Raw genomic sequence first — 288,358 nt, 5'->3', positions numbered from 1 at the left:
CCCTCTTGGTGCGGGATTCTTTTTTGTGGCAAAAAAGGACGGATCTTTGAGACCTTGTATTGATTATCGGCTTTTAAATAAGATCACTGTCAAATTTCAGTATCCTTTACCGCTGTTGTCTGACTTGTTTGCCCGGATTAAGGGTGCCAAGTGGTTCACCAAGATAGACCTTCGTGGTGCGTACAACCTTGTGCGCATTAAGCAAGGTGATGAATGGAAAACCGCATTCAATACGCCCGAAGGTCATTTTGAGTACTTGGTGATGCCTTTTGGGCTCTCCAATGCACCTTCAGTTTTTCAGTCCTTTATGCATGACATTTTCCGGAAGTATCTGGATAAATTTTTGATTGTTTATCTGGATGATATTTTGGTTTTTTCTGATAATTGGGATTCGCATGTGGAGCAGGTCAGGTTGGTCTTTAAAATTTTGCGTGAAAATTCTTTGTTTGTCAAGGGCTCAAAGTGTCTCTTTGGTGTACAGAAGGTTCCCTTTTTGGGGTTCATTTTTTCCCCTTCTGCTGTGGAGATGGACCCAGTCAAGGTCCGAGCTATTCTTGATTGGACTCAGCCCTCGTCAGTTAAGAGTCTTCAGAAGTTCTTGGGCTTCGCTAACTTCTACCGTCGTTTTATCGCTAATTTTTCTAGCATTGTGAAACCTTTGACGGATATGACCAAGAAGGGCTCCGATGTAGCTAACTGGGCTCCTGCTGCCGTGGAGGCTTTCCAGGAGTTGAAACGCCGGTTTACTTCGGCGCCTGTTTTGTGCCAGCCTGACGTCTCACTTCCCTTTCAGGTTGAGGTGGATGCTTCGGAGATTGGGGCAGGGGCCGTTTTGTCGCAGAGAGGCCCTGGTTGCTCTGTTATGAAGCCTTGTGCCTTTTTCTCTAGGAAATTTTCGCCTGCCGAGCGAAATTATGATGTGGGCAATCGGGAGTTGTTGGCCATGAAATGGGCATTTGAGGAGTGGCGTCATTGGCTCGAGGGTGCTAAGCATCGTGTGGTGGTCTTGACTGATCACAAAAATCTGATGTATCTCGAGTCTGCTAAACGCCTTAATCCGAGACAGGCCCGCTGGTCATTGTTTTTCTCCCGCTTTGATTTTGTTGTCTCGTATTTACCAGGTTCAAAGAATGTGAAGGCCGATGCTCTTTCTAGGAGCTTTGTGCCTGATGCTCCTGGAGTCGCTGATCCTGTTGGTATTCTTAAAGATGGAGTTATCTTGTCAGCTATTTCTCCGGATCTGCGACGTGTGTTGCAGAGATTTCAGGCTGATAGGCCTGAGTCTTGTCCACCTGACAGACTGTTTGTCCCGGATAAGTGGACCAGCAGAGTCATTTCCGAGGTTCATTCCTCGGTGTTGGCAGGTCACCCGGGAATTTTTGGCACCAGAGATCTGGTGGCCAGGTCCTTTTGGTGGCCTTCCTTGTCAAGGGATGTGCGGTCATTTGTGCAGTCCTGTGGGACTTGTGCTCGAGCTAAGCCTTGCTGTTCTCGTGCCAGCGGTTTGCTCTTGCCCTTGCCTGTCCCGAAGAGACCTTGGACACATATCTCCATGGATTTCATTTCTGATCTTCCGCTATCTCAGGGCATGTCCGTTATCTGGGTGATATGTGATCGCTTCTCCAAGATGGTCCATTTGGTTCCTTTGCCTAAGCTGCCTTCCTCTTCCGATCTGGTTCCTGTGTTTTTCCAGAACGTGGTTCGTTTGCACGGCATCCCTGAGAATATTGTGTCAGACAGAGGATCCCAGTTCGTTTCCAGGTTCTGGCGATCCTTTTGTAGTAGGATGGGCATTGATTTGTCGTTTTCGTCTGCTTTCCATCCTCAGACTAATGGACAGACGGAGCGAACCAATCAGACTTTGGAGGCTTATTTGAGGTGTTTTGTCTCTGCTGATCAGGACGATTGGGTGACATTCTTGCCGTTGGCTGAGTTTGCCCTTAATAATCGGGCTAGTTCCGCCACCTTGGTTTCGCCTTTTTTCTGCAACTCTGGTTTCCATCCTCGCTTTTCTTCGGGTCATGTGGAGCCTTCTGACTGTCCTGGGGTGGATTCTGTGGTGGATAGGTTGCAGCAGATCTGGAATCATGTGGTGGACAACTTGAAGTTGTCACAGGAGAAGGCTCAGCGCTTTGCCAACCGCCGCCGCGGTGTGGGTCCCCGACTACGCGTTGGGGATTTGGTGTGGCTTTCTTCCCGCTTTGTTCCTATGAAGGTCTCCTCTCCCAAATTTAAACCTCGTTTTATTGGGCCTTACAAGATATTGGAAATCCTTAATCCTGTATCTTTTCGTCTGGATCTTCCTGTGTCGTTTGCTATTCACAATGTATTTCATAGGTCCTTGTTGCGGCGGTACATTGTGCCTGTAGTTCCTTCTGCTGAGCCTCCTGCTCCGGTGTTGGTTGAGGGCGAGTTGGAGTACGTGGTGGAGAAGATCTTGGATTCTCGCCTCTCCAGGCGGAGGCTTCAGTACCTGGTCAAGTGGAAGGGCTATGGTCAGGAGGATAATTCCTGGGTGGTCGCCTCTGATGTTCATGCGGCCGATTTAGTTCGTGCCTTTCATGCCGCTCATCCTGATCGCCCTGGTGGTCGTGGTGAGGGTTCGGTGACCCCTCACTAAGGGGGGGGTACTGTTGTGAATTTGCTTTTTGCTCCCTCTAGTGGTTACTAGTTTTTTGACTCTGGTTTTTCTGTCATTCCTTTTATCCGCACCTGGGTCGTTAGTTAGGGGTGTTGCTATATAAGCTCCCTGGACCTTCAGTTCTATGCCTGGCAACGTAGTTATCAGAGCTAGTCTGCTGTGCTCTTGTCTACTGATCCTGGTTCCAGTTATATCAGCTAAGTCTGCCTTTTGCTTTTTGCTATTTGTTTTGGTTTTGTATTTTTGTCCAGCTTGTTCCAAATCTATATCCTGACCTTTGCTGGAAGCTCTAGGGGGCTGGTGTTCTCCCCCCGGACCGTTAGACGGTTCGGGGGTTCTTGAATTTCCAGTGTGGATTTTGATAGGGTTTTTGTTGACCATATAAGTTACCTTTCTTTATTCTGCTATCAGTAAGCGGGCCTCTCTGTGCTAAACCTGGTTCATTTCTGTGTTTGTCATTTCCTCTTACCTCACCGTCATTATTTGTGGGGGGCTTCTATCCAGCTTTGGGGTCCCCTTCTCTGGAGGCAAGAAAGGTCTTTGTTTTCCTCTACTAGGGGTAGCTAGATTCTCCGGCTGGCGCGTGTCATCTAGAATCAACGTAGGAATGATCCCCGGCTACTTCTAGTGTTGGCGTTAGGAGTAGATATATGGTCAACCCAGTTACCACTGCCCTATGAGCTGGATTTTTGTATTCTGCAGACTTCCACGTTCCTCTGAGACCCTCGCCATTGGGGTCATAACAAGAGGGCAGTAATAGGCTGCATAGCAGAGCTACTCACATAGTAGAGTCCTGTAGACTGCTCCCGGCTGTAGCTGCGACCGGCATCATGGCACAGGTCCAGGGCACCAGCGATGAGACGGCAACCTAAGGAGGATGCAGGGGGCCCGGCCGGAGAAAGAGGACCTGGCTGCAGTCTGGATGAACCGCAGATGGTGACCACTGAAAGGGCGCGGGAACGTGCGCTCTGCGCGATGTGGCGCCACGCAGCGGCGTAGAAGTCGCAGGCCCAGGAGCACCAAGATGGCGCCGGTGGGCGGGGCGTAAAGAGATTGTCAAGCGGGAGAAAGCCCGCCCGATGAAAGCGGAAGTGGGCGGAGCGCGGCACCGGAAGTAGGCCCGGGCAGAAGCCGGGGCCTAAATTACCGGCCGGCGACCGCCGGAGGAGAGAACCGCGGCGCCGGAGCAGTGCGCCGCAGTTAGAAAAAACGGCACGGCAGCCTGCCAAGGCTGTCATGCTGGAGAGGAGAGCGGCCGCCATAAAAAACCCCCGCGGCGCCAGAGCAGTGCACCGCCAGAGCAGTGCGCCGCAGGGAGAAGTGGCACGGCAGCCAGACAGGGCCGTCGCGCAGGAGAGGGTAGAGCGGCCCCATTAAAAACCGCGGCGCCGGAGCAGTGCGCCGCAGGAAGAAGCGGCACGACAGCCTATCAGGGCTGTATCACTGGGGAGAGTGGTGCGGAGGAAGCGGCGCGGCAGCCTGTAAGGCCCAGCGCCGGAATAGACGGCAGAAGGGCCGCAGATGCCACATGGGAAGGAAGAAACGCCGCTGCCTGCAAAGGCCGCCACGCAATACAGTAATCTCGGACCGTGCTGCTGCAATCTGGGTGTAAACGACGACCAGGTATACTGGGAGCCCAGCAAGACCCCCCCTTGAAAGATCTGGGATGGGATGGGGAAATACTCACCTCAACTTCCCACGCTGTTACTAACCTGAAGAGGAATGAGACGTCCAGGGAGCTGATGGACTTTCTCGTCTCCTCCGACCGACAGGCTCTGGTGGGCGAGTGGGTGGGGGACGGAGCCAGGACAGGACTTCTGAGCACGCTTGTGTGCTAGGATCATGGTCCTGCTGAGGGATCTATGAGGATACGGGGTGGCAGTACACGCCGTACTCATAGTCCATATTGTGGGAGTACAGGTGTGACTGTTCACCCTGTATCCCTCCGGAAAACCTGAAAAGAAACGACGCACATTGAGGTAGATAAGGGTCTAGTGAAAGACCCGTGTCCACCTCCTACTGACACTAAGCTAAACTGGATATCCTACTTCCTGTCGGTGGGGTGTATACTGCAGAGGAGCTAACCTTTTTTATTTGCATAGTGTCAGCCTCCTAGTGGCGGCAGCAGCATACACCCATGGTTCCTGTGTCCCCCAATGAGAGGCGATAGAGAAAAGCATGTTCAAGTTTCCTTGAAGTTTGCTCAACAAGATTTCGACAAGCCTGTGAAATACAGGGAGAATATAGTCTGGTCAGATGAGGCGAAACCTGCGACTAGTTTCTCCACACAGGAGGAGTCTTGAACAAAGGCTTTTGTAAGAACAATTACTTGAATTTCAGTACGCGTGTTCAATTCTTTTTCCCATTTGTCATTTCTCATTACACACAACTTATGGACATCTATGGTTGGATTTCTTTACCTTTGTGGATTGGATGGGTTGTTACTGACATCTGGTGAGAATATCAAGCTGATAGCAAGGAAAACAAAAATGTCAGTTTACCATAGTTGTCATCAATACCGGACTACAGGAGCCATGCACGGAAAAAGACGCTGGTCACGCATCGGCAGTAGAGCCACCAAAAAATGAAAATAGGAGAAAATCCAGCACCATAAAAAATAAGTATAAAAATAGAAAAAGGTATTGATCCATATCAAGGATTAAGATACAAATAGGATGTAATTAACAAAAAATGAAAAGAGATGGGAAGGGGGGGACAAAACCTTTCGTGTTTCGTAGGTTTCATAGGTGACTAAGGACATGCATGTCCGATGTCATCTGCAGGCGGCTTTATTCTGTAGCAGTCCCTGAACGTTCTCCTACGAAATACACCACGATTGCTAACCCTTGCACTATGATCTATGGGGCCAGTATGTGCCCTGCGCAGATCAATGGGTGATAGGTAAGTGATGGGCTACTTTGACCTTGAGATGGCTAGTCATAATGGCCCATCATTTTCCTGCCAACCCCACCCAGCAATCAGTTCCATGTTTCTACCGTTGGTGGCGTATACTAGCCATGTGACACCAATATCTGTGGCACGCCAACCACTTTACGTTGAGAAAACAGCAACAAACCTTGAAACCAAGCCTCGTCATCGTCCCGCTCTTCTGCCTCAGCATTGTCATCCAGGTTCTGAACGATGTCCTGAATAATCTTCCTCATCTGTGGATCCTGTCCGTCACTCTGGATCTTTCTAGCTGCTTCAATAAATTCTGGCTGTCCCATGTAAATTGCATTTAGAAAGCGGTGAAAGACTGTCACGATGCCTACAGCAGCAAAAATATATATACAGTTAGGTCCATATATATTTGGACAGAGACAACATTTTTCTAATTTTGGTTATAGACATTACCACAATGAATTTTAAACAAAACAATTCAGATGCAGTTGAAGTTCAGACTTTCTGCTTTCATTTGAGGGTATCCACATTAAAATCGGATGAAGGGTTTAAGAGTTTCAGCTCCTTAACATGTGCCACCCTGTTTTTAAAGGGACCAAAAGTAATTCGACAGATTAAATAATTTTAAATAAAATGTTCATTTCTAGTACTTGGTTGAAAACCCTTTGTTGGCAATGACTGCCTGAAGTCTTGAACTCATGGACATCACCAGACGCTGTGTTTCCTCCTTTTTGAGGCTCTGCCAGGCCTTCACTGCGGTGGTTTTCAGTTGCTGTTTGTTTGTGGGCCTTTCTGTCTGAAGTTTAGTCTTTAACAAGTGAAATGCATGCTCAACTGGGTTGAGATCAGGTGACTGACTTGGCCATTCAAAAATATTCCACTTCTTTGCTTTAATAAACTCCTGGGTTGCTTTGGCTTTATGTTTTGGGTCATTGTCCTTCTGTAGTATTAACCGACGACCCATCAGTTTGGCTGCATTTGGCTGGATCTGAGCACACAGTATGGCTCGGAATACCTCAGAATTCATTCGGCTGCTTCTGTCCTGTGTCACATCATCAATAAACACTAGTGACCCAGTGCCACTGGCAGCCATGCATGCCCAAGCCATCACACTGCCTCCGCCGTGTTACAGATGATGTGGTATGCTTTGGATCATGAGCTGTACCACGCCTTCACCATACTTTTCTCTTTCCATCATTCTGGTAGAGGTTGATCTTGGTTTCATCTGTCCAAAGAATGTTCTTCCAGAACTGTGCTGGCTTTTTTAGGCTATGTTCACACGATGCGGTTTTTGCTGCGGATCCGCAGCGGAATTGCAGCTGCGGATCCGCAGCAGTTTTCCATGCAGGGTACAGTACAATGTTACCCTATGGAAAACAAAATCCGCTGTGCCGACGATCCTTTTTTTCGCCGGCAAATCCGCGCAGATTTGCCTGCAGAAAAAAGAAGTACCATGTCAATTCTTTCTGCGGATTCCGCTGCGGGTTTCCAACAACACCAATAGGAAACTGCAGTTGGAAACCCGCAGTGGAATCCGCAGTAGAAAAAGGACACAAAACCGCAGAGAGAAGCACCGCCGTTTTTCACTGCGGATTTTCCCAAAAAAGGACCTGAAAAATCCGCAGTGAAAAAAGGATCGTGTGAACATAGCCTTAGATGTTTATGAGCAAAGTCCAGTCTAGCCTTTTTATTCTTGATGCTTATGAGTGGCTTGCACTGTGCAGTGAACCCTCTGTATTTACTTTCATGCAGTCTTCTCTTTATGGTAGATTTGGATATTGATACGCCGACCTCCTGGAGAGTGTTGTTCACTTGGTTGGCTGTTGTGAAGGGGTTTCTCTTCACCATGGAGATTATTCTGCGATCATCCACCACTGTTGTCTTTCGTGGGCGCCCAGGTCTTTTTGCATTGATGAATTCACCAGTGCTTTCTTTCTTTTTCAGGATGTACCAAACTGTAGATTTTTCCACTCCTAATATCGTAGCAATTTCTCGGATGTTTTTTTTCTGTTTTCGCAGCTTAAGGATGGCTTGTTTCACCTGCATGGAGAGCTCCTTTGACCGCATGTTTCCTTCACAGCAAAACCTTCCAAATGCAAGCACCACACCTCAAATCAACTCCAGGCCTTTTATCTGCTTAATTCAGAATGACATAACGAAGGGATTGCCCACACATGTCCATGAAATAGCCTTGGAGTCAATTGTCCAATTACTTTTGGTCCCTTTAAAAACAGGGTGGCACATGTTAACGAGCTGAAACTCCTAAGGCTATGTGCACACTTTGCGGTTTTTGCTGCGGATCCGCTGCGGATTTGACGCTGCGGATCCGCAGCAGTTTTCCATGCAGGGTACAGTACAATGTTACCCTATGGAAAACAAAATCCGCTGTTCCCACTTTGCGGAAAATCCCTTTAAAAAACGCGTGGAATTGCTGCGGAAAAAAAGAAGGAGCATGTCACTTCTTTCTGCGGATTCCGCAGCGGTTTTCAACATGCACCAATAGGAAAGTGCTGTTGGAAACCCGCAGAGGAATCCGCAGAAGAAACCGCAGGAAAATCCGCAGCGAAAACAGCAGCGGTTTTTCAATGCGGTTTTTCCAAATCCGCTGCGGAAAAATCCGCAGCAAAATCTGCAAAGTGTGAACATGCCCTCAACCCTTCATCCAATTTTAATGTGGATACCCTCAAATGAAAGCTGAAAGTCTGAACTTCAACTGCATCTGAATGGTTTTGTTTAAAATTCATTGTGGTAATGTCCATAACCAAAATTAGAAAAATGTTGTCTCTGTCCAAATATATATGGACTTAACTGTATTAATGAAGAACCATGTGGGTTTAGTTGTGAATCTATTTTACACCTAGAAACAAAGGGTTTAGATACTAAAGTGTAATCTGTAACCACAAGGACACAGGTCTGATATATGCCGCCAAGGAGCAAAGCGGCTTTTTTTTCTTCTTCAATGCAGACGGTTGCAAATGTGGACGTACCCTTAAAGGGATTGTACAGCGTAAGAGGTACTGCTGCACCATGCCGGGGCAATCGTATGAAGCCCAGGAGGTACGATGCATGTACGCTAATAATTGGAACAGACTCGTTACTAACATCATGCCTGAGGTCAGCCTTCCCAAATAACCCCCTCAGAGAAGTCATCCGCCCCATCACCGCACCCAGGAGCTGCCTGCTGTACCTCCCCGCACACCCAAGAGCCGTTCGCTGTCCCCCCCAGCACCCGTCAGCTAGGGGGGACATAGCCTAAGCATCTGCAAAAGTAAAATACTCACGTCCCGCCCAAGTCTGTCCAGGAGAAAGTAGGACCAGCTCTGTGTGATCTGCGAGACTCATCAGATATTCATCACTTAATTCTGTGCCGTCTTCATACAAACACACCCGGGTGGTCTTAGGGGGCAGCTACAAGTAAGACAAAAAGTCAGAAATTAGTGAATTTGTAAATCAGGAAAAGAAATGTGCTATAAAACATTCCCGGTTGTAATGAACGTCCATATGTAACATTCATACCCTAGGAGCTGGGCATTACATGACAAGTTCCCGTTGATGAATAAATAATTAGATGGTAGCGCTTTTTAAAGTAAATTACCATATTTTTCGGACTATAAGACACACTTTTTTTCCCCTCAGATAGGGGTGCGTCTTATAGTCTGAATGTAGGTTACTAGGTGGCAGCGGTGGAGCGGGGTCCCTACTGCAGGAAGCCGGCGGCAGGAATGGGGTGATGCTGTGAGCCCCTAGATGGGAGTAAGGGGTGTCCTGGTGGTGCAAGGAAGGCAAGGAGTCCCCGCTGCGCACATTGATCTCCTGGCGGTGTCAGCGCATGACGAGCCGAGATCTCAATCTGTGCACTGCCAATAAGGCTAGGGTCACATTGCGTTAGGGCAATCCGTTTAGCGCTAAGCGCTAGCGGATTGCGCTAACGCAATGTCTATTTCGGGGTCGCGTTAAACGTCCCCGCTAGCGCAGATCCCCGATCTGCGAGAGTGGGGAACGGACCTCGGGCGCGCCGCGGACGCTGCAAGCAGCGTCCGAGGCGCGCTACAAAAGACCGGCACATCGCTAGCGCGTGCCGAAAATGACACGCGCTAGCAATGCGCTTTAACATTGCGGGCAATGGGAGCGCTAACGGACGCGGTGCACGGCGTTAATTTCCCCGTGCAACGCTGTCCGTTAGCGCTCAGACATAAACGCAATGTGACCCTAGCCTAAGCCAACACATGAGGAAACAGCAATGAGGAACTGGGGCCCGAGGGTCATCAGAGCCCAATGGGGCTAGTAGGTTCCCCACAGCCCAGGGCCATAGTGTGCAGACCCCTACACAGTCAGCATGGGATTCCAGCCTTGATTTATGGACTGAGATAGATGACAGGGTTTACCTATCTTAAAGGGGTTGTGCCGGGGCTAAACCGTGGGTAACACCAGAGAGCAGGAAAGGAGTGAGGAACAGGGGTACTCAGCCGGGGATATGGGAATTTTAAGAGGCGAGTCTTAGATTCTCCCAGTCTATTCCTCCCAGCGCACAACAGGTATAAATTGTAAATATGCTGCAAACTGTACACTAGATGGTACAGAGCAGCGATACACAATATATTACATATAATATGAGATATATACTCATAACAGAAAAAAATAAATAAATATATATATATATATATATATATGCACCTGCGGCACATGGGGTATAAAGAGATCCATGCAAGTGCTGTAACAACCCCACCGAGATGTACAGAGCTGATATACATGTTATTCATATATACACACATATATAATACATACACAACATAAACACACATATAAAACATACTTTACAAATACGCACAATTCATACATGACAAGACATATATACACACATTATACATACATATACACACATATTATAGAAATATAATCCACAGACACATATATACACAACATAAACACACATAATACATATGCAAATACACACATATTATAGATATATAATACATACACAGATTATACTGATATACTAAACATACACACATTAGATGCACAACATAATACACATATAAACACACAGAATACATAACGACCTGTAATACTATTACACAAATAGGAATATACATATATATTATAGATATATAACATACACACACATGTAATACATATATACACACATTATACACTACACATACGCATGTAATACATATATACACACATTATACGCTACACATACGCATGTAATACATATATACACACATTATACACTACACATACGCATGTAATACATATATACACACATTACATACATGCAATACACACATTACATACACAGTGCTGTACCTTGAACTTGGCACAGCCTTTCTTTCTGAGCTCCCCCATGTTACTGCAGCCGATCCCATACTTCTCAGTCCCTGTCACTGTCCTTATTTTAAAATACTTCATGCGCTTCCCCATTGCCTCCTACTACACTGCACATTGGGGTACAACTTCCTATCGCGCATGCGCCTCCTAATCAGACGGTCGAGCGAAGAATACATCGCTTCCTAGGCTATCCTCAAACGCATGCGCACTATCTAAATCTAGAGTTCACGCATGCGTACACGTCAATATGGGCTTCTCCAGTGAACTACATCTCCCAGAATCCCTTGAGGTTGGAAACTGTTGTCATCAAGCGGTGGTTATGGAGATGACTACGGGGATATAGCAGCCGGAACTGATGTGCCGCCCGGCGGGTGATGTCCTGGGAGCAGTTCTGGGTGGGCTGTCAGCTACTGTTATGGGGCCTTCTCTGTGCTGAGCCTGGGGGAAGTCTGGAAACAGAGAGGAGGACATTACTGATTGCTGATATTGTGCTGCCGCCCTGTGTGGTGCCCGGAGGAGCAGCCTGAGGTACACACCCAGAGGTACAGCCTGAGCTTCACCCCAAGGTACATCCTGAGCGTCACCCCGAGGTCCAGCCTGAGCGTCACCCCGAGGTCCAGCCTGAGCGTCACCCCGAGGTGCAGCCTGAGCGTCACCCTGAGGTGCAGCCTGAGCGTCACCCCGAGGTGCAGCCTGAGCGTCACCCCGAGGTGCAGCCTGAGCGTCACCCCGAGGTCCAGCCTGAGCGTCACCCCGAGGTCCAGCCTGAGCGTCACCCCGAGGTCCAGCCGGAGCGTCACCCCGAGGTCCAGCCGGAGCGTCACCCCGAGGTGCAGCCGGAGCGTCACCCCGAGGTGCAGCCGGAGCGTCACCCCGAGGTGCAGCCGGAGCGTCACCCCGAGGTGCAGCCTGAGCGACACCCCGAGGTGCAGCCTGAGCGTCACCCCGAGGTCCAGCCTGAGCGACACTTCGAGGTGCAGCCGGAGCGTCACCCCGAGGTGCAGCCTGAGCGTCACCCCGAGGTGCAGCCGGAGCGTCACCCCGAGGTGCAGCCTGAACGTCACCCCGAGGTGCAGCCTGAGCGTCACCCCGAGGTGCAGCCTGAGCGTCACCCCGAGGTGCAGCCGGAGCGTCACCCCGAGGTGCAGCCTGAGCGTCACCCCGAGGTGCAGCCGGAGCGTCACCCCGAGGTGCAGCCTGAGCGTCACCCCGAGGTGCAGCCTGAGCGTCACCCCGAGGTACAGCCGGAGCGTCACCCCGAGGTGCAGCCGGAGCGTCACCCCGAGGTGCAGCCGGAGCGTCACCCCGAGGTACAGCCTGAGCGTCACCCCGAGGTGCAGCCTGAGCGTCACCCCGAGGTACAGCCGGAGCGTCACCCCGAGGTACAGCCGGAGCGTCACCCCGAGGTGCAGCCGGAGCGTCACCCCGAGGTGCAGCCTGAGCGTCACCCCGAGGTGCAGCCTGAGCGTCACCCCGAGGTGCAGCCTGAGCGTCACCCCGAGGTGCAGCCTGAGCGTCACCCCGAGGTGCAGCCTGAGCGTCACCCCGAGGTGCAGCCTGAGCGTCACCCCGAGGTGCAGCCTGAGCGTCACCCCGAGGTCCAGCCTGAGCGTCACCCCGAGGTCCAGCCGGAGCGTCACCCCGAGGTGCAGCCGGAGCGTCACCCCGAGGTGCAGCCGGAGCGTCACCCCGAGGTGCAGCCTGAGCGACACCCCGAGGTGCAGCCTGAGCGTCACCCCGAGGTCCAGCCTGAGCGACACTTCGAGGTGCAGCCGGAGCGTCACCCCGAGGTGCAGCCTGAGCGTCACCCCGAGGTGCAGCCGGAGCGTCACCCCGAGGTGCAGCCTGAACGTCACCCCGAGGTGCAGCCTGAGCGTCACCCCGAGGTGCAGCCTGAGCGTCACCCCGAGGTGCAGCCTGAGCGTCACCCCGAGGTGCAGCCTGAGCGTCACCCCGAGGTGCAGCCGGAGCGTCACCCCGAGGTGCAGCCTGAGCGTCACCCCGAGGTGCAGCCTGAGCGTCACCCCGAGGTACAGCCGGAGCGTCACCCCGAGGTGCAGCCGGAGCGTCACCCCGAGGTGCAGCCTGAGCGTCACCCCGAGGTACAGCCTGAGCGTCACCCCGAGGTGCAGCCTGAGCGTCACCCCGAGGTACAGCCGGAGCGTCACCCCGAGGTACAGCCGGAGCGTCACCCCGAGGTGCAGCCGGAGCGTCACCCCGAGGTGCAGCCGGAGCGACACTTCGAGGTGCAGCCGGAGCGTCACCCCGAGGTGCAGCCGGAGCGTCACCCCGAGGTGCAGCCGGAGCGTCACCCCGAGGTGCAGCCGGAGCGTCACCCCGAGGTGCAGCCGGAGCGTCACCCGGAGGTAGAACCTGAGGTACAGCCGCTTTTTGCACTGTATATTGTGTGATGATGGCGTGCAGGACACTGCAGATGTCTTTTATATGGTGGATCTGTCATCCCAGGACACGGCTAGGAGGAGTAGTGCCGGTACTCTCATTACTGGAGTGACGGGACGTGTGTAGTATAAGTGCCGGTACTCTCATTACTGGAGTGACGGGACGTGTGTAGTATAAGTGCCGGTACTCTCATTACTGGAGTGACGGGACTTGTGTAGTATAAGTGGCGGTACTCTCATTACTGGAGTGATGGGACTTGTGTAGTATAAGTGCCGGTACTCTCATTACTGGAGTGATGGGACTTGTGTAGTATAAGTGCCGGTACTCTCATTACTGGAGTGATGGGACTTGTGTAGTATAAGTGCCGGTACTCTCATTACTGGAGTGACGGGACGTGTGTAGTATAAGTGGCGGTACTCTCATTACTGGAGTGACGGAACGTGTGTAGTATAAGTGGCGGCACTACCATTACTGGAGTGACGAGACTCGTTTAGTATAAGTGGCGGTACTCTTATACTACACGAGTCCCGTCACTCCAGTAATAAGTGGCGGTACTCTCATGGTAGCACTGATAGGACCTTAATGTGGTGAGTGCCGGTGCTGTAATCTTAGGACTTGTTCTTTTTTCCATCTTGAGTCCCCGCTGTCCTCGGTTTTTATCCGTCCTTCCCTCCTTGTGTCTCCTCTCATCCGCTCTGCGCGCCGTCCTCTGCTTTTATCCTTACCCTCCATGTGTCTCCTCCATTCCTCTTCTCTGTCCTCTGCTTTTTTTTCTTCTTACCCTCCTTGTCTCTGCTCTCGTCTGCTTGCTGTCTTCTGCTTTTATACATCATACCCTCCTTGTGTCTCCTCCGCTCAACGCTTCATCCTCTGCTTTTGTCCTTCTTACCTTCCTTGTGTCTCCTCCGTTCAACGCGCAGTCCTCTGCTTTTATCCTTCTTACCCTCCTTGTGTCTCCTCCGCTCTACACTTCATCCTCTGCTTTTATCCTTCTTACCCTCCTTGTGTTTCCTCGTCTCTACACTCCGTCTTTTGCTTTTATCCTTCTTACCCTCCTTGTGTCTCCTCCGCTCTACGCTTCATCCTCTGCTTTTATCCTTCTTACCCTCCTTGTCTCCTCCGCTCTATTCTTCATCCTCTGCTTTTATCCTTCTTACCCTCCTTGTGTCTCCTCCGCTCTACGCTTCATCCTCTGCTTTTATCCTTCTTACCGTCCTTGTGTCTCCTCCGCTCTACCCTTTATCTCTGCTTTTATCCTTCTTACCCTCCTTGTGTCACCTCCGCTCTACACTTCATCGTCTGCTTTTATCCTTCTTACCCTCCTTGTGTCTCCTCCGCTCTACGCTTCATCCTCTGCTTTTATCCTTCTTACCCTCCTTGTCTCCTCCGCTCTACTCTTCATCCTCTGCTTTTATCCTTCTTACCCTCCTTGTCTCCTCCGCTCTACGCTTCATCCTCTGCTTTTATCCTTCTTACCCTCCTTGTCTCCTCCGCTCTACGCTTCATCCTCTGCTTTTATCCTTCTTACCCTCCTTGTGTCTCCTCCGCTCTACGCTTCGTCTGCTTTTATCCTTCTTACCCTCCTTGTGTCTCCTCCGCTCTACGCTTCATCCTCTGCTTTTATCCTTCTTACCCTCCTTGTCTCCTCCGCTCTACGCTTCATCCTCTGCTTTTATCCTTCTTACCCTCCTTGTGTCTCCTCCGCTCTACGCTTCGTCTGCTTTTATCCTTCTTACCCTCCTTGTGTCTCCTCCGCTCTACGCTTCATCGTCTGCTTTTATCCTTCTTACCCTCCTTGTGTCTCCTCCGCTCTACTCTTCATCCTCTGCTTTTATCCTTCTTACCCTCCTTGTCTCCTCCGCTCTACGCTTCATCCTCTGCTTTTATCCTTCTTACCCTCCTTGTCTCCTCCGCTCTACGCTTCATCCTCTGCTTTTATCCTTCTTACCCTCCTTGTCTCCTCCGCTCTACGCTTCATCCTCTGCTTTTATCCTTCTTACCCTCCTTGTCTCCTCCGCTCTACACTTCACCCTCTGCTTTTATCCTTCTTACCCTCCTTGTGTCTCCTCCGCTCTACGCTCCGTCCTCTGCTTTTATCCTTCTTACCCTCCTTGTGTCTCCTCCGCTCTACGCTTCGTCTGCTTTTATCCTTCTTACCCTCCTTGTGTCTCCTCCGCTCTACGCTTCATCCTCTGCTTTTATCCTTCTTACCCTCCTTGTCTCCTCCGCTCTACGCTTCATCCTCTGCTTTTATCCTTCTTACCCTCCTTGTCTCCTCCGCTCTACGCTTCATCCTCTGCTTTTATCCTTCTTACCCTCCTTGTCTCCTCCGCTCTACGCTTCATCCTCTGCTTTTATCCTTCTTACCCTCCTTGTCTCCTCCGCTCTACACTTCACCCTCTGCTTTTATCCTTCTTACCCTCCTTGTGTCTCCTCCGCTCTACGCTCCGTCCTCTGCTTTTATCCTTACCCTCCTTGTGTCTCCTCCGCTCTACGCTCCGTCCTCTGCTTTTATCCTTACCCTCCTTGTGTCTCCTCCGCTCTACGCTTTGTCCTCTGCTTTTATCCTTCTTACCTTCCTTGTGTCTCCTCCGCTCTACGCTTCATCCTCTGCTTTTATCCTTCTTACCCTCCTTGTGTCTCCTCCGCTCTACGCGCCGTCCTCTGCTTTTATCCTTCTTACCCTCCTTGTGTCTCCTCCGCTCTACGCGCCGTCCTCTGCTTTTATCCTTCTTACCCTCCTTGTGTCTCCTCCGCTCTACGCTTCATCGTCTGCTTTTATCCTTCTTACCCTCCTTGTGTCTCCTCCGCTCTACGCTTCATCGTCTGCTTTTATCCTTCTTACCCTCCTTGTGTCTCCTCCGCTCTACTCTTCATCCTCTGCTTTTATCCTTCTTACCCTCCTTGTCTCCTCCGCTCTACGCTTCATCCTCTGCTTTTATCCTTCTTACCCTCCTTGTCTCCTCCGCTCTACGCTTCATCCTCTGCTTTTATCCTTCTTACCCTCCTTGTGTCTCCTCCGCTCTACGCTTCATCCTCTGCTTTTATCCTTCTTACCCTCCTTGTCTCCTCCGCACTACGCTTCATCCTCTGCTTTTATCCTTCTTACCCTCCTTGTGTCTCCTCCGCTCTACGCTTCGTCTGCTTTTATCCTTCTTACCCTCCTTGTGTCTCCTCCGCTCTACGCTTCATCCTCTGCTTTTATCCTCCTTACCCTCCTTGTCTCCTCCGCTCTACACTTCACCCTCTGCTTTTATCCTTCTTACCCTCCTTGTGTCTCCTCCGCTCTACGCTTCATCCTCTGCTTTTATCCTCCTTACCCTCCTTGTCTCCTCCGCTCTACACTTCACCCTCTGCTTTTATCCTTCTTACCCTCCTTGTGTCTCCTCCTCTCTACGCTCCGTCCTCTGCTTTTATCCTTACCCTCCTTGTGTCTCCTCCGCTCTACGCTTTGTCCTCTGCTTTTATCCTTCTTACCTTCCTTGTTTCTCCTCCGCTCTACGCTTTGTCCTCTGCTTTTATCCTTCTTACCCTCCTTGTCTCCTCCGCTCTTCGCTTCATCCTCTGCTTTTATCCTTCTTACCCTCCTTGTGTCTCCTCCGCTCTACGCGCCATCCTCTGCTTTTATCCTTCTTACCTTCCTTGTGTCTCCTCCGCTCTATGCGCCGTCCTCTGCTTTTATCCTTCTTACCCTCCTTGTGTCTCCTCCGCTCTACGCTTCATCCTCTGCTTTTATCCTTCTTACCCTCCTTGTGTCTCCTCCGCTCTACGCTTCATCCTCTGCTTTTATCCTTCTTACCCTCCTTGTGTCTCCTCCGCTCTACACGCCATCCTCTGCTTTTATCCTTCTTACCTTCCTTGTGTCTCCTCCGCTCTATGCGCCGTCCTCTGCTTTTATCCTTCTTACCCTCCTTGTGTCTCCTCCGCTCTACGCGCCATCCTCTGCTTTTATCCTTCTTACCTTCCTTGTGTCTCCTCCGCTCTATGCGCCGTCCTCTGCTTTTATCCTTCTTACCCTCCTTGTGTCTCCTCCGCTCTACGCTTCATCCTCTGCTTTTATCCTTCTTACCCTCCTTGTGTCTCCTCCGCTCTACGCTCCGTCCTCTGCTTTTATCCTTCTTACCCTCCTTGTGTCTCCTCCGCTCTACGCTCCGTCCTCTGCTTTTATCCTTCTTACCCTCCTTGTCTCCTCCGCTCTACGCTCCGTCCTCTGCTCTTATCCTTACCCTCCTTGTGTCTCCTCCGCTCTACGCTCCGTCCTCTGCTTTTATCCTTACCCTCCTTGTGTCTCCTCCGCTCTACGCTTTGTCCTCTGCTTTTATCCTTCTTACCTTCCTTGTTTCTCCTCCGCTCTACGCTTTGTCCTCTGCTTTTATCCTTCTTACCCTCCTTGTCTCCTCCGCTCTTCGCTTCATCCTCTGCTTTTATCCTTCTTACCCTCCTTGTGTCTCCTCCGCTCTACGCGCCATCCTCTGCTTTTATCCTTCTTACCTTCCTTGTGTCTCCTCCGCTCTATGCGCCGTCCTCTGCTTTTATCCTTCTTACCCTCCTTGTGTCTCCTCCGCTCTACGCTTCATCCTCTGCTTTTATCCTTCTTACCCTCCTTGTGTCTCCTCCGCTCTACGCTTCATCCTCTGCTTTTATCCTTCTTACCCTCCTTGTGTCTCCTCCGCTCTACGCGCCATCCTCTGCTTTTATCCTTCTTACCTTCCTTGTGTCTCCTCCGCTCTATGCGCCGTCCTCTGCTTTTATCCTTCTTACCCTCCTTGTGTCTCCTCCGCTCTACGCTTCATCCTCTGCTTTTATCCTTCTTACCCTCCTTGTGTCTCCTCCGCTCTACGCTCCGTCCTCTGCTTTTATCCTTCTTACCCTCGTGTCTCCTCCGCTCTACGCTCCGTCCTCTGCTTTTATCCTTCTTACCTTCCTTGTGTCTCCTCCGCTCTATGCGCCGTCCTCTGCTTTTATCCTTCTTACCCTCCTTGTTTCTCCTCCGCTCTACGCTCCGTCCTCTGCTTTTATCCTTCTTACCCTCCTTGTGTCTCCTCCGCTCTACGCTCCGTCCTCTGCTTTTATCCTTCTTACCTTCCTTGTGTCTCCTCCGCTCTATGCGCCGTCCTCTGCTTTTATCCTTCTTACCCTCCTTGTGTCTCCTCCGCTCTACGCTTCATCCTCTGCTTTTATCCTTCTTACCCTCCTTGTGTCTCCTCCGCTCTACGCTCCGTCCTCTGCTTTTATCCTTCTTACCCTCCTTGTGTCTCCTCCGCTCTACGCTTTGTCCTCTGCTTTTGTCCTTCTTACCCTCCTTGTTTCTCCTCCGCTCTACGCTTTGTCCTCTGCTTTTATCCTTCTTACCCTCCTTGTGTCTCCTCCGCTCTACGCTTCATCCTCTGCTTTTATCCTTCTTACCCTCCTTGTGTCTCCTTTCCTCTCCTTCTCTCTTTGTCCAGTTTCTTTTCTCCTACGTATCATTGGGGGACACAGGACGAATGGGTGTTATGCTGCTGCCACCAGGAGGACACTAAGTTAAACACACACAAAAGATTAACTCCTCCCCTGCAGTATACACCCACAGGCTGGACAATCCAGAGCCAGTTCTTACTTAGTGTCTCAGGAGGCACTTGGGTCCTCAGGACCCCACCAATTTTTGTTTTTAACGGAAGGGAGCGACAGGCAAATTTTCAGCTCTGATCTCTCCCGCACCAACAACGGGCAAGTACATGGAGCGTTCCTCCTGTATCCTTTCCCGCGACGATGGATGCCAGCCCTGGCTCACTTTCCAGTGTGGCGACGGTTCCCTAGCGTTCCGATCTCCCTCCCTCCCTGTCAGGCGACCACGGGGACTAATCATCCACCTAAGTTTCCTGGAGCCAGGGCACAGCCGGACAGATTACCATGGCGTCCGTGCAGCCGCCCACTGCACCACCACTGAACATAGCGGATGTTGCACGGCGGCAGAAGCTCTCCACCCTCTCCCTACTAAGGTGAAGGTGGATGGAGCATCGGCCCCATCGCACAAGGTAAGTGCGGGGGCCGACCAGCTGACAGGGGACCGCCCGTTCAGGGATCCACTTTCTAATGCGGCGCTGCAGCCGCGGAGCACGGGCAATTCGGCGCTCTGTTAGGGCGGTGGCACTGTTTACCGTCCCTGGTCCGGATTCCACCACGGACATTCTGTGGCACATAGCAGGGAATATGGCAGCGTTCCGACGCGCATAGCAGGGAATCCACCGCCCGCCCATGACACGCCCCCCTCCCTCTCTCTCTCCCTCTCTGGGCACTTCTCGTTCCCGAGAAGCGCCCTTCTCACATCTCGGCGGCCATCTTGGACCAGGAAGTGCGCTGGCGGCTCTGCAGCACCACAGCGCACAGGACTTCAGGATCTCTCTGCCAAGCACCGCGGAACTTGGTGAGACGCACTCATTAGGATTGTCTCTTCCCCTGCCAGTACGCTCACTTTATGGCAAAGATGTCACAGTCTAGGCAAAAACGGACTGGAAAGACCCACTCTGTTATTTTTGCTGTGTGCACCTCCTGCAAGGTATCTCTGCCCCGAGGTCACTCTACCCCGCTGTGCTCCGCCTGCGAAATGTCTGCGGCACAGGATACTCCGGCCTCTGACCCGGAATGTAGTGAGCCTAGTACCCCCGCATGGGCGTCCTCCCTCGCTCGATCTGTGGCATCCTTGGAAAGGACGATACAGTCCCTCCGTGACCCGTCCCTTACCCAGGGCGCTTCCACGGATGATGTAACGCGGCCTAAAAACCCCTCTCGGCCTAGAGGTCGTTCCGTTTCCAGAAGCCCTCTCTCATCTAGAAAGAAGTCCAGGGTAATATCTCCGGTCCGTGATCAGCCCTCCGGCTCAGAGAGCGAAGTCTCTCGTCACTCATCCCCAGCTCATAGCAGGGAATCCTTTCTGGACGACGCATCCAGCATGTCCTGTTCCCCAGAGTATCGTCACGACCAAGAGACCCTAGATTCTCTCATAAACTCGGTAAGTCAGACGCTACAGTTAGAGGAGGAAACCCCGTCCAAGGCGGTTCATCCCGTGTCATTCGGGCGAACCACAAAGGCTCATAGATTTTTTCCTACGCATCCTCAATTCAAGGACATTGTCGATCTCCACAGAGTCCGTCCGGATAAACGCTTCTCAGGTCAGAAGGCTATGCAATTGAAGTATCCGTTTGCTCAGGACCTTGCTAAGGAGTGGTCTCAGTCACCCTCCGTGGACCCGCCAGTGTCGCGGCTAGCCACCAAGGCGGTTCTATCCTCCTCCGAGGGCGCGTCCATCAAGCATCCCACTGATAGACAAATTGACCAGATGGCTCGCTCGGCTTTTGAAGCTTCCTCGGCTTCTCTCTTCCCTTCTTTTGCCGCCACATGGGTTGCAAAAACCATGACCCATTGGGCCGAGTCTTTAGCCTCTACAGCACTACACGCCGACTTACCCCCCGAGGTTTCACACCTGGCCACTCAGATTGCCAGAGCGGGGGACTTTGTAGTTTCCGCATCCTTAGACGCGGCCAACTGTGCCTCACAGGCAGCGGCCAATGCTGTCACGATCCGCAGATCCCTTTGGCTCAGGGACTGGAAAGCGGACTCAGGATCCAAAAAATCTCTCACGTCCCTTCCATACCAGGGCGAACGCCTTTTTGGGGACAAACTAGATAAAATAATCGCAGACTCCACAGGGGGAAAGAGCAAATTCCTTCCCCAGCAACGGACCTTTCGCCCCTTTCGCAACCAACAGGGACGAGGCCGATATTTCCGTTTCGGCTCCAATTGGTCCAATCCTCCCTCCGCGCCACCCGGCGCCGGGAGAGGTCAGCGCAAGGACAGAACCTCCCAGCCATCTTACAAACCTTCTCCCTCTTGGAGAGGCAGACCCAGACAACAGGGGTCCAGGGGGCCCAGACCTAACAGGTCTCCACCTCAATGACTCTTGGCAGACGCCAAAGGACACCGACAGAGTTGGCGGCCGCCTACTCTTCTTTCGGGACGCGTGGCTCTCGGTAGTTCCCGACCGATGGGTCCGCGAACTGGTATCCTTCGGTTACAAGATAGAGTTTGTCTCTCTTCCCCCATCTCGTTTCTTCCAGTCCCCTCCTCCCAGAGCAAGGGTCCGTCAGTATTTTCAGGCCATAAGATCGCTATGGGAAGACGGGGTCATCATCCCGGTACCTCAGAACGAGAGGTACCAAGGTTTCTATTCCAATCTTTTCATTGTACCAAAGAAGGACGGCTCAGTACGTCCAATATTGGACCTCAAGCTCCTCAACAAGTACGTCCGTGTACGTCAATTCCGTATGGAGTCCCTCCGCTCGGTAATTGCCTCTCTGGAAGAGGGCGAGTTCCTTGCATCTCTAGATGTTCAAGACGCTTACTTGCACATTCCCATCCTACCGTCTCATCAGCGCTTCCTCCGCTTCGCGGTCCAGGGGCACCATTTTCAGTTTGTCGCCCTACCTTTCGGGCTGGCCACTGCTCCTCGGGTGTTCACCAAGGTCATGGCAGCTGCCGTGGCCATTCTACATGCTCGAGGCATAGTGGTGTTGCCCTACTTGGACGACATCCTCATAAAAGGCCCCTCTTTCCGGTCCTGTTCAGAAGCGGTAGACGTCACTATAAATACCTTTTTACGCCTGGGCTGGAAAATCAATTTCAAAAAATCTTCCCCAGTCCCGGCCCAAACCATATCCTACCTGGGAATGATCTTAGACTCCTCTCAGGGTCTAGTACTTTTGCCTCCGGAAAAGGTATCCACTCTTCAGAGAGAAGTCCGGAAGCTTACTCAACCTCGCTCTCACTCCCTACGCTTCTCCATGAGGGTACTCGGCAGGATGGTGGCGGCAATGGAGGCAGTGCCCTTTGCGGTTTTTCACCTCCGTCCCTTACAACACGCCATTCTGGCAGTATGGGACAGGAATCCCGCCTCGCTCGACCGCCGTCTCCTTCTCTCTCGCCCAATCAGACAGTCCCTCAGGTGGTGGACCAAGAGGTCCTCCCTGACTCGGGGGAAGTCTTTCCTTCCGGTGCACTGGCTGGTTGTCACAACGGACGCCAGTCTCTTCGGCTGGGGTGCAGTGTTCCAGCGCCACTCGACTCAGGGTCGCTGGTCTCCGCAGGAGTCCCAGCTGCCCATCAATATCCTAGAGATTCGGGCAATCAGACTGGCTCTCCATCATTTTCAGCCGTTCCTCTCCGGCCGTGCGGTCAGAGTCCAGTCCGACAACGCCACTGCGGTAGCCTACATCAACCGCCAAGGGGGCACTCGCAGCAAGGCGGCCATGGTCGAGGTGACGCTAATTCTCCGCTGGGCCGAGACACATCATTCCATACTCTCAGCAGTTTTTATCCCAGGCGTGGAAAACTGGGAAGCGGACTTTCTCAGTCGCCACAGCCTCGATCCCGGAGAGTGGTCTCTCCATCCCGCAATCTTTCACCAGATATGCTCTCGATGGGGGACCCCGGACGTGGACCTAATGGCATCTCGCCTCAATTGCCAGGTTCCCGTCTTCATGGCCAGGTCTCACGACCCCTCAGCCTTCGGAGCCGACGCTCTCGTCCTCTCATGGCAGGGTTTCAGACTCCCATACATCTTTCCCCCAATTCCTCTTCTGACAAAGGTGATCAGGAAGATCAAGGCAGAACGGATCCCAGTACTTCTCATCGCTCCGGACTGGCCGCGCAGGACATGGTATGCCGAGATGGTTCAACTGGTCTCAGACGTACCTTGGAGGCTGCCGAGTCGCGCAGACCTCCTGTCTCAAGGGCCCATTTACCACCCGAACTCAGAGGCCCTGTGTTTAACGGTGTGGCCGTTGAGTCCTGGGTACTGAGGCAGAAGGGGTTGCCCCAGACGGTGATATCTACCATGCTCCGCGCACGCAAGCCTTCTTCTATGCGCATCTACCACCGCGCCTGGAAGGCATACTTCGCCTGGTGCAGGAAGCGGGGACGTTTCCCCCTCCGTTTTTCTATCCCTCACATTTTGGAATTCCTCCAATCAGGCGTAGACTTGGGTCTTGCTCTCAGCTCTCTTAAGGGCCAAATTTCTGCTCTCTCGGTTCTTTTTCAGAGAAAGATTGCAAACAGATTGCAGGTCAGGACCTTCATCCAGGGTGTTTCTCATATGGCTCCGCCTTACAAGATGCCCTTGGAACCATGGGACCTGAACCTAGTTCTCTGTGCTCTTCAAGAGCCCCCCTTTGAGCCCTTGCATGAAGTGTCTTTGCTGTTCTTGTCTTGGAAGATTGCCTTCCTCGTGGCTGTCACGTCTATTAGACGTGTCTCTGAGCTGCCAGCTCTGTCGTGCCGACCTCCTTTCCTCGTGTTCCACCAGGACAAGGTGGTTCTGCGGACATGTCCGACTTTTCTTCCGAAGGTCGTTTCCTCCTTCCATCTTAATGAGGAGATTGTCCTTCCCTCACTGTGCCCTGCTCCTTCCCACCGCACGGAAAGGGCGCTCCACACTCTGGACTTAGTGAGGGGTCTCAGACATTACGTCTCCAGGACTGCGTCTCTCCGTAGGTCAGACGCCTTGTTCGTTCTTCCGAAGGGGCCACGGAAGGGACTACCCGCTTCCAAGGCCTCCATTGCCAAGTGGATTCGTTCCGCCATCCAAGAGTCCTACCGTGTCAAGGGTCACGCCGCACCTCCGGGGATCAAGGCTCATTCTACCCGGTCAGTCGGCGCGTCCTGGGCCATCCGGCACCAGGCATCGGCAGCACAGGTCTGCAAGGCTGCTACATGGTCCAGTCTACATACGTTCACGAAGCACTACCAGGTGCACTTTCAGGCTTCGGCAGACGCTTCCGTCGGTAGGCGAATCCTACAAGCGGCTGTGTCTCATCTGTAGTTTGTAGGCTCGCTCAGCATTTATAACTTCTGGTGACCCACCCAGGGACTGCTTTGGGACGTCCCATTCGTCCTGTGTCCCCCAATGATACGTAGGAGAAAAGGAGATTTTTGTGTACTCACCGTAAAATCTTTTTCTCCGAGTCATCATTGGGGGACACAGCACCCTCCCTGTTAGCCTAGTTGGCTCAATTGTTCTTTTCAGTCTGTGTTTTGACTATGACATGTTTTCTGTTTGTTAACTGGCTTACTCCTACTGCTTTGTTACCGAACTGGCTCTGGATTGTCCAGCCTGTGGGTGTATACTGCAGGGGAGGAGTTAATCTTTTGTGTGTGTTTAACTTAGTGTCCTCCTGGTGGCAGCAGCATAACACCCATTCGTCCTGTGTCCCCCAATGATGACTCGGAGAAAAAGATTTTACGGTGAGTACACAAAAATCTCCTTTTTTTTATCCCCATGAATCTATGAGTTTTGGAGCACAGTGGGACATGTCAGCAATTTTTTTTTTTCCTTAATGTGGACCATCGGTCAGCAGAAAAAACCTGAGACCTGGACTGCTGAATAGAAGATATGTCTGTGTGCGGCCGAGGGGCTCATGTCTGACCCCCACCCCACTGTATCGTGGCTTCTGTGTGATTTAATACCCCTGAAGGTGTCTGTAGTGGCGGTGAGCAGCAGAGACCTCGTAGGGAGCCACTGATAATCCCAAGTCTTATGTTTCCTATCAGATTTCTGTTATTCCTCGACCTGGACGTGGTGGTCATTAATCATCCTGTATTTCGTCCTCCCCCAGTGTTATCAGTGTACGATCTCTCGCTCGGCTGCTCTCCAGCCCATCTCCGTGACCAGGATTTACCCAGATTTCAGTGAACCCATTACTAAGCTGTGATGCCATCTGGCTGCGTCACTATGAGGATTGTACTGTGGGGGTATCACTGTGAGGGTGCCATCACTGTCTGTGGTGCCTGGTCGGTGTCCCTGTGATGCAGCTCAGTGGGTGCACAGTGTGCCCCCCCCAGGGCCACTTATCCTCCTCTTCTAGATCTGTATATCAGGTGCCAGGTGTCTGCCCTCCATGGACATCGGTGGCCTCCTGGAGGGCAGCATCGTTGCTTTTAACCTATTGTATGATCTGATCGGAGGGCGTTTGACTGCGGAGACTTCCACTGATGCTGGGGATAGTGGTGAGAGACCCCCATTTCCAGGAGACGGAGTAGTGCATGCACAGTATCTCGCACTCCATAGGAATCTATGGTAGACACAGCAGAATCTGCTGCATGCATCTTTGCAAGTGTTGACCCTTTATAAGTGCTGCCCGCACTGGCTGTGCAGGTGCAGCGAGCTCTTGCCTGTCTTGGCTTTGCAGCACCATTATTGGCTTGTGTGCTCAGGACATGATTTCTGCTTCTGTTTTCTTGCAGGGTCCTCAATTCTCCAGGATGCCACACAAGATAGGATTCGTTGTGATCAGCTCCTCTGGCCAAGAGGATGGCTTCAGTGCCAAAGAGTTAATGGTCCATGCACCTACAGTGAGCGGCTGGAGATCCCCCCGGTAAGGTGCACACTACGCCATGTTTTACCCTTACCAATTCCTAAATTAATGTCCCAGCTTATTACAGAATAGGAAGGAAATGTAAGACTTTGCTTCATCACTAGAATCGGGACCCAGAATACCCTTTAAGCAATGCCCAATTTTAACCCCATCCGTCACTTCAATTTTGTTTTTTGCTATTTTGTTTCTTTTTTTCTTCCCTTATTCCAAGAGCCATAACTTTATTTTATCATCAACATATGAGGGTTTTGTGTTTTTGTTTTCTTTTTGCCTTTGTATTGATTAACATTGTAGGGCCCATAGAATGTTTTAATCACCCTTTATTGCTTTTTTTTTTTTTTTTAGTGAGGAGAGGCTATAAAAAAAATGGCAATTCTGGGTTGTTGTTTCTTGCTTTTCAATGCATAAAATTAGGGCTAAATGATTTAATAGTTTGATAGATTGAACTTTTGTGGCAAAAGGCGTTAAAAAAAATATGCTTAATTTTTATTTATTTCTAATTATTGTTTTTCTTTTTTATATTTTTCAAGAAACATATTTTTTTTCCTTTTTAGTCCCCATAAATTTGTAATCATTTGTTCTATATCTTGCAGTACCACAGTATGGTATTGCTTTCTATAGTGAAAATGATGATCTTGGCCTCATAGGACCACCAAGATGGCAGGGGCGGCGGTCTTCAGCACACCCCATACACCCACACCCAATGTGTGCCATATATGTACAGCAGGTGTTGGGAAGGGGTTAAAGACACTTCACCTCCGACCTTCCAGTCGCAGTGTTTTTCAGCATTGATAATCCTCGTTTGCGGTTTCAGTCTTTTTATTGTATTTTATATTTTTTTTTACATAGGTTTTGTCAGTATCCTCAAGAAATCATCATACAAATGGTGGAGAGATGCCGAATCCGGAAGCTCCAGCTCCTCGCTCACCAGTACATGATCTCGTCCAAAATCGAGTTTTACATTTCAGAAAGTCTTCCAGAATACTTCACCCCTTACCAGACGGAGCGGTTCCGGAGGTTGGGGTGAGTGCATTATCCATAAGGTTTGCATTTAAAGGGTTATTTCCATCTTGCTAACTTATGGCATAACCACTAATATGCTGTAAACGGATGCAGGTCCCCCCAGTGGAGTCTCCAGCACATGGGCTCTGCAGCACACTGCTGTCAATGGGGAGGTAGTCAGTAATTCCCATACAAATGACTGGAGCAAGCTAAGGAGAATCAAAATTATTGGAAAAAAATTGCTTATTTTTTATTTTTACTGCTTTAAAATGCCAAAAAAAATTGCAAAGTTGGTCATGGGGTTTAGGAATTATTTTTAAATGTCAATTTTAAAGTGTTTTCTCAGGATCGAGCGCACCGCTCCTCAGCCTCATGGCTTCTTGATGATTGAGGGTCCCGACCGGACGCATGGCAGTGGCGATTGTCTGACCTGTGCTCTCTCCGATTATACTACATGAGTCAGCTTTGCCTCTGCAGCGTTGGAGGGGCTCAGGGGAACCGAAACTGGCCAGATCCAGCCATCTGGGCAGCCTCAGAGTGATGCTTCCAAACCCTAAAGCAAAGAGTTTGTAAGCGCTGCGCTCCGTACCTAGGAGACCGACCACCTCTGAAGGACTGTAGAAGTGGCCAGTAACCTAGGCAGCCATCAGCAAGTCATAGAATTAAAATTCCTTGCATTAATGAGAACTGATAGGATTTTTAATCAGGAGCAAAGTTGGTTATTTTTCACAAGTGCTTTGCAATTTTAACCATTGAAAGGGATTTTTGAGCAATCAGTTAAGCCATTTCTAAATTAAGTTGAATTCCCCTTGTAAAATATAAAATTAAAAAAACCATGTATACTCAGACCCAATCCCGGCGATGTGGATGCCCGGTGTCGTATCATATTGTTATGCCACGTACCCCCTGTAGCCGGTTAGCAGTCGCTGTTGCTGCGCTCTATATTTAGGGACTTTAAATTTGTCCCCTATATGATTGAGTGTCCGTGTAATACAAGGGCTGCCCAAGTCATCCAAAGGGAGCTATTGTTATGGAGCGGCTCTCTGTTCTTGCTAATAGAGGGGGGGCTTTAGTTGTAGCATCAGTTATACGCCCTTATAAAACATGGGGATGGGATTTAACTACGTGAATTTCTAGACTCTGATGGAAGGTATAGCGAGTGTCCAGTGCAGAATGTCATTCCATAATCATACCAGCAGATGGTGCTGATGGTTAGTTCTTTGCCTGAGAACTCCCTAAAAGACCGGGTACTAGTGACAATGAACGGCAGCACGGTGGGTTTCTGGGGGCCCCAGTATCTTCTGTCCTTAAAGGGATTGTGCCCTTGGTACCGCTCTACAGGCTATTATAAAGATACAAACCAAGCTATACCCTCCTTCCTCCGTTCCATTGGTGAGTCTCTGCCGCTGCTCCCGTTGACTGGCATTGGTTGCAGTGCTGACGTCATATTGCCAATCAGTTGGTGTGATCCAGTATGGGGAAAGAAGCTTTGGTTTGGAGGTTGCTCACTCCGTACCCAATGATATATGTCATCAAGGGTTTTAATTATTTGTGCAACTATATACACTCCTAAGAATTGAAATGGCAGCACCAATAAGGCAAAATCATGGACCATTTACATACACAGGCGCATTGATGGCTGCCGTGGCTGTAAGTGCCGGGATTTCTGCACAAGACGCTCACACTCCAGACTGAAGAAATCCAGATATATTAATCATTTTTTATCATTTGTATATAATTAGCATGTCTATCCTTCCTTTGATTTCCATAATTCCATGGCTTTTCCTTCCTGGTGCTACAATTTCAGTGTTGATGAGCGTAGTTCAGGGTCCCAGTGGCTCTACAGTGGGTGCTGTGTAATGATGGTTTTTTTCAGGTGAATCTACCACTTCACCCACTGGAAACAGACGATTGCTGGGAGTTCCAACAGCGACACCTTCATTCAGATCATTGTTAGAGCTCTTGCAGAAGATCGTGTTATCGGTCCGAGTTCAATCGTGTAAAACATCTTCTATAGGGCCGTGTGCACGTCTGATTTTTTAAATTTTTCTTTCTTCCGACATTCAAGGAAAAAGTTGCAGCATGTTCGAGTTTTATCTGCTATTCCGATCACACTCTGCCATGCAAGTCAATGAGTCCATGGACAACATCAGAAAGCACTCAGATGACATCTGAGTTCAGTCTGATTTCCATGGACTGACAGAATGGAAAAGATGGAGACATTTTTGTTTTCTCCATCTTCTCATCTGAGAGAATCAGATCACACTGTGCTGACACTGGGGTCAGGGTGTGATTCTCATAATCAGCCCTATGGGAGAATCTACAGCCGTCGACATGAGCCCTTAGTAAAAGCTGTGTCAGTAATGGGAGAGTCAGGGTCGGTAAACGTGCAGCAGAGATCTAGTGTCAGAGATTTGCCTCCAATCCGACACAATCTGCAATGTGTTTCTTGTTGACGTACCGTTTAGTTCTCTCGTTTAGCATCTGTCTTACATTTACTTGGTTAATGGTTATTACCGTGTATTACTTTGACAGCCTTGTGTCTCTGTTTCAGCTACGTAGCGCTCTCAGATAATGAAAAGACCATCTACAAGGCCCGGGAACTGAAGTCTGTGTACGTGGACGCAGTGGGGCAGTACCTGAAACTGATCTTTCATAAGAACTATGCCAATAGATACAATCTCTACAATCAGGTATCTACAAATCTCATCTAACAAGTCATATAGTAAGTTATTCTCTATCCCATTTATATAGGGTAGGGGATAACGTGCTGATTGCTGGGGATTAGTGATGAGCGAGTATACTCGTTGCTCGGGTTTTCCCTAGCATGCTCGTGTGGTCTCCGAGTATTTGTGAGTGATCGGAGATTTAGTTTTTGTCAACAGCTGCATGATTTATGGCTGCTAGACAGCTTGAATAAATGTGGGGATTCTCTAGCAACCAGGCAATCCCCACATGTACTCAGGCTGGCTAGCAGCCATAAATCATGCAGCTGAGTCGACAAAAACGAAATCTGTGAGCGCTAACAAATACTCGGAGACCACCCGAGCAAAGAGTATACTCACTCATCACTACTGGGGGTCCAACTTCTGTGATGTCCAGCGATTCTGAGAACGGGTCCCTCCGTGTCGTATGGATGAACATGCTCAACCTCCTCTTCATTCGTTCATTGTCTATGGAACTGCCAGAAATAATGGAGCGATGTGCTCACATTTCTCCAGCAGTCCCGTTGACAATGGATGGAGTACAGGTCCAGCATTAAACACTGAGCTGCAGAGCCAGGTACCTGGGATCCATAGCCTCATTCTCAGAATTGCAGGGGGTCCCAGCAATCAGTTTGATTTCCCCTATCCTATAGATCGGTAATAACTGATATTTGTGGGAACTACCATGCATGGGTATGTATGGAGGCTCCTCAGTAGGAAACATACACTTTATATACAAGGAGTCTGCTTACACAGCAATTGTACAGTATATTTCTGTTGTGAGCATTGCTCTATTCTATTTATTCTATGCAATAATGGAGCTGAGCGCCACATAGGGAATCCTAATCCAGCCTCTGAATAACACACGGGTTATTACAGTTCATGATCTGCCTTTAAATCAGCTAACAAAGAGTAATCTGAAGCCAGTGCTTTGTTTGCCAGACTCTTATGAGATGTGGGCCAAACCAGCCGTCGGACTAGCTGACCATCTAATGTGTGTGTGGCCCTCCTAAGTCCTCCCCGACAGATGATGTTGGGGGAGAGAAGGATTGGGCAGTTGGAATTTCTTCCTTTCAGAGCAGATAGGCCGCTGCCAGGGGCTGTCTCCTCTTTCCCCATTGAAAATACACGCACACTTGGACAAGCTGAAAGCACAATGTGTATGGGGGAGACGGGAGACATAGCTGTCAGCTGACAGATTGTTTTCCCGGCGGCTCTCATGTGTATGGCCAGGGAGCGGCGGGCACGAGACAGCAAGTATGTGATCTCCATTCATGCGGTCACATGCCAACTAGATGGGCGCAGCCTCACTCAATGCAAGTGAGTGTATTAAGCGAGACTGGACAATTCTAGTTAGAATGAGGCCGGAAGTGTGTAAATTGTATCTTAACCGCCCGGTGCCGTCACTGTAGAATCCTGACAGCGCGCACTACATGCAATGTGAGGATTCACAAGTCTGCAGTCACATGCAATGACTGCAAACTTGTAGCCTATGGCTGGACAACGCCTTTATCTTATTGCAGGTTCTTGCTCCGTGTCATTCAGATGCCACTTATTGGATTTCTAATTTTCCTTTTATTTCCAGGTTGCACTAATAGCAATAAATATAATTGGCGATCCTGTGGACTTTAACGAAGAAAACCTGGTAAGCCCCGATTCTTAGAGACCCTTTGATAAAGGAGTAAAGTATCTATAAAGCTCATCTCTCGGTAGAATATACCACCCTTGTTTTATCAATGCAGCAGTGGGAGGAAGAATGTGATTGACAGCAACAGTCCCATTATAACAGCAATAAGCAGAAAAACCCCTTGTTTAATTAAAGGGGTGGCCTGTGTTCCGGACAGTGGGCTTTCCAGGAGGCAGACCCAAGACTGTCTTCTAATAAGTTGTTAGAGCGTCTGTAGGATTACTCTAACAAGTGCCCTTGTCCAAAAGTGACACGGGGGCAATGCAGATGAGGCCTCTATAGCGATAACCTTTTCTGGCTTCACTCTGAGTCGTCTCTTTGAGGTGTATGATTATTACACACTCTGTCTAATGGATGTTATAGCCTCTGATTCCCTTTAATGAGGACTTTACACTGGATTTTTTTTTTATTTAAACTAACTACCTCCTCTACTTTCCGCCGTTCCATTGATTCTGGAACAGTTTTTCTTTTTCTTCTGTGCCCCTCTGTTCCAAAGTTATGCCCCCCGGAAATAATGATGCAAATTTTTCCTGACCAAAAAAAAATGGCGTAAACCACAGAACTTGTGGACGTTTTCTTTTTTTTCTTTTCCTGTGACACTGGTCAATCAGAACACAGCCACGCCACAGAGAAGTTCCGTGGTGCATGCCCAGTTGTTGGAAGGGAACATTTCTAACATTATTACTGGGGGCATAACTTTGGAACGGAGGGGCACAGAAGAAAAAAAAAACTGTACCAAAATCAGCGAAGCAACAGAAATCTGAGGAGGTACTCGGGTTAAATAAAAAAAAAAATAGAGATTGAAGAGTTGAAGATGAAGCATCATATGATGTCTTCAGTAGACACAAAGATCTATAATGTCTGCATTACGTGTAGCTTATGTTGTTTTACTTTGTGGATTCACACTGCTGTAACGAGTCTGTATTTGCCACTGACTGTCTCTTCATCTTTTGACAGCCGACCAGAGATAAACTTATTGATCAGTACCTGGGGAGCAGCTTGGAGGATGCTGCCATTGACACATCATATGCTGGGTAAAAAATCAAATTCATCATCAAAACAGCCTGATCAGTTCATTAAAAGCTATGGACACCTTTGCACTCAGTAGTGACAATCTCCACACTGTATACCATCATGCCTATCGGTGTAAGTCTATAATGCACCAATAATTCATAAATCATCTACATGGAAAAAAAATTTGCAAAAACAATATTTTTTTAGCCCCAACTACATGCGGTACAGTTAAAATAAATACAATGAAATCATTTCCCTCAAAAATGGATATCCCCGTTATAAGACAATGATCCATATCGCATAAATAAAACCTAAATAGCACTTGAATATCCATGACGGGTCGGCTCGCTTCCCCCCACTCCCCAGGATTTGCACCACAGTCCTGGAATGTCCAATTTGCTGCTATTCGCTGATTTTTTTTTTTACTTTGCAGGAAACCCGATGCCATTTCCCCGCTCGATGACTTGGCCTTTGATATGTACCAGGATCCAGAAGTGGCACAAATAATTCGCAAATTAGATGAGAAGAAGCAAGAAGCCGTCCACCATGAGCACTACGACTACGCCAAGAAACTGAAGCAAGCCATTGCCGATCTGCAGAAGGTGGGGGCTCCGTACTGTCGACAGAAGTGAAGGAAATGTGGAAAGACTCATCCTGTCAAAGTGCCGGCGTCTTCATATATAATTCTGTGAGCGATGACTGTAGCCTAAGACTGAAAGCTGGCAGCGCTCGGGAAGAATAAAATAGCCGGGCTTTCAGTGCAGAGGTCGGACAGTGTCCAAATGCTATTTACCTGTAGATTAACCCTATATCTGCAGGTTAATAGCATTTGATAAAACGATAGTTTCCCTTTAGAAATATCCTACTCTTGTATACAGCGCCTAATCAAGCCTATGTGTCACCATGGTAACAGACTACAACCAAACCCTGTGTAGTCTGATCCAGCAGTCATATTCCCTTTCATCTCCTTCTTAACAGCATATATTTGGTAGGCCACCAAGAACTAAGGCCCAGTTGGACGGCAATGTGACTGCAGGATCCGACCACACAGCTTTTGTTTGTAGTCTGTTACCATGGAGACACAGTTCTGCGCACTGTGAGGATTTACCAGTCTGCAGTCATATAGCGAGACTTGTAAACCAAGGTTGGACAACCCCTTTAAGGTAGACGGACCCTGTAACATTTACTCATAACCACAGTGCAAAAGTTATCCAGACTATCAACTTTTATGATGGAGTCCTGCCTGATCCTCTTGGATCTACTGATTGAAGCACCCAGTAGAAGCAGGGCTCCTCTATCACTAATGAGAGATACGTGGGCCATTATGTAACTCTTCTTTTCTGCAGGTCGGGGAACGTCTTGGACGGTATGAAGTGGAGAAACGCTGCGCTGTGGAAAAGGAAGACTACGATTTAGCTAAACAGAAGAAACAACAGATGGAAGAATATCGGCAGAAAGTTTACCAGCAGTTAGAGCTGCATGACCTGATGGACACTGCCCTGGTAGGCACTGAATGTTTCCTCTGTTTAAAGGGAATCCATCAGCAGGTTTTATTATGTAAGCGGAGAGCCGCATGGTATAGGGGCTGAGACCCTGATTCTAGCCATATGTCGTTTGTGTATTACTTTTTCAATAAAATCAGTGTTTCATTAGTAGGATATTATCACTACAGCACTAGGTGTCTTGTGCCACCTGGATCATTCCCTTCCCACCCATAGGCAGCTTTCTGCCTATGCACAGTGTACACAGAAAGCTGCCAATCAGTGATGTGGGTGGGGGGTATGTCTGCATGCAGAGAAAACTGTGTTTGTATTAAAATGATAGCAAGCAGCCCCGCAAGTGACACATTACTGTAATCAGGGTCACTGCCCCTGCATCATGCTGCTCTCAGATTAAAAAGCAAAACCAAAAGGATTCCATTAAATATGTGTTTGTCAAGTCAGAGGACGGTGAAGAGAACATCTGACTACTCGTTCCCCCTACTGCAGGGACATCCATAATCATGTTATACCATAATTGGGGGTTTTCTTATTAACTAAGGGTCAAAAGCACATATTACTTACAGGGGTAAAATCCAAAAACTTGACATAGCACATGACCCAGTTGGATAGATTAGAATAGATATATTAGATAGAATTATTTCATTTAAATCGACAGTGATTGAAGGATTTCTGTTGAGCAGACGCTTTCTTTAATGTATCCATGGGAAGTCTTCAGGCACAGCATGAATACATCATTGTTTCTTCCTCTCATTGATAGTAGTTCCTTTTTTCTATAAGTTAACAAATAGTTTGATATTTCTTCATGTGATGGGACATTCCTGGGGAATTACCGCCTCATTCCCTCCCTAACTGATGGAGATCAGGTTCCTAATAACTTTTTAATGACAGGAGAGGAAGGACGGGGAGATAAGATCTCTGACCATGTGAGACGGAGCTTAAAGATCCTTTCCAGCGATTGCTTATGTAATGCAGCACATCTTAAGCCGCCGAGTACCATGAGGGGCCTGAAATATTGATCTTTGAATCCCTTGGAGATTTGATAATAATCAGGGGAAATATCTGGATGATATGTTATAAAAGCTTTTCATGGGAATAAAAAAAAAAGGGCCCCTGTCGGCTGATTCATGCTGTGTGAAGCACAGATGACCTAAATCAAACACCGGCTCAGTTATCTTAGCCTTGTATATATCTAAGGCTGATTTCACACATCAGTGTTTTGTTTTTTTTGTTTTTTGTTTCTTTAGCAGACAGACCAAAATCCCATTGGATGTGCCCTATTCTGATCCTCAAAATTGGATCTGAGATGCTTTGAGTCTCATGGATTTCATTCTCAGATCCGTCATTTTAACGGACGACTGTGTAGATCCATTCTACAGGGTCCATGTGCTGTCGAATAACAAATCGATAGCACATAATAAATAACACATCTGTGTGAAATGTCCGAGTGCTGCTCGATTTGTTATTCGACAGCACATGGACCTTGTAGAATGGATCTACACAGCCGTCCTCTGAAATGCTGCGGCTTCCACCCTGCAGAACTCTCCTTATACACCGACATGGGGAGAGACCTGTCCGTCAGGAGTGGGGCAGGGAGAAGCTGCCGCACACTGGTCGCCCAAAATGCAGGATTTCACAGTGGCGCATACATGGTTGGATTTCTAGGAGCCAAACTCAAGTTTATGCTGCTCGTCGCTCAGGCGGCATGAATCGGCTGATAGCTGAAGGGGCCGTCTTAAATCTCTGCTTCCTTAGCTGTTGCAGAACTACAACCCCCAGCCTTCCCTGACAGCCAAAACCTACTGATTGATGGTATACCCTTCTGTATTGGGATCCCCACTGGTCACATAGCCCCCATTATACACACAGTGCCAAGAGAGAAGAAGAGTTTGTGATGTGCCATTAGTAGGAGCACAGCAAGCAGACAGAGCTGACATATCTTGCCTGTGTATAATACAATGTGATTTTTTTTCTTCCATCTGATTATTTTAATCAGTGACTTTTCCATTCATCGACTGCCAGAAGTGACAAAGTACATTGTGCTCATATTAATTTTCACTTATTCTATTTTAAGATAAAGTATTCACAAAGAGAGAAGATTCTCTCTGGTCTCATGTAAACGTGAGGTTTCTCAGTGTATATCAATCTGTAAGTTAAATTCTAATGGCCTGATCAATCTGCTATCATGGGTATTAAAAGGATTTAATCCTATGGGGTTTTCACCCTGATGTCAGCTTTGAGAATATATTCTGAGTTACTACCTATTTCATACACCAGAGCTGCACTCACTATTCTGCTGGAGCAGTCACTGTGTACTTACATTACATTACTTATCCTGTACTGATCCTGAGTTACATCCTGTATTATACTCCAGAGCTGCACTCACTATTCTGCTGGTGCAGTCACTGTGTACATACATTACATTACTGATCCTGAGTTACATCCTGTATTATACTCCAGAGCTGCACTCACTATTCTGCTGGTGCAGTCACTGTGTACATACATTATATTACTGATCTTGTACTGATCCTGAGTTACATCCTGTATTATACCCCAGAGCTGCACTCACTATTCTGCTGGTGCAGTCACTGTGTACATACAGTACTGTACTTTGCAGTACAGCAGGGACCGTCTTTCCGTCCACCATGTGCAGGTGTCAGGACTGTCCTCTCCGTGTGTTGAGATCTGATGGGTAATGAGGAGATGACCCCTTTGTCGTGTGATTGCTTCTATCCAGATTGTCTCCTATTCTGTATCTAACTGATGTATCTAATGCTTCTCCTCATCATAAGATGCACAGAGCTCCTGAGACGTCTCTGTACCCACTGGAGCAGTCAGCCAGCCCTCAGCCTACCCAGCAGTACAAAGCAGCAACCTCACCGCAGCCAGAGAAGGAGCGAAAGACTGAGAAAAAGATTAAAAAGGAGCGTCGAGAGGTGCCAGAAAAGCTTCCCAAAGTCACCTCTCCTAAGCCAATACCCCAGCACCGTTCTCCCTCTCCTCCTCCTCCAGAACCAGCTGCAACTGTTCCTGGGATCAATGTAAGTGCATTAAAGGGGTTTTCACAGTATGGGAGGTTATTGTCTACCCACAGGATAACGTGCTGATCACTGGGATCTCCAGCCATCCTGAGAATCAGAGACCACCTTAAATGGAGCCAAAAAACATGCAAGGATTACCTGTGTATGTCAGGCAATCCCCACATGTTTTTTATACTGTCTCTATCAGCGACAAAACATACAGGCGGGGACTCAAAGATGTCACTCTAATACCCGAGATACTCTGCGCATACCCCAGCACCTGATGCAAACACTAAAGACAACTTTAAAAGAAAAAAAAAAAACATGGACCCCGAAAAAAAAAAAAAAAGTGTTTAAACCTTTCCATCTGCTAACTCCCGTAAGGAACCTATAATCCTATCCACATCATTTATACTGATGATACTGGGTGCAGTGGAGATCATTAACTGGCCTGGTGCTGATAATGGGGAGAAGAGTCCATGATGACTAGGCTCAAGCATCAATGGGGAAATACTAAAACATAACTTTCACTGTACAATTAAATTATATGATTGCTGGGGGTCCAACTGGCAGGACTGTTATCGATTCAGAGCCTAGGGGTCCCTGGGGATAAGTGATCAATGTATTTAGCAGCCATGTTTTTCTTTTGTAAGGTTGAGACTTTACCCTACGACGAGCGCCCTCTTCCGGCTCAGCGGAAGCAGAACGATGATGCTTTTACGTACCTGGAGCCAGACATTAATGAGGATTTCGCTGGGGATACCCCCAGAAGCCGGATTACCGGGGAGCCAGAGCCACTGAATGAGAAAGCCCTGAGAGAGGCCGGATTTGCCATTGAGGTTTTCGGTGAGGCTCTGGTAAGCTTCGGCCTATGGAAAAAAATGTTCATAGATGAGGTACGAAAGATTTCTGCATTCAAACAAATAGTTTCTTTTTTTTTTATGTCTGTTCATGTCTTAGGTTGCAGGAGCTTATTCTAAGACTTGGTCGTACAGAGAAGATGCTTTAGTGGCTGTGTATAAGAAGCTGTCGGATGTTCCCACAACTACCTCCAAAGACGACTTAAAGAATATGCTGAGGGCGGCTGTGTTCCTTATCCGAAGGGCCATCAAAGACAAAGTGTCTGCGGTAAGTGACAGTAATCGCCAGCAACCTAGACACGCGTACAAATGACATAAGAGGATCCAAATGGGCAAGTAGTAAATTTGAAAGGAGCAGGCGTGCATGAATTTTGAAGAAAATTGCCAAATTAGAGGAAATAGTAAAAAAATAACCTATAGTTAGCTCACTGTCACTTTTTATTTACCTTACTAGTTTACTAGATTATGTTACTGCAGCCAATCACTGGCCTTGGTGATCTTGTGTTGTGCACCTTTGACACCAGTGATTGGCTGCAGTGGTCACTTGTGTACATCACTGACACCATCGACTTGCTGCAGTGGTCTTGTTTTATACTCTACTGTCACCAGTGATTGGCTGCAACTATCATTTGTTGTACACCTCTGCCACCAGTGATTGGTTGCAGCAGTCGTGTTGTACAACTTTGAAATCAGTGATTGGCTGCAGCAGTCATATGTTGTACACCTCTGACACTAGTGATTGGTTGCATTGGTCTTGAGTAATATACCTGTGACACCAGTGATTAGCTGCAGTGGTTATGTAGGTAGATGCCATCATGGCAAGGTAATGGTAGACCTGTGGGGAGCCCCAGAGCAATGGCAGGTGAGATTTATTTATTTTTTTACCTTTTCCTTTATTTAGGCAATTTGCTTCAATCTTAAAGAAGCCCTTTAATGAAAATACTGCTTCAGATCCACACTGCGGTGGGTGACATATTATTTCTGACCCCCAGGACCACTTTTTCACATTAGCTTGGTAAATCCATGTGGTTAGCCACCTTTCCCGATATGTCTCCCCTGCGTCTGGCTCAGTCACCCCCCCAGCGGAAGGTAACACTGGGACTCTGTGCCCGCACAGGTCTAGAGTTAATATGACCCATGTGTTACATGCTGTGAGCTATTTTCTGAGCCTCTGCGGACATCAGGTTCAATCCCATCTGTTAAAATCAACCATATTCGGGGGTGTTTTGGAATGGAAGCTGAAATTGGAAATGAAAATAATATTCCTGCTACCGAGATGGTTCCAGTTTTTAGGAAAATGTACAATGCTAAACTCGACAGTTTGGTTCTTTTTTACTATATGTAATTTGTCAGATATAGTTCCAGCACCGTCTGTCATATCTAGGCAGCAGAATAACTTCAGCTCCTGTTTTCCAGCTACATCACTTTTAATCAGCGGCGAGTGCGAGCTGCTGTAACCTGCTGCCAGCAGCCTGTGCTCGGTGGGTGGGCGGCCACTGGAATTCTCCCATCCCTGCCACTCTTGGCTCTGCCGCCGCGGGCAGATCTGTGACTATTATGAAGCTGATGTCTAAGCAGTTTTCTAATAGTTGGTGAAAACTGGAGCTGCAAGCCGGTTCTAGCACTCATGAGCAAAAGTGCCGTAAAGCGGCATTAGTGGATGTGTTTTACAGCGTTAACGCTATTTTCCTCCATCAAAGCCTTTACATCAGATAACTGGAGTAAAAGCTTTGAAACGTCACAAAATATTTGGGCAAGAAGGACTTGCACAAAAATTTAGCGACTTTTGGCATTTTCACGCCAGTTTAAATCGGTTTTGCCAAAAATGGGGTGAAGCTGGGATGGGACGTGGCCATACCCACCCATCAACTTCATCAAAAGTGAGGGCACATCTAACTGGACTGACATCTCCGGCACACAGGCACGCGCCACTCATGAAGTGGTGTACGCCTTATAATGAACTTGGCGCCTTTTACTCCAGCAAGAATGAGATAGCACCAGCGTGCACTGCGCCAGTCTTAATGAATCGGCCCTGTCTATGAAGTGGCATGTGAAGGACAAGTTGCTGTATTACGGTACGATCAGAGTGTTTTCTCTATCAGATTTTGGTGCATATTCTGCGCCCACGTGCCACCTCCTATGGCTTTAATTGAGACCCCCACATTTCTGTTCTTACAGCTGCGTCTTTATGCGTTGCAGAGTTGAAAGCCATTTTAATAAACAAGTCGCTTACTAAAACGGTTCCTGTTCGGATTTTCCCTTACGGCGGGGTTAATCCGTGTGCGGATCTGCAGCAGATGAGGGTCAGCCTCAGATTTCTGCTGCCGATACTGGGACAAATACGGTACACATGAAAAACATGCAGTGGAAACGTAATCTGGGTATCCAACACCGTCCTGGGCGAGACTGCCGTATTTCATGGTCCATATATGAGTCTGTTGGTTCAGGCCGGACATCCGCGGGCATCCTGGGCTCTGCAGTGTTTTTACCAACCATGGAAAACAGCGGTCTGAATATTAACCAGCTAATCCCTATGAGGAAAGCTTGAATGTGATGTATATATAAATGCGCTGCCAATTCTTATACAATCTATTTATTGCCGTTGTTTTTCCTGTATGGCCTGACACACGGTGCGATTTCTTATCTATTCTTGCAGTTACAGATTATGCATATGAGAACATTGTCCCTATCGGCTGACATAACTGTCAATCATGGCACCTTCTTTTAAATAGGCCGTGTGACTGCTCAAGCCCACCCCTAGAAGAATAATGTAACTCTGGGGTTATCCTGTCAAGACACTAATTTAGTGATACAAACAGAGGGATAGCTGAATCATCTTTTTTTTTTTTTAATCGGATAATTTTTATCGAAAAGTACAAATTTCCCATTTTCAATAATCATGTATGAGTCTGACGTAATAATTCCATATTATAAAACAAAGATAAAATGTCACAAGTTCAGTTCCCTAACCCTCCCATAACCCAATATTCCAGACAGAACCATTGTCATTTACATGACTTTTCTAGAATAAAGGAAAGAGGGGCTAACGATTAGGGCGTAAGATCATACAAGTCTGTCTTTAATTGGGAGATTTGTGGGCAGCCCTGGAGTATCCAGCCAAGGACTCCATATCTTTTGGAATTTGTGAATCGACTCCTCTTTCCAACCAGATATTATTATTAATGATGAGCGGCTGTGCTCGTATAAGGTGTTATCTGAGCATGCTCGTGTGCTAATAGTGTCTTCAGCGCGCTGGAATAATATGTCCTAGTCCCTGCGGCTGCATGTCTCACGGCTGTTCGACAGACACAACACATGCAGGGATTGTCTAACAAACAGCCGCGACACATGCAGCCGCGGGGACTAGAACATATTTTTTGAACACGTTGAAGACACTCGGTTAGCACAGGAGCGTGCTCAGATAACACCTTATCCCAGCACGTTCGCTCATCACTAATTGTTATCTTTCGCTTTAGCTCTCCATCAGTCGAAGGTTGTGCATCTAGCAAGAAGTTTACGTGCTTGAAATAAGATACAAGAGATTCCTATGAATCGGGGCGAGTCAGGATCCACTCCATCTTCAAATAATCCCAATATACATATATACAGGGATCTGTGAATAATTTCACTCCATGCACCCATTCTATCATTCCAACATGGGCCTATCTGTCTTCATTCCACATCCTATGCATCAGAGGCGCATCATCCATCCCACACCTGGGATATCACCATGATGCAAAGCATAGTGATGGTTTTGGGCCTACGTCCGCCTCCACTGTCAGAGGGATGACAATATACTTCTATACGGTAGAGATTAAACCCTTTGTCTGCCCGGTAGAGGCGATAGTATCTATTAGGGGATGATTTATGCTGAGATCCATCAGACCCAATTGATCATGTCAGATTTGTCGGTAATTGTACAAAGTGTTACACAATAAGTTGAATTCCTCATGGGGCTGTTGAAAACTTAAGAACGGAGTTTTGTAAATAATTGGGAACAAACAGGAATCTGGACAATCAGAGGAGCGCTGTAGCTTTGACACTTTGCCCAGAGTGGGATTACGCCATAATGGTGTGTATTTGGTGAATCCCTTTATACCCATTAGTTTCATTCCCCCATCCCACACTTTATATACTAACGCCAATGTGGAGTAAGAGGATCCCCCGGGAGAAATCCCAGTCTCTGGAAGAACAGGTGAGGCCCATGTCACAATCTGTAAAAGAAGAGCACGACTTGTCAGTGTCATCTCTGCCTCCCCATCCATGGAAGTGAATAGCCGGGACATTGTGCCAATATGTATTAATTACGCGTCTGCACAAACATTATGGTTTTAATCTAATATAGGATCATTTTTTTCACACTCTCTTCCCTTTTTATTTTCCCTTCCCTGAACTGTACAAATTGTAAGGAGACCGGTAGATGAGACTGCACAGTCCTGGTGCCAGCTCTAAAGTAACATTATGCCCTCCACTAATATCAGTTTTCAAAGTGAAGATTTTCAAGAGGTTCGAAGCATCTTCGTTACGTCTGCGATGTATAAATCACGGTCACCAACTGTGCAGGAAGCCACAACCGTCTCTACTCCCTTCTGTACATCCTAATATCATCCGTGCAAACTTGTAGAACCCCACCAGTGGACAGGACGATTACATTCCTAACGCTATGAATAAAGGTAACACTCCCCTTCAAGGGGTTGTCCACGTTTGGCACAAAAGTCCGCAGTCATCTGTCTCTGCAGACTTGCGAATCCTCACAGCGCGCCCGGCCTGTGCTGTCAGGTTTCTCCGGGGCCGTCGGTGAGACCAGGCAGTCATACGACCGACTGACCATCCGATGTGTATGGTGCCTCCCGTCTCGTTCCCAACAGATGATGTCGGGGAGAAGAAGGATCAGGCTGTTGGAGTTTGCATGCCCAATCTTTTAATTTTTAAGAGGAGATGAGCTGAGCTGCTGTCAAGAGTCTGGCAGCGACTTTCTTCCATATTCCTGTCGAAAACGCTTGAACGCCAAGCGCTCGTGTATGGAGGAGTTGTGACCGATACCTGTCCGCCGAGCAATTGTGTATATATGTGAACTAGCGGGTGACTGGTAAAGGGCCCCCAAAATAATTGTTTTCTAATAGATGCAGAAGCCCCTGTATACAGACTATTAATGAGGTCCCCGTCCGCAGCTGCTGTCTCAGTATTCCCCTATACAAGCACTCTGCACGATGCCACATGTGAGATCGGAGCGATACACACAGCTTGCGGTAATATCTGTCTATCCCATGCCCAGCATGGACCAAGCCACGCTTATATTTTCCAGGGCAGTGCTGCCAAAGGGACGATAATGAGTCCGAATGACTAATTGCAATAATAAATCCTGATTCTGGGCATTGTTTTTGCGTGTCGCTGCCATAGTGAAGCGCTGCCCGGCTGGATCCGCAGCCCTCGGCGTCTCTGCACAGAATCCCAGGCTTGTCATACCCTCCGTTTTGAACAAAGAGGTCTAAGATACCCCGTGTGTGTAATTTCCTCCACTTTTTGGACTTGGGCTGCGTACGCAGGACCGTGACAATGGTTATATGAGTAATGTACGAGCTAGTGGAAAGCAAACCACCCTCGGAGGGAGCCAGCGAGGGTTTAGTGGAGATGATATCTTAATTGGGAACAGCTGCTTTTGGGAAGTGGTCCCACTTAGCATACAAGAGAAAAGGATGAGCTGACTTTTCAGCTTCTTAAAGGGGTTGTCCACCTTGGGGCGACTTTTTTTATTCTACTTAAATGTACGTATTTGGGGCTAATAATAATTTTTGCTATTGGGTTTCATTATCAAGTTTGGCTCATTTTGCTGCAGATTCAACTTTATTATTGTCTATAGACATGATTCAGCTGAGAGGAGCTCAGAAAAAGACAGATAAGGGTTACATACGCCATGTCTCACTATAATAATGAGCTCACTGACGGACCCTCAGTTAACTCCTTCTGCACTCAGAAATAGAAATGACACGCGGAGGCTATAGAAGGCAAACATTTTTATGGTGGCAGACACTATATCATGACGTTGGAGGGCTGTAGGAAGCTGGGTGTCTCACAGCCCAGAATTACAGAAGATCAGGGATTGGTGAGTAACATACTTTTTTGATCCAATGTTTACTTTGAACAATATCATTAAAGAAGACCTGCTACCAGAGCAAAAACTGGACACTTTTGATCTGTACCCGATCCCCTTTATTTTTTTTCTGTATCCTTTTTTTTATTATTTTTTTTTTTATTGAATATCCACTGTTATTTTGCTGCGTAATCTTTCTAGGCAATCACTTCAGATAAACTATTTTTGTATCTCTCAATGAGATGTCTACCCCTGTCCATAGATATTTTGGCCGCTTTCGTAGCAAACTTCTCCAACTGTGTCTTCTCCAGACGGCAGGTCTCGGCTCGTTGCACAGATGGTCGGTAGGACTTAGGTCTGGGCTCATAGAAGACAACTACAGAAGAATCCCATGCATTGCTCTCAGCCATTCTTGGGTGTTTAAAGCTGTGTGTTTCGTGTCATTATCCTTTTGGAGTACCCATGACTTGCAACTCAGACCATTCGTGTTATTCATCGCTTCAACTTGTCATCAGTTTTCCTGTTGCAGCCACTTCCAGGGAGGTCGGCCACAGTCCGTAGACCTTAAACTTCTGAATAATATGTGCATCTGTAGTAACAGGAACATCAAGCTGTGTGATGGTCTTAAGGTACCTTCACACTAAACGACTTTGCAGCGATAACGATAGCGATCCGTGACGTTGCAGAGTCCTGGATAGCGATATCGTTGTGTTTGACACGCAGCAGCGATCTGGATCCTGCTGTGATATCGCTGGTCGTTGCTGAAAGTCCAGAACTTTATTTGGTTGTCAGATCGGCGTGTATCGTCTTGTTTGACAGCAAAAGCAAGGATGCCAGCAATGTTTTACAATGGTAACCAGGGTAAATAACGGGTTACTAAGCGCAGGGCCGCGCTTAGTAACCCGATGTTTACCCTGGTTACCATTGTAAATGTAAAAAAAAAACAGTACATACTCACCTTCTGATGTCCGCCAGGTCCCTGGCCGTCTGCTTCCCGCACTGACTGTGAGCGCCGGCCGGCCGTAAAGCACAGCACAGTGGTGACGTCACCGCTGTGCTCTGCTTTTACTTTACGGCTGGCGCTCACAATCAGTGCGGGAAGCAGACGGCCAGGGACCTGGCGGACATCAGAAGGTGAGTATATATTGTTTTTTTTTTACATTTACAATGGTAACCAGGGTAAACATCGGGTTACTAAGCGCGGCCCTGCGCTTAGTAACCCGATGTTTACCCTGGTTACCCGGGGACTTCGGCATCGTTGGTCGCTGGAGAGCTGTCTGTGTGACAGCTCTCCAGCGACCACACAGCGACGCTGCAGCGATCGGCATCGTTGTCGATATCGCTGCAGCGTCGCTTAATGTGACGGTACCTTTATAGAATTTAACATATTTGTCTAATCTCCTGAGACAACTCTCTCCTTATCTTTCATTGCTCCATGTTCAGTGTGTGCACACCATGATTATAAACAGCACAGTGACTACTTTTCACCCTCTAAATACGCAGATTGACTGATTACACGTTTGTAGTCACCTGTGATGCTAATTACAGGACACACCAAAGTTTACCATGTAGTCAAATTATTTTCAGTCTTTTTAAGGAGTACCATCATTTTTTGTCCAGGCCATTTTCAATAAATTTGAGGGTTTTTTTCTACATTTTTCTGTTGAACCAGTTTATAGTTTTGTCCTGCTTTTGGGTTACACATGATTAGACATTGATTATCTGAATGCATAACTACTCATCAAACTTTCGCTCTCACATTTTCACTTACGTTACAAATTTGTGTAAACGCAGTAACCCAATGACCCATCTATACGTTGGTGCCTCGCCACAGCACCATGTGTCTCTGATGATAATGTCATTCCAATATTTAGGAACCGTCACGTGTAAGCATGGTAGACTTTTTTTTTTCTCAAAGTCACGCAAGAAGTTACAGAACAATCTGCTTTACCAAAGTTTGTGATGGACCCTTCTACCAGGGCTGTGGAGTCGGTAAGCCAAACCTCCAACTCCCGAATCCTCAGTTTCCATGACACCGACTCCGACTCCACCAAAATGGACTCCGACTCCACAACCCTGACAGGGCTGTAGAGTCGGTAAGCCAAACCGCCGACTCCTCAATTTCCATGACTCCAACTCCACCAAAATGGACTCCGACTCCCGACTCCACAGCCCTGCTTTCTACTCCAGGTACTGTACTATGTAAGTGTGAACCAAAGGAGGAGGAAGACCGTACTTAGCAACAAAGAATCGTTGCATCTATACCTTGTTTTTTGTGTTTTTTGCTAGAGCCGTAAAGTTACAGAGTCAGTGACGATTTCTATTCACTTTTATGTGGAAACTATTATTTAGATACTTGGATGTGATGATTTGTTGAATTTTTTTCCCCATTCCCCTGGGTTAAATCACTTGAATAACCACAGTAATTCAGGGCATTCTGTGCAGCGCTGCTTCCAGGACTGGCGCCTCTTCTTGGCATGTCATAATGTGACAAGGTACAGTTAAGCCTATGTCTACCGCCAAAACCGGGTTCATATAGCTTAATGTCGATACTCCGTGATCAAACGGTGCAACCGTAAGCGAGCCATTAAAGGAACAGGCCGGGCAGAACCGATCCAGTGTTATACCTAGAGGACCACTGCCCAATCTAGACCCTCCGATGGCAATCATAGTTGTCTGTACTCTGACATTGAGCCTCGTAGTCGGTGTGTAAAGCACCAGGACAATTTTGACTATCGACCACTGACTGGCAACTCAGGTTCCTAAATTTACCATTGTCTGAAAATTGTGAAATTTCTTAAAAATGGATGTAAAGTGCACAGCTGACGATGAATCTCCACCTAACTCCGCAAATACATCACCTATCCTGTATTCATAATTCTGACGCCTTCAGAGCTGAAATCTCACATCGTATGTGAAAAAACTTTTCTGGCAAGGATTGACTTTACACCCAGCACTGCACAATAATAAAATCTAAAGGTGGTCATGTGCGTTAAAGGAAAATACTTCCAGCCTGCCAATTTTTGACAGGCTCCATGACCATCTAATGGGTATGCAGGTGTCCCAACTCTAACCATGACGGTAGATTTTTGCAGAAAATCAGATTTCAACATGCGTGATTTATTCGCACAGGAAGTAAGCCCCTCTATGCTAGAATCACCTGCATGCTTAGTAAGGGAGAGTTGGCATGATTGTCGACCAAGCGAACATTTGGCCAACAGCTATTAAAGGTGTTTTCAGTAACAATCGGCAGAATTCGGAATTCAGCTCTGAAGTATATTATAGGCTTTAAGGGGGTTATACCAAGTCTGAAAGTTATCCCCTATCTATAAAATAGAATAACTTCCTGATTGCTGGGAGTCCAGACCACTGGGACCCCCACCATTCCTCCAAACCAGGGCAAGAAGGCTCCCGTGTGAATGAAGCGGTGGGTGGTCGATCATGCGCAACGCGACTCCATTCATTATTCATAGCCGAGTGCAGTGTTCAGCTGGTCTTCGGCACTCCCATTAAGAATGAATGGAGCAGCCATGGGCATGATCGACCTCTACTCCCATGGGAATAATCGACTTCTGCTCCCATGGGCATGATCGAACTCTGCTCCCAAGGGCATGATCGAACTCTGCTCCCAAGGGCATGATTGACCTCTGCTCCCATGGGCATGATGGACCTCTGCTCCCATGGGCATGATGGACCTCTGCTCCCATGGGCATGATGGACCTCTCTGCTCCCATGGGCATGATGGACCTCTGCTCCCATGGGCATGATGGACCTCTGCTCCCATGGGCATGATGGACCTCTGCTCCCATGGGCATGATCTATAACTTACTGCTCGCTGGGGTCTGACTGTTGAGTTCCGCCATGATAACATGACTGAGCAGATCCCTATATTGAATAAAAATGAAGTGCACATACTCGACCTCAGCTCCATTCATTGTCTACAGGACTGCTGAAGAAAGCGGAGCACAAAGCTCGCCTAGTTACTCCATTCCTATTGTTAATGATCGAAGCAAAAACCGAGCATGAATATCTCCACTCAATTTATGATGGGTCTCTGCAGAGCCCCATAGTGGGAACTGTTAGGGGTCCCAGATGTCAGAACAAGTTATCACCTATTCTATGGATAGGAGAGAAGGTGCAATATTGGAAACCCCCTTGAAGGCTCTTGTATAGTTCTTAGGAACAGTTGCAGCTTGGATTGGAGGAGAAGAACGAACCTGGGGAACTGGCTGAAGAGAGGTGACTGTCACTCAGTGATCCTAAGAATACGGCTCTGGATCTAGAGCTGATCTTGAATGGAGGAGAAAATGCACATGCTCCATTCATTGTCTACAGTACAGCCGGAAAAGTCCACTGTATTGTTCCCTTTGTGCCAGAGCTGATTGATCCCTTGCTGCATTAAATTAACTGTACTTCTAATATTCAATTTCGTGTCTTGTCTTTGTGACCAAATGTGTTTTATTTTTTCTTTTGATCAGGTTTTTCTGGCCTCGCTGAGACTTCTGAAAATGATCATCACTCATTATATTCCCAAACATAAACTGGGCAAAGGGGAAACGACGCACTGCGTGGAGAAAACGCTGCCAGACCTGATGTCCAGAACTGGCGATACCGCCAATAGGCAGCGGGTGATCGCATTCAACTTCATTCAGGTATCAGAATAGCAAACATGGCTGATCTGAAAGCATCCGGTCCATCGAGATTCAGCTCTTTGGGATAGGTCTAATGCTTGCCATAAAGATTTAGTCTAGCAGAGAATTATGTGGATGAGTTCTGGTTATTCACTTTATGCTTTTTCCTGGCTTCAAGTATATTTTTTAATTTTTACTGTTATGGAATATTGTAGGGAAATCATCAATGTCTGATCATCGGATTGATTTCTATTAGCTTTATGGAGCAACCACGATAGACTATAATAATTGGCAGGTTCTGGAGAAAGCCAAAAGGATAGGACGTGACACTGCCTTTTCCTAGCATCATGGCCACTTTTTTTTAGCGACTTGGGCTCAAAAGGAGTGACAGCAGCGGTTCCCAACTAACCGGACATCAATGGCAAGTCCGTGTGCTATGTAACTTGGCTCAGATGGAGATTTTATCTAGACGTCTTTTTTCTTTTAAGTCTAATATGCAAATTGCCTTTTCAGAGAGTATGAGGACTTGAACAATTCACTATCGACCCTTTAAAGAGAGTCTTGCAATACGACTTAGGATAAAAGATAAATCAGAATCTCAATTCGCAGACAGTGTTTCGGGCTGTTGGCCCTCATCAGTGAAAAGCATGAGAACTGATTTGACTAGGTGAGAAGCTCTGGACCAATGTTTAAGGGGTAACGGTTTTCCATGTGGAGAGTGATGTACCGGCCCTGGCATGTCAAGGTAAGGAGGCTTATTCATGCCAGAGCCGGTATGTCATTCTCTACAAGGAGAAACATTCCCTCTTAGACCTCAGTCCAGAGCCTCTCACCTAGCCAAGTCAGATCTCATACTTTGCACTGACGAGGGCCAATAGCCCGAAACACCGTGCCTGTAAATTGAGATTCTGAGTTGGCATGTATTCTAAGTCATATTGCAAGACTTGTTAAAGGGTCAATAGTGACTTATAGGAGTTCTGCTACCAACAGGTGGCGCTACAGAGTTCAAAACCTCTTCTTCTCTGTACAGGCAATTTGCATATTAAATTTCCCAGAGGAGCATTGCCTCCTTACCTTGGCATGCCAGAGCCGGTATGTCACTCTCTCTGAATTATTTGCTACACAGGTGAAACTACATCCACAAAGCACAAGCAGCGTCTGTTTGCCTTATGTACCGGGAAGCTCCAGGTGTATAGGTCTGATGTACCCGTACACTCCCCCATTTAGGGTGAACAAAATAGTGCCGATATGTCTTTTTTAAGTGCAAAAGGCAGCAATAGTCCATATAGTGACATACTAAAAAAAAAAATGATGATGGCTATAAGTTGGCGTATTTGCCTATGGTATACCTCCAGCGTACACTGCACCCATGTGAGTGGCCATAGCACAGCTCTAATAGCAGCTGTTAGAGCGCCCCTAGTGGTTGTCACCCAGCATTCCACGAACTCCACTGCATTCTTCTAGGACTAGATTGTGTAATTGCGCCGCACTGACAGGTGAGTGCACACAGTGTCTGCAGAGCGCAAAACAACAATACTTCATGAAATCCACAATGTAAATCTCAATAGCAAATAAAAAGGGCAAATCTCTTGGCTGCGTGGTGTGAACAATGCGTGCCTTGTCCTGCACGAGCCTGACGGGCTCTGCTATGTTCCCCCTCAGCCAGGGAAACAGTAACGCTCTGTGTGAGCCCCCCGCCTCCAGGGACGTGTGCAGTGATTTACCAGCGCGGAAAATAAAACACGCGTTTCCTCCCGGCACAGACGTGTAGTTAATGGCCGCCTTGTGAGAGCCGTAGCCCCCTCGCTCATCTACCCGGTGGTGCATGATTATTTCATGGGCAGATTTTGGCTCCAGCACAAGAGATTCGTAATCGTACACTTGAAAGGAAGCGGGGAAAGTCATTACAGACGCACTTTTGTGCCGGTCAGAGACTGAGCGCCGAAGTGAACAGACGCAGGAGAAACTCTAGCAGAGGCGTTACGTGAGACCGCTTCAATTCAATTTCAAAGAGTTTTTAATACGATAGTTTGGTTTTGTTCACAACGCGAAACTCCGCAAATGAACAAGGAGCGGCGCCGAAGACCGCTCCATCGCTGCCGCGCAGAAAAAGCTCAGTGTCTCATGACAAGGGGCTGATTGTTAGGACCCTCAGCGACGGCACTTTCTTTCCTGTGGATCCCCTGCTTCTTTTTTTTTCTAGTGGTCCTTATTTTCGTTGCTCCCCTCTGTATTGCGTATTTTTTTCTTTTTTAAATTCCACCATACGGTTCCAGTGATGGGAAAAAAAATGAGGGAAAAGCAGGAATAAAACCAGGTTGAAATTGGTCATTTGCTGCTGCTTTCTGGTGAGTGTTTATCTCCCACCAGAGCAGGATGCACAGCTACTCTGCTCAGTACTGCTATGTAAAGATCTTCACGTTGCTAGTTTGTGAACATAGTGAAAAGTAGGGCAGGGATGGATAAGGAAGAGATAAAATGTACGATATGAATAGCCCTAGTTCTGCATGCTATACCCGGCCTCCCTTGTAGGCACAGAATCCACCTTGTCCGTGTACATGATGCGTAGGAGATGGAAGGTAATGAAGTAATGCGTGTAGCTGAAATGTGATTGGCTGCAGTTCTGTTGATGTAACATCAGCGCTGCAGACTTTAAATACCAGAGGCTACGGTCATCCCGGTTTTGGTACACCTTGGCTCCCTTGTCTGTGTAATTACCTGTGTGAACATGCTCCTCTTTTGCATGCATGCCAACTTATACTCATTTTAACAGAGGAGCAGCTCTGGACCTGGGGAGGGTGAGCAAACTCCTTTATTTTTTTAAGTTTTCTGAGCTATAGGAAGAAGTTTGGTGAAGGGCGACAATCCCTTTAGGTTCATAAAGATAATCCCTAGGGTTTTCCTTCCAATAACTGAGGAGAGGATACTTTCCTGCCATATATTAACGAGTCCGTCTCGGTCTGCTGCATGTTAGGCCCATTACTGTTAGAGGAATAGTTTTGGGGTCACCGTACGCCAGGAAGTTCTGATTTGTGTCCTGGAAAATGAACTTCAGCAGCTTTTACTGTTTTTCATGGCTCCTGTGTATGCAAAACCGCATATAAATCCATATAAAATTCTTTTTATTTTATTTTTTTTCACTCTGTAGGAGATGGCGCTGTTCAAGGAAGTGAAACCCCTGCAGATAATTCCCGTTCATTTGGTTCAACCATTGAAGGGAACGCTACCGTCACGGCTGGCCTTAAGCCAAGTGGAGCTGGTGGAAAACCTGCTAAAGGAGATGGGCGCAGACAGTTCTGGCTTCACAGCCGACAATGTGATGAAGGTAAATGTGCTCGGATCGCCCCGGACCCCCGAAACACGGGAGACATTTCATGGAGCTAAAGCCTAATCTTTATATAATGGCCCATTAATCCCCTCATACCCACCAAACTAGCCAGTAGCGGGGGGGGGGGGGGGGGGGGTTGTGTTTTTTGTTTGTTTGTTTTGTGTTTTTTTCATACTATTTTGAGTTCCATTTTGGCATTTCGATGAGTTTTTATTATATTTTTTGGGGAGAGGGGAATTGCCGCGGTTAAAATAAAACGCAGATTCTAACGTTTCGATTTTTTTTTTTAAAATTTTCAGCAATTAAAGTATGGTTTATATAATTTCATATTTTCATAGATCAAACTTTCACGGACACAACGATACCAAATATATATTTTCATTAGTATTTATTCATTTATTTTTTTAAATTGCAAAATACGATTAATTTTTAATTTTCTTTTTTTTCTTTTTTACGTTTTTTTTATATTCTCATTTTATTTTTGGGGAAAATAAATGGGTTAGCTTGCGCAGGCGGCGATGACTGATGAGAAAAATAAGGAATCCAAGTATTGCAGTTTGTTTGTCAACACGTTTCGGAGTATTAAACCTTGTTCATCAGGACAAACCGCGATCGTCATTGATGAAGTTTTAGTACTTGACGAACAAACTGCAATACTTGGATTCCTTTTTTTTTCTCATCAGTCTTCGACGGCAGTCCAGGTTAACCCATTTGTTTCCGTTATCTTCCTCAATTTCTCCTCGTGTGCCAAACAATCCGGCCATTTAAAGGTCACTGTCTGAGATTGACAGCAGCATTTAAGTGACTAAACAGCAGCGATCAGAATAAGCTCTGCTTGCTGCTGTTACAGGCAGTTGTTTGCAGTGATGGCCTCAACAGTGCTGCAGTCAATCACTGACTTCTGCAGCTCTGCCAATGTACATGGCACAAGCTGCTAAACTGCAGTTCTGTTGATGTGGCATCAGCGCTGCAGACAAACAGAGATTCAGCACTGGACCTGGGGAGGGTGAGTAAACCGAGTTTGTTTAATTTTTCTGACATCAAACCAGAAAATGAAAGTTATGACCCTCCAGAATGCAAAGAGGAAAAACAAAAAAAAAAAAAAAGAAGATTTTCAGGTCCTAAAGGGGTTAAAGCGGAGCCGGCTGTCTCCTAGTCCGGGCTTTGCAGGGAGTTGTTTGTGTTGTTGCTTTGTCTGCTCGCTGACATTTTTCTAGCTGATGTGCACACCCTTGATGACTTCATCCCCACCACCCGAGCGATCGAACACGGTGAACGCCAGTGGGTTGTGCCAACCAGCTGTTACATTGTGAAGAGGCTCTAACAAGGTGGCATTTTTGCAAATAAGTTAGAAAAAGAATACAGGAAATCCTCACTGCTTTTCTGAAGGTTCTCGACAGCGACCCCATCAGGCATCATCGCGCTGGAGCATAGTGCTGTACAATGCCGCCTAGATTAGAAAAGGAGAAGTGACGTTAGGGCCTGATGAGTATACTCCAACATATCTCAAAGTTTCTTCAATGGCTCCCAAGGTAAAAAGCAGCGGCCAAAAGGACACGGTATTGTCCTCCATCGGGTAAATATGGGCTCATGGACTTAGTAGAAAATGCCGCTTGTTTCGCTTTAACAAAACTTACAGAACTTTAAAAAGTTGATCAGGTTCAACCTTTAAAGGGCCTGAATGCTTGATCCAAGTGACAGCAAAAGTGACCAAACTAAGTGCAGGGTAAAATAAGTCCTTCATGACCTGACCAAGACTGTCCACCAACTTCGCATGATATGGGTAAGTCCATATTTCTTTATTGTTTCTAGAAAATAAAATGAAAAGAGGTCTGTACACTTATTTATATAATGCAGTTATTCCTTTTATTACCATTCCTATTATTCCATGAAGAACACCTTTCCTCCGCATGCAGTTGACGCCCTTATATAAAGTTACAATTTTGATGCAGCTGCCTGGCATTGAGGCAGCCTTTCTAGCAACCTTCTTATATGACTGTAATCTATGGATTCTTGTTAGTTTGCTTTAGGTGCACTGGATTACACAACGGCAGAAGTCCGTGACCGAGCAGTGCGGATTATACTCCACTTGTACCAGCAGGACAGAGCCCAGGTTCTCGAGCACATGCCAACGGACGAAGCCACCATACGCAAGAACATCTTGTATAAAACCCTGTTTGATGGATTTTCAAAAATTGATGGTAGACCCACAGAGTCTGAGCTAAAGGTAGGAGTCCAGATTTACGTGGGCTGCTTTTTACTTTTTATGGTGGCTTTGGTCCATGACCCCCTACTGCCAATCAGCTTGCAATTAAAAGGGTACACATCTATAAAAATTTGTATCCAAGATTTACTTATCCTTTAAAGGGAATATGTGAGCAGCTTTTTTGCTATATAATCTGAGAGCAGAATGATGTAGGGGCAGAGACACCGATTCCAGTGATATATTACTTACTGGGCTGCTTGATGCAGTTTTACTAGAATCACAGTTTTCTCTGCTGTAGATGTAGCAGAGCTCAGCATGCTGAGCTCTATATAACCCTGCCCACGCCACTGATTACACAGAAAGCTGCCAAACTGCCAATCTGTGCTGGTGGGCGGGGTTCACAAACTAGCCGGACTTGTCTGCATGTGAAACTTAGTCCTACAGTGATTATCCCCTGCTGATAAAATACTGATTTGTATTGAAACTAAAACACAGCCTAAAAAGTGACACATCCCTGGAATCAGGACCTTATGCTGTATCTTATGCTGCTCTTAGATTAAATAGCAAAAATCGGCTGACACATCAGCTTTAAGGTACTGACTACTGAACAGTTATCAGTACAAAGCTGCCCATAACTATACATACATCGCATGATTGAGCAAATACTTTCATATGATAAAGGATAGGGAATTAGGCTCTGCCAGATGCTCTAATGCAGCCTATATCCCCAAGGACTAAACGATCAAGCATGTTATAATCCAGTATGCCCAATCATCAAACAGCAAAAAGTAATAGAGCAGTTGGATTCCACAAGGTGGATCAGATGCACAGGCCAATGTGTATCTAATGTCTGTCCAGATTAAAGCCCCTTTCTATATTCATGTGTATTGGATTTTTTTTTTTTTTATCAGATTTCTTTCTTTAATGTGACATTTATCAGGCACAGAAGAAGGCGGCAGCAGAAGAAGCAGAAAGGAAGAAGAAAGAGGAGATCCGAGCTCTTCAGGAACAGTTGGCGGCTCTCAAGGAGATGCAGTCTGAGGTCCAGGCTGGCAAGGTACACAGCTGTGTATACAGGCCTCCGCACTCTGCGCCGCACGTGTCCCGTATCCAGGAGACTTGCAGAAAGTCGGCCTTTCCAGGTTTATTCTTCATGTATACACTGTCACTTACTGACAGAAGCCAGAATGGCTGCAGATATAAGCCAGAAGGCCACAAAGTGTCAGGATGGAGGGACCAGCGCGCTCCTTGCTCTTCTTGGCTAATGCGTTTTGACAGAAACCACCGCAGCTTTAAACCAGTAATTAACACGTGTAAGGCTGCTTTCACACTAGCGTCGGCCCGACGTGCGTTGTGAAAATAATCCCCGACATGGGCAGCGGAAGCAGTCTTACGACGCTTCCGCTGCCCCATTGTAAGGTCCGGGGAGGAGGGGGCGGAGTTTCGGCCGCGCATGCGCGGTCAAAGATGGCGGACACAACGCGCAAAAAAAGTTACATGTAACATTTTTTTGTGCCGACAATCCGCCATAACACGACGCAACCGTCGCACGACGGCCATACGTCGCAATGCGTTGGTAATGTAAGTCTATGGGGAAAAAACGCATCCTGCAGACAACTTTGCAGGATGCGTTTTTTCTCCTAAACGACGCATTGCGACGTATTGCAAACGACGCTAGTGTGAAAGTAGCCTAAGGCTGAAAATGTCAGTGCAGATATACACTGTGCGCAGAATTATTAGGCAAGTTGTATTTTAGAGGATTATTTTTATTATTGACCAACAACTATGTTCTCAATCAACCCAAAAGACTCATAAATATCAAAGCTTAATATTTTTGGGAGTTGGAGTGAGGTTTTTAGATTTGGCTATCTTAGGAGAATATCTGTTTGTGCAGGTAACTATTACTGTGCATAATTATTAGGCAACTTAATAAAAACCAAATATACTCACATCTCACTTGTTTATTTTCACCAGGTAAACCAATATAACTGCACATAATTTAGAAATAAACATTTTTGACATGCAAAAACAAAACCCAAAAAAATGAGTGACCAATATAGCCACCTTTCTTTATGATGACACTCAGCAGCCTTCCATTCATAGATTCTGTCAGTTGCTTGATCTGTTTACGACCAACATTGCGTGCAGCAGCCACCACAGCCTCCCAGACACTGTTCCGAGAGGTGGACTGTTTTCCCTCCCTCTAGATCTCACATTTTATGAGGGACCACAGGTTCTCTATGGGGTTCAGATCAGGTGAACAAGGGGGCCATGTCATTATTTTTTCTTCTTTGAGACCGTTACTGGCCAGCCACGCTGTGGAGTAGTTGGAGGCATGTGATGGAGCATTGTCCTGCATGAAAATCATGTTTTTCTTGAACGATACCGACTTCTTCCTGTACCACTGCTTGAAGCTGTCTTCCAGAAACTGGCAGTAGGTCTGGGAGTTGAGCTTCACTCCATCCTCAACCCGAAAAGGTCCCACAAGTTCATCTTTGATGATACCAGCCCATACCAGTCCCCCACCTCCACCTTGCTGGCGTCTGAGTCGGAGTGGAGCTTTCTGCCCTTTACTGATCCAGCCTCTGGCCCATCCATCTGGCCCATCAAGAGTCACTCTCATTTCATCAGTCCATCAAACCTTTGAAAAGTCAGTCTTAAGATACTTCTTGGCCCAGTCTTGACGTTTTATCTTATGTTTCTTGTACAAAGGTGGTCGTTTTTCAGCCTTCCTTACCTTGGCCATGTCCCTGAGTATCGCACACCTTGTGCTTTTTGTTACTCCAGTAACGTTGCAGCTCTGAAATATGGCAAAACTGGTGGCAAATGGCATCTTGGCAGTTTCACGCTTGATTTTCCTCAATTCATGGGCAGTTATTTTGCACCATTTTTGCCCAACACGCTTCTTGCGACCCTGTTGGCTATTTGCCATGAAACGCTTGATTGTTCGGTGATCACGCTTCAAAAGTTTGGCAATTTCAAGACTGCTGCATCCCTCTGCAAGACATCTCACAATTTTGGACTTTTCAGAGCCCGTCAAATCTCTCTTCTGACCCATTTTGCCAAAGGAAAGGAAGTCGCCTAATAATTAAGCACACCTTATATAGGGTTTTGATGTCCTTAGACAACACCCCTCCTCATTACAGAGATGCACATCACCTGATTTACTTAATTGGTAGTTGGTTCTCAAGCCTGAACAGCTTGGAGTAGGACAACATGTCTAAAAAGCATCATGTGATCAAAATACAACTTGCCTAATAATTCTGCACGCAGTGTAGATTTGGAATGAGGAAACTAATGAGTTATAGGGCTTGTGCAGGTTCTCTCTGTCCTTCCGACCATCCATGCTGCCCACTGGGCGGACAGCTGCCGGCGCAGGTATCGTACATGTGTTTTATTCATTAGAAAAGGACACAATCATGACCTACTGAACGTCAGACTGTTGTCACCAAATGTCGTCTCCTGGGTGGAGCGGCAGCTGTCCACCCCTGGAATAGAGAGGCATTGGACAACCCCTGTAGACCCGTGGGTAGTGCGTATGTTCTTGAAGGGGCTCTGCAGATAAATTCATTTTTGCAAAGTTTTGCAGCTTGGTATGTCCACTTCTTGCTCTTCTTTCTTGGGGTATTTCACCCCCTTTGTACGATTTGCTGCTGAAGGTACTTAGATGCCACTTGTTAGTTGTACAACAGATGTGGCATGTTCCCATTCACGAGTCCACCAGAACTTCCCTGTGTTTTTTTTGCTTGTTTTGTTTTTTTCCAAATTGCACATTCATCTGAACGTGCTTTTCTTTGTTTTAGGGGAAGGAACAAATCCAAAAAGCAAAAGCAGGTGAGTAGGTTGCATTCATTGTATACACTCCTGTATGTGACAGGAATAAGCAGAAGCTGCTGCTCGGATCCTAGACATGAAGGTTCTGTTCACACAACGTCTGTCTGGTCTTCTGGCTTTTCCAAGACCTATCGAAAATTAGTTTTCATCTACACATGTGTAACACTGTAAAATAAATGCTAACTTTTCAGGCCGGTGTCAGATCAGAGTTTTTCTTGTTTTTCGGGTGGTCGGCAGCCTGTTTAGACCACACTATTATGAAACGAGCCATCCTAGGAACCCTCATCCTTAATATCCCACCTTTAGGCGATGTCCAATATTCTCCCCGTGTCAATGGTTCCTTGCACTGTATTTTTAACATTTTTATGATACAACTAACCAGACAACAAGGACTCTTATCTCTAGGTATCATTAATTATACCTGTAGATGTAGGAGCTGTGGGCTGTGGTTACACCCAAGACTTTGGTCTTATTTTTAGACCTGGTGTGGACTGTGCCTATCTACGTCACACACTGTACAACAATGATGAAATCAGGAAAATTGATAGATTTGCTTAGTGTCCATCATTATAATGATATATTTACCAAGGTTTGAGAGAAAATAACCGGTCCAACAAGTCAGTCGGAAAGCAAGAAACACATAGAACACACGTCATTTCATGACCCTTGTAAAACAGTATTATTCAGATGCCCGATTGAAGCCCCCTTACACGTAGCTGTGCGGGCACAATGATGAACTGATCTCTCCGCCTTACAGGCCGGACAGTCCTGTGTTTCTATGAAAGAGGCGCTGCCAGATTCCTTTGGAGCAGCTTGTCTTGGGGTAGAACAAATAGATCAGCCATTGGCAATCCAACAAGCTGGATCCTTCTCTCCCCGGCATCATCTTGGGTGGAAGAGAGTCTTGAGGCCCTCATGTACAATAGACTGTTGTCTGATAACAATGCGTTTCGTCTACTATGTATAGGGGGCCTGAACATTTAAGAGGTTTAGCTGCAAATTAATGTCATGGCAAGTATAACGTGGGCCGTATACCAAAAATTATTTGTATAGGCCTCCATCAGAGACTATGCATCACCAGCTTTAAGCATATGCGGCACATACGTCACATACATGGTGTGAGCGTGAGTTTAGATGTTTAACCACCGATGTATCATGGTTCATTATGCCAAATGGCAAACTCCACTCTGTATCATATTCATTTCTATATTAGAAAGGTCGCTCTTCTCTCTTAGGCCAGGTTCATTTTGCGCTAGTGCAGTCCGTTCTACGCATGCGTTAAACAGACTGCGCGACGCAAGTGCCTTTTAAAGATTGCTTTATGCGATCGCGCCAGCGCAGATGTTCCACCTATGCTATCGGTGACGGACCCTGAAACACTGCCGACCGTGTCCGAGAGTCCATCACAGAATGACGCACATCACTAACGCATGCCAATTATGACATGCATTAGCGATGCACTACATAATGGCAATCAATGGGTGTGCTAACGCATCCGTTACATAGCGTTAGTACCACTATGTAACGGATGCCGTAGGCGCATTGCCATTAACGCAGTATGAAACTGGCCTTACTAATTCTTCTCCGCTGGTGTAGTGGAGTCATTTCGAGCAAATTGTTCCATTACCAGTCTCCAGAGCAGTGGTAGTCTGCGACTTTTTCCACCGTCACCCTCCATTTACTTACATGACTTCATAACTTTCCCACCTGTGTCTTAATATGCAAAGTGTCGATTCGCCTGGAAACCTCAAAGTAAAGCATTTGTGTCTTTAGTAAGTTGATCCAGGCTGGTAACGCATTTCGGGCAGCTTAATACCTCAATTATCACATTATCTGGGATTTTTTCTCTAACTGTGTAATCATGTGTCTAATTAGGAACTTCTTAAATTTACAGCCAGTGAATGAGGCTGAGTTGCAGTACCAGTTTCAGCCCATGGGCAAAAAGGAGCACTGTTTTGAAAGGGGAGGGGATATTCCTTTTTAAAAGTGCACATTTGTTCCCAAAGGGAAAGAAATAAAAAAGTATTTTAATCACTACCCAACATGTGGTGAACATGTACAACACGTGTCAGAAGCGGGTGTTGAAAATGTCCACCGTTCACATTCAAGTACCGCTGCACGTGCCGTTCCACATTGGTGAATGTATTCCACAGGACATCCAGGGTCATAGCTTGAATTTGTCGCTGTATGTTTACTCTGAGTGTCTGTAATGCTCGTGGCTTGTTACTGTACACCCGACTCTTCAAATGGCCCCAAAAGAAAAAATCCTGCAATAACAAATTTTTTATTTTCTGATCTGGTCCTTTCAATTCCTGAACGACACTGACTCTATACGGTCAAACACGACCACTCTTGGCCGCTCGTTGACTCTGTACGGTCGAACACGACCATTCTTGGCTTCTCGTTGACTCTGTACGGTCGAACACGACCATTCTTGGCCGTCGTTGACTCTGTATGGTCGAACACGACCATTCTTGGTTTCTCGTTGACTCTGTACGGTCGAACACGACCATTCTTGGCTTCTCGTTGACTCTGTACGGTCGAACACGACCATTCTTGGCTTCTCGTTGACTCTGTACGGTCGAACACGACCATTCTTGGCTTCTCGTTGACTCAGTACGGTCGAACACGACCATTCTTGGCTTCTCGTTGACTCTGTACGGTCGAACACGACCATTCTTGGCTTCTCGTTGACTCTGTACGGTCGAACACGACCATTCTTGGCTTCTCGTTGCTTGGCTTCTCGTTGACTCTGTATGGTCGAACACGACCATTCTTGGCTTCTCGTTGACTCGGTACGGTCGAACACGACCATTCTTGGCTTCTCGTTGACTCTGTACGGTCGAACACGACCATTCTTGGCTTCTCGTTGACTCTGTACGGTCGAACACGACCATTCTTGGCTTCTCGTTGACTCAGTACGGTCGAACACGACCATTCTTGGCCGCTCGTTGACATGTGAAATACGACCTGCCTGTCTCCTGGGAAAGACCGTGCAACGATTTATGTGGACATGCCAGAAGTCGCTGTTTCACATCTTGAATTGTTTCCTCAGATATTTTCAGACATCCTCCATCATGCCTATCCAGTTATTCACCAATGACAGAATACACCGTTTTGGTGGCAGTTTTCGACCTCCAAATGACTTTAGAAACTCACTTTGGCACTTCTTTAAGAACTCCGTTTTCCAATAAGTTTTCACAATGAAAACACTCTCCTCCCTCCAAACTGTATCTGTATATTAACAAATGAAGAAGTATTTTGGCAGGGGCGAAATGCAAACACCACACGTAAACTGTCGAAGCACAGAAAGGCGAGCAGCAAGTCTATCTCGTAGTGGAGACGACCGGCGGGGCAACAGGCCAGTGAGACCACTCCACGCAAGGATGTTTCTTGTCTCTGAGGTTAACTGCACTCTCACTTCTCATGAACCAAAGTATGTGCAGTCCAAGTTTCAGAAAGGTCAACCGTCTCTTTTAGAAGCTACAGCAATTTTTCTTGGGAAAGTAGCGAGTAAATAACCTTGTATTAAAATTACTTTTAATATTGCTTTTTTTCCCAATCCCACCTCCCCAAAACAAAAATTAGATAAAAAGTGATCAAAAAGATATAGGTATTCCAATGTAAAAATGACAGCTCGTCCCTTTAAAAAAAATGATCCATTTTAGAGCTCCACGAACGGGAAAATATAAAAATTAGGGGTCTCGGAACATGGCAACAAATAACGTATGACTGATATACCTGTCATGAAGGTTCTCAAGAGCAGTGTGGTCTATAGGTCTGCCACCAAAAATACCGGACATCTGGCAGATCCCTTTATAGGTCAGTGGGGTCGTTGTGGGTACATTGCCATCTAATGGGTCTGGCATAGCTGTCTGGGCACCAGGAAGCCTAATATACACACACTGGCCTGTGTATTGCCCCCCCCCCCGCTTATGTGCCAGGGTGATGAGATGAGAGGCACTGACATAGGTGTTTCTGGATTAAATCTCATTTTACTGCCTTTGGAATAACAGATTTTATTTGTCTTAGAAAGTTGCTAAGCGCCAAGTTATAAAGAACTTATAAAAGACAGCAGCACCAAAACTAAGGGAGAAAGATGTCTGAGGCAGAGAAATAAAGGAGAGGACACAGCCGCGGTCATTTATTCGGGGTACCCGCTCATAGAGACCATGTTCCTGCTCTCAGAGGCAGTGTGCTGATGTCCTAGTCTACGGGGAAGCTTTTAATTGTAACCTGTAAATTCACCATTCTGTCCCTGGGAATTATTGGCTAACAGACATCATGCGAACCACAATGATGGCAAAACACATGTCCCCTAGCTATACCGAAATCTACATAGAAAAATAGACCACTCCATAACATATGAATAAAGTTGCCCCATTTTTGAGCTTTCAGACCAGTGCTGTGCTTGTGTGACCTGGCAGCAACTATGCGTTATATAGGGGATGTCATTATGACAACAGGCAGAGGCTAGTTAAGTGCTCTTTCACACCCAGAGCACTTAATGTCTCATGTGTATATGATACTAGCTGAAGAGCCCAGCGTTGTCCGGGCATAGTAACTAACCATTCTGACATCATTGTCGCCAGGGCAACCTATTATGACATCATCATCGCCATGGCAACCATTATGACATAACCATCACCATTGCAACCTATTATGACATCATCATCGCCATGGCAACCATTATGACATCATCTTTGCCATGGCAACCTTTGACATCGTCGCCATGGCAACCAGTATGACATCATCGTCGATACACACATACACTCGTTTTTATATATATATAGATTAAAAGCTGATTCCTTGGGAATGCAGCAACAGATAGAAGATAAAAAGGTGTTGATTGGTTTAGCTTTCAAAGCCCATACATGCAGTTTTGAGGAGGGTAGGGTAATTCTTACTAACAGATGCCCTATAAAAGGGTCATCGCACCATTAAAGTAACACTACAGGTTGTGTTTTTAATTCATGTTGTCACTAGTCCCCCATTCTGTATAATTTAGCTAATATCACGTTATGGAGTGGTTCCTCCCTATCTGAAAATTCATGGCCATTTTCTCTTCAGTTAGATCATGTGATCTCTTGTTGTCACCCTGGGAATTACACACTTTCTCTTCTCCCAGTGAATAAACTCCAGAAGTTCCTGTTTGGTGACATTGCATGACATGCACCACATAACTTCTATCACAGCGGGTGACAGAAACTTCTATCACAGTTCCTGATGATGATTAAACAGCTCCTGTCAGGCAGTTATAATGGAGGAGATCCCACTTCAGCCTCTCTGACTGTACACTTGTATGTAATCTATTGGCTTAATTAGGGGAGTATAAAAAGATGAATGATCAGTGTCTCCCCTTCCCAGCAAGCAGAGATGGTTCTAGCTGTAGCTGCCCATGACATGGTCTGCTGATACATCCTAGGATTGATAAAGTGTAGTGGAATAAAATGCTGAATGGGATAGACAATCAAAAATCAGGTCTAGTTATCGAGAAAAAAAGCAGTGCTACCATAAAGAAGATGTCAGATCAAAATGTTTATTTTCTAATCAGTCCTAATTATCTATGTAATGATGTGGAAGTGCATTAAAATATGTATAGATCGCCGTCTTCTCCAATTTCAGGCACCACTCCAGTCCTCTTCTGGCCCAAATGACTTACAGTCTACCATCTCAGACAGGGATTTGTGTGTGAACCGTACATGGTCTTTTCAGTATCCGTCTATTGAGCCTCGTTCTGAAGCTTCATATGACGTGCCTCCACTCCTCATAACTGTCCCTCAGTGAGTCCGCTAAGAAAAGGAGCGGTCACTTGGGACTGGAACGGTGCTAGGAACCAGAGAGGATGGCAATCAGTAAAGTGTATTAGTGTACATCATTACTTAGGTATGTAGGATGGATTATGGGATAAAAAAAATTGTATAATTTACAGTATTTATAGCACAATTAAAAATACCCATTTCATCATTTTTGCTTCCATCTTGGTGCTGCTGTGAATTTACATTTCTGAGGGCAGGCTTTGGATAAAATCAGTCTCCTTCCCCCTCCGGCAGCTTACTATACAGTCTATTCTAACTGAGTCATCTATACTGCCATGCTATTGCTACTGATCAATTTTTGCCATTTACACGCTGCAAAAAAAAAAAAAAACGTGCCAGTGAAGCTATAATATGTTATTATATAGTATAGCACCACCTGTTGTTCACAGTGTACAGCAATGTGCACATCCACCTTATGAGCTGAGTGGTCACACATGCTCAGTCACCATCCCCACAGCCGCCAGGTCTCTTCATAGTTATTTAGTATTCAGCCCCGAGCCATAGAAATAACTTTCTGGCTTGCTTGTCAGGGAAGTCGCAGAACCTCGGTAGTAGTATGGCAGTGTAGATGAGAAGACTTTGGATGCAGGCGAAGTTAGAATAAACTGTATAGTAAGCTGCCGGAGGGGGAAGAAGACTGATATTATCAAACGGCTGTCCCCAGCAACTTAAATTCTCAGCAGCACAAAGATGGAAGTAAAAAATGATGGGGTATTTTTTTCTGCTAGAAATGCTGTAAATCAATAATAATAAAAAAGATAAAATGTATTTTTAGGGCTGAAGTATGTAAATAATTTATTAAATTATCCCCTTTTTTACATTTTCCATTTACTTTATTTTTCAAGACGACCGTGGCAAGAAACTATTGATGTCTCCAAACAGCGAAACCCTTGATGACCAGTCGTCTGTTAATAACTACTTAGATAAGTAAGTCCAATATTTGTGTTCTTGATAGCAACCGCCCAGAAGATAAAGGCACAAGCCGTTAAGATTTGCCCCTGTGTACCTAAAGGGTTGTAAGAGAAGTTAAAGTAAGCTATTCTGGGAATGTATTGATCTATATATATATGCACACACTACCGTTCAAAAGTTTAGGGTCACTTAGAAATTTCCTTATTCAGAAATACACTCTATACGTTGTTAATGTGGTAAATTACTATTTTTGCCGCAAACGTCTGGTTTGGAATGCAATATCTTCATAGGTGTATAGAGGCCCATTTCTAGCAACCATCACTCCAGTGTTCTTATGGTACTTTGTGTTTTGCTAACTATATAATAAGGCTAATGGATGGTTAGAATACCCTTGAAAATCCTTGTGCAAGTATGATAGCACAGCTGAAAACAGTTTGGCTGATTAAAGAACCTATAAACCTGACCTTCCTTTGAGCTAGTTGAGAATCTGGAGCATTACATTTGTTGGTTCCATTAAACTCTCAAAATGGCCAAGAAAAAAATAACTTTCATGTGAAACTCGACAGTCTATTCTTGTTCTTAGAAATGAAGGCTATTCCATGAGAGACATTGCCAAGAAACTGAAGATTTCCTACAACGGTGTGTACTACTCCCTTCAGAGGAGAGCACAAACAGTCGCTAACCAGAGTTTAAAGAGAAGTGGGAGGCCCCGCTGTACAACTGAGCAACAAGACAAGTACATTAGACTCTGTAGTTTGAGAAATCGACGCCTTACGGGTTCTCAACTGGCAGCTTCATTAAATAGTACACGCAAAACCCCAGTGTCAATGTCTACAGTGATAAGGCGACTCTGGGATGCTGGCCTTCAGGGCAGAGTGGCAAAGAAAAAGCCATATCTGAGACTGGCTAATAAAAGGAAAAGATTAATATGGGAAAAAGAACACAGACGTTGGACAGAGGAAGATTGGAAAAAGTGTTATGGACAGACGAATCCAAGTTTAAGGTGTTTGGATCATACAGAAGAACATTTGTGAGACGCAGAACAACTGAAAAGATGCTGGAAGAGTGTGACGCCATCTGTTAAGCATGGTGGAGGTAATGTGATGGTCTGGGGTTGCTTTGGTGCTGGTAAAGTGGGAGATTTGTACAAGGTAAAAGGAAAGCTATCACTCCATTTTGCAACGCCATGCCATACCCTGTGGACAGTGCTTGATTGGAGCCAATTTCATCCTACAACAGGACAATGACCCATAGCACACCTCCAAATTATACAAGAACTATTTAGGGAAGAAGCAGGCAGCTGGTATTCTATCTGTAATGGAGGGGCCAGCGCAGTCACCAGATCTCAACCCCATTGAGTTGCTGTGGGAGCAGCTTGGACCGTATGGTAAGCAAAAAGTGCCCATCAAGCCAAACCAACTTGTGGGAGGGGCTTCTGTAGGCATGGGGTGAAATTTCTCTAGATTACCTCAGCAAATTAACTGCTAGAATGGCAAAGGTCTTCAATGCTGGAATTGCTGCCAAAGAGCCACGGCACCTGTGCACTGCAGTACTTTGCGCTGCCCTCAACATGGCAGCGAAGTATGCCTGCAAAGGATTGCGATGCCGGGAAGCCTGTGTGGATGATGCTGGGTTGCGTCATCCACAAGAAGCAAGCAGGAGGGCGGCGATCATAAGAAGATGGGAGGCGCCAGACCAAGACCAGTGACACCCATCGGACCGGACCGCCCCGCAGGTGAGTATAATAAACTTATTTTTCAGTTCATGCAGGTAGGGATGGGGACTTATATACAGCATTATAGAATGCTCTGTATAAGCCCTGAAAGGTGATGGCCGTATCTTATATCGGCCAAAACTGCTGACAGGTTCCCTTAAAACTGAGTACCTCCTCCAATTTCTGCTGATTCTGGTACAGTTTTTCTTTTTCTTCTGTGCCCCTCTGTTCCAAAGTTATGTCCCCCGGAAATAATGATGAAAATTTTCTTTTCCTGGGCGTGTACTACAGAACTTCTATGTGGGCATGGCTGTGTTTTGATTGGCCGACATCAGAAGAGAATAAACAAATGCCCACACAGAAGTTTTGTGGTACACGCCCAGGAAGGGAAACTTTACACCATTATTACCGGGGGACAATACTTTGGAACAGAGGGACACAGAAGAAAAAGAGAAGCAGTTCCATAATCAGCAGAAATTGGAAGAGGTTCTCGGTTTTAATGTAGAAATCCAATGAAAGGTCCTCTTTAAAGGGATATTCCTACCTTAGCCTTTCATGACTGAGATCTCAATGCAGGAGCTATGGCAATGTAATTCGGCCACGCTCGGTTGTTTGTGTGGTCTCCTGTGGCCTGTTGTGGACAGAGTTATTCTTATCTCTACCATGATGAGTTAAAATAGGAATGGCCCTTAAAAGGGCACAGGAGCCCAATTATTTAATGTTGGTGATCCTTGGAGTTGGACCATCACAGATCAGAAACTGATGGGATATCCGAGCAATATGCCAGCACTTGTAGAGCTGGTCATACTCATAAAGTAAAAGTCTTCCCAAACTGGATGAGTGACCATTTCTGACGATCATTTAAAAAATAAATACGTGCACGCGATGTTTCCCATTGGTCGACTGCAGACTTTCTGGCGAAACATTGATTTGCCATTATGTCAGAGCACAGGTTGTAGGGGGCTCAGTGGTCTAGAGTCTCGAGTTTGGATCAACCAGATTCCCTTTAGGTACTTCAGGTTTCTCCAAGGTCCTTTATCCTCCAGTCCGCCATTTCCGATCATGTGAGGAGTCGTAGTTATTCAACAGCTGGCGAAACATGACTGCTCTCACACTACAAACATACTGCAAGGTTAACTGGCTTCCTATTAAATTGTCCCCCAGGGTATATAACGTTCGGGCCCCACTGTGTACAGGGACGGATTACAGCTCTGACGTACATGTGTCCTATTTGCAGTTTATGCATCTTCTGTGGGGAAAGAGATGAGTCGTTCACCGAGGAAGGCTTGGATCTCCATTACTGGAAGCAGTGCCCTATGCTGAAACGTTGTGAACACTGCAAGCAGGTAAATGGCTTCTTGTCCTTCTCTGACAATACAGCTGTCATGTTGTCCCTTCATCAATATCTCATACAAATCTCCTATATAATTTTTCCAATTCTTAACCAGGTTGTGGAAATTGCCAGTCTGACTGATCACCTTCTGACCGAGTGTGACCACAAAGACCTGTTTGGCAAATGCCAGCGCTGCACTGAAGCCATATCGAAGGATCACTTACTAGAGCATGTCAAGTCCAAGACTTGTAACCGTAAGTACCTGCTTGGGTTTTCTTATCCTGGATGTCAAGGGCATGTGACTTAGGATGCATTATTACAGCACTAGCGCTTAAATTCTCCTGGCGTGTACTTTAAACACATCCATTGGATCCAGTTCGCCTGACGGAGGCTGCAAGAGTTTTTTTTACTACCTATGGTATATCTATGCGTATACAGTTGTACATGTCAGAGGTATACGTAGATAGCTCTTTCCGAGATACTGTGTGAATGTACCCTTACTTCCACATCACTAGACTAAAGCTTCTACACCATCCTCTCAGCACTGGTCATCTTTCTCCAGGAGGCCACGAGTGGCCTCTAGGGATGAGCAGATCACTTTACTCGCCCGTGGTCCCGGTCACTGCTCTTAGGTGATGATGCGCCAGCACAGCAAATCATAAGCAGATCCTGGGATCCCCGAGTCCACGGCCAGAGAGTACTGACCTGACACATGGACCGGGGTTGTGCGAATTGATCCACTCATCTCTATTGGCCTCCATAGTAATGCGGCCACCAGGAAAAAGTTGCTCAGAGCCAACAGAAAATGAAGTTGCACATCTCTTTCCTAACTTCAATCTAGTAATTAGCAGGGATCAGTCATCTTCAAGCGCTTTGGAAACTTAGATTTATTGCTGTAAACCCACAGCAGAGTGTTTGGAATAAATCTAGAAATTATATAGCCTGCTTCTTTTTTTTTGTCTACTACATGCAAATGGGATTTTGTAAACTGATTTACTTGCCTTGTGCCATACTGTTCTTATGTACTAATGCTATCTGCATCCAAGATCTCCAACAAATGATCCATCTGAGCTCATACGGTAACTGATAATCAAGAAGATCTAAAAAGCCAAACATAAGAAAAGAAAAAGAGTGAGAGAAGATTCCATAAATTGGCCATACGTATTAGTGGTATATTGTTTGGGCGCAGCTCTTGTGATCTGGTCACCGACAGACCCCAAAACCTACAGTGCAACTATGGAAGTGAAAGATGACTCGTGTCTCAGCCTTCTATTCAAGATTGGTAGCCTACATTTCCAATAAGCGACATCAGCCCGTGGAACATAATCATGGTCATTTATGGGGAGGGAGTAAAATCTATTCCACCATCATTTACAGGGAAAGAAACTGGTAGTGCTGTCTGTACCTACATATATATATTCAATTTTACACAGAGTACTATCTGTGCCTATATCATTTGCCTAAAGACAAGGAGGTAGACTATCTGTATTTACATAATTTGTGTTCGGCTCACCAGGTAAGGTGGATCCTCTAAAGTCTTGGTTCCAGGTGGGCCCATGGGCTCTGGGCGCTGGTGTACTAAGTAGCCACTTAGGCAGTGAGGAGATGGCGCACACAAGGATCTCAGGAGCAGCAGGATGAATGAAGAGGATACCAGCAGGGGTGCATGCCAGTACAAACATAAAAAGCATGCCAAGCATACTACTAAAGAAACAATCCAAAGACACAGGTGTGGGTCTAAATGGTTCTAAAAGTAGGTTTAGGGAGATGATCCAGTCTGTGCAACTAGTAAAACACGATGTGCAGCACGGCAGAGCGCAGCAAGCTCAGGGGAAGAAAACAGAGCATGGGATAACCCGGAGAGGTGTGTTAACAATTTTTACAGGAGAGGCAGGGCAGTACTATTTGTGCCTGCATCATTTACAGAGAGAGACAGGGAGGCAGCACTATCTGTGCCTGTAATAATGACAAGTAGGCAGTGCTATCTGTGCCAACATTATTTACAGATGGAGACAGGGAGGCAGCACTATCTGTGTCTACATGATGTACAGAAACAGACATTAAGGAAGTACTATCTGTATTTACATCATTTACAGAGAGAGACATTGGGCAGTGCTGTCTGTACTTGCATATATATTCATTTATACACAGAGTACTATCTGTGCCTATATCATTTACATAAAGACAAGGAGCTAGAATTATCTGTATTTACATCATTTGTGTTAGGCTCACCAGGTAAGGTGGATCCTCTAAGCAAGGGGTGTGAAACCTCAGGCCCCAGGGCCATTTACGGCCCTCGTTGACCTTTTATCAGGCCCCCGGGCAGATTCTCGGGGACCGCATTCTTGGGCAGGGAGGTGTATTTTGATTGCCACCAGCTCATTAATTTCTTCTTGATCTTTTAGCACACACACACAGTGTTCACTACTGAACAATGAAGGGCATGCAATTAAAGATTACGTCCTGAAAGCAGTGCCAGAGTCAGGATGCACTTTGTGGGCCGAGTTTGTACGGCCCCCGAAGGATGGAATAACTATTCAAATGGCCCTTGGCAGAAAAAAGATTCCCCATCCCTTCTCTAAGCCTAAAGGTACTGTCACATTAAGCGACGCTGCAGCGATATAGACAACGATGCCGATCGCTGCAGCGTCGCTGTTTCGTCGTTGTGTGGTCGCTGGAGAGCTGTCACACAGACAGCTCTCCAGCGACCAACCATGCCGAAGTCCCCGGGTAACCAGGGTAAACATCGGGTTACTAAGCGCAGGTCCGCGCTTAGTAACCCGATGTTTACCCTGGTTACCAGTGTAAATGTAAAAAAAAACAAACACTACATACTTACATTCCGGTGTCTGTTGCGTCCCCCGGCGTCCGCTTCCCTGCACTGTGTAAGCGCCGGCCCTAAAGCAGAGCGGTGACGTCACCGCTGTGCTCTGCTTTACGGCCGGCCGGCGCTGACACATTCAGTGCAGGGAAGCCGCCGGCGGGGGACGTGACAGACATCAGAAGGTGAGTGTGTAGTGTTTTTTTTTTTTTTACTTTTACAATGGTAACCAGGGTAAATATCGGGTTACTAAGCGCGGCCCTGCGCTTAGTAACCCGATATTTACTCTGGTTACAAGTGAACACATCGCTGGATCGGTGTCACACACACCGATCCAGCGATGTCAGCGGGTGATCCAGCGACGAAATAAGGTGCTGGCCTTCTAGCTCCGACCAACGATGTCACAGCGGGATCCAGATCGCTGCTGCCTGTCAAACTCAACAATATCGCTAGCCAGGACGCTGCAACGTCACGGATCGCTAGCGATATCGTTGTTAAGTTGTTCAGTGTGAAGGTACCCTTAGTTCCAGGTGGGGAGGCTTAGGACCAAGTTTTATTAGCACCTGCCAGAGTGTGTAGGGGGAATTTAAAGTGATATAGGTAGCGGCCGCACCATATTCCATACCCTTGAATACTTTTATTTGATGAAAATGGAACTGGGAATTGTCTACTAAGACGTTAGGATTTAAAACAGTATATGATTGTCCTTAATACACACTGACACGTGCAATTTTTAGAATTATTTCCCTTTTTAATTTTAATAACAAAAGTTATGTTTTACAGTCTTTAGTTAGGGATTTATTTGCCATTGGCAATCTGTGATTTATTTTAGTAATACCCTACGCTGACTTAGTTGGACAGCAATTGTTGGTTAGTTCCAGGTGGGCACACAGACCCAGGGCATTGGAGTAGCAAGCAGAAAGGCCCGTGGGCAGCGAGGACTTGGCACACACACAGCAATCTCGGGTGCAGCAGGAAGAATGGAGAGGATACCAGTAGGGATGAATGCAAACATAAAAAGCACAGATGGTGGAGCACATCCAACATACTACTACAGAAACATGGAGCACAGCAGAGGGCAGCAAACTTGGGGGAAGGAAACGGAGCCTGGGATACCCGAGAGAGGTGTGTTAACAATTTACAGAGTGAGACACGGCGGTGCTATCTGTGCCTACAGAATTTACAAAGAGGGAGGCAACAGTATCTGCCTACATTATTTACAAATAGAGAAACAGTGAGGCGGCACCATCCATGCCTACATTATTTACAGCACGAGACAGGAGTTGGTACTATTTGTGTCTACATCATTTACAGAGCGACAGGGTGTAACGCTGATTGGTGGGGAGCCACTGCTCCACGGGCCAGGCTAACCCTGGAGGGGCGTGACTAAGTGGCTAACTGGTGTTTACTAGCTCCTCTGATGGTGAGGATAGGCTTAGGCGCAGGGTAGCCACCAGGTGCCATTCCAATGCAAGGCCCGTCCTGCAGCAGTTGACCCACCGGTCAGAACTGGTATACGAGGGGCAGAAGGGGTGAGATAGAAGTGTAGTCATACGGTCCGGGGTTGGGGTAGGCAGCACTGTTTCAGGGTACGTAGCCGAAGTCAGGAACAGAGAGGTCAGACAGGACGGGTCCGTAACAGGAGGGATAAATTATAAAGCACCTTGACTGGGAACTAGATGCTAACCGCAAACTGCAACCAAAGCTCCCGCAAAGGTGTGGAGGGCGGCGTTTCCTGTGCCTGATATAGCACTGACTGGTTGGTGGTTGGCTGGGGAATCCAAACACTGCAGGACACAGCAGAGTTAAATTCCTAAGCATACTACCCCGGCCCTTAAACCCTACATGGGAATGGACCACACTTCATAGCAAGATTTTATCATAACAGCCCTCATGTGATTCACAATATTGGGATCAAGAAGTGTTTTCGAACACAATTTTAATATAAAAAACACGACAGTTTATTTATTTAAACAACATAAATAACCAAACAATAAAATCACTGGTGCCTCAAACCAAGCAAAAACCGGAGGTTAAACAGGCAAAGTGGAACTCAGATGGAAGAAAAGATTTTTTTCCCACCACTAAATTTCTTTAGAATTGTCAAGGTATATGGCTGTAATTCTAAGGAATGACATGTTGTAATATTATTCATTCAACAGTGATATTGTGATACTCATGCCGGACACATTATCCGCATAAACAATGGGGAGGAGGGGAAAGAGAAACCGGAAATCATACCTGTAGTTTCAAAGCAAATGCTGAGGGCACAATTTGCCCGTATCACCAAACACCCCTAATCAAGTACCATTGTGTGATTCCTCCAACATCCCACAAAAGGTAAGCTGCACACAATCAAATCCTCCATATATTACCTTTGCGTGAGTTCCACAAAGAATCCGCTGCCAAGTGACAAGCGGTACGGGCAAATTGTGCCCTCAGCATTTGCTTTGAAACTACGGGTATGATTTCCGGTTTCTCTTTCCCCTCCTCCCCATTGTTTATGCGGATAATGTGTCCGGCATGAGTATCACAATATCACTGTTGCCTTTTTAACCTCCGGTTTTTGCTTGGTTTGAGGCACCAGTGATTTTATTGTTTGGTTATTTATGTTGTTTAAATAAATAAACTGTCGGTTTTTTTTATATTAAAATTGTGTTCGGAAACACTTCTTGATCCCAATATTGTGAATCACATGAGGGCTGTAATGATAAAAAAAGAGTTAAATTCCTGCAGGATTTGTCCGCACCTCCCTGTAGCCATGCGGAAGCAGCATACAGATGCAGCAGTGCTGGGGAGTTCTGCAAGAGGCAACTCGGCTAGTCTGCCTGAGACGAGGAGAAGCAGTGCAGTGACCACGGTGAGTAAGGCGTCACTGAGAAGGCATGTACGTTACCGCCATGACACAGGGAGGCGGCACTATTGGTGCCTACATTATTTACAGAGAGAGAGGTAGACAACACTATCTGTGCCTTCATGGTATACAAAAATAGATATGTAGGCAGTATTTCTACCTGTAAAAAGTAGAATTACTGTTCACCAAGCAAGATGACCGCTGTGTTACCCTAAAGCCTAAACACAGAGATGATGGTCATCTTGCTGGACTGTTATAGGTGCGTATTATCAGGAGTAACAATACCAGGGCTCTACATAGAGCTCCTTATACATACTCGCCTTAGTGACTTACACAAGGGAATGGGTCAGCACGACAGTAATTGATGCCAGCAGTAGGGGCACAACCCGCACGACTTATATAAACCTCTCACTATCTTGATCTGGCGCTCGCAGTCCTGTTAATGACCATGTTGTGCACTGCATGGAAGCTGCTGACATTACAACAGTAGAGGTCTTTGTGTTCCCCGGTGCCACGGTCAGGTTGGCTGCGTCCTACATGGCAGCGCGACATGATTTTTTTTTTTTCATCTTAGAGTTGTCAAATGAATAATTTTATCCACATAGGAAATCATAAAAACTGAAGCGCTAACCATTATAACTGGCAGCTGAGTTTGCCCCGCGCCCTGGCGGCCTGCCACCGGCCATACAGCGATCACAGGCGCGGCTCCTGCACCGTTCCCAAAGAATTTCTTCATCCGAAACGGACATTATTCCAAGTCCTTACAGTTACTGTGACTGAATCCACAAAGGCCTGGGTGTGCCATGTACACGAGACGTCTTCACCAGCTGGACAACTTTTCTTGTGGAGGCCAATGATTGTTACTGTTTGGCAACCAAGAGTGTGAGGCCAGGAGGAGAGGTCCAGTTCAGGCATTAGCAATGTTCTTCCACTCACAAGACTCCGACAAGTAAATAAACGTCTATTTTTTTTTTTTTCCTGAAAAGTGTCCATGTTCTACAATCAGGTGTCAAGATGTGGATAGGATTCCACTCTGAGATGAGCGACGGCTGCCTCGCTGTTATTCTGCTGCCGTGACAAATTTACTTAGTCAGATCTGAGGCTCTGGTATCGAGGGCCACCTTCCCTTACAACACCGGCCTTTATTATGGGGTCAGGACTTCATCTATGTGATGCACATCAGGAAGGTCCATTCTTTCCATCAGTTTCTAATTTTAACTATTCCTAGTGTATTTTCGGGATATTTATCCATTTGGGGTAGTCTCCATATACCTCCATTTTATGGTTGGTTCAGGTCTCACCTCAGGAACCCCCCACAGATCCTGATAATGAAGAAGCCATAACACTGATTCAGCGCTCTGTCTGTTTAGCATCTGCTGGTTTGAATTTATAGGGGGACCCTACATAATTTTATTTTCTGGGGTCCCCCGTAAATTCACCAGGAGAGGCTAAACAAAAAGCTGTGATTTGTTATTAATAGCCTGGGAATCTTATGGGGTATTGACCCTTGTCCCAGCTTATTAACATCAGCCCCAGCTGTGGGCTTTCCCTCTGCTGGTTATCAAAATTGCGCTGGAGCTCACGTCGGGTCTTTTATTTAATTATTCATATTACATGGGATGTACACTGCTGCTGCTGAGTACAACTCCCATCATTGTCTCCTGGTCTCTCTGAGATCAGTGTGACCAGGAGACAATGATGACAGCTTCCTTCAGCAGCTGCCGGCACCAGGAAACAGCGCAAACTGTACTGCTTCTTTCCTGGCGCCAGTACTTGGCACACGGATATGACACACGGACAGCAAAAGGATTGCACACGGACACTGACGACAGATCTCACCAGTACTGTTTTTTCCTGTACAGGAATTGACAGGAGAAGGCCTTACTGCAGGGAGTAGGCTGTCGTACATCATGACGTCGGCACTGACGCTCCATTGACAGAGCAGCCCGGAAGAGGAAAATTTGCTCTGTTATGGAGCAGGAGAATCGCTGGCAGGAGCGGCCAGTGACCAATCTATTACGGCGCTGGATAGAACTAGTTAACAACTACCCGCCCGTTAGTTTTTTGGCTCATAGTAAAAAAATAATGTAATCCTGGACAAGCCCTTTGAAGGGATCTGCAGCTGTTCCCATACACTGTTCCGGGTGACGGGGACACTGTGCTGCAGTGAAAACAGTGATGGTGACACATTGCTGAATAATCACTTTATTTTTATAATTGTGGGGGTCCCAGAAGTTGGACTGCTGCCGATCATCTAATGATAGTATAGCCAGCAGTATGCTATCAGCTTATGAATGTTCTATCCTTAAAATGACTAATCCATGGGGGTAGAGATAAAGTAGCAGACAGGCGGCTGAACGGAGGATAACCTGCTGTGTCAGCGTAAAGCATGAAGGAGGGGGTCATGGCTGGTTGCTTGGGGTCCCACTGCCACTAGCACACAATACTATAAGGCCACCCATGTAATTGTATCACAGAGTCGCATCATAACCATCTGATATTGTATTTCCATTATTTTTTAACAGCTGCTAAAGGTGAAAAAGTTGCAAATCGCTGCCCATTATGCCATGAAAACTTCACACCAGGAGAAGAGGTAACTGAAATGAAGAAGTTTAAAGGAGTTTTTCAGATTAGAAAAAGCATGACTGCTCTCGTCCGGACACTGTCCCGCTCTCGTCCGCACGCTGTCCCGCTCTCGTCCGCACGCTGTCCCGCTCTCGTCCGCACGCTGTCCCGCTCTCTTCCAGACGCTGTCCCGCTCTCGTCCGCACGCTGTCCCGCTCTCGTCCGCACGCTGTCCCGCTCTCGTCCGCACGCTGTCCCGCTCTCGTCCGCACGCTGTCCCGCTCTCGTCCGCACGCTGTCCCGCTCTCGTCCGCACGCTGTCCCGCTCTCGTCCGCACGCTGTCCCGCTCTCGTCCGCACGCTGTCCCGCTCTCGTCCGCACGCTGTCCCGCTCTCGTCCGCACGCTGTCCCGCTCTCGTCCGCACGCTGTCCCGCTCTCGTCCGCACGCTGTCCCGCTCTCGTCCGCACGCTGTCCCGCTCTCGTCCGCACGCTGTCCCGCTCTCGTCCGCACGCTGTCCCGCTCTCGTCCGCACGCTGTCCCGCTCTCGTCCGCACGCTGTCCCGCTCTCTTCCGCACGCTGTCCCGCTCTCTTCCGCACGCTGTCCCGCTCTCGTCCGCACGCTGTCCCGCTCTCGTCCGCACGCTGTCCCGCTCTCGTCCGCACGCTGTCCCGCTCTCGTCCGCACGCTGTTCCGCTCTCGTTCGCACGCATGCTCGCCTCTCGTCCGCACGCTTACTCGGCTCTTGTCCGCACACTTGCTTGGCTCTCGTCCATGTCGGTGTCTGGTATTTCCAATATTCAGGTGGATGAAGTACCAGACATAGGTCATATACAAGAGGACTGCAGCCATGTTTTTTATAATCTCGTACACCTCTTTGATATGACATTTGATGTTCGGTAAAATAGTCAGAACCTCATAGACACTGATAAGGTTGGCAAGTAGTGATGAGCGAATGTGCTCAGATAACGTGGTGTTCGAGTATTTTGGGCATGCTTGTTTATTATGTTTGAGTTCCTGCGGCTGCATGATTTGTGGCTGTTAGACCGCCTTAACACATGTGGGGACTCCCTAACAAACAGGCTATCCTGGCATGCATTGAAGCTGTCTAACAGCCGCAAATCATGTAGTCGCAGGGACGCCAACATAATACATGAGCACGCCCAAAACACTCGAATAACGTGTTATCTGAGCACGTTTGCTCATCATTATTGGCGAGTCGTCATCCTATGCAGAAGGTAAAGCCGCAGGATACGCTGACAGATGGTGGATTTCACATTTGCAGCTCCAGACAATTTATATTTTTTGGAGTGTGTATGAGACGTCCTAAAATCTCTCCAGTGCTGTAAAAGACAGCTGATTGCGTAGTAATCTCTGGGAAAGCTGCTGACGACGGCGTACCCAACTCCCGTGACCCTGGTGGATCTAGTGCTGACTACACACATGGTTGGAGCTGACTCCCTAAAGCAATAATTATACCATCTGGATGTTACAGGACCGCCGATGCCTGTGACTGACTGCAGCGGTCGGGTGTTATTAGATGTTTCTGTGCTGACGCGCACTTACAGTCACCTGACTGCTGCAGGTTTCGGAGGTCCTGTGACATACTGATGGCACAGTCTTCACTCCCAGACCAGACACAGACCGACCACAGGAGCAGCCTGCAGAGTGATGATGAGAGGCTGATTCTGTGGACTTCCTCATCTCTGGGAGTGAAAACTGTGGAGTCCAGATGTTACAGGACCTCCATCCAATGACATTGGACCGCTGCAGCCAGTCACAGGTTTCAAGAGTGCGTGACATCTGTACGACATAGTCTTCACTCCCAGAGCAGACACTTTTTATGACAACCTATGACTAAGAAATAATATATTTTTATTGCCCACTTATATGCCTGATCAAGCTTCTGAGTAAACTTTCCTAGAAGTCTGAACAATAAATCATCTTTCTAAGGACTCGTACACATGATAGTATTTTAGGTCCAGTGTTAATCTATGGGGCTGTACAAATGTCTGATGTTTTCCATGACTGAGACTATCCGAGGAAAAAAATTGCGTCCATATTCAATCATGCAAGTCAATGAGTCCATGGAAAATATCAGCCTGCTCTCGGATGACATCTGAGTTCAGTCTGATTTTCACGGACTGAAACAATGAAGAGGATGGAGACTTTTTTTTTCCATCTTCTCATTGATAGAATCAGAGCACACTGTGATCACACTCGAGATCGGTGAGTGTGGCCGATATTAGTCTGTGTATGGGGGCTGAGGAACTGCCTCAGTCGGAGCGAACGCCTCCCCCAAGAGCAATATTTGGGTGGGATTGCTGGCGTTCCTTTAATCCTAGCTTCTTAGTAGCCATTCTGCGGTCGTTATCGTTTTTCTTTCTAAGGCTTAATGGATGTACGTCACCCTGCACAGAGTGCCAGTTGGCATGACTGTAATGGATGGCGGTGGGTGCGATTTATCCTGCGGACCCCGTACAGAGATGAATATTCCCATTTTATTTCTTCGTCAGCTTTATACGCTCCTGTAAGCGATCTCCCCAGAGCACCTGTAATAAAGGACACAGAGTTATAATCTCAGATAAAGGCATGTTGTGCTCACTCGCTGCTGAAATTCCAGCATGGCCTTCACGTCTTGTGCTTTTCTTTAATTGGAAAAGAAAATCAGAAGGAAGGGGGGGTTTCTTTGTTATATGATAGTTCGCCTGATTCCAGAAAAGATTAGGTCCAGGGGCCTTGGCAGAGTGGGATAGGGGGACGTTTTCAGCCTTTTATTTTACACCTAATTCTAAAAGCCAGGGTTGGTAGACGAGGTCAGTGTGTAGCCAGCCCTGCAGTGAGTGGATGCTGGATAGGGGGGGGGATTAAAATGATTCCAGCAACTAAATCCTGTTCAACTGTGACACCCAGGACCCCCGCACTCACCCTGCCGCCACGCGAGACCTCACATTGGAGGACTGCACCAGCGCCAGTTCCCTCATATCTGATATCACAAGTATGAATGATACCACTGACATGCCACCACGTTCTTTTTTCCAGTGAGCCAGGTCATACATTCATCGAGAGGACGATGGGGGTGTATTGTCCGCAGGTCTGCCCGATTCAAAAGAATTACATACCTTAAGGCCCCTTTCACACATCAGTTTTTTGCCATCAGTCACAATCCGTTGGCGCGACGGAACCGTCGCAGAATGTGAAAAACTGATGCGACGGATTCGTTTTTTTATGGATCCAACTAGGGGGGCTGGCTAATTGGATCCGAAAAAATCGGAGCATGCTCTGTTAAAAAAAAACGGAATCCATTGATGCATCCGGCGCCCATAGGCCCATATGTCAATGAAACCTTCATTGACATAGACAAGGTTCCTTCTAGTGATTGTTCTCCGCAGGAAGATCCAAATCTCTGCTCACAGCTTTTATTTTTGTATTAAGAAAAAATGGTAAAGAGTCATTACAAAATCTTGTATCTTGGTTTCACAGGCTTGGAAATCTCACCTTATGGGGAAAGATGGATGCAAAATGAACCCTCGCAGGATACTGGCTCTCCAGAGAACACAAGCAGCAGCACAAGGTTAGAGGCCGGTCTGTAAGCAGATCCCTAGAAATACAGCATTAGGTGAAAGGCACTGACCTCTGCTCCCTGCGGACCGCTACTGCCAAAAATGCTCCACAGAAGACAGGATTATTGTTATTGTTTATTCTTATAATAATACAGGCAATAAATCTGATCAGTACAGGATAAGTAATGTAATGACTGTGTGGGCAGAATAGTGAGTGCAGCTCTGGGGTATAATACAGGATGTAACTCAGGATCAGTACAGGATCAGTAATGTAATGTATGTACACAGTGACTGCACCAGCAGAATAGTGAGTGCAGCTCTAGAGTATAATACAGGATGTAACTCAGGATCAGTAATGTAATGTATGTACACAGTGACTGTACCAGCAGAATAGTGAGTGCAGCTCTGGAGTATAATACAGGATGTAACTCAGGATCAGTACAGGATCAGTAATGTAATGCATTTACACAGTGACTGCTCCAGCAGAATAGTGAGTGCAGCTCTGGAGCATAATACAGGATGTAACTCCGGCTCAGTACAGGATCAGTAATGTAATGTATTTACACAGTGACTGCACCAGCGGAATAGTGAGTGCAGCTCTGGAGCATAATTCAGGATGTAACTCAGGATCAGTAATGTATGTACACAGTGACTGCACCAGCAGAATAGTGAGTGCAGCTCTGGGGTATAATACAGGATGTAACTCAGGATCAGTACAGGATCAGTAATGTAATGTATGTACACAGTGACTGCACCAGCAGAATAGTGAGTGCAGCTCTGGAGTATAATACAGGATGTAACTCAGGATCAGTAATGTATGTACACAGTGACTGCACCAGCAGAATAGTGAGTGCAGCTCTGGGGTATAATACAGGATGTAACTCAGGATCAGTACAGGATCAGTAATGTAATGTATGTACACAGTGACTGCACCAGCAGAATAGTGAGTGCAGCTCTGGGGTATAATACAGGATGTAACTCAGGATCAGTACAGGATCAGTAATGTAATGTATGTACACAGTGACTGCACCAGCAGAATAGTGAGTGCAGCTCTGGAGTATAATACAGGATGTAACTCAGGATCAGTAATGTATGTACACAGTGACTGCACCAGCAGAATAGTGAGTGCAGCTCTGGGGTATAATACAGGATGTAACTCAGGATCAGTACAGGATCAGTAATGTAATGTATGTACACAGTGACTGCACCAGCAGAATAGTGAGTGCAGCTCTGGAGTATAATACAGGATGTAACTCAGGATCAGTAATGTATGTACACAGTGACTGCACCAGCAGAATAGTGAGTGCAGCTCTGGAGTATAATACAGGATGTAACTCAGGATCAGTACAGGATCAGTAATGTAATGTATGTACACAGTGACTGCACCAGCAGAATAGTGAGTGCAGCTCTGGAGTATAATACAGGATGTAACTCAGGATCAGTACAGGATCAGTAATGTAATGTATGTACACAGTGACTGCACCAGCAGAATAGTGAGTGCAGCTCTGGGGTATAATACAGGATGTAACTCAGGATCAGTAATGTAATGTATGTACACAGTGACTGCACCAGCAGAATAGTGAGTGCAGCTCTGGGGTATAATACAGGATGTAACTCATGAATAGTAACAGGTGATATAATCTTTTCACAAAGTTGATTCCCTTCTTATCTGACTATGTGGCAAATAGATAATTAAGGGTTGCCTGTCTCTGTAAGGCGCGGCAATAGAGTGTGCATACTATGGTCTGTGTATATAATCACAGGGTCCGGGGAGGTGACGCCCTGGGGTTAGACGACTGTGCGCTCTTCCTTTTGTTTGTAGACATATATAATCAGGTAGCGGCAGCTTTGGAAAGACTTGTTTCAGTACAGATATTATTGTGGTATTTTTCCGCTCTGCTCCTTGAGACATAATGAAAGTAGAGTGATGCAGCGGTGTGTGTGCGCCCATACATTGTGCCCCACTGTCACCACACAGGAAGCCGTACCGGCACGTCCTCAGATGTGTGTAATAAGGATTGTAGAACAATTACAACCTAATTAATCCTAAAGTACCTTTAATTCTGCATTCTGTATTACAGAAAGACTAATAATCCGGCATTTCTCTCCAGCGCAGATTATAGGACTTTCTGCATAATTTGCTGTACATAAAGCAGGTATTCTCATTTATTCCACTATTTTTTTTTTTTATTTTTTTTTTTTACCCAGCTACAAATAAAGTTGGAGGGGCAACAGGAGCAAAAGCGGGGATGACAGGAGCCAAGCAGCGTCCCCCTATAGCCGGCAGTCGGATCCCAGCCCCAAGAGCAGGTCTGAATAAAACTGCAAGCAAACCGCAGCGGTGACCGAAAACTCGTGACGCGGAGCCACGGAGAACCCGAAAAAGAGCTTTTTAATTGCATTGTTTGGTACCTGAAACCAAAGCCCTCAATGTTTGTATCTCTGTCTCCCAATACTACTCCTATTATTTGACCCACAGTCGTGTTTTATAAGGAGTGCGACCTCTAATCACAGCTGTACACGTAGCGCTCCACTACAAAGTCACAAATCTGTAACAATACGCACAAAGCGTATAGGTAGTTGGGGGCCCCGAGATCCTACATTGGGGCCCACAAGACTCATTGTACAACAGATCCTACCACCAGAGCATGTACCGTAGCATGGCAGAGCCCTGCTGCAGGACAGGTAAGATGGCTTATGGTGTCAGCTGCCAGAGGGTGGAGAAGACCAACCAGTGAAGAATTATCAAATATACCTACATAGTACAAGAGCTAGTATTCACAGTGTATAGCAATGTAGCCATCCTCCTAATGATCGAGCGCTAGTGGTGACACCTGCTCAGTCACTCCCCCCCCCCCCCCCCCCATAAAAAAAAATCACAATAAAATCAACCCTTTCTTTACTGCATAGCAGCCAATAGAGATGGCTTTCTGATCAGCTTGTCAGGGAAGCAGCAGAGCATGTTAGTAGAGTCTGAGTAGACTCTTTCTGCAGGACAGTTAATATAAACTCTTCCTATCAGCTCCCAGAGGGGGAAGGAGACTGATTCTGTTCATAGTCCACCCTCAGCAGCACAGATGAAAGTATAAATGATGAAAAAGGTGCTTTTTATGCTAGAAAAACTGTTATTCACCTAAACACAAGTCCTGACAGCCTGTTAAGTTATTTTATGAACTTCAGGGCTTATGATTGCCTCTGAAAGCTTTGGTTTCTGAAAGAATAACTAAACTTTTTTTTTTTATTATCTTTTCATTGCTTGGAGGATTATATAAGAATTTTATTTCTGTAATATATGGCGGTGTGGTGTTAGGGAGAGAAGGAAGTAAAATAAGGTAATGTTGTATATTACACAAATTAATAACTTTGCAATGCCTGGGAGATAATTATATTAAAAAAAGTTTAGTTTCTCTGTTATTTCTAACTGCTTCCTAAGCTCCATCATAGTAGATTTTTTATATAAAGGAGAGAAGGGTTTCCATATTCCAATATCGGTGCAGATGGGCTGCTGGAGAAGCGATTTTAACTGTGCAGGCGGCATGAAGGGGCAGGTAGAGGTAACTCTGGTTGTCTGTGAGCCCACCCACAACACACACATTGCCGTTGTTCACACACTATGTCACATATAAATCAAGTTCTTATCTTTTTATACAATCAAATAAAGGGACTATTTAATTGTGATTTTCTTAGCGGGGGGCTCCTTCCTTAAAGGGACTTTGCCATCATAAACATTGTACAGGAGAAGGATAGATTTGCACATGGCTCCGGGCCGATTTCTGATCAGTGGTCTGAATCATTGTCGGTCAAGAAATGGCCAGAGGCCCTGAGTTTCTGCTCAGCAACAAGACCCTAGATCCTGTCTATGGGCAATAAAGTGAGGAACCTTCCAGAGCAAGCGGGAATTATTCTCCACTCAGATGTCTGGTATTCAGAGGTCTGGGAAACTTGTAATGGCAGCATGTTCAGCTGTTTTTTCATTGTACCTTAAAGATAGGTGGAGCCCCCCACAGAGCAAATTAATTAATTGATCGATTCTGATTTATGGAGTCTTAAGGTACCTTCACACGAAGCGACGCTGCAGCGATAGCGACAACGATGTCGATCGCTGCAGCGTCGCTGTTTGGTCGCTGGAGAGCTGTCACACAGACCGCTCTCCAGCGATCAACTATGCCGAAGTCCCCTGGTAACCAGGGTAAACATCGGGTAACTAAGCGCAGGGCCGCGCTTAGTAACCCGATGTTTACCCTGGTTACCAGCGTAAAATCTAAAAAAAACAAACAGCACATACTTACATTCACGTCCCCCTGCGTCCACTTCCTGACTGACTGAGCGCCGTACAGTGAGAGCAGAGCGGTGACGTCACCGCTGTGCTGCTTTCACTTTCACTTTGCGGCGCTGAGTCAGAGGAGGAAGCAGACTGCAGGGGACGCAATGTGAGTATGTGCTGTTTGTTTTTTTTACATTTTACGCTAGTAACCAGGGTAAACATCGGGTAACTAAGCGCGGCCCTGCGCTTAGTAACCCGATGTTTACCCTGGTTACCAGTGTAAAATATCGCTGGTATCGTTGCTTTTGCTTTCAAACACAACGATACACAGCGATCGGACGACCAAATAAAGTTCTGGACTTTATTCAGCGACCAGCGACATCACAGCAGGATCCTGATCGCTGCTGCGTGTCAAACGAAACGATATCGCTAGCCAGGACGCTGCAACGTCACGGATTGCTAGCGATATCGTTATAATGTCGTTTCGTGTGAAGGTACCTTTACTGAATTCAGACATCCGTGATATATTGACCAGTCGTGGGTCTTGCGACCCGAACTCAGCAGCCTCTTAGGCATATATGAAGCTGTTGAGTTCCGGTGGGAGACCAGTGGCCGATTTGAGCCTCGCCGTCTGTACCTGGACCTTGATACATGGACATCTGAACTGGGCCTTATGATACCTGGACTGGGCATTATGCTGGCATCGTGCGTCCATGCAGAATTACAGCCATAGCTAAACGCTGCTGGTGATTTAGTCTTTGCATATTTGTGATTGTGCTATGTATGTTCTAGTGTAAACAGTTATCAGATACAAATATATAATATATGTATTTTTATGACATTGGTGCCATTTGATGTGTATGATTGTCTTGTGTGTGTCTGCACAATGCCAGGCAGGCGGACGGCTCTCACATTATCACACCCGTCGTTGTACATTCACTTCTTTCATCAAGCCATCGATATTACAACACACTGTTCTCTGGCGGTGAACGGCCGCATAATAATCTAAGAACAACCAGCGAATGTGGCCAAAAGTCAAAAGCATGCTGGTCCATCTAGTGTTGCACACACAACTCTATTTCCATAAACTTCAATGGAAGTTGCATGAAAAATCATGTCTGCAACTTGGCTTTTTTATTTACCGCAAAATTGCAGCGCCAAAAAAAGTCACACTTCTCCTGGTTGGACGGTCCCCTTTAATATGTGTTGCCATGTTCTGGTATTCCTTTTTTTTTTTCGTATCAGTTTATTTCTCAATGGCTTAGGCTGGGGTCACATTGCGTTATGGCAGTCCGTTAGACGGATTGCGTTACACTGCGGCATCGCCAACGCCATTAACCCCTATCAGGTGCATCGCCAACACATGCCATAATGGGCATGCGCTAGCGGTGTGCCGTCATTGAGTGACGGACCCTGGGACGTGGGCTGCAGCGTTTCTGGGTCTGTCACCGCTAGCGCAGATGGAGCCTCTGCTAGCTCTATCTGCATTTCGGCACTTGCGCTAACGCATGCGTTGAACGGACTGCCATAACGCAATGTAACCCCAGCCTTATAGTCATGTGAAAAGTGTTTGCCCACTTTCTGATTTCCTATTCTTTTTCATGTTTGTCGCACTTTAAATGTTTCAGATCACCAAACAAATGTAAATATTAGACAAAGATAACAAGTAATCATAAAATGCAGTTTTTAAATGAAGGTCTTTATTATGAAGGTATAAAAAATCCAAACCTACAGCACCCTGTGTGAAAAAGTGATTGTCTACCCCCACCCCAGCCTTAAGGGTATGGGCACACATGGATGGAACCTCTGCTGATTTTTCCACACCTGCTTTGAGAAATCCGCAGGTAAAAAGCACTGTGTTTTACCTGCGGATTTACCGCCGATTTTTTTGCAGATTCCCCATGCGGTTTTACTCCTGCGGATTCCTATTAAGGAGCAGGTGTAAACCGCTGCGGAATCGCACAAAAAAGTGACATGCTGCGGAATAAACAATGCTACGTTTCCGTGCGTTTTTTTCCGCAGCATGTGCACTGAGAATTTTGTTTTCCATAGGTTTACATTGTACTATAAACGCATGGAAAACTGCTGCGGATGCGCAGCAAAATCCGCAGCGTGTGCACATAGCCTAAAACATAAATTAACTGTGGTTTTTCACATCTTTGGGAAACGGAGTTCAAATTCTCTAGTCACTCCCAGGTCTGATTACTGCCACACCTGTTCTCAATCAAGAAATCACTTAAATAGGACCTGCCTGACAAAGTGAAGTCGACCAAAAGATCCTCAAAAGCTGAATAGCATGCTGCGACCCAAAGAAATTCTGGAACAAATGATAAACAAAGTGAGATCTATCAGTCTGGAAGAAATAAAGCTTTGGGACCACAGCGAACCACAGTGAGAGCCATTATTCACAAATGGCGAAAACATGGAACAGTGGTGAACCTTCTCAGAATTCCTCCAGAGCGTTGTGAAAGACTGTCGGTTATTGCAAAAGCTTGATTGCAGTTGTTGCTGCTAAGGGCGGTCCAACCAGTTATTAGGTTTAGTGAGCAATCACTTTTTTCACACAGGACCCTGTAGGGTTGGATTTCTTTTTCCCTTAATAATAAAGAGCTTCACTTTAAAAACTGCATTTTGTGATTACTTGTGTTATCTTAGTCTAATATTTACAGTTGTTTACTGATCTGAAACATTTAAGTGTGACAAACATGCAAAAGAATAGGAAATCAGGAAGGGGGCAAACACTTTTTCACACTACTGTATATGAGGATAATTTATGGCCACTATGGGGCCTCGTCAGCCTCGTCTCTCCTATGGACTATGAGAGAATTCTGTGTCCTCAGTGTCGTGTCAGCCACCTGCACGATCTCCACACCAGATGAAGTCTGTGCTTCTCTGGCTTTTTGGCAGCTTACAGGCCGCTAGTTTGGTGGCCCTGAAAAGAAAACAGTCTGTCATACTTTCCCATATACTGCTCTTCTATGTACACGGCTCGCTGCTGGAGGTGACGCTGTATAAATGGGGCTGTAGGTAGCGCAGTCATCTGAAGACAACGGTCAATTCAGAATATTACCTTCTCCTATATCCGGAAGATTTGTTTCAATTTTAAATACACAGAGGAGACTGTAATAAAAGTAAAATAACCCATCATATGCTGCGAAATTCACAGCGAGGACAGAAAACCAGTTTACCCTTAGATTCAGTGATAAGAATTGCATTAAAAAAAAAAGGAATCCCCCAAAAAATGACGAAAAGCCTGTTTATTTCATCAGCATGTCAGCATATAACATCCGGACCCTTATCTGCCAGTGTATAACATCCGGACCCACATCGCCGAGGTATAACCTCCACCCCCTTATACAGGTATATAACATCTACCCCCCTCATCCCCGGTGTGTAATATCCGCCCCCTTATACAGTGGTATATAACATCCAACCCCTCACCCCACCCCCAGTGTATAACATCCACCCCCTTATCCACTGGTGTATAACATCTGGCCCTCGCCCACGGTGTATAACAACCACCCCCTTATCCACTGGTATATAACATCCGGCCCTCCCCCACGGTGTATAACATCCGCCCCCTTATTCACTCGTATATAACATCCGGCCCTCGCCCACGGTGTATAACAACCACCCCCTTATCCACTGGTATATAACATCCGGCCCTCCCCCACGGTGTATAACATCCGCCCCCTTATTCACTCGTATATAACATCCGGCCCTCGCCCACGGTGTATAACATCTGCCCCCTTATCCACTGGTATATAACATCCGGCCCTCGCCCCTGGTGTATAACATCCGCCCCCTTATCCACTGGTATTTAACATCCGGCTCTCGCCCCTGGTGTATAACATCCGCCCCCTTATCCACTGGTATATAACATCTGGCCCTCGCCCCTGGTGTATAACATCCGCCCCCTTATCCACTGGTATATAACATCCGGCCCTCACCCACGGTGTATAACATCCGCCCCCTTATCCACTGGTATATAACATCTGGCCCCTCACCCCAGTGTATAACATCTGTCCCTTATCTGCCGGTATATAGCATCTTGCCCCGGTATATAACCTCCACCCCCCACTATGCCGTCTGTCTTTACTAACATGACAGAACGGCCGGTGGTGCAGAGCTCCCTGATACCAGCACGGTCCTGTAATAGGAGCCACCGGTGTAACACATCAGATCATTACATTTCTGATCTCTTAAAGGGAAGCTATAAACAGAAAACGAATCATAGTTTGTCAGGTTTTTGTGTTGCAGGTATTTAAAAGACATTTTGGCAATGTTTATTTCATATCACAATTTTTATTAAAAGGAGAAAAATACAAACTTGGTAATTTTTCAATTCTCACAGTGGGCACTTGGGGCTTTTTTAAGCTCACACTTTATCCTTTCAGGAAGAGTTTTCAGCAGTTTCCTTATTAGCAGAGGCAGGATTGCAATGAAAGGTAACACTTTTCTATACAGCTGATAACACATAATCACAGTTGTTGATGTTGCCGCTGACCTGCTCCCCCTCTTCACGATAACCTTATGCAGAGGCTCATTAGACACTTCAGTATGAAAGATAAGGTTGGGATCTGACAATTGTGGCTATGTGCATGTGTTGTTTCCTGAAACAATAGGAAGATAAAAGTCTAAAAAGACCAGTACTCTGTAAAAATCGAAGGTTTCTAATTTTTATCTGTAATACAGACTGTGATATGGAAAAAAATACATAGTAAGGAAACCTGTTATGTCCCAAAACGTTACTAAGCTCCAGATTTAGGGTTAATCTGCAGATTAATAGCATTCTAAAGCCGTGTAGCCCAGATACTGGGAGGAAATTAACTTTATTCATCCTGGCCTGGTGGCCTCTGGCTTTTAGTCAAAGTGATGCGGCTTCAGTCACCGAGGAGTATGGTGAGCAGCGGCTGTTACCACGCTCCCAGCACTGACTGACAGCCGGCTCACCAGTGATGCACTGCAGAGGTGGCTGTCAGTCAGTGCCAGGGTGTGACTACAGCCTGTGCTCACTGTACTGATCGTTGACAGAAGTTTCATCTCTATGACTGAAAGCCGGAGTGATAACGTTCATTTCCTCCCAGTAGCCGGATTTTCAGTGCAGCAGCTGCACAACTTTGGAATGATTAACCATATCAAAGCAGGTTAATATCATTTCACTGCGTTGAGAAACACGTGATGGTGTCTCCGCGGTGTTGGATGTTTTGATCTCCCCGAGGTCATTCATCCTTACGTTCATAGCCTTTTCACTAGGCACCGCTCCTAATAACCAGTTTCCTACTCCACACTGATGAGGGGCAAATACCCCAAAACAGCTGTCTGTGGATGGATACCATGTTTTGGCATAGGTGGTTTTCCTATATTGGATGCTGCCCTTCCCGTGGTTGTTCCTTCCCGGTGAAAGAAAGACCTGGCTATTCATTGCTTGCGTTGAGAAACACGTAATGGTGTCTCCGCGGCTTTTCTACATGCATTTGCATATTTCCCATAAGGGATGGGGGCAGTGTTCTGGATCACTGCGTTGATGGTGTCTCTGCGGTGTTGGATGTTTTGATCTCCCCGAGGTCATTCACCCTTATGTTTATAGTCCTTTCACTAGGCACTGCTCCTAATAACCAGTTTCCTACTCCACACTGATGAGGGGCAAATACCCTGAAACAGCTGTCTGTGGATGGATACCATGTTTTGGCATAGGTGGTTTTCCTTTATTGGATGCTGCATTTCCCGTGGTTGTTCCTTCCCGGTGAAAGACCTGGCTATTCATTGCTTGCGTTGAGAAACACGTGATGGTGTCTCCTCGGCTTTTCTACATGCAATATCATTTTTACATCACAGGTTCCCTTTAATACAAAAGCCTTGTATAAACAATAGGTAATTTAAGGATGATGGCTTTAAATATTCCACTGTCAACTGTGAATGGTATTATCGAAAATTGGAAGCATTCAGAACCACAAAGTGGCAGACTCCATGAAGTTACAGAGCGGGGTCAATGACTGCTGAGACGCATAGTGTTTAATAGTCTCCAACGTTCGGCTGACTGACCCATAACTGCAAAGTCCAAACCTTCTCTCGTATTCACATCAGCACAAACATGGCTGATCCACTACATGCAGCCTTACATCACCAAGCACAATATAAATCTTTGCATGGAGTAGTGTAAAGCCCACTGCTACTGTACTCCAGAACAGTGGAAATGTCTTCAAGGGAGGGATGAATTACACTTCTGGATCTGGCGTCTGATGGATGAGTCTGGGTTTGGCAAATACCAGGAAAACGTTACACCACCTGACTGCATTGTGCCAGTTTCCTGCAGGAGGGATTATATTATGTGGTTGTTTTTCAGGGGTCATCCCTGGCCCCTTAGTTCCAGTCACGGGAAATTTTAATGTTGCACCATGCAAGACATTTTGGACAATAGTAGCTTCCAGCTTTGTGGGAACAATTTGGGGAAGGCTGTTTTCTGTTCCCCATGACTGTGCCCAATACACAAGGTCCATACAGACATGGACTGGGAGTTTGGTGGAAGAACAGGTCCGCCACAGAGAGCCCGGACCTCAACCCCATCCAACACCTTTAGGATGATCTAGAGCGGAGATCGTGAGCCCAACACCGGGGTCTGCCTTCACACATGCTCTTCTGGGTGAATGGGCAAAATATCCCACTGAGGCCTCCAAAATCTTGAGAGTCTTCCCAAAAGAGTGGAATATGAAACAAACTTAATATAAGGCCCTCTTCACACCTCCCTTTTTTTGGTCCGTATGCTGTCCATTTTTTAAGGACCGCAAGTACGGACACACGCACACCGATTGTACTCAATGGTGGTGCGCACATGTCAGGTTTTTCACACAAACCGTATGTCCGTGAGAAAAACCTGCAGGTATGTCCTTTTTTTCCGGCAGCACTGAGGGAATGTGTGCCGCACACTGACACACGGATGACATCTGTGCGACACATACCAGGCGGCTGGGAAAGGCAGTACAGGCGTCGGGTGCTGACTACAACTCGCATCATCCTCACCTAGTTTCCTTGCAATCAGCCAGTCTAGGTGACGCCTATGATAGTTGTAGTCAGCACATTTAGTGTAAAAAAAAATGGCGTGGAGTCTCCCATATAGTTTAAAACCAGTGCAGGTAAAGCAGACAGCTGCCGGCTTCTATTGTCAGACTGGAAAGGTCCATGGTTAATAGCCCACCTGCAGCCGCCCCAGAATTTGGTGCTTTACCAGGCTCATCCCGTTTGCCCTGGTGCGATAGCAATTGGGGTAATATATAGGATTGATATCAGCTGTGATATGTCAGAAATCACAGCTGCCACCGAGCCCTGGGTTTAGTAATAGAGAGGTGTCAGACACCCCCATTACTAACTCTGTAGTCAAAATAAATAACCAAACACAGAAAATCCAAAGGTGTCCCCCGTAAATCCATAATGAGGCGGTCCCACAGTGATTCCTGACTGCTACATCCGGACGCTGTGTTGAGTGGTGACATCAGTAACGTGATCAGTCTCCATGGTCGCGGGAACGCAGTGAGAATAGCTGCCGCAGTGGTGAGCTGTGACATCAGTAAGGTTAAAGCAGCTCACAGCTGGCAGATCACACACAGGTTACCATGAGAACTGCCGGCTGTGACCTGTGGTACGCCGTCACCGCTCATTACTGCAGTCGGGGTCTCATGTTCAGTGTGTGCTGGCGGCCATGGGAAGCAGTCACATTACTGGTGTCACTGCTCATCACAGCCTCCGGATGTAGCAGAGTCGGTGATTCTCGTGGGACCTCCTTATTATAGATTTACCACAGACCCCTGTGGATTACTTATTTTTTTTTATAAATAGGTAAAAGAGGGAACTTTAGCAGAATGCTTTTTACAATTAAAGGACTTTTCTGTGTGTGTTTACTTTCACTACAGGGTTAGTAATGGGGGTGTCTGACTGACACCTCTCCATTACTAACCCCTGGGCTTGATATTAGCGGACATTAAACACAACCATTACCCTGATTTGCAGCTGCACCAGGGCAATCAGGAAGAGCTGACGCTAAGTGCCAGAATTGGCACATCCAATGGATACTCCATTTCTGGGGCGGCTGAAGGCTGGCCTTACTAGACTGGGAAGTTGACAATATCCATGGCCCTTCCCAGTCTATTAATATCAGCCCGCAGCTGTCTACTTAGCCTTTGCTGGTTATTATAAATAGGGAGGACCCCAAGTTTGGACACAGCTTGTCATTTAAAGATTTTTCTGTATTTTCATGACTATGAAAATTGTACATTCACACTGAAGGCATCAAAACTATGAATTAACACATGTGGAATTATATACTTAACAAAAAAGTGTGAGACAACTGAAATTATGTCTTATATTCTAGGTTCTTCAAAGTAGCCACCTTTTGTTTTGATGATTGCTTTGCACACTCTTGGCATTCTCTTGAGGAGAATGGTTTTCACTTCACAGGTGTGCCCTGTCAGGTTTAATAAGTGGGATTTCTTGCCTTATAAATGGTGTTGGGACCATCAGTTATATTGTGCAGAAGTCTGGTGGATACACAGCTGATAGTCCTACTGAATAGACTGTTAGCTGCTTTTTTCTTGCCATAATACACAAATTCTAAGTAAATAAAAACGAGTGGCCATCATTTCTTTAAGAAATGAAAGTCAGTCAGTCCGAAAAATTGGGAAAACTTTGAAAGTGTCCTCAAGTGCAGTGGCAAAAACCATCAAGCGCTACAAAGAAACTGGCTCACACGAGGACCGCCCCAGGAAAGGAAGACCAAGAGTCACCTCTGCTTCTGAGGATAAGTTTATCCGAGTCACCAGCAGCAGAAATCGCAGGTTAACAGCAGCTCAGATTAGAGACCAGGTCAATGCCACACGGAGTTCTAGCAGCAGACACATCTCTACAACAACTGTTAAGAGGAGACTTTGTGCAGCAGGCCTTCATGGTAAAATAGCTGCTAGGAAACTGCTGCTAGGAAACCACTGCTATGGACAGGCAACAAGCAGAAGAGACTTGTTTGGGCTAAAGAACACAAGGAATGAACATTAGACCAGTGGAAATCTGTGCTTTGGTCTGAGGAGTCCAAATTTGAGATCTTTGGTTCCAACAACTGTGTCTTTGTGCGACACAGAAAAGGTGAACGGATGGACTCTACATGCCTGGTTCCCACCGTGAAGCATGGAGGAGGAGGTGTGATGGTGTGGGGGTGCTTTGCTGGTGACACTGTTGGGAATTATTCAAAATTGAATACATACGGAACCAGCATGGCTGCCACAGCATCTTGCAGCGGCATGCTATTCCATCCGGTTTGTGTTTAGTTGGACCATCATTTATTTTTCAACAGGACAATGACCCCAAACACACCTCCAGGCTGTGGAAGGGCTTTTTGACCAAGAAGGAGAGTGATGGGGTGCTACGCCAGATGACCTGGCCTCCACAGTCACCAGACCTGAACCCAATTGAGATGGTTTGGGGTGAGCTGGACCGCAGAGTGAAGGCAAAAGGGCCAACAAGTGCTAAGCATCTCTGGGAACTCCTTCAAGATTGTTGGAAGACCATTCCCAGTGACTACCTCTTGAAGCTCATCAAGAGAATTATTATTTAGTTATATAGCACCATTGATTCCATGGTGCTGTACATGAGAAGGGGTTACATACAAATTACAGATATCACTTACAGTAAGCAAACTAACAATTACAGACTGATACAGAGGGGCCAGGACTCTGCCCTTGCGGGCTTACATTCTACAGGATGGTGGCGATGGAGACAATAGGTTGAGGGTTGTAGGAGCACTGTTGTTGGTGAGGCGGTAGCTTCAGTAGTGGTGAGGAGGCAGTGGGGTCAGTGCAGGCTGTAGGCTTTCCTGAAGAGGTGGGTTTTCAGGTTCCGTCTGAAGGATCCGAATGTGGTTGATAGTCGGATGTGTTGGGGCAAAGAATTCCAGAGGATGGGGGATATTCTGGAGAAGTCTTGGAGGCGGTTGGGTGAGGAGCGAATAAGTGTGGAGGAGAGAAGGAGGTCTTGAGAATGCCAAGAGTGTGCAAAGCAGTCATCAAAGCAAAAGGTAGCTACTTTGAAGAACCTAGAATATAAGACATAATTTCAGTTCTTTCACTCTTTTTTATTAAGTATATAATTCCACATGTGTTAATTCATAGTTTTGATGCCTTCAATGTGAATGTACAATTTTCATAGTCATGAAAATACTGAAAAATCTTTAAATGAGAAGGTGTGTCCAAACTTTTGGTCTGTACTGTATATCTATCTCATATCTATTATTCATCTATCATATCTACCTATATATCTATTATCTATGCATCTAATATCTGTCTATTATCTATCTCTACCGTTGCACATCTAACACCCAGACATCTGTCATTTGTATTCTTCATTCTATTCTAGTACTTGTCACACTGATGGTGCACACGGATGATGACACACAGATGGCACACTAAACTCATGGTACTGGTTTTTCTAGTTCTAGTCTACGAGGACATGTGAAGGGGGCCTTAAAGGACTTGGCTTTAGAATGGGAGGTCATGAAATCTCCTACAGGAGGAATATGTAGGTGTCCTAATACCTTTGTCCACACAGTGTAGATCACCGTACTTTTTCAATGCCATAAGATGGACCCTATAAAATGCACCAGAAGCAGAAATTTGTAGCATTTTGGGCTTAGACAACTGCTCTGGGTCTTGGGAGTGTAACATTAGTCATATGATGAAGGGTTTGCCTTGCTGTGGAGGTTTACTTACTTTCTAAATTCTTTGTCTCTATAATTTGTTAATTGTAGAAAACTAAAACCTCATCAGATGAAGCATTCACAGTGGAAATTACATGATTTTCGGCTCCGACTCGCCAGCTTTATGATGGGTGTCACTTTTGCTTTCCATCCACATTGAGCCCAGGACGACAATTGTATAATTATATCCAGAATGTAGAAATGAGGCTTAAGAGAATCCAGTTCTTCTTGAGTGATACAAGTCCCTCCACCTTCTATTATATTATTTCTTCTGTTTCTTTCACAATAAATGTTTTGGGAAACAAAGCGCCTCCTTTAGGAGGTCCTGCCCTAATATACTGGGCAAGAGCCCAAATAATAGTTCCCTAAGGTATACTTATTAGGATCACTCCCTTTATTAGCTGGAGTCTTGTAATCCAACAGGGAGGAGGACAGTGTGTGACCCACAGGTAGCATAAAGGACAGAAACCTCAGCAGACCCTAGTATATAGGTCGGTGAGGTCCATAAGTCACAGCTTAGATCTGTCTTAAAGTAACCATGTCCATACATTTGTGTTTCTTCAAGAAGGTGGGATGGGGGTGTCGAACGATAAGATGGAGACTTATCTGATGCCATCTCCAAATACCATCCATTATATGAAAGCACCTGGTGCAGCACTGCACAATGGATCAAGATTATTTTATTCTTCTTGTTGGTGGGGGCCCGTGTTTTTTACAGGTTAGATGGGATATGAATAATCCTAGGGACCCCCACCGATTACAGGAGCAGTAATTTCATGTCTCACATCTGCATGATGGATTTAGCCAAATCATGGATGTAGCTTCTGAACCCAAAAGCAAAATCTGTATTAGGGGTCCAAAACAATTACTCCTCAGTTATTAAAATGGTGGTCCAAAGCTTGAGGCAAAAGCCTGCAGTCACTCTATGAACATCGCACGCTGTCACGATTCCCCATTATTGCTGGTGCAAGCATGCGGTTACCTGACCGCATGTACCGCATGTTTATGATTTCCACACTCGCGGTCACATGCCGACTAGTCTTCTCTGACTTCACTTCTGATGAGAAAATCCAAACAAGTCTAGTCTGGACATGACCGCAAGGGTGCAAATCACATACAAGCTGTCATGGGACCCTCCACTTGCACCTAGAACACCAGGATATTGTGACCGCACCCAACTGACACTGTCATAATTCAGCAGTCACATAAAGCGACTGCAAACTTTTGTCTCAAGTCTGGACAACCCTTTTAAACCATTGACCTCTTCTGTGGTTCCCGGGTCTTTAAGCCACATTTGGACACAAAAGACCTGAGCCTTTAGAATGTAGTGCTCCATAGAAGATCAGTAAATCAGAGCAGTTTCCATGTCACTCGAGGTGTTCTGTAGAAATCAATATAGTAAATTGTGTAGTGTTACTTTAAATATGTAAAAGCTATAATATTCTAGACATCATAAGATGTGTGCGAAGGCGCTCAGATCTGTGATTTGCTCAGGAGGTTTGAGGAAACACCTCTCAAAAAAAAAAACCTCAAGAATCTCATAAGCAAAACTGAAATCCTTTTGCTATGAAAGGGTTAAGCTCTTAAACCGACCAAGTGTGGCTTCCAGTAATGTGATCTGCAGAAAAGTTACTGGCTGCACACACCAAAACTCTAAGCATCAGTCTGCATCTGGCAAGTCATCAGGCTGAGTGTTCAGAAGCAGGATGATCTTCATCCATATGTGCACCATGGACAGATGTCTACAGTCCATTGTCTGCAGAGGAAGGACCATTTTCTACAAGGCATGAGCCCTCCAGCTTCCAACAGGACAAGACTGAAGAATGTCTGCAAAGCAGGTATGAACAGACTACTGAATAAGCAGCCTGCCATGGCACGGGAAAAGATCCAAGTTCCTTCATTCTGAAAAATATTTCATGAGCTGCTTCCTCACTGTTCATGCATTTTTTAGAGATCTGGTTCTTGCCACCATGCTATGCAGACCTATATCACCTATCTCATATCCATAAAAGACAAAGGGGCAGGAGGGCTCCCAACCTCAGTCAAGTGCCTTCCATCACAACTTCAACCATGGATTGCCTGTTCAGACGGAGGAGATTGCTAAAAACCAGTATAACCCTGTCCCTAATTTTTGCCACACTGGTCACCATCCATAAACTGAAATTGGTTGAGGAAGGGACGAAGGGAACCTTGGCATTCCACTCCCGAATCATGCATGAGTGGTTGCAACCAGACAATATTTCATCCAGAAGGATCAGTGATGGAACTACTGGTAACTCTGATGGTGGTGGTACCTCAGTAGGGTTAAGTTTGCCTACACCAAGGTGGGATGTTAATGAGAGTAAATGTCCTGAAGACACTAGTTTAAGAAGACAACCTTGGTTCAGACACGTGGACCCTAGATTCCATCAGTTTATCCTGCACAGGCATTGCAGGTATTTCCCGCTGTTGCTGAACCACCCTGAGAAATGTCAAGAAGATGTCCACCTGCTCATCGTGGTGAAGTCTATCATTGAGCAACATGATCGAAGAGAAGCAGTGAGGCGAACATGGGGCAAGGAGAAAGAAGTAGATGGCAAAAAAATAAAGACTTTGTTTCTCCTTGGAACTACATCCATAGGTAAAGACCACAGGAACCTCCAGAGACTTATTGAGCAAGAGAACCAGATTTATGGGGACATTTTACAGTGGAATTTCATGGACACCTTCTTTAACTTGACTCTTAAAGAGGTCAATTTCTTAAAATGGTTTCACATATATTGCCCAAATGTTGAGTTTATTTTTAAAGGTGATGATGATATTTTTGTGAACACTGAAAATATATTAGATTTTTTGGCCTTCAAAAAGGAAGACCCTCTACTTCCTAGTTTATTTGTAGGAGACATTATTTCTAGGGCAGTTCCAATTAGGAATAAGCAAAGTAAATATTATATCCCCAAAGAGCTGTACGACAAAGCCTATCCAGTCTACGCTGGTGGAGGTGGCTTTCTAATGGCATCTGCTCTCGCCAGAAAGCTCTTTGTAGCTTCTGAGAAGATCCAGTTGTTTCCCATTGACGATGTGTTTTTGGGATTGTGTCTTAAGGCCATAGGTGTAGAGCCCAAGTTGCATCCAGGATTTAGGACCTTTGGAATTAGTAAAAAGAGATCAAGTGCCATGAACAGAGACCCTTGTTTCTATAAGGACTTGCTGGTGGTACACAAGTTGAGCTCGGAAGATCTCCTGAAAATGTGGAACGTTGTCCATGATGAAAAAATCGTCTGTGGTAAAAGGGTTAATATTTAAAAAAAAAAAAGCAAACCTCCACCATGATGCCCTGCAGAGAATATGACTGTCCTAGATTTTATTGCCATATAAATTGTTTACATTTGTTCTAAATTAATGGAGGAAATGTCTGACTTTGGTTTGCTTTTGCTTTCCAGCTGGTTCGGAAATAATGTCAAAAGGTTACACTAATTGCACTTTATGTAAAATAAAAAAAAAAATGGTAACGGAAATGAATGGGAATCATTTATGAATATTTAATATGAAATTAAGAATGAATTGAGAAAAGCCTTGAATCTTCATAATATTTACTTTTAAATAAAATAATAATAATTAAACCAATTAATAAATTACTGTTCTATTTCTCCCATAAAAAATGGTAATAATATTAGAGCTGGCAGATTACATTCTAAACATAGATTACATTGTAAACATTTCAAATTACATGAAAAAATAAATAAAATATATACACTCACCGGCCACTTTATTAGGTACACCATGCTAGTAACGGGTTGGACCCCCTTTTGCCTTCAGAACTGCCTCAGTTCTTCGTGGCATAGATTCAACAAGGTGCTGGAAGCATTCCTCAGAGATTTTGGTCCATATTGACATGATGGCATCACACAGTTGCCGCAGATTTGTCGGCTGCACATCCCAAAGATGCTCCATACAAGGCAGGATGGATCCATGCTTTCATGTTGTTTACGCCAAATTCTGACCCTACCATCCGAATGTCGCAGCAGAAATCGAGACTCATCAGACCAAGCAACGTTTTTCCAATCTTCTACTGTCCAATTTCGATGAGCTTGTACAAATTGTAGCCTCAGTTTCCTGTTCTTAGCTGAAAGGAGTGGTACCCGGTGTGGTCTTCTGCTGCTGTAGCCCATCTGCCTCAAAGTTCGACGCACTGTGCGTTCAGAGATGCTCTTAGGCCTACCTTGGTTGTAACGGGTGGCGATTTGAGTCACTGTTGCCTTTCTATCAGCTCGAACCAGTCTGCCCATTCTCCTCTGACCTCTGGCATCAACAAGGCATTTCCGCCCACAGAACTGCCGCTCACTGGATTTTTTTTCTTTTTCGGACCATTCTCTGTAAACCCTAGAGATGGTTGTGCGTGAAAATCCCAGTAGATCAGCAGTTTCTGAAATACTCAGACCAGCCCTTCTGGCACCAACAACCATGCCACGTTCAAAGGCACTCAAATCACCTTTCTTCCCCATACTGATGCTCGGTTGGAACTGCAGGAGATTGTCTTGACCATGTCTACATGCCTAAATGCACTGAGTTGCCGCCATGTGATTGGCTGATTAGAAATTAAGTGTTAACAAGAAGTTGGACAGGTGTACCTAATAAAGTGGCCGGTGAGTGTATATATATATATAATAAATGTGTGTATATATATATATATATATATATATATATATATATATATAATGTTTCTATTTGACATTTGTAATGTAAAAATGTATTTTATGCTTAGGATTGTAATAAAGTTTGCTATATATTTTTCTAATTAACAGCCAAAATAATTAACATTTTTAAGCCATCCTGGCTAACAGTAGCCTTTATTGTGTATTACATAATGGAGGTTATGTTATTTATGCTTACAAAAAAATTTACAAAATACATTACTAAACTGATTATTTTTGAATACCAATTTATTGCTTTTTATGTTTAATTTTTGTGTATTTTTGAATAGCAGGCTATAGATATTTGATAATTTTAATGGGTGTCGTATGGAAATGATCTTGCCAATGTAATTTCAGGCAGGTACAGGTAGGATCTGACGGCAATAGCCTCCGAAGAGACATAATTGGTAGGTAGTACATATTTATTAGAGGAGCAGATAACACAGGCCCTGGAGCCTAGAGGGCCCCAAAAAGTCCCTTTGGCCCATTATCATTAAAGACTTGCAATAATTGGGGGCCCCGTTGGAGCTTTTACATTGGGGCCCACAAGCTTCACGTTACGTCACTAGACGACGAGGTGGTCATACATCACTACATAGTAAGCTAGATTTGCCCTTCAGGGTTGCAGGAAAGCTGGGTGAAAGCTGTTTTTTTTTCTGCCACAGTCCACTGTTTCTAGATACTATTAATAACATGTACAAATATTGAATAATTGCACGATTTCTGTGTACCTGTTAATGGTGTGATGATTCATGTCTGCATTGTATGTCTCCTATGTATCTATGGCGGCGCGCACCGTATACACGCAGCAGAGCTCACTTTGTCATTCATTATGCTGCGGCTGCCTCCGCTGCGCAACGTGATCCAGGAATGTTAGATAACGTGTTACACCAGATCCTAGCACACGATTTGGGGATTTATCTACATTTGATAAACTCTGCCCTGATACAACTCATGAACTCAGCTCTGCTGCATCTGTCAATTTCAGTTTTGATGGAACACCGAAACCGGCACCAACTCCTAAACCCGGTCCTGACAACCTCAACCCCCTTCCCTGCTTTGTTTTACCAACTCCGAAAAAACTCCATAATGACAAATTTTATTATTAACCCCTGCAGTTTGGCAGGTACGCAGCTTCTATGCGGGTTTCTGAGCTCAGGTAGAGGGCAGAAAAAAATTTGGGATACATAATATGTGAGACCACCCAGTATCCTGCCCTCCTGCCGCAGGTTCTACTTCTCCACTATGTGGATATGTAACTTTCGCAATGCCCTGACAGCTGCAGATTTCCAGGACCTGCTGGGAGTTGCAGTTTTTCATCAAAGGAACTTTCTTAACAGTGAGTTCACGTATAGCGACCACAAAGCATCCAAAACCCGTAGTGGTGTGCTACGACCATGCCATGAGTGTTCCATCAATTCCTGCCCTCTGTGTTCTCTAGAAATGTGACTGTGCAAACACAACCTCCTTCCCATTGAATGTATGGGGCATGTGAGTGTCCGGTAAGCCACTGAGCCACCATACAGTACTAACCACTGAGCCACCATACAGTGCTAACCACTGAGCCACCATACAGTGCTAACCACTGAGCCACCATACAGTACTAACCACTAGGCCACCATACAGTGCTAACCACTGAGCCACCATACAGTGCTAACCACTGAGCCACCATACAGTACTAACCACTGAGCCACCACACAGTACTAACCACTGAGCCACCATACAGTACTAACCACTGATCCACCATACAGAGTTAACCACTGAGCCACCATACAGTGCTAACCACTGAGCCACTATACAGTACTAACCACTGATCCACCATACAAAGCTAACCACTGAGCCACCATACAGTGCTAACCACTGAGCCACCATACAGTGCTAACCACTGAGCCACCATGCTTCCCATCTACCATCTCACAAGAACATCATAAAATAACAAATTATTTGCTTATGTGGCTATCTAAAAATCCTGAAATATGTCAGCTTTACTGTATAGACTGGGACAGAATAAACAGTGTTCTCATTATTATTATATAAGGCTGGATAGTAACACTGTCCACACAGGTAAAGCTCTGTCTTCACATCTCTTATCACTTTCTGGGGAGGGGGATTCACCCCATCATTTTTTGGAGACTGTACAACCCCTTCTTGATCAAAATGTTTGGCCCTGATAAAACAATAAAGCCTATACTCGCCTCCCGTGTTCTCGCGATTCCAGTAATGTTGGCAATAGCGGTCCCGGGGCCATTTTGCGATGTTGTGAAACCGGCACCCAATCAGCACTGGCGGTACTGTTCCCGCCTTCGGACAAATTGAACATGAAGAGGAAGTCCAGGCTGCAGCTGATCTCTGGCTTCCTCTTCCTGCTCAATTCGTAAGGGGGCGGGGACAGTAAACCCAGTGCTGATTGGGCCCCGGTGTCACATGCCACAACACCGCATGAGAGCCCCCAGGATGAGTGACTGTCAACACACCAGTATGGGAGGTGAGTATAGGCTTTATTATTTTGTGAGGGCCAAGCGAGGGGTACGAGAAGAAATAGTCCAAGTAGTGGACAACCTCTTTAACCCTTTAGTGACACAGCCAATTTTGTACTCAATGACCAGGCCAATTTTTACAATTCTGACCACTGTCCCTTTATGATGTTATAACTCTGGAACGCTTCAATGGATCCCACTGATTCTGAGAATGTTTTTTCGCGACACATTGTACTTCATGTTAGTGGTAAAATTTCTTCGATATAACTTGCGTTTATTTATGAAAAAAAAAAACAAATTTTGCAGAAATTTTGAAAATTTAGCAATTTTCAAACTTTAATTTTTGTGCCCTTAAATCAGAGAATCATATTGCACAAAATAACATTTCCCACATGTCTGCTTTACATCAACACAATTTTGGAAACATCATTTTTTTTTGTTAGGATGCTATAAGGGTTAAAAGTTGTCCAGTGATTTCTCATTTTTCCAACTAAATTTACAAAACCAATTTTTTAGGCAAAACACATTTTAAGTGAGTTTGGGGGGTTCAATATAACAGAAAATAGACCAAAAGTGACACCATTCTAAAAACTGCACCCCTCAAGCTGCGCAAAACCACATTCAAGAAGTTTATTAGCCCTTCAGGTGCTTCACGAGAACTAAAGCAATATGGAAGGGGAAAAAAATGTTCACAAAAAAATTACTTTCGAATCAAACTTTTGTAATTTCACAAGGGTATCAGAAGAAAATGGACCACAAAATTTGTTGTGCAATTTCTCCTGAGTACGCTGATACCCCGTATGTTGGGGAAAGCCACTGTTTGGGCACATGGCAGGGCTCAGAAGGGAGAGAGCATCGTTGGACTTTTTGAACTCAAATTTCACTGGAATCAATGGCGGGGGCCATGTCATGTTGAGAAACCCCCTGATGTACCTAAACCGTGGAAAAACACCAATTCTAACTCCAACCCTAACACAGCCCTAACCCCAACACACCCCTAACCCTAATCCCAACCCTAACCACAACCCTAATGCTAACACCACCCTAACGCCAACACAACCCCAACCGTAGCCCCAACCCTAACCCTAGCCCAACCCTAACCCCAGCTCTAACCCTAGCCCTAACCCAACAATAGCCCAGCCTTAACACTAGTTGTAAACCTAGCCCCAACCCTAACCCTAGCTCTAGTCCCAACCCTAACCCTAGCTCTAAGCCTAGCCCCAACCCTAACCCTAATGGAAAAATAGAAAAAAAATAATTGTTTTATTTTTACCTAAGGGGTTTGATAAAGGGGGTTTTGATTTACTATTTTTTTTATTTTGATCACTGTGATAGGGTCTATCACAGTGATCAAAATGAACCAATAGGAAAAATCTATTGTCGCCGCGTGCTGGCCGGCAGATCTCAGCAGGCGCACTGCACATGCACCTGCCATTTTCTTCCTGGAAGACGCCGGGGACAGAGTCGGATGGATCCCAATTATCTCTCCTCAGGAATGCTACATCACATCAGAGGAGAGAGAAATAAATGGGAAATCTGACTTTTTTATTCCTTGAATAACGGCTATCGCAATATCAGTGTCTGATCTTAGTGTTTTCCCAGAAGAGAAGCAGCGACCAGAGAAGACAACAAAGCCGAGCGTTCATGTTTGTGCTGGAGTCAGGAGAGACAGTTGTCAACTGTTCAGCCAACAGTTATCTAATGAAATTGGGCCCTTTCATCTACAGATATTTCATAAACTTCTCACTTATAGCTGCTGTAAAGCGAATATATAAAAGAGGGGTGTATCTCCAATATGACCTCCATTAGGGAAGCTTTGTGTTAAAAAAGTGGAATCATAATAAAGCCCAAATGGGACCTGTTATAGCCAATGGGGTTCTATTTCCATTTATATTACGGATCCCTAGTCCACAAGAATTCTGTTTATTAGTTCCTACAATGAAGGAGATACAAACCAAAAAAAATGCAGATGTGAATATAGCCTTGAACTATGTGGACGGTGCTCTGGGGAAAAAAAATAATTGTCACAGTACAAGGATAATACATACAGTGATGTCACAGTGCAGGGGTAATACACAGTGATGTCACAGTACAGGGATAATACACACAATGATGTCACAGTGCAGGGGTAATACACAGTGATGGCACAGTACAGGGATAATACACAAAATGATGTCACAGTACAGATATAATACACACAGTGATGTCACAGTACAGGGATAATACACACAGTGATGTCACAGTACAGGGATAATACACACAGTGATGTCACAATGCAGGAATAATACACAAAGTGATGTCACAGTACAGATATAATACACACAGTGATGTCACAGTACAGGGATAATACACACAATGATGTCACAGTACAGGGATAATACACACAGTGATGTCACAATGCAGGAATAATACACAAAGTGATGTCACAGTACAGATATAATACACACAGTGATGTCACAGTACAGAGATAATACACACAGTGATGTCACAGTACAGAGATAATATACAGTGATGTCAAAGTACAGGGATAATAAACAGTGATGTCACAGTACAGGGATAATATACACAGTGATGTCACAGTACAGGGATAATACACACAGTGATGTCACAGTATAGGGATAATAAACTGATGTCACAGTACAGAGATAATAAACACAGTGATGTCACAGTACAGGGATAATACACACAGTGATGTCACAGTACAGAGATAATATATACAGTGATGTCAGTATAAGGATAATAAACAGTGATGTCACAGTACAGAGATAATACACACAGTATTGTAGAATGTAAGTCCGCAAGAACAGGGTCCTCTCCCCTCTGTACCAGTCTGTCACTGTAAACTTGATTACTGTAAACGATATTTATAACCCTGTATGTACCCCCTTTCTCATGTACAGCACTATGGAATTAATGGTGCTATATAAATAAATACGTAATAATAATAATAATAAACACAGTGATGTCACAGTACAGGGATAATACACACAGAGATGTCAGAGTACAGGGATAATGCACACAGTGATGTCACACAGTACAGGGATAATACACACAGTGATGTCACAGTACAGAGATAATACACACAGTGATGTCACAGTAAAGGGATAATACACACAGTGATGTCAAAGTACAGGGATAACACACACAGTGATGTCAAAGTACAGGGATAATACACAGTGATGTCACAGTACAGGGATAATACACACAGTGATGTCACAGTACAGAGATAATACACACAGTGATGTCACAGTACAGGGATAATACACACAGTGATGTCACAGTACAGAGATAATGCACACAGTGATGTCACAGTACAGGGATAATACACACAGTGATGTCACAGTACAGAGATAATACACACAGTGATGTCACAGTACAGAGATAATACACACAGTGATGTCACAGTACAGGGATAATAGAGACAGTGATGTCACAGTACAGAGATAATAAACAGTGATGTCACAGTACAGAGATAAAACACACAGTGATGTCACAGTACAGGGATAATAGACGCAATGATGTCACAGTACAGGGATAATAGACACAGTGATGTCACAGTACAGGGATAATAGACACAGTGATGTCACAGTACAGGGATAATACACACAGTGATGTCACAGTAAAGGGATAATACACACAGTGATGTCACAGTACAGGGATAATAGACACAGTGATGTCACAGCACAGGGATAATGCACACAGTGATGTCACAGTACAGGGATAATACACACAGTGATGTCACAGTACTGGGATAATATACACAGTGATGTCACAGCACAGGAAAAATACACCCAGTGATGTCACAGTACAGGAATAATAAACAGTGATGTCAGAGTGCAGGGATAATACACACAGTGATGTCACAGTACAGGGATAATACACACAGTGATGTCACATTACAGGGATAATACATACAGTGATATCACAGTAGAGGGAGAATACACACAGTGATGTTACAGTACAGGGATAATACACACAGTGATGTCACAGTACAGGGATAATACACACAGTGATGTCACAGTACAGGGAAAATACACACAGTGATGTCACAGTACAGGGATAATACACACAGTGACGTCACAGTATAGGGATAATATACACAGTGATGTCACAGTACAGGGATAATACACACAGTGATGTTACAGTACAGGGATAATACACACAATGATATCACAGTACAGGGATAATACACAGTGATATCACAGTACAGGGATAATACACACAGTGATGTCACAGTAAAGGGATAATACACACAGTGATGTCACAGTGCAGGGATAATACACACAGTGATGTCACAGTACAGGGAAAATACACACAGTGATGTCACAGTACAGGGATAATACACACAGTGATGTCACAGTACAGGGATAATATACACAGTGATATCACAGTACAGGGATAATACACACAGTGATGTCACAGTACAGGGATAATACACACAGTGATGTCACAATACAGAGATAATACACACAGTGATGTCACAGTACAGGGATAATACACAGAATGATGTCACAGTACAGAGATAATATACACGGTGATGTCACAGTACAGGGATAATAGAGAGAGCGATGTCACAGTACAGAGATAATAAACAGTGATGTCACAGTACAGAGATAATACACACAGTGATGTCACAGTACCGGGATAATATACACAGTGATGTCACAGTACAGGGATAATACACACAGTGATATCACAGTACAGGGAAAATACACACAGTGATGTCACATTACAGAGATAATACACAGTGATGTCACAGTACAGGGATAATACACACAGTGATGTCACAGTACAGGGATAATACACAGTCATCTCACAGTACAGGGATAATATACACAGTGATATCACAGTACAGAGATAATATACACAGTGATGTCACAGTACAGAGATAATACACAGTGATGTCACAGTTCAGGGATAATAAACAGTGATGTCACAGTACAGGGATAATATACACATTGATGTCACAGTACAGGGATAATACACACAGTGATGTCACAGTACAGGGATAACATACACAGTGATGTCACAGTACTGGGATAATACAAACAGTGATGTCACAGTACAGGGATAACACACACAGTGATGTCACAGTACAGGGATAACACACACAGTGATGTCACAGTACACGGATAATACACACAGTGATGTCACAGTACAGGGATAATACACACAGTGATGTCACAGTACTGGGATAATATACACAGTGATGTCACAGCACAGGAAAAATACACCCAGTGATGTCACAGTACAGGGATAATACACACAGTGATGTCACAGTACAGAGATAATACACACAGTGATGTCACAGTACAGGGATAAAACACACAGTGATGTCACAGTACAGAGATAATACACACAGTGATGTCACAGTACAGGGATAATACACAGTGATGTCACAGTACAGAGATAATACACAGAATGATGTCACAGTACAGAGATAATATACACGGTGATGTCACAGTACAGGGATAATAGAGAGAGCGATGTCACAGTACAGAGATAATAAACAGTGATGTCACAGTACAGAGATAATACACACAGTGATGTCACAGTACCGGGATAATATACACAGTGATGTCACAGTACAGGGATAATACACACAGTGATATCACAGTACAGGGAAAATACACACAGTGATGTCACATTACAGAGATAATACACAGTGATGTCACAGTACAGGGATAATACACACAGTGATGTCACAGTACAGGGATAATACACAGTCATGTCACAGTACAGGGATAATATACACAGTGATATCACAGTACAGAGATAATATACACAGTGATGTCACAGTACAGAGATAATACACAGTGATGTCACAGTTCAGGGATAATAAACAGTGATGTCACAGTACAGGGATAATATACACATTGATGTCACAGTACAGGGATAATACACACAGTGATGTCACAGTACAGGGATAACATACACAGTGATGTCACAGTACTGGGATAATACAAACAGTGATGTCACAGTACAGGGATAACACACACAGTGATGTCACAGTACAGGGATAACACACACAGTGATGTCACAGTACACGGATAATACACACAGTGATGTCACAGTACAGGGATAATATACACAGTGATGTCACAGTACTGGGATAATATACACAGTGATGTCACAGCACAGGAAAAATACACCCAGTGATGTCACAGTACAGGGATAATACACACAGTGATGTCACAGTACAGAGATAATACACACAGTGATGTCACAGTACAGGGATAAAACACACAGTGATGTCACAGTACAGAGATAATACACACAGTGATGTCACAGTACAGGGATAATACACAGTGATGTCACAGTACAGAGATAATACACAAAATGATGTCACAGTACAGAGATAATATACACAGTGATGTCAAAGTACAGGGATAATAGAGACAGTGATGTCACAGTACAGAGATAATAAACAGTGATGTCACAGTACAGAGATAATAAACACAGTGATGTCACAGTACAGGGATTATACACACAGTGATGTCACAGTACAGGGATAATACACACAGTGATGACACAGTACAGAGATAATACACAGTGATGTCACAGTATAGGGATAATAGACACAATGATGTCACAGTACAGGGATAATACACACAGTGATGTCACAGTACAGGGATAATACACAGTGATGTCACAGTACAGGGATAATAGACGCAATGATGTCACAGTACAAGGATAATAGACACAGTGATGTCACAGTACAGGGATAATATACACAGTGATGTCACAGTACAGGGATAATAGATACAGCGATGTCACAGTACTGTGATAATACACACAGTGATGTCACAGTACAGGGATAACACACACAGTGATGTCACAGTACAGGGATAATACACACAGTGATGTCACAGTACAGGGATAATACACACAGTGATGTCACAGTACAGGGATAATACACAGTGATGTCACAGTACAGGGATAATAGACACAGTGATTTCACAGTACAGGGATAATACACACAGTGATGTCACAGTACAGGGATAATACACAGTGATGTCACAGTACAGGGATAATAGACACAGTGATGTCACAGAACAGGGATAATACACACAGTGATGTCACAGTACAGGGATAACACACACAGTGATGTCACAGTACAGGGATAATAGACACAGTGATTTCACAGTACAGGGATAATAGACACAGTGATGTCACAGTACAGGGATAATAGACACAGTGATTTCACAGTACAGGGATAATAGACACAGTGATGTCACAGTGCAGGGATAATACACAGTGATGTCACAGTACAGGGATAATACACACAGTGGTGTCACAGTACAGGGATAATACACACAGTGACGTCACAGTACAGGGAAAATAGACACAGTGATGTCACAGTACAGGGATAATAGACACAGTGATGTCACAGTACAGGGATAATACACACAGTGATGTCACAGTACAGGGATAACACACACAGTGATGTCACAGTACAGGGATAATACACACAGTGATGTTACAGTACAGGGATAATACACACAGTGATGTCACAGTACAGGGATAATATACACAGTGATGTCACAGTACAGGGATAATATACACAGTGATGTCACAGTACAGGGATAATACACACAGTGATGTCACAGTACAGGGATAATACACACAGTGATGTCACAGTACAGGGATAATACACACAGTGATGTCACAGTACAGAGATAAAACACACAGTGATGTCACAGTACAGGGATAATATACACAGTGATGTCACAGTACAGAGATAAAACACACAGTGATGTCACAGTACAGGGATAATACACACAGTGATGTCACAGTACAGAGATAATACACACAGTGATGTCACAGTACAGGGATAATACACACAGTGATGTCACAGTACAGAGATAATACACACAGTGATGTCACAGCACAGAGATAATACACACAGTGATGTCACAGTACAGGGATAAGAGACAGTGATGTCACAGTACAGAGATAATAAACAGTGATGTCACAGTACAGAGATAATACACACAGTGATGTCACAGTACAGGGATAATACACACAGTGATGTCACAGTACAGGGATAATACACAGTGATGACACAGTACAGAGATAATACACACAGTCATGTCACAGTACAGGGATAATAGACACAATGATGTCACAGTACAGGGATAATACACACAGTGATGTCACAGTACAGGGATAATAGACACAATGATGTCACAGTACAGGGATAATACACACAGTGATGTCACAGTACAGGGATAATACACAGTGATGTCACAGTACAGGGATAATAGACGCAATAATGTCACAGTACAGGGATAAAACACACAGTGATGTCACAGTACAGGGATAATACACACAGTGATGTCACAGTACAGGGATAATACACACAGTGATGTCACAGTACAGGTATAATATACACAGTGATGTCACAGTACAGGGATAATACACACACTGATGTCACAGTACAAGGATAATACACACAGTGATGTCACAGTACAGAGATAATACACACAGTGATATCACAGTACAGGGATAATACACACAGTGATATCACAGTACAGGGATAATACACACAGTGATGTCACAGTACAGGGATAATACACACAGTGATGTCACAGTACAGGGATAATGCACTCAGTGATGTCACAGTACAGGGATAGCATACGCAGTGATGTCACAGCTCAGGGATAATACACACAGTGATGTCACAGTACAGGGATAACACACACAGTGATGTCACAGTACAGGGATAATACACACAGTGATGTCACAGTACACGGATAATACAGTGATGTCACAGTACAGGGATAATACACACAGTGATGTCACAGTACAGAGATAATACATACAGTGATGTCACAGTACAGGGATAATACACACAGTGATGTCACAGTACAGAGATAATACACACAGTGATGTCACAGTACAGGGATAATACACACAGTGATGTCACAGTACAAAGGTAATACACACAGTGATGTCACAGTACAGGGATAATACACAAAATGATGTCACAGTACAGAGATAATATACACAGTGATGTCAAAGTACAGGGATAATACACACAGTGATGTCACAGTACAGGGATAATACACACAGTGATGACACAGTACAGAGATAATACACAGTGATGTCACAGTACAGGGATAATAGACACAGTGTTGTCACAGTACAGAGATAATAAACAGTGATGTCACAATACAGAGATAATACACACAGTGATGTCACAGTACAGGGATAATACACACAGTGATGTCACAGTACAGGGATAATACACATAGTGATGTCACAGTACAGGGATAATAGACACAGTGATGTCACAGCACAGGAAAAATACACACAGTGATGTCACAGTACAGGAATAATAAACAGTGATGTCACAGTTCAGGGATAATACACACAGTGATGTCACAGTACAGGGATAATACACGCAGTGATGTCACAGTACAGGGATAATACACACAGTGATGTCACAGTACAGGGATAATAGACACAGTGATGTCACAGCACAGGGATAATACACACAGTGATGTCACAGTACAGGGATAATACACACAGTGATGTCACAGTACAGGGATAATATACACAGTGATGTCACAGTACAGGGATAATACACACAGTGATGTCACAGTACAGGAATAATAAACTGTGATGTCACAGTGCAGGGATAATACACACAGTGATGTCACAGTACAGGGATAATACACACAGTGATGTCACAGTACAGGGATAATACATACAGTGATATCACAGTAGAGAGATAATACACACAGTGATGTTACAGTACAGGGATAATACACAGTGATGTCACAGTACAGAGATGATACACACAGTGATGTCACAGTACAGGGAAAATATACACAGTGATGTCACAGTACAGGGATAATACACACAGTGATGTCACAGTACAGGGATAACACACACAGTGATGTCACAGTACAGGGATAATACACACAGTGATGTTACAGTACAGGGATAATACACACAGTGATGTCACAGTACAGAGATAATACACACAGTGATGTCACAGTACAGAGATAATACACACAGTGATGTCACAGCACAGGGATAATAAACAGTGATGTCACAGTACAGGGATAATATACACAGTAATGTCACAGTACAGGGATAATACACACAGTGATGTCACAGTACAGGGATAACATACACAGTGATGTCATAGTACAGGGATAATACACACAGTGATGTCACAGTAAAGGGATAATACACACAGTGATGTCACAGTACAGGGATAATACACACAGTGATGTCACAGTACAGGGATAATACACACAGTGATGTCACAGTACAGGGATAATACACACAGTGATGTCACAATACAGAGATAATACACACAGTGATGTCACAGTACAGGGATAATACACACAGTGATGTCACAGTACAGAGATAATATACACAGTGATGTCACAGTACAGGGATAATAGAGACAGAGATGTCACAGTACAGAGATAATACACACAGTGATACCACAGTACTGGGATAATACACACGGATAATACACATAATGATGTCACAGTACAGAGATGATACAGTGATGTCACAGTACAGGGATAATACACAGTGATGTCACAGTACAGGGATAATATACACAGTGATTTCACAGTACAGAGATAATACACACAGTGATGTCACAGTACAGATATAATGCACACAGTGATGTCACAGTACAGGGATAATAAACAGTGATGTCACAGTACAGGGATAATACACAAAGTGATGTCACAGTACAGGGATAATACACACAGTGATGTCACAGTACAGGGATCACATACACAGTGATGTCACAGTACAGGGATAATACACACAATGATGTCACAGTACAGGGATAACACACACAGTGATGTCACAGTACAGGGATAATACACACAGTGATGTCACAGTACAGGGATAATACACACAGTGATGTCACAGTACAGAGATAATACACACAGTGATGTCACAGTACAGGGATAATACACACAGTGATGTCACAGTACAGAGATAATATACACAGTGATGTCACAGTACAGGGATAATAGAGACAGTGATGTCACAGTACAGAGATAATAAACAGTGATGTCACAGTACAGAGATAATTCACACAGTGATGTCACAGAACAGGGATAATATACACAGTGATGTCACAGTACAGGGATAATACACACAGTGATGTCACAGTACAGGGATAATATACACAGTGATGTCACAGTACAGGGATAATACACACAGTGATGTCACAGAACAGATAATATACACAGTGATGTCACAGTACAGGGATAATAGAGACAGTGATGTCACAGTGCAGAGATAATAAACAGTGATGTCACAGTACAGAGATAATACACACAGTGATGTCACAGAACAGGGATAATGCACACAGTGATGTCACAGTACAGGGATAATACACGCAGTGATGACACAGTACAGAGATAATACACAGTGATGTCACAGTACAGGGATAATAGACACAATGATGTCACAGTACAGGGATAATACACACAGTGATGTCACAGTACAGGGATAATACACAGTGATGTCACAGTACAGGGACAATAGACACAATGATGTCACAGTACAGGGATAATAGACACAGTGATGTCACAGTACAGGGATAATAGATACAGTGATGTCACAGTACTGTGATAATACACACAGTGATGTCACAGTACAGGGATAATACACATAGTGATGTCACAGTACAGGGATATTAGACACAGTGATGTCACAGCACAGGGATAATACACACAGTGATGTCACAGTACAGGGATAATCCACACAGTGATGTCACAGTATTGGGATAATATACATAGTGATGTCACAGTACAGGGATAATACACAAAGTGATGTCACAGTACAGGAATAATAAACAGTGATGTCACAGTGCAGGGATAACACACAGTGTTGTCACAGTACAGGGATAATACACACAGTGATGTCACAGTACAGGGATAATCCACACAGTGATGTCACAGTATTGGGATAATATACATAGTGATGTCACAGTACAGGGATAATACACAAAGTGATGTCACAGTACAGGAATAATAAACAGTGATGTCACAGTGCAGGGATAACACACAGTGTTGTCACAGTACAGGGATAATATACACAGTGATATCACAGTACAGGGATAATACACACAGTGATGTCACAGTACAGAGATAATACACACAGTGATGTCACAGTATAGGGATAATACACAGAGTGATGTCACAGTACAGGGATAATACACACAGTGATGTCACAGTACAGGGATAATACACAGTGATTTCACAGTACGGGGATAATATACACAGTGATGTCACAGTACAGAGATAATACACACAGTGATGTCACAGTACAGAGATAATACACACAGTGATGTCACAGTACAGGGATAACATACACAGTGATGTCATAGTACAGGGATAATACACACAGTGATGTCACAGTACAGGGATAATACACACAGTGATGTCACAGTACAGGGATAATACACACAGTGATGTCACAGTACAGGGATAATACACACAGTAATGTCACAGTACAGGGATAATACACACAGTGATGTCACAATACAGAAATAATACACACAGTGATGTCACAGTACAGGGATAATACACACAGTGATGTCACAGTAGAGATAATGTACACAGTGATGTCACAGTACAGGGATAATAGAGACAGAGATGTCACAGTACAGAGATAATACACACAGTGATATCACAGTACAGGGATAATACACACAGTGATGTCACAGTACAGAGATAATACACACAGTGATGTCACAGTACAGGGATAATACACACAGTGATGTCACAGTACAGGGATAATACACACAGTGATGTCACAGTACAGGGATAATACACACAGTGATGTCACAATACAGAAATAATACACACAGTGATGTCACAGTACAGGGATAATACACACAGTGATGTCACAGTAGAGATAATGTACACAGTGATGTCACAGTACAGGGATAATAGAGACAGAGATGTCACAGTACAGAGATAATACACACAGTGATATCACAGTACAGGGATAATACACACAGTGATGTCACAGTACAGAGATAATACACACAGTGATGTCACAGTACAGGGATAATAAACAGTGATGTCACAGTACAGGGATAATATACACAGTAATGTCACAGTACAGGGATAATACACACAGTGATGTCACAGTACAGGGATAACATACACAGTGATGTCATAGTACAGGGATAATACACACAGTGATGTCACAGTACAGTTATAATACACACAGTGATGTCACAGTACAGGGATAATACACACAGTGATGTCACAGTACAGGGATAATACACACAGTGATGTCACAGTACAGGGATAATACACACAGTGATGTCACAATACAGAAATAATACACACAGTGATGTCACAGTACAGGGATAATACACACAGTGATGTCACAGTAGAGATAATATACACAGTGATGTCACAGTACAGGGATAATAGAGACAGAGATGTCACAGTACAGAGATAATACACACAGTGATATCACAGTACAGGGATAATACACACAGTGATGTCACAGTACAGAGATAATACACACAGTGATGTCACAGTACAGGGATAATAAACAGTGATGTCACAGTACAGGGATAATATACACAGTAATGTCACAGTACAGGGATAATACACACAGTGATGTCACAGTACAGGGATAACATACACAGTGATGTCATAGTACAGGGATAATACACACAGTGATGTCACAGTACAGTTATAATACACACAGTGATGTCACAGTACAGGGATAATACACACAGTGATGTCACAGTACAGGGATAATACACACAGTGATGTCACAGTACAGGGATAATACACACAGTGATGTCACAATACAGAAATAATACACACAGTGATGTCACAGTACAGGGATAATACACACAGTGATGTCACAGTAGAGATAATATACACAGTGATGTCACAGTACAGGGATAATAGAGACAGAGATGTCACAGTACAGAGATAATACACACAGTGATATCACAGTACAGGGATAATACACACAGTGATGTCACAGTTCAGAGATGATACAGTGATGTCACAGTACAGGGATAATACACAGTGATGTCACAGTACAGGGATAATATACACAGTGACGTCACAGTACAGAGAAAAAAAAACACACAGTGATGTCACAGTACAGAGATAATGCACACAGTGATGTCACAGTACAGGGATAATAAACAGTGATGTCACAGTACAGGGATAATTGTTATGATCCGGTGACCTTGGAGCCGCATGACACTTTCTCTGGAGTAGGTGGAACCTGTACTGACCGCAAACCCTAAACTGACACCGCAACTAGAAGTAGCCGTGGGGTGTACCTAACACATCCTAGACACCTCGACACAGCCGGAGAACTAAATACCCCTATAGATGGAAATGGGAATTCTATCTTGCTTCAGAGCAGAACCCCAAAGGATAGGTAGCCCCCCACAAATATTGACTGTGAGTATTAGAGGAAAGACACACGCAGGCAGAAAACAGGATTTAGCAAAAGAGGCCACTCTAGCTAAATAGAAAAGGATAGGATAGAATACTAAGCGGTCAGTATTAAAACCCTAAAAATATCCACAGCAGATAATACAAAAATTCCACCATCTAACTAAAGACATGGAATGTATATCTGCATCTCCTGAGAATCCAACTTGACTGAAAAAATCCAAACACAGTCTAAGCTGGACAAGAAAAAACAATGAATAGTACTGAATAGTAAAGCACACAGTATGTGTGCTGCAGAAACAAAACCCAGACACTTATCTTGGCTGATATGGCTGCCGGGCAGGAGGAACCAGACAGAGATGTAAAACCTCCAAGAACAATGGAAAACTGGCAAGGGCTAATGGATCCTGCAAACCTAAATACCCAGAGAGATGTTGTGAATTCCGTTCTTGGGCTCCCTCCGGTGGTTGTAAATGGCACTTTTGTGAATTCTGCCCTTGGGCTCCCTCCGGTGGTTTTGAGTGGAACTGCTGCTCCTTGGGTTTAGCATTAGCAGCTGTTTCCACTTATCTTCTCTCCTGGCTCTGCTATTTAGCCTGGCTCTAGTCTTCAGCCAGTGCCAGCTGTCAATGTTTCTTGGTTGGATTCAGATCTCTCCTTGGATTTCTCTGATAGCCTGCTTCAGCAAAGATAAGTCATTGCTTGTTCTTTTGGTTGTCCACTTGCTGTGGACTTAATCGTTCAGCTCATGTTATGTTTTTTCTTGTCCAGCTTGTCAGTATGATATATTTCAGCTTAGCTGGAAGCTCTGGGGAAGCAGATTTGCCCCTCCACACCGTGAGTCGGTGGGGAGATTATTTTTGTAAACTCTGCGTGGATTTTTTAGCTTTTAATACTGACCGCACAGTATCCTTTCCTGCTTTGTCTATCTAGGTAGTTTTGGCCTCCTTTGCTAAATCCTGTTTTCATTCTGTGTATGTCATTTCCCTCTCCACTCACAGTCAATATTTGTGGGGGGCTATCTTTCCTTTGGGGATGTTCTCTGAGGCAAGATAGCTTTCTGTTTCCATCTTTAGGGGTAGTTAGTTCTCAGGCTGTGACGAGGTGTCTAGGGAGTGACAGGAACATCCCACGGCTACTTCTAGTGTTGGTGTTAGGATTAGAAACTGCGGTCAGTACAGATACCACCTCCTCAGAGCTTGTCCCATGTTGCTCCTTAACCACCAGGTCATAACAGTACAGCTGGAGAACAATGTGTTGAATGCATCTCAAAAGAGGGGAAAAAAAAGTTCTGAGCCATTTTTTTTTTTTCTTTGCAGTCTGTTTTGTCTTTTTTTTTCCCCTTACCTCTGGGTGGCTCAGTGGTTAGGTGCTAGCATGGATATTCAGGGATTGATGTCTCATGTGGATCAACTTGCTGCTAGAGTACAGGGTATTTTGGATTATATCATTCAGACTCCTGTTTTAGAGCCTATAATTCCTACTCCTGATTTGTTTTTTGGGGATAGATCCAAATTTTTGAACTTTAAAAATAACTGCAGATTGTTTTTTGCTTTGAGACCTCGTTCCTCTGGTGACCCAATTCAGCAGGTGAAGATTGTCATTTCTCTGCTGCGTGGAGACCCTCAGGACTGGGCATTCTCCCTTGAGTCAGGGGATCCTGCATTACTCAATGTAGACGCATTTTTTCAAGCGCTCGGATTGCTGTATGACGAACCTAATTCTGTGGATCAGGCAGAAAAAACCTTGCTGGCTCTGTGTCAGGGTCAGGAAGCGGCAGAAGTATACTGCCAGAAATTTAGAAAGTGGTCTGTGCTCACAAAATGGAATGAGTATGCCCTGGCAGCAATTTTCAGAAAGGGTCTTTCTGAAGCCCTTAAAGATGTTATGGTGGGGTTCCCCACGCCTGCTGGTTTGAACGAATCAATGTCTCTGGCCATGCAGATTGATCGGCGCCTGCGCGAGCGCAAGGTGGTGCACTATATGGCAGTATCCTCTGAGCAGAGTCCTGAGCCTATGCAATGTGATAGGATTTTGACTAGAGCAGAACGGCAGGAATTCAGACGTCAGAATAGGCTTTGCTTTTACTGTGGTGATTCTGCTCATGCTATTTCTGAGTGCCCTAAGCGTACTAAGAGGGTCGCTAGGTCTGTTACCATTAGTACTGTACAGCCTAAATTTCTCTTGTCTGTTACCCTGATTTGCTCATTATCGCCCTTTTCTGTTATGGCATTTGTGGATTCAGGCGCTGCCCTGAACTTAATGGACTTAGCGTTCGCCAGACGCTGTGGTTTTTCCTTGCAGCCTTTGCAGAGCCCTATTCCCTTAAGGGGGATTGATGCTACACCATTGGCCAAGAATAAACCTCAGTACTGGACACAGTTGACCATGTACATGGCTCCAGCACATCAGGAAGATTGTCGTTTTCTGGTGTTGCATAATTTGCATGATGTTGTTGTGCTGGGTTTTCCATGGTTACAGGTGCATAATCCGGTGCTGGATTGGAAATCTATGTCTGTGACTAGTTGGGGTTGTCAAGGGATACATAGTGATGTTCCTTTAATGTCAATTTCCACTTCCCCCTCTTCTGAAGTTCCTGAGTTTTTGTCGGATTTCCAGGATGTATTTGATGAGCCCAAGTCCAGTTCCCTTCCTCCTCATAGGGACTGCGATTGTGCTATTAACTTGATTCCTGGCTGTAAGTTCCCTAAGGGCCGACTTTTCAATCTGTCTGTGCCAGAGCATGCAGCCATGCGGAGTTATGTAAAGGAGTCTTTGGAGAAGGGGCATATTCGCCCGTCTTCGTCACCGTTGGGAGCTGGATTCTTCTTTGTTGCCAAAAAGGATGGCTCCTTGAGACCCTGTATAGATTATCGCCTTCTCAATAAGATCACGGTCAAATTCCAATACCCTTTACCTTTGCTTTCTGATTTGTTTGCTCGGATTAAGGGGGATAGTTGGTTTACTAAGATTGACCTTCGAGGGGCGTATAATCTTGTTCGTATTAAACAGGGTGACGAATGGAAAACAGCATTTAATACGCCCGAAGGCCATTTTGAATACCTTGTGATGCCATTTGGGCTCTCTAATGCTCCATCTGTGTTTCAGTCCTTTATGCATGATATCTTCCGGAATTATCTTGATAAATTCATGATTGTATATTTGGATGATATTTTGGTTTTTTCCGATGATTGGGAGTCTCATGTGAAACAGGTCAGGATGGTATTTCAGATCCTTCGTGCTAATGCTTTGTTTGTGAAGGGGTCTAAGTGCCTTTTTGGAGTTCAGAAGGTTTCTTTTTTGGGTTTCATTTTTTCTCCCTCGGCTATAGAAATGGATCCTGTTAAGGTCCAGGCCATTCATGATTGGATTCAACCTACATCTGGGAAGAGCCTTCAGAAATTTTTGGGCTTTGCTAATTTTTATCGCCGTTTCATTGCTAACTTTTCCAGTGTGGTTAAGCCCCTGACCGATTTGACGAAGAAAGGCGCTGATGTGATGAATTGGTCCTCTGCGGCTGTTGAGGCCTTTCAGGAGCTTAAACGTCGTTTTACTTCTGCCCCTGTATTGCGTCAGCTGGATGTTTCTCTTCCTTTTCAGGTTGAGGTTGACGCTTCTGAGATTGGGGCAGGGGCCGTTTTGACTCAGAGAAGTTCTGATGGTTCTTTGATGAAACCGTGTGCCTTCTTCTCCAGAAAGTTTTCGCCTGCTGAGCGTAATTATGATGTCGGCAATCGGGAGTTGTTGGCTATGAAGTGGGCATTCGAGGAGTGGCGACATTGGCTTGAGGGAGCCAAGCATCGCGTTGTGGTCTTGACCGATCATAAGAATCTGATTTACCTCGAGTCTGCCAAGCGGTTGAATCCTAGACAAGCTCGATGGTCCCTGTTTTTTTCCCGTTTTGATTTTGTGGTCTCGTATCTTCCGGGATCTAAGAAAGTGAATGCTGATGCCCTCTCTAGGAGTTTTTTGTCTGATTCTCCGGGAGTCCTTGAGCCGGTTGGCATTCTCAAGGAGGGGGTGATTCTTTCTGCCATCTCCCCTGATTTACGGCGGGTGCTTCGGGAGTTTCAGGCTGATAAACCTGACCGCTGTCCAGTGGGGAAACTGTTTGTTCCTGATAGATGGACTAGTAAGGTAATTTCTGAGGTTCATTGTTCGGTGTTGGCTGGTCATCCTGGGATTTTTGGTACCAGATATTTGGTTGCTAGGTCCTTTTGGTGGCCTTCCTTGTCGCGGGATGTGCGTTCTTTTGTGCAGTCCTGTGGGACTTGTGCCAGGGCCAAGCCTTGCTGTTCCCGTGCTAGTGGGTTGCTTTTGCCTTTGCCGGTCCCTGAGAGGCCCTGGACGCATATTTCTATGGATTTTATTTCTGATCTTCCAGTTTCCCAGAGGATGTCGGTTATCTGGGTTGTTTGTGACCGGTTCTCTAAGATGGTTCATTTGGTGCCTTTGCCTAAATTGCCTTCCTCTTCTGATTTGGTTCCGTTGTTTTTTCAGCATGTGGTTCGTTTGCATGGTATTCCGGAGAATATTGTGTCCGACAGAGGTTCCCAGTTTGTTTCTAGGTTTTGGCGGGCCTTCTGTGCTAGGCTGGGCATTGATTTGTCTTTTTCTTCCGCATTTCATCCTCAGACAAATGGCCAGACCGAGCGAACTAATCAGACTTTAGAAACTTATTTGAGATGCATTGTGTCTGCTGATCAGGATGATTGGGTGGCTTTCTTGCCATTGGCCGAGTTTGCCCTTAATAATCGGGCTAGTTCGGCTACCTTGGTTTCGCCTTTTTTTTGTAATTTTGGTTTTCATCCTCGTTTTTCTTCAGGGCAGGTTGAGCCTTCTGAGTGTCCTGGTGTGGACTCATGTGGTGGACAATTTGACATTGTCTCAGGAAAAGGCTCAACGTTTTGCTAACCGTCGTCGGTGTGTTGGTCCCCGGCTTTGTGTTGGGGATTTAGTCTGGTTATCTTCTCGTCATGTTCCTATGAAGGTTTCTTCCCCTAAGTTCAAGCCTCGCTTTATTGGTCCTTATAAGATTTCTGAAATTATCAATCCGGTATCTTTTCATTTGGCCCTTCCAGCTTCCTTTTCCATCCATAATGTTTTCCATAGATCTTTGTTGCGGAGATATGTGGTGCCCGTGGTTCCCTCTGTTGATCCTCCTGCTCCGGTGTTGGTTGAGGGGGAGTTGGAATATGTGGTGGAGAAGATATTGGATTCTTGTTTTTCGAGGCGGAAGCTTCAGTATCTGGTCAAGTGGAAGGGTTACGGCCAGGAGGATAATTCTTGGGTTGTTGTCTCCGATGTCCATGCTGCCGATTTGGTTCGTGCTTTTCACTTGGCTCGTCCTGATCGGCCTGGGGGCTCTGGTGAGGGTTCGGTGACCCCTCCTCAAGGGGGGGTACTGTTGTGAATTCCGTTCTTGGGCTCCCTCCGGTGGTTGTAAATGGCACTTTTGTGAATTCTGCCCTTGGGCTCCCTCCGGTGGTTTTGAGTGGAACTGCTGCTCCTTGGGTTTAGCATTAGCAGCTGTTTCCACTTATCTTCTCTCCTGGCTCTGCTATTTAGCCTGGCTCTAGTCTTCAGCCAGTGCCAGCTGTCAATGTTTCTTGGTTGGATTCAGATCTCTCCTTGGATTTCTCTGATAGCCTGCTTCAGCAAAGATAAGTCATTGCTTGTTCTTTTGGTTGTCCACTTGCTGTGGACTTAATCGTTCAGCTCATGTTATGTTTTTTCTTGTCCAGCTTGTCAGTATGATATATTTCAGCTTAGCTGGAAGCTCTGGGGAAGCAGATTTGCCCCTCCACACCGTGAGTCGGTGGGGAGATTATTTTTGTAAACTCTGCATGGATTTTTTAGCTTTTAATACTGACCGCACAGTATCCTTTCCTGCTTTGTCTATCTAGGTAGTTTTGGCCTCCTTTGCTAAATCCTGTTTTCATTCTGTGTATGTCATTTCCCTCTCCACTCACAGTCAATATTTGTGGGGGGCTATCTTTCCTTTGGGGATGTTCTCTGAGGCAAGATAGCTTTCTGTTTCCATCTTTAGGGGTAGTTAGTTCTCAGGCTGTGACGAGGTGTCTAGGGAGTGACAGGAACATCCCACGGCTACTTCTAGTGTTGGTGTTAGGATTAGGAACTGCGGTCAGTACAGATACCACCTCCTCAGAGCTTGTCCCATGTTGCTCCTTAACCACCAGGTCATAACAGAGAGAGCTGCAATCAGCAGGGACACCTGCTCAGGATTGCAACCCAGGGACAACTGTATTACCACCAACAACCACCGGAGGGAACCCAAGAGCAGAATTCACAACAGTACCCGGCCCCTTGAGGAGGAGTCACCGAACCCTCACCAGAGCCCCCAGGCCGATCAGGATGAGCCAGATGAAAGGCACGGACCAGATCAGCAGCATGGACATCAGAGGCAAAAACCCAAGAATTATCCTCCTGGCCATAACCCTTCCATTTGACAAGGTACTGAAGCTTCCGCCTCAAAAAGCGAGAATCCAAAATCTTCTCAACCACATACTCCAACTCCCCATCAACCAACACAGGGGCCGGAGGATCAGCAGAGGGAACCACGGACATCACATATTTCCGCAATAAAGATCTATGGAAGACATTATGGATAGCAAAAGAGGCCGGAAGGGCCAATCGAAAAGACACCAGATTAATAATCTCAGAAATCCAATAAGGACCAATAAACCGAGGCTTAAACTTAGGGGAAGAAACCTTCATAGGAACATGACGGGAAGACAACCAGACCAGATCCCCAACCCGAAGCCGGGAACCAACACACCGACGACGGTTAGCAAAACGTTGAGCCTCCTCCTGAGACAACACCAAATTGTCCACCACATGAGCCCAAATCTGCTGCAACCTGTCAACCACAGAATCCACACCAGGACAATCAGAAGGCTCAACCTGCCCCGAAGAAAAACGAGGATGAAAACCAAAATTACAAAAGAAGGGCGAAACCAAGGTAGCCGAACTAGCCCGATTATTAAGGGCAAACTCGGCCAATGGCAAGAAAGCCACCCAACCATCCTGATCAGCAGACACAAAGCATCTCAAATAAGTTTCTAAAGTCTGATTAGTTCACTTGGTCTGGCCATTTGTCTGAGGATGAAATGCGGAAGAAAAAGACAAATCAATGCCCAGCCTAGCACAGAAGGCCCGCCAAAACCTAGAAACAAACTGGGAACCTCTGTCGGACACAATATTCTCCGGAATACCATGCAAACGAACCACATGCTGAAAAAACAACGGAACCAAATAAGAAGAGGAAGGCAATTTAGGCAAAGGCACCAAATGAACCATCTTAGAGAACCGGTCACAAACAACCCAGATAACGGACATCCTCTGGGAAACCGGAAGATCAGAAATAAAATCCATAGAAATATGCGTCCAGGGCCTCTCAGGGACCGGCAAAGGCAAAAGCAACCCACTAGCACGGGAACAACAAGGCTTGGCCCGCGCGCAAGTCCCACAGGACTGCACAAAAGAACGCACATCACGTGACAAAGAAGGCCACCAAAAGGACCTACCAACGAAATCTCTGGTACCAAAAATACCAGGATGGCCAGCCAACACAGAACAATGAACCTCAGAAATCACTCTACTAGTCCATCTATCAGGAACAAACAGTTTCCCCACTGGACAGCGGTCAGGTTTGTCAGCCTGAAATTCTTGAAGAACCCGTCGTAAATCAGGGGAAATGGCAGAAAGAACCAGCCCTTCTTTCAGAATGCCGACCGGTTCAAGGACCTCAGGAGAATCAGGCAAAAAACTCCTAGAGAGGGCATCAGCCTTAATATTCTTAGAACCCGGAAGATACGAGACCACGAAATGAAAACGGGAAAAAAACAAGGACCATCGATCCTGTCTAGGATTCAGCCGTCTGGCAGACTCGAGGTAAATCAGATTTTTATGATCGGTCAAGACCACAATACGGTGCTTAGCTCCCTCAAGCCAATGTCGCCACTCCTCAAACGCCCACTTCATAGCCAACAACTCCCGATTGCCGACATCATAATTGCATTCAGCAGGCGAAAATGTACGGGAAAAGAAGGCACATGGTTTCATCAAGGAACCAACAGGATCCCTCTGAGACAAAACGGCCCCTGCCCCAATCTCAGAAGCGTCAACCTCAACCTGAAACGGAAGAGAAACATCCGGTTGACGCAACACCGGGGCAGAAGTAAATCGGCGTTTAAGCTCCTGAAAGGCAGATACAGCCGCAGAGGACCAATTCGTCACATCAGCGCCTTTCTTCGTCAAATCGGTCAAGGGTTTAACGACACTGGAGAAGTTAGCAATGAAACGGCGATAAAAATTAGCAAAGCCCAAAAATTTCTGAAGGCTCTTCACGGATGTGGGTTGAATCCAATCATGAATGGCCTGAACCTTAACCGGATCCATCTCCATAGATGAGGGAGAAAAAATGAAGCCCAAAAAAGAAACCTTCTGCACTCCAAAGAGACACTTAGACCCCTTCACAAACAAAGCATTATCACGAAGGATCTGAAATACCATCCTGACCTGTTCCACATGAGACTCCCAATCATCGGAAAAAATTAAAATGTCATCCAAATATACAATCATGAATTTATCAAGATAAGTCCGGAAGATATCATGCATGAAGGACTGAAAAACAGATGGAGCATTAGAGAGCCCAAATGGCATCACAAGGTATTCAAAATGGCCTTCGGGCGTATTGAACGCAGTTTTCCATTCATCACCCTGCTTAATACGAACAAGATTATATGCCCCCCGAAGGTCAATTTTCGTAAACCAACTAGCCCCCTTAATCCTAGCAAACAAATCAGAAAGCAGAGGTAAAGGGTATTGAAACTTGACCGTGATCTTATTCAAGAGGCGATAATCAATACAGGGTCTCAAGGAGCCATCCTTCTTAGCAACAAAAAAAAATCCCGCTCCCAACGGTGAAGAAGATGGCCGAATATGCCCTTTCTCCAAAGACTCCTTAACATAATTCCGCATGGCGGTATGTTCAGGCACAGACAGGTTGAAAAGTCGGCCCTTAGGAAACTTACAGCCTGGAATCAAGTCAATCGCACAATCACAGTCCCTATGCGGTGGAAGGGAACTGGACTTGGGCTCATTGAATACATCCTGAAAATCAGACAAAAACTCTGGAACTTCAGAGGAGGAAGAAGAGAAGATTGACATCAAAGGAACGTCATTATGAACCCCCTGACAACCCCAGCTAGTCACAGACATAGACTTCCAATCCAACACAGGATTATGAACCTGCAACCACGGAAAACCCAGCACGATAGCATCATGCAAATTATGCAACACCAGAAAATGACAATCTTCCTGATGGGCTGGCGCCATGCACATGGTCACCTGTGTCCAAAACTGGGGCTTATTTTTAGCCAAAGGTGTTGCATCAATGCCCCTTAAAGGAATAGGGTTCTGCAAAGACTGCAAGGGGAAACCACAATGCCTGGCAAACTCAAAGTCCATTAAGTTCAAGGCGGCACCTGAATCCACAAACGCCATGACAGAAAATGATGACAATGAGCAAATCAAGGTCACAGATAACAGAAATTTAGGTTGTACAGTACTGATGGTAAATGAACTAGTGATCCTCTTTGTACGCTTAGAGCAGACTGAAATGACATGAGAAGCATCGCCACAATAAAAACACAACCTATTCTGACCTTGTTGTTCCGTTCTAGACAGAATCCTATCACACTGCATTGGCTCAGGCATCTGCTCTGAGGACAACGCCACAGCGCGCACAGTTCTGCGCTCCCGCAAGCGCCGATCAATCTGAATGGCCAGAGACATAGAATCACTCAGACCGAAAGGCGTGGGAAACCCCATCATAACATCTTTAACGGATTCAGAAAGACCCTTTCTGAAAATTGCCGCCAAAGCATCATCATTCCATTTAGTCAAAACAGACCATTTTCTAAATTTCTGGCAATACAATTCTGCCGCTTCTTGACCCTGAGACAGGGCCAACAAGGTCTTCTCCGCTTGATCCACAGATTCCAGGGAAAATGCCCAATCCTGAGGATCGCCACGCAGCAGGGAGATGACAATTTTAACCTGCTGAATGGAATCACCAGAGGATCGAGGTTTCAGAGCAAAAAACAGTTTACAGTTGTTTTTAAAACTCAAAAATTTGGACCTGTCCCCAAAAAACAAATCAGGAGTAGGAATCTTAGGCTCTAAAACTGGAGTCTGAACAATATAATCAGAAATATCCTGTACCCTAGCAGCAAGCTGGTCTACACGAGAAGCTAATCCCTGAACATACATGCTAGCACAAGACTCCTCAGCCACCCAGAAAAAAAGAGGGAAGGAAAGACAAAACAGGCTACAGAAAAAAAAATGGCTCAACACCTTTCTTCCCTTCTTCTGAGATGCATTTAACTCATTATTGGCCAGTTGTACTGTTATGATCCGGTGACCTTGGAGCCGCATGAGACTTTCTTTGGAGTAGGTGGAACCTGTACTGACCGCAAACCCTAAACTGACACCGCAACTAGAAGTAGCCGTGGGGTGTACCTAACACATCCTAGACACCTCGACACAGCCGGAGAACTAAATACCCCTATAGATGGAAATGGGAATTCTATCTTGCCTCAGAGCAGAACCCCAAAGGATAGGTAGCCCCCCACAAATATTTACTGTATTAGAGGAAAGACACACGCAGGCAGAAAACAGGATTTTTGCAAAAGAGGCCACTCTAGCTAAATAGAAAAGGATAGGATAGAATACTAAGCGGTCAGTATTAAAACCCTAAAAATATCCACAGCAGATAATACAAAAATTCCACCATCTAACTAAAGACATGGAATGTATATCTGCATCTCCTGAGAATCCAACTTGACTGAAAAAATCCAAACACAGTCTAAGCTGGACAAGAAAAAACAATGAATAGTACTGAATAGTAAAGCACACAGCATGTGTGCTGCAGAAACAAAACCGAGACACTTATCTTGGCTGATATGGCTGCAGGGCAGGAGGAACCAGACAGAGATGTAAAACCTCCAAGAACAATGGACAACTGGCAAGGGCTAATGGATCCTGCAAACCTAAATACCCAGAGAGAGCTGCAATCAGCAGGGACACCTGCCCAGGATTGCAACCCAGGGACAACTGTATTACCGCCAACAACCACCGGAGGGAACCCAAGAGCAGAATTCACAACAGATAATATACAAAGTGATGTCACAGTACAGGGATAATACACACAGTGATGTCACAGTACAGGGATAACATACACAGTGATGTCACAGTACAGGGATAATACACACAGTGATGTCACAGTACAGGGATAACACACACAGTGATGTCACAGTACAGGGATAATACACACAGTGATGTCACAGTACAGGAATAATACACACAGTGATGTCACAGTACAGTGATAATACACACAGTGATGTCACAGTACAGGGATAATACACACAGTGATGTCACAGTACAGAGATAATATACACAGTGATGTCACAGTACAGGGATAATAGAGACAGTGATGTCACAGTACAGAGATAATAAACAGTGATGTCACAGTACAGAGATAATACACACAGTGATGTCACAGTACAGGGATAATATAAACAGTGATGTCACAGTACAGGGATAATACACACAGTGATGTCACAGTACAGAGATAATATACACAGTGATGTCACAATACAGGGATAATAGAGACAGTGATGTCACAGTACAGAGATAATAAACAGTGATGTCACAGTACAGAGATAATGCACACAGTGATGTCACAGAACAGGGATAATGCACACAGTGATGTCACAGTACAGGGATAATACACACAGTGATGACACAGTACAGAGATAATACACAGTGATGTCACAGTACAGGGATAATAGACACAATGATGTCACAGTACAGGGATAATACACACAGTGATGTCACAGTACAGGGATAATACACAGTGATGTCACAGTACAGGGATAATAGATACAGTGATGTCACAGTACAGGGATAATACACACAGTGATGTCACAGTACAGAGATAATACACACAGTGATGTCACAATACAATGTTAATGGGGTTACATAACACAAATATTCTTTCCTGTGCTGTTTTTTTCTTGCCTCTCGGACCCCGGAGCAGTTATATAATCCTTCTTGACCAAACAGCTGACAGGGAGCTCACACAATCTTGCAGGCCATCACTGGGCGTCCAGGGAGATTTATTGGGATATTTACTCATGACTGTTGTGATTTGGTGTTAGCGGAGGTGGGGATGTGTGATCTTTGTCTGGTTCCTGCCTATAATTTCTAGTTATTTTTATTATGAGTGAGAACATTTTCAGCAAATCTCCCAGTGGTCGGCGACGCAGCGAACAGTGATAATTTGTATGTATATATGGGGAATATAGCAATTATGCTATAAGCGTCTTTTGATGGGATTTATTTTTACCCCCTGTAAATGACAGGTTTCCAGAGTCACATTCCTAAAACCAGAGCAAATAATTTACAGCATAGGATGAAACTTATACATTAGAGGAAAAACAACGGAAATCTGTCATCCATAAGACTCCACAGTACCGTGGACTATATCAGTACCTAAATATTGTATGTTACAGCCAATCCTGACCCTGGGTACAGACCATGGCGGCACATTGTCACACGTTTTCTCCATGTTCCAGCAGATGCCTTCTGTATACTACTACTATTCAATAAATGTCTCAGTAGTACAGCCTCAGACTTTGGCCCCCATGTTATAGACTCAATGTACCGATAAACCCCCCAATATTAGAGGGAACCTGTCATTTTTTACAGGAGCAGCGGCTAAAGAGAGAAAATCAAGTTATATCCTACTTGCAACTGCTACCTATCAAAGTGCTGGGGAGTGAGGAGAGCCGGGCTCACTGTACAGTGATAGGTGACTATAACCGCTACCTACGCCGCCATAATGACTGGAAGCGAGTGGCTGCAGGGAAGATATGAGTTCATTTTTTCCCTGCAGCCGCTGCTCTAGTAATTCAGCCAGGCAGGATTTTAACACTTTTTACCTGTAGATTACCCTATATGTGCTGGTAAATAGAATTTTCCGACTGGGATAAAAAATGTGAAAAGTTTAAAATATTGTTCAAAAGGGCACATTTTCCTTTAACCCTTTAACGACCTTCATTTTCATCATAGATATATAAGGAATGTATGAAGCCTGTTGAAATAACAAGCACTCACCCAGCTCAATGGACAAAAAAATAAAAAGCTATGGGTCTATGAAAATGGTGACAAAAAACATTTTCTTTTTAAATTTTAGAAAAAAAATTCACAAATAAAATTGCAAAAAACAAACAAACAACTGTACAAGCTTGGTATCACCATAATCGTGTTGACCTGGACAACTATGTTGCCAGGTCATTTTTACTGCAAAGTGAATGCCGTAAAAAAAAAACCAAAAAGAATGGCAGGATTGTTGTATTTTTTTCAGCTATTTTAAAGTATTTGGATTTTTTTTTTCCATTATTCATTACAGTATATGGTAAAATGAATTATGTCATTTTAAGATCTATTTCAAGTGTTTAATTCTGTTAATGTTGATGATTATGGCTTACAGCCAATGAAAACCCAAAAAGGACACAGAAACAAATATCAGTGTTTATTATTCCTGTACTATGTCATCATAATAAAGAAAGAAAAAGAAAAGATCAAACAGCCCCAAAATGATCTAAAACATATAAACACTTTATTGTCATAACATTAAAGGAACAGGTTTGGAAGGGGAGAGCATGAAAGTGCATATGTGCAATATACAGTGCAGGATGCACAGAGCAAGCTGAAGGTCAACGGAGTACAATGATTATATGTGACCACCAGCCATCATATTGTAATGCCAATAATAAAGCCCTAATGCCCGAGGTAGATGTCACAGTGATAGGGTGAACATAAACGAACAGAGGACAGAATGCATTAAGGCATTCAAGATTTAGACAGGTACACAGAGTATACACATAAAAGTTCAAAGAAGCATACCTATTACCCAGCAATAAAGTGTTTGTATTTTTTACACGGTACCAAGATATATATCTTTCCTGTATTTTTTACATCATTTTTGGGCAGTTTGATGGTTTCTTTTTCTTTCTTTGCTTTAATCCTAATTTGAAGATCAGTCCACTATACTGTCCTATATGTCGGTACCATAATGAATAATATGATATTGAGATATACTGAATAATTGATAATGTGCCATTATCTCTGTTGAGCTATCTTTACATTTTATGTCATCATAATGTGCATTATTCCATAGTTGCCGAATGCCCTGGAATTCTGGAGGCTCCTGGGCTAAAACATAAGTGTATATAAACCCCAGGTGGGAGGAGTGGGTCTTCCCAGGAGAGGTGAGGCTGGGGGGTCGGGATTTAAAAATCCCCAGAAATGTTGGCAGCCATGTACTCCCTGGGTAGTAGCATTATCTCTGGACTGTGACAGCATGTATATTATCCCTGTACTGTGCCATCACTGTGTGTATTATCCCTGTACTGTGACATCACTGTGTATATTATCCCTGTACTGTGCCATCACTGTGTATATTATCCCTGTACTGTGCCATCACTGTGTATATTATCCCCTGTACTGTGCCATCACTGTGTGTATTATCCCTGTACTGTGACATCACTGTATTATCTCTGTACTGTGACATCACTGTGTGAATTATCCCTGTACTGTGACATCACTGTGTATATTATCCCTGTAATGTGACATCACTGTGTGTATTATCCCTGTACTGTGACATCAGTGTATATTATACCTGTACTGTGACATCACTGTGTATTATCTCTGTACTGTGACATCACTGTGTGTATTATCCCTGTACTGTGACATCACTGTGTGCATTATCTCTGTACTGTGACATCACTGTGTGTATTGTCCCTTTACTCTGACATCACTGTGTATATTATCCCTGTACTGTGACACAACTGTGTGTATTATCCCTTTACTGTGACATCACTGTGTATATTATCCCTGTACTGTGACATCACTGTGTGTATTATCCCTGTACTGTGACATCACTGTGTGTATTATCCCTGTACTGTGACATCACTGTGTGTATTATCCCTGTACTGTGACATCACTGTGTATATTATCCCTGTACTGTGACATCACTGTGTGTATTATCCCTGTACTGTGACATCACTGTGTGTATTATCCCTGTACAGTAACATCACTGTGTATTATCCCTGTACTGTGACATCACTGTGTGTATTATCCCTGTACTGTGACATCACTGTGTATATTATTCCTGTACTGTGACATCACTGTGTGTATTATCCCTGTACTGTGACATCACTGTGTTTATTATCCCTGTACTGTGACATCACTGTGTTTATTATCTCTGTACTGTGACATCACTGTGTGTATTATCCCTGTACTGTGACATCACTGTGTATTATCCCTGTACTGTGACATCACTGTGTGTATTATCTCTGTACTGTGACATCACTGTGTGTATTATCTCTGTACTGTGACATCACTGTGTATATTATCCCTGTACTGTGACATCACTGTGTGTATTATCCCTGTACTATGACATCACTGTGTATATTATCCCTGTACTGTGACATCACTGTGTATTATCTCTGTACTGTGACATCACTGTGTGTATTATCCCTGTACTGTGACATCACTGTGTATATTATCCCTGTACTGTGACATCACTCTTTGTATTACCTCTGTACTGTGCCATCACTGTGTATATTATCCCTGTACTGTGACATCACTGTGTGTATTATCCCTGTACTGTGACATCACTGTATTATCCCTGTACTGTGACATCACTGTGTGTATTATCCCTGTATTGTGACATCACTGTGTGTATTATCCCTGTACTGTGACATCACTGTGTGTATTATCCCTGTACTGTGACATCACTGTGTGTATTATCCCTGTACTGTGACATCACTGTGTGTATTATCCCTGTACTGTGACATCACTGTGTGTATTATTCCTGTACTGTGACATCACTATGTGTATTATCCCTGTACTGTGACATCACTGTGTGTATTATCCCTGTACTGTGTCATCACTGTGTGTATTATCCCTGTACTGTGTCATCACTGTGTGTATTATCCCTGTTGTAATAATTATAGGGGATAACTCAGGAGACTCTTTGCATGGAACAAGACAACTACAGGACACAGTTTTATAAGTGGTAAAGTCTATATTATCACACGGTGATTCAAACAGGTGCAGAGAGAAACTCAAGTTCACAACACTTGGTGTAAATAATAAACGCAGCTTAACAATCTATAGGGAACTTCAGAGGAAAATGCAATCACGCCGAAAGTCTATGACGCACAGTTATTCTTGAGGATACTTGAGACGAATAAGTCCTTGTTTTAGTCCAAACACAGATAGCTATGCTTATAAGGCAGTTCAAGCAATGTCTTATCTCAACCAGGAAGGCCTGGGTGATAATCTCAGGTTTAAGCAGAGCAGCAACAGCTTACATGTCCAGCAAATGCAGATGGAAGTAAACACGAGCAGCAGATGAAGGAGGATTACTGGAAACTGGTGTATGCAGCAGGAACTCAGAGCAGAGTAGCAGGATCACCACACAGGTTCACAGGAGCAGATATATAGCCAGGGAGTCACCAGAGTCAGGAGCTGGATGCAAGGCAGAATACTCTAGCACAGACTGAAGGCTGGGGTGGAGTTTTATAGCAGGAAGACACAGTGCACATGAGACCAAAGATGCCATCTTGGAAAAGGGCAGTAATGTACAAAAGGTAAAAAATGTTCAGAGTCCTGACACCTGTACTGTTACATCACTGTGTATTATCCCTGTACTGTGTCATCACTGTGTATCTTATCCCTGTACTGTGACATCACTGTGTGTATTATCCCTGTACTGTGACATCACTGTGTATATTATCCCTGTACTGTGACATCACTGTGTATATCATCCCTGTACTGTGACATCACTGTGTGTATTCTCTGTACTGTAACATCACTGTGTGTATTATCCCTGTACTGTGACATCACTGTGTGTATTATCCCTGTACCGTGACATCACTGTGTCTATTACCCCTGTACCGTGACATCACTGTGTCTATTATCCTTGTACCGTGACATCACTGTGTCTATTATCCCTGTACCGTGACATCACTGTGTCTATTATCCCTGAACTGTGACATCACTGTTTATTATCCCTGTACCGTGACATCACTGTCTCTATTATCCCTGTACTGTGACATCACTGTGTCTATTATCTCTGTACTGTGACATCACTGTGTGTATTATCCCTGTACTGTGACAATACTGTATGTATTATCCCTGTACTGTGACCTCACTGTGTGTATTATCCCTGTACTGTGACATCACTGTGTCTATTATCCCTGTACTGTGACATCACTGTGTCTATTATACCTGTACTGTGACATCACTGTGTCTATTATCCCTGTACTGTGACATCACTGTGTGTATTATCCCTGTACTGTGACATCACTGTGTATATTATCTCTGTACTGTGACATCACTGTCTATTATTCCTGTACTGTGACATTTCTGTGTGTATTCTCTGTACTGTGCCATCACTGTGTGTATTATTCCTGTACTGTGACATCACTGTGTGTATTATCCCTGTACTCTGACATCACTGTGTGTATTATCCCTGTACTCTGACATCACTGTGTATTATCCCTGTACTGTGACATCACTGTGTGTATTATCCCTGTACTCTGACATCACTGTGTGTGTTATCCCTGTATTGTGACATCACTGTGTATATTTCTTCTGTACTGTGACATCACTGTGTGTATTATCCCTGTACTGTGACATCACTGTGTTTTATCGCTGTACTGTGACATCACTGTGTGTATTATCCCTTTACTGTGACATCACTGTGTGCACTATCCCTGTACGGTGACATCACTGTGTGTATTATCCCTGTACTGTGACATCACCGTATTTGTCTTTGTAATGTGACATCACTGTGTGTATTATCCCTGTACTGTGACATCATTGTTTATTATCTCTGTACTGTGACATCACTGTGTTTAATATCCCTGTACTGTGGCATCACCATGTTTCTATCTGCACTATGACATCACGGTTTATTATCCCTGCACTGTGACATCACTGTGTGTATTATCCCTGTACCGTGACATCACTGTGTCTATTATCCCTGTACCGTGACATCACTGTGTCTATTATCCCTGAACTGTGACATCACTGTTTATTATCCCTGTACCGTGACATCACTGTCTCTATTATCCCTGTACTGTGACATCACTGTGTCTATTATCTCTGTACTGTGACATCACTGTGTGTATTATCCCTCTACTGTGACAATACTGTATGTATTATCCCTGTACTGTGACCTCACTGTGTGTATTATCCCTGTACTGTGACATCACTGTGTCTATTATCCCTGTACTGTGACATCACTGTGTCTATTATACCTGTACTGTGACATTTCTGTGTGTATTCTCTGTACTGTGTCATCACTGTGTGTATTATTCCTGTACTGTGACATCACTGTGTGTATTATCCCTGTACTCTGACATCACTGTGTGTATTATCCCTGTACTCTGACATCACTGTGTATTATCCCTGTACTGTGACATCACTGTGTGTATTATCCCTGTACTCTGACATCACTGTGTGTGTTATCCCTGTATTGTGACATCACTGTGTATATTTCTTCTGTACTGTGATATCACTGTGTGTATTATCCCTGTACTGTGACATCACTGTTTTATCGCTGTACTGTGACATCACTGTGTGTATTATCCCTTTACTGTGACATCACTGTGTGCACTATCCCTGTACGGTGACATTATTATTATTATTATTATTTATTGTTATAGCGCCATTTATTCCATGGCGCTTTACAAGTGAGGGGTATACATAATAAAAACAAGTACAATAATCTTGAACAATACAAGTCATAACTGGTACAGGAGGAGTGAGGACCCTGCCCGCGAGGGCTCACAATCTACAAGGGATGGGTGAGAATACAGTAGGTGAGGATAGAGCTGATCGTGCAGCGGTTGGTTGATCGGTGGTTACTGCAGGTTGTAGGCTTGTCGGAAGAGGTGGGTCTTCAGATTCTTTTTGAAGGTTTCGATGGTGGGCGAGAGTCTGATGTGTTGTGGTAGAGGGTTCCAGAGTAGGGGTGATACGCGAGAGAAATCTTGTATACGATTGTGGGAAGAGGAGATAAGAGGGGAGTAGAGAAGGAGATCTTGTGAGGATCGGAGGTTGCGTGTAGGAAAGTACCGGGAGATGAGGTCACAGATGTAAGGAGGAGACAGGTTGTGGATGGCTTTGTACGTCATGGTTAGGGTTTTGTACTGGAGTCTCTGGGCAATGGGGAGCCAGTGAAGGGATTGACAGAGGGGAGAGGCCGGAGAATAGCGGGGGGACAGGTGGATTAGTCGGGCAGCAGAGTTTAGAATAGATTGGAGGGGTGCGAGAGTGTTTGAGGGGAGGCCACAGAGCAGGAGGTTGCAGTAGTCAAGACGAGAGATGATGAGGGCATGGACTAGGGTTTTTGCAGATTCTTGGTTGAGGAATGAACGGATTCGTGCAATATTTTTGAGTTGAAGTCGGCAGGAAGTGGAAAGGGCTTGGATATGTGGTTTGAAGGAGAGATCAGCGTCAAGGATAACCCCGAGGCAGCGAGCTTGTGGGACTGGGGAGAGTGGGCAGCCATTTACTGTAATGGATAGGTTCGTTGGGGGGGTCACGTGAGATGGGGGAAAGATGATGAATTCTGTTTTGTCCATGTTAAGTTTCAGAAATTTAGCGGAGAAGAAGGATGAAATAGTGGACAGACATTGAGGGATTCTGGTTAGTAGGGAGGTGATATCTGGTCCAGAGATGTAGATCTGTGTGTCATCAGCATAGAGGTGATACTGAAAGCCATGAGATTCTATGAGCTGTCCCAGGCCAAAGGTGTAAATGGAGAAGAGCAGGGGCCCAAGGACTGAACCTTGTGGGACTCCGACAGAGAGGGGGCGAGGTGAGGAGGTGGTGTGTGAGTGGGAGACGCTGAATGTCCAGTCTGTTAGGTATGATGAGATCCAGGATAGGGCCAAGTCTGTGATGCCAAGGGATGAGAGGGTCTGTAATAATAGGGAATGGTCCACTGTGTCAAAGGCAGCCGACAGGTCGAGGAGGAGGAGAACAGAGTAGTGTCGCTTGCTCTTGGCGGTTAAAAGGTCAGTGGTGACCTTAGTTAGGGCAGTTTCAGTGGAATGGTGTGACCGGAAGCCAGATTGTAAGCGGTCAAAGAGGGAGCAAGAAGAGAGATGGGAGGACAGTTCAAGGTAGACGTGTTGTTCCAGTAGTTTTGAGGCATAGGGGAGAAGTGATATAGGGCGATAGCTAGATACAGAGGATGGGTCAAGAGAGGGCTTTTTGAGGATAGGTGTGATGGAGGCATGTTTAAAGCTTGAGGGGAAAACACCATTTGTTAGTGATAGGTTGAAGAGATGGGTTAGGGTTGGGATGAAGATTGTGGTGAGGTTTGGGATGAGGTGGGTTGGGAGCGGGTCAAGTGCACAGGTGGTGAGATGCGATCTTGAGAGTAGAGTGGCGAGTTGATCTTCTGTAATGGTGGAGTAGTTGGTTTTGGAGGTGGAGGGTAGGGAAGTTGGGAGGAAGGGCTCTGGGGCTTGTTGACCAAAACTGTCTCTGATGTTATCAATCTTCTGCTTGAAGAATGAGGCAAAGTCTTCAGCAGAGATAAGTGAGGAGGGAGGAGGTGCTGGGGGACGGAGGAGAGAATTGAAGGTGTTGAATAACTGTTTAGGGTTGTGAGACAGGGAGGATATGAGAGATGAGAAGTAGGTTTGTTTAGCTGTGGCGAGTGCGGTCTTGAAAGTAGTGAGGGACTGTTTGAATGCGATTAAGTGGTCGTTGGAGTGGGATCTTTTCCATCTGCGCTCAGCAGCCCTGGAAGCTTGCCTCAGTTCTTTGGTCAGGCTGGTGTGCCAGGGCTGTCTGTTGATTTTGCGAGCTTTGGTATGTGTAAGTGGGGCAGCAGATTCCAAAGCTACAGCTATTGTGGTGTTATATAGAGCGGCAGCGTCATCCGCATTGTGTATGGAACTTATGTCTGTGAGAGGGAGGAGGGATTCAGAGAATGAATGTAGGTCAAGATGTTTAAGATTTCTGCGAGGGTGTGAAAGTTTGTGGGGTGGGGACTCTAGACATGGAGTGGAGAGAGATGAGAATGTGAGAAGGTTGTGGTCAGAGAGAGGAAGAGGCGAGTTAGAGAGGTTAGATAGGGAGCAGAGGCGTGTGAAGATGAGGTCCAGTGTGTGACCATCTTTGTGAGTGGCTGCAGAAGACCATTGAGTGAGGCCGAAGGAGGAAGAGAGAGATAGAAGTTTAGTGGCAGCTGAGAGGGAAGTGTCAATGGGTATGTTGAAATCACCCATGATGATAGTGGGGATGTCCGCAGAAAGGAAATGAAGTAGCCAGGTGGTGAAGTGGTCAAAGAAGGTGGTGGCTGGCCCTGGGGGGCGGTAAATGACAGCCAGTTGGAGGTTGGAGGGGGAGTAGATGCGCACAGAGTGCACCTCAAAGGAAGGAAGGGTAACAGAGGGTGGCAGTGGGATTGGGGTGAAGGAGCAGTTATCTGACAGGAGAAAACCAACTCCTCCACCATGCTTGCTGCTGGGGCGGGGTGTGTGAGAAAGGTGGAAGCCACCGTAAGAGAGTGCAGCAGGGGAGGCCATGTCAGAAGGGGTGAGCCAGGTTTCGTTGATGGCGAGGAAGGAAAGTTTGGTAGTAACAAAAAGATCATGGATGTAGGAAAGCTTGTTACAGACAGAGCGAGCGTTCCACAGAGCTCCTGTTAGTGGGACTGGGGAAGCGGGGGCTGGGCGAATGGGTATAAGGTTAGAGAGGTTACGGAAGTTTGTGATAGAGCGTGGATGGGAGGTAGAAATGACTGTGGGAATGTGGTGAGGAGGACCAGGATTTGGAGAGATATCACCAGCAGTGAGAAGGAGCAGAGATAGTGTTAGCAAGTGGGAGCAGGAGAGGGCGTGAGGGGGCTGCCTGTGCTTTGAGACAGAGGATTGTATGTTAAGGAACAGTTCTGAGGAGGAGGTGAGATGGATGGGGAGGATTGAAGAGGAGATGAACAGTTCCTTACTTGGTGTGGGGATTGGGGGAGGTTGCAGAAAGTGAAAGATTATAGGGGTAAAAGTGACAACAAACAGAAACATTGTTTGCAGTGACTGGCCAGTTCCCTTCAGGTTCAATTCAGGTTTTAATTCTAATGTAATCCACACTTTTAGAACACACTTCTAGAAATCACACTGCAGACTAAAGTCCTGCAGACTTGTGCTATGCAATATATGGAAAACTAAGTGCGGTCAGGTGTGGAGCAGAGAGGAGTGGTCTCTGCTCATCTTGGTCAGAGAATTAAGGGTCGACCAGATGCATACAATCAAGACTAAGTAAACAAGGTCATAAATATCACAGAGTAAGTTGGGGGTTAGCTGAAAGGCATACCATCACAATGCTAGGAGCAGGGGAAAGTCTATGCGCAAAGCTGGGTGATGTATTATGTGCGCTTCATAGGAGAGCTGGATGAACATACCATCACAATGCTAGGAGCAGGGGAAAGTCTATGCGCAAAGCTGGGTGATGTATTATGTGCGCTTCATAGGAGAGCTGGATGAACATACCTGTTGGAAGAATAGAGATGCTTGTTAGAGTGCGATGGTGGCAGGTAGCAGGGCACAGTCTGTATACATCTTTCAGGTTTTAATTCTAATGTAATCCACACTTTTAGAACACACTTCTAGAAATCACACTGCAGACTAAAGTCCTGCAGACTTGTGCTATGCAATATATGGAAAACTAAGTGCGGTCAGGTGTGGAGCAGAGAGGAGTGGTCTCTGCTCATCTTGGTCAGAGAATTAAGGGTCGACCAGATGCATACAATCAAGACTAAGTAAACAAGGTCATAAACATCACAGAGTAAGTTGGGGGTTAGCTGAAAGGCATACCATCACAATGTTAGGAGCAGGGGAAAGTCTATGCGCAAAGCTGGGTGATGTATTATGTGCGCTTCATAGGAGAGCTGGATGAACATACCATCACAATGCTAGGAGCAGGGGAAAGTCTATGCGCAAAGCTGGGTGATGTATTATGTGCGCTTCATAGGAGAGCTGGATGAACATACCTGTTGGAAGAATAGAGATGCTTGTTAGAGTGCGATGGTGGCAGGTAGCAGGGCACAGTCTGTATACATCTTTCAGGTTTTAATTCTAATGTAATCCACACTTTTAGAACACACTTCTAGAAATCACACTGCAGACTAAAGTCCTGCAGACTTGTGCTATGCAATATATGGAAAACTAAGACTTTTTTCACTGTGTGTATTATCCCTGTACTGTGACATCACCGTATTTGTCTTTGTAATGTGACATCACTGTGTGTATTATCCCTGTACTGTGACATCATTGTTTATTATCTCTGTACTGTGACATCACTGTGTTTAATATCCCTGTACTGTGGCATCACCATGTTTCTTATCTGCACTATGACATCACGGTTTATTATCCCTGCACTGTGACATCACTGTGTGTATTATCCCTGTACTGTGACATCATTGTTTATTATCTCTGTACTGTGACATCACTGTGTATATTATCCCTGTACTGTGACATCACTGTGTGTATTATCCCTGTACTGTGACGTCACTGTTTGTATTATCCCTGTACTGTGACATCACTGTGTGTATTATCTCTGTACTGTGACATCACTGTGTGTATTATTCTTGTGCTGTGACATTTATGTACTTATTGTCCTTGTACCGTGTCATCATTGTTTATTATCTCTGTAGTACCCAGGACATCACTGTGTAGTATAGCAGTATCTGCTTTTATCCGATCCCTTCCCCTACATTCTGTACAGTGTGCACTATGGCTAAGTCATAGGCTGGAGTCACACACAACGTATAAACAATTGATCCGTTTTTCACGACCGAGAATAGCGCAAATGTTCTCTGAACAGTGATCATTATGTCATCCGTGTGCAATGTGAGTATGCGATTTTCTTGCATCTAAGCATCCGTGTGACATCCATATGGTGAAATTTTCTCATCGGCTTGCAAAACGGACATATAATGGATCCATGGGTTCAAATATTCTTGAAAACATATATACAGTCTATAGAGAGAGAGAGAGAAACCAACCAGCACTCCTAATGTGAACACATGCCCGCTGCAAAACTGCATTATATATATACAAAAAAAAAAACACAGCAGCACATGTACATGAATCTAGGCCATGTAAAAACACAGACAAACATTCAATATAGATTATACTTCTCAAAAATATTTTTTCACAATTTTTTTTTAATTTATTTTTTTTTATAAAACTTACAGTAATAGATGAAAATGAAGGTTCTTAGCGCATAAATTGGCCAATTCATGTGCGCCCATCAACCACGGCAAGGTGATCTCCCTCTCATGGGTCCTACTCTACCATACATGCCACTTTTGGGCCACCAGCCTACAACTATGGACAAAACATGTCACTCTCAGGCTAAGCCTACAATTTATGGGCAGGTAGAGCTGATTACTGCCACCTGCAGGGTTAATTTTTTAACTATATATATCTTTGTATTTCATACAGAGCTAGATAGCGGAATATTCAATTGTCGGGTTTTGTAAAATCCCTTTGATTTTTCTATGTCCCTCACTAATAATGTTATGACCCGCGGTGAACTGACAGCGTGGGAAAATGTTCAGAAACTTTCCCAAGCTAATCAGTTCATGTCCGCTCAGGCGGGAAGGCTGCGCAGGCAGCTTTTCATTCATTCCTCCGTGGTTTATAGCCCGGCCTGTCGCATTAGCAGCGCTCCCGGATGTAAACTATTTAAGCCCTTGAGATGGATCGCAGCGTGGGACATGACTGTACGGCGGACAGGTATGGCATATTGTTGCTTTTTTTATTTTGGATTTTTTTTTACAGAAGAACGAGGGCTTCACTTGGGTTGAGAGTGTAATAAAGATGGTAAACCTGTATGTGTAATTATTTAATTAAAATACTTTATTCTTAACTAGATGGCAGCCCGATTCTAAAGAAACGGGAGTCTAGAATCCATATATACTTTATTTATTCAAATGTAAGAATAATACAATTAATAAATAATAGTAAGAAAGAACAAAAAATGGCTGCACTCACCAGCTCTTGACAATTCTTGACAGTACGGCACATTTCTGATTGGTCGCTCGCGGCAGGCGGCAACCAATCAGAAAAGTGCCGCGCACCACGAAGGCATATATCTTTGTCCACCCTGAGCGGGTGTAGGACGCTGGTGACTTCACTTATCTCCGGACATTATCTCCGGATAAAGCCACGGAAGTTGGCACAAATTGCCGGAAGTAGTATTCTAGGCAATTATATATTAGATTTTAATGTTATCAGTGTTTACCTTTGAACGTTTATATTGTATTGTCCTGTCACCAGCCATGTGTACGATTATCGGCCGAAAGCCTCTCTGGAACCAATAATCACCCCATGTAAAGGTATCTTTATAAGTTAAAGATTCAGAATACTATGACTTTTATCATATCCTGAACAGTCAAGTTTTTTATGAACCGTTAAGGTTTTCTGGTTGAAGTAAAAAAAAAATGAGTGTTTACAGTTTGAAACCATAAAATGTTGAAAAATTATGTCATTCTTGAGTATATCACTCAATGGTGCTCATAAACGTGTCAAATTTGATCTATAATATACTTTAATATACGTTACTTTAATCTTTAATATACTTAAGAACAGGGCCCCAGACATCACACAGGGGGTCTGAAACACCGCACAGTGGTCCAAAATATCGCTGTGCTCTGCCTGGGGCCCCATATGCTGCCTGGGGCCCCTGTGCTCTGCCTGGGGCCCCATATGCTGCCTGGGGCCCCTGTGCTCTGCCTGGGGCCCCTGTGCTCTGCCTGGGGCCCCATCTTCTGCCTGGGACCCCTGTGCTCTGCCTGCGGCCACTGTGCTCTGCCTGGGGCCCCATATGCTGCCTGGGGCCCCTGTGCTCTGCCTGGGGCCCCATATGCTGCCTGGGGCCCCTGTGCTCTGCCTGGGGCCCCATAGGCTGCCTGGGGCCCCTGTGCTCTACCTGGGACCACTGTGCTCTGCCTGGGGCCCCATATGCTGCCTGGGGCCCCTGTGCTCTGCCTGGGGCCCCTGTGCTCTGCCTGGGGCCCCATGTTCTGCCTGGGGCCACTGTGCTCTGCCTGGGGCCCCATAGGCTGCCTGGGGCCCCTGTGCTCTGCCTGGGGCCCCATATGCTGCCTGGGGCCCCTGTGCTCTGCCTGGGGCCACTGTGCTCTGTCTGGGGCCCCATATGCTGCCTGGGGCCCCTGTGCTCTGCCTGGGGCCCCATATGCTGCCTGGGGCCCCTGTGCTCTGCCTGGGGCCCCTGTGCTCTGCCTGGGGCCCCATGTTCTGCCTGGGGCCCCTGTGCTCTGCCTGGGGCCCCATGTTCTGCCTGGGGCCACTGTGCTCTGCCTGGGGCCCCATAAGCTGCCTGGGGCCCCTGTGCTCTGCCTGGGACCACTGTGCTCTGCCTGGGGCCCCATATGCTGCCTGGGGCCCCTGTGCTCTGCCTGGGGCCCCATGTTCTGCCTGGGGCCCCTGTGCTCTGCCTGGGGCCACTGTGCTCTGCCTGGGGCCCCATATGCTGCCTGGGGCCCCTGTGCTCTGCCTGGGGCCCCATATGCTGCCTGGGGCCCCTGTGCTCTGCCTGGGGCCCCTGTGCTCTGCCTGGGGCCCCATATGCTGCCTGGGGCCCCTGTGCTCTGCCTGGGGCCACTGTGCTCTGCCTGGGGCCCCATATGCTGCCTGGGGCCCCTGTGCTCTGCCTGGGTGTAGGACACTGGTGACGTCACTTATCTCCGGACATTAGCTCCGGACATTAGCTCCGGACATTAGCTCCGGACAAAGCCACGGAAGTTGGCACAAATTGCAGGAAGTAGTATTCTAGGCAATTATATATTAGATGTGTGTGTGTATTTTTAACCCTTACATAATATTGGATTAATAATGGATAGGTTTCTTATTGACACCTCTCCATTATTAACCTGGCTTAATGTCACCTTACAATAGCAAGGTGGCATTAACCCTTCATTACCCCATATCCCACGGCTACACTGGAGTGGGAAGAGAGTAGCCAAGTGCCAGAATAGGCGCATCTTCCAGATGTGCCTTTTCTGGGGTGGCTGGGGGCAGATGTTTGTAGCCAGGGGGGGGCCAATAACCATGGACCCTCTCTAGGCTATTAATATCTGCCCTCAGTCACTGGCCAGTTTTTTACGTGAATTAACCCTTTAACACCTACAGCTCCAAAATTTTACACACACACACACACTACTAACATTATTAGTGAGGGGCATAGAAAAATATAAGGGATATGTAATGGTTTACTGTATGTAAACCACGTCTCATATCCTGCCGGGTTCTGTAATGATTTTACAGAACCCAACAATTGATTTACCGGCTTTTCTGCTACCTATGAAATATCTACACTCACCGGCCACTTTATTAGGTACACCTGTCCAACTTCTTGTTAACACTTAATTTCTAATCAGCCAATCACATGGCGGCAACTCAGTGCATTTAGGCATGTAGACATGGTCAAGACAATCTCCTGCAGTTCAAACCGAGCATCAGTATGGGGAAGAAAGGTGATTTGAGTGCCTTTGAACGTGGCATGGTTGTTGGTGCCAGAAGGGCTGGTCTGAGTATTTCAGAAACTGCTGATCTACTGGGATTTTCACGCACAACCATCTCTAGGGTTTACAGAGAATGGTCCGAAAAAGAAAAAAAATCCAGTGAGCGGCAGTTCTGTGGGCGGAAATGCCTTGTTGATGCCAGAGGTCAGAGGAGAATGGGCAGACTGGTTCGAGCTGATAGAAAGGCAACAGTGACTCAAATCGCCACCCGTTACAACCAAGGTAGGCCTAAGAGCATCTCTGAACGCACAGTGCGTCGAACTTTGAGACAGATGGGCTACAGCAGCAGAAGACCACACCGGGTACCACTCCTTTCAGCTAAGAACAGGAAACTGAGGCTACAATTTGTACAAGCTCATCGAAATTGGACAGTAGAAGATTGGAAAAACGTTGCTTGGTCTGATGAGTCTCGATTTCTGCTGCGACATTCGGATGGTAGGGTCAGAATTTGGCGTAAACAACATGAAAGCATGGATCCATCCTGCCTTGTATGGAGCATCTTTGGGATGTGCAGCCGACAAATCTGCGGCAACTGTGTGATGCCATCATGTCAATATGGACCAAAATCTCTGAGGAATGCTTCCAGCACCTTGTTGAATCTATGCCACGAAGAATTGAGGCAGTTCTGAAGGCAAAAGGGGTCCAACCCGTTACTAGCATGGTGTACCTAATAAAGTGGCCGGTGAGTGTATATATATATATATATATATATATCTACCTATACTATGTGTAGACATTTATTTTACCTATTCTAACCTGTCAGTGTGATTTTACATTACACCGCACTGAATTGCCGGCTTTTCTATAGGACACCGATGCGTATTTCTCACAAGTCACACTGATGGTCCGTGTGAGGTGCGAGTTTTTCTCGCCCCCATAGACTTTGGTGATTGTCGGCCGAGATACACTAACAGCATGCTGCGATTTCCCTCGCACGTATAATACGGCCAAGAATATATCGGATGATGGGAGCTGTCCCATAGATTAACATTGGTCTGAGAGCTATGCGATTTTTTACGCTCTAGTGTGACTCCCGCCATATAGTAAGACTCGCTATTGACTTTATGATTTCTATCACTCCCCCATAGGTGGCGCTAGAGTTCACGTCCTCCCTCTCTGAAGAGGCTATTTGCATACCCTGCGACAGTAGAGGTCTATGTATTCTGTGGCTCCATTGCGACCTCTAGCGTCTAAGCACACTAGGTAAAGAGGCCTCTTACCGATTACGTCACATCCCCTGGCAGCTCACTACCTATTACTTCCGGGATGATGACGTCTTGCTGTCTCATTGGTTCGTTTCCTTGATGGCTAGTGACGTCTCGCCTCCTAATTGGCTCCGCTTTATTTCCGAGCCTGCACGTGTATAGTGTTTGGCAGACAACATGGCCGCGCAGTGGCCGGAGGTAGAGCGGGCGGAGAAGGAGAAGCGGCGGGAGCTGGTGCTGCAGGGGGTGGACGAGCGGCTCCGGCAGTGTGATGGCCGCTTACCGCCCGCGCTCTTCTCGCTCTCCCTCCTGAATTACCTGGAGGTGAGCGGCTGCTCGGAGCTGCGGGAGCTGCCGGCCGACCTGGGCCGCCTCCTCCACCTGCAGAGCCTGATCCTGTGCCAGAACAAGCTGCAGAGCCTGCCCCGGAGCCTGGAGCGGCTGCGCGGCCTGCGGGTGCTGGACGTGTCGGGCAATGAGCTGGAGGAGCTGCCGGCCGAGCTGTGCGAGCTGCCCGAGCTGTGCACCCTGAACGTCAGCTGGAACCGGCTGCGGGAGCTGCCCCCGGGGCTGGAGCGCTGCACCAAGCTGGCCGCCCTCAACCTGGCCCGCAACGCCATCCGCAGCCTCCCCGCCGGCCTGCTCAGCCCGCGCCTCAGCCTGCTGGCCGCCATCTCCGCCGCCGACAACCACATCCAGGAGCTGGGGGCGGACATCCGCCTGCTGCCGGCGCTCAAGGTGCGGAGCGGTCACCGGCCCTCATTCAGGGGCTCTTACTCTCGCCCAGGGGGTCGTCTGGGCATGCGCTTCTCGCCCACAGGGAGGTGGGGCGGTGTTCTTCTCGACCAGGGGGGTGTAATTCTCGACGGGGGTGGGGGGGTGTTCCTCTCGACCGGGGCGGTGGGGGGGGTGTTCCTCTCGACCGGGGCGGTGGGGGGGGTGTTCTTCTCGACCGGGAGGTGGTTTTGGGGGGGCGGGGGTGTTCTTCTTGACCAGGGGGTGGTTTGGGGGTTGTCGTGGGGGGGGGGGGGGGGTTTCTCGTCCGGGAGGTGGGGGGTGTTCTTCTCGACTGGGAGGTGGTTTGGGGTTGAGGGTTTTGGAGAGTTTCTTCTCCAAAAACATCTTGAAAAAGAGCCCTAGTGTGAGCAGAATATATAGGGGAGATATTTGAGCAGCTTGTTGCCGCCCCAATGGCTGCCGGGTCTCTCCCTAAACACCTGTCAGCCGGCTGGTTGGTGAGAGGCCGCCTTGGACTTGTCATCTGAGACTCCCCGACCATCAAAGTTCATACAGCAGAAAACCGGCACTAAAAACTCTTAAGTGTTTCGCCAGGCTGTAAAGATTTAGTAACCTCTGGAGTCATCATACCAGCCTCTCGTGACTGAGGGGTCGCGTTGACCCCCGCTTGTCCAATTCATGACGCGCAGCACCGTTCCTTACACCACAAATCTTACTCTAGTCCTGACCGGAGTAAGGCTTGTAGTGAGGTGAGCTCCCCTCCCCGCACTTCATCAAGACTGTCATGGAAAAAATCCACCCGTGATGAATCTGGGCCGAGGTTCTGTTCCCGGTGGATATGTGGATATAAGGCGGATGAAGCATTTGCACATTTAGGATTTGCTTTTGGCGCCTTTGGGACAAGAATTGGTTAAAGATGTCCACACTTGGGTACAGTTGTTCCGCCAATCTTCAGACTGCAGACTTGTGCATCCTCACATTGCGCACACAGTGTGTTGTCAGGATTCTTTGGTGCTGGTGGCGACTATGTGATCTGCAGACACATGCCAACTAGACGTGTGCGGCCTCGCTCAATGGAAATGTATTATGAGGTTGGACACGTCTAGTCGGAATGTGGCCAGAAGTAGGCAAATCACATGAATGATACTGGAGAATCCTGATAATGCAGTGTGCGCAATGTGAGGATTCACAAATCTGCAGTCACGTAGGCTGCCTAAGGCCGGACAACCCCTCTAATCACCTTTTCCATTGTATTCTATGGAGTTATGGATCCAGCTAAGCAAGTCTCAACCTTAGTCCTGCTCACAGCTGCTGTTTTTGCAGTGTGTTAGTGCAGGGAATACTCGGCAGACACACAAATCTCTCCCCTACCTGGCACATGGCTGGCCATGTTGGTCTATGGGCCGACTATACAGTACCTTGTACAGAGCCAAGTCTGGAGGGGATTTCTGCCCCTGAATATAAGGCAGATTTCCATTCACTGACTGCAATCAGATGCGTGAAGTCTGGTTCTACAGTGCGTCTGTCTTGACGTAATTTCTGTCGTTTTCCAGAGCCTGGACCTCTCAGACAACCAGCTGACGGAGATCCCGCACGAGCTGGCGGACTGCACCAAGCTGAAAGACATCAACTTCAAGGGCAACAAACTGAAGGACAAACGACTGGAGAAGATGGTGAACGGCTGCCAGACCAAGTCCATCCTGGAGTACCTGAGGGCCGGGGGCCGAGGAGGGGGAAAAGGGAAGTCCAAGCCGGAGAACGCGGTGAAAGAGGAGAAGAAGAAGAAACAGCGGAAGCCGAAGAGGGACAGCGGAGGAGAGGAGGAGGAGGATGACGAACCAGAGGTGGAGGATGTGAATAAGATGATGCTGAGGGTCCTCCACATAGCTGAGAACCCTGCCGCCCTCACAGTCAGCGTGGCAGCCAGCGCCAAGGATGTGCGGCCGTATATCGTGTGCTGCGTGGTCAGAGGGATGAACCTGAAGCCTGGAAACGCCCTGAAACGCTTCCTAACGGCACAGGTAAATGTGGAGACTGGACTGCAGGGGTTGTGCCGAGGATCCACATTATCCCCCATGCATAGGGTAGGGTATAACTTCCTAATCACTAGGGGTCCGACCGCTGAGACCCCCAACAGCCCAAGTACCAGGGCTGGAGAGGAGGCTGAGCATGCGCACCATTACATCTCTCGTTGTCAATTAGCCTGACGGAGACGGCAAAGCTAATCCTCCACTCCATTTTTGGGATCCTGGTTCTTGCTAGCAGTCTGACCCCCAGCGCTCAGGAAGTTATTGCCTGTCCTGAGGATAGGGGATAACTATCATACTTGGCACAACCCCATTATAAAGGAATACTGCGGTAGGGCTTCATATTATAATCCCGGGTGCTCTAGGGTAGCGGGAGGGCTCCATATTCCAGTCCCGGGTACTCTAGAGTAGCGGGAGGGCTCCATATTACAGTCCCGGGTGCTGTAGGGTAGCGGGAGGGCTTCATATTCCAGTTCTGGGTGCTCTAGGGTAGCGGGAGGGCTCAATATTGCAGTCCCGGGTAGCGGGAGGGCTCCATATTCCAGTCCCGGGTGCTGTAAGGTAGCGGGAGGGCTTCATATTCCAGTCCCGGGTGCTCTAGGGTAGCGGGAGGGCTCAATATTGCAGTCCCGGGTAGCGGGAGGGCTCCATATTCCAGTCCCGGGTGCTGTAAGGTAGCGGGAGGGCTTCATATTCCAGTCCCGGGTGCTCTAGGTAGCGGGAGGGCTCCATATTCCAGTCCCGAGTGCTGTAGGGAAGCGGGAGGGCTCCATATTCCAGTCCCGGGTGCTGTAGGGTAGCGGGAGGGCTCCATATTCCAGTCCCGAGTGCTGTAGGGAAGCGGGAGGGCTCCATATTCCAGTCCCGGGTGCTGTAGGGTAGCGGGAGGGCTCAATATTCCAGTCCCAGGCGCTCTAGGGTAGCGGGAGGGCTTCATATTCCAGTCCCAGGTGTTCTAGGTAGCGGGAGGGCTCCATATTCCAGTCCCGGGTGCTGTAAGGTAGCGGGAGGGCTCCATATTCCAGTCCCGGGTGCTCTAGGTAGCGGGAGGGCTCCATATTCCAGTCCTGAGTGCTGTAGGGAAGCGGGAGGGCTCCATATTCCAGTCCGGGGTGCTCTAGGGTAGCGTGAGGGCTCCATATTCCAGTTCGGGGTGCTCTAGGGTAGCGTGAGGGCTCCATATTCCAGTCCCGGGTGCTGTAGGGTAGCGTGAGGGCTCCATATTCCAGTTCGGGGTGCTCTAGGGTATCGGGAGGGCTCCATATTCCAGTCCCGGGTGCTGTAGGGTAGCGGGAGGGCTCCATATTTCAGTCCCGGGTGCTCTAGGTAGCGGGAGGGCTTCATATTCCAGTCCCGGGTGCTCTAGGGTAGCGGGAGGGCTCGATATTCCAGTCCCGGGTGCTCTAGGGTAGCGGGAGGGCTCGATATTCCAGTCTCGGGTGCTGTAGGGTAGCGGGAGGGCTTCATATTCCAGTCTCGGGTGCTGTAGGGTAGCGGGAGGGCTCCATATTTCAGTCCCGGGTGCTCTAGGTAGCAGGAGGGCTTCATATTCCAGTCCCTGGTTCTCTAGGGTAGCAGGAGGGCTCCATATTCCAGTCCAGGGTGCTCTAGGGTAGCGGGAGGGCTTCATATTCCAGTCAAGGGTGCTCTAGGGTAGCATGAGGGCTCCATATTACAGTCCGGGGTGCTCTAGGGTAGCGGGAGGGCTCCATATTCCAGTTCGGGGTGCTCTAGGGTAGCGGGAGGGCTTCATATTCCAGTCCCTGGTTCTCTAGGGTAGCAGGAGGGCTCCATATTCCAGTCCAGGGTGCTCTAGGGTAGCGGGAGGGCTTCATATTCCAGTCAAGGGTGCTCTAGGGTAGCATGAGGGCTCCATATTACAGTCCGGGGTGCTCTAGGGTAGCGGGAGGGCTCCATATTCCAGTCCCGGGTACTCTAGAGTAGCGGGAGGGCTCCATATTACAGTCCCGGGTGCTGTAGGGTAGCGGGAGGGCTTCATATTCCAGTTCTGGGTGCTCTAGGGTAGCGGGAGGGCTCAATATTGCAGTCCCGGGTAGCGGGAGGGCTCCATATTCCAGTCCCGGGTGCTGTAAGGTAGCGGGAGGGCTTCATATTCCAGTCCCGGGTGCTCTAGGGTAGCGGGAGGGCTCAATATTGCAGTCCCGGGTAGCGGGAGGGCTCCATATTCCAGTCCCGGGTGCTGTAAGGTAGCGGGAGGGCTTCATATTCCAGTCCCGGGTGCTCTAGGTAGCGGGAGGGCTCCATATTCCAGTCCCGAGTGCTGTAGGGAAGCGGGAGGGCTCCATATTCCAGTCCCGGGTGCTGTAGGGTAGCGGGAGGGCTCCATATTCCAGTCCCGAGTGCTGTAGGGAAGCGGGAGGGCTCCATATTCCAGTCCCGGGTGCTGTAGGGTAGCGGGAGGGCTCCATATTCCAGTCCCAGGCGCTCTAGGGTAGCGGGAGGGCTTCATATTCCAGTCCCAGGTGTTCTAGGTAGCGGGAGGGCTCCATATTCCAGTCCCGGGTGCTGTAAGGTAGCGGGAGGGCTCCATATTCCAGTCCCGGGTGCTCTAGGTAGCGGGAGGGCTCCATATTCCAGTCCTGAGTGCTGTAGGGAAGCGGGAGGGCTCCATATTCCAGTCCGGGGTGCTCTAGGGTAGCGTGAGGGCTCCATATTCCAGTTCGGGGTGCTCTAGGGTAGCGTGAGGGCTCCATATTCCAGTCCCGGGTGCTGTAGGGTAGCGTGAGGGCTCCATATTCCAGTTCGGGGTGCTCTAGGGTATCGGGAGGGCTCCATATTCCAGTCCCGGGTGCTGTAGGGTAGCGGGAGGGCTCCATATTTCAGTCCCGGGTGCTCTAGGTAGCGGGAGGGCTTCATATTCCAGTCCCGGGTGCTCTAGGGTAGCGGGAGGGCTCGATATTCCAGTCCCGGGTGCTCTAGGGTAGCGGGAGGGCTCGATATTCCAGTCTCGGGTGCTGTAGGGTAGCGGGAGGGCTTCATATTCCAGTCTCGGGTGCTGTAGGGTAGCGGGAGGGCTCCATATTTCAGTCCCGGGTGCTCTAGGTAGCAGGAGGGCTTCATATTCCAGTCCCTGGTTCTCTAGGGTAGCAGGAGGGCTCCATATTCCAGTCCAGGGTGCTCTAGGGTAGCGGGAGGGCTTCATATTCCAGTCAAGGGTGCTCTAGGGTAGCATGAGGGCTCCATATTACAGTCCGGGGTGCTCTAGGGTAGCGGGAGGGCTCCATATTCCAGTTCGGGGTGCTCTAGGGTAGCGGGAGGGCTCCATATTCCAGTTCGGGGTGCTCTAGGGTAGCGGGAGGGCTTCATATTCCAGTCCCTGGTTCTCTAGGGTAGCAGGAGGGCTCCATATTCCAGTCCGGGGTGCTCTAGGGTAGCGGGAGGGCTCCATATTCCAGTTCGGGGTGCTCTAGGGTAGCGGGAGGGCTCCATATTCCAGTCCGGGGTGCTCTAGGGTAGCAGGAGGGCTCCATATTCCAGTCTCAGGTGCTGTAGGGTAGCGGGAGGGCTCCATATTCCAGTCTCGGGTGCTCTAGGGTAGCGGGAGGGCTCCATATTCCAGTCTCGGGTGCTCTAGGGTAGCGGGAGGGCTCCATATTCCAGTCCGGGGTGCTCTAGGGTAGCGGGAGGGCTCCATATTCCAGTCTCAGGTGCTGTAGGGTAGCGGGAGGGCTCCATATTCCAGTCTCGGGTGCTCTAGGGTAGCGGGAGGGCTCCATATTCCAGTCTCGGGTGCTCTAGGGTAGCGTGAGGGCTTCATATTCCAGTCAAGGGTGCTCTAGGGTAGCGTGAGGGCTCCATATTCCAGTCCAGGGTGCTCTAGGGTAGCGTGAGGGCCCCATATTCCAGTTCGGTGTGCTCTAGGGTAGCGGGAGGGCTCCATATTCCAGTCCGGGGTGCTCTAGGGTAGCGGGAGGGCTCCATATTCCAGTTCGGGATGCTCTAGGGTAGCGGGAGGGCTCCATATTCCAGTCCCGGGTGCTGTAGGGTAGCGGGAGGGCTCCATATTCCAGTCCGGGGTGCTGTAGGGTAGCGGGAGGGCTTCATATTCCAGTCTCAGGTGCTGTAGGGTAGCGGGAGGGCTCCATATTCCAGTCTCGGGTGCTGTAGGGTAGCGGGTGGGCTCCATATTCCAGTCCAGGGTGCTGTAGGGTAGCGGGAGGGCTTCATATTCCAGTCTCAGGTGCTGTAGGGTAGCGGGAGGGCTCCATATTCCAGTCTCAGGTGCTGTAGGGTAGCGGGTGGGCTCCATATTCCAGTCCTGGATTCTCTAGGGTAGCGGGAGGGCTCCATATTCAGTTCCGGGTGCTCTAGGGTAGTGGTAACTAGTAAACAGTTCAAGCCAGTGAAGTGACACTTGTCCTTCATTCTGTTAGGTGATGGGGGTCACACAGTAAAAAGTGGTTGTCTACATTATACAAATCAATGTGTGTGTGGGGAGGGGGGGTAAGCAGTCTGAATAGCGAATTGCATAGGCCTGCTTTAATAAGTCACTTTTAGGAGTCATTTTATACCATGGAACTCGGGTTATGAATGTGACTGTCTGTGGTAGTGCTTTCCAGAGAACTGGTGCAGCTCGAGAAATGGAGACATACTAGACGAGCAGAGGGAGCTGTATTTTGATACCTGCAAGGATTGTATGTTATGTTCTGCTGGCTTGGGATAGAGAACTCAGCTCGTGTTATGTAGCGTGTTGGCCACTGGATGGCAGCACGTGACTACGTTGCTGTGTCTGTACTCCTCGCATACATGTGTTGTCCACGTATCCGGCTTGTACAATCCACGCAGCGTGTGTGCGGAGATCTCACCGTGTGTGAGGAATGCTTAATCTGTCTGAAGGCTCTTTCCTCTTATACGGAAAAAACAATATTGATCACGTGGTAGAGGAACTTCTGAACAGTAGTGATGTTTAAATGGCTGATAGCAGGGAACAATAGCTTCCTGACTGCTGCATAAAATGCATGCTGGGTACAGTTTTTCTTTTCTCAGCTTGGTGATGGTTTGCAGCAATGACTGACAGGCAGCACAGGATCGGTTTTCTTGCTGGGGTGCGTCACAAAATTCAGTTGAAAGCCAAAAGCTTGTGTTTTTCATATTCTTAATATTAAATTTTGACGTTTTAGACTAAACTTCATGAAGACATGTGTGATAAGAGAACATTGGCAACCATTGCCACCCACGACCTGCAGCGGGTGAAGGGACCCTTGTTATATGACGCCAGACCACCGAAAGAGTTCACGGTGAGTTCATTTACCGGGAAATAGATAATGGGTTAAGGATGGGCCCTAAACTGGGACCTGGGGGCTATCAGTCCTATTGTCAGTGGGGCCTGTCCGGAGCGGCTGGACTGGACGGATTGGCTTACCCCGGCTGTCATAGCTAAGGAATCTGGAGGAAACACTGTCGTGCCTGGGGCCCAGGGCCCTGCTGTCGCTCGCCATGTGTTGTGGAAACCTTTCTTGTCTTCGCAGAATTTGTCTTGCGGGGAAATTAAAGATATGGTGACGAGACGGAGGACATAAGGTGTGCGTGGAGGGAAGTCATTATTGGGCCTCGTTCACATGGCTGACTTTTCTGCTTACAATAAAAAATGGACCATTTTAATATTTTAATTTTATTTTTTAATCGGTTAATCAGATTTTATTGTGTGTGCATAAAAAGGAGAAACATTCTCTTCTGTCTCCATTATGACAGTCCTTGAAAATCGCACCACACCCTGATATCGACATCTGATTTTTTTGATTTTTTTTTCACGGACCCATAGACTCATTGCCGATTTTGACCCAGACCTGTGAATGGCCCCATAGACTATCTATCGCAGGTATGAGTGCCATGCCTGAATGCCACAAATGGCACCCGTAAGCAAAAATTGGATTTGTGAATTGGACCTTAAGCGGATCATGCACCAAGATGAACGTCAGCGAGTCTGGTCTATCGAATGTCTACATTATCCCCCAATGATGGATGCTGGGAAACGGAAGGATCAGCCATGGCTGACCCCCGCTCTGCATTGGAAACGCACTCTCGGCTGAGACAATTTCATATGTGGGTTTAGCGGTCCTGTGACCATTTAACCCATATCTATATGCTTTAAAAAAAAAAAAAAAAAAAAAACACCTGACCCATTGAGCTCTTAAAATGTAAAAAATCAGATCGCTGATCTCTTTGCTTCCTCTTTTGGCAATGGGACTTCATCTGACCACTGCGTCAGTCACAGAGATTGGCTGCAGTGGTGATCTTTCCCCGAGCCAGAAGAAAGGTAGGCGACTGTCTCTTTTGGCTCAGGATGTGAACGCTTCAGTCAGTGATTGGCTGCAGCGGTGACGTCATCATGGAGACTCGGGACATGGTCAGTGATGCGAGTATCTGTTTTATTCTAAGGCCACCATTAGTCTGTTAAGCTAGGTGGACAATCCCTTTTAAGAAAAGGCTGCACTGGTTTTACCATAATGGTCCCATAAGTCTGATGTTGGTGAGAAGCCGGTCACTCCTTACACCTACCGTGACTCGCACAATTCTAGGGTCAGGGAGCGCTCAAAATGGAATAATTCTGGGGGCTCTGGCGTGGTCCTGATGGAAGTACTGCGGCTGTGTACAGTACCGGACACTGAGACAGTGTGAGCGTCGCCCGTTTACAGCGCGTGGTGTTTGCCCTGCGGTCCCTGCGTACATCTTTACCGCGCCGCTCATGCAGAACCCGGAGTGACCTGCTTGTATAGCACCTAATGATTTCAGGCTAATCCCGCATTGTCCGGCCCTAAGCCGTAGGACTAGTGGTTAATATTTAACAAGCGGAGTGAAAACACGTAAGACATTTGTCTGGCTTAGTCCTTGTCATCAGAGGCACGTAGTCAGATATACCTGGAAGCCGGTCCTGTCTGATCGGTGGGCACCCAGCTTTTCATAGAGGCCCGAGTGACATTGGCCCAATAGTCTCTCCGACCTGTGGCCAAACAGCTGGAAAGCCCCAGAACGGAGGCCACCTCGGTCACGTCTTCATCTATGGCCGTATAATCACCAATATCAACATTTCTGTATAATAGATCATACCGCTGAACCGTAAAGAAATAAACGCCAAGGAGCTCCTCCGCCAGCTGAAGTTCGAGGCTGAGGAGCAGAGGAAGCAGAAGAAGCGTCAGAACGTGTCTGGACTTCACAAGTAAGTTCTGCTCTTTCCGCCTACTGAGATGGGCCACAGATATGAGATCAAGAATTAATTATTTATTTCTGTGAAACACCTTTTATAATACTGAGATAATAAAGTGTATTTACCTCACTGATCCCCTGCAGAACCTCCTCCAGCACTGTTTGGGTCCCCCGCCGGTCTCGGACACGTAGTCATTGCAGCCAATTTATCACTGCCGTGGCCAATTATTGTTTGCTGCAGTCACAAGTCCGTTTGGACCACACAGGTCATACAGAGAGCAGCGAACTGATATTTACTGTGTAATGACTACCAGACTCATCATGACCCCTGCAGTCAGTAATTGGCTGCAGTGGTCACAGGCTTCTCAGTACTGAAAAAGTGCAGAGACCGAAAGAGGACCCGTGCAGCGCTGGAAGAGGATGATCTGTGAGCAATCAGTTAGATGAATAGAACTTATTTTACTGCATCCTGGATGCTGTAAAAAAAAAAAAAAAATCAATTCAAAGGTGGACAACCCATTTAAATGTTTAAGCTCAGTGGTTAGGGATCTCCTTTTTTATCTGATCTGCACAGTACTGTGCCTTTACACTGGTCACTCTGCTTTCTGCTTATATTTTTTGGTAGGGGACGGAGGAGGCAACGAGACAATATACAAATAAATTCTGTAATAGTTTTTAATTTCATACTGTTCTTATGTTATCACTTTCTGAAAAGGATTATGATTCTCCAGGTCATTACGAGTTCTTATTCATTTAACTGGTGAAAAAAAAAAAAAAAAACCTTTAACAAAAAAGTTGCATTTTTCTGAGACCCAGAGCTTCTCCATTTTTCATCATCTGGGGTTGGGTGAAAGTTTATTTTTTGCGCGCCGAGCTTACGTTTCTAATGATACAACTTTGGTGCAGATACACACTTTTGATCACCCGTTATTGTATTTAATGCAATGTTGCGGTAACCATAAAAAAAAAAAATGCAATTCTGGCGTTTTTGTTTAAAAATATTTTTAAAAACCTTTTTTTTTTCCTAACACTTGCTTCAATAGTCTCCATGGGAGACTAGAAGCTGCAATCATCCGATTGCTTGTGCCTCACACAGCATGGCTTCATCCCTGCTATGTGTAGCTAAAATGCTCATTTGCTGTGAGCGCCGGCCTGCTGACCCAGGGTTGTCATGCCAACCCATAGGCGACCTGCGGTCATGTGACCTGGGCAGGATTAGTGACACGCTTCCAGCGCGATCATGTTAAATGCTGATGTCAGAGATTAACAGTGCCATTTAACATGTTAACAGCCACAGGTGGATCACAATTCCACCTGCGGCTGTTAGCGGCACATGTACTGGAAAAGTTGCAGGCTCATCGCCGGAGCCTGCATCAAATGGGGAGAGGCCACCTTGGACGTACCTATATGTCCAAGGTTGAAAGGGGATTAAACAGGTTATCCAGGACTATATAAGGCTACTTTCACACTAGCGTTAACTGCAATACGTCGCAAATGCGTCGTTTTGCCGAAAATACGCATCCAGCAAAAGTTCTTGCTGGATACGTTTATTCGTCATAGACTAACATTAGCGACGCATTTGCGACGCATTGCCAAACGTCGCGTCCGTTTTGCGACGCTTGGGCGTGTGGTAGCGGACCGTCGGGAGAAAAAAACGTTACATGTAACGTTTTTTGCTCACGACGGTCCGCTTTTTCCGACCGCGCATGCGCGGCCGGAACTCCGCCCCCATCTCCCCGCACTTCCCCGCACCTCACAATGGGGCAGCGGATGCGTTGGAAAAATACATCCGCTGCCCCCGTTGTGCGGCGGAGACCACGCTAGCGTCGGGAACGTCGGCCCGACGCACAGCGACGGGTCTTTCCCGACGCTAGTGTGAAAGTAGCCTTAATGATTTGCTCTTGGCCTAAGAACTAACAGATATATAGTTAACTACCTGACTGTTCTACCCAGCTCCAATCTCTGCCAGCACAGAGTGGTCACAGACCGCTCATTCCAGCGATCCTTTGGCTTCCACTGACATCATGTCAACTAAGCAGCCCCTTTTCTTCCGCTGTGCTCCGTTGACAGGGTGTGACTGACGACGTCATGCTGATTGACAGCTGGCTTGCTGCTGCTTAACTGGGGAGCCTATTGTTAATCAGCAAGATGTCAACAGAGCAGCCTGGTAGAGGAAAAGCTTCTCTGTTGATGTTTATCAGCTGAATCGCTGGCAGAAGCGGTCAGTGACGGCTCTGAGCCAGCGCCGAGTAGAACAGGCAGAAAGTTGTCTGTTAGCAAATACCTGCATGTTACTTTTTTGGCTCATTTTAAATAAATAATTTGGCCCTGGACAACCCCTTTAAGGGATGATGACTATTAGAATTGGTGAGAATAGAATGGTAGGACCCAGTACATCGGTCATGTTGGTGATCTGTGGCTGTTTGAGGGGAGCCCTGAGAGCTGAATCCTACCGTGAATCCTCTCTTGATTATTCGGCCCGGCACAGGGTCATGTATGCATCGCACCACAACAATAACATTGCACCAAGTTGGCTAATCATAAGAGGAGCCAGAGATGCCGTTGGCTAAGAGATGATTCCCACGGTCCTGTCCGGCGGCCGCAGATTATATTAATGTTTCAAGCATAATGCATTTGTAGACATAAGTGCACCGTGCCTTCTTGACATGGGCTGCTGTTAGAGTAACACTGAGTGTACCCTAACATCAAGCAAGGGGAACAGTCATGGGGTCATTGCTCAGTCCCAATGCTAACTGCCCAGGGGGTTCCCCGGTCACTGATCTCTGGGAAACTTGGTGACTGGAGCATAGGATGGGGGAGCCCCTCTGATCGGGCTGCATTCACTGTTGACTGCGACCATCAGGAGCTCGGCTGTCATTAGCCAGCACCAGCCTTGCACCGCACCATGGAAGCACCGCGCTGTTCAGGCTCTCATGGGTTGTAAGTCATTAGGAAGATGAAATGTATTGGCGCCTCCTCCATCATGTGTATCCCAAGAAGTAAGCGTTTCTCACTCTGCATTATGGAAGATAATGGAAGGAATTGTGCATCTCGGCCACAAACCCTCTTGAGATGTGTGGCCACATAAGTGTTTACTGTGCCCTTAGTAAAGCTCCGTTTCCTGGCTTCTGCATTATGGTCGGTGGCGACCCACCCGAGGGACTGTTGTGAATTGTCCACTTGGTAGAGGCGGATGAGTCGGCTCAGTTTGCTCTTTCTGAATAGTGCAGGTGTCCCCGTTGTGTTCAGTTACATAATCCATCTTTGTTCTCAAGGACTAGATTCCTAGAATAAGACGTCACTGAATCCAGCATTCCAGCACCCAAGTGGTTACCCAGCACTCTGGGAGGGCACGGCCGGCATGCTGCCATTGTGTGTACCAAGGTGTGTTCGCCCGCCTGTAGATCGGACATGTATAGTATTTCATATCTGTCTACAGGGAAGAAAAAAGCTGCTCAAATATCAGCACTTCAGATATTGTTACTGTGCTGGGCAGTGGGTGTGGCACAGGGGAATGCGGCGTGTGGCGCAGGGGAATGCAGCAACGGGCCCAGTGTGGCGCAGGGGGGGAGGCACCAGGCCCGGTGTGGAGCAGGAGGGGGCTGCACCAGGCGGGGAGGGGGGAGGCACCAGGCTCGGTGTGGCGCGAGGGGGGGGGGGGGAGGAACCAGGCCCGGTGTGGCGTGGGAGGGCAGCGCCAGGCACATATTTGCGTTTGTTATAATTCAAAACCATTAGAAAATACCATTTTAAAGGGCAAATGAGGTACGGCAGGATGTGATTGCTGTCGAGACACTGCTCCTCTTCAGCACAGTGCCTTTCAATATCTGATGGGCTGCTTGCTATGAATACCTTATGGCTGTGGTTGTCGGATGGCATTTCCCTAGCAAAAGTTTGTCTTTGAGTTTCTTCAGGTCCTCAAGCGTTTGTCCAACTTTTCTGACTTTTGCATCTGAGAGATTCTCCTGACTTGGCGTTCATCGGATGCTTGGCCAGTATGATACACGTGCCCTATACTAATGAATATGTCAGATGCCGAGTATCGGGTGGGGGAGGCCATTGGATTACTTCTCTTTATATTGGGTCTCCTGGTGGGGTAGATGGCCCTACATACATGTCTGTGTATAGAGGTGATGATGGTTCTATGCTCCCCAGATACCTTCATTTACTGGATGGCAAAGAGAACTATCCGTGCTTGGTAGATGCCGAAAATGCCGTCATCTCCTTCCCACCGATCACAAATAGCGACAAGACCAAGGTACGGTGCTGACATATTTCTGTTGTCCTTCCTCTGTCGGGTGGGTGTATGGTTCTCGTATTCCAGCCACTGACACTTATTCCCAGTCTGTCCCCAACGCCTCCCACTGATGAGTGATAAGTTACGGTACCAGTGACATTGGACACAACTAACGATGATATATGTTTTCCCAGATCATTAAGTCCACCCGGGACCTTCTCCTCGAGGTGACCAGTTCCAGCAGTTTGCAGATCTGTAAAGACGTCATGGACGCCCTGGTTGCTGTGAGTCCTGCTTTTTACCAACTCCCACTTCTGTTGCTTTTTTTTTTTTTTTTTTTTGGTATTATACTCCCTGGTGTTCTAAAATACCCTTGGGTACGAATGGACTTCATGGATCAGGACCATGACGGATGGTACGTGCTCTGCAGTCTGTAGGAATCCCAGCATTACAGCAGCTGTTAGGATTTATAGGGCCTGGTAATAATGGGAAGTTCTGACCTACTTCTTATAGGACCCCTGACCATTTGCTTTACAGAGAATCTGCATCCTAAGTCCTTGTGCTACCAATATAGCTCCTACGATTTGCACCTCAGCTGCTGCAGAACTTCACAATACAGTCTTCCAACTACTGAGAAACTTCAAAAAACACCACTGAGTCACAAGTGTTTTTCTTTTTCCAGAATTTTTTTCCCCCACTTGTGTCCAAACAGGATCTCGGAGAAAGTGATCTGTATGGAGGAGTCTTTGCTTTCCGTCCTAGTTTTCACTCTGTACAGTGAGGTACCTCGGGGTGCTATTTCTGGATGTGCTGTGTCTTCAATGGAAATAGGACATTGCCAGGGTGTAATTTCATCTCTTCTGATATGCACAGTGATGTGCCGCCGGCAGTGGAACATCTCTTTGGCTTGTGATGTGTTGGGAGAGATCTGCTAATGTGCTCTACATATTCAGTAGGGTGGTAATGATGGGGGCGTCATTGGGGGCAGAAACGAGTGCCTGGTACAGGCGGAGAACCAGGTTGGGGAACAAGGTCTCTCAGAAGTATATTGGTCGTTAGACTTGTATTCTGGTTTTGACTTATCCTGATTGGCTGTGGCTCTTGTATAGAGTCATGAGAGATGTCTACCTTCCGAAGAATTGGCCAAACCATAAATAATATTTATGGTGGGGTGCTTTAGGAATCCCATATGCTCCCCAGAAGGCAGAGCCAATATTATCTTGCTGGACTACTCTCAAGTGATCAGTAGGAAGAAAGGTTACGTCCTGGAGATATGGAGGGGAGAAAGCACTGATGGACTCTGCAGATCATCTACGAAGAGGACTAATTGTTGTACCGTTACATGAAATCATTAAATGGGGTTGGGAATTGAGGCTGTGGAGTCGGTAATTCCAATCCTCCGACTCCTTAATTTCCCTGTCTCCGATTCCACAGCACTGGTCACTACTGAGCATGTGTATAAAGTGCAGCACAGATTCATCTCAACTACAAGCCGAGATCTTTAGATCAGGAACACAACAGACATTTATAGGACACTTCATAACTTTCCCAAATTCATATGAAAACATTTACAGTACATCCTGCCTTGTACTACTGTACCCAATGTATTATATATTTTAGGAGTCATTCAGTCCATTTTTTACCGACTCCCAACTCCACCAAAATAGGCTCAGACTCTTCTACTCCGACTCCACAGCCCTTTTGGGACTGGTAGGACAATTGCTGAATACCAGGATGTCTCGGTCTCTGAAGATCAGTCAATGTGAGCTGCTGTGAAAGCTGTCCAAATTCAGGTCCGAACAGACTTACAGTAGACAGCCAAATATCTGCATATCCCCATACTGCTGGGTCACGTGTTCACAATCTAGACAATGCATGGGACTTCTTTTTTTATAGTAGTATTATTATTATAGGGGGAGGTATATGTATATAACTATCAAAATCTAATTCTGGAAAAAAAATGTAACAATGAAAGCAGTAGGGTCCCCCTTATATCCATGTTGCACATACCCCCGCATATTGGTACACAGTAGGGTCACTCCATAGCAGAGTCACCCGTATTCTACACGTTGCTGCACAGTAGGGTCCCCTTCTATATGAGTTGCTCATACCCCGCACATGGCTACATAGTAGGGTCCCCTTCTATCTGAGTCACGCACACCCCGCACATGGCTACATAGTAGGGTCCCCTTCTATCTGAGTCACTCATACCCTGCACGTTGCTACACAGTAGGGTCTCCTTTTATCTGAGTCACGCACACCCTGCACTTTGCTACACAGTAGGGTCTCCTTTTATCTGAGTCACGCATACCCTGCACGTTGCTACACAGTAGGGTCTCCTTCAGTCTGTAAATTGCATTAGTTAAATGTAACCATAAACATGAAAATCCAACCACCTGCCTCCTTGTTCCAAGTAAGTTGAGAGCATCAGTCCTCCATGAAATGAGCACAATTCTCCGGACAGCGCAGTGTCGTCTTCACTCCTTAAGGTACCGTCACACTAGGCGATATCGCCAGCAATCCGTGACGTTGCAGCGACCTGGATAGCGATATCGCTGTATTTGACACGCAGCAGCGATCTGGATCCCGCTGTGAAATTGCTGGTCGCTGCTAGAAGGTCTGCACTTTATTTGGTCGCTAGGTCGCCGTGTATCGCCGTGTTTGACAGCAAAAGCAAGGATACCAGCGATATTTTACACTGGTAACCAGGGTAAACATCGGGTTACTAAGCGCAGGGCCGCGCTTAGTAACCCGATGTTTACCCTGGTTACCAGCGTAAAAGTTAAAAAAACAAACAGCACATACTCACCAGCGCGTCCCCCAGCCTCTGCTTCCTGACACTGACTGAGCGCCGGCCCTAAACTGAAAGTGAAAGCACAGCGGTGACGTCACCGCTGTGCTGTTAGGGCCGGAGCTCAGTCAGTGTCAGGAAGCAGAGGCTGGGGGACGCGCTGGTGAGTATGTGCTGTTTGTTTTTTTAACTTTTACGCTGGTAACCAGGGTAAACATCGGGTTACTAAGCGCGGCTCTGCGCTTAGCAACCCGATGCTTACCCTGGTTACCCGGGGACCTCGGCATCGTTGGTCGCTGGAGAGCGGTCTGTGTGACAGCTCCCCAGCGATCAAACAGCGACGCTGCAGCGATCGGCATCGCTATCGCTGCAGCGTCGCTTAATGTGACGGTACCTTTAGTTCCACTGATTGAGGATCTTGCAGTTCCTTTGAAATCAGTTCTATAGTAACACGAAGATTCTCGTAAGACGTGCAATGTCCATCACTAAGTACAGGTACACGGCTCCTGGGAACTTCAGGGGAACAGCTTCTTAGGATAGTAAATTACTGTATTGTTTCATCACCACCACTGTCCATTCTGGTCGAGCCAGTTCACGTCTCCCACAGCAGCCGCTCGCAGCCGAGCAAGGTGCAGCATGTAGCACAGCGTCAGGACTGTGTGTGTTATATATATATATATATATTATTGTACTGATATTGGTGTTTCTCATACAGAAAATGGCAGAACTGAATAAATTCACTCTGGAGAACAAAGAGGAGGAAGTTACCTCAGACTCGGAGGCTGACAGAGGAGGTGATGGCCATGGACACCCGGCGGCTTCGCCGTGCCCGGATGCTGAGGGCATCCGCCATCTTGTGCTGGAGCAGGTGCGAGTGGCTGATGCGGACGGAAACCTCAAAGTTTTATACCCTTCAAAAACCGACCTGAACCTGAGTTCTTCATCGTTCGCGGTCGTACGTTAGCAGCGCTGTTCACTACTATCAGTGTATTTATTTTTTATTAACCTTTTATGTTTTACTCTTGTCCTCGTGCTGCCGCCCTGCCGTAAATACACCCATACTGTATACATGGTAATAACGCTGTGCAGCCTGATTATTTCTCACAGTCCTGCTTTAGGGGGGCCGAGTTGCCTTGCAACCACTTCCCTGCTTTGGGTGACCACCATCACGAGTCTGTATTCAGAGCTGATTGGCTGCAGTGGTCATGTGTATCCTTCAAACAGATTCTGAATATGGAGGAGGCTGAGGAGCTGTACAGGTTCATGTGGAGATCCGCTCTTAAAAAAAAAAAAATCTTCATAGACTGCTGGGAAAATTCATTCATTCATTTTTATAGAAAATCCAGTTCATTATTCATACGAGTTTCTTACTTTTTTTTTCATTTTTTTTTCTTGTTTTACTTTTTTTTTTTTTGTACTTTAACTATTTTTTCACTTTCATTTTTTTACTTTAGTTTTGCTTCTACTTTTAGGAGTGTTTCCTGTAGCATCTACTAAAAAAAAAAAAGTGTGTTTTTATTTTTTTTGTTTATTTTTTAAAACCCATTGACGGAAAAAAACCTCCTTGTGAACATAGTGTAAACCTATTTTCTTCATCATCCCTTTTGTGGACCCCCATCCTAAGCCACTGTTCTCATTAGTGCACATGAAAGCAGTTTTGGGAGAAAATGCAGAAGTTTTACCATTACGCCTCATTCACATGAGCATCAAATGTTTTCTATCCAGGGTAACTTTGTACGTTAATGCCGCAGTTCATGCACAGATTTCCCCCATTTATTAAAATGGTCAGTCCAACCTTTATTAGGGTATGTGCACACGTCCGGATTTCTTGCAGAAATTTCCTGAAGAAAACCGGAAATTTTCTGCAAGAAATCCGCATTTTTTTTTTTGCGGTTTTTTTTTCCATTTTTTTTCGCGTTTTTTTTTAGCATTCTGCAAGCGTAATTAGCTTGCAGAATGCTAAAGTTTTCCAAGCAACTGACTGACAAGTTGGTCACACTTGTCAAACATAGTGTGTGACAAGTGTGACCAACTTTTTACTATAGATGCTGCTTATGCAGCATCTATAGTAAAAAGAATGTTTAAAAATAATAAAAAAAAAAAAAAAAAATGGTTATACTCACCCTCTGCAGACAGCCAATCTCCTCAGTGGCGTCCGTTCCTATAGATGCCGGTGTGGTTCAGGACCTTCGATGACGTCGCGGCTTGTGATTGGTCACGTGAGTCATATGAGTGGTCACGCGACCAATCACAAGACAGCGATGTCATCACAGGTCCTGAACCACACCATCTATAGGAACGGAAGAGGGAGCATGCACCGGAGAGGCGGGAACACTTCAGGGGCCATCAGAGGGTGAGTATATCACTATTTTTTATTTTAATTCTTTTTTTTTTTTTTTTACCAATTATATGGTGCCCAGTCCGTGGAGGAGAGTCTCCTCTCCTCCACCCTGGGTACCAACCGCACATAATCTGCTTACTTCCCGCATGGTGGGCATAGCCCCGTGCGGGAAGTAAGCAGATCAATGCACTCCTAGGTGTGCGGAATCCCCGCAATTCCGCATTTTTAATGAACATGTTGCTTTTTTTTCCGCTATGCGATTTTTTCGCGGAAAAAAATGCAACATTTGCACAAAAAAAGCGGAATACCCTGTAAATAATAGGAGGCATATGTAAGCGGTTTTTTTCGCGTTTTTATAGCGAAAAAACACGAAAAATCCTGAACGTGTGCACATGGCCTTACTCTGTGCTACCAATCGGTTCAGTTTTTATAAAGTGCCCTGAAAAGCAGATCTGTCTCCAATGAGTGAGGGCTCCGGCTGGGAGGCAGATTTCTGCAACCTTTCCCTAATTTCTTTATCGGCCATCTTATAGTCAGAAACTTTTCAGTATGTTTCTGGAGTGTAGGAACAATTGGCATTGCGGCTTAAAGGTCTCCTCACCTTGGCATGGCCCTTTCTGCAAGGAGAAATGTTAGCTCTTTAGATCCTGGAGTGTAGGAGGAAGCTGAAAAACCTAAAACTGCTTGTATATGTTGTCATTGGTCCAATCTGAGGCCTCCCAATCCTGCAAGGCAGCAATGTTGACCACCGACCAGTCCTTCTGCCCCCAATACACATGGAATTTCCAGGCTGAGCTGGTCACTAGGTCACCTCTCGGGGTAATCCTGTTATTGTGCATTTCCTGGTGCGCTGTCCAGGCAGCGACACACCGGAGCTATTGACTTCTGGGTGTAACAAAGGACTGGGCATTTGGTAACAGTAGTTCCTGGCACCGGATTGTGCAAGAGTGAGCGAGACTTGGCAGCAGAATATGTTTTGTCTCTGATCTGTTCCAGGCATCGTGTTCTCTAATCTCCAAGAGCCGTTTATTCTTTTCTTTTTTTTCTGATAAGACCGGGTACAAGTGTTTGCTGCTCTTAGAGATCGGCGTGGTGCATTGGGTGCAAAATGTTCTCTGGGGCTTTAATGGTCTACATCAGTATTTCCCAAATTCCAGTCCTCATGGACCCCACGGGTCATGTTTTCAGGATTTCCATAGTGTTGCACAGACAATTCCTGATGCCTTGATGATACTTCCACTACTTGCGCAATACTAAGGAAATCCTGAAAACATGACCCGTGGGGTCCATGAGGACTGGAGTTTGGGAAACACTGGCCTACATCACCGCTGCGGTGCATTGTGCACATGTAGTGTTAAATTTAAAGCACTGCAATCACACAGCTTTGTCTATTGAATATGTACCTTTTTTTTTTTTCTTCCTCTATGGCAAAGATTCAGTATTTTGGCAAAAAGTGTCAAAAGCAGATTTAGATTTTTGTGATGCTCTCAATACTTCGTTTCGACTGCAACACAAACAACTTTGCAATTGCAAAAATCCCAAGTGTGCTTGTTCCTTGGCGTCGGGGAAAGATGGATGTTTTCCAAAAGGCACATAACTAAATTTTCTAGGTCTTTCTTCTCAGCGTTTGGGTCTCTACCAGTTATCTGCTCATGTGTAAAATAAAAAATGGAACTCACCTTTAATCCTCTCCTGTTGAGTAACTATTTGCTCTTGTAATAATCGCTGCTGGTCAGACGTGACTTGGATGGGTAAGGAAAGGAAAGGTTGCTATTGTCCGGCTCGACTTCTGTACATAGTGCGCGCCTCTGATAAGCCCTTTACAGCTGTCCGTACGGGGGACGTTCTATCAGGACATGGCACACACTTCACATATTGTTTTCTTTCTTTGTGTGATATGTGACTGTGACTCAAACAAGGTTTGGGGATGCTAAGATTTTTTTATTTTTTTTTAAGTAACTGCACAAGTAAGGCCACTTTCTACCAGAAACAGCGCTACTCCGGTGCATAAGGTGGGTCTGGTATTGTAGCTTTGTTTCTATCTAATATTGGCGATTCTAGACGAAAGAAGTGGGAGATAAGAGAGCCTCTGCCACCTCCAAAGCAAAAAGTGGCTTCTGTCATACACACAAAGTGGGATTTTTTTATGATGGCTATGGATCGATATACTGTTATTGCACTAGGGCTCTGTTTAGTCTGTGACTGCCCTCGTGCAGTGGCATACATCAAGGTACTCTTAACATATATGCTCAAAAATATAAAGGGAACACTAAAATACCACATCCTAGATATCACTGAATAAAATATTCTAGTTGCAAATCTTTATTCGTTACATAGTGGAATGTGCTGAGAACAATAACATATAAAAATGATCAATGTAAATCAAAATTAATATCCCATGGAAGTCTGGATTAGGAATGATATTTAAAATCAAAGTGGAAAATCAAATTACAGGCTGATCCAACTTCAGTGGAAATGTCTCAAGACAAGGAAATGATGCTCAGTAGTGTGTGTGTGGCCTCCATGTGCCTGTGTGACCTCCCTACAATGCCTGGGCATGCTCCTGCTGAGGCGACAGATGTTCTCCTCCCAGACCTTGATTAAAGCATTATTCAACTCATGGACAGTCTGTGGTGCAACGTGACGGTGGATGGAGCGAGACATGATGTCCCAGATGTGCTCAACTGGATTCAGGTCTGGGGAATGGGCGGGCCAGTCCATAGCATCAGTGCTTTCATCATGCAGGAACTGCTGATGCACTTTAGCCACATTAGACTTAGCATTGTTCTGTATAAAAAGGATCCCAGTGCACCAGCATATGGTCTCACAGTGGATCTGAGGATCTCATCTACTGTAGGTACCCGGGCAGTCAGGCTACCTCTGGCGAGCACATGGAGGGCTGTGTGGCCCTCTAAAGAAATGCATCCCCACACCATTACTGACCCACTGCCAAACCGGTCATGCAGGAGGAGGTTGCAGGCAGCAGAACGTTCTCCACAGCGTCTCCAGACTCTGTCATGTCTGTCACGTTCTCAGGTTGAACCTGCTCTCATCCATCAAGAGCACAGGGTGCCATGTCAAATCTGCCAATTTTTGGTGTTCTCTAGTCGCCCTGTACAGTGTTGGGCTGTAAGCAAAACACCCACTTGTGGACGTCGGGCCCTCATACCACCCTCATGAAGTCTTTCTGACAGTTTGAGCAGACACATGGATGTTAGTGGCCTGCTGGAGGTCATTTTGCAGGGCTCTGGCACTGCTCCTGTTCCTCTTTGCACAAGGAGGAGGTAGTGGTCCTGCTGCTGGGTTGTTTCCCTCCTACGGCCCCTTCCACGTCTCCTGGTGTACTGGTCTGTCTCCTGGTATCTGCTCCATGCTCTGGGCACTGTTCTGACAGACACAGCTACCCTTCTTGCCACAGCTCACATTGATGTGCCATCCTGGATGAGATGCACTACCTGAGCAACTTCTGTGGGTTGTAGACACCACCTCATGTTACTATACAGGACCTCTAGGGGTGAGAGCAATGACAAAATGCAAAAGTGACCAAAACAGCCCAAAAGGAGGAGAACAGAGAAATGGTCTGTGGTCACCCCCTGTAGAACCAGTCCTTTATAAAGGTTGTCTTGCTAATTTCCTATCATTTCTACCTGTTGTCTGTCCCATTTTCACAGCAGCAGGAGAAATTTACTCACAATCAGTGTTGCTTCATAACTGGACCGGTTGATATCACAGAAGTGTGGTTGACTTGGAATTACATTGTTGTTTAAGTGTTCCCTTCATTTTTTTGAGCAGTGTATATTGTAACCCATGTTTTAACAGAGCTTAAATAACAAGTGCCCACCACTCTGCTGACTACATAACTGCACCCCCATCGGGTGCTTCATCATCAAGCACAAAGCCAAATGTCAGTTGGCGTGGTGTAAAGCCGCCACTTCTGGACTGTGTGTCATATGTGTTCTGTACAGTGACGGATCACACTTCTCTGTCTTATGGACAAGTCTGGGTTTGGAAAATCCTAGTAGACCACTATCCACCTGACAGCATTGGTGGAGGAGGGATAATACTGGGGGGATGTTTTTCAGGGTTCGGTCTAAGTCCCTTCCAAGGGAAATCATAATACTTCAGCACTGAACATTTTGGACAACTGTAACTTTGAAGTTTAGGGAAGGCCCTTTACTGTTCCCAACGACTGACGCAGACATGGTTGGAGGTGTTGGGTGGAAGAGTATGACCGGCCGCACAAAGCCCAGACCTCAACCTCATCCAACACCTTTATGATGAACTATAAAGTCGGAGTCCCACTAGCGTATATTCTCACATGCAAGAGACTCGGGCCGATTATGCTAATGGCGTTCGGTTCAGAGTCTGGGCTGAGTGTCATTGATTCTCTCTCATGAGAGAATGGTATCACAGGTGCGTAGAAGACGGAGAACTTTTTATTTTTTCCTTTGTCTCTGTGCATACATCGGCCATGTTATACACCAGTGTGAGCGAGCACTGATGGAGATTGTGAGCCCGACTTCTCCAACATAAGTGTCTGACCTCAAATGCTCTTCTGGATGAAGGGGGTAAATGTTCCCACAGAAGCCTCCAAAGCTTTGCAGAAAGGCTTCTCGGTAGAGTGGAAGCTGTTCTAACTGTACGCGAATCAACTCCATAGTAATATCTATGGAACAATGGGAGATGAGAATGGCTCCTGCAGTTGTAATGTGGAGGTGTCCCAATACTTTTGTCCTTTATAGTGTATTTTCTAAGTTGCCTATTTATTCTAGATTCATTGATGCATTAAAAAAAATCTGAAAACTATAAATACTCATTAAGTTAAAATTATTACTAAAGAATATCCCGGAGTCCACGTGTTCATGTGTGTAAAAACCGCCTAACGGCAGCTTTACCTGCATGCCAATAAAAGGTGATGGATTATCTGCCGGTGTAGGGTGCTGAATGTCCACAGTACTGGGCCTGCATTAATAATGATGTGTGCTAGCTCATGCGATCCTCCACAGAAAGAAGAGAAAGGATCTTGAGTTTCCTGCTGACGTCACTGGAGGCTATAAAATGAATAGGCGTTTTGTGTAATGAGCACAGATCATCCACCACACACAATGAGCAGCAGCTCAGGTTGAGAGTTTGTTTGCAGTTCCCTGGAGAAGTGAAGTCCTTTTTTTTACGAGCTGCTAAACGGCAAGATGCTGCCGCAGAGAAAAGTTGCCTGGTCTGATAGGAAGAAGAAACCGAAAAGTGAAATGGCTTTGGGAAAATGTGGATTAAACCATGGGAAAGATTCTTCTTATCCTGCAAATCGTTTCCATAAAACATCCGGCTATAGACCACATGAAAGTAGGAAAATGTCCTACTGTGAGGTGACCTGCTCAAGCCTAGCTAGACGAGGACCTTCAGGAGCTGGGAGGACTCTCAAGAAGAATACTATGTCCCAAAGTCAGTTCCTACCACCCATCAAATCAATTGGGACAGATGGCTGCTTATCCAATCAGTCCTGTCTTCTCTTGGGTGAGACTCTATCTGGAGGACCTGTGGATGAAGAGGGCTGGAGGTCAAGCACATTTTCAAGGAACCCAGACAACTTTGAATCTGGAAATCAAGGAGATTCCTTCACTCCAATTTCTTCTCCAGGTTGTATCGTCAGTTTTATTACTGGCTCCTGGGAACACAAGACCTTCTGTTTAGAGGACTTGGTTAGACCAGCGATGAAGAAGGCTGAGACCCCAGACCTCCATGGATCTTGTTTACTGGTTCTTACCTCGAGGAGTAGTGGTGGAAAAGACTTGAAAGCTCAACAGATGTCTAATCTCACCAGGAGGACAGTTGGCCAGTCACAGAGATGGAACAAGACCACCAGAAGAGGTCTCTCAACCTGGAGGAGCTCCGAGGAACCTAATGTTAGAAAGAAAGGCGTAGAGAAACGGTCTTCTGGAGACTCTGCCTTTGGAACTGACACCTGGAGCGAGAGCGCAGAGGTGGACATAGAACTGGGACTAGAAATGAATACTCTAGAAATGGACCACTACACCCATCAGAGGATTATTAACTGGATCTTACAAGTTAATGCTGCTTTATTCTCTCCTCATACATCCGAGACCCTGACATGTCCCCTCACCGAACAGGACACCTCCATTAAGATTGTTTATGATGGCGATTAATAGGCAAAAATGTGGACCTACTGAGTGAAGAACATTATGTGGTTAGATTGTTCTCCAATCTGTGCTGACACTACAACTCCCAGCATATCCTTGTTGTAGGCTACAGTTTCCAACAGCTGGCGAGGAACAATTTGGAGAACATTGTGTAAGTCCATTAGCTATACCGATGACTTATGTTACACCACGCTTCCACCATCCTTAATGCAGCACCTTAACTGGGCAGTGGGTCATATTCCTCACTGATAATTATATTCTGTAGATATGATCTTGTATATATATGTATATACTGTAGTTGTATGTGTATTTATTGAAGGGCTCGTATTATAGGTGAAACTTTGCTTTATTCCCCATTGCTGGTAAATTCATGTCCTCCACTCGGTTCTCCAGACGTCTGCATGGGTCCATTAGAGTAATGAACGCCTATTCATTTCAATGGGTATTTTGAGCAAGTGGACAGGGGCCACTTCCCAGTATATCAGGTGATCATGGAGAAAGGAGGAAGACCCCACACTGGACATCCCCGCTTAGTGCTGTTTATTTATATGTGAACATGAATAGTCATTACCTGGTTCTAGGTGAGGTGCCAGTACGGCAATGAGCGTGGGGTTCTTCATCTGCAATTTTTTTATATTCATATTAAAAATGGCCGTAGACCCCATTACTGAGTGCTATTGTTTTATTGTCAGTGGTTTTTGTTCTTAATGTGAAATGAATGCCAGCGTATACAGATAATGCTATAAATGATCTGTCTGCCCTTCATACAAGCTATTATACATCCATCTATTATACTCTAGCACATGGATGTCACACTCCAATACATTGGGGACAACATTTGAAAGCTTTGACAAAGTCGAGGGCCAAACTTGATATTTATAAAAAAAAAAAAATGTCTACAATTGAGGACGTTTTTCTTATCACCAAATAGAACGATTAACTTTTTCATATGGAAACCGACTTAAAAGGGTTTGTACCATGAACAAAGGACTTTTTAATTAAGGAATCTTAGAATAAAATATTGGAATAATATCTTATGTAAGAGCAGTAAAAAGCATATGGCCTAAAAACCTTGAATAATACAGATAATAAAGTAAGATGCAAACAAAGTGCCCCTAAACACATTATGGTTACCCCCACAGTGAAATCCTCCACAGTACCCTTCACACTCACAGTATGATGACCCTACTGTACACTCCATCCCCATCCCAGTATGATTCCCCGACTGTAATACCCATACCCACCCTCTATACAGTATAATGGGCCCCACATAGTCCTCCATACAATATAATGGGCTCCACACAGTCCTCCATACAATATAATGGGCCCCACATAGTCCTCCATACAGTATAATGGCCCCACATAGTGCTCCCTACAATATTATGGGCCCCACATAGTGCTCCCTACAATATTATGGGCCCCACATAGTGCTCCATATAGTATAATGAGTCCCATATAGTACTACATACAATATAAAAGCCCCCACATAGTTAACCATACATTATAATGACCTCATAGTGCTCCATACTGTATCATGGCCCTCATCATGCTCCATACAGTATAATAGGCCCCACATAGTGCTCCATACAGTATAATGGGCCCCATATAGTGCTATATACAATGTAACGGCCCCACATAGTGCTCCATACAGTGTAATGGCCTCACATTGTGCTCCATGCAGTATAATGCACATCACATAGTGCTCCATACAGTATAATGCACCCCACATAGTGCTCCATACAGTGTAATGGCCCCCACATAATGCTCCATGCAGTGTAATGGCCTCACACATAGTGCTTCATACAGAATAATGCACCTCCATAGTGCTCCATACAGTATAATGTGCCCTACAAAGTGCTTCATACAGTATAATGGCCTCACATAGTGCTCCACACAGTACAAAAGGCCCCACATTAAAAAAAAATACTTCTGCCTGTTCCCCAGCTGCTTCAGTCTCTTCATGGCGTCTTCAGATCCTCTACACATCTCTGTACAGTGGGCACATTATAATAATGTCATCGCTCCCGCTGTGCTGAGATGTCAGACGCAGAGGGGGAATGATGGGAGAGGGAGCGTCAGCTGACATTCCCTTCTCCATCATTGCTTTCAACTGTATCTGCATTTAGATACTGATATAGCAGAAAGTGTGATGCTGGGCCTAATATACTCGGCGGACCTGCTCACCGGCGGGAGCCAAACATACCTTGCTGGTCACATTTGGCCCGCGGGCCAGAGTTGACGTGTGTGCTCTATCATCTGTCTGTAGTGTCTATATCTGTCTACCGTCTCAGAGTTTTTAGCTATATCTGGAGGACTGTGCTCTGATACCACATTTACCAACAGGGAGGAGTCATTTAGATCATTTACAGCTTTCTTTATGGCAGCTGTGAACTCCAAACCTTCTCAAGAGGGTCCTCATACACATTAGACGATCAGCTGGTCCCACCTAAGACTGCATTTTCTGCTAACTTTAATCTGATGTGAATATGGAGGTCTTAAAGGGGATTTGTCATCAGATTTTTTTTTCATTTAATCTGAGAACAACATAATGTAGGTGCAGAGACCCTGATTCCAGTGATGTATCACAGGGCTGCTTGCTGTAGTTTTAATTAAAAAAAAAAAGCTTTATCAGTAGGAGATTATCACTAGAGGACTATTAAACCTTTTGCCATGTAGTCCTCAATATTCATGAGCTCTGTATAACCCCGCCCCCACCACTGATTGGCAGCTTTCTGCCTATACACAGTGTACACAAAAAGCAGCCAATCCATGGTGGGGGCGGGGTTATACAGGGCTCAGCATTCAGAGCTCTGCTAGATCTGCAGCAGAGAAAACATGGATTGTATCAAAACTGCAGCAAGCAGCCCAGTAAGTGATACATCGCTGGAATCAGGGTCTCTTCCTCTACTTCATGCTGCTCTCAGATGGAGTGGAAAAAACCTGGTGACAGATGTCCTTTAAGAAATGCCCACAGCCCTGCTTTAACATGAACACAAGGTAGCAGTTTTGATATGCTCCTGCACCCATCACAAGAATGGGGCCGACACATCTGGAATTTGCTTCTTCTATGTAAACTTGGACTTCGAGTCCATTTTGAGGGGAGAATAGAAGCTACTTGACAAGCAATGCACTTTTGCACCGATTTTCTGATATAAAGGGGGATTCCCATGAAAACCAGTGATCCCCAGTGTTTCTTACAATCAGGTGATTAGCCGATTATCAGTAATTTAAAAGTAATGCTAGGTATTAAATCTCCTCTGATCGCAGTGATCAGCAGTAACCTGGGAGGGAATCCTGCAGCACCACCACCTGGTGAAATGATGCATTACACTCTTCCCAGTGAACTCGATCAGCTGTTTCTCTTGCCAGATAGGACAGGTCCTCCACAGTGAGAGACCAAATCCAAGATTTCTAGTAGATCATTTGAGAGGGAGAAAATATTGAATTCTTTGTCAATGTCTCTTTCTTATACCGTCCCTTTAAAGAAGTCATATCAACAGACATTTATGTGAAATAAAATAACTTTATTGATCTCTGTCCATACAATGTGAATTAGAAAATAAAATGACAGGATTTGTAAAGGAAAACAATATATATAAAAGCTGATGTAATCTCACAATGCAATGATTTGGTGATGTCATTACTCCATCCCATGGCGTACAAATCAAGAGTAGCGCTATATCCTTGTTTATTGTGTGGGGTAACACTAGTCATCGTCTACTCCCCTACTAGTGCAGTAGGTGCAGTCGCACCCGAACCCTAAAGCCTAAGGGGGCCCAAAAAGTCCCTTTGGCCCATATGAGAAGACAAATACAATTAAAGACCTGTAGAGATTTTGCAGAACTGCTTCAGTTCCTGTTCGTAAGACATGGCCACGGTCCTGAGTGCTGGAATCAGGATATCCTGGTAAGTGTTCACATGTTAAAGGGGCAGAGTGACCCAGCAGGGGCTCTTATTGGTTTAGTGCTGGAGTACCTGTTTACTCCTATCTTAAAGGGGTTCTCCAGTTAACATTTTCAAGATCAGTACTTCACGTCAGTTAATAGAAAAAATATTCTAATTTACGTGTTGTCCAGAGAATGTTATGCTGACTTAATCCCACTGCACAATTAGTGTTTGTTATAATGTTTAAAGGACTTGTCCGATACCTAAAACTTTCTAAATATCTATTTTAAAACAATCACTTAGTAATTTACTTTACTTGAAAATTCCCTTTGATTCCCTTTATACTCCAAATCCCTCTATTTTTTACTTTATTTCTGGTCATTGCGTCTTCAGACAATCATCGGGGATTCTCATATCGGGACATCAGGGGGCTGGCGCTGCAGTCGCTTCCCTCAGCTTGTTTCACCACCATTGATTCGAGACATCAGGGGGCTGGCGATGTGGTCACTCCCCACAGCTTCTTTGACCACCATTGATTAGGGATATCATCAGGGGTTGGATGTGTGGTCACTCCCCACAACTTCTTTCACCACCATTGATTCAGTACATCATCAGGGGGCTGGCGCTACTGTCATTTCCCACTGCTTCTTTGATGACCATTGATTCGGGACATCATCAGGAGTCTAGTTCTTCGGTCACTCCCCACAGCTTCTTTGACCGCCTATCCCATGATAATGTTCCATTTCATGGTGGTGTAAGATGCTGTGGGGAGTGGCAGCAGCACCAGCCCCCTGATGATGTCCCACATCAATGATGTTGAAAGAAGCTCTGTGAAGTGAATACAGCACCAGCCCCCTGATGATGTCCCAAATCAATAATGGTGAAAGAAACTGGGCAGTGAACTCAGCACCTTGACGATGTCCCGAATCAATGGTGGTGAAAGAAACTGAGTGGAGTGACTGCAGCTCCAGCCCACTGGTGATGTCCCAAATTAATGGTATTGAAAGAAGCTGTGTGAGTGACCGCAGCGCCAGCTCCCTGATGATGTCCCAGATCAATGGTGGTGAGAGAAGCTGTGGGAGTGACTGCAGCGCCAGCTCCCTTCTGATGTCCCAGATCAATGGTGGTGAGAGAAGCTGTGGGAGTGACTGCAGCGCCAGCTCCCTTCTGATGTCCCAGATCAATGGTGGTGAGAGAAGCTGTGGGAGTGACTGCTGCGCCAGCTCCCTTCTGATGTCCCAGATCAATGGTGGTGAGAGAAGCTGTGGGAGTGACTGCAGCGCCAGCTCCCTTCTGATGTCCTGAAGCAATGGTGGTGATAAAAGCTGTGAGAAGTGACTGCAGCGCCAGCCTCCTGTTGATGTCCTGAAGCAATGGTGGTGAAAGCCTGTCAGTGGTGACCATAGCGCTGCCCAACGTATATGAGAAATCCCAGTACAAATTAGGAGACTCAAACAGAATGTAACTGGAAGTTAAAAAAAAAATAAAATGACAGAGGAATTCATGCATAGAGGGAACAGTAGGGAATTGTCAAGTAAAGTAAATCAGAAAAGTGATTATGCTTTGAAAATAGATATTTAGTAAGTTTTAGGTGTTGGAAAACCCCATGAAGGCTACTGTCCACACACAGCTTATTTCAAGGCTAATTTTTTAACAAATCCACATGTTCTGAGGCAAATTTCTTCCTATAAATTGCAAAGGATGAAACCTTTGATGAAAGTCCAAAGTATTTCCACAATTAATCAAGACAATGTGCAGTATGCGCAGAATTTTTCATGTCTGTTTCTTTAGGATTTTTGTAACTCCATCCACATGTTCTGGGAAACCTATTCTACAGAACCAACGTTTCTACAGACCTAGATTTGAATCTGACAATTTTTAGGCTGAGGCTACACGGGAATTTTGGCAGCAAAAAGGTGCAAGGTAAGTGAAGGTCTCGTGAGCGACGCACAAGGCACCAAGACAAGCAAGTCGCAAAAAGTCAGAACCAGTTGGATTGTTTACACAATTCTTGTCACGATGACCACCATCACTAATGCACAGAATAGACGCCATACAGAAATATTTTCAGGAGACCATACTTGCCATCTCTCCCGGAATGTCAGGGAGGCTCCATAGACTCTCAGAAGAGTGGGAAAATCTCTGGAGTACAGCAGAAGCTTACTGGAACCACCCAAAAAGCAAGCACTCAATCAAGCTTTTTCATTGCACTGATGCAGAGCCCTGACGTTTGGAGGCACATTCAGGAGATCGGGATCAGTCGCAGTGTTCTGGGAAGGTGAGAGCGACTATGCAGATAAAAATCTAGCAACCCCGTTTCTTGTAAGACGGTTGTAAAAAGTTGCTAAATATGCAGAAAACCCCTCCTGAGAAAAATATAGTGCAAGTGTTTTACTTTAAGTTACTGGTATGGGGTATCATCAAACTCTAGGGCTGTACTACAACCAATGCCTTATGAATAATTCTTATAGAAAATTCTAGAAAAGCTTCGGTATTGTGTAAAAAAAAAAAAATAATAATTACATATATATAGCTATGGATTTTTTTGCTTTTTTTTTACATAGAATTCTCTGAAAGCTTTTCTTGATGAGTTATACAGTAGCTTCTCACACCCACAGACAGGGGGCGCCATTTTCGCTATAGAGGGTAAATGCTATATCTTCTTCGGCATGGCGGACTCTATTCCTTTTTGCATTTGTGAACATAATAACCGGTGACGTAGCCAATGATAAAAATAATCCAGAACAAGGCAAGTCCTGCCACCACCTTCATGGCGATCCCGATCTTCCCGGTGCATAGTAGATTGTTGACTCTGGGGAAACAAATGAACAATTTGCATAAATCTCCCGTCATTATGAGTAAGGCAGCACCATGGCCTCTAGCAATCCTGAAAATAGGGTCTTTTCACCCCGGTTGATCCTACACATTGCCATTCCATTGATTCTAATGGGAGTGCTGAAGATCAGCTAAGAGCAGAGGTCCCCTATCTCCAAAATTCCCATTAAGAATGAATAGAGCAACATTGTGCAAGATCGACCTCCACTCCATCCAACCGGGGCTCGGGATCGCTGGTAGAATCAGGGGTTAGACTCCTTGTCCACGGTATAGGAGATAACCTTCAAACTTGAGAACACCTCCTTAATGAATGTGGAACCTTACAAGAGCCAGAAATGTTACTCCAGCCGGTGATGAATTTGTTGGGTGGGATTTCTATTTTGCCCTATCTCCACCCAATTTTGGAAAATTGTCCGGGACTAGCGTAAAAATGCCAAAAGTAGCAAAATGTTTGCTCAAGTCAGAATTTTGGTGAAGACTCCATTATGAAGTGGACCTTATGTGTTTGAAATACCGTCACTTTTAAGGGATCAGCTTTGAGCAGAGAGGTGTGAGTAAACCTGGTGGTGTTCTATGGAGCGTCTTCTACTAGTTTAGTCAACTTTACACAGTCTCAAAATGAGATCTGGCCCATTATCTTTCACATATTCAGAAATGCACTTTCTGAGACATGTTTGCAGCAAGGTTACTTGGGGCTGTCCTGAGTGTTCTCACCTCCTCCATGTAGATACTTCTATGTTAGTCGTGTTTACACTGACTTCATCTTGGTTTCTGTCGTTCCACCGACTGTACTGGACTCCAGGAGTCTCCTGTGACTGCATCCTCTGACGGCCGACCTGCAGCTGACATACAAGCGCCACAAATAAGAAATCTAGAAACTGGATTGTGACTAATTCCTTGCCTCTTGTAAACTATTTTTGCAAAAACCCCAAAATGTGACTGCATTTGTTTGATTGTCAATTTGTTGATTTAAAGAGACATTTGTATCTTTAGAGACATTTTGCCCTTTTATAGAGCTAATGAGACTGATGGTGGAACTTTTATCCCCATTTTATCTCCATTTTAAAATGGAGCTGCTGATGGGATGTCTGGCCGCAGCTCCATTCATCCTCTTTGGGGGCTTCCAGAAAAAGCCAAGTGCAGCCCCGTAGGAAATGAATGGATCAATAGTCGGACCCCCACCAATCTTTAAGTTATCACTTATCCTTTGTCATGTTCTCATTTTCAGTATTTGGTCAGTATTTGACATCAGTATTTGTAAGGCAAAACCAGGAGAGGAACAAACAGATGAAAAGAATTATGGAAACACGTCCACACATCTGTATTTATCACCCACTCCTGCTTTTGGCTTACAAATACTGGTGTTAAATACTGGAAGCCTGTGCTAGCATTTCTTCTGCGGTGTTGCTATCAGTGTGTCAAGAGTGGGAGAAGAGGGTTGCATTGACAATCCAACACAATGGGCAGCACTTTGAACACATTTTATAAGTGGTCATAAACGTGTAAATAATAATGAAGGAGTAAAGTTACGTTAAAACCAAGCACACCCTTTTTTTTCTTGTGGAATTCTCAATAAGTTTGATGTCACATGACCCTCTTCCTATTGGAAAAAATAAAGTTGGATCCAAAATGGCTGACTTAAAAATGGCCGCCATAGTCACCACCCATCTTGAAAAGTTTTCCCCCTCCCATATACTAATGTGCCATGAACAGGTAGTTGATATCACCAACCATCCCATTTTATTTAGGTGAATCCATATAAATGGCCCACCCTGTAGTGTACAGGTAATACAGTGACCACCATTGACATTATACTACCAGTGACATTATACACAGGAGCTCTGTATATTGTATACAGGGCAGTGTTCAGGTAATACTCTGACTTACCAGTGATGTCTGTAGTTAAAGTTATTCATCTTCGCTTTTCTTCTTCATCCTGTGTAGACAGCCATCACTTCTTCCAGCCAGGACACGTCTCTGCAGAAAATAAGACATAGTGATCAATAGCTAATTGCTTCTAGAGCACATTCCCCACTTTGTCTCTGACTTACCGTATTTTTCCGACTATAAGACGCACTTTTTCCCCAAAAAAATTGTGAGGAAAATGGGGGGTGCGTCTTATAGTTGGAACGCAGGCTTACCGGCATTGTGGCGGCGACAGAGGTGCGGGGATGATGTGGCGCGGTGAGCTGTATGGCGTGAGCAGGGTCCTGTCCATATTTGAGGTTAATCCGCGGCCCGGTATTGATGGAGAGCAGCAGAGCTGGTGAGTTACGGTATTTTCCGGTGGCGGCGGCCATTTTGCTGAGGCCGCGCGTGCGCAGATTCACTACTCTGCGTCCCAGGGCTTCAGGAAAATGGCCGCTTTAGGCCGCGCGGCCATTTTCCTGAAGCCGAGTTCGCATATTGAGATCTCGGCTTCAGGAAAATGGCCACCGCGATCTCCATCTGCGCAATACCGGGCCGCGGATTCACCTCAAATATGGACGGGACCCTGCTCACGCCATACAGCTCACCGCACCACATCATCCCCGCACCTCTGACTCCGCCACAATGCCGGTAAGCCCGCCGCCACCAGGAAAACCGTGACTCACCCAGCTCTGCTGCTCTCCTTCACTACTGCTGTGGTGTCACCTCAAATGTGTAAGGGACCCTGGCTGCCGCCACCTGAGGAAGTGACAGCAACCTCCCCATGGACACCAGGCCATGGCGTCGCCCACCTAAGCAGGATGGGACCCTGCTCAGGTGCACGCCGTTCCGTCCACCGCACCTCGGCATCACCTCACCTCTGCCACCACCATGCCTCCTGTGACCCTGCTCTGCCACTGCCAGCCCTCAGGTAAGAGATCTTAAATTCGGACAATAAGACGGACCCCCATCTTATAAAAAATCTTTTTTTCTGCAATTTTCACCCCAAATTTGGGGTGCGTCTTATGGTACGGTGCGTCTTATAGTCCGAAAAATACGGTATACACTATGCCAGATGAAGAAAATGTGAGAATCACACTGCACTCAAATGTCATCCGAGTGCAGTCCTATTGTGAGATCTTTTGGTATACCTGGGGTGGACCCGCAGATCCACGACAACGAACCTCCCAAGGTTGAGCTGACCAGGTAAACCACCCCCTATACGGTGAGCGTTAGGGGCAGACCCAAGGGAGACTATTGCTGCAGAAGCTGGAACCCGGAGACAGGTAGTAGGAGGTAAGAGCTGGGTACAGGCGAGACCAAAGGAGCACTGAGAAGGGGAAGACACAAAGGAAGAAGGACAGGACAGAGACACCAGACTAAAGCCCCCGTCTCACTAAGCGAGATCACTAGCGAGATCGCTGCTGAGTCACAAGTTTTGTGACGCAACAGCGACCTCAGTAGCGATCTCGCTATGTGTGACACGTAGCAGCGACCAGGCCCCTGCTGTGAGATCGCTGGTCGTGTCGGAATGGCCTGGACCTTTTTTTGATCGTTGAGGTCCCGCTGGGTAGCACACATCGCTGTGTCTGACACCTTACCAACGACCTCGTTGACGACTCAGACACTGAATCGTCATAATAGCTCCCATGTGACATCGTTGTACAGGTCGCTACAGGTCGCTGGTGAGATGTCAAACAGCGAGATCGCAGCAGCGATCGTTGGGAAGATCTCACTGTTTGACATCTCACCAGCGACCACATAGCGACGCAGCAACGATCCGTGACAGGGCGTATCGTTGTCGGGATCGCTTTAGCGTCGCTAAGTGAGACGGGGCCTTAACAGAGTATGGAGAGGACACTGGGAGGACTGGACGAGGAGACAAGGAAGCCTGGGAGAGACAGAGAAGCTGAACTGGCTGGACAGAGTGGAGACTCAAAACAGGCAGTACAAAGACAAAGGTGGACCTGAGTCACAGAAGCACAAATGACAGGCAAGGAGCAGAGGAAGGAAACGCCTTATATACATGGAGTGCTGGAGGACTTCCGGGTCACGGTCCTCCAGGATCACAGAGAGGAGATACAGAGCACCTGTAAATCAGAAAGAGGAAGTGCTGGAGTGGGCGGTGCGCACGCGCACCTGACGAGAACCAGGGAGCGGAGAAGAATGAAGGAGAGGACGCGCGCCTGTAGGAGGAGCGGGTAAGAATGAGCGGAAGGAGTGGCCGTGACAGAAAAAAAGCGATAATGTGCCGTCCTGCACAGTACCTGGACCCCCTTTTGTTCCCCTTCCTATGGAAGACAGTATGCTCAAAAGTAAATTAAATTACAGCAGTAATAATGTCCCCTGATTGGCCACAACAATAATTATGTCCCCATTTGTCACCATAAGCCAATAATGTATGTTCCTCATTCTGACCCCCATATAGGAATAATTTCCCCTTCATGGGCCCCTTTATTTAATAATATTCCCTATCCTGTGGCCCTTCCAGTAATAATGTCCCCAGCCTGGCCCCTTCCAGTAATAATGTCCCCATCCTGGGCCCCTATGTCCACCACCCTGCCCAATCACAAAGGGGGAAAAAATTCTTCTCACCTTCCTCTGCTCCCCTGGTGTCCTTTTGTAGATTCATATTCGGTGCGGTCATTAAAATGGCCAGCGACCGCAGCTATGACCGAGTGCTCTTCTCTGTGACAGGCCCCGCGCTGACGTCATACAGCTGCCGGCCTATCATCAGTTCATGAAAATCAGACTGCACTCAGATGTCATCCAAATACAGTTCAATTTTTCTCATGGGCTCATTGATTTGCATGGCCAAATCTGACTCGAATATCGGATTGAAATTGAGCATGCTGCAATCTTTTCCTTGGACAGACTGTCTGAGGAAAAAAATCAGACACGTTCACGGATCCATAAAAAAACATTGGTCCAAGTGTGATCTGATGTTTTGTCGGATGGCACTCAGACAGAAAATACGGTCATCTGCATGAGTGTGGTGCCCCTGAGGATCCAGTCGCCACAGAGTACTGCACCTCATCCAGAGGTGTGGTATTACGCTCTCAGGTAAGGAGGGGGCACTGCACAGAACCCTACACCTGCATCCAACAATAGACAATTCAGTCATGGCACCTGGGCGTACCCTAAGGGAGGATGGCCTCATCCCAGTCTGGATAGGAAAGGGTGTTGGAGGAGTGGGTGGGGTAGGTAGAGGAGGGGAGGAGCTTAGTAACCAAGAGTCAGGAAAGATCTATTATGTCAGTTGGTGTGGAGCTGAGCAGACTTGAGGGTCTGCAGCTCATGTCAGACAGAAAGGAGTTCCCAGAGAGAGGGAGCTGAAGAAAAGTGAAGCTAAATAAAGAAGAAAAGGAAGGGGTCCTAGAGGCATGGGTAGGGAGAAGTCAACCAGTGGGGCTCGCATTCACGCTGACCATAGTCAAGTCGAGGGACCAGGTCGTAGTCAGGTGACCGGTCCCATTCTAGTGAAGAAACTAAGGACTCAGCTAGATAACCGGAGGTTGTGGTATCTGTATGTGCCACGGCCACATCTGCACACATTCGCTGAATGAAAAGACAGCCATATACAGTTAGGTCCATATATATTTGGACAGAGACAACATTTTTCTAATTTTGGTTATAGACATTACCACAATGAATTTTAAACAAAATGATTCAGATGCAGTTGAAGTTCAGACTTTCAGCTTTCATTTGAGGGTATCCACATTAAAATTGGATGAAGGGTTTAGGAGTTTCAGCTCCTTAACATGTGCCACCCTGTTTTGAAAGGGACCAAAAGTAATTGGACAGATTCAATAATTTTAAATAAAATGTTCATTTTTAGTACTTGGTTGAAAACCCTTTGTTGGCAATGACTGCCTGAAGTCTTGAACTCATAGACATCACCAGACGCTGTGTTTGCTCCTTTTTGAGGCTCTGCCAGGCCTTCACTGCGGTGGTTTTCAGTTGCTGTTTGTTTGTGGGCCTTTCTGTCTGAAGTTTAGTCTTTAACAAGTGAAATGCATGCTCAGTTGGGTTGAGATCAGGTGACTGATCAAGAATATTCCACTTCTTTGCTTTAATAAACTCCTGGGTTGCTTTGGCTTTATGTTTTGGGTCACTGTCCATCTGTAGTATGAAATGACGACCAATCAGTGTGGCTGCATTTGGCTGGATCTGAGCACACAGTATGACTCTGAATACCTCAGAATTCATTCGGCTGCTTCTGTCCTGTGTCACATCATCAATAAACACTAGTGACCCAGTGCCACTGGCAGCCATGTATGCCCAAGCCATCACACTGCCTCCGCCGTGTTTTACAGATGATGATGACTTAACATGGACAAAACAGAATTCATCATCTTTGCCCCATCTCATGCGCCCCCCCAAAGAACCTAACCATTACAGTAAATGGCTGCCCACTCTCCCCAGTCCCACAAGCTCGCTGCCTAGGGGTAATCCTTGACGCTGATCTCTCCTTCAAACCACATATCCAAGCCCTTTCCACTTCCTGACGACTTCAACTCAAAAATATTTCACGAATCCGTTCAGTCCTCAACCAAGAATTTGCAAAAACCCTAGTCCATGCCCTCATCATCTCTCGCCTTGACTACTGCAACCTCCTGCTCTGTGGCCTCCCCTCGAACACTCTCGCACCCCTCCAATCTATTCTAAACTCTGCTGCCCGACTAATCCACCTGTCCCCCCGCTATTCCCCGGCCTCTCCCCTCTGCCAATCCCTTCACTGGCTCCCCATTGCCCAGAGACTCCAGTACAAAACCCTAACCGTGACATACAAAGCCATCCACAACCTGTCTCCTCCATACATCTGTGACCTCGTCTCCCGGTACTTACCTTCACGCAACCTCCGATCCGCACAAGATCTCCTTCTCTACTCCCCTCTTATCTCCTCTTCCCACAATCGTATACAAGATTTCTCTCGCGTATCACCCCTACTCTGGAACCCTCTACCACAACACATCAGACTCTCGCCTACCATCGAAACCTTCAAAAAGAGCCTGAAGACCCACCTCTTCCGACAAGCCTACAACCTGCAGTAACCACCGATCGACCAAACCGCTGCATGACCAGCTCTATCCTCGCCTACTGTATTCTCACCCATCCCTTGTAGATTGTGAGCCTTCGCGGGCAGGGTCCTCTCTCCTCCTGTACCAGTTATGACTTGTATTGTTTAAGATTATTGTACTTGTTTTTATTATGTATACCCCTCCTCACATGTAAAGCGCCATGGAATAAATGGCGCTATAACAATAAATAATAATAATAATAATAATGTGGTATGCTTTGGATCATGAGCTGTACCACGCCTTCGCCATACTTTTCTCTTTCCATCATTCTGGTAGAGGTTGATCTTGGTTTCATCTATCCAAAGAATGTTCTTCCAGAACTGTGCTGGCTTTTTTAGATGTTTTATAGCTAAGTCCAGTCTAGCCTTTTTATTCTTGATGCTTATGAGTGGCTTGCACCGTGCAGTGAACCCTCTGTATTTACTTTCATGCAGTATTCTCTTTATGGTAGATTTGGATATTGATACGCCGACCTCCTGGAGAGTGTTGTTCACTTGGATGGCTGTTGTGAAGGGGTTTCTCTTCACCATGGAGATTAGTCTGCGATCATCCACCACTGTTGTCTTTCGTGGGCGCCCAGGTCTTTTTGCATTGATGAGCTCACACCAGTGCTTTCTTTCTGTCTCAGGATGTACCAAACTGTAGATTTTGCCACTCCTAATATTGTAGCAATTTCTCGGATGGGTTTTTTCTGTTTTCGCAGCTTAAGGATGGCTTGTTTCACCTGCATGGAGATCTCCTTTGACCGCATGTTTACTTCACAGCAAAACCTTCCAAATGCAAGCACCACACCTCAAATCAACTCCAGGCCTTTTATCTGCTTAATTGATGATGACATAACGAAGGGATTGCCCACACCTCTCCACGAAAAAGCCTTGGAGTCAATTGTCCAATTACTTTTGGTCCCTTTAAAAACAGGGTGGCACATGTTAAGGAGCTGAAACTCCTAAACCCTTCATCCAATTTTAATGTGGATACCCTCAAATGAAAGCTGAAAGTCTGAACTTCAACTGCATCTGAATTGTTTTGTTTAAAATTCATTGTGGCAATGTCTATAACCAAAATTAGAAAAATGTTGTCTCTGTCCAAATATATATGGACCTAACTGTAGGATCCAGGGGGATTCAGTGCACGCTGCCCGACAAGATCAGCGGCTACTGGCTTGGTACACTGTGTGGCAGGCGCAGGGCAAGAGAGGCGAAGCCAGCGCAGAGAGACGGCCAGGAAGGGACATATGAAAGAGGGCTCTGGAAAGTGCACCCAAATGGCTTGAGAGATGGCTGGACCACGTACTCGGAGGACACAGCACCCCAGCTGGGGCAACTAAGAACTGTGAGTAAAGCTTTGGAAACTGCACCTTGCTGTGTCCTCACACTTATATTTACTGCGCCATCCACACTGCACAACAGCCACCCCAACTGCCAACACCACCATATTACAACCTAAGTGCCCTGGGACTAAAGCTCTGCCTGTGGAGAGCAGTAGCAACTCTGCTGCATCATCATCAGCGGTCTCTTCAAGCAGCGTCGGCTAACATCTCACATTTGCCGAGTACCACAGGTGGCGTCACAAACAAACCCCCTATAAACTTAATTCCCCTTTTACTTGGACTCCCAGGGCCATGGACCGGGTCACTGCTGCTGTGCCCACATTCCCTTTAAGAACCAGCCCGGTACCGAGTATCCCCAAAGGCCCTGGCGGGAGCTCCATGAGCCCTTACTGTGGCTCTCTAACTCCACTTTTCTTCTAAATTACCATCAGTGACCACAGGACTAAAAAAGTAAAAAAAAAAGTTTTGCACAAATAAGGAATGTTCTACTAGAAATAGCAATAACTTTGGAATTTTATCCTCTTCTCACAAAAGGGTGTAACTGTACATTCAGATTACAAGTGATTGCCAGCAATCGGGGGAACAATTACTTCTCAGGGATTGCACGGGCTCAGAAGTTGTGCCTGTGCCATCCATAGCAGAAGCAGTTTGTTGTACACAGCTGAGCTCCTACTTTGTGTAGGGACAGGGCCGGTTTTAGGCAAAGTGGGGCCCTAGGCAAAAGTTTAAAATGGGGCCCCAAATGCTAACATATTGCACCAACAGAAACATTTTGGTTGTAGCTACATGCGCTGATTTCAGGCCACTAGACGAGCGTGATCAACAATATTGAAGTCATTCGCCACTTGTTTCTAGCCTCTTTACACTGGCTGGGGAGAGAATGATCACTAGTAAATCAATCTGTCCCCATACAGTATCATCTTAGCAGAATATCTGCAGTTTTAACTGGGCGATGTGCTGATGAGAACAATGATTTTTGTTCCGGCATATACTGTACATACATACACCGTACATACACACAGATACACATACCGTACATACACAGACATACACCTTACATGCATACACACATACAGTTATATACACAGATAGTATACACATACCGTACATACATATACCATACATACACACAAATACACATACATACACCGTACGTACACACAGATACACATACAAATACAGTATATGCAAACACATACATATACCATACATACACACAGATACACATACATATACCATCATACATACACATACCGTACATACACACATGCATATACCGTACATTCACACAAATGCCGTACACACATATACCGTACATACACACAGATACACACACATATACCGTACATACACAGATACAGTTATATACATATAGTACAAACATACCGTACATACATATAAAATACACCCAAATGCACATACCGTACATACATACATATACCGTACATGCATACACACACATATACCGAACATAGATACACATACACGTACCGTACATACACACATACAGTATATACACATAGTATACACATACCGTACATACATATACATATACTGTATGTACATGCACATAAACATACATATATACCATATATCCATACAAATTTATTTCACATACACAGATACACACATACTGTACATGCATACACACACAGCCATACAACTATACCATATACATACACACATATACTGTACATACACAGATACACACAGATAGAAACATACACATAGATACACACAGATGCGCACATACATATACAAGCATATACATACATACATACTAATCTTGTATAGGTGATCAGATGAGCCCTGCAGGTCAGTTCAGCTGGAGAAGGCTGCAGACCCCACTGTGGGGGATGGGGCACAGAGCAGACAGCACCTGATGATAAATTCCCAGTAAGGGAGGAAAAGACTCAAATTCAAAAAGTTCCATGACTAAAATTATAAAGAGATAAGTTATAAAGAGCACTATAACTGCACAGTACTTTTCAGGTCACTTCACAGCATACATTTTGCTGCCGTGCTGCCCCTGCAGTGAGCTCCTCCTCCCCCATCTCTGCTCTGTGAGGAGACGCTGCAGCCTGCTCTGAACAGAACAGTGGAGGGAGCAGAAGACCCCCTGTAAGTCCTGCTCTTCCTCCACTGCTGTCCCTATGTGCTGTGCAGCCGGGGCCCCTGACTGTAGGCGAGTACTCACGATTGGGACGCTCCATGCAGGGGGACAGACGGCAGCCAGTGAGCGCTCTCCTCAGTCTGGTCACTGTGAGGTAAGGAAAGCGTTCATTGGCCAGCGTCTTTCCCTGCATGACACGCCCCCTTTTTGATCTCCTGCACTTCGCGCCCCGCTCTCTCCCCGACACTCAGTGTTCCATGATTACAGGAGGGGCCGGGGGTGAGAGGGGCCCGACCCTGCATGATACCGGGCCTGCCTGCAGGGGCCCCCCTCCACCTCTGGGCCCTGGAGCAGTGCCATCAACAGTATGTCTGCCCCTGGCTGGGGGCCCCTAGGGCAGCGGGGGCCCCAGGCAGCTGCCTAGTCTGCCTGCCCCTAACGCCGGCCCTGTGTAGGGATCAAACATAGCACTGATCCCTGCACCCCTTAGATGCCGCCCACAATATTGACCGTGCCATGTGAACAGTTAGCTAAAGGGATATCTCCCCTTTCCTCAGTCCATAAACAGTGCGATCACAGGGTGCCGATTAACATTGGCCTCTTTTTTCTCGGTAAGGCTAAGTCTTCCAGATCCCACCAGACGATATTATCATTCCATATGGGGAAGAACATAAAAAAATCAGAGACACTATATTCTATACTAAAAAGCAAAATGCATTTCAAAATCGTATCATTAAAACGACAGATAATCATGCAAAGAATAATGCCTGATAAACCTCTGCAGACAGAAAAAAATACATTTAGGCATTCTACAACATGATAACCAAAAATGAAAATTAAAATAAACCTTGATATAATGCTGCTGATGGAAAATTGTGAAACTTATGGCTTTCAAAATATGGTCAACTCAAAATAAATGATTGTATAAATTGTGTTAAAAAAAGGTAGGTATTGCTATACTGGTGTTGACCTGAAGAATAAAGTTAACACTTTATTTGTGCTGCAGAACAAATAATGTAAAATGTAAGGTGCAAAACACTGGCAGAATTGCAGAGTTAATAAATGTTTTTGAATAAGTTATATGTACCCCAAAATAAAGTCACTGGCAAACACAACTCATGCATTCTCCACAAAAGTCCTCACATAACAATGTCCGTAAAAAAATTGACAGTTTGGACCAGCTTTGCAATTGTCCAGATCCATCAGTCTTAAGGAGAACACCATTCCCTTTACACAGAATTCAAAAGCAGAGCATGGGCGAGCTCCTGAAGATTACACCTGAGGCAGAGTGATCTCCTGAAGATTACACCTGACGCAGGGCAAGCTCCTGAAGATTACACCTGAGGTAGGGTGAGCTCCTGAAGGTTACACCTGAGGCAGGGTGAGCTCCTGAAGATTACACCTGAGGCAGGATGTGCTCCTGAAGATTACACCTGAGGCAGGGTGAGCTACTAGAGATTACACCTTAGGCAGGGCGAGCTCCTGGAGATTACATCTGAGGCAGGGCGAGCTCCTGGACATTACACCTGAGGCAGTGCGAGCTCTTGAAGATTACACCTGAGGCAGGGCGAGCTCATGAACATTACACCTGAGGCAGGGTTAGCTCCTAAAGATTGCACTTAAGGCAAGGTGAGCTCCTGAAGATTACACCTGAGGCAGAGCGAGCTCCTGGACATTACACCTGAGGCAGTGCGAGCTCCTGAAGATTACACTTGAGGCAGGACGAGCTCCTGAAGATTACACCTGAGGCAGGATAAGCTCCTGGACATTATACATGAGGCAGGGTGAACTCCTGAAGATTACACTTGAGGCAGGTTGAGCTCCTGAAGATTACACTTGAGGCAGGGTGATCTCCTGAAGATTACACTTGAAGTAGGGCGAGCTCTTGAAGATTACAACTGAGGCAAGACAAACTCCTGAAGATTACACCTGAGGCAGGGTTAGCTCCTGAAGATTACACTTGATGCATGGTGAGCTCCTGAAGATTACACCTGAGGCAGGAAGAGCTCCTGAAGATTACACCTGAGGCAGGGTGAGCTCCTGAAGATGACACCTGAGGCAGTGCGAGCTACTGAAGATTACATCTGAGGCAGGGTGAGCTCCTGAAGATTACACATGAGGCAGGACGAGCTCCCAAAGATTGCACCGGAAGCAGTGCGAACTCCTGAAGATTACACTTGAGGCACGACGAGCTCCTGAAGATTACACCTGAGGCAGGGTAAGCTCCTGAAGATTACACCTGAGGCAGGGTGAGCTCCTGAAGATTACACCTGAGGCAGGGAGAGCTCCTGAAGATTACACCTGAGGCAGGGTGACCTCCTGAAGATTACACCTGAGGCAGGGCGAGCTCCTGAAGATTACACTTGAGGTAGGGCGTCTCCTGACGATTACACTTGAGGCAGGGTGAGCTCCTGAAGATTACTCCTGAGGTAGGGTGAGCTCCTGAAGATTACACCTGAGGCAGGGTGAGCTCCTGAAGATTACACATGAGGCAGGGCGAGCTCCTGAAGATTACACCTGAGGCAGGGCGAGCTTCTGAAGATTACACCTGAGGCAGGGCGATCTCCTGAAGATTACACCTGATGCAGATTACTTTTCAGAATACCTGCTCAGGTGGGCTGCCATCCATGCTCCAAAGACATGCAGGTAGGGACCTGTGATGGAAGTGCTGTCCTAAATGATGGTGTTACCTGTGCAGCATCCAGGAGGGCAGTTGCCGGATAATACAGTGGCTGTTGCCAGCTAGTCCAGTGGCTCAGTGGTTAGCCCTGGAGTGATTGGTTCAACTCTGACGAACAATAATGAGATTCTACCTCTCAGGTACACTTCAGAAATTAAAATCAATAAACTGATTTAATGCCTTGGGCATCTAGCTTTCTCTTTCATGATCTTGCCATTGCTGCTGGTAGTCATATTGATAACCTACCTATAAATAATCTCCTGGGCAGCATGGTGGCTCAGTGGTTAGTAATGTTGTTGAAGTCATGGGTTCAACTCGGACAGAGCATGCTGAGATTCCACCTCTTAGGCACACTTTAAAAATTAAAATGAGTGGCTGCAATGGGAACTAGTTTCTCTTTTCACAGTCTTCTCATAGGTGTTGGAAGTCATTTTCATGACTTAGCCAGTAAACAACTCTTGGGCAGCACGGTGCCTGGCTGGTTATGTTGGCAGTGGATTAATCTATGTGCAGTCCAGCTGTTCAACAGTGAAGATATATTTTTTCATGAACAAAGATAACGCAGCTTACAACTGATATTTCTTACAGCTCGGGATCTTAGCATCTCGTCTGCCAGCTTGTAAAGTGAAAGCAGAATGTGCTCCAGCTACACACAGTGTGAACAGTGAGCGGGAACGTCCTGGTACTCTTTTTTTTTGTAAGACAGTGTATTATTGACAATATAACACTATTGTTGGAGACGGAGTCTCATGCGCCAATAAACAGTAGTACATAGTAGTTGTAATATATGCAATAATAAACATTATTCTGACAGGTTAGCATTGTAGGTTTCCATTGCTCGGGTTATTGGTTCAAATCTAACCAAGGACAATCATTTTCCATTCCAGACTGTAAGATGCACCCCCCACTTCCCTTCAAATTTTTCGGGGGGGAAAAGTGCATCTTATCGTCCGAAAAATTTAGTACATCACTCCTCTAAGCCCCTGGATATGCGGTTCCATTCTGAAAAAATATCATTCCTCTCAGCTCCTTTATATACATTCATATCCTGCAATAAATCACTTCTCTCATGTATGCATAGCCCCATCCTGCTTTCTATCACTTCTCCCATCTACATACAGCCCTAGCCTACAGAACATGATTCCTCTCTCATCTGTATGCAGCCTTAGGGTATGTGCACACGTTGCGGATTCTGCTGCGGATTTTTCCGCAGCGGATTTGGAAAATCCGCAGTGCAAAACCACTGCGGTTTTCACTGCGGATTTTATCGCGGTTTCTTCTGCGGATTCCTCTGCGGGTTTTCAACTGCACTTTCCTATTGGTGCATGTTGAAAACCGCTGCGGAATCCGCAGAAAGAATTGACATGCTGCGGAAAATAATCCGCTGCGTTTCCGCGCTGATTTTTCCGCAGCATGTGCACAGCGGTTTTTTTTTCCCATAGGTTTACATGGTACTGTAAACTTTGGGAAAACTGCTGCGGATCCGCAGCGTCAAATCCGCTGCGGATCCGCAGCAAAATCCGCAGCATGTGCACATACCCTTAATACAGCCCTGTCCGCAGCAGATTTGACGCTGCGGATCTGCAGCAGTTTTCCATGCTTTGGAAATCCGCAACGTGTGCACATAGCCATAGGCTATGTGCACACGTTGCGGATTAGGCTTAGGAATTTCTGGTGCGGATTCTGTCTCTCCTGGCAGAAAACGCACCTGCGGTTTTTTGTGCGGTTCCGCATCGTTTTTTTGTGCATTTTTGCTGCGGTTTTCTTGCGGATTTGCTGCGTTTTTTACCCCTGCGGTTTTCTATGATGGAATGGGTACAAAAACGCTGCAGATTCACAAAAAAGAAGTGACATGCTACTTCTTTTAAACCGCAGCGTTTCCGCAGCGGATTTTCCGCAACGTGTGCACAGCATTTTTTTTTTCTCATTGATTTACATTGTACTGTAAATCAATTGCGGATCTGCAGCGTTTCTGCACTGCAAAAAACGCTGCGGATCCGCAGAGATTCCGCAACGTGTGCACATACCCTTAGAGTTTCTGCTGCCCAAGGCACATTTAGTGCTGCCTCCCCCTTTGGTGAGTATGACACTATCGGCAGTGACTATGCCATAAATCTCTGATGTGAAAGTAGCCTTTTGCAGCAGATCCGGCAGTTTTTCCGCATCTGCCGTGTAACGGATCACTTACGGCAACAGTGCGTTCGGTCTCATTCATTCCCTATGGGACTTGCAGACATGTGCGGCACTTGCGGTTTTGCCGCGATCCGGCAAATGCGGTACTTGCAGCAATGGAAAAAAACACTGCTAGCAGTATTTTTTGTATCACCGCAAGTGCAAAACTGCAAGTGCCGCACATGTCCGCAAGTAGCCATCACTACCTGTCCCTGCACCTTCCTAGCTCATCCCTAACCATCCCTCCCTGACCTAAAACTACACTATAAAGCTTTAGGAAAACAATTTATTAACTGACATATTCCTATGATAATGCTAGCCCCCCCCCCCCCCCCCCCGTCTAAAAATGAAATAAAGGGGGGGTCTCATGGCATTACAGATCTTTGGAATTTTATTTCATCACATATGCCCCTTGGGCTTTAATCTAGGGTTCAAGCTAAGGTCACATTAAATGTCCGTAGTGATCTATTTTTAGAAGCACTGGCTGTAACTGGCGCCTTTTGGCGCCCATTTTATCGGTTTTTATTGGTGGTTATCGTTGTTGGGCAGATTTATTTTCCTATATATTGGCCAGCTTTTACCAGGGAATCTCATTCCGCTGGAGCGGTGAAGAAAAGAGGAGACCTTTTCAAGATGGAAGATTTGCTTCGGCAGCTGATCTCCAGAGCCGGCGCTGAGGGCGGGGTTGACTGGCTAAGGAGCTGCCTCGCTATAGAACCTTATGAGGTAGCTTCCGAAGCCATCTCCCCCCCTCCCTTACCGGCATCCCAGGCTGAGTCCTCGCGTCAAGAAGCTCCAGAGCCGCCGGCTGTCAGCGGAACTCCAGGCTCTTCAGCGCTGCCGACACCGCAGGAAGAACCGCGCCCGACACAGAGACCTAGACACCGCTCTCAAGCGCCCTCCAGGAAGCCGCGCGGCGCTGCAGCCAGGAGATCTCGCAGCCCAGCCCGAGATCTCCCACAGCGTCCTCAGCCGTCATCAGCCGCGTCATCAGTGAGCGCTGGCAGCTCAGGGGTAAGATGCAGCCGTACAAGCGCTGCGGGAACCCCTCTGTCAGGCGCCCTGTCGGCGATGGCTGCGGCCTCCTCCAGCACCCCAGCTCCTGCACTAGACCGCGTGCTACCGCAGCGTGAGGACTCCCTCGGGTCAGCTTCAGCTGACTCGCACCGGCGCTCGCCCAACATGGAGGGCTGGAGTGCTGGCAGCTCTTCAGGACGCAGCAGCGATGCCATCAGTAGGGGTGAGAACATTCATGTGCCCCTGTCTGTCTCGCACTCTGATTTTAAAAGTATGATCAAGGATGTGGTTTCAGAGACACTGGGGGAAGTTTTTAAATCTCCTCCCACAGCTGTCAGTTTTGACAACAGTCCTGGAATTTCCACAACCTCCACTCCAATTCCCCAAACTCATTTTAAAGAAGCTCTTACTTGTGAGCTTTCTCCCCTTGGTTTTCATCTCAGCTCTGCAACAAAGGAGTTGATTTGGAGTAACCAATATATTGATTTATTTTCTCTGCTTCCTCGCAGGGATCAGCCGGGTAGGTTGGAGAGGCGCGATGATAGATCTGATTCAGATGACATTAAACGTGGTCACATCAGATCTTTCAACAATTGGATACAGGCCTTTTCAATCTATTCGGCGGTCCTGGGCGAGAAATCACCCAATTTATGTAGTAAATTATTTCAGCACATTGACATAATTTTGGAGGCATACCGCAACTTTGGCGGTTTTGCCTGGCTTACCTATGACGAATCCTTTAGGCAAAAATTAGCTGTTCATCCTGACCTCTCCTGGGGTACTAAGGATGTGGGGCTTTGGATTAATCTGATGCTGCCTCAGAGACAATCTGCTGCCAAACAGGCGTCATCAGTCCTCCCTAAGAGGGGTGTCTGTTTTGCATTCAATGATTCTGTCTGTAAGTGGAATACTAACTGCAGATTTCGACATGAGTGTTCATTTTGCGGAAATGCACACTCTATGTCAAGATGCTTTAAAAGGCAGCCCGCTCAGCAAGCACTTTCCAGGGACAGTAATGCAAAAGGCCTCGACTCCAGTGAAGCTGGAAAGACTGGTGTACTGGTTAAACAAGTACCCAGATCTTCCGAGCAGTGATTTAATTTTCAACGGGTTTGCTAAAGGTTTTTTTGTGCCTTCATTTAAAGGGACCGGTTGTAAATTGATAAGGAATCTCCCCTCTTTGGCGCTTAATCCTGAAATAGGTAGAGAAAAATTTTTTAGCGAACTGGAGCTTGGGAGGGTCGCAGGTCCTTTTACTTCCCCTCCTTTTTCAAACTTTCGTATTTCTCCATTAGGTTTAGTACCCAAGAAAGATACGGGATCTTTCCGCTTGATCCACCACCTATCGTACCCCACCGGTTCATCTTTGAATGATGAGGTAGATAAAGATGTCTGTTCTGTTAACTACTCATCATTTGACTTGGCCATAGACATGCTTAGGACTATGGGTAAACACGCTCTTATGTCCAAATCGGACATTAAGTCAGCGTTTCGGCTATTACCTGTAGATCCTAACGGTTTTAATTCATTAGGCTTTTATTTTGAAAACCAATTTTTCTTTGACAAATGCCTTCCTATGGGCTTTTCCCTTTCTTGTTTCTACTTCGAGAGCTTCTCAACATTTTTGCATTGGATACTGGAATCCAATTCGCCCAATGTCAATATTTTGCATTATCTGGACGATTTTTTGTTTGTAGGCCCCCCTGAATCCTCAATTTGTTTAGATAGTTTTCTCAAAATGTGCGAGTATTTTGGCGTTCCCATTGCTCATGAGAAAACAGTTTTTCCTTGTAATTCTATCGAATTTTTAGGCGTTACGTTAGACTCGGCTAAAATGGAATCCAGTCTCCCGTCTGACAAAATTGTTAAATTATCCAATGCACTACATAATTGTCTTACCAAGAAGAAAGTGATCCTAAAGGATCTTCAATCTTTACTCGGCCTACTAAATTTTGCTTTGCGTGTTATTCCAATCGGGCGAGTTTTTTCTAGGCGGCTTTATGATGCTACTAAAGGATTAACGTCTCCTACTTCTCATATCAGAATTTCTTCTGAGATGAAAGAGGATGTTAAAATTTGGCTAGAATTTCTTTCAGATTTTAATGGAAAGTCTTGCTGGCAAACTGCTTTTATTTCTGCTGACTCAATCCCCTTCTCTGTTTCAGTGAATTCCACTTCCGGCTGTGGCGTTCTCTTGTCACACCATTGGTGTTATGTTCAGTGGCCATCTCATTGGTTGGATTCTCATATCACAAGTAATGAGATGGTCCTGGAACTCTTTGCAATTTTTTTAGGGCTCTATTTATGGGGCTCTTTGATTCAGAACTCCAGAATTATCATTTTTTCATTGAATCAAGGGGTACTTCTCTCCATAAACACCCTGTCCTCTAAAAATAAATGCGCTTCTTTGATTTTAAGACAATTGGTTTTGACATGCCTAAAATTTAATATTTGGATCAAAGCTAAACAAGGTGTGAGTGCTTGGGCTTCAGTGGTGGGTTCACTGTGCAAACATGAGCGGTCAATCTTTTGCTTACAGGTACCCAACGCGGATTTGGAACCAACTCCTTGCCCGCAGTCAATCTGGGAGCTGATTTCGATTTAATTCCTCAGTGTATTAGGAATTCCCTCTCCGTTAGATCATGGGCCGACTATTCGGCCGCGTGGCATAAATGGGTGAATTTCTGTACCCTTCATAACTTAAATTGGAATGTATCAAACGCCTTATCGGGCCTGCAGTTTGCGGTATCTCTGTCTGAATCAGGCCTCTCCTACTCAGCTATAGCCAAATCCATCGCGGGGGTATCGTTTTTTCTAAAATTAAGGGGTAACCCCCCGTTAACTAGTTTTTTCCCCCTAAAGCAATTTTTGAAAGGCTTGAGGAGATCTAACTTCAAATCTGATTCAAGACGCCCGATCTCTTTTCAGCTTTTGAAAGAAATTTGCTTAGCTCTCCCTGATGTTTGCATTTCTAGTGAGGAGAGTTGTTTATTTTATTCAATATTCACACTCACATTTTTCGGTGCCTTGCGTGTTGGCGAGGTCGTCTCGGCTAAGAAATCTGAACCTTCTGGTCTGTTCATTTCTGATGTCAGAGTTCATCATTCTCAATTAGTTTTATTTATTAGAAAATCAAAAACAGACCAGATGGGTAGAGGATCTAGGCTAACTATTAACTCTTTTCCTGAGCCGCTAATATGCCCAGTAGCTAGTTTAATGCGTTGGCTTCTTATTAGGCCAGATACTTCAGGCCCTTTATTTATTCATTTTGACGGTTTACCTGTGACTATATTTCAATTCAATGCAGTTTTGAAAAAATGTTTATGTTCTTTGAATTACCAACACCTTAGGATCCACTTCCCATTCTTTCCGTATAGGAGCTGCTACCGAAGCATCTAGATCAGGCTTAGAGGATGCTTCGATACAGAAATTGGGTAGATGGGAATCTAATAGATTCAAATTGTACGTTCGCCACGAACTTTACGATTACTAATTATCTATTTATTTTTCAGGTCCATTCATAGTGTGGATTATTGGACACTCGTACATATTTTGGGCAGAGAAGAGGGCCAGGCAGAGAGTTTATACTGAGAATTTATCATTTAATTCATCTCAAGTTCAGATCTTCTGGCACAGTGTGCGGGGCATGAAGTGGTCGAATTTTTGTTTTGAGTTTAGAAAATGTACTAAAATTTTTCCTTTTCCAGATTTAGTGATTTTTCATCTGTCCGGTAACGACCTGGGCAAAATGAGAACTTTAGATTTATTAGCTTTTATGAGATCTGATATTTGCAGCCTTAGACAGGCCTTTCCGTCAGTGGGCCTTGTTTTTTCTGAAACTGTCCCCAGGTTTTTGTGGTCAGATCCTAAGTTTTTATTTTTAGATAAGATCTGTAAAAGAATTAATAAGAGTATGAGCAAATTTTTGCCATTAATCGGCGGTTTTTCTTTTCGTCATGTGGAATTAGAAGGGTTTTTGCCAGGGCTATTTCGGAATGATTTGGTCCATTTATCAGATATTGGACTGGATATTTTTAATTTAGATTTGCAAACGATGGTCGAAAAGTGGCTGTGTGGTTATGGGGGGGCCTCGCCTCTTTGAGGCTTGGCTTTTGGGAAAATCGCCCATTGGTATGGGCGGATTGGATTTGGTGTTTTTCTGGAAATATGGAAGTTATGATTACATTATTTAATCTGTTGTTAACTGGTTTAACCCAAAATAAACATCACGGCCATTTTTCTTCCACTCAAAGTTTGTGTTGCGTTTTTCTTTATCATTTAAGCAATAGATCTTGTAATGCCATGAGGGCTCCAGGCTACGGCATAGACTAGGACGGGCAGTCTCCGGGTCTCCATTCTCTTTGTGCACACCCTCAGTAACTGCCTCACTGCCTGTGCACAGACATCCCTCCACCGGACCCAGTAATCACCGCTCGCAGCAGCATACCGGCAGAGGTGTATCTAGGTTTTCTGGCACCAGGGGCAAGAATTCATCTTTGTGCCCCCCCCCCTGCCCCCCCCCCAGGACATATGCGAATTGCACACTCAGTCATGTGCCCACGAGCTCCTCTCCCTAATGCTCTCAATGTTCAGTGAAAAACTGAGAGAAGCAGAAGAGAAGCTCGTTGTCACAGGACCATAAGTATGAAAATCGCATATGAGTGAAGTGTCCATGTGACGACTACTGGAACCTGCAGAGCTGAATCCTGACATTGCAGGCTTCTGAATTCTCTCAACGCATGCACTGCACACTTTTAGGAATCTCCTTGGCCGGAGGACGGTCATGTCAGCACAAGTATGTGATTTGTATACTTCTGACCACATTCTGACTAGACGTGCCCGGCCTCGCTCAGTTCATTTTCATTGATGGAGGCCACATATGTCTAGTCGGTACGTGACCGCATGTATGTAAATCGCCGGCACGAGAGAATTCTGACAGCGTGCATTGCGCACTGTGAGAAGTCAGAAGTCTGCAGTCACAAAGAATGACTGCAGACTCATCACAAACCTGGACATCCCCTTTAATGCTCCTAACATAAATAAAAACATGAGAATTAGTCGGTATCACAAATAACATTTACATCCAGGTACCTTATAGATGACGTCGCCTCTGGAGCCGTTCTTCGCTTCTTCATCTTGTCCAGATCCCATGATGAGTTTTCTCATCCACAGCCGTCTCTGCAGACTTCCATCTTCTCCGCTCTTTTGCAGAAAATCTCCACATGACACCCTTAAAGATACAAGTGTAATTATAATGCTCCTGAATAAAAAATTGCCCCTCACTATACTCGTATTGTCTGCACAAAATATGACCCCTCACACTGTCCCTCTTATGGTACATGCTCTTCACACTGACCTCTCCTTTCCATACCAGCCCCCCTCTTCACATTGTCCTCTCACACTGTGTCCCCCTATAGGGCTCAGTACTGTATTTATACTGTACTCTCTCATCACACTCCCCCTCATTGGTATACTGTCCCCTCCTGGCTGTGCGCTTACACTGTCCCTCCATGCTACGCCCCCACTACTCAGTTTCTATTCTGTGCCCAGTCATTTTTCTGCACCCATACTGTCTCCTCACACTATTCCCCTCCCTCCTCCTACTGTCTCCTCTCACATCCATCCTGTCTCCTCATATATTTACCCCCTCACTTTCTATACTGCCTGCTCACCTGACTCCCCATACTTTGTCTGCACACATCCCATCACCCTCACTCCCCGTACTCTGTCCACATCCATTTTTCACATCGCTACTCATACTGTGTCCACACATTCCCTCGTTCGCTCCCCATACTGTCTGCACCCATCCCCTCATATTGTTTCCTCATATATGCCCCCCCATTCCCCCATAATGTTTCCTCATACATGCCCCCATTCCCCAGTACTGTTTCCTCATACATGTCCCCCATCCTCCCATCCTGTATGCATGGCTCGGCTCCCCCATCTTGTATGCATGGCTAGGCTCCCCCATCCTCCCATCTTGTATGCATGGCTCGGCTCCCCCATCTTGTATGCATGGCTCTGCTCCCCCATCCTCCCATCTTGTATGCATGGCTCGGCTCCCTCATCCTCCCATCCTGTATGCATGGCTCCCCCATCCTCCTACCCTGATGGCTCCCCCATCCTACCATCTTGTATGCATGGCTCGGCTCCTCCATCCTCCTATCCTGTATGCATGGCTCCCCCATCCTCCCATCCTGTATGCATGGCTTGGTGCCCCCATCCTCCCACCCTGTATGCATGGCTCCCCCATTCTCCCATCCTGTATGCATGGCTCTCCCATCCTCCCACCCTGTATGCATGGCTCCTCCATTCTCCCACCCTGTATGCATGGCTGCCCCATCCTCCCATCCTGTATGCATGGCTCCCCCACCCTGTATGCATGGCTCGGCTCACCCATCCTCCCATCCTGTATGCATGGCTCCCCCATTCTCCCATCCTGTATGCATGGCTCTCCCTTCCTCCCACCCTGTATGCATGGCTCCTCCATCCTCCCATCCTGTATGCATGGCTGCCCCATCCTCCCATCCTGTATGCATGGCTCCCCCACCCTGTATGCATGGCTCGGCTCACCCATCCTCCCACCCTGTATGCATGGCTCCCCCATCCTCCCACCCTATATGCATGGCCCCCCCATCCTCCCACCCTGTATGCACGGCTCCTCCATCCTCCCACCCTGTATGCATGGCTCCCCATCCTCCCAGCCTGTATGCATGGCTCCCCCACCCTGTATGCATGGCTCGGCTCTCCCATCCTCCCACCCTGTGTGCACGGCTCCCCCATCCTCCCACCCTGTGTGCACGGCTCCCCCATCCTCCCACAGTGTGTGCACGGCTCCCCCATCCTCCCACGGTGTGTGCACGGCTCCCCCATCCTCCCACGGTGTGTGCACGGCTCTGCCATCCTCCCACCCTGTGTACACGGCTCCCCCATCCTCCCACGGTGTGTGCACGGCTCCCCCATCCTCCCTTGGTGTGTGCACGGCTCCCCCATCCTCCCACCCTGTGTGCACTGCTCCCCCATCCTCCCACCCTGTGTGCACGGCTCCCCCATCCTCCCACCCTGTGTGCACGGCTCCTCCATCCTCCCACCCTGTGTGCAAGGCTCCTGTTGTAAATTAGACTTTTTGGCTCCCTCTTGTGGTCACTAGTGGTATGACTCTGGGATTGTCTTTTTTCTGTTTGGCACTCACCTGGGTCGTTAGTCCAGGGGTGTCGCTATATTAACTTCCTGGATCCTTAGTCCAGTGCCTGGCATCGTTGTAATCAGATCCTTCTGTTGCTCCTGTCTGCTGGTCCTGGCTCTTGCAAAATTAAGCTAAGTCTTGCTTCTTTGTTTTTTGAGTTACTTGCTTTGCTACTATTTTTGTCCAGCTTGTACTAAATGTGATTTCTGACCTTGCTGGAAGCTCTAGGGGGCTGGTGTTCTCCCCCCGGCCGTTAGACGGTTCGGGGGTTCTTGAATATCCAGCGTGGATATTTTAATAGGGTTTTTGCTGACCATATAAGTCATCTTACTATATTCTGCTATTAGCTAGTGGGCCTCTCTTTGCTAAATACCTAGCTCATTCTTATGTTTGTCTTTTCCTCTTACCTCACCGTTATTATTTGTTGGGGGCTTGTATCCAACTTTTGGGGTCTTTTCTCTGGAGGCAAGAAAGGTCTTTCTTTTCCCTTCTAGGGTTAGTTAGTTCTCCGGCTGGCGCGAGATGTCTAGAACCAACGTAGGCACGTTCCCCGGCTACTTCTATTTGTGGTGCTAGGATTAGATATATGGTCAGCCCAGTTACCACTTCCCTATGAGCTGGTTTTTTGTGTTTGCAGACTTGGTATTGATTCCTGAGACCCTCTGCCATTGGGGTGATAACAGGCTCCCCCATCCTCCTCCCCTGTCATACTCACCTTTCTCTCACCGCGCGGGGCAGAACTTCCCGGCATCTCTGCAGCGTCTTCCTTCCTGTATGATCGGTCACGTGGTACCGCTCATTAAGGTGATGAATATGCGTCCATATTCATCACCTTAATGAGCGGTACCATGTGACCGCTGAAGACAGGACAAGCTGCCGGCGATGAGACGGAGTTGCAGCAGGCACCGCTGGAGGATGGTGAGTATGAAGTCTTCAGGGAGGGGGCGGGAGGGAGAGAGGGAGGGAGGGAGGGGGCGGGAGGGAGAGAGGGAGGGAGGGAGGGAGAGAGAGAGGGAGGGAGGGAGAGAGGGAGGGGGGGCGGGCGCTTAACCCCGGACTTTATTAAAAAAAAAAAAAAAAACCTTGCTCAAGTGCGCCCCCGCATCCTGCGGCCCTAGGCACGTGCCCTCAAGTGCCTAGTGGCAAATTTCAGCCCTGGGGACAGATGCTAGAATGTAGGGGCTCCTGGTAGGGGGCAGATGCTAGAATGTAGATCCTCCTGTTAGGGGACAGATGCTAGAATGTAGGGGCTCCTGGTAGGGACAGATGCTAGAATGTATGGGCTCCTGGTAGGGGACAGAGGCTAGAATGTAGGGGCTCCTCGTAGGGTCAGATGATAGAATGTAGGGGCTCCTGGTAGGGAGAAGATGCTAGAATGTAGGGGCTCCTGGTAGGGGCAGATGCTAGAATGTAGGGGCTCCAGGTAGAGACAGATGCTAGAATGTAGGGGCTCCTGGTAGGGGGCAGATGCTAGAATGTAGGGGCTACTGGTAGGGGACAGATGCTAGAATGTATGGGCTCCTGGTAGGGGACAGATGCTAGAAAGTAGGGGCTCCTGGTAGGGGACAGATGCTAGAATGTAGGTGCTCCTGGCAGGGGGCAGATGCTAGAATGTAGGGGCTCCTGGTAGGGGGCAGATGCTAGAATGTAGGGGCTCCTGGTAGGGAGAGATGCTAGAATGTAGGGGCTCCTGGTAGGGACAGATGCTAGAATGTAGGGGCTCCTGGTAGGGGGCAGATGCTAGAATGTAGGGGCTCCTGGTAGGGGGCAGATGCTAGAATGTATGGGCTCCTGGTAGGGGGCAGATGCTAGACTTGTGGGGCCCCTGGTAGGGAAAGATGCTAGAATGTAGGGGCTCCTGGTAGGGGCAGATGCTAGAATGTAGGGGCTCCTTGTAGGGGACAGATGCTAGAATGTATGGGCTCCCGGTAGGGGCAGATGCTAGAATGTAGGGGCTCCCGGTAGGGAGAGATGCTAGAATGTAGGGGCTCCCGGTAGGGGCAGATGCTAGAATGTAGGGGCTCCCGGTAGGGGGCAGATGCTAGAATGTAGGGGCTCCCGGTAGGGGCAGATGCTAGAATGTAGGGGCTCCTGGTAGGGGACAGATGCTAGAATGTAGGGGCTCCTGATAGGTGGCAGATGATAGAATGTAGGGGCTCCTGGTAGGGGACAGATGCTAGAATGTAGGGGCTCCTGGTAGGGGACAAAAGCTAGAATGCAGGGGCTCCTGGTAGGTGGCAGATGCTAGAATGTAGGGGCTCCTGGTAGGGGCAGATGCTGGAATGTATGGGCTCCTGGTAGGGGACAGATGCTAGAATGTAGGGGCTCCTAGTAGGGACAGATGCTAGAATGTAGGGGCTCCTGGTAGGGGGCAGATGCTAGAATGTAGGGGCTCCTGGTAGGGGCAGATGCTAGAATGTATGGGCTCCTGGTAGGGGGAAGATGCTAGAATGTAGGGGCTCCTGGTAGGGACAGATGCTAGAATGTAGGGGCTCCTGGTAGGGGCAGATGCTAGAATGTAGGGGCTCCTTGTAGGGGACAGATGCTAGAATGTAGGGGCTCCTGGTAGGGGCAGATGCTAGAATGTATGGGCTCCTGGTAGGGGCAGATGCTAGAATGTAGGGGCTCCTGGTAGGGAGAGATGCTAGAATGTAGGGGCTCCTGGTAGGGGCAGATGCTAGAATGTAGGGGCTCCTGGTAGGGGACAGATGCTAGAATGTATGGGCTCCCGGTAGGGGCAGATGCTAGAATGTAGGGGCTCCTGGTAGGGGCAGATGCTAGAATGTAGGGGCTCCTTGTAGGAGACAGATGCTAGAATGTAGGGGCTCCTGGTAGGGGGCAGATGCTATAATGTAGGGGCTCCTGATAGGTGGCAGATGCTAGAATGTAGGGGCTCCTGGTAGGGACAGATGCTAGAATGTAGGGGCTCCTGGTAGGGACAGATGCTAGAATGTAGGGGCTCCTGGTAGGGGGCAGATGCTAGAATGTACGGGTTCCTGGTAGGGACAGATGCTATAATGTAGGGGCTCCTGATAGGTGGCAGATGCTAGAATGTAGGGGCTCCTGGTAGGGACAGATGCTAGAATGTAGGGGCTCCTGGTAGGGACAGATGCTAGAATGTAGGGGCTCCTGGTAGGGGGCAGATGCTAGAATGTACGGGTTCCTGGTAGGGACAGATGCTATAATGTAGGGGCTCCTGATAGGTGGCAGATGCTAGAATGTAGGGGCTCCTGGTAGGGACAGATGCTAGAATGTAGGGGCTCCTGGTAGGGGCAGATGCTAGAATGTAGGAGCTCATTGTAGGGGACAGATGCTAGAATGTAGGGGCTCCTGGTAGGAGCAGATGCTAGAATGTATGGGCTCCTGGTAGGGGCAGATGCTAGAATGTAGGGGCTCCTGGTAGGGAGAGATGCTAGAATGTAGGGGCTCCTGGTAGGGGCAGATGCTAGAATGTAGGGGCTCCTGGTAGGGGACAGATGCTAGAATGTATGGGCTCCCGGTAGGGGCAGATGCTAGAATGTAGGGGCTCCTGGTAGGGGCAGATGCTAGAATGTAGGGGCTCCTTGTAGGGGACAGATGCTAGAATGTATGGGCTCCCGGTAGGGGCAGATGCTAGAATGTAGGGGCTCCTTGTAGGGGACAGATGCTAGAATGTAGGGGCTCCTGGTAGGGGACAGATGCTAGAATGTAGGGGCTCCTGGTAGGGGACAGATGCTAGAATGTAGGGGCTCCTTGTAGAGGACAGATGCTAGAATGTAGGGGCTCCTGGTAGGGGACAAATGCTAGAATGTAGGGGCTCCTGGTAGGTGGCAGATGCTAAAATGTAGGGCCTCCTGGTAGGAGCAGATGCTAGAATGTATGGGCTCATGGTAGGTGACAGATGCTAGAATGTAGGGGCTCCTGGTAGAGGACAGATGCTAGAATGTAGGGGCTCCTGGTAGGGACAGTCTGCAGATCTGCAGCAAAATCTGCAACGTGTGCACAAATCTCTAAATCTCTGAGAGGTGGGTGCGTACCTCTATCATGATATTAGGTGGTGGTGCTTTTTGCATTAATGTCTCAGAGTTATGGGCACAGCCAACTTTCTCTCCTTTTGATGTCCTCCTGCAATTGGTCTTAAAGGGATGTTGTCATGTTAGATATGGTCTCTGATCTGCAGGCAGGAGGTTATAGATCAGGAGGAGGTGATCAGATAAATATACATTTTTTGTAGGATAATATTCAGTAAAACCTGCAATTTCTTCATTGAAATCCCTGGTGTTTGCATATGAGTCCAGTGGGTGGTGCTATTTAGTGATTGACAGTCTTTCCTGTATGACTGCGCCTACAGAGATACCTGTCAATCACTAGTAGGACCGTCCACTGGACTCCTACATACAAACGCCAGGGATTTCTATGAATATAATACAAGTCATACTGAAACTTTTGGTCATGACTCGGTTGTCGGTTTTCCCGGGACCAGGGGCTCCTTCCCTGTCCATAACGCTAGGGGGCGCCCTAGTTCGCCTTGCTCCTATTACTTCTCATGGTGAAGACGCCTGGGCCATGTAGCTTGCCTTAGCTCCTGAATCTACCCTCAGTCTGTACCCTTTCCCCACCCAGGGAAGAAGGGAGTAGTAATAGACCAACGTAATAGACCAACCAGACTAACAAGGTAACATGAACAGGGGTAATGAAAAATACCAAACATACAAATATTCACTTACATATAACAGAGGAATGCATCGGCGAGTGGAGGATGGGGTTAAATCAAAGTAAGAGAAGAAAGGGAATAATCTCACACTGAAAACCTAGCAGCAGTCTCAGATAAATCCACCAAAAGCCTTCTCTAATAATAATCAACAACAACCTCCAGCCATGCAGTATAAGTTTGCTCTGACAATGAGTGCTAGCCAGGACCCAGATTATGTAGGAGATGGGAGTGGCTAACAGTGAACAGCTGAGTCTTAATGCAGGAAAGCTTCCAGGAGCTCTCAACTGAGCAGATTAACCCATGACCTTCTAAAATAAACTTGCACTGTTTAATATGAAGGTAAAGTGCTTCAAACCAGTGCAAGAGTAGGAGAAATCAGACGCTGCAGTCCTCTGGCTCCTCTCTGTTGCAGTAAACCCGTGACACTTTTCCAACAAACTTCTATATCATTCCGCTCAGCTTCTCCTTCTTTGTTCCGTGCTGTCCACAGATCAGACTGCATGTACAATGTGACAGGTTCCCTTTAACTTTCAGAACAAGGAATATGGGACCTCCAACTATCAGACATTATTGGGATATCCCATAGATTGGAAGTCTACAACATACATCCCATTTGGTTGGAGCATGGTCACTTTCGTTTCGACGCATCCCAGTGTTTCCCCCACGTCTTCCACACGTGTCGTTCTCAGTTGACCATCCTACCTTGTATTTGTAGGTTCACCAAGTCCTTCAGTTCATCTCTTGGCTCCAGGCGCCATCCTTTACGTCTATATATACCATATGTACTCACTTTCTACAGTCAGCTTACGAAGCTTTGCTAAACTTACCCCCCCCCCCCCCATTACATAGAAGTTGTCCAGCTCCTTGCCTGTTAGAGCGAGGCGTCTTTCTGGAGCAGATGACTTTCCTTCACATCTCATACCCTAGTAGAGACACGTACACAACATATACTAACTCACCACCCTGGGCCTCGTCCGATAACTGTATCTCCCAGCAGCAAAAGCGAGGGTTGTTCCACTTCTGTAATTTGGGTCAAAAGCAAAGGGCTGCAATGCATATGACGGACTCCATGCACCGCTCAGCTGACTGCAGCTAGTTCCTTTCTGGAAGGAATCCAAATTCTTCCTTCGAAAAGACAGGGAAAAAAAAAAGAGACTTCAGCCTTTAAGCCAATAGTAAACCTGAGAGCGGCAGTGGAGGAGTTGTGTAAGAATGGGAAGATATTCGGAGGAGGGGGGAGATGAATATGTGGCTCAGGAGGAGGGAGGGAGAAAAGTTTCCCGAGTTACTAAGCTGTGTATGGAAGTATTATATAGTGTGCGCTATTTATATAGTGCCAACATATTCCACAGCGACTTACTTTCTGCGTAATAAGAAAAAGGGCTGTGATACAGAAAGTAGAAGTGCTTGTGGACAGGTCACATGTAACTATGAGGGGTTGTAGTTGTAGGAAATGCCATTGAAAATCAGGCTATAAAGGTGAGTTTGAGTGAGGTGTATTCTAGAGGACAGGTGCAGCACGGGAGAAGATTTGGGTCGAAAAAAAAACTCATATAGGTAAGTCTGCGTAAAAGTAAAACTAAAAAGTTACTTTTATTCTGTAATTAAAACTTTTTTTTTTAAGTAATAAAGTTGCAAAAGTAAACCAAAACTTTTTACTTTGTTTTGACAGTCAAAACGAGCTATTGTTTTATTCAGACTATTCTTTTAGTTTTCTTGGGATTCTAAATATGTAACATGCTGAGTCACAACCACTAATTACTTTAATTGCAGTTCTTTCCAAAAAACTCGAATGCACGGGCGGACCAACCATACGGAGGTCCGGCACACAACATGGTCACTGTTCTTTGCTAGATCACGTAGAAGGGGCTCCACGTGTTCGGGGGCAATCCGGGGTGCTTGGCCCTAGCTGAACCGAATTGTAGGGGATTATGTTGTTTTTTTCATGTGTGACTCAGCAGAGGAGTGAGCTTGGGGGTCAACTGCAGGGACCTTCATTTTAATTTTAATTTTATAAATGAATAGTGCACATGAAAATAAGCTGCTTTGTAGTATATCTTATCAGCAAAATTCACTGGTCTGATTATTCCCTCTCAATTCAAGGGTAAAACCTGTATTCAGTGAAGACAGATTTTCACATTATTGAGATAGGAGATGACGGAGTTGGTGCTTATAAAATTCTATAAAGGAGGAGAGAGGAGCAATAGGCAGACACAGACATTCTAGGGAGGAGCTAGAGGCAGACACAGACATTCTAGGGAGGAGCAATAGGCAAACACAGACATTCTAGGGAGGAGCTAGAAGCAGACACAGACATTCTAGGGAGGAACTAGAGGCAGACACAGACATTCTAGGGAGGAGCTAGAGGCAGACACAGACATTCTAGGGAGGAGCAATAGGCAGACACAGACATTCTAGGGAGGAGCTAGAGGCAGACACAGACATTCTAGGGAGGAGCAAGAGGCAGGCACAGACATTCTAGGGAGGAGCTAGAGGCAGACACAGACATTCTAGGAAGGAGCTAGAGGCCGACATAGACATTCTAGGGAGGAGCTAGAAGCAGACACAGACATTCTAGGGAGGAGCTAGAAGCAGACACAGACATTCTAGGGAGGAGCTAGAGGCAGACACAGACACTCTAGGGAGGAGCTAGAGGCCGACAGACATTCTAGGGAGGAGCTAGAGGCTGACACAGACATTCTAGGGAGGAGCTAGAGGCAGACACAGACATGCTAGGGAGAAGCTAGAGGCAGACACAGACATTCTAGGGAGGAGCTAGAGGCAGACACAGACATTCTAGGAAGGAGCTAGAGGCCGACATAGACATTCTAGGGAGGAGCTAGAAGCAGACACAGACATTCTAGGGAGGAGCTAGAAGCAGACACAGACATTCTAGGGAGGAGCTAGAGGCAGACACAGACATGCTAGGGAGGAGCTAGAGGCAGACACAGACATTCTAGGGAGGAGCTAGAGGCAGACACAGACATGCTAGGGAGGAGCTAGAGGCAGACACAGACATTCTAGGGAGGAGCTAGAGGCAGACACAGACATTCTAGGAAGGAGCTAGAGGCCGACATAGACATTCTAGGGAGGAGCTAGAAGTAGACACAGACATTCTAGGGAGGAGCTAGAAGCAGACACAGACATTCTAGGGAGGAGCTAGAGGCAGACACAGACACTCTAGGGAGGAGCTAGAGGCCGACAGACATTCTAGGGAGGAGCTAGAGGCTGACACAGACATTCTAGGGAGGAGCTAGAAGCAGCCACAGACATTCTAGGGAGGAGCTAGAAGCAGACACAGACATTCTAGTGAGGAGCTAGAGGTAGACACAGACACTCTAGGGAGGAGCTAGAGGCCGACAGACATTCTAGGGAGGAGCTAGAAGCAGCCACAGACATTCTAGGGAGGAGCTAGAAGCAGACACAGACATTCTAGGGCGGAGCTAGAGGCAGACACAGACACTCTAGGGAGGAGCTAGAGGCCGACAGACATTCTAGGGAGGAGCTAGAGGCTGACACAGACATTCTAGGGAGGAGCTAGAAGCAGACACAGACATTCTAGGAAGGAGCTAGAGGCCGACACAGACATTCTAGGGAGGAGCTAGAAGCAGCCACAGACATTCTAGGGAGGAGCTAGAAGCAGACACAGACATTCTAGGGAGGAGCTAGAGGTAGACACAGACACTCTAGGGAGGAGCTAGAGGCCGACAGACATTCTAGGGAGGAGCTAGAAGCAGCCACAGACATTCTAGGGAGGAGCTAGAAGCAGACACAGACATTCTAGGGAGGAGCTAGAGGCAGACACAGACACTCTAGGGAGGAGCTAGAGGCCGACAGACATTCTAGGGAGGAGCTAGAGGCTGACACAGACATTCTAGGGAGGAGCTAGAAGCAGACACAGACATTCTAGGGAGGAGCTAGAAGCAGACACAGACATTCTAGGGAGGAGCTAGAGGCAGACACAGACACTCTAGGGAGGAGCTAGAGGCCGACATACATTCTAGGGAGGAGCTAGAGGCTGACACAGACATTCTAGGAAAGAGCAAGAGGCAGACTGACATTCTAGGGAGGAGCTAGAGGCAGACACAGACATTCTAGGAAGGAGCTAGAGGCAGACACAGACATTCTAGGGAGGAGCTAGAGGCAGACAGACATTCCAGGGAGGAGCTAGAGGCAGGCACAGACATCCTAGGGAGGAACTAGAGGCAGACAGAGACATTCTAGGGAGGAGCTAGAGGCAGACACAGACATTCTAGGGAGGAGCTAGAGGCCGACAGACATTCTAGGGAGGAGCTAGAGGCAGACACAGATATTCTAGGAAGGAGCTAGAGGCAGACACAGACATCCTAGAGAGGAGCTAAAGGCAGACAGATACATTCTAGGGAGGAGCTAGAGGCTGACACAGACATTCTAGGGAGGAGCTAGAGGCAGACACAGACATTCTGGGCAGGAGCAAGAGGCAGACACAGACATTCTAGGGAAGAGGTAGAGGCAGACACAGACATTCTAGGGAAGAGCTAGAGGCAGACACAGATATTCTAGGAAGGAGCTAGAGGCAGACACAGACATTCTAGGGAGGAGCTAGAAGCAGACACAGACATTCTAGGGAGGAGCTAGAGGCAGACACAGACATTCTAGGGAGGAGCTAGAGGCAGACACAGACATTCTAGGGAGGAGCTAGAGGCAGACACAGACATTCTAGGGAGGAGCTAGAGGCAGACACAGACATTCTAGGGAGGAGCTAGAGGCAGGCACAGACATCCTAGGGAGGAGCTAGAGGCAGACAGAGACATTCTAGGGAGGAGCTAGAGGCAGACACAGACATTCTAGGGAGGAGCTAGAGGCTGACAGACATTCTAGGGAGGAGCTAGAGGCCGACACAGACATTCTAGGAAGGAGCAAGAGGCAGACTGACATTCTAGGGAGGAGCTAGAGGCAGACACACATTCTAGGGAGGAGCTAGAGGCAGACACAGATATTCTAGGAAGAAGCTAGAGGCAGGCATAGACATTCTAGGGAGGAGCTAGAGGCAGACACAGACATTCTAGGGAGGAGCTAGAGGCAGACACAGACTTTCTTGGCAGGAGCAAGAGGCAGACACAGACATTCTAGGAAAGAGCTAGAGGCAGACAGAGACATTCTAGGGAAGAGCTAGAGGCAGACACAGATATTCTAGGAAGGAGCTAGAGGCAGACAGACATTCTATGGAAGAGCTAGAGGCAGACACAGACATTCTGGGCAGGAGCAAGAGGCAGATTGACATTTTAGGGAGGAGCTAGAGGCAGACACAGATATTCTAGGAAGGAGCTGAAGGCAGACACATTCTAGGGAGGAGCTAGAGGCAGACACAGACATTCTAGGAAGGAGCTAGAGGTAGACACAGATATTCTTGGAAGGAGCTAGAGGCAGACACATACATTCTATGGAGGAGCTGGAGGCAGATACAGACATTCTAGGGAGAAGCTAGAGGCAGACACATTCTGGGCAGGAGCAAGAGGCAGACACAGATATTCTAGGAAGGAGCTAGAGGCAGACACAGACATTCTAGGAAGGAGCAAGAGGCAGATTGACATTCTAGGGAGGAGCTAGAGGCAGACACAGATATTCTAGGAAGGAGCTAGAGGCAGACACAGACATTCTAGGGAGGAGCTAGAGGCAGACAGACATTCTAGGGAGGAGCTAGAGGTAGACACAGATATTCTAGGAAGGAGCTAGAGGCAGATACAGACATTCTAGGAAGGAGCTAGAGGCAGATGCAGACATTCTAGGGAGGAGCTAGAGGCAGAGACAGACATTCTAGGGAGGAGCTAGTGGCAGACACAGACATTCTAGGAAGGAGCTAGAGGCTGACAGATATTCTGGGGAGGAGCAAGAGGCCGACACAAACATTCTACGGAGGAGCATGAGGCAGACACAGACATTCTAGGGAGGAGCAAGAGGCAGAACCAGACACTCTAGGAAGAAGCTAGAGGCAGACAGACATTCTAGGGAGGAGCTAGAGGCAGACACAAACATTCTAGGGAAGACCTAGAGGCAGACACAGACAATCTAGGGAGGAGCTAGAGGCAGGCAGACATTATAGGAAGGAGCTAGAGGCAGACAGATATTCTAGGGAGGAGCTAGAGGCAGACACAGACAATCTAGGGAGGAGCAAGAGGCCGACAGACATTCTAGGGAGGAACTAGAGGCTGACACAGACACTCTAGGGAGGAGCAAGAGGCTGACACAGACATTCTGCTGCAAGTTCTTCTGAAATGACAGTTACACTTTTAGGAACAGATTTTTCCACTTGGGGTCAGTTGCAGAGGTAATATACAACAGGTTTTAGCCCTGTGTCTTATAGAGCCTGTGACTTGTTGTTGGTGGACATACATGTTAGTCGAATTCAGAGTACCATCCTAGGCTCATAAAGGGGTGATTGGGTAATTGCCTTCTTGGGTCATTTTCAGAGATTGGATGTGAAATGCCACATGGTACGGTGCCACCCTGTAGAGTTAATGCTAAGAAAACATTAGAGAGGATGAGAGATGGCTCCACAAGGGAGGGTGAGGTTTTATTGGGTGGACTTTATTGCTCCCAAAGAGTGTGTCACAGCATGGATGAGGTCTAAGAGTAGCGTGGACATTGAAAACACCATCCAAAGTGTGGACCTGAGAGGGCAGAGGGGCCCATATACCCGCATGGACAAAATTCTTGGTAACCTCCTATTAAAGTAAGAAAGACTCACACTCAATGGTCACTGAAATATCTTGAAACTGACAAAAGTAACTTTCAATTTAAATTTACTGACTATCAATTAATGAAAATCAGACATGGCTTTTGAATTTTAGTTCAATCGAAAAAAAAATTAAAAATAATAATGATACTGTCCTGGTCAAAAATTGATTGTAGCCTTAACATTTTGTTGCACAATTTTTTTCTGGGCTCTTTGATTCCCATTCGTATTATTTGTCTCTTTAATTTGTCATCAATTCTCCTCTTGCAGCCATGTCTAGGGAGGTCGGCCACAGTCCCATAGACCTTAATTAAACTTCTGAATAATATGTGCATCTGTAGTAACAGGAACATCAAGCTGTGTGATGGTCTTATAGCCATTACCTTTGACATGTTTGTCTATAATTTTCTTTTTAATCTCCTGAGACAACTCTCTCCTTAGCTTTCTTTACTCCATGTTCAGTGTGTACTCACCATGATTACAAACAGCACAGTGACTACTTTTCACCCTCTACATAGGCAGATAGACCTATTACAGACTGATTACAAGTCTGTAAACACCTATGGTGCTAATCTATATATATAATCGTCTAAGAGGTACTTCCGTCTGTTTGTCTGTCTGTCTGTCTGTCACGGAAATCCTGCGTCGCTGGCGGCCGCGACCAATCAGCGACAGGCACAGTCCGGCCGCGAATTCGCCCCTTCCTACTCTCAGTCAGTGCCCCCTCCAGTCAGTGCTCACTCAGGGTTAGTGGCTGCATTACACCTCGTTATACCGCGGTGTAACGTAGTCCGTTAACGCTGCTATTAACCCTGTGTGACCAACTTTTTATTACTGATGCTGCCTATGCAGCATCAATAGTAAAAGATCTAATGTTAAAAATAATAAACAAAATAAAAAATCATTATATTCTCACCTTCCATCACCTTTTCCGCTCCTCGCGACGCTCTGGGCCATGCATTGCGGTCTCGCGAGATGATGATGTAGCGGTCTCGCGAGACCGCTACATCATCATCTCGCGAGACCCCAATGCATTCTTGGGACCGGAGCGTCGCGAGGAGCATCGGTAAACGCCTGGGCTGGATCCGGGGGCCGACGGAAGGTGAGTATATAACTATTTTTTATTTTAATTTTTTTTTTAACTGATTTTTTTAACAGGGATATGGTGCCCACATTGCCATATACTACGTCTCTGTGCTATATACTACGTGGCTGTGGTATATATTATGTGGCTGGGCAATATACTACATCGCTGTGCTCTATACTACGTGGCCTGTGTTATATACTGCATGGGCTCTGTTATATACTACATGGCTTTGCTATATACTACGTGGCTGTGCAATATATTACGTGGCTGTGCAATATATTATGTGGCTGGGCAATATACTAAGTGGGCTGTGTTATATACTGCATGGGCTGTGTTATATACTGCGTGGGCTGTGTGATATACTACGTCTCTGTGCTATATACTACGTGGCTGTGCTATATACTACGTGGTTGTGCAATATATTACATGGCTGTGCAATATATTACGTGGCTGGGCAATATACTACGTGTCTGTGCTATACACTACGGGGGCTGTGCTATATACTACGTGGCTGGGCAATATACTACGTGGGCTGTGCTATATACTACGTGGGCTGTGTTATATACTACGTGCGCTGTATGCTACTTGGCTGTGCTATATTTCTCTGCTGTATCTGTGCATCATGAACTGTGGTATGTGTTAAAGAGGGGGGCCCACTGAGACTCTTCGCCGGGGGCCCTCAAAAACCTGGAGCAGGCCCTGGTTTCACTGATTGATCGTGGCCGGGCGTGACCAATCAGCGACAGGCGCAGTCCGGCCGCGAATTGGTGCGGAATTTGAACCACGCTTCGCTAATTGGTCGCGCCCGGCCGGCCGAATCCTGTGTATAAATTGCATTATTCTGATAACTTCATAAATAAAGTACATACATATTCTAGAATACCCGATGCGTTAGAATCGGGCCACCATCTAGTAATAATAATAATCTATTGGCAGACAAATACTGATGTCCTTTTTTGAGGTGTAAATTCATGAATTTTGGGGGGGAATTTTTGTGCCTTTGCTTTTAACTTTAGTGTAGGGACTCCCAAGTACAAGGACCCTTGCTACGGGTTGCGACCTTGCATATTTAGATCAAAATATAGACCAATACCTTGTATATATTATATATTTTTTGGCACATTATTTTTTACTCAGGGTGGAGGCAAGCTCATCAGTGTTGGCCTTGTAAACTATGGCGTCATCCTCATGGGGTGCACTTGTATAGTTCTGGGCAGCCCACCTAATCTAATAGTATGTGCGCCACTAATAGGCTGTAAGCCGGACATTGTGCACTACCTGTGTGTGACCAGCGCCCTATGCCATTTTTTTCACAGACTGTTATGTAATGGCTAATCTATGTAATCTATACTGGAATTACTTTTTGGATTATAGGCTTCTTTCTGTTATCTAATGTACATGGTGCACTTTGCTCTCTTGGACCCAGATGGGTCTAACTGTAAATGTAATGATTAAACTCCTCGGTGAGGTGCAGATAATCACTGGCTGATGGCATCGGCTCGTCTGCACGTTCATGTAACATTAAAAGAAAAAAAAAGAGAAGCCAGCACTGCTAATGGTCAGAACGCAATACAAATGGTGCACATGCACCTACTGAATTCTAACTGTAGTTCAAATATGAGACATTTAGCAAATAATTGATCAATTTTTTGAGCTACCCCGCCACTTCACGGCAATCTCATAATGGGGCAGTCCTACGCTACGTTTTTTATTAACGTTGTGCCCTTATGGCCTCCTAGATGTATAAAAAGAGCATAAAAAGAAAGACACCATTACTATACTATGACATGCAAGCTGTACCTGGAGACATTTTCAGAATCACCCCCTTGGTGCCAGGAAGGACAAGCGTAGGTGAAGGTCCAGTGCGGACATGTCAGATCTGGCCTCCACGCCTCCAAGCCAGCACCAAGGTTAAAGAGTGAGACAGGTTCAGACACAGCTGCAACATTAACTAGAGCCTGAGGCAGGGCAGGGCTGCTGTGTGTGTGAACAGCAGCCTATCAATCACAGAGAACACAGAAAGAATGGCGTACATAACCCAGCGTGCGCGGCAACAGTGGTGGTCAGCCACTTACCAATGTAAAAGAAAAAAAAAGAGAAGCATGTAACATTAAGGCCATGTTCACACTTTGCGGTTTTTACCGCGGAACCGCGGCGATTTTGATGCTGCGGGTCCGCAGCAGTTTCCATTGCGTTTACATTAACATGTAAACCCTATGGAAACCGCAAACCGCTGTGCACATGCTGCGGGAAAAACCGCGCAGAAACGCAGCGGTTTAAAACCCGCAGCATGTCACTTCTTTGTGCAGAATCGCTGCGATTCTGCACACATAGAAATGCATTGAACCGCTTACTTCCCGCATGGGGCTGTGCCCACGTTGCGGGAAGTAAGCGGTTAATGTGCGGGTGGTACCCGGGGTGGAGGAGAGGAGACTCTCCTCCAGGCCCTGGGAACCATATTTGGGGTAAAAAAAAAGAATAAAAATAAAAAATCATGTTATACTCACCTCTCAGCGCTGCACGCGGCCGGCCGGTCAGAGTTGCTGTGCCGAGAAGGACCTGCGGTGACGTCGCGGTCACATGACCGTGATGACGCCCGGGTCACATGACCGTGACGTCACGAAGGTCCTTCTCGGCACAGCATCTTTGGAACCGGAGCGCCGCGTGCAGCGCCGAGGAGATCCGGACATCGGAGGGTGAGTATAACCAATTTTTATTATTTTTAACATTACTATTGATGCTGCATATTGCTGCATATGCAGCATCAATAGTACAGGAGTAATCCCGCAGCGGAAACCGTGGAACAAACCGCGATAAATCTGCAGGGATAACCGCAGCGGTTTTGCCCTGCAGATTTATCAATTCCGCTGCGGGAGAACCCGCAGAGCACGCCGCAAAGTGTGAACATGGCCTAACAGGTGACTGAAGCGAAGGTCTGGCAATCAGCACAGAGTAGATAAGGAGGATAATGGCGGCTCGATGGTGCACTCGATGGTGGATAGCAATTAGCAAAGACAAACTGTGACAATGCATCACACATCAAGACATGCGGACAGCCTTTTTGTGAGACTACAAGTTCTCAGCATGAATCTGACAATGTTTGACTTGATTTTCTTTTTTTGGACAGAAAAAAAACGTATAGACCATCAACATTTTTACAAACAAATTGAAAAACCATAATAAATCACTAAAGGGATTCTGTCACCAGGTTTTTGCTACTCGATATGAAAGCAACATAATGTAGGGGCAGAGACCCGGATTCCAGCAATGTATCACTTACTGGGCTGCATGCTACCTTTTTTATAAGATCACTGTTTTTTTTCTGCTGCAGATCTAGCCCCACACCACTGATTGGCTGCTTTCTATGTACACTGTATATTGACAGATAGCTGCCAATCAGTGATGGGGACGGAATTACACAGAGCTGATGAATATGGAAGACTACATGGCTGCAGGCTTACTGGTCTGCTAGTAATAATCTCTTGATTATAAATCTTTACATTTTTCAAAATTACAGCAAGCAGCCCAGTAAGTGACACATCACTCGAATCAGGGCTTCTGCCCCTAAATCATGCTACTCTCAGATTAGATGGCAAAAACCTGATGGCAGATTCCCTTAAAGATTGTAAGTGACGCATGTCTACAGCCAATGATTGTCATCTGATGAAATTAGCCGCATTCACTGCGACCTGTAAAATTAGAATGACAGTCATAATAAAATGTATACAAGCTTCTCCCCCAAAATTCATAGATGCAGAAAAAAAAATTATGGGCCGAGGAAAAAAAAATGCTGTATTTTTATGGACAGGACAAAGAATTTCTTGATGGTTGTCATCCCTGGCTCCTATGTGTGTGTCCGGTGCTGCGGCCTCACTAGGGATGAGCAAGATTGTTACTACATTCCTCAACATCTCTTTAGGAAAACACAGAGGATTCCTGGTATCATCCCACGGCATTCCTCACCAGCCTCTAGCACTCAGCCGTTTTACACATATTCCTTCTTATGTCTGACGATTTTTGGCATTATGATCAATTGGATGGAAAAAACATGGACTTTTTCAGTCCCATAGCTTTTCGACAATCCAAAATTTCTTGAAACCATTATCCCTATACTCCATCAGTGTCGAGGGATCAGCTGAACTATACTTTAGTGTCCTCCTTACTTCCGAGACCACCCAAACATGACACTAGAGACCAGAGAACCCAAACTTTGAAGTTCAGGTTTCGTACTGAACAGTCGGTGTCCTTTGTTAAACTCCGAACACGGACTTCTCCCGGAAGTCTGTCTTAATGTTTAGAGAGAGAGGTTCAGGTTCAAGTTCTGCTACCCGAACTGAGCTTTGGCCTAAAGCTTGGGTTGGGTCCCAGAACCCGAACTTCATGGGTCGGCTCATCCCTATACACACATGACCTATTTTGACCGGTCTCTCCTAATTAATGTAAATTAGAATCCAGGAGAAGCCACAATTCCGGATAAGAGACTGTTTGACCGGAGTGGTAGTGGGCAACTGTGACCACCTCTCCGTTCACTTCTATGGCACCTATGGAAACCACAAGTCTTTTGGTAACATAGAAGGGAGTGGGTCCTTGGTGAAGCATGAGCACTACTTTGCCATTTAGATGGGGGACTTTTGGACCCCCCATTCTTAGAATCCTTTTCAGCAGTCAAACCCTTTTACCTCCTTGGAAGGGTGTTTCCAGGCACTAGGAACCCCTCCCTCAGTATGACAGTTTCTTGGAAGAATTCATCACTTTGGTTCCTATTTATATGGAGAATGCTGTAGAGGATTCTCTATGATCAGAGCATGGCCCCCCAAGTCGTGACATTTCAGCTTCTTTTCCTTGCTGTAATGATGCCCCTAGGTTATCGCAATCCATTTATTAAGCATTGGCACTGTACAAATGATACAGGGAGTCGTCATATAGAAAACAATATACAACAAGGGCAATAAAAAAAACTGATAATATTTTTGTAAATTGCCCCAATTTGAAGGGCGCAAAGACCCAGAACAATTATTTCTAGTACATAACCCCCTTCAATAAATTACACAATATAGGACGGTCCTTATAGGTTTCCATCCCTTTCTATATACAGTACCTCCCATAGAATAGGAATTATCAAAAAGGGGCAATCTGCAAAAAAAAAAATTGGGGTCGATGGGGGTAAAGTGTCCATTTCATATGGTCTATAGAGGCGTGTACTAATTGTAATTATAAAAGGTGAGATGGGGGAGATCCATGGGCCCTTCTGTCCTTTGACGGAGGTGAACAGCAACAGGTCCAGGCACGGTGGGCTGTGATGGCATAAGACAGTAAACCAATGATCCTTTGATTTTTTTTTGTTTTATGGATTCCCAGGTCAAAGCTGTCTATAAACCACAGTATACAAGTTTATTTTTATGAGTCGGGACCCTACTATTCCAACTTTATAGACACTTAAAGTGGCTTTTGTGCATCACAAGAGACAGCGTCCTTTTACAAAGCTTTCTTCCTAGAAGTAAATGATGCCTGCTTGACGGGCGGAGAGCTTTCCGATAGATGGAGTGGAGGGACCTTCACTCCTTTCTGCTTTAGTTGTTGATGAAAATCCGACCGGTCTGTAATTATTTTCTGCAAATGATAAAGAAAAGACAATAGAAGAAGTGCAAAAGAAGGATCGGACGGAAATCCATACAGTGCGGTAACACAAGCCGATATCATCTATATAACATCCATTGTTACAAAAGCATTAAACCCTGCATGAGAAATGTAATCCACTGTGAGTACTGAACAGGCCTGTAATACAGGGATATCGAGACGCTTAACCCTTGCGTATTGCCGAAAAATCTACAATGTAGACGTGCATGGTGTACAAAATTACCTATAAAACAAGTCAACTTTCGTGAACTGTTTTTCTTCACTACACCTTTTGTATGTATCTTACGGCACTGATTTTAGCTTTGTGTTGTGATTTTGTCATAGTCACCCAGATATTACATGTAAGTGGCTTTTATTTTCCAGGCTACAGCTGCACTGATATCAGGACGTACTCATATGGAGTACCGATGATGGCAGTGATGGGTCAGCTCCTGTCTCCTCTTCTGTGTGTTCTGCTTATCAGAACAATCTCCAGCGGCAGCTCATCCCCAGAGTTAGTGAGTCACAGGAGCCGAGCTGTCCCATCACTGCCATCATCTGTACTCCAAATGAAGACGAAGTCCCTAATAAAAAGGGATATGTAAAGTTTCATTAAAAAAAAAGTTTAACTACTCTTTAAATAAGATTGCACAAATAATATCGCCATACAGTGACCAAATAACAGCTCCAACGGTAGAGTATTTAGATGTCATTGCTACACTATGCCTAAATGATACACAATACACAATATATTGGCAGTGGGTGTCAGTCTCGGAGGCCGTGTGTGGCATCCTGTTTAGTAAACTGGCTAACGTGGCCAATAAGGTATTTTTTCTACTAAGCCAGTCTATCAGAGTCACACGTGCAGACCACCACCCTCATACCTGCATGGTCTCCAGGATTTCATTATCTGAGATTTCAACCTGCGGACCCTTGAATCCAGGGGCGGTGTATGCAGCTTGTATAATCTTAGTGCGGAATCGCTCAAACTGGAAGGCAAGCATGAAATAATAATTCTAAAACTGGTCTAATCCACGACATTTCTGGATCCACTTCAATGTATGGGCACTGGTAGACTGCTATGCAACATGTTTGGTGCGCCACCTTCTGGCTTACATTGGAGTTGCAGTAAACTGCATAAGTCTGCACTCAGCACTACAAATATTAATCTGCAAAACACTAAAGGTAGCATTAAAGGGAGAGCGAAGGCAGAGGTCAAACCTGGTCCTGATGTCTGAGTGTGCAAAACTAGCCATGCTAGTTTATGCAATAGCTTCGGTTTACACCGCTGCTGTTCACAGAGTTCATATAGCTGATCAGCAGCACGAGGAACCTACTGCCAGGACCCCGCCGGATTACATCTGGAGATTTACCGTCCCTTTAACATAGCCATTGAGTTAAAGGATAACTAAAGTTTAAAAAAAGTTTTGATAAGTTTCTCACTGTAAGGGTCGAATATTACGATACTATATTAGTTTGGACAGTAACACAAGCGGCAATACTAAATATGTTTTTTTAATTGAGTTAGTTACCTTCTGGGTAAAGGGAGTGATTTAAATTTATATCTATCTATACTGATACAGTTCATATAAAATAAGTCTACACACCCCTGTTAGAATGACTGTTTTTTTTTACACCAAGAAGAATAATTTCAGAACTTTTTCCACTTTGTAAAATCACGTATAATTTGTACCATTCAATTGAAAAATACACTGTGATCTCTGTAGGTATGAAAAGAAAGAACTAAAATAAAGTAGTTGCATAACTATACACGCTCTAAACCTAAGGCTATGTCTCCACGGTCAGGATGGCCGGCGGTAAGGCCGCAGCGGCGAAGCCGCTCGGCGCTAAGCCCCGCCCCCTTTCTGGGACACGATCATGCTGGATGTGTTAACTCTTCACATCCGGGATGATCGCTCTGTCCCATAGGGCCCTGTGATATGCCTTGCGGGGACGCTGCGTCCCCGCAAGGTGTACGGACATGCTGCGATCTGAAAAGACGCGCAGCATGTCCGGAGTCGCAGGGCCGCCGCGTGCGGGTTTCCACGCATAGTGGAGACGGGATTTCATAAAATCCCCTCCACTATGCTGGAACATCTGGACGCTGCTTGTTTGATGCTGCAGCTCTGCGCAGCGTCAAACAAGCAGCGTTTCCTGACCGTGGAAACATACCCTAATACTTTGTTGAAGTCCCCTTTGAATTTATCAGAGCATTCAGTCTTTTTTGGATAGAAGTCTATCAGCGTGGTATATCTAGAATTGACAATATTTGGCCACTCTGCTTTGCAGTTGCTCCAAATCAGTCAGATTGCAAGGACATCATCTCCTGTGTCCTGCGTACAGCGCCCTCTTCAGGTCACCCGCAGATTGTCACTTGGAATTAGGTCTGGGCTCTAAAACTGTGATCATCTTTTGGTGAAACTGCTCTGTCGTTGATTTGGAGGTTTGCCTAGTGTCTTTGTCATGCTGAAAACTGAAATATCTCTTCCTCTCCAGCTTTTTAGCAGAGTCCTGAAGGTTTTGTTGCAAAATTGAATGATATTTTTGAACTGTTCATAATTCCCTTCACCTTCAGTAAAGGCGCAATTCCCGCTACTGAATAACAGCCCCAAAGCATAATGCTGCCTCCATTATCCTTCACTGTGGGTATGGTATTTTTTGATGATGCACAGTATTCGCTTTGCTCCAAACATACATTTTGGAATTATGGCTAAAAGTTCAAACTTGGTCTCATCAGACTATAACACGTTTTCCCATGTGCTTTTGGCAGACTTGATGTAGTTTTGGTAAAATATAGCTGGGCATGAATGTTTTTCATTGTAATAAAAAGCTTTCATTTTGCCACCCTGCCACACAGGCCAGAGACATGAAGAATAAGGGAGATAGTTGTCACATGCAGTACACAACTATTACTTGCTAGAAATTCCTGCAGCTCCTTTAATGTTGCTGTAAGCATCTTGGCAGCCTCCTGGACTAATTCTCTTCTTATTTTTCATCCATTCTTGAGGGACATCCAGTTCTATGTAATGTCACTGGTGTGCCAAATTTAAGCCACTTCTTTATGACATCTTCACAGTGTTCCATGGTATATTTAATGCCTTGGAACCATTTTTGTACCATTTCTCCTGACTGATAACTTTCAACAATAAGATATCTTTGCTGTGTTCCAAGCTGTTTTCGACCATGCCTTTTGCTGTAAAATGACTAAGAAAAAGTCAGGAAAATTCTAATAGAACAGCTAAATTTTATATGGGATTAATCAGAATCACATCCTGGCATTTGTCTGGGTCTTGGTATCTTTTTGGTTGAAGCAGCGCTCCGTAGCTTTAGTGACGTCACTTTTGAGCACGCACGTCTGAGTACCGGCAGCCATTTTTTTCTCAGCAGTATCCAGGGACGCCTACGGCCGGGGCTCCCTGTCAACATACAGCTGCGGAGCTGTGTACCTCCAGCCTTGTACCGCCAGTTCACAACCGCCTATAGTCATTTGCACGCCCGTCCAGCACGATGGGACCGGACCAACCGAGATAGATCGCAGGACATGACGATTCATCCACATCACCTGGGGTAAGCAGCATTACGGCATTTAACAGTGTCACGTATGGACTAGATACGGGTGACTATTGACTGTAGTGCTCTCTGAGCCACATGTGGATTGTGTTGTCCAATAGGGACGGTAACAACTGACTAGGTTTAGGGGCTTAATTCTGCCGATTATTCCCTAGCGTCACAGTTGTTTCCTCCAAGCGCGGTATCTTATATTTGAGCACTGATTTGTCTGGGTCTGTTGGGTGCTGATTCCAACTCTAAATGGACTCAGGACAGAGATCCCCACAAATCAAAACTACCAAACAGGGGGTACAAATATCAAAACCTTTTACAATATCTTAGTGACCCTTTGGCTTTGTCTCCTACATTTCTTGACTAAGAATAATACAGTTGACATGTAAGGTTCTTGGCGAGATCACCTCCTTCTGCTGTAAGATTTTCCTTGGCCAAATGATGGTAGATGATGACTTACCCTGGTCTGCGTGGCCTCCAGCGCCACTTTGATATGTTGCTCAGAATATGCCAAGTCCTCTGCTTTGCTCTTGATCTGACTTCTCTCTCCCTCCTGCTTCATCGCCTCTGCCTGATATTTGCTTATTTCCTTCTGCAGTCTCTGAACTTCGTTCTTCAATTCTGCGATCATCTCGTTCCTTCTCATCACCTCGGATTTCACTTCGCCCATCATCTGCAATGTCACAGATACATTACTAATAGTTGAAGACCTCCCGATGTTCATCTTACATTTGCTCGGTCACCATCATTTCTAGTCAATATATTACTTTATATTATTTCATGGGGGCCTCAATTTATAAGCATAAGGGATGCCTTTAAGAAAAGATGGCAAGATTAATTATTGGGCTGCATTGCCCGCACATTATCCCTTATACCTGTCTGAGACTGCAGTTTTCCAGCTCCAAATTCGCTATCAATTCTTCATGTTTTCTTTCGTCTCGCAAACTTGAAAACTTGAACAAGAAGATGAAGAAAGATGAACAAGTTCTTGCACAAATGCAACTTTCTGCTCTTACACCATATGGGTGACTGTGAAGAGGGGGCAGTAATCAATTTCCCAGTAGTGGACATGACAGTGCTTGATCTATGTACCTGATGGACATGATCCATAGATGCCACCGAGAGTTGGTGCAATCTGGACAGGAGTCCAATGAATCACGTTACCTCTTGGCATCCGTGGCTTCTCTTTTGTTAGCCGGCCTGGGGCAAAGTGAATAGCAGGACGAAGGAGGTGATTCTACTCTAAGGGCTCCCGACCAGAGACCACGTATTACTGACGTGGCCGATGGACTGGGTCCTGTCAATCAATTTGAACCAACTCTAACAGCACTTAATGGCAGATAGGAGAATGGAGGTTTAAGGCCCCGTCTCACATAGCGAGATCGCTAGCGAGATCGCTGCTGAGTCACAAGTTTTGTGACGCAACAGCGACCTCCATAGCGATCTCGCTATGTGTGACACGTACCAGCGATCAGGCCCCTGCTGCGAGATCGCTGGTCGTGTCGGAATGGCCTGGACCTTTTTTTGGTCGTTGAGGCCCCGCTGACATCGCTGAATCGGTGTGTGTGACACCGATCCAGCGATGTCTTCACTGGTAACCAGGGTAAACATCGGGTTACTAAGCGCAGGGCCGCGCTTAGTAACCCGATGTTTACCCTGGTTACCAGCGTAAATGTAAAAAAAAAAAAACAGTACATACTCGCCTTTCGGTGTCCAGGTCCCTTGCCGTCTGCTTCCTGCTCTCACTGACTGCCGGCCGTACAGTGAGAAGTGAGAGCACAGCAGTGACGTCACCGCTGCGCTCTGCTCTCACTGTACGGCCGGATCTCAGTCAGAGCAGGAAGCAGACGGCAAGGGACCTGGACACCGAAAGGCGAGTATGTACTGTTTTTTTTTTTTGGTAACCAGGGTAAACATCGGGTTACTAAGCGCGGCCCTGCGCTTAGTAACCCGATGTTTACCCTGGTTACCCGGGTGCTGCAGGGGGACTTCGGCATCGTTGAAGACAGTTTCAACGATGCCGAAGTCGTTCCCCTGATCGTTGGTCGCTGGAGAGAGCTGTCTGTGTGACAGCTCCCCAGCGACCACACAGCGACTTACCAACGATCACGGCCAGGTCGTATCGCTGGTCGTGATCGTTGGTAAATCGCTTAGTGAGACGGGGCCTTTATTGGTGAAAATCACTGCTGGCAAGATATGTATCAGCCCCCTGAATTTACTCAGACACTTTACATAAAGTTCAGAACAGTTTGCCTCTAAGGCCTTGTTTAGACATCAGTGTTTTATTATAAATGTGAATAAAACAGTCCAAGTGTCATAAGTGTTTTGGATCTGAGTTTCATCAGTGTTTAGTCCATGTGTCGATTTATATATATACACACAGTCATGACTGAAAGTGTTGGCACCCTGGAAATTGTTCCAGAAAATGAAGTACCGGTATTTATCCAAGAAAATTATTGCAATTACACATCTCTTGTTATACACATGTTTATTTCCTTTGTGTCTATTGGAGCAACACAAAAAAAAACAGGAAAAGAAAGACAAATTGGACAAAATTTCACACAAATCCCCCAAAATGGGCCGGACAAAATTGTTGGCACCCTCAACTTAATATCTGGTTGCACACCCTTTGGAATAAATGCCTGCAATCAGTCGCTTCCTATAACCATCAACAAGCTTCTTACACCTCTCAACTGGACTTTTAGATCTCTCTTCTTTTGTAAATTGCTCCAGGTCTCATATGTGAAGGCGCCTTCTCCCAACAGCAATTTTAAGATCTCTCCACAGGTGTTCAATGAGATTTAGATCTGGACTCATTGCTGGCCACTTTAGAGATCTCCAGCGCGCTCTTTGCATCCATTTCTGGATGCTTCTTGAAGTATGTTTGGGGTCATTGTCCTGCTGGTAGACCCATGATCTAGGGCACAAACCCAGATTTGACTCTGGGCACTACATTGCGACCCAAAATCTTTTGGAAATCTTCAGATTTCATGATGCCTGGCACACAGTCAAGGCACCCAGTGCCAGAGGCAGCAAAACAATCCCCAAGCATTTCTGAGCCTCCACCATATTTGACTATTTGTACTGTGTTCCTTTTTTTGTAGAGTTCATTCCGTTTATGGTAAACAGTAGAATGATGTGCTTTACCAAAAGCTCTATCTTGATCTTGTCTGTCCACAAGACGCTCTCCCAGAAGGATTTTGGCTTACTTATTAACATTTTGGCAAACTGAAGTCTAGCTTTTTTATGTCTCAGTGTCAGCAGTGCGGTCCTCCTGGATCTCCTGCCATTGTGTTTCATTTAATTCAAATGTTGATTGATAGTTCGCACTGACACGGATGACCCTGAGCCTGCAAGACAGCTTGAATGTCTTTGGAACTTGATTGGGGCTGCTTATCCACCGTACGGACTATCTTGCATTGCAATTTTTCTCTGCTGTCCAGTTCCATGGAGATTAGCTACAGTGCCATAGGTTATAAACTTCTTGATTATGGTGTGCACCATGGACAAAGGATCATCAAGATCTCTGGAGATGGACTTGTAACCTTGTGATTGTTAATATTTTTCAACAACTTTGGTTCTCAAGTCCTCAGACAATTCTCTTCTCTTCTTTCTGTTCTCCATGCTTAGGGAGGCACACCCAGACACTCAATGCAAAGATTGAGTCAACTTCTTCCCTTTTTATCTGGTTTTAGGTGTTATTTTCATATTTCCCACACCTGTTACTTGCCACAGGTCAGTTTGAACGCGCTTCACTTGAAACAAAGTTGTTTACTTACAATTTTGGAAAGATGCCAACAATTTTGTCAGGCCTATTTTTGAGGCTTAGTGTAAAATTTTGTCCAATTTGCCTTTCTCTTCCTGTTTGTTTTTTGTTCCAATACACACAAATGAAATAAATGTGTATAACAAAACATGTAATTGCAATAATTTTCTGGGAGAAATGTTTCATTTTCTGGAATAACTTCAAGGGTGCCAACACCTTCAGCCATGACTGTGTGTGTGTATATATATATATATATATATATATATATACTACTGTATATATATTAATGCTGCTGGTGATTAAACTAAAGTAAATAATGACAACATTCAATAGCGCTTACGCAGGTGGTAAATTAGCTTAAAATGAAGTTAATAACAATAGTGTGATGATGTGTTGGGAGCGGGATTATGTGTGGTGATGTGGGGGGGCGGGCTTTATGTGTGGAGATGGGGTGGGGGGGCGGGATTATGTGTGGTGATGAGTTGGGGGTGGGATTATGTGTGGTGACGTGTTGGGGGCGCGGGATTATGTGTGGTGATGTGGTGGAGGGGCGGGATTATGTATGGTGATGTGGTGGGAGGGATTATGTGTGGTGATGTGGTGGGGGGGCGGGATTATGTGTGGTGATGTGGTGGGGGGGCGGGATTATGTGTGGTGATGTGGTGGGGGGCGAGATTATGTGTGGTAATGTTGTGGGGGGCGGGATTATGTGTGGTAATGTGGTGGGGGCCTGGATTATGTGTGGTAATGTGGTGGGGGGCGGGATTATCTGTAGTAATGTGGTGTGGGGGCGGGATTATGTGTGGTAATGTGGTGGGGGGCGGGATTATGTGTGGTAATGTGGTGGGGGGAAGGATAATGTGTGGTAATGTAGTGGGGGGGCGGGATTATGTGTGGTAATGTGGTGGGAGGCGGGATGATGTGTGGTAATGTGGTGGGGGGTGGGATTATCTGTGGTAATGTGGTGGGGGGGCAGGATTAAGTGTGGTAATGTGGTGGGGGGCGGGATTGTCTGTGGTAATGTGGTGGGGGGCGGGATGATGTGTGGTAATGTGGTGGGGGGTGGGATTATCTGTGGTAATGTGGTGGGGGGCGGGATTAAGTGTGGTAATGTGGTGGGGGCGGGACTATCTGTGGTAATGTGGTGGGGGGCGGGATTATGTGTAGTAATGTGGTGGGGGCGGGATTATGTGTGGTAATGCGGTGGGGGGCGGGATTATGTGTGGTAATGTGGTGGGGGGCAGGATTATGTGTGGTAATGTGGTGGGGGGTGGGATTATGTGTGGTAATGTAGTGGGGGCGGGATTATGTGTGGTAATGTGGTGGGGGGCGGGATTATGTGTGGTAATGTGGTGGGGGGCGGGATTATGTGTGGTAATGTGGTGGGGGGCAGGATTATGTGTGGTAATGTGGTGGGGGGGCGGGATTATGTGTGGTAATGTAGTGGGGGCGGGATTATGTGTGGTAATGTAGTGGGGGCGGGATTATGTGTGGTAATGTGGTGGGGGGCGGGATTATGTGTGGTAATGTGGTGGAGGGTGGGATTATCTGTGGTAATGTGGTGGGGGGAGGGATTATCTGTGGTAATGTGGTGGGGGGCGGGATTATGTGTGGTAATGTGGTGGGGGGCAGGTTTATGTGTGGTAATGTGGTGGGGGTGGGCTTATGTGTGGTAACGTGGGGGGGCGGGATTATCTGAGGTAATGTGGTGGGGGGCGGGTTTATGTGTGGTAATGTGGTGGGGGTGGGCTTATGTGTGGTAATGTGGTGGGGGGCGGGATTATCTGTGGTAATGTGGTGGGGGGTGGGATTATGTGTGATAACAGGGTGGGGGGGCGGGATTATGTGTGGTGATGTGCTGGGGGCGGGATTATGTGTGGTGATGTGGTGGGGGCGGGATTGGGATTATGTGTGGTGATTTGTTGGGGGCGCGGGATTATGTGTGGTAATGTGGTGGGGGGCGGGATTATGTGTGGTAATGTGGTGGGGGGCAGGATTATGTGTGGTAATGTGGTGGGGGGGCGGGATTATGTGTGGTAATGTAGTGGGGGTGGGATTATGTGTGGTAATGTGGTGGGGGGCGGGATTATGTGTGGTAATGTGATGGGGGCGTGATTATCTGTAGTAATGTGGTGGAGCGGGATTATGTGTGGTAATGTAGTGGGGGCGGGATTATGTGTGGTAATGTGGTGGGGGGCGGGATTATGTGTGGTAATGTGATGGGGGCGTGATTATCTGTAGTAATGTGGTGGAGCGGGATTATGTGTGGTAATGTAGTGGGGGCGGGATTATCTGTGGTAATGTGGTGGGGGGGCGGGATTATGTGTGGTAATGGGGTGGGGGGGCTTGATTATGTGTGGTGATGTGTTGGGGGCGTGATTATCTGTAGTAATGTGGTGGGGCGGGATTATGTGTGGTAATATAGTGGGGGCGGGATTATCTGTGGTAATGTGGTGGGGGGGCGGGATTATGTGTGGTAATGTGGTGGGGGGCAGGATTATGTGTGGTAATGTGGTGGGGGGCGGGATTATGTGTGGTAATGTAGTGGGGGCGGGATTATGTGTGGTAATGTGGTGGGAGGCGGGATGATGTGTGGTAATGTGGTGGGGGGTGGGATTATCTGTGGTAATGTGGTGGGGGGCGGGATTAAGTGTGGTAATGTGGTGGGGGACGGGATTGTCTGTGGTAATGTGGTGGGGGGCGGGATTATGTGTGGTAATGTGGTGGGGGGCGGGATGATGTGTGGTAATGTGGTGGGGGGTGGGATTATCTGTGGTAATGTGGTGGGGGGCGGGATTAAGTGTGGTAATGTGGTGGGGGCGGAATTATCTGTGGTAAAGTGGTGGGGGGCGGGATTATGTGTGGTAATGTGGTGGGGGGCGGGATTATGTGTGGTAATGCGGTGGGGGGCGGGATTATGTGTGGTAATGTGGTGGGGGGCAGGATTATGTGTGGTAATGTGGTGGGGGGGTGGGATTATGTGTGGTAATGTAGTGGGGGCGGGATTATGTGTGGTAATGTGGTGGGGGGCAGGATTATGTGTGGTAATGTGGTGGGGGGGCGGGATTATGTGTGGTAATGTAGTGGGGGCGGGATTATGTGTGGTAATGTGGTGGGGGCGGGATTGTGTGTGGTAATGTGGTGGGGGGTGGGATTATCTGTGGTAATGTGGTGGGGGGCGGGATTAAGTGTGGTAATGTGGTGGGGGGAGGGAATATCTGTGGTAATGTGGTGGGGGGCGGGATTATGTGTGGTAATGTGGTGGGGGGCGGGTTTATGTGTGGTAATGTGGTGGGGGTGGGCTTATGTGTTGTAACGTGGGGGGGCGGGATTATCTGTGGTAATGTGGTGGGGGGCGGGTTTATGTGTTGTAATGTGGTGGGGGTGGGCTTATGTGTGGTATAGTGGTGGGGGGCGGGATTATCTGTGGTAATGTGGTGGGGGGTGGGATTATGTGTGATAACAGGGTGGGGGGGCGGGATTATGTGTGGTGACGTGCTGGGGGCGGGATTATGTGTGGTGATGTGGTGGGGGCGGGATTGGGATTATGTGTGGTGATGTGTTGGGGGCGCGGGATTATGTGTGGTAATGTGGTGGGGGGCGGGATTATGTGTGGTAATGTGGTGGGGAGGCGGGATTATGTGTGGTAATGTGGTGGGGGCGTGATTATCTGTAGTAATGTGGTGGGGCGGGATTATGTGTGGTAATGTAGTGGGGGCGGGATTATCTGTGGTAATGTGGTGGGGGGGGGATTATGTGTGGTAATGGGGTGGGGGGGCGGGATTATGTGTGGTGATGTGTTGGGGGCGTGATTATCTGTAGTAATGTGGTGGGGCGGGATTATGTGTGGTAATGTAGTGGGGGCGGGATTATCTGTGGTAATGTGGTGGGGGGGCGGGATTATGTGTGGTAATGTGGTGGGGGGCAGGATTATGTGTGGTAATGTGGTGGGGGGGCGGGATTATGTGTGGTAATGTAGTGGGGGCGGGATTATGTGTGGTAATGTGGTGGGGGGCGGGATTATGTGTGGTAATGTGGTGGGGGGCGGGATTATGTGTGGTAATGTGGTGGGGGGCAGGATTATGTGTGGTAATGTGGTGGGGGGGCGGGATTATGTGTGGTAATGTAGTGGGGGCGGGAATATGTGTGGTAATGTGGTGGGGGGCGGGATTATGTGTGGTAATGTGGTGGGGGGTGGGATTATCTGTGGTAATGTGGTGGGGGGCGGGATTAAGTGTGGTAATGTGGTGGGGGGAGGGATTATCTGTGGTAATGTGGTGGGGGGCGGGATTATGTGTGGTAATGAGGTGGGGGGCGGGTTTATGTGTGGTAATGTGGTGGGGGTGGGCTTATGTGTGGTAATGTGGTGGGGGGCGGGATTATCTGTGGTAATGTGGTGGGGGGTGGGATTATGTGTGGTAACAGGGTGGGGGGGCGGGATTATGTGTGGTGATGTGCTGGGGGCGGGATTATGTGTGGTGATGTGGTGGGGAGGCGGGATTATGTGTGGTAATGTGGTGGGGGCGTGATTATCTGTAGTAATGTGGTGGGGTGGGATTATGTGTGGTAATGTAGTGGGGGCGGGATTATCTGTGGTAATGTGGTGGGGGGGCGGGAGTATGTGTGGTAATGGGGTGGGGGGGCGGGAGTATGTGTGGTAATGGGGTGGGGGGGCGGGATTATGTGTGGTGATGTGTTGGGGGGCGGGATTATGTGTGGTAATGTGGTGGGGGGCGGGATTATGTGTGGTAATGTGGTGGGGAGGCGGGATTATGTGTGGTAATGTGGTGGGGGCGTGATTATCTGTAGTAATGTGGTGGGGCGGGATTATGTGTGGTAATGTAGTGGGGGCGGGATTATCTGTGGTAATGTGGTGGGGGGGCGGGATTATCTGTGGTAATGTGGTGGGGGGGCGGGATTATGTGTGGTGATGTGTTGGGGGGCGGGATTATGTGTGGTAATGTGGTGGGGGGCGGGATTATGTGTGGTGATGTGTTGGGGGGGCGGGATTATGTGTGGTAATGTGGTGGGGGGCGGGATTATGTGTGGTGATGTGGTGGGGGGGCGAGATTATGTGTGGTAATGTGGTGGGGGGCGGGATTATGTGTGGTAATGTGGTGGGGGCCTGGATTATGTGTGGTAATGTGGTGGGGGGCGGGCTTATCTGTAGTAATGTGGTGTGGGGGCGGGATTATGTGTGGTAATGTGGTGGGGGGGTGGGATTATGTGTGGTAATGTGGTGGGGGGCAGGATTATGTGTGGTAATGTAGTGGGGGCGGGATTATATGTGGTAATGTGGTGGGGAAGCGGGATTATGTGTGGTAATGTGGAGGGGGGCGGGATAATGTGTGGTAATGTGGTGGGGGGCGGGATTATGTGTGGTGATGTGGTGGGGGGGCGGGATTATGTGTGGTGATGTGGTGGGGGGCAGGATTATGTGTGGTAATGTAGTGGGGGCGGGATTATATGTGGTAATGTGGTGGGGAAGCGGGATTATGTGTGGTAATGTGGAGGGGGGCGGGATAATGTGTGGTAATGTGGTGGGGGGTGGGATTATCTGTGGTAATGTGGTGGGGGATGGGATTATCTGTGGTAATGTGGTGGGGGGCGGGATTATGTGTGGTAATGTGGTGGGGGGCGGGATTATGTGTGGTAATGTGATGGGGGGCAGAATTATGTGTGGTAATGTGGTGGGGGGGCGGGATTATGTGTCGTAATGGTAGTGGGGGCGGGATTATGTGTGGTAATGTGGTGGGGGGCGGGATTATGTGTGGTAATGTGGTGGGGGGCGGGATTATGTGTGGTAATGTGGTGGGGGGCGGGATTATGTGTGGTAATGTGGTGGGGGGGCGGGATTATGTGTGGTAATGTAGTGGGGGCGGGATTATGTGTGGTAATGTGGTGGGGGGCAGGATTATGTGTGGTAATGTGGTGGGGGGGGCGGGATTATGTGTGGTAATGTAGTGGGGGCGGGATTATGTGTGGTAATGTGGTGGGGGGCGGGATTATGTGTGGTAATGTGGTGGGGGGCGGGATTATGTGTGGTAATGTGGTGGGGGGCAGGATTATGTGTGGTAATGTGGTGGGGGGGCGGGATTATGTGTGGTAATGTAGTGGGGGCGGGAATATGTGTGGTAATGTGGTGGGGGGCGGGATTATGTGTGGTAATGTGGTGGGGGGTGGGATTATCTGTGGTAATGTGGTGGGGGGCGGGATTAAGTGTGGTAATGTGGTGGGAGGAGGGATTATCTGTGGTAATGTGGTGGGGGGCGGGATTATGTGTGGTAATGAGGTGGGGGGCGGGTTTATGTGTGGTAATGTGGTGGGGGTGGGCTTATGTGTGGTAATGTGGTGGGGGGCGGGATTATCTGTGGTAATGTGGTGGGGGGTGGGATTATGTGTGGTAACAGGGTGGGGGGGCGGGATTATGTGTGGTGATGTGCTGGGGGCGGGATTATGTGTGGTGATGTGGTGGGGAGGCGGGATTATGTGTGGTAATGTGGTGGGGGCGTGATTATCTGTAGTAATTTGGTGGGGTGGGATTATGTGTGGTAATGTAGTGGGGGCGGGATTATCTGTGGTAATGTGGTGGGGGGGCGGGAGTATGTGTGGTAATGGGGTGGGGGGGCGGGATTATGTGTGGTGATGTGTTGGGGGGCGGGATTATGTGTGGTAATGTGGTGGGGGGCGGGATTATGTGTGGTAATGTGGTGGGGAGGCGGGATTATGTGTGGTAATGTGGTGGGGGCGTGATTATCTGTAGTAATGTGGTGGGGCGGGATTATGTGTGGTAATGTAGTGGGGGCGGGATTATCTGTGGTAATGTGGTGGGGGGGCGGGATTATCTGTGGTAATGTGGTGGGGGGGCGGGATTATGTGTGGTGATGTGTTGGGGGGCGGGATTATGTGTGGTAATGTGGTGGGGGGCGGGATTATGTGTGGTGATGTGTTGGGGGGGCGGGATTATGTGTGGTAATGTGGTGGGGGGCGGGATTATGTGTGGTGATGTGGTGGGGGGGCGGGATTATGTGTGGTGATGTGGTGGGGGGCGAGATTATGTGTGGTAATGTGGTGGGGGGCGGGATTATGTGTGGTAATGTGGTGGGGGCCTGGATTATGTGTGGTAATGTGGTGGGGGGCGGGCTTATCTGTAGTAATGTGGTGTGGGGGCGGGATTATGTGTGGTAATGTGGTGGGGGGGCGGGATTATGTGTAGTAATGTGGTGGGGGGCAGGATTATGTGTGGTAATGTAGTGGGGGCGGGATTATATGTGGTAATGTGGTGGGGAAGCGGGATTATGTGTGGTAATGTGGAGGGGGGCGGGATAATGTGTGGTAATGTGGTGGGGGGCGGGATTATGTGTGGTGATGTGGTGGGGGGGCGGGATTATGTGTGGTGATGTGGTGGGGGGCGAGATTATGTGTGGTAATGTGGTGGGGGGCGGGATTATGTGTGGTAATGTGGTGGGGGCCTGGATTATGTGTGGTAATGTGGTGGGGGGCGGGCTTATCTGTAGTAATGTGGTGTGGGGGCGGGATTATGTGTGGTAATGTGGTGGGGGGGCGGGATTATGTGTGGTAATGTGGTGGGGGGCAGGATTATGTGTGGTAATGTAGTGGGGGCGGGATTATATGTGGTAATGTGGTGGGGAAGCGGGATTATGTGTGGTAATGTGGAGGGGGGCGGGATAATGTGTGGTAATGTGGTGGGGGGTGGGATTATCTGTGGTAATGTGGTGGGGGATGGGATTATCTGTGGTAATGTGGTGGGGGGCGGGATTATGTGTGGTAATGTGGTGGGGGGCGGGATTATGTGTGGTAATGTGATGGGGGGCAGAACTATGTGTGGTAATGTGGTGGGGGGGCGGGATTATGTGTCGTAATGGTAGTGGGGGCGGGATTATGTGTGGTAATGTGGTGGGGGGCGGGATTATGTGTGGTAATGTGGTGGGGGGCGGGATTATGTGTGGTAATGTGGTGGGGGGCAGGATTATGTGTGGTAATGTGGTGGGGGGGCGGGATTATGTGTGGTAATGTAGTGGGGGCGGGATTATGTGTGATAATGTGGTGGGGGGCGGGATTATGTGTGGTAATGTGGTGGGGGGTGGGATTATCTGTGGTAATGTGGTGGGGGGCGGGATTAAGTGTGGTAATGTGGTGGGGGGAGGGATTATCTGTGGTAATGTGGTGGGGGGCGGGATTATGTGTGGTAATGTGGTGGGGGGCGGGTTTATGTGTGGTAATGTGGTGGGGGTGGGCTTATGTGTGGTAACGTGGTGGGGCGGGATTATCTGTGGTAATGTGGTGGGGGGGCGGGTTTATGTGTGGTAATGTGGTGGGGGTGGGCTTATGTGTGGTAATGTGGTGGGGGGCGGGATTATCTGTGGTAATGTGGTGGGGGGTGGGATTATGTGTGATAACAGGGTGGGGGGGCGGGATTATGTGTGGTGATGTGCTGGGGGCGGGATTATGTGTGGTGATGTGGTGGGGGTGGGATTGGGATTATGTGTGGTGATGTGTTGGGGGCGCGGGATTATGTGTGGTAATGTGGTGGGGGGCGGGATTATGTGTGGTAATGTGGTGGGGAGGCGGGATTATGTGTGGTAATGTGGTGGGGGCGTGATTATCTGTAGTAATGTGGTGGGGCGGGATTATGTGTGGTAATGTAGTGGGGGCGGGATTATCTGTGGTAATGTGGTGGGGGGGCGGGATTATGTGTGGTAATGGGGTGGGGGGGCGGGATTATGTGTGGTGATGTGTTGAGGGCGTGATTATCTGTAGTAATGTGGTGGGGCGGGATTATGTGTGGTAATGTAGTGGGGGCGGGATTATCTGTGGTAATGTGGTGGGGGGTGGGATTATCTGTGGTAATGTGGTGGGGGGCGGGATTAAGTGTGGTAATGTGGTGGGGGCGGGATTATCTGTGGTAATGTGGTGGGGGGCGGGATTATGTGTGGTAATGTGGTGGGGGGCGGGATTATGTGTGGTAATGCGGTGGGGGGCGGGATTATGTGTGGTAATGTGGTGGGGGCAGGATTATGTGTGGTAATGTGGTGGGGGGGTGGGATTATGTGTGGTAATGTAGTGGGGGCGGGATTATGTGTGGTAATGTGGTGGGGGGCGGGATTATGTGTGGTAATGTGGTGGGGGGCAGGATTATGTGTGGTAATGTGGTGGGGGGCAGGATTATGTGTGGTAATGTGGTGGGGGGGTGGGATTATGTGTGGTAATGTAGTGGGGGCGGGATTATGTGTGGTAATGTGGTGGGGGGCGGGATTATGTGTGGTAATGTGGTGGGGGGCGGGATTATGTGTGGTAATGTGGTGGGGGGCAGGATTATGTGTGGTAATGTGGTGGGGGGGCGGGATTATGTGTGGTAATGTAGTGGGGGCGGGATTATGTGTGGTAATGTGGTGGGGGGCGGGATTATGTGTGGTAATGTGGTGGGGGGTGGGATTATCTGTGGTAATGTGGTGGGGGGCGGGATTAAGTGTGGTAATGTGGTGGGGGGAGGGATTATCTGTGGTAATGTGGTGGGGGGCGGGATTATGTGTGGTAATGTGGTGGGGGGCGGGTTTATGTGTGGTAATGTGGTGGGGGTGGGCTTATGTGTGGTAACGTGGGGGGGCGGGATTATCTGTGGTAATGTGGTGGGGGGGCGGGTTTATGTGTGGTAATGTGGTGGGGGGCGGGATTATCAGTGGTAATGTGGTGGGGGGTGGGATTATGTGTGATAACAGGGTGGGGGGGGCGGGATTGTGTGGGGAAGTGTGGGGGCGGGATTATGTGTGGTGATGTGGTGGGGGCGGGATTGGGATTATGTGTGGTGATGTGTTGGGGGCGCGGGATTATGTGTGGTAATGTGGTGGGGGGCGGGATTATGTGTGGTAATGTGGTGGGGAGGCGGGATTATGTGTGGTAATGTGGTGGGGGCGTGATTATCTGTAGTAATGTGGTGGGGGGCAGGATTATGTGTGGTAATGTGGTGGGGGGCGGGATTATGTGTGGTAATGTGATGGGGGGCAGAATTATGTGTGGTAATGTGGTGGGGGGGCAGGATTATGTGTCGTAATGGTAGTGGGGGCGGGATTATGTGTGGTAATGTGGTGGGGGGCGGGATTATGTGTGGTAATGTGGTGGGGGGCGGGATTATGTGTGGTAATGTGGTGGGGGGCAGGATTATGTGTGGTAATGTGGTGGGGGGGCGGGATTATGTGTGGTAATGTAGTGGGGGCGGGATTATGTGTGGTAATGTGGTGGGGGGCGGGATTATGTGTGGTAATGTGGTGGGGGGTGGGATTATCTGTGGTAATGTGGTGGGGGGCGGGATTAAGTGTGGTAATGTGGTGGGGGGAGGGATTATCTGTGGTAATGTGGTGGGGGGCGGGATTATGTGTGGTAATGTGGTGGGGGGCGGGTTTATGTGTGGTAATGTGGTGGGGGTGGGCTTATGTGTGGTAACGTGGTGGGGCGGGATTATCTGTGGTAATGTGGTGGGGGGGCGGGTTTATGTGTGGTAATGTGGTGGGGGTGGGCTTATGTGTGGTAATGTGGTGGGGGGCGGGATTATCTGTGGTAATGTGGTGGGGGGTGGGATTATGTGTGATAACAAGGTGGGGGGGCGGGATTATGTGTGGTGATGTGCTGGGGGCGGGATTATGTGTGGTGATGTGGTGGGGGCGGGATTGGGATTATGTGTGGTGATGTGTTGGGGGCGCGGGATTATGTGTGGTAATGTGGTGGGGGGCGGGATTATGTGTGGTAATGTGTTGGGGAGGCGGGATTATGTGTGGTAATGTGGTGGGGGCGTGATTATCTGTAGTAATGTGGTGGGGCGGGATTATGTGTGGTAATGTAGTGGGGGCGGGATTATCTGTGGTAATGTGGTGGGGGGGCGGGATTATGTGTGGTAATGGGGTGGGGGGGCGGGATTATGTGTGGTGATGTGTTGGGGGCGTGATTATCTGTAGTAATGTGGTGGGGCGGGATTATGTGTGGTAATGTAGTGGGGGCGGGATTATCTGTGGTAATGTGGTGGGGGGTGGGATTATCTGTGGTAATGTGGTGGGGGGCGGGATTAAGTGTGGTAATGTGGTGGGGGCGGGATTATCTGTGGTAATGTGGTGGGGGGCGGGATTATGTGTGGTAATGTGGTGGGGGGCGGGATTATGTGTGGTAATGCGGTGGGGGGCGGGATTATGTGTGGTAATGTGGTGGGGGGCAGGATTATGTGTGGTAATGTGGTGGGGGGGTGGGATTATGTGTGGTAATGTAGTGGGGGCGGGATTATGTGTGGTAATGTGGTGGGGGGCGGGATTATGTGTGGTAATGTGGTGGGGGGCGGGATTATGTGTGGTAATGTGGTGGGGGGCAGGATTATGTGTGGTAATGTGGTGGGGGGCAGGATTATGTGTGGTAATGTGGTGGGGGGGTGGGATTATGTGTGGTAATGTAGTGGGGGCGGGATTATGTGTGGTAATGTGGTGGGGGGCGGGATTATGTGTGGTAATGTGGTGGGGGGCGGGATTATGTGTGGTAATGTGGTGGGGGGCAGGATTATGTGTGGTAATGTGGTGGGGGGGCGGGATTATGTGTGGTAATGTAGTGGGGGCGGGATTATGTGTGGTAATGTGGTGGGGGCGGGATTATGTGTGGTAATGTGGTGGGGGGTGGGATTATCTGTGGTAATGTGGTGGGGGGCGGGATTAAGTGTGGTAATGTGGTGGGGGGAGGGATTATCTGTGGTAATGTGGCGGGGGGCGGGATTATGTGTGGTAATGTGGTGGGGGGCGGGTTTATGTGTGGTAATGTGGTGGGGGTGGGCTTATGTGTGGTAACGTGGGGGGGCGGGATTATCTGTGGTAATGTGGTGGGGGGGCGGGTTTATGTGTGGTAATGTGGTGGGGGTGGGCTTATGTGTGGTAATGTGGTGGGGGGCGGGATTATCTGTGGTAATGTGGTGGGGGGTGGGATTATGTGTGATAACAGGGTGGGGGGGCGGGATTATGTGTGGTGATGTGCTGGGGGCGGGATTATGTGTGGTGATGTGGTGGGGGCGGGATTGGGATTATGTGTGGTGATGTGTTGGGGGCGCGGGATTATGTGTGGTAATGTGGTGGGGGGCGGGATTATGTGTGGTAATGTGGTGGGGAGGCGGGATTATGTGTGGTAATGTGGTGGGGGCGTGATTATCTGTAGTAATGTGGTGGGGGGCAGGATTATGTGTGGTAATGTGGTGGGGGGCAGGATTATGTGTGGTAATGTGGTGGGGAGGCGGGATTATGTGTGGTAATGTGGTGGGGGCGTGATTATCTGTGGTACTGTGGTGGGGGGCGGGATTATCTGTGGTAATGTGGTGGGGGGCGGGATTATCTGTGGTAATGTGGTGGGGGGCGGGTTTATGTGTGGTAATGTGGTGGGGGCCTGGATTATGTGTGGTAATGTGGTGGGGGGCGGGCTTATCTGTAGTAATGTGGTGTGGGGGCGGGATTATGTGTGGTAATGTGGTGGGGGGGCGGGATTATGTGTGGTAATGTGGTGGGGGGCAGGATTATGTGTGGTAATGTAGTGGGGGCGGGATTATATGTGGTAATGTGGTGGGGAAGCGGGATTATGTGTGGTAATGTGGAGGGGGGCGGGATAATGTGTGGTAATGTGGTGGGGGGTGGGATTATCTGTGGTAATGTGGTGGGGGGCGGGATTAAGTGTGGTAATGTGGTGGGGGCGGGATTATCTGTGGTAATGTGGTGGGGGACGGGATTATCTGTGGTAATGTGGTGGGGGGGGGATTATGTGTGGTAATGTGGTGGGGGGCGGGATTATGTGTGGTAATGTGATGGGGGGCAGAATTATGTGTGGTAATGTGGTGGGGGGGCGGGATTATGTGTCGTAATGGTAGTGGGGGCGGGATTATGTGTGGTAATGTGGTGGGGGGCGGGATTATGTGTGGTAATGTGGTGGGGGGCGGGATTATGTGTGGTAATGTGGTGGGGGGCAGGATTATGTGTGGTAATGTGGTGGGGGGGCGGGATTATGTGTGGTAATGTAGTGGGGGCGGGATTATGTGTGGTAATGTGGTGGGGGGCGGGATTATGTGTGGTAATGTGGTGGGGGGTGGGATTATCTGTGGTAATGTGGTGGGGGGCGGGATTAAGTGTGGTAATGTGGTGGGGGGAGGGATTATCTGTGGTAATGTGGTGGGGGGCAGGATTATGTGTGGTAATGTGGTGGGGGGCGGGTTTATGTGTGGTAATGTGGTGGGGGTGGGTTTATGTGTGGTAATGTGGTGGGGCGGGATTATCTGTGGTAATGTGGTGGGGGGGCGGGTTTATGTGTGGTAATGTGGTGGGGGTGGGCTTATGTGTGGTAATGTGGTGGGGGGCGGGATTATCTGTGGTAATGTGGTGGGGGGTGGGATTATGTGTGATAACAGGGTGGGGGGGTGGGATTATGTGTGGTGATGTGCTGGGAGCGGGATTATGTGTGGTGATGTGGTGGGGGCGGGATTGGGATTATGTGTGGTGATGTGTTGGGGGCGCGGGATTATGTGTGGTAATGTGGTGGGGGGCGGGATTATGTGTGGTAATGTGGTGGGGAGGCGGGATTATGTGTGGTAATGTGGTGGGGGCGTGATTATCTGTAGTAATGTGGTGGGGCGGGATTATGTGTGGTAATGTAGTGGGGGCGGGATTATCTGTGGTAATGTGGTGGGGGGGCGGGATTATGTGTGGTAATGGGGTGGGGGGGCGGGATTATGTGTGGTGATGTGTTGGGGGCGTGTTTATCTGTAGTAATGTGGTGGGGCGGGATTATGTGTGGTAATGTAGTGGGGGCGGGATTATCTGTGGTAATGTGGTGGGGGGTGGGATTATCTGTGGTAATGTGGTGGGGGGCGGGATTAAGTGTGGTAATGTGGTGGGGGCAGGATTATCTGTGATAATGTGGTGGGGGGCGGGATTATGTGTGGTAATGTGGTGGGGGGCGGGATTATGTGTGGTAATGCGGTGGGGGGCGGGATTATGTGTGGTAATGTGGTGGGGGGCAGGATTATGTGTGGTAATGTGGTGGGGGGGTGGGATTATGTGTGGTAATATAGTGGGGGCGGGATTATGTGTGGTAATGTGGTGGGGGGCGGTATTATGTGTGGTAATGTGGTGGGGGGCGGGATTATGTGTGGTAATGTGGTGGGGGGCAGGATTATGTGTGGTAATGTGGGGGGCAGGATTATGTGTGGTAATGTGGTGGGATTATGTGTGGTAATGTAGTGGGGGCGGGATTATGTGTGGTAATGTGGTGGGGGGCGGGATTATGTGTGGTAATGTGGTGGGGGGCGGGATTATGTGTGGTAATGTGGTGGGGAGGCGGGATTATGTGTGGTAATGTGGTGGGGGCGTGATTATCTGTAGTAATGTGGTGGGGCGGGATTATGTGTGGTAATGTAGTGGGGGCGGGATTATGTGTGGTAATGTGGTGGGGGGCGGGATTATGTGTGGTAATGTGGTGGGGGGCAGGATTATGTGTGGTAATGTGGTGGGGGGCAGGATTATGTGTGGTAATGTGGTGGGATTATGTGTGGTAATGTAGTGGGGGCGGGATTATGTGTGGTAATGTGGTGGGGGGCGGGATTATGTGTGGTAATGTGGTGGGGGGCGGGATTATGTGTGGTAATGTGGTGGGGGGCAGGATTATGTGTGGTAATGTGGTGGGGGGCGGGATTATGTGTGGTAATGTAGTGGGGGCGGGATTATGTGTGGTAATGTGGTGGGGGGCGGGATTATGTGTGGTAATGTGGTGGGGGGTGGGATTATCTGTGGTAATGTGGTGGGGGGCGGGATTAAGTGTGGTAATGTGGTGGGGGGAGGGATTATCTGTGGTAATGTGGTGGGGGGCGGGATTATGTGTGGTAATGTGGTGGGGGGCGGGTTTATGTGTGGTAATGTGGTGGGGGTGGGCTTATGTGTGGTAACGTGGGGGGGCGGGATCATCTGTGGTAATGTGGTGGGGGGGGCGGGTTTATGTGTGGTAATGTGGTGGGGGTGGGCTTATGTGTGGTAATGTGGTGGGGGGCGGGATTATCTGTGGTAATGTGGTGGGGGGTGGGATTATGTGTGGTAACAGGGTGGGGGGGCGGGATTATGTGTGGTGATGTGCTGGGGGCGGGATTATGTGTGGTGATGTGGTGGGGGCGGGATTGGGATTATGTGTGGTGATGTGTTGGGGGCGCGGGATTATGTGTGGTAATGTGGTGGGGGGCGGGATTATGTGTGGTAATGTGGTGGGGAGGCGGGATTATGTGTGGTAATGTGGTGGGGGCGTGATTATCTGTAGTAATGTGGTGGGGGGCAGGATTATGTGTGGTAATGTGGTGGGATTATGTGTGGTAATGTAGTGGGGGCGGGATTATGTGTGGTAATGTGGTGGGGGGCGGGATTATGTGTGGTAATGTGGTGGGGGGCGGGATTATGTGTGGTAATGTGGTGGGGAGGCGGGATTATGTGTGGTAATGTGGTGGGGGCGTGATTATCTGTAGTAATGTGGTGGGGCGGGATTATGTGTGGTAATGTAGTGGGGGCGGGATTATCTGTGGTAATGTGGTGGGGGGGCGGGATTATGTGTGGTAATGGGGTGGGGGGGCGGGATTATGTGTGGTGATGTGTTGGGGGCGTGATTATCTGTAGTAATGTGGTGGGGCGGGATTATGTGTGGTAATATAGTGGGGGCGGGATTATCTGTGGTAATGTGGTGGGGGGTGGGATTATCTGTGGTAATGTGGTGGGGGGTGGGATTAAGTGTGGTAATGTGGTGGGGGCAGGATTATCTGTGGTAATGTGGTGGGGGGCGGGATTATGTGTGGTAATGTGGTGGGGGGCGGGATTATGTGTGGTAATGCGGTGGGGGGCGGGATTATGTGTGGTAATGTGGTGGGGGGCAGGATTATGTGTGGTAATGTGGTGGGGGGGTGGGATTATGTGTGGTAATGTAGTGGGGGCGGGATTATGTGTGGTAATGTGGTGGGGGGCGGGATTATGTGTGGTAATGTGGTGGGGGGCGGGATTATGTGTGGTAATGTGGTGGGGGTGGGCTTATGTGTGGTAACGTGGGGGGGCGGGATCATCTGTGGTAATGTGGTGGGGGGGGCGGGTTTATGTGTGGTAATGTGGTGGGGGTGGGCTTATGTGTGGTAATGTGGTGGGGGGCGGGATTATCTGTGGTAATGTGGTGGGGGGCAGGATTATGTGTGGTAATGTGGTGGGGGGCAGGATTATGTGTGGTAATGTGGTGGGATTATGTGTGGTAATGTAGTGGGGGCGGGATTATGTGTGGTAATGTGGTGGGGGGCGGGATTATGTGTGGTAATGTGGTGGGGGGCGGGATTATGTGTGGTAATGTGGTGGGGGGCAGGATTATGTGTGGTAATGTGGTGGGGGGCGGGATTATGTGTGGTAATGTGGTGGGGGGCAGGATTATGTGTGGTAATGTGGTGGGATTATGTGTGGTAATGTAGTGGGGGCGGGATTATCTGTGGTAATGTGGTGGGGGGGCGGGATTATGTGTGGTAATGGGGTGGGGGCGTGATTATCTGTAGTAATGTGGTGGGGCGGGATTATGTGTGGTAATGTAGTGGGGGCGGGATTATCTGTGGTAATGTGGTGGGGGGGCGGGATTATGTGTGGTAATGGGGTGGGGGGGCGGGATTATGTGTGGTGATGTGTTGGGGGCGTGTTTATCTGTAGTAATGTGGTGGGGCGGGATTATGTGTGGTAATGTAGTGTGGGCGGGATTATCTGTGGTAATGTGGTGGGGGGTGGGATTATCTGTGGTAATGTGGTGGGGGGCGGGATTAAGTGTGGTAATGTGGTGGGGGCAGGATTATCTGTGGTAATGTGGTGGGGGGCGGGATTATGTGTGGTAATGTGGTGGGGGGCGGGATTATGTGTGGTAATGCGGTGGGGGGCGGGATTATGTGTGGTAATGTGGTGGGGGGCAGGATTATGTGTGGTAATGTGGTGGGGGGGTGGGATTATGTGTGGTAATATAGTGGGGGCGGGATTATGTGTGGTAATGTGGTGGGGGGCGGTATTATGTGTGGTAATGTGGTGGGGGGCGGGATTATGTGTGGTAATGTGGTGGGGGGCAGGATTATGTGTGGTAATGTGGGGGGCAGGATTATGTGTGGTAATGTGGTGGGATTATGTGTGGTAATGTAGTGGGGGCGGGATTATGTGTGGTAATGTGGTGGGGGGCGGGATTATGTGTGGTAATGTGGTGGGGGGCGGGATTATGTGTGGTAATGTGGTGGGGAGGCGGGATTATGTGTGGTAATGTGGTGGGGGCGTGATTATCTGTAGTAATGTGGTGGGGCGGGATTATGTGTGGTAATGTAGTGGGGGCGGGATTATCTGTGGTAATGTGGTGGGGGGGCGGGATTATGTGTGGTAATGGGGTGGGGGGGCGGGATTATGTGTGGTGATGTGTTGGGGGCGTGATTATCTGTAGTAATGTGGTGGGGCGGGATTATGTGTGGTAATATAGTGGGGGCGGGATTATCTGTGGTAATGTGGTGGGGGGTGGGATTATCTGTGGTAATGTGGTGGGGGGTGGGATTAAGTGTGGTAATGTGGTGGGGGCAGGATTATCTGTGGTAATGTGGTGGGGGGCGGGATTATGTGTGGTAATGTGGTGGGGGGCGGGATTATGTGTGGTAATGCGGTGGGGGGCGGGATTATGTGTGGTAATGTGGTGGGGGGCAGGATTATGTGTGGTAATGTGGTGGGGGGGTGGGATTATGTGTGGTAATGTAGTGGGGGCGGGATTATGTGTGGTAATGTGGTGGGGGGCGGGATTATGTGTGGTAATGTGGTGGGGGGCGGGATTATGTGTGGTAATGTGGTGGGGGGCAGGATTATGTGTGGTAATGTGGTGGGGGGCAGGATTATGTGTGGTAATGTGGTGGGATTATGTGTGGTAATGTAGTGGGGGCGGGATTATGTGTGGTAATGTGGTGGGGGGCGGGATTATGTGTGGTAATGTGGTGGGGGGCGGGATTATGTGTGGTAATGTGGTGGGGGGCAGGATTATGTGTGGTAATGTGGTGGGGGGCGGGATTATGTGTGGTAATGTAGTGGGGGCGGGATTATGTGTGGTAATGTGGTGGGGGGCGGGATTATGTGTGGTAATGTGGTGGGGGGTGGGATTATCTGTGGTAATGTGGTGGGGGGCGGGATTAAGTGTGGTAATGTGGTGGGGGGAGGGATTATCTGTGGTAATGTGGTGGGGGGCGGGATTATGTGTGGTAATGTGGTGGGGGGCGGGTTTATGTGTGGTAATGTGGTGGGGGTGGGCTTATGTGTGGTAACGTGGGGGGGCGGGATCATCTGTGGTAATGTGGTGGGGGGGGCGGGTTTATGTGTGGTAATGTGGTGGGGGTGGGCTTATGTGTGGTAATGTGGTGGGGGGCGGGATTATCTGTGGTAATGTGGTGGGGGGTGGGATTATGTGTGATAACAGGGTGGGGGGGCGGGATTATGTGTGGTGATGTGCTGGGGGCGGGATTATGTGTGGTGATGTGGTGGGGGCGGGATTGGGATTATGTGTGGTGATGTGTTGGGGGCGCGGGATTATGTGTGGTAATGTGGTGGGGGGCGGGATTATGTGTGGTAATGTGGTGGGGAGGCGGGATTATGTGTGGTAATGTGGTGGGGGCGTGATTATCTGTAGTAATGTGGTGGGGGGCAGGATTATGTGTGGTAATGTGGTGGGGGGCGGGATTATGTGTGGTAATGTGGTGGGGAGGCGGGATTATGTGTGGTAATGTGGTGGGGGCGTGATTATCTGTGGTAATGTGGTGGGGGGCGGGATTATCTGTGGTAATGTGGTGGGGGGCGGGTTTATGTGTGGTAATGTGGTGGGGGTGGGCTTATGTGTGGTAATGTGGTGGGGGGCGGGATTATCTGTGGTAATGTGGTGGGGGGTGGGATTATGTGTGGTAACAGGGTGGGGGGGTGGGATTATGTGTGGTGATGTGGTGGGGGCGGGATTATGTGTGGTGATGTGGTGGGGGCGGGATTATGTGTGGTGATGTGTTGGGGGCGCGAGATTATGTGTGGTAATGTGGTGGGGGGCGGGATTATGTGTGGTAATGTGGTGGGGAGGCGGGATTATGTGTGGTAATGTGGTGGGGGCGTGATTATCTGTAGTAATGTGGTGGGGTGGGATTATGTGTGGTAATATAGTGGGGGGCGGGATTATCTGTGGTAATGTGGTGGGGGGCAGGATTATCTGTGGTAATGTGGTGGGGGGCGGGATTATGTGTGGTAATGGGGTGGGGGGGCGGGATTATGTGTGGTAATGGGGTGGGGGGGTGGGATTATGTGTGGTGATGTGTTGGGGGGGCCGGATTATGTGTGGTAATGTGGTGGGGTGGCGGGATTATGTGTGGTAATATGGTGGGGTGGCGGGATTATGTGTGGTGAATGTGGTGGGAGGGCGTGATTATCTGTAGTAATGTGGCGGGGGGGTGGGATTATGTGTGGTAATGTGGTGGGGGCAGGGATTATGTGTGGGATTGTGGTGGGGTGCGGGATTATGTGTGGTAATGTGGTGGGGGGCGGGATTATGTGTGGTAATGTAGTGGGGGTGGGATTATGTGTGGTAATGTGGTGGGGAGGCGGGATTATGTGTGGTAATGTGGTGGGGGGCAGGATGATGTGTGGTAATGTGGTGGGGGGTGGGATTATCTGTAGTAATGTGGTGGGGGGCAGGATTATGTGTGGTAATGTGGTGGGGGGCAGGATTATCTGTGGTAATGTGGTGGGGGGCAGGATTATGTGTGGTAATGTGGTGGGGTGGCGGGTTTATGTGTGGTAATGTGGTGGGGGTGGGCTTATGTGTGGTAATTTGGGGGCAGGATTATCTGTGGTAATGTGGTGGGGGGGCGGGTTTATGTGTGGTAATGTGGTGTGGGTGGGCTTATGTGTGGTAATGTGGTGGGGGGCGGGATTATCTGTGGTAATGTGGTGGGGGGCGGGATTATGTGTGGTAATAGGGTGGGGGGGCGGGATTATGTGTGGTGATGTGGTGGGGCGCGGGATTATGTGTGGTGATGTGTTGGGGGGGCGGGATTATGTGTGGTAATGTGGTGGGGGGCGGGATTATGTGTGGTAATGTGGTGGGGGGCGGGATTATGTGTGGTAATGTGGTGGGGGGCAGGATTATGTGTGGTAATGTGGTGGGGGGGCGGGATTATGTGTGGTAATGTAGTGGGGGCGGGATTATGTGTGGTAATGTGGTGGGGGGCGGGATTATGTGTGGTAATGTGGTGGGGGGTGGGATTATCTGTGGTAATGTGGTGGGGGGCGGGATTAAGTGTGGTAATGTGGTGGGGGGAGGGATTATCTGTGGTAATGTGGTGGGGGGCGGGATTATGTGTGGTAATGTGGTGGGGGGCGGGTTTATGTGTGGTAATGTGGTGGGGGTGGGCTTATGTGTGGTAATGTGGTGGGGCGGGATTATCTGTGGTAATGTGGTGGGGGGGCGGGTTTATGTGTGGTAATGTGGTGGGGGTGGGCTTATGTGTGGTAATGTGGTGGGGGGCGGGATTATCTGTGGTAATGTGGTGGGGGGTGGGATTATGTGTGATAACAGGGTGGGGGGGCGGGATTATGTGTGGTGATGTGCTGGGGGCGGGATTATGTGTGGTGATGTGGTGGGGGCGGGATTGGGATTATGTGTGGTGATGTGTTGGGGGCGCGGGATTATGTGTGGTAATGTGGTGGGGGGCGGGATTATGTGTGGTAATGTGGTGGGGAGGCGGGATTATGTGTGGTAATGTGGTGGGGGCGTGATTATCTGTAGTAATGTGGTGGGGCGGGATTATGTGTGGTAATGTAGTGGGGGCGGGATTATCTGTGGTAATGTGGTGGGGGGGCGGGATTATGTGTGGTAATGGGGTGGGGGGGCGGGATTATGTGTGGTAATGGGGTGGGGGGGCGGGATTATGTGTGGTGATGTGTTGGGGGCGTGATTATCTGTAGTAATGTGGTGGGGCGGGATTATGTGTGGTAATGTAGTGGGGGCGGGATTATCTGTGGTAATGTGGTGGGGGGTGGGATTATCTGTGGTAATGTGGTGGGGGGCGGGATTAAGTGTGGTAATGTGGTGGGGGCAGGATTATCTGTGGTAATGTGGTGGGGGGCGGGATTATGTGTGGTAATGTGGTGGGGGGCGGGATTATGTGTGGTAATGCGGTGGGGGGCGGGATTATGTGTGGTAATGTGGTGGGGGGCAGGATTATGTGTGGTAATGTGGTGGGGGGGTGGGATTATGTGTGGTAATGTAGTGGGGGCGGGATTATGTGTGGTAATGTGGTGGGGGGCGGGATTATGTGTGGTAATGTGGTGGGGGGCGGGATTATGTGTGGTAATGTGGTGGGGGGCAGGATTATGTGTGGTAATGTGGTGGGGGGCAGGATTATGTGTGGTAATGTGGTGGGATTATGTGTGGTAATGTAGTGGGGGCGGGATTATGTGTGGTAATGTGGTGGGGGGCGGGATTATGTGTGGTAATGTGGTGGGGGGCGGGATTATGTGTGGTAATGTGGTGGGGGGCAGGATTATGTGTGGTAATGTGGTGGGGGGCGGGATTATGTGTGGTAATGTAGTGGGGGCGGGATTATGTGTGGTAATGTGGTGGGGGGCGGGATTATGTGTGGTAATGTGGTGGGGGGTGGGATTATCTGTGGTAATGTGGTGGGGGGCGGGATTAAGTGTGGTAATGTGGTGGGGGGAGGGATTATCTGTGGTAATGTGGTGGGGGGCGGGATTATGTGTGGTAATGTGGTGGGGGGCGGGTTTATGTGTGGTAATGTGGTGGGGGTGGGCTTATGTGTGGTAACGTGGGGGGGCGGGATTATCTGTGGTAATGTGGTGGGGGGGCGGGTTTATGTGTGGTAATGTGGTGGGGGTGGGCTTATGTGTGGTAATGTGGTGGGGGGCGGGATTATCTGTGGTAATGTGGTGGGGGGTGGGATTATGTGTGATAACAGGGTGGGGGGGCGGGATTATGTGTGGTGATGTGCTGGGGGCGGGATTATGTGTGGTGATGTGGTGGGGGCGGGATTGGGATTATGTGTGGTGATGTGTTGGGGGCGCGGGATTATGTGTGGTAATGTGGTGGGGGGCGGGATTATGTGTGGTAATGTGGTGGGGAGGCGGGATTATGTGTGGTAATGTGGTGGGGGCGTGATTATCTGTAGTAATGTGGTGGGGGGCAGGATTATGTGTGGTAATGTGGTGGGGGGCGGGATTATGTGTGGTAATGTGGTGGGGGCGTGATTATCTGTGGTAATGTGGTGGGGGGCGGGATTATCTGTGGTAATGTGGTGGGGGGCGGGTTTATGTGTGGTAATGTGGTGGGGGTGGGCTTATGTGTGGTAATGTGGTGGGGGGCGGGATTATCTGTGGTAATGTGGTGGGGGGTGGGATTATGTGTGGTAACAGGGTGGGGGGGTGGGATTATGTGTGGTGATGTGGTGGGGGCGGGATTATGTGTGGTGATGTGGTGGGGGCGGGATTATGTGTGGTGATGTGTTGGGGGCGCGAGATTATGTGTGGTAATGTGGTGGGGGGCGGGATTATGTGTGGTAATGTGGTGGGGAGGCGGGATTATGTGTGGTAATGTGGTGGGGGCGTGATTATCTGTAGTAATGTGGTGGGGTGGGATTATGTGTGGTAATATAGTGGGGGGCGGGATTATCTGTGGTAATGTGGTGGGGGGCAGGATTATCTGTGGTAATGTGGTGGGGGGCGGGATTATGTGTGGTAATGGGGTGGGGGGGCGGGATTATGTGTGGTAATGGGGTGGGGGGGTGGGATTATGTGTGGTGATGTGTTGGGGGGGCGGGATTATGTGTGGTAATGTGGTGGGGTGGCGGGATTATGTGTGGTAATGTGGTGGGGTGGCGGGATTATGTGTGGTGAATGTGGTGGGAGGGCGTGATTATCTGTAGTAATGTGGCGGGGGGGTGGGATTATGTGTGGTAATGTGGTGGGGGCAGGGATTATGTGTGGGATTGTGGTGGGGTGCGGGATTATGTGTGGTAATGTGGTGGGGGGCGGGATTATGTGTGGTAATGTAGTGGGGGTGGGATTATGTGTGGTAATGTGGTGGGGAGGCGGGATTATGTGTGGTAATGTGGTGGGGGGCAGGATGATGTGTGGTAATGTGGTGGGGGGTTGGATTATCTGTAGTAATGTGGTGGGGGGCAGGATTATGTGTGGTAATGTGGTGGGGGGCAGGATTATCTGTGGTAATGTGGTGGGGGGCAGGATTATGTGTGGTAATGTGGTGGGGTGGCGGGTTTATGTGTGGTAATGTGGTGGGGGTGGGCTTATGTGTGGTAATTTGGGGGCAGGATTATCTGTGGTAATGTGGTGGGGGGGCGGGTTTATGTGTGGTAATGTGGTGTGGGTGGGCTTATGTGTGGTAATGTGGTGGGGGGCGGGATTATCTGTGGTAATGTGGTGGGGGGCGGGATTATGTGTGGTAATAGGGTGGGGGGGCGGGATTATGTGTGGTGATGTGGTGGGGCGCGGGATTATGTGTGGTGATGTGTTGGGGGGGCGGGATTATGTGTGGTAATGTGGTGGGGGGCGGGATTATGTGTGGTAATGTGGTGGGGAGGCAGGATTATGTGTGGTAATGTGGTGGGGGGCATGATTATCTGTAGTAATGTGGTGGGGCGGGATTATGTGTGGTAATATAGTGGGGGGCGGGATTATCTGTGGTAATGAGGTGGGGGGGCGGGATTATCTGTGGTAATGTGGTGGGGGGGCGGGATTATGTGTGGTAATAGGGTGTGGGGGCGGTATTATGTGTGGTGATGTGCTGGGGCGCGGCATTATGTGTGGTGATGTGTTGGGGGGGCGGGATTATGTGTGGTAATATGGTGGGGGGGCGGGATTATGTGTGGTAATGTGGTGGGGAGGCAGGATTATGTGTGGTAATGTGGTGGGGGGCATGATTATCTGTAGTAATGTGGTGGGGCGGGATTATGTGTGGTAATGTAGTGGGGGGCGGGATTATCTGTGGTAATGAGGTGGGGGCGGGATTATCTGTGGTGATGTGGTGGGCAGCGGAATTATGTGTGGTAATGTGGTGGGGGGCAGGATTGTGTGTGGTAATGCGGTGGGGGGGCGTGATTATGTGTGGTAATGCGGTGGGGTGCGGGATTATGTGTGGTAATGTGGTGGGGGTGGGATTATGTGTGGTAATGGGGTGGGGGTCGGGATTATGTGGTGATATGTTGGGGGGTGGGATTGTGTGGTAATGTGGTGGGGGGCGGGATTATGTGTGGTGATGTGGTGGGGGGTGGGATTATGTGTGGTAATGTGGTGGGGTCGGGATTGTGTGTGGTGATGTGCGGATTGTGTGTGGAAATGGGGTGGGGGTGAGATTATGTGTGGTGATGTGGTGGGGGCGGAGCTACTGTGCAGGGGGCGGGATTAGCGAGTAATCACAATGCCTCTTATATATATAGATATATATATAAAATCTGTGTGAAATAAAGGTACGTGACTATGATTACTTATGCACAGCTCTTAGAAAAGGTGAAATCACCAGCAGGGACCAGGAATCCCTGGAAAGGTGTTATAGTCCCAGTCTAATGGGGCAACTTGTTATTGATCCACGTTGAGTTGTACAGGACTGTTCACATGTGATGTGTTACAGATCATGGCTGTAACTACTTAAGGGGGTGACCGGCTGGGGCTGTCGAGTGGCAGCACTGAAACGGCAGGGGCTTTAACAGGTAAGTAAATGAACAGCCCCTTTAATGCGACATGCTTGGGTGCAGACTACATGGAATATGACTTGGTGGAGCACAGGTACCCCATGTTACATGTCACAACGTATAAAATATTAATCTGATTTTCAGCCACCTGACCGGTCTAGTCGGTGCCGATTACTCTAGTAAGGATTGATACTGTCTTGAGAACAATGGTGGAACCACTGTATCCCGTGATCTTGCGACCTGCGGCCGTACAGGACTCAATGCAGTGATTGACGTCGTTCTGTCTGTACCTTCTTGGACATGGCCTGTATCTGCATCTCCCGCTCCTTTAGTTCTCTCTGTAAAGCTTCCTTTTCAAACGCAGATTTTTGGAGTTTGGACTTGTTGGATGAAACTTCTTTCTGCAGGGAGGAAATTGCTCCTGAAAATATAGAAAACAAAAAGGTATGCAATCAATCATATTACAGTTTTGCGTCTATATAGGGGCAATCTGAGAGGGGTCCTAGTGACTAAAGCCCCCCATACCCATTACACCAATGTCAGTCGCACCTGTCGATATTATAGGTTTCAGCTGACATGCTAATGTGTATAGGGGCACTGGACGACTGATTATCGCGGGAGCATCAGGCATGTCCAATTCTGACTGCTGATCACTTTGTTGTCCCGGACATAAGCCGCTGGCAGAGATGTATGTCCTGTGTATGGCAGAGATGGCCAAGGGGGCTTTCGGCAAAACAATCATCTGAATAATCATTGGCTGACAGCAAGTATAGGGGGCTTTAAAAGGAATAAGTCATTTGACATATTTACTTGCAGATATGGGGTTTAATCTGCAGGGTAATTGTGTTCTAAAGCAGTGCAGCTGCCGCACTGAGAGCCCCTCTGCCAGGAGGAAATGAACTTTATTCCAGCCAAAAAAATCCGAATTTCAGCCATAGAGATGCGGCTGATGCAGCTTCAGTTACCACATATGCCTAGTGAATTGTGTCTGTAACTGTGCCCCAGTACAGCAATGAGACCGCCTCAGTACAGAGCGAACTGTACTTTCTATCATACAGGCCCCTCAAAGTCACTTCAAATGTGAAGTGGTCCCCCCCCCAAAAAAAAAAAAATAATAATTTTGTTAGAAAAATGAGAAATTGCTAATCAACTTTTAACCCTTCTAAATTCCTAACAACAAAATTATATTTTCAAAATTGTTCTGATGTAAAGTAGACATGTGGGAAATGTTATTTCTTAACTATTTTGTGTAACATAACTCTCTGTGGTGTAAAGGCAATAAAAAAAAAACGAAAAGTTTGAAAATTGCGAAATTTTCTAAATTTTTGCCAAATTTCCATTATTTTTCACAAATAAATGCAAGTCATATCAAACAAATTTTACCACTAACATGAAGCACAATGTCACGAGAAAACAGTCTCAGAATCAATGGGGTACGTTGAAGCATTCCAGAGTTATTTCCACATAAAGTGACAGTGGTCAGAATTGTAAAATTTGGCCCGGTCGGGACGGTGAAAACTGGCTTTGGGGTGAAGGGGTTAAAGTGAATGTGGCTGGGTGCTATTCTACGAGAAACTGTCAACAAGTGTGGCGCTCTTTTTGAAGCAAACAGCCATATTTTCTTAACCTTCTACAACCCTCTAATACAAATATTTTATAGGGCTGGAAACCCTAGAAGGAGTCTCCTGTCTTTAAGATCTATAGGAATCGATGGTGGATGGTGCTAAGGTGAAGATCATTGTCCAGATCTATCAATATATTTGACATAGAAAACCCATTTAGTGATGTATTCTGGGTGCTGGTGGCATAGACACATCAGTACCTTTAGATATCTCATAGTCCTTCCTGATGATCTCTATGACCTCCTTTAGTTTCTGGATCAGCTGACTTTTATCTTCAGGTTGATCTATAGACACACCAGACGTTTTCTCGTCTTCTTTTGGGGCTACAGGGAGTCCATTTGTTTCTTTTGATGTCAAGTCGTCAATTAAAATCTGATCAAAAATAAACACAACATTCTAATGAGAACCAGCAGAACTCAAGGAAACAGTCAGGAAGCTGGGCGTCTGACATACACCAGTTTAGCTGAGCTCCTATCACTGCTGGGGAGGGGGGATAGTTTTTCCTACATTAGATTCCTGCTCCAAGATACAATAAGTAAGCTCAGAGCGGGCAAGGAATAGTAGGAGATTTCAGCTCTGAAGCCTGAATAAAAAAGTGAATGCTGCCCTGGATTATAAAACAGGCGGCATCACAGCATTGTTCAAAAATATTGTATGCCAAGGGTTACTCAATTTTATTTTCTTCCCGCCTAGAAAAGGCACAATAGTCCGTCCATAAAAATGACGTTTTACCTCTGTTTCTAGGAGTATCACTTGGCTTTTTCTCCGCTTTTCAGACACACTTTCCATAGAGGATACAGTGGATCCACTCCTTTCCAAACTTGTAGATGGATCCTTATGGCTTGATCCAGACTGCGAATTTCCGTCTGGTATACCTGCGGTGTATTCTTCTTCAGGCACAAGTAATTCATTCTCTTGGTATGGATGATCAGATGTCTTGTCCTGTAGAAACAAAAAATAGGTTGTCTGCAAGAAGTTTATATTTTGTGTTCTAGGCTCCGAGCGTCAGTCTGGAGGGGGTAAAGCCATTGTAATAATATCGATGAACTATAATAGAGCGAGAATCATTAGTCTGGGCTCACACCTCGGGGTATTGGTAACTCAGAGGGTGCACACCGGGAATCTGGCGCATGCCTCAGTCCTGTGCTTTTAATAGGAGCAATGCAGTGTATGATTACTCTCTTGGGAGTACATTGAAGGAGGCTGTCTCATGAGATATATTAATGTCATAACTGCTAGATGCCAGCTATCAACATAACATGGGTACCCCAAATTCGCATTCAAGCCACATTCCAGCCACCAGAGAGAGGAGAAGTGCTGGGGCACGCACTATATCTCTCCATGCATTGCTATGGGAGTTTCGCTAACAGCCAAGAGTATGTTCGGGTAGCAGTCAGAACTCCGAGAACAGTGAAAGGCGGAAGATGGTGTAGCGCCCCCACCGCCGCAGGGCCGAGGGGTACCCGGTACCGGGCCTCTGGGTCTCTGCTCTGGGGTTGTCACGGCGGCTAGGCCCCGGTCCGTGACCCTGCCGTGGGGCGCACAGTGAATAAAGGGATATGGATGATGGTAGTGGTGATGGTGATGCTGTGGTGCGGTGCAGTAAATAACGAGGACACCAGGTTGCAGTCTCTTTACCTCTTTACTGAAGATCTCTGGGTCCTCAGTCCGGAATACGGTTCACCAGGCTGCGCAAGTCCGGCCGGTCCAATGGCACCTCCAGAGTTCTCTTCACAGGTGGAAATCGGTGCCTTCCTTCTAGCGCTATGTGTTGCGGTCCTTCCCTGCTGTGCTTACGGAAAGTCCCCACAACCGTTGTGTCTGTTTCTTAAGTTCCCTCACAACTCGATTAAATGATGTTCTTCTAATCCTCCGTCCCTCCCTGATATTCTGGTTGGAACGGCACCCGTTTGACGGGTAGGCTCGGAGCTCTTCCGGGACCCTAGAGTCGCCCCTCTCCACAAGGTGCCCCCCAAGACTTCATAGGTGATTTGTGTGAGACAGCCCGCCTTAGACTGACTGTCCTGCCGCTGTTTAGAGTATTGCTTGAAGCTGAATGTTATGATACTCCCTCGGCGTTCCGGCCACCGGTAGTGCGCCTCAGCAGGATGTTGCTCCGGTCTTGCAGCACGACTCCTACTGGTATTCTCCTATTGCTTGATCTCGTTTCTCACTCAGCACAATCTATCTCGCTTCTAGTCCTTTCTTGGGCCCCGCCGCTTCCCGGAGCTGGCGCGGACCCATTACGTTTTTTCAATGCCAAGCCTCTGTCAGGATCCCACCCCTGACAGAGACCCTACTGTCTCTTCCTCCACAACACCCTCTGCCACCAGGTGTTGCTTCGTCCAATCCAGTCAGCTTTCTGATCTAACTTCCTGCCTGACCCCCAGTTTACCCACTATGGTGGGGAGTGGCCTAATGAATAGCACCCTTAGCTCCCCCCGGAGGCCCAGCTGTGAAATGTATTGGTGTCTGTGATACCTGATCAGATGAACTCCTTCAGTGCCATCGGACGCACCGTAGCTCCCCATAGTGGCGGAGCCACAGTACTGCAACGACCAGGACTCTGGGGCGCTGCACTGGCATATGAGTCATCACCTCTCCTCTTTCTGGTGGTTGGACACTGGATAGAATGGGGGATCGGGGAACCTGCTTTTTGGAGATAGGTGTGGGTCCCATCTATGCCATAAATGACTCTTGTGAGACAGCCCCTTTAAGTAAGGGGTGCTTGGTTTTGAGGCATAGACGTAGAGGTTATTCTTCCCCCACTACAATCTGAATACAAAATTAAAAGGGTTTTTTTTTCCATGTCATAAACCTAGGAAGAAAAGGCAATGTATGACTCGATGACCATTATATAGCATAAGTGGCGAAGGGATTCCATTTTTTTAACTGAGCATGCTCCGATTTTTGGGGGATCAAATTAGCTGGATCAGCTAGTCGGATCCGGCAAAAAAAGGGATCCGTCGCATCAGTTTTTCACAATCTGCGACGGATCCGTTTTTTTCACAATTAGATGGATTGTGACTGATGGCTAAAAACTGATGTGTGAAAGCAGCCTTGTGTTTTTTGGTGTCTTTTGATACCTTCTTTTACACCTCACCTCTTCTCTCCTGATAAGAGCAGAGACAGATCTGTGGACATCATTGTGGAGCTGGGACACTTCGTTCCTCAGGCTGGAGATGATCTGATCTTTCCTCTTGCATTCTACCTCATATCTGGAAAGCCGGTTTATCTCTTCTCCCAGTTTAAGAAGACAACGCTCCTGAGAACACATACATGCATAATGAGACACAACTTATTCACAAAATAGCAAGTTATCACCTACTTATATCATATGGGATAATTATCTGATTGCTCTTCAATGCAGCGGAGCTGCAATATCAGGCAACCCATGGGGATGGATGAAGCGAGGGAGGGAGCAAGGGATGAAGGGAAAGATAGACAGGAAGGGAGGGATGGATGGATGGATAAGGAGGGAGGAATGGAGGGATGGATAGGGAGGGAGGAGTGGACAGGAGGGAGGGAAGGATGGCTAGATGGACAGGGAGGGAGGGAGAGAGGGATGGATGGATAGGAAGGGAGGAATGGACAAGGAGGGAGTAATGGAGGGAGAGATGGACAGGGAGTGAGCGAGGGATGCAGGGATAGATGGACAGGGAGGGAGGGAGAGAGAGATGCATGGAGGGAGCGAGGGATGAAGGGATAGATGGACAGGAAGGGAGGGATGGATGGATAAGGAGGGAGGGATGGATAGGGAGGGACGAATGGACAGAAGGGAGGGAAGGATGGATAAATGGACAGGGAGAGAGGGGTGGATGATAGGGAGGGAGGAATGGACAGGAGGGAGGGAAGGATGGATAGATGGAAAGGGGGTTAGAGAGGGATGGATGGATGGATGGATGGATGGATAGGAGGAATGGACAAGGAGTGAGTAATGGAGGGAGGGAGAGATGGATGGAGGGATAGATGGACAGGTAGTGAGCGAGGGATGCAGGGATAGATGGACAGGGAGAGTGGGAGAGAGGGATAGATGGACAGGGAGTGAGTGAGGGATAGATGGACAGGGAGGGAGGGAGAGAGGGAAGGAGGGATGGATGTATGGATGGACAGAGAGGGAGGAATGAATGAAAGAACAGGGAGGGTGGGATGGATGGAAAGGGATGGAGGTGCAGACGGACATAGATATACCTTCTCATTGAGAACACTGATGTACCAGGGGGTCCTAATCTCTACAGAGGTCAGGTAGGTTTGAATGTGTGGATTCCCGTTGTAATGTTGATTTCCTAAGGAGCCGTCTATGGAAGCATTACTCTTGGGAAGATCAGTACCAGTGTGGATGTGAGGAAGTTTTCTGTCTAAATAAGATAACACAACACTATGGTAGTTCCCTTATATAATCAATACATAGACATACACTCACCGGCCACTTTATTAGGTACACCATGCTAGTAACGGGTTGGACCCCCTTTTGCCTTCAGAACTGCCTCAATTCTACGTGGCATAGATTCAACAAGGTGCTGGAAGCATTCCTCAGAGATTTTGGTCCATATTGACATGATGGCATCACACAGTTGCCGCAGATTTGTCGGCTGCACATCCCAAAGATGCTCCATACAAGGCAGGATGGATCCATGCTTTCATGTTGTTTACGCCAAATTCTGACCCTACCATCCGAATGTCGCAGCAGAAATCGAGACTCATCAGACCAAGCAACGTTTTTCCAATCTTCTACTGTCCAATTTCGATGAGCTTGTACAAATTGTAGCCTCAGTTTCCTGTTCTTAGCTGAAAGGAGTGGTACCCGGTGTGGTCTTCTGCTGCTCTAGCCCATCTGCCTCAAAGTTCGACGCACTGTGCGTTCAGAGATGCTCTTAGGCCTACCTTGGTTGTAACGGGTGGCGATTTGAGTCACTGTTGCCTTTCTATCAGCTCGAACCAGTCTGCCCATTGTCCTCTGACCTCTGGCATCAACAAGGCATTTCCGCCCACAGAACTGCCGCTCACTGGATTTTTTTTCTTTTTCGGACCATTCTCTGTAAACCCTAGAGATGGTTGTGCGTGAAAATCCCAGTAGATCAGCAGTTTCTGAAATACTCAGACCAGCCCTTCTGGCACCAACAACCATGCCACGTTCAAAGGCACTCAAATCACCTTTCTTCCCCATACTGATGCTCGGTTTGAACTGCAGGAGATTGTCTTGACCATGTCTACATGCCTAAATGCACTGAGTTGCCGCCATGTGATTGGCTGATTAGAAATTAAGTGTTAACAAGAAGTTGGACAGGTGTACCTAATAAAGTGGCCGGTGAGTGTATATTTACCCCTTACAAAAGGCATCAGTTACCTGTGGAGGAAGCAGAGATGCTAAGTTTGCAGGATCCATGTGATGGTCCATAAGATGTGTGCAAGTCAATGACGTGAGAGGAAGAGTAGCTTTCCAGTGAAGACGCTGGAGTCAAAGAAAATGTAGGAGACTGCAAGGAAATGAACACGGGTGGGAAAGGTCATCCAATGTACTGCACGTACTGGAGCACAATTCAGAGGCCTAAGGGTATGTGATTCTTGTTGCAGAAACTAAGATGAAACTTTCAGAATCCTCCCTCCCCCCCAAAAAAAAATAAATAAAACTCCTCAAAAACTTTTAGTTTCCACTCAAGTTTCTGCTCCAAAACCTCCTCAGGCTATGTGCAGACAGAGTTTTCTGACACGGTCAAAAACAACAAGCTTCTCAACCTTCTTTGAGTGTTTTTTAGAGGAGCTTTTCACTTTCCTGAAGCAGTTTTGATTAGTTTTTTTTTTTTTTGAGTTTTGGATGTTTTTTTTTTCCTGCAGCCTTTTCATTGGACAATGCTTAGCACAATCCATCATGATCCGCTCAAAAGAAGTGACAGAAAGTTTTTTCCCAACAGGTATTTTTCAAAACCTGAAGAAAAAAATCTGCATATGAACAGCAAAAAGTATTAATACTGAATTGAAAAGAAAAAGTCAAGCATTTTGTAGGCGATTTTTGGGCCATTTTTACAGCAAATTTGTTCCATCAAACGCCTCCAAAAACTTTGTCTACACATTAATTTTGGGGCAATACTTCACAGGGGTCCTAAAGCCTTTGTATCCTCAGCAGGTATAGAGGTGTTCTTCCCTAGGCGCAATGTACCTTCAGAGATTATTCACATGTTGCAGTCATATTACATTTTTTTTTAATAAGCAAAGATTGTGGGCCACGATTTTTGGTGTTTTGGTTTATTTTTCTTATCTCAATCATAGAATATAGGTAAAAAGAATGCATTGATTTTGATCACATGGCCATTTTTTTGGGTTTCTGGGGAACGTGAAATCAAATCAACGAAAACCACAAACAAAAACTAGAAAAATGATGCCACAACTGCAACAATGAAAAACTAATCTATTTTTTGTGTATATCAGTGGTGCTCACATATAGGTCCCCTAAGCTAGTTCAGACAGTGAAAACTACATTCAGCACACAGAGCCTTAGTATATGCCGCCATATAGTGCTCGAATAATGCCGACATGGCGAAACACATAAGACAATGGGGTCATGGCTATAAATATTAGGATTAGTGACGGAGGTGCTCCCTGTACCGAGGATGGATGATCCCGCAGGTCGGACACCATTACGGCTGACCCTATATACATTACTTGGATTTCGTAGCCGTGTTCCTGCACGGACTTGCTGTAGTTGTCCCTCCGTATATCCGATTTAGGGATCTTCCATACGGCTGTTTGGGGTCTGCGGGATCCCGTCCATTGCAGCTCGTTGTAAGTTCGAATCTTCATCCCCGGATTCTCTTTCATCTTTACCTTCGCATCTGTCACCATTTCAGCAGGTTCTGAAAAGCAAAATCCACCATTTATAAAGGACCATGGGGGCACAGAGGAGGGTAGAGAGGACTGGTACGAAATCAGGTTTCCGGCGTTCAGCTCCATGTCGGTAGACGAGGTCGACCAGGCTTTAGTGTTGGGATGTATCCTTGGATACAAATTAATGAAAGTGCAACCTAGAATTAGGGAAAGTTGAACCTGGCTGTAAGATTGTAGGAACGAGTCCTGAAAAATTGTGTTTACTACCTTCCATCCTAGGTCAGGTCACCCTCACCTCTGAGAACTTACATCTGACCCTAAAAAAGCTGCACCATCGCAACCCCAACAGTGGGTGCTACAGGCATTCCTAAAATCTGAAATCATAGAAAAGAAGGGTGTAAATAACAACATCATTTCAAAAGTAAAAATAAACTTTATTAATAAATAATAAAAAATAAGTACCGTACATATACAACTAGCCAAAATTGGTTCACATATCAGAAATGGTCAAATATAATACATGGTAAAGCACATTTGGTCTAAGATCATAATCAAATAATAGACATCATATAAGGAATGACAGGAACAACATAGTATAAATAGCAAATAGTGAAATACAAGTAATCAATGAACAGAGTGGTCCATATAAATATATATATATATATATATATATATATATATATATATATATATATCAGTTTCAGTATCATCTCTATGCTGATGACACACAGATCTACATCTCTGGACCAGATATCACCACCCTACTAATCAGAATCCCTCAATGTCTATCCGCTATTTCATCCTTCTTCTCCGCTAGATTTCTAAAACTTAACATGGACAAAACCGAATTCATCATCTTTCCCCCATCTCACGCGACCCCCCCAAAGAACCTATCCATTACAGTAAACGGCTGCCCACTCTCCCCAGTCCCACAAGCTCGCTGTCTCGGAGTAATCCTTGACACTGATCTCTCCTTCAAACCGCATATCCAAGCCCTTTCCACTTCCTGCCGCCTTCAACTCAAAAATATTTAATGGATCCGTACATTCCTCAACCAAGAATCTGCAAAAACCCTAGTCGATGTTCTCATCATCTCCCGCCTCGACTACTGTAACCTCCTGCTCGGTGGCCTCCCTTCTAACACTCTTGCACTCCTCCAATCTATTCTAATCTCTGCTGTCCGACTAATCCACCTGTTCCCCCGCTATTCCCCGTCCTCTCCCCTCTGTCAATCCCTTCACTGGCTCTCCATTACCCAGAGACTCCAGTACAAAAGCCTAACCATGACATACAAAGCCATCCACAACCTGTCTCCTCCATACATCTGTGACCTCGTCTCCCGGTACTTACCTACATGCAACCTCCGATCCTCACAAGATCTCCTTCTCTACTCCCTTCTTATCTCCTCTTCCCACAATCGCACACAAGGTATCTCTCGCGCATCACCCCTACTCTGGAACTCTCTACCGCAACATATCAGACTCTCACCTACCATCAAAACCTTCATAAAGAACCTGAAGACCTACCTCCTCTGGCAAGCCTACAACCTGCAGTAACCACCGATCGACCAAACCACTGCACGACCAGCTCTATCCTCACCTACTATATCCTCACCCATCCCTGGCAGACTGTGAGCCCTCGCAGGCAGGGTCATCTCTCCTCCTGTACCAGTCATGACTTGTATTGTTCAAGATTATTGTACTTGTTTTTATTATGTATACCCTCCTCACATGTAAAGCGCCATGGAATAAATGGCGCTATAATAATTAATAATAATAATAATAATAATAATAATAATAATATACTGTATATGCATCATATAAGAAACTACCTAGACCAAAAAAGTAAGATAAGAGGTAACATAATTATTTACCAAGACAGGAGTGCAGAACCAAGTACCCCTACGAGCGTTTCGGAGCCAAAGCCTTCTTCTACATTTATGGAGCAGTCCTAAGAGCATCTATAGCGCAGGTGCTACCTGTGCAACCAGCACCAGAGTCTATCTACTGTGAATGGAGCTAGCGCAGATCACTGCCTATTATGCTCTTACATAGATAAAATCATAGAATGTGAGAGTTAGAAGGGACCTCCAGGATCATCGTGTCCAACCCCCTGCTCCATGCAGATTCACTAAACCATCTCAGACAGATGTCTGTCCAGCCTCTGTTTGAGGACTTCCATTGGAGGAGAACTCACCACCTCTCACGGCAGCCTGTTCCACTCATTGATCACCCTCACTGTCAAAAAGTTTTTTCTAATATCTAATCTGTATCTTCTCAATTACGACAGCGTCTTTTAATAGGTTAGAAATGTAGGGAGTGTCCCTTTTGACAACCATCGACCAGCCACCAACACAAGACGATGACCCGTGATTGCGCTTTGTAGGAGATAGGTTTTAAAATGTATTGCATCAAGCAATCACAGATTCACAGAAATCCAATAAAAAATAGAAATATATATATATATATATATATATACACACTGTATATATATATATTTTAAATTGATAAAAGTTTATTTCTACACCCATTGTTCCCGAACGTAAATGATATAAAAAATACTAAACATATTTGGTATCACTGCATATGAATCTATTTGAATGAATAAAATATCGTAATAATTATCCCAACAGAAAAAAATGGCAGAACCGCTGTAAGTTTTTTTTTTTTCCTGTTTTCACTTCTCCACCCAAAAAAAGACTAAAAAAAATCGGAAAGTCATATGGACCTCAAAATGAAAATGTTAAAAACTACAGCTTATACTAAAAAAAAATCCCTAGTACAATTCTATTAGCTGAAAAATAATCTCTAATTTGTTCTTATCTTGAGGTCTTACGTCCTTGTTTCATTCACTTTTCACTATTTAGTGGTTTAATAAACACTATGAAATATACAACGGCTTGAAGTGCAGAATGAATCCTTGTATAATAATGCATGCACACTTATAATGCATTTTCTGGCCCTTGGACCCTAGGAGGTAACTGCTATGTGCACTGCTATGGCTGCAGTTTATTGGTTGTGACTCAAAATCTTTTACCCATGGATAATCCAAGGATAATTTTAGGGGGAAAAACTGTACTTTATGGAGCAGGGAAAGGGCCAGGATGGAGTTTGCCTTCATGAGCCGTCACCTTGAGGTGTTTGTTGTGTATGTGTTGTCTCTCTCCATACATTATTACTACAGATAAATGTTATGGAGACTTGCAGAGTCAACAGCCTTGTGGCTTCTAGTCTCTAGGATGCAAACACGAGAAAGCAATTCAATCAGAAGGTTGTAAAGAACCTGAGGGTCACAATAAGCCGCCTTTTCTATTCTGGTTAATCCCTGACTTGTGACTCCGCACGTTTCACCTGAGACCTTTGTCCAATATTCCACCTCGTACTGACCAGGGCTTGCACACATTTGCAGCGTTCCCTCCTAACAAAATTGGAAGGCAATTTGTAAGTCTGTCCTAATTGCAGGTTAAGTCTCATCATCTTAAATGAGTACAATTGTAAAGTGTTTGTCAAAACAAGCAATTTTCTAGACATTTCAAGTCCTCTCTGTTCTCAAGAACCTCTGCAGTAGAGGCCGAACCTGTGCAGGAGCACACTCCTCCCCTGCTTTCCCACTTCCTGTCCCAGGGGATGATGTGCTCCTGATTAACAATTCACACCATCAGCTTTATCTGTGTGCTGTCTGATGCTGCTACACGTGATAGGTTTGCCTCTGTAGCATTTGGAAGTGATGTGGGACTGAAGCTGGCCAGGATCGGGAGCTAACAGCACTCTACCACAATCCGGCCAGCTGTAGAGCAGCACTTACAAGCTGGACTATAAAGAGCTTGTAAGCACTGAACTCATTGCCTAGAATACCAGCCACGAGTCGCCCTCTTCTGCCAAGGTGTTAAGTATTATGGTACTTCCTTTTGATTCTTGAAAAGCTTAGTGACAACCAATATGGCCCCATTTTCCATAGGGGTTCTCACTCAACTATTTCAGTCCTGAATAGCCACTGTCCTTTAGACTTGCAGAGATACAGGATCATACTGTACCAGTTACTAACTCTCCAGTCATAATGAGCTCACTGACGGATTCTTACATAACTCATTCAACAGTTAGCAATGTGAAAAGAAACAAAGGCTTCATTAAGACTGGCATTTCATATACTAGTCTTAATGAAGCCATGCAGGAATAAGGCTAAGTTCACACTGCGTTAGCAGCAGCCCATTCAGCACATACGCTAACGGGCTGCTGCTAGCGCAAGTGCCGGCGTTTGCATCCCGCCCCCCCCCGCAGTGACGGACCCGGAAACGCTGCAGCCCGCGTCTCAGGGTCCGTCACTCAATGACGGCACATCGCTAGCGCACGCCCATTGTGGGCGTGCGCTAGCGATGCGTCCGCCATTGCATTCAATGGCAGCATTAACGGACTACATTACACCGCGTTATGCCACGGTGTAACGTAGTCCATTAAACGGGTCACACTAACGCAGTGTGAACCCAGCTTAAGGCGTGCCTAATTCTATAAGAGGCGCACACCACTTAAAGGTGTTGTCCATTACTAGGACAACACCTTTTTGATCTAAATGTTTAGCCCAGATAAAATAAAAAGCTTAAACTCACCTCCTGTGCTGGCGCCGTTCCAGCGGTGTCATCACTCGTGGTCCCGGAACCCCCATGCGGTTGTTATAATACGTGAGCCCAGCACCCAAACAGCGCTGGTGTCACTGTCCCTGCCTTCACATGAATTGAGCATGAAGAGTAAGTCCAGGCTGCAGCTCATTCCTGACTTACTCTTCATGTTCAATTCGTCAAGGATTGTAGTAACATTTCTGGTGTACTTAGCTGTGACGACACAGAATTTCTTATTAATTATGCCAGACGTAAATTGTGTAGGCCCAGAATCTTAAACTGTTGTCTGAAGTATTGACTCTTCTTGTAGGATGAATATTTACCTCTAATATCTCCTATCGTTTATTTTCTGTTATTTTTGCAAAACAGTAATGCATGGCCACTGAACAATGAGGTTTGCTGATATGATAATTACATACATTGTCCATGCTAGAAAATATATCTAGCATGGACAATGCTAGATCTCTTCATCAGGCATAGTAGTCTCGAAAGCTGCTATTTGTTACCAACTTTCCAGTTAGCCATTAAAAGGCATCAACTAATGAGGACTCTGAAATCTTAATATTTTTCTACCTACTGGCTAACATGGTACAAAGCTATGTATCTTTCCTGCATTAAAACCCTTTAAATAGCTTACAAAATCAAACAATGCAGGCTGGCCTCATTCACATCTCCCTCTCTGACCTCTGGATGCTGGTTGAAGGTCAGTTGTGAACTGTATAAAGAGACTTTTTCTTCTGGTCCGGGTAACTCTACAGATCAGCTTAGGGGACTACGTCCCTGGATGAAAGAACACAAGACTGCTTCATTGACCACCACTGAAACCCCAGAGACATCTTAAAGAACCCAGGTTGGGACAATAAGGTCACCTGGCAACATACCTCACTGCTCTCGGATAGCATCCTAATCTTGTTGTTACCTCTTCACTGTGGGGGCGTGCCAAAAGTGGGGAGCCACTTGTGGAGGTATGCGGCACTGGAAGGAGCGCTTATCTCGGTGAGTCAGCAGACGGTTTAGACTCTGTAATTTGGCTATTTGCTGAGACCATTCTGTATGCTATTGTGTGCTGGTGGTTCAATAAATTATTGCCACACTGTTTTTCCCTCACCCTGTGTTGTCTGAGTAGTGTTCTGCCTACAGAGAGAGCATAAGTTCAGCTGACGAGAGCACCCACTGACCCCCGCGTCTCCACATTTGTGATGGTTGAGAAGAAGGCATCGCCATGCGCCATCTTGCTCAAACTCCTCCCCAGCTCCTTCTCGTTTCGCAGTGGCACAAAACTGGCGTGAAAATTCCAAAAGTTGCTAAATGTTTCTGCAACTTTGTGCTGCACAAAATTCTGCGACATTTGAAGATGTTTTATGGCACAAATTTGATGTGAACACCATGATGAATTGCGGCCAAAGAGCCTGTAAAAATATTTTTTTTTGTGCCAAAATACACGCATTTAAGGGAAAACAAATTGTCCCTCATGGTGGACAGAAATGGGCTCAAGGTTTGCACATGATTACTGATCGCATAGAGACAAATAATTTAAAGGATTCTCCGAATATAATGTATGGACTGTCTATCCCTATGTACTGACTTGTCAAACACCGCTCCACTAACTCCAGCAGTGCTATAGAGACCACAAAGGTCGCCCTCACAAAAGAAGAGAAACAAATCAGCCAGAACACTCCCCAAGCAGAATGTATAGCCCCAGCCTCTCCAGGCAGGGTCATGGAGCTGCCATGGAGGAAAATAACAAACATATTAAGAAAGTTGGAGCAGAGCCAGACAGCGAGCGATGGGGATCTGCCTTCTAACAATCGGTAGCACCTAACATTACTGAATGCTAACTAGTAACAAAGATTAATGTTCACCATGACATCAACCTTTGACCATGACGGGTAATCACGGCAATCCAGTGACTCACTGAAGATTTATAATGACAATCACCATGGAACAAAAGAAACGTCTAGTAGGTCAGGTAGAAGGAGAAAAAAAAACTTACAAAAAATTACTTTAAAAAGTTACAAAAACTTCAAAATATTACTTTAAACGTTTTCAAAACACACAGCTGCTAACAATGTGAGCGGTACTGCTCATAGACAGAGGTGCTGACGCGTTTCTCGCCTACTAGAGGCAATCAGGGCTTATGACTGGTACCTATTGTATTGAACTCATTTATATCCATGGATAGTTTAAGGCAGGTGAGTTTCACATTTGGGGTAATTCACGAGACAGAATGGCGGCTGTGTTTGCTCATCTGTGTGCAATTTCTGCCTTTAGTGAGTAGAAATAGCAGAATCACATGGCAGCAATCTAGTCTACTGTATTCTGTACTGTCACTTCTACATGCAGAGAAGCGATTGATTGCACAAACGACAAGTCCTGAGCATGGAGAGTGGAGAAAGTAATGCAAATTGTATGGTCACTGTGGCTGGCACTGGTATAGGGGAACTGTGGCTGGCACTGTTATTGGGGAACTGTGGCTGGCACTGGTATTGGGGAAGTGTGGCTGGCACTGTTATTGGGGAACTGTGGCTGGCACTGTTATTGGGGAACTGTGCCTGGCACTGCTATTGGGGAAGTGTGGCTGGCACTGTTATTGGGGAACTGTGGCTGGCACCGTTATTGGGGAACTGTGGCTGGCACTGGTATTGGGGAACTGTGGCTGGCACTGTTATTGGGGAACTGTGGCTGGCACTGTTATTGGGGAACTGTGGCTGGCACTGTTATTGGGGAACTATAGCTGGCACTGTTGGGGAACTCTGGCAGGCACTGGTATTGGGGAACTCTGGCTGGCACTGTTATTGGGGAACTGTGGCTGGCACTGGTATTGGGGAAGTGTGGCTGGCACTGTTATTGGGGAACTGGCTGGCACTGTTATTGGGGAACTGTGGCTGGCACCGTTATTGGGGAACTGTGGCTGGCACTGGTATTGGGGAACTATAGCTGGCACTGCTTTTGGGGAACTGTGGCTGGCACTGGTATTGGGGAACTATAGCTGGCACTGGTATTGGGGAAGTGTGGCTGGCACTATTATTGGGAAACTCTGGCTGGCACTGTTATTGGGGAATTGTGGCTGGCACTGTTATTGGGGAACTGTGGCTGGCACTGGTATTGGGGAACTGTGGCTGGCACCGTTATTGGGGAACTGTGGCTGGCACTGGTATTGGGGAACTATAGCTGGCACTGGTATTGGGGAAGTGTGGCTGGCACTGTTATTGGGGAACTGTGGCTGGCACTGAAATTGGAGAACTGTGGCTGACACTGTTATTGGGGAACTGTGGCTGGCACTGGTATTGGGGAAGTGTGGCTGGCACTGTTATTGGGGAACTGTGGCTGGCACTGGTATTGGGGAACTGTGGCTGGCACCGTTATTGGGGAACTGTGGCTGGCACCGGTATTGGGGAACTGTGGCTGGCACTGGTATTGGGGAACTGTGGCTGGCACCGTTATTGGGGAACTGTGGCTGGCACTGGTATTGGGGAACTATAGCTGGCACTGGTATTGGGGAAGTGTGGCTGGCACTGTTATTGGGGAACTGTGGCTGGCACTGGTATTGGGGAACTGTGGCTGGCACCGTTATTGGGGAACTGTGGCTGGCACCGGTATTGGGGAACTGTGGCTGGCACTGGTATTGGGAATTGTGGCTGGCACTGTTATTGGGGAACTGTGGCTGGCACCGTTATTGGAGAACTGTGGCTGGCACTGAAATTGGAGAACTGTGGCTGGCACTGTTATTGGGGAACTGTGGCTGGCACTGGTATTGGGGAAGTGTGGCTGGCACTGTTATTGGGGAACTGTGGCTGGCACTGGTATTGGGGAACTGTGGCTGGCACCGTTATTGGGGAACTGTGGCTGGCACCAGTATTGGGGAACTGTGGCTGGCACTGGTATTGGGAATTGTGGCTGGCACTGTTATTGGGGAACTGTGGCTGGCACCGTTATTGGGGAACTGTGGCTGGCACCGTTATTGGGGAACTGTGGCTGGCACTGTTATTGGGGAACTGGCTGGCATTGTTATTGGGGAACTGTGGCTGGCACTGGTATTGGGAAACTATAGCTGGCACTGGCATTGGGGAAGTGTGGCTGGCACTATTATTGGGAAACTCTGGCTGGCACTGTTATTGGGGAACTGTGGCTGACACTGGTATTGGGGAAGTGTGACTGGCACCGTTATTGGGGAACTGTGGCTGGCACTGGTATTGGGGAACTATAGCTGGCACTGGTATTGGGGAAGTGTGGCTGGCACTGTTATTAGGGAACTCTGGCTGGCACTGTTATTGGGGAACTGTGGCTGGCACTGTTATTGGGGAACTGTGGCTGGCACTAGTATTGGGGAACTGTGGCTGGCACCGTTATTGGGGAACTGTGGCTGGCACCGGTATTGGGGAACTGTGGCTGGCACTGGTATTGGGGAATTGTGGCTGGCACTGTTATTGGAGAACTGTGGCTGGCACTGGTATTGGGGAATTGTGGCTGGCACCGTTATTGGGGAACTGTGGCTGGCACCGGTATTGGGGAACTGTGGCTGGCACCGGTATTGGGGAATTGTGGCTGGCACTGTTATTGGGGAACTGTGGCTGGCACCGTTATTGGGGAACCGTGGCTGGCATTGTTATTGGGGAACCGTGGCTGGCACTGTTATTGGGGAACTGTGGCTGGCACTGTTATTGGGGAACTGTGGCTGGCACTGTTATTGGGGAACTGTGGCTGGCACCGGTATTGGGGAACTGTGGCTGGCACCGGTATTGGGGAATTGTGGCTGGCACTGTTATTGGGGAACTGTGGCTGGCACCGTTATTGGGGAACCGTGGCTGGCACTGTTATTGGGGAACCGTGGCTGGCACTGTTATTGGGGAACTGTGGCTGGCACTGTTATTGGGGAACTGTGGCTGGCACTGTTATTGGGGAACTATAGCTGGCACTGTTATTGGGGAACTGTGGCTAGCACTGGTATTGGGGAACTGTGGCTGGCACCATTATGGGAGAATTGTGGCTGGCACCGTTATTGGGGAACTATAGCTGGCACTGTTATTGGGGAACTGTGGCTGGCACCATTATGGGAGAACTGTGGATGGCATTGTTATCGGAGAACTGTGGCTGGCACTTTTGAGACTTTAATGCGTTCCAAACCAAAGGTTGCGCAATCTTATAACATTATGTTAACAATCTCCATATACTACTATATAAGGTCTGTGTATCATCTTAATAATTCATTATGCTTTTCCAATACATCTTTTAAAGAAAGAAAAGTTAACTTTTCGGGATTTTTTTTTTTATTATTTGCCCCCCCCCCCCCCCCCCCCAAAAAAAAAAAAAAAAAAAATAGTAAAACCCGATGTGGGAAAACTTATGTAATACATTGAGGCAGACACCGTAACCCCGTTATTACGTTATTCTCCCATCGGTTTGTCATGATCTCTCTTCTCTCTTGCGACATTACAAGTTACTGTGCGACTGCCACAAAAAGTTTTGTAGAAATGCAAAAACTAAGCCAACACAGCAGAAAAATCTGTAGAAGAGTCATCTCTGCAATCAAGATGTAACCAGACATCCGTCCAAAGCTGTTAAGCTCATCCAACAGACAAATCTAATTTATATTGGCACTGTGGATATTTTCTTTTTGTTAAGGGTTTCAACAATCTGCTGGGATCCAAAGCGATCAGCTGTGATCTGTGAAGATATCCAGCAGTAAGTGCTCAATTTTCTTACAGTGCCACCTCAGGAGAAATAAAGCATTACACAGTCCCCAATTAAATCAATGTAATGTTCATGTAATGCACGGACATGCGGCATGCTAGGTCATTCTCTGCTTTGGCTAATCGAATAAGGAAACCTCTTTTTATGAATTTGGAATTTTATAATAACAAAAATGTGATATCCCTTTAAGTCTCACCTCATCTTGTAGTCAGGAGGCATCTACAGCTGGTATCAAGTGTGCCCCCCTAACACTGGACTAGTAGAAACATTGAGGAGCAGCAGCTGCAGCGGAGCAGGGGGCCCGGGCCCGATCTGGTACGTGCAGAATAGTGACCACGTGCCACTGCCTTGTCACCTCCACAATAAGACTTGCTACATTCTTTCATTGTGGAATGTCAGGGTGAAGCTGTGATTGGTTGTGCACCGGGTTGCTAGGAGACTGATTGTTTGCTGGTGGGGACCAAGCACTGAGTGTAGAACACTCCGCCTTCTGCATGAATGATAGAGGCTCTACATCAATAAGATATAAAAAGCAAGTAAATATCATGACGGCTGCAGTAATATATAATAATAATATATATTATATATTTAACTGCTCAAAAAAATAAAGGGAACACTTAAACGATACAATGTAGCTACAAGTCAATCACACTTCTGTGAAATAAACCTGTCCAGTTATGAAGCAACACCGATTGTGAATCAATTTCTCCTGTTATTGTGCAAATCGAACAGACAACAGATGGAAATTATAGGCAATTAGCAACACAACCTCTATTAAGAAGTGCTTCTGCAGGGGGTGACCACAGACCATTTCTCTGTTTTCATCTTTTTTGGCTGTTGTTTTGGTCACTTTTGCATTTTGTCATTGCTCTCACCCCTAGAGGTACTGTACAGTAGCATGAGGCGGTGTCTACTGTAGAACCCACAGAAGTTGCTCAGGTAGTGCAGCTCATCCATGATGGAACATCAATGCGAGCTGTGGCAAGAAGGGTACCTGTGTCTGTCAGCACAGTGTCCAGAGCATGGATCACATACCAGGAGACAGGCCAGAACACCAGGAGATTTGGAGGGGGCAGTAGGAGGGCAACAACACAGCAGCAGGACCTTTACCTCCTCCTTTGTGCAAGGAGGAACAGGAGGAGCAGTGCCAGAGCCCTGCAAAATGACCTCCAGCAGGCCACTAACATCCATGTGTCTGCTCAAACTGTCAGAAACAGACTGAGGGTGTATGAGGGCCCGACATCCACATGTGGGTGTTGTGCTTACAGTCCAGCACTGTGCAGGTCAATTGGCATTTTTCAGAGAACACCAAGAATGACAGATTCCACATTGGCGCTCTGTGCTCTTCACGGATGACAGCAGGGTTACACTGAGCACATCTGACAGACATGAGAGAGTCTGGAGACGCCGTGGAGAACGTTATGCTGCCTGCAACATTCTCCAGCATGACCGGTTTGACAGTGGGTCAGTAATGGTGTGACACAACCCTCCATGTGCTAGCTAGAGGTACCCTGACTGCCATTAGGTTCCAGAATGAGATCCTCCTACCCATTGTGAGACCATGTGCAGGTGCAATGGGCCCTGGGTTCCTTCTGATGCATGAGAATGCTAGGCTATGATTATGAAGGCATTGATGCTATGGACTGGCCTGCCCATTCCCCAGACCTGAATCCAGTTGAGCACATCTGTGACATCATATCTTGATCCATCTACCAATGCCATGTAGCATCACAGACTGTCCAGGAGTTGATTGATTCTTTAATCAAGGTCTGGGAGGAGATCCCTCAGAAGAACATCCACCGCCTCATCAGGAGCATGCCCAGGCATTGTAGGGAGATCATACAGGCACATGGAGGTCACACACACTACTGAGCATCATTTCCTTGTCTTGAGGGATTTCCACTGAAGTTGGATCAGCCTGTAATTTGATTTTCCACTCTGATTTTGAGTATCATTCCTTATCCAGACTTCCATGGGATATTAATTTTTAGTTACATTGATGTGTTATATTGTTCTCAGCGCATTCAACTATGTACTGAACAAAGATTTGCAACTCTGGAATGTTTCATTCAGTGATATCTCGGATGTGGTATTTTAGTGTTCCCTTTATTTTTTTTGTATATATACACACACACAAATATATATATATATACATACATATACTGGGACCCTGGCACCCCAGTAATAAAAGCTTTGAGAGGCCCACTTTTCACCTGCATACAAATATTACACTACCCTCGTTCACAAATTTACCTATATCGCTATATAATAAACTGGGTAGTTTGGTTACTGAATGATGAGATGCTGCTTTTTGCTGTACAGACTGAATCAAGTGAATTATGCCAAGTACTTCCCATACAGTGGGGTTGGGGGCCCAGATCTGCACAGGGGCCCACCGGAGGATTCCGGTTACCCCATGGGCCAGTCCGAGCCTGTATACAGCTCTGGCAAACATTAAGAGACCACTGCAAAATGTTCAGTTTGTCTGATTTTTCACTTTCTAGGTATATTTTTGAATAAAATGTAAATTGTTCTTTTATTCTATAAACTTCTGACAACATGTCTCCGAATTTCCAAGCAATAAATTTTGTATTTTTTTTCTGACAAAGAAAAATGATCAAATTTTTTTTTTAAAAAACCCAGTGCTTTCAGACCTCAAATAATGCAAAGAAAACAAGTTCATAGTCATTTAGAAACAACAATACTAATGTTTTAACTCAGGCAGATTTCAGAAATCAATATTTTGTGGAATAACCATGATTTTTAATTGCAGCTTTCATGTGTCTTGGCATGCTTTCCACCAGTCTTTCACAGTGCTTCTGAGGCAAAAATGTAAGCAGTTCTTTGTTTGATGGCTTGTGACTATCCATTATCCTCTTGATTACATTCCAGAGGTTTTCAATGGGGTTCAGGTCTGGAGATTGGGCTGGCCATGACAGGGTTTTGATGTGGTGGTCTCCTATTTTTTGCCAGAGATGTATATATACAGTGCCTTGCGAAAGTATTCGGCTCCCTGGAACTTTTCAACCTTTTCCCACATATCATGCTTCAAACATAAAGATACCAAATGTAAATTTTTGGTCAAGAATCAACAACAAGTGGAACAAAATTGTGAAGTTGAACGAAATGTATTGGTTATTTTAAATTTTTGTGGAAATTCAAAAACTGAAAAGTGGGGCGTGCAATATTATTCGGCCTGTAGGGGTTTCACTCACTCAGGTGCGACGGCTGACACTTAGGAGGCAGGTTCCAACAAAAGTTCAAAGGTTTATTGCTTCATAAACCAGTTAGCATAAACAGAAAACAAATAGCCTTTAACTCAGGCAAAAGGAAAAAACAACTGTCCATTCCTTCAGGCTCAGACCTGGAGCCTTAACAACCTCTGGAGGCTAGCACCTCCACACATATCCACTGTGTTAAGCATTAGCCTGTCTTATATAGAGCTAACCACACCCAGTAACCCATCACATGATTAGCCATGTGGTCTGACATCACCACAGGTCCTGAAAGAGATATATATATGTACATGGTTATGTGCAACAAAGAAATACTCCGGGCTACATTACAGCAACAAGCCACCTATGCGACACATATCTCCCGTCGACTACACACCCTTTAGCCATGCTACATACCTCCCCCCTCTGCCTAAAGCCGTGGGGCTTGGCACTTTCCCCCACTAAACAAGGGATTCTTGATAGGGCATCCGCATTACCGTGCAGCTTTCCGGCCCTATGTTCCACATGGAAACTGAAGTCCTGCAGGGCTAAGAACCAACGGGTGACCCTAGTATCTCTACCTTTTGTTTCCCTCATCCATCTAAGTGGGGCATGGTCAGATATTAGTCTGAATTTACGACCCAGCAGATAGTACCGTAACGTGTTCACCGCCCACTTTATGGCCAAACACTCTTTTTCCACGACTGAGTAGTTCTTCTCAGATGAGGACAGCTTTCTACTCAGATAGAGAACAGGATGCTACTCCCCATGTAGCTCTTGGGAAAGGACTGCTCCTACCCCAACATCTGAGGCATCTGTCTGAAGAATAAATTCTTTCTTGAAGTCTGGGGCCATCAGAACGGGCTGCTTACATAGAGCCCCTTTCAACTCTTGGAAGGCTGACTCTGTCTCTTCGGACCATTTAACCATCACCGATTTTGTCCCCTTTAGCAGATCAGTCAGAGGCGCAGCCTCTGTGGCGAAGTTCGGGATGAACCTCCTGTAATATCCCACGATTCCCAGAAAGGTTTTAACTTGCTTTTTGGAGAGTGGTTTCGGCCATGTTTGGATTGCCTCCACTTTCCTGATTTGGGGCTTTATTTCTCCACGACCCACTATATAGCCTAGGTATTTAGCTTCTTCCTTACCCAAGGCACACTTCTTCGGGTTTATTGTAAACCCCGCCTCTCTTAGAGCATCAAACACCGCTTGGACTTTCTCCAGATGACTCTCCCAGTCCGGGCTAAAGATGACGATATCATCTAGGTACGCAGCAGCGTAGGCCTTATGGGGTGCAAGGACTCTATCCATAGCCCTCTGGAAGGTCGCCGGAGCTCCCTGTAGGCCAAACGGCATCCGGACATACTGGAAGCATCCATCAGGTGTCGAAAAGGCCGTCTTCTCCTTGGCTTCCTGTGCCATGGGGATCTGCCAATACCCCTTTGTCAAATCCAAGGTAGATATATATCTGGCATGCCCAAGCCTTTCGATGAGCTCATCAACGCGGGGCATGGGATAAGCGTCAAACTTGGAGACCTCATTCAACTTCCGATAGTCGTTGCAAAACCTCCACTCTCCATCAGGTTTTGGGACCAGGACAATTGGGCTCGACCAACCGCTCTTGGATTCCTCAATGACTCCAAGCTTCAACATACGCTCCACTTCCTTGGAGATAACTTCTCGACGAGCCTCAGGAATACGATAGGGCTTCACGTTCACCCGCACATGTGGCTCCGTTAGGACCTCATGCTCTATGACCTTCGTGTGTCCTGGCAACTCTGAAAACAGGTCCCGTTTTTTCTGGAGTAACTCCCGGCACTGCTGTTTCTGGGTCTTCGATAGCGTCTCCGCTATAGTAACCGCTCCAACCTCACCTTCTGGGTTGCTTAACAACGATGGAGTTACTGTCGGCTCTCTATCTTGCCACGGCTTGATGAGGTTGACATGGTATACTTGGAATGGTTTCCGTCTTCCTGGTTGGTGAATTTTATAATTTACTTCACCAAGTTTCTCGACAACCTCATATGGCCCTTGCCATTTGGCCAAAAACTTGCTTTCCACCGTCGGAACTAACACAAGAACTCGGTCTCCCGGATTGAACTGCCTCACTCTTGCAGACTGGTTGTAGACTCTGGCCTGAGCTTCTTGTGCCTGGAGGAGGTGTTCTTTCACGATAGGCATCACCTTTGCAATCCTCTGCTGCATCAGGGCCACATGCTCAATGACGCTTCTGTGGGGCGTGACTTCGGCTTCCCAGGTTTCCTTGGCTATATCCAGGAGTCCTCGCGGATGTCGGCCATATAGAAGCTCAAACAGTGAGAACCCTGTGGAGGCCTGTGGAACTTCACGAATGGAAAACATCAGATAGGGTAAGAGACAATCCCAGTCTCTGCCGTCTTTCTCTATAGCTTTTCTCAGCATGCTCTTCAGTGTCTTGTTAAATCTCTCAACAAGGCCATCTGACTGGGGATGGTACACCGAGGTCCTCAACTGGGAGATTTTCAGGGCTTTGCATAACTCCCTCATCACCTTGCTCATGAAAGGTGTCCCCTGGTCAGTCAGGATCTCCTTAGGCAGACCTGTCCGGGAAAGACATGGACCAACTCGCGGGCTATACTCTTCAAGGAAGAATTTCTCAAGGGAGTTGCCTCAGGATAGCGTGTGGCATAGTCCAGGATGACTAATATATACTGATGGCCCCGGGCTGATTTAACTAAGGGACCGACCAAGTCCATGGCAATTCTCTCGAACGGCACCTCAATAATGGGCAGTGGCACAAGGGGGTTCCGGAAATGAGGAGTGGGAGCAGTTAGCTGACATGTAGGGCAGGACCTGCAATAGTTCACTATTTCCCGGTGACACCCAGGCCAATAGAACCTCTGCACAACCCGTTCCTGCGTTTTTTCCACCCCTAGGTGTCCACCCAAGATGTGTGAATGGACAATGTCCAACACCTTCCGTCTATATGGACCCGGCACTACCAACTGCTCTACCAACTCCTCCCTTATTTTCGTGACCCGGTACAACAACTCCCCACTCATCAGAAAATGGGGAAATCTTGTGTCTGCCCCCGGCTCCTGTACCACCCCGTCAATAACTGTGACATTGTCACGATATGGTATGAAATATCATATAAGTTTAGTTTCTCTTGTCAGCCCAGTATGTGGGCTAAGAAACCCCCCTTCTCTTTTACTTCAGAGTTGAGCTTGCCTTGCCAATGTACATGGGGGAAGAGCGTTTTATTGCCTAAAGGAATGTTTATGACCAGGTAGAAGCTTCCTCCAGCAAGAACTGGATTCTAAGTCTCTAGAACCATGCGTCCTTTGTTCCATTTTTGTAAGATATTAGGCAAACGATTTAAAATACGAACACAAAAATATATCGTCATAATCACACTCGGAGGATCTACCCATCACTCTAAACATCAGCGTCTAACTCCATCGGGTGAAGAAGTAGGGATTGCTCTGTAAATAATAGGACATATTTGATCTCCTTAGAAAGCCCACGGTAATCTGAGATGAATGCTGGGTTTGTCAGGACTATGATATGTTCAGCAGCGGAATTACAAGTCTTAGAAAGATTTAGCTTATACTTAGTCAGAATGCAGAGAGAGGAGGGACTGGGATAGCCAGCCTTTTTGGTGATGTCACCAGGCTAAGCTATAACTGTTTTGGCCGGACTCCAGCAGTGAGTCTGTTGCTGGAAGAACATGTGGGTCTGACCTGAAGAGCTGTACCTCATGCATTGGGATTTTTGGGAGCTCCGCCCACTAGCATGGTGTTTGCCTGAACTGATATGAACTAAGAACATGTGAGTTATCTTTTCTTCCTTTAATCCTTTTATTTTCATAATTACCTTGTACATATTTGCAATTGTCTCATTTGTAAAATCTTTGTATAATTTTTATAAAGCACTGCCTAACCTTTCTGGAGTATAATATTTAATGCTAGTTCTTCCTCCCTGCTCTAAAAACGTACCCTGTCTCTTGAAGGGAAATTACGCTACTGTTTTGGGTTAGCTCCGGACCCGTTTGATCGGAGCTGGTGGCAGCTTACCGTGTGCAGACTTTTGGGGTGTTGTTTCAGCGACTGCAGCTTGATAATTATTGTTCCTGCCTGCGTGGGAGTAGTTATCGCGTCGCTGTAGCGCGCCCAATAGCCAGTACATAGCAGGCAGCCTTTCTGGCGACTAATTACCCTAGGTGCAGTACCTAATCTGACCTGAGAGTAAGGGGGGCGCCAGAGAGCTGCAAGTGTTAAGTGGAACTGTAAGCGGGATACACAAATCCCTGCAGTTCATGGTATATTGAAGAGCAGTGGGATACCTAAAATAAGCCCCTGCTGTAAACTAAGAGGTCAATAGCATTGTGTGTGTTTTTTTTATCACATTGTGGCAGTAGAGGGATAACGAGGATAAGCCCCCCTGCACATGTGATAGCCGTCTGCTGGTCTAAAGTCACCCCAATCCGTGACCTAATGGTGGCAGTGGTCGGGAATCCCTGTGGATTTTCGTGACAAACTGCGGGCCACGGCTAAGGGATCGTGACAATTGGTGACAGTCACGGTGTGAATCGTGACAATTGGTGGCAGCGGTGGGATATTAGAGCATTAGTGATTTGGTTTGAGCAATCATTCCTCTCACTAAAAACTTGCAGAAAGTTCTTGCGAGAACTCTGCGCAAATAAGTTTGGGAGAACGAACTCAGTGCTTATTAGTTGTGAGACAATTGTGTACTGGTAATTATCCCCTCCCTTTTTCTTCGTTTTTCTATCCTATCTTTTATTTGGCAACCGTGGTTGGGCTGGGAGAAGCCTTTTATGAACAGCAGACCAGAGACACCCTTGTTGCCTTATGCAAGTCACAGCACATTGACTATGCAAGCAAAAACAAAAGCGAACTGGTCGCAGCCCTGATGCAATGGGAAGCCGCTCTAGACCACTCACAGAGCCCAGAAGCCGCAGATGCCAGCACCAGCGAACATGGTGCTGCAGCAGAGGTCCAACCACTGAATGCTCGCCCCGTCAGCAATCCGGGCGAATTGGATCCCCACCTGCAGGCGGCCTTGAAAGAATTCCCCGCTGACGACCATGAGGGACGTCGACAGCTGATCCAGCAATACCAGGAGCGAGCCGAGGCCCGAGCCGAGCGGGAGGCCCAAGCGGAGCGGGAGTACCGGCTGCAGATGGCCCAACTGCAAATGCAGAGGTCGTCCCAGTCTAGCCGTGAGCCCAGCAGCGCTCAGATACCGAAGCCCCGGCCCGACCACTTTCCTGTTATGGAAAAGGATGGGGACTTGGACACTTTTCTGCGGGCCTTTGAGAAAGCCTGCAGACAGTACCAGCTGCCTACACAAGAATGGGCACGATACCTGACACCAGGGCTGAGAGGAAAAGCTCTGGAGGCGTTTGCTGCCCTCCCTCAAGAACAAGATGGTGACTATGAGGCCATCAAGCAGGCTCTGATAGCCAAGTACCAGCTTACACCCGAGGTGTACCGTAAAAAGTTTCGGACCCTCCAACGTGGCCCACACGACAGTTACAGTGATGTGGTGCATGGACTGGGGACCCACTTTGACCAGTGGACCCAAGGACTGTCAGTGACCACATTTGCACAGCTGCGAGACCTGATGATCAAAGACCAGTTCTTCCATCTTTGCCCAACTGAGGTGCGACAGTTCGTGAAGGACAGAGAACCCAAAGACGTGACGAAAGCAGCGCAGATTGCCGATGCCTATTAGGCCAACCGTAGATCGGAAGTGCGGAAGCCAGTCACCTCCAGCTGGAGAGGGGGTAAGCCTGCATCCAACGCCAGTACCCCTGCCAGCCAACACTCCAGAGGTCCTGTCCCCGTGGCCAACAGCACCAGACCTACCACCGAACTTCGCCAGTGTTACCACTGCAGGCAGCCTGGTCATATCAGTACCTTCTGTCCAACCAAGCAGAAGAACCCACCAGCCAAGGCCCCAGGGCCGAATGCAGCAGTTCTTTTGGTGGGTGGTGTGGCTGGGAGGGGGTGTGATAACGTACAGCATGTCATTGTGGGAGGTCATGTTGCTACAGGCCTCAAGGACACCGGGGCTGAACGAACCCTCATCCGACCCGAACTGGCGGCCCCTGAAGAAATCATTCCGGGGAAAACCCTAACTGTCACTGGGATTGGGGGCATCAGCTGTCCCTTACCGATGGCCCGGGTTTATATTGATTGGGGTGCCGGGAGCGGGGTGAAGGAAGTGGGGCTGTCTGATAATTTGCCCACTGATGTTTTGTTGGGGACTGATTTGGGGAGGTTGTTTGCATACTACGTCCCTGACACCCCTCCCCAATCTGCTAATAAGGGTAACGTTAACCCTGATGATGATGATGATGATGGGAAATCGCATGTGTTACCTGACCATGCTTTATCTTGTAATGATGCATCTGTTAACCCTTTTTTCCCTAGGATTGATGGTGAAAATGTTGTACCTGTGCCAACTGTACCTGATAATGATGTTTCTATGAAAGTTGATGTGTCCGTAGGTACAGGAGTGCTCAGCCACGTCGCTCTGCGGAGTGAGACGGCTGAGGAACCCCTAGCAGGGGCAAGTGTCGGTGCTACCGGAAATGGGGAGATACATGGGAACCGTGAGGAAGGTGATGCCATGCAATTGACCAGTGCCACCGAGGAAGGTAACTGGCCCATAAGTAGCAATGCTCCTGAGGTAATGGGGGTGGATGGGGAGGTAGAGCCCATAGCAGCATCGGCTGATGGGTCTGTAGAAACCCCCGGGGAGACAGCCTACGTAGCTGCTGTCACCCGCAGTCAGAGTGCCCGGAACGCAGATAACTGTCTGCCTCCCGGACCCTCCTCAGTCATCAGTATGACTGAACCAGAGGTGGACCCAGAGCAGGTCCCAGAGGGCTCCCGTGGGGAAGGGACCCTGACGTCGCTTCTGGCTTTCCCTAGCCAGGAGTTTCAGGCCGTTCTGCACACAGATGCGAGCCTAGAGAGTTTGAGACAACTCGCCGGGACGTCATTCTCCGAGACTGATAAGGAGAAGGTGTTCTGGGAAGGAGGAAGGTTGTACCGGGAGACAGTACCCGGAGAATCACAAAAGGAGTGATTGAGGGAAAGACAGCTGGTCGTCCCACAGCAATTCCGGGGTGAGTTGTTGCGGATTGCCCATGAGATCCCGCTAGCTGGACACTTGGGGATCAGCAAAACTAAGGCCCGGCTGTCTCAACACTTCTATTGGCCTAAGATGGGGACAGATGTGTCAAACTACTGCCGCTCCTGTGTCACCTGTCAAAGAGTGGGGAAGGCGGGGCCTGCTCTTAAGGCTCCCCTGATCCCTTTGCCAGTGATAGAGGAGCCTTTCCAGAGGATTGCGGTGGACATTGTGGGCCTGCTGGCCGTCCCCAGCAGCTCTGGAAAGCGATATATTCTTACTGTGGTAGACTACGCTACCCGGTACCCAGAGGCAGTAGCTCTGTCGTCAACTAGGGCAGATAAGGTGGCGGATGCCCTGTTGGCCATCTTTTCACGTGTAGGATTTCCCAGGGAAATGCTTACTGATCAAGGGACCCAATTTATGTCTCACCTAATGGAGGCTCTCTGTAAGAAAATGCAGGTGAAGCACCTGGTATCGAGTGCGTATCACCCACAGACCAATGGCTTGTGTGAACGCTTCAATGGTACCCTCAAACAGATGCTACGCATGCTGGTTGAGACACAAGGGCGTGACTGGGAGCGGTACCTCCCACACCTGCTATTCGCTTACCGAGAGGTTCCGCAGGCCTCGACGGGGTTCTCCCCCTTCGAGCTCCTGTACGGCAGGCGAGTCCGGGGACCCCTTGGGTTGGTAAGAGAATCCTGGGAAAAGGAGCCGAACCCTTCTGAAGTGTCCATAGTGGAGTATGTCATGCGCTTCCGTGACAAGATGCAGACCTTGACGCAGTTGGTGCATGACAACATGACGCAGGCTCAGGCTGATCAGAAGCACTGGTACGACCAGAACGCCTGGGAGCGGACCTACCACATGGGTCAAAAGGTGTGGGTGCTGTTTCCTGTACCAACGGATAAGCTTCAGGCAGCCTGGGAGGGCCCGTACGTCGTCCACCAACAGCTCAACCCGGTCACCTACGTGGTCACGCTTGACCACACTCGGGGTAGGCGAAAGGCCTTTCACGTCAACATGATGAAGGCTCATCACGAATGTGAACCTTTCGTCCTACCGGTCTGCAGCACACCCGAAGACGGGGAGGAAGGCGCCCTCCTGGACATGCTGGCCCAAGCCAAGGCCTGTGGGTCCATTGAGGACGTGGAGGTAAGCGCCTCGCTAGATGAACCACAGCGGTTGCAGTTGCAAACCACACTGGAACCCTTCCGGGTCGTGTTCTCCAACCGGCCTGGAAGGACTGAGTTAGTGGTCCACGAGGTGGACACCGGGAATCACGCCCCACTACGGCGAACACCCTATTGAATCTCTGACCAGGTGCAGCAGATTATGCGCCAGGAGATCGATGAGATGTTACAGCTGGGGGTGATTCGACGGTCAAAGAGCGCGTGGGCCTCACCTGTAGTTCTCGTGCCAAAGAAGGACCGGACCACCCGGTTCTGCGTGGACTACAGGGGGCTCAACGCCATTACAGCCTCTGACGCGCACCCAATGCCGCGCATCGAGGAGCTGCTTGAGAAGTTAGCTGGTGCAAAATACCTGACAATAATGGATCTGAGTCGCGGATACTGGCAGATTCCCCTGAGCCCCGAGGCGCAGGAGAAGTCCGCCTTTATCACATCCTTTGGACTGTACGAGTCCATGGTCATGACCTTCGGCATGAAGAATGCCCCTGCGACTTTCCAGCGGATGGTCAATCTCCTGCTTCAGGGACTGGAGAAGTACGCTGTGGCGTACTTAGATGACATTGCCATCTTCAGTCCCTCCTGGGATGAACACCTGCAGCATCTCGAGGAGGTGCTCGGGCGAATTCACCGAGCAGGACTGACTATCAAGCCGGGAAAGTGCCAGATGGGCATGAGGGAGGTCCACTACCTGGGGCACCGGGTAGGTGGAGGCACCCTGAAACCGGAGCCTGAGAAAGTGGGCGCGATCGTGAACTGGCCCACTCCTGGGACCAAGAAACAGGTGATGTCCTTCCTGGGCACTGCAGGGTACTATAGGCGCTTTGTGCAGCACTATAGTAGCCTGGCAAAACCTTTGACGGACCTCACCAGGAAGAAGCTACCCCACATCGTCAACTGAACAGATGGCTGTGAGGGGGCCTTCCACGCGTTGAAAACAGCACTGTGCAACGCCCCTGTGTTGAAAGCAGTCAACAGCAGTCGACCGTTCTTGGTACAGACCGACGCCAGCAAGTTTGGCCTTGGTGCTGTGCTCAGCCAGGTTGACTCGGAGGACCAAGAGCACCCCGTGTTGTACCTGAGCCGGAAACTTTTGCCGAGGGAAGTGGCCTACTCCACCATTGAGAAGGAGTGCCTGGCCATAGTCTGGGCCCTGCAGCGCTTGCAGCCCTACTTGTACGGTCGCACCTTCACTGTGGTGACTGACCACGACCCTCTGCGCTGGCTAAGCACCATGTGTGGAACCAATGGCAGGTTGCTACGCTGGAGCCTTGCCCTTCAGCAATTTGACTTCACCATTAAACACAAAGCGGGCAAAGAGCATGGGAATGCAGATGGACTCTCCCGCCAGGGTGAACCCACGGAGGTGCGCATGGAGGCATACCGAGAGGTTCTGCCGCCGTAGCGCACGCTAAAAGGGGGAGGTGTCACGATATGGTATGAAATATCATATAAGTTTAGTTTCTCTTGTCAGCCCAGGATGTGGGCTAAGAAACCCCCCTTCTCTTTTACTTCAGAGTTGCGCTTGCCTTGCCAATGTACATGGGGGAAGAGCGTTTTATTGCCTAAAGGAATGTTTACGACCAGGTAGAAGCTTCCTCCAGCAAGAACTGGATTCTAAGTCTCTAGAACCATGCGGTCCTTTGTTCCATTTTTGTAAGATATTAGGCAAACGATTTAAAATACAAACACAAAAATATATTGTCATAATCACACTCGGAGGATCTACCCATCACTCTAAACATCAGCGTCTAACTCCATCGGGTGAAGAAGTAGGGATTGCTCTGTAAATAATAGGACATATTTGATCTCCTTAGAAAGCCCACGGTAATCTGAGATGAATGCTGGGTTTGTCAGGACTATGATATGTTCAGCAGCGGAATTACAAGTCTTAGAAAGATTTAGCTTATACTTAGTCAGAATGCAGAGAGAGGAGGGACTGGGATAGCCAGCCTTTTTGGTGATGTCACCAGGCTAAGCTATAACTGTTTTGGCCGGACTCCAGCAGTGAGTCTGTTGCTGGAAGAACATGTGGGTCTGACCTGAAGAGCTGTACCTCATGCATTGGGATTTTTGGGAGCTCCGCCCACTAGCATGGTGTTTGCCTGAACTGATATGAACTAAGAACATGTGAGTTATCTTTTCTTCCTTTAATCCTTTTATTTTCATAATTACCTTGTACATATTTGCAATTGTCTCATTTGTAACATCTTTGTATAATTTTGATAAAGCACTGCCTAACCTTTCTGGAGTATAATATTTAATGCTAGTTCTTCCTCCCTGCTCTAAAAACGTACCCTGTCTCTTGAAGGGAAATTACGCTACTGTTTTGGGTTAGCTCCGGACCCATTTGATCGGAGCTGGTGGCAGCTTACCGTGTGCAGACTTTTGGGGTGTTGTTTCAGCGACTGCAGCTTGATAATTATTGTTCCTGCCTGCGTGGGAGTAGTTATCTTGTCGCTGCAGCGCGCCCAATAGCCAGTACATAGCAGGCAGCCTTTCTGGCGACTAATTACCCTAGGTGCAGTACCTAATCTGATCTGAGAGTAAGGGGGGCACCAGAGAGCTGCAAGTGTTAAGTGGAACTGTAAGCGGGATACACAAATCCCTGCAGTTCTGTTGTGAACTCTGTTTTCGGGCTCCCTCTTGTGGTCACAGGTGGTATTGTGTGAGTTTTGTTTTTGGGCTCCCCCTGGTGGCTTTGTTTGTTATCCTGCTGATCTGTGGCTGGATCAGCTGCCTCGTTATGCACTAGGGAGTTTCCTATTTAGCTCTGCTTCACCTCCACTTGTTGCCGGCTGTCGATGTATTCAGTGCTATTCTGATCTCCCCTGATTATCTTCGTTTTCAGTCTCTTCTGGAGAAGCTAAGTTTCTGTTTGATTATTTTTTGCTCATCAGTCTGCAATATGATTTCAGTGTATGATGAGTTTAGTTCAGCTTGCTAATATGTGAGTTCTTGCTGCTGGTAAGCTCTGGGGTACGGAGTTGCTTCCCCCGCACCGTTAGTTGGTGCGGGGGCTCGAGCAATCTCTGCGTGGATATTTTGCTTAGGGTTTTCTATTGACCGCACAGCTCCCTTCCTATTTTCTGCTATCTAGTGTTAGCAGGCCTCATTTGCTAAATCTATTTCATCTCTGCGTTTGTGCTTTCCCCTTAACTCACCGTTAATATTTGTAGGGGCTTTTCTATATCTTTGGGGTCATTTCTCAGAGGCAAGTAAGGACTTTACCTTCCCTCTAGGAATAGGTAGTTTCTCAGGCCGTGAAGAGACGTCTAGGATTTCCAGGTAACGTTCCACGGCTGCCTATAGTTGTTTGCGGATAGGATCAGGTTGCGGTCAATCCAGATACCACTTCCCAGAGCTGGTCGTCGGTTTAGTTACTTAGCTAGTCAAACTTGCGATCCTTGCCACTAGGATCATAACAGTACAGCCGGCCCAGAAAGTGTTAATTGCATGGCAGAAGCAGGAGAAGAGAAGCCTTGAGGAATTTTTTTTTTTTTTTTGCTGCCGTGTGTCTAGCTGCTGTGTGTCTAGCTTCTCTCCTCCTCTTAATCTTGATGTGGCTCTGAGTTCAGCTGCTGACATGGATATCCAGAGTTTGGCCTCCAGTGTAGATCATCTTGCTGCAAGGGTACAAAGTATTCAGGATTTTGTTGTTCACAGTCCTATGTCAGAGCCTAGAATACCTATTCCGGAGTTGTTTTCTGGAGATAGATCTAGGTTCCTGAATTTTAAGAACAATTGCAAATTGTTTCTTTCTTTGAAACCTCGTTCCTCTGGTGATTCCGTTCAGCAAGTTAAGATTATTATTTCTTTCTTGCGCGGCGACCCTCAAGATTGGGCCTTCGCATTGGCGCCAGGGGATCCTGCATTGCTCAGTGTGGATGCGTTTTTTCTGGCCCTTGGATTGCTCTATGAGGAACCTAATCTTGAGAACCAGGCTGAAAAAGCTTTGTTGGCCCTCTCTCAGGGGCAAGATGAAGCAGAGGTGTATTGCCAGAAATTTCGGAAATGGTCGGTGCTTACTCAATGGAATGAGTGTGCCCTGGCTGCAAATTTCAGAAAGGGTCTTTCTGAAGCCATTAAGAATGTCATGGTGGGGTTCCCTACGCCTGCAGGTCTGAATGAGTCAATGACTCTGGCCATTCAGATTGATCGGCGTTTGCGGGAGCGCAAACCTGCGCACCATTTGGCGGTGTCTTCTGAACAGACACCTGAGTCTATGCAATGTGATAGAATTCTGACCAGAAGTGAACGGCAAAATTATAGACGGCAAAATGGGTTGTACTTTTACTGTGGTGACTCAGCTCATGTTATCTCAGCATGCTCTAAGCGCACAAAAAAGATTGATAAATCTGTCACCATCGGTACTTTACAGCCTAAGTTCATTTTGTCTGTTACCCTGATTTGTTCCTTGTCATCTTACCCGGTTATGGCTTTTGTAGATTCAGGTGCTGCCCTGAGCCTGATGGATTTGTCATTTGCCCGGCACTGTGGTTTTGTTTTGGAGCCTTTAAAATTCCCTATTCCACTAAGGGGTATTGATGCTACACCATTGGCTATGAATAAACCTCAGTACTGGACGCAGGTGACCATGTGCATGACTCCTGTTCATCAGGAGGTGATTCGCTTTCTTGTTCTGCATAATTTGCATGATGTTGTCGTGTTGGGTCTGCCATGGTTGCAGACTCATAATCCAGTCCTGGATTGGAAAGCAATGTCTGTGTCAAGTTGGGGTTGCCAGGGAATTCATGGCGACGCTCCTGTGGTGTCAATTGCTTCATCCACTCCTTCTGAAGTCCCTGCGTTTTTGTCGGACTACCAGGATGTATTTGATGAGCCCAAACTCAGTTCTCTACCTCCTCATAGGGATTGTGATTGTGCTATAAATTTGATTCCTGGTAGTAAGTTTCCTAAGGGACGACTTTTCAATTTGTCAGTGCCGGAGCATGCTGCTATGCGGAGTTATAAAAGGAGTCTTTGGAGAAAGGCCTTATTCGCCCCTCCTCCTCCCCTCTGGGCGCGGGATTCTTTTTTGTGGCTAAGAAGGATGGTTCCCTGAGACCTTGTATTGATTATCGCCTTCTAAATAAAATCACGGTCAAATTTCAGTATCCTTTGCCATTGTTATCTGATCTGTTTGCTCGCATTAGGGGGTCTAGTTGGTTCACCAAGATAGATCTTCGTGGTGCGTATAACCTTGTGCGTATTAAGCAGGGTGATGAATGGAAAACTGCATTTAATACGCCCGAAGGCCATTTCGAGTACTTGGTGATGCCTTTTGGACTTTCTAACGCTCCTTCTGTCTTTCAGTCCTTTATGCACGACATCTTCCGCGAGTATCTGGATAAATTTATGATTGTGTATCTGGATGATATTCTGTTTTTTTCTGATGATTGGGAGTCCCATGTTAAGCAGGTCAGGATGGTGTTTCAGGTCCTGCGTGCCAATGCTTTATTTGTGAAGGGCTCAAAATGTCTTTTTGGAGTCCAGAAGGTTTCTTTTTTGGGTTTCATTTTTTCCCCTTCTACTATTGAGATGGACCCAGTCAAGGTTCAGGCTATTCATGACTGGACTCAGCCTACATCTGTTAAGAGTCTTCAGAAGTTATTGGGTTTTGCTAATTTTTACCGTCGCTTCATTGCTAATTTTTCTGGTGTTGTTAAGCCTTTGACGGATCTGACCAAGAAGGGTTCTGATGTTACTAATTGGTCTCCTGCGGCTGTGGAGGCCTTTCGGGAGCTGAAGCGTCGGTTTTCTTCGGCTCCGGTCTTATGTCAGCCAGATGTCTCACTTCCCTTCCAGGTGGAGGTTGATGCTTCCGAGATTGGAGCGGGGGCTGTTTTGTCGCAGAGAAGCCCCGATGGCTCTGTGATGAAGCCATGTGCTCTCTTTTCAAGAAAGTTTTCGCCTGCCGAGCGAAATTATGATGTCGGTAATCGGGAGTTGTTGGCTATGAAGTGGGCATTTGAGGAGTGGCGACATTGGCTCGAGGGAGCTAAACATTATGTGGTGGTCTTGACTGACCACAAGAATTTGATTTATCTCGAGTCGGCCAAGCGGCTGAATCCCAGACAGGCTCGTTGGTCGTTGTTTTTCTCTCGTTTTGATTTCATGGTCTCGTACCTGCCGGGTTCGAAGAATGTGAAGGCTGATGCTCTTTCTAGGAGTTTTGTGCCTGACTCTCCTGGAGATTCAGAGCCGGCTGGTATCCTTAGAGAAGGGGTGATTTTGTCTGCCATCTCCCCAGATTTGCGACGTGTGCTGCAAGAGTTTCAGGCGGATAGACCTGACCGCTGTCCACCGGAGAGACTGTTTGTCCCGGATAGATGGACCAACAGAGTCATCTCCGAGGTTCATTCTTCGGTGTTGGCGGGCCATCCTGGAATATTTGGTACCAGAGACTTGGTGGCCAGGTCTTTTTGGTGGCCTTCCTTGTCGCGGGATGTGCGTTCCTTTGTGCAGTCTTGTGGAATTTGTGCTCGGGCGAAGCCTTGCTGTTCTCGTGCCAGTGGTTTGCTGTTACCTTTGCCTGTCCCGAAGAGGCCTTGGACGCATATTTCCATGGATTTTATTTCAGATCTCCCTGTCTCTCAGAGAATCTCTGTCATCTGGGTGGTGTGTGATCGTTTTTCTAAGATGGTCCATTTGGTGCCCTTGCCTAAGTTGCCTTCCTCCTCCGAGTTGGTTCCGCTGTTTTTTCAAAATGTGGTTCGTTTGCACGGGATCCCTGAGAATATTGTTTCCGACAGAGGATCCCAGTTTGTGTCTAGATTTTGGCGGACCTTTTGTGCTAAGATGGGCATTGATTTGTCTTTTTCGTCAGCCTTCCATCCTCAGACGAATGGCCAGACCGAGAGAACTAATCAGAGCTTGGAAACCTATTTGAGATGTTTTGTTTCTGCTGATCAGGACAACTGGGTTACTTTTTTACCGTTGGCCGAGTTTGCCCTTAATAATCGGGCTAGTTCTGCTACTTTGGTTTCTCCTTTTTTTTGTAATTCGGGGTTTCATCCTCGTTTTTCCTCGGGTCAGGTGGAGCCTTCTGACTGTCCTGGAGTGGATGTTGTGGTGGATAGGTTGCATCAGATTTGGAATCATGTGGTGGACAATTTGAAGTTGTCACAAGAGAAGGCTCAGCTCTTTGCCAACCGCCGTCGCTGTGTGGGTCCCCGACTTCGCGTTGGGGACTTGGTGTGGTTGTCTTCTCGCTTCATACCTATGAAGGTCTCCTCTCCTAAGTTCAAGCCTCGGTTTATCGGTCCTTATAAGATTCTGGAAGTCCTTGGCCCTGTGTCATTCCGTCTGGACCTCCCGACATCATTTGCTATTCATAATGTGTTCCATCGCTCGTTGTTGCGGAGGTATGTGGTACCTGTGGTTCCTCCAGTTGAGCCTCCTGCCCCGGTGCTGGTTGAGGGAGAATTGGAATACGTGGTGGAGAAGATCTTGGATTCTCGTGTTTCTAGACGGAGGCTCCAGTATTTGGTCAAGTGGAAGGGCTATGGTCAGGAG

General features: G+C 46.9%; 5 protein-coding genes and 1 pseudogene across 16 annotated transcripts in view; 3 read left to right on the top strand and 3 right to left on the bottom strand.

Moving 5' to 3' along the window:
• DFFB (DNA fragmentation factor subunit beta) overlaps positions 1-11,104 on the bottom strand; it is a 35,780-nt gene extending 24,676 nt beyond the window's left edge. For all 3 annotated transcript variants that reach the window (XR_013213227.1, XR_013213228.1, XM_077250313.1), the window contains exons 1-3: positions 10,853-11,104; positions 8,824-8,950; positions 5,718-5,909 (exon numbers count right to left, since the gene is read on the bottom strand). Coding sequence is in view for 1 of the 3 variants with exons in the window: in XM_077250313.1 (XP_077106428.1) it covers positions 5,718-5,909; positions 8,824-8,950; positions 10,853-10,966 (433 nt within the window). In the remaining 2 variants the exon portion in view is untranslated. The remainder of the gene's footprint in view (positions 1-5,717; positions 5,910-8,823; positions 8,951-10,852) is intronic.
• Positions 11,079-82,001, top strand: CEP104 (centrosomal protein 104). 5 transcript variants are annotated; one of them, XM_077250309.1, is made up of 22 exons: positions 11,079-11,439; positions 25,550-25,680; positions 26,530-26,703; positions 29,237-29,375; positions 30,973-31,032; positions 32,032-32,108; positions 32,522-32,690; positions 33,435-33,590; positions 36,380-36,628; positions 37,261-37,464; positions 37,568-37,735; positions 48,037-48,210; positions 51,338-51,514; positions 53,538-53,744; positions 54,664-54,780; positions 57,527-57,557; positions 64,222-64,303; positions 67,240-67,348; positions 67,451-67,589; positions 75,536-75,603; positions 79,062-79,152; positions 81,350-82,001. In XM_077250309.1, exons 2-22 carry the CDS (start codon positions 25,568-25,570, stop codon positions 81,484-81,486), a joined length of 2,841 nt encoding a protein of 946 aa, XP_077106424.1. In that variant the 5' UTR covers positions 11,079-11,439; positions 25,550-25,567; the 3' UTR covers positions 81,487-82,001. The 5 variants fall into 5 exon arrangements, with proteins under 5 accessions (XP_077106424.1, XP_077106425.1, XP_077106423.1 ...); XM_077250310.1 differs by having other exon boundaries at positions 11,084-11,415; XM_077250308.1 differs by having other exon boundaries at positions 11,148-11,268.
• Positions 82,002-95,726: 13,725 nt separating this feature from the next.
• LOC143768865 (UDP-GlcNAc:betaGal beta-1,3-N-acetylglucosaminyltransferase 7 pseudogene) lies at positions 95,727-97,810 on the top strand (annotated as a pseudogene). The gene has a single exon (XR_013214086.1). The product of XR_013214086.1 is annotated as a UDP-GlcNAc:betaGal beta-1,3-N-acetylglucosaminyltransferase 7 pseudogene (transcript).
• A 46,982-nt stretch (positions 97,811-144,792) lies between these two features.
• On the top strand, positions 144,793-162,693 carry LRRC47 (leucine rich repeat containing 47). The gene is made up of 7 exons (XM_077250307.1): positions 144,793-145,395; positions 146,949-147,416; positions 152,564-152,680; positions 154,484-154,599; positions 158,742-158,844; positions 159,018-159,107; positions 162,330-162,693. Exons 1-7 carry the CDS (start codon positions 144,835-144,837, stop codon positions 162,576-162,578), a joined length of 1,704 nt encoding a protein of 567 aa, XP_077106422.1. The 5' UTR covers positions 144,793-144,834; the 3' UTR covers positions 162,579-162,693.
• Positions 162,694-173,613: 10,920 nt separating this feature from the next.
• On the bottom strand, positions 173,614-206,220 carry SMIM1 (small integral membrane protein 1 (Vel blood group)). Of its 3 annotated transcripts, XM_077250305.1 has the most exons (4): positions 205,970-206,220; positions 178,718-178,807; positions 177,545-177,672; positions 173,614-176,807 (listed from the first exon to the last, which is right to left on the bottom strand). In XM_077250305.1, the coding sequence occupies exons 3-4, from the start codon at positions 177,649-177,651 to the stop codon at positions 176,675-176,677; spliced, it is 240 nt and encodes a 79-aa protein (XP_077106420.1). In that variant the 5' UTR covers positions 177,652-177,672; positions 178,718-178,807; positions 205,970-206,220; the 3' UTR covers positions 173,614-176,674. The 3 variants fall into 3 exon arrangements, with proteins under 3 accessions (XP_077106420.1, XP_077106419.1, XP_077106421.1); XM_077250304.1 differs by lacking the exon at positions 178,718-178,807 and having other exon boundaries at positions 205,970-206,216; XM_077250306.1 differs by lacking the exons at positions 178,718-178,807; positions 205,970-206,220 and adding an exon at positions 205,713-205,732.
• A 9,713-nt stretch (positions 206,221-215,933) lies between these two features.
• CCDC27 (coiled-coil domain containing 27) lies at positions 215,934-269,678 on the bottom strand. Of its 3 annotated transcripts, XM_077250301.1 has the most exons (12): positions 269,486-269,678; positions 258,825-259,015; positions 257,512-257,641; positions 256,356-256,522; positions 255,268-255,429; positions 252,897-253,106; positions 252,365-252,536; positions 250,833-250,963; positions 222,865-222,942; positions 222,450-222,662; positions 219,313-219,417; positions 215,934-218,422 (listed from the first exon to the last, which is right to left on the bottom strand). In XM_077250301.1, exons 2-12 carry the CDS (start codon positions 259,002-259,004, stop codon positions 218,288-218,290), a joined length of 1,683 nt encoding a protein of 560 aa, XP_077106416.1. In that variant the 5' UTR covers positions 259,005-259,015; positions 269,486-269,678; the 3' UTR covers positions 215,934-218,287. The 3 variants fall into 3 exon arrangements, with proteins under 3 accessions (XP_077106416.1, XP_077106418.1, XP_077106417.1); XM_077250303.1 differs by lacking the exon at positions 219,313-219,417 and having other exon boundaries at positions 218,155-218,422; positions 269,486-269,623; XM_077250302.1 differs by lacking the exon at positions 222,865-222,942 and having other exon boundaries at positions 218,156-218,422; positions 269,486-269,623.
• Positions 269,679-288,358: the final 18,680 nt, after the last annotated feature.

The sequence above is a fragment of the Ranitomeya variabilis genome, chromosome 4 (genome assembly GCF_051348905.1).
Source record: "Ranitomeya variabilis isolate aRanVar5 chromosome 4, aRanVar5.hap1, whole genome shotgun sequence".
Lineage (NCBI taxonomy): Eukaryota > Metazoa > Chordata > Amphibia > Anura > Dendrobatidae > Ranitomeya > Ranitomeya variabilis.
Note: the sequence above shows the minus strand (reverse complement) of the source record. Positions and strands in the feature narration are given on the sequence as shown.

Bases quoted from the DNA above. Each gene is read 5' to 3' on its own strand.
- CEP104 (XM_077250308.1), top strand. From the start codon at position 11,248: ATGTCCTGGGAGCAGTTCTGG. The intron at 37,736-48,036 runs GTAAGTGACAGT...TCTTTTGATCAG, and splicing joins TCAAAGACAAAGTGTCTGCG to GTTTTTCTGGCCTCGCTGAG. The intron at 48,211-51,337 runs GTATCAGAATAG...TTCACTCTGTAG, and splicing joins TCGCATTCAACTTCATTCAG to GAGATGGCGCTGTTCAAGGA.
- LRRC47 (XM_077250307.1), top strand. From the start codon at position 144,835: ATGGCCGCGCAGTGGCCGGAGGTAGAGCGGGCGGAGAAGGAGAAGCGG. The intron at 147,417-152,563 runs GTAAATGTGGAG...TTGACGTTTTAG, and splicing joins AACGCTTCCTAACGGCACAG to ACTAAACTTCATGAAGACAT. The intron at 158,845-159,017 runs GTACGGTGCTGA...ATGTTTTCCCAG, and splicing joins CAAATAGCGACAAGACCAAG to ATCATTAAGTCCACCCGGGA.
- SMIM1 (XM_077250305.1), bottom strand. From the start codon at position 177,651: ATGCAGTCACAGGAGACTCCTGGAGTCCAGTACAGTCGGTGGAACGAC. The intron at 176,808-177,544 runs GTGAGAACACTC...TTGTTTCCCCAG, and splicing joins GAAGTATCTACATGGAGGAG to AGTCAACAATCTACTATGCA.
- CCDC27 (XM_077250301.1), bottom strand. From the start codon at position 259,004: ATGGTGACAGATGCGAAGGTAAAGATGAAAGAGAATCCGGGGATGAAG. The intron at 256,523-257,511 runs GTAACTGATGCC...TATCTTATTTAG, and splicing joins CATCTCTGCTTCCTCCACAG to ACAGAAAACTTCCTCACATC. The intron at 255,430-256,355 runs GTATATCTATGT...ATGTGTTCTCAG, and splicing joins TCAGTGTTCTCAATGAGAAG to GAGCGTTGTCTTCTTAAACT.